Source organism: Schistocerca piceifrons, chromosome 9, assembly GCF_021461385.2.
Source record: "Schistocerca piceifrons isolate TAMUIC-IGC-003096 chromosome 9, iqSchPice1.1, whole genome shotgun sequence".
Lineage (NCBI taxonomy): Eukaryota > Metazoa > Arthropoda > Insecta > Orthoptera > Acrididae > Schistocerca > Schistocerca piceifrons.
This window is the reverse complement of record NC_060146.1, coordinates 170,959,981-171,248,338: the sequence shown is the minus strand read 5'-3', so window position 1 is coordinate 171,248,338 and position 288,358 is coordinate 170,959,981. Positions and strand designations below refer to the sequence as shown.

Here is a 288,358-nt window from a genome sequence, read left to right as displayed (position 1 = left end):
CATTGCTGACAAGAGCAGTCTGGAGGACGAGCTTCTACACCTGAGAAGAGTTTTTGAAGCCAACGGGTACTCTCCACAGCAGATACGTAGGGCACTACAAATGAAATCAACAGAGGGCACAAGAAAAGCGGAAGAAGACTCAGAAAGTCTTAAATCCATGGCTTTCCTGCCATATGTGGGAAGCCTTTCTTCAAAAATAGGACGCATCATCAGGAAACACAAAGTGAAAGCGATTTTTCGCCCTCCACCAAAGATTGCAGCACTCCTGGGTTCCGTTAAAGATGATTTGGTGCTTCTGAAGCCTGGCGTTTATAATAGTATTGGAGCTAGGCTCGTTCCACCCCAAAGTACCATTATCCAAGATGACGCAATCCAAGATGGAGGCCGTGACGTCAATAAAGATGGCGAATTATGGCGGGAAGTTTGAATTTTGGCCGAAAAGCGCCACATCCCCCTCCCCAAGAAAAATGGCGTGAAGTTCAAATTCCAACATGATAATCCATACACCACACTTATCTCTACTAAGCAAAGAAAATGGCGGGAAAAATTGACTTGGCTTTATTATTTCATCAGTTTCAAGCATATGTGTTCTACACTGGGTCTGGCTCCAACTGACTTAGTTCATATCGGTGCCACCAGAGGGCGCTCTCCTGATGTCAGGTGATGACGCAAGAACCGTCAGTCAAGATGGCTGCATCCAGTGTATCCACCACGAGCTCCAGAGCACAACTGGCTTAGTTCATATTGGTGCCACCAGAAGAGGCCACTGTGACACCATGTGATGACGCAATTACCGGTGTTCTAGATGGCCATAAACAGCGCGAGCTCCACAGCCAAACTAGCTTAGTTCACATTGTGGCCAGCAGAGGACGCTACCGTGACTTTGGTTGATGACACAAGATCCTCCGCTCTCTTGTACGCGTGCATTTATAAAAAAAAGAACAAGCCACTGTAATCACGGCTGAAGGCGTTACACCCCAAGAATGACAATAAATTAAGAATGTTCAAGAACTCGCTGCAATTACAACTTACAGGTATCGAAATATTAAAAAGTAAGTGTCGACAAACACAGCAGAAGGTATCAGACACCAGGAACGACAGTAAATAATGTTTTCAGGCTTACTGCTAAAATATAAATATCGAATTATTTTTATTTCCTTTTTTTTCTTAAAGCTTGCAGGATCTGGTTCACGATAAGGTCATGCACCCTCGTGACCACAGCCCTTCCATCCGGCAGTCCACGTGCGCACCCAGCGGTCCCGGCGTGTTCTCACACTGCGCGGACCTGGCTCCTCCTGAGTCCCCAACCGAACTGCCACACTCACACGACACGGAAAAACAACGGCGTCGCCACAAAGGTAGGGCAACAGCTATTAGCAAATATTTTATCTTTACATAGTAATTGTATTTTACCAAACATTATTTTATATCTGTTTTAGAATTTTTGCTTTTATGCTTTTAGACTGCATATTGCTAATTCGCATCGTTTTATTTTTGACACTGGCTCATAATTTTATAATTTTAAATTCTTTCATTTTTATTTGCTTATATGACTGGCATATAACTTGAGGAATAGCAATGCCTTAAAAAAAAATTGGCACATGTAATCTACATATCAACTTCATAGATAATATTTCATATATACGGACAACTACTTCGTATCGTATTTGTGCAGCATGTTGTATACATGTCAGCTACAGATTATTGTAGCTTACTCTTTTCGCTTCGATAAAGACAAGTTGCTGCTCAATAATACATCGTCTGACGCCACAGTCTTTGCCATTCCACTTCGCAACAACTTCGTTGAAGCCTGCTGCCACATCTTTGCACTGGCGTTTGTCCTCACCATGGCAACCACTAGTTCGACTATCAACTTTACAACAACTTCAGTGAAAAAAGCCTGCTGCTTCATCGTTGCAACGGCGTCTAACTTCACCATAGCAACCAATGGTTCCAAATGGTTCACTGACAGGCCTTGAAAGGGCAACCCATGTACTGTCAAACCGAAGTTCATTTTCCTACTTATTTAAATATTTTTAACGCTTCTTAATTGACAATAGCTGTTTAATAAGCTAAGTTTAGTGTGTATTTATTTCTAATTCTTGACAATGTTCTTTTAACTAAGAAATTTTAAAATGTAATTCGACTTATAACTCATTGGTTAGTAATGACATCATGCAGTCAGAAGTGGGTGGAGCCTCCATTATATATAGTAAGACGTGCACTGGTTTCTCCAGTAGTGATTCTCCAACAGAAAGAGGTTCCTAATCAATGGTAATTCAACGTTTTATAGCTTTATAACTTTATGTATTTTCTTTAATGTATGTAGCCCTCTAATTAGAGCTTTATATGCAACTTGTAGGTCTGAAGATGACCACAGTAGTGGTCGAAACCGGTCACCTTGTTAAATAAATCGTGATCAAGACTGTTTTTAATAGTAATTATTACATATGGATAATCGCCGCTGCTGCCACTAGCGGAAAGACAACTCTTGTGAAATGAGTGGAGCCAGTCAAGACAAGAAGAAGACAGACAACCACAACCATGCTAACTAAAGGATACGGTCTGGCTTCCAACAGAGGGTGGAAACCTACAAACAGCACCAACGCGAGCTGCATCACGGCTCACCCTCCCCCTCTCAAGGAGAGACCCAACTAGCGGCCTAACCTAATTTGATTGAGGTGGACCCGGTATTGCTTACTGGTACGGTTATCCTTAACCAGAAGATTAACTGGGCCTAAAATCCGCATAATCGTGCACGGACCCAGAAAACGGGGAGCAAACTTACCAAGGCTGCCAACGTGCACCTCCCTCCTGGGAAAATTACCTGATCTCCCGGCTTACCCTTGAAGGCTCGCCGATTATGGTTACAACGACCAACTTGTCTATTGTGGGCCCTGAGAATATTGCGCCACGCACGATTCCAGTTTTCTTTGACGACCTGACAGGTTATCTCCGCAGGGATTAGATCTTGAATCCCCCATAAGTTCAAAAGGGCGGAATTAACAGGATAAGCAAACATCAAGGAAACCAGAGTAGCCTTTAAAGCCTCATGGCTGGCGTTACTGAAGGCAAAGCTAAGCCAAGGCAGACTAGAATCCCACTTACTTGGAGGCTTCTGATGAATGATTATCAGTGCGGATTTAAGGATTGACCCTTTCCGCAAACGATCCGTGCGGATAATACGGAGTGGTAGTTACATGACTAACACCGTTTTGAAAGGAGCCGACAGAAAGGCCAGTGCATTATCACTAACGATTGGCTTAGGCGGTCCAAAAACACTAATTACATTAGTTAAATGCGCAATGGTGGTGGCAGCAGTCATATTACGACTCGGAAGAAGCCAGGTAAGCCTACAAAACGCGTCAATAATAACTAATACATACCGATGGCCTCTTTTGGTGCGATGTAAGAGGCCCACATAATCAATATAGAGTTTGTCCATGGGGCAAGATTCACGCTCAGAGCTAAGGAACCCCTGTTGAAGAGCGTTTTTCGGTTTGGCCACACGACACAACTGACACCGAGAAACCGTTTCTCTAATGTCTCGGTCAATAGACAGCCAAGTCAGATGCTCCTTAATCTTCTGCAAGGTGTTATAGGTTCCTAAATGCCCGCCAATCAGTGAGTTGTGAAAATAATGGAAAATGGGGCGCACTAGGGCGCCTGGTAGACAGATCTTAATCTCCTTGGTACGTCCCACCCTTTGACACAAAATGCCTTTCCTGATAATGTATTCATTCAAACGCTCCCCCGCCGAAAGCCGTTTCTTAACGGGTCACCAAGTGGGGTCCTGATACTGATGGTCGGCAATGTCACTGAACAAATGAGGAATACCGCCTAACACGACACAACTAAGATTGCCTTCCGCAACTTCTTGGGCGCCCTCACTACATGGCTGTTCGATAAACATACGGCTGAGGACGTCCACGAACACATTCTCAGTGCCTCTAATGTGCTTGACCTCGAACTGAAACGCCGAAATGCGTACTGCTCACCTCGCGATACGGCCAGTTTTACGCGGCCTCGGTCGCAGGTTCGAATCCTGCCTCGGGCATGGATGTGTGTGATGTCCTTAGGTTAGTTAGGCTTGAGTAGTTCTAAGTTCTAGGGGACTGATGACCTCAGACGTTAAGTCCCATAGTGCTCAGAGCCAGTTGAACCACTTTACGCGTCCTGGATAGTAGCACGCGCTTCGTGGCTTGTGGATGTGTGATGCTAAATCACAGTAAGAATCAGTTTTTACAGTTTCTAACTCACAATTCAACAAGAACTGACATTTTAATCAGACAGAATGGGCATGTTATAAGCGAGACAGAACAGTTCAAGTTCCCAGGCGTACGGATAGATAGTAAGCTGTTGTGGGAAGCCCATGTTCAGGATCTTGTTCAGAAACTAAATGCCGCTTTATTTACCATTAGAACAGTATCTGAAATAAGTGACATTTCAACACGAAAAGTAGTATACTTCGCATATTTTCATACGCTTATGTCATATGGTATTATTTTTTGGGGTAATTCTTCTGATTCAAAAAGGGTATTTTTGGCTCAAAAACGGGCTGTTCGAGCTATGTATAGTGTAAGTTAGAAAACCTCTTGTCGACCCCTATTCAATAGTCTGGGAATTTTGACATTGCCTTCACAGTATGTATTTTCTTTAATGTCGTTTGTTGTTAGCAATATTAGCTTATTCCCAAGAGTTAGCAGCTTTCACTCAGTTAATACTAGGCAGAAATCAAATCTGCATGTGGAATGCACTTCCTTGACTCTTGTGCAGAAAGGAGTACAGTATTCTGCTGCATTCATTTTCAATAAGCTACCACAAGAACTCAAAAATCTTAGCAGTAGCCCAAACTCTTTTAAGTCTAAACTGAAGAGTTCCCTCATGGCTCACTCCTTCTATTCTGTCGAGGAGCTCCTGGAAGAGCTAAAAAATTAAGCAAATTCCAGTGTTACATTCTTGATTTTCTTTATTTAAACTAACGACTTGTCGCCTGAATATGTTTCTTATATTTCATTTTATCTGTTTCTAAAATCGTATTATAATTTCATGTATTGACTCGTTCCATGACCATGGAGACTTCTCCTAAATGTGGTCCCACGGAACAATAAATAAATAAATAAATAAAAATAAATAAATAAGGCTTTATTGTCGGTCTATAGCTGAAATTATGTTCGAGATAAAACCGGTACTTAGCCAGCGCGAACAAGACAGCCAATGCCTCACATTCGTAAACAGAATATTTAAGCTCGGCGCTGGTTAACCGACGAGACGCGTATGCTAATGGCTACCTTTGACCCTTGAACCCATATAGGAGGACTACCGAAATTCTTGCATTAGATGCGTCAGTTTGGACAGTAAATTTCTTATTAAAATCAGGCACTCCGAGAACCGGAGGATTGGCTATAGCCGCCTTAATGTGCTCAAACGCGGCCTCTTGAGCGGGTCCCCCTCAAAACACACCCCTTTTCGGCGCAGTTCATTTAAAAGAGCCGCCAACTGAGCAAAATTAGGGACAAACCGCCTAAAATAATCCGCCATCCCAATGAACTTGGTAATCTCTCGCTTATCAGTGGCTGTCTCTCAAGGCCTTAGACCGCTCCTGATCAATGCGAACACTCTCGCCTGATAGTAGGTGACCTAAGAAGTATACCAGGTGCCTGGTGAATGTCACCTTACTGGTTTTAACAGTCGAAGTGGCCCCCTGCAACCTAGCAAAAACATGCAGGATATGTTCCAAATGCTCTTGAAACGAACGACGATAAATTACCATATCGTCCAGGTAATTGTAAACAAAGACTAATTTCAAGTCTCCGAGAATATTATCCAGCAAACGAGTAATGACGGCTACGCCAGTAGCCAAACCAATGTGGACCCTGTTAAATTCAAACAGATCCCAATCAGTACAAAATGCTCTAACGTGTTTACATTCTTCGGTTAAGGGAATCTGATAATATCCTTGATTCAGGTGGAGCACAGTAAACCAATTATCCCTGGCAAACCAAGTAAAAGAGTTATGAAGATGAGGTAAAGGAACCGATTCGAGGAAAACCGTATTTAGGCGACGGTAGTCAGCAACACGCCGTAAGTCCCGCCCCTGATCCTTAGGGACGAGGAATGTAGGGGAGGCGTAAGCGGATGTAGAAGGCCTAATAAATCCCAGCTCAAGCATTGTGGAGATGTTTCCACTTAGTATCTCCATCTTATGCGGTGAAAGACGATATAGGGACTGCCTGATGGGAATATGGTCAGACAGACGAATATTGTAGTCAAGATCATTAGTAACCCCCTAGTCTATCACAGAGAAGCTCTGGGAACCTCTCCAACTAACCCCCTAGTTGCCTGCTGGGAAGAAAGATGGGTGAGATCAAACTCACTAACCTTAGCATCAACAGCCAGCTTCCCCGCATCTCGGTGCACCTTATGTTTAGTGCACTCACAAAACCCAAATTTCTGACCAGAAGTGAACTTAAAGAAAAAGGTGTAACCTGAATAATCCAAGACAAGACCACTTTTACAATAAAATCACATCCCAAAATCAACTCGACAGGAAGCTCCTTAAACAAGGCCAGAGACAAGGGCCACGAGAAATCCCCAACTGAGATACTCCCTCGGACCCAACCATGCTGAAGCATCACCTGCACATTGGCAACCCGACATCCAAGACAAGACCACTTTTACAATAAAATCACACCCCAAAATCAAATCGACCGGCAGCTCCTTAACCAAGGCCAAAGACAAGGCCACGAGTAATCCCCAACCGAGATACTCCCTCGGACCCAACCATGCAGAGGCAACACCTGCCCGTTGGCAACCTGACATATCTGCACTGAAGAAGAGACTGGCCTAAGTCTCGCAAGATGACCAAATTCAAGAAATCATTCCAAGCTCAATTATGAAAAGGAGCTACCATAATCCGAAAGGGTACAAATAGGTTCGCCACCTACTCGAGAACAAATATGAGGCAGTGGGGGTGATGATCGAGCAGTGACATGGGCACACCAGGGTTTAAAGGCTCCACCCTGGGGTCGCTGCCCAGATGGACGGCATTTATTGACTCTGGGTGTCTGCAGCTGAACGCAAGTATGAACTAAATGCCCTGTTCGAGCGCACCTGAAACAACGCCGCGATTCCCCTTTAGCAGACTCATCTGGTGTTGGTAACCCGGAGTTTCCCTCGGTGACGCCCACGGGCTGAACTTTAACCTCACGGTGTTTATCGTCCGAGAGCTGCAATGCGGATGTCGCTACAACGGTGGCACGAAGTTCTTCCCCAGTGGAGGGACCTATCTGCCACTCGCATTCCCCCCAGAACAATTGAAACTAACTCCCGTTCTGCCAAGTCGACTAACAAAGCTAAACAGGCCGTCTCTACCCTTTCCACATATTGATGCAACTCCTCCCTATCTTGCTGCATCTGCCAAATATAGCGACACTCGAGCTGTTTACGAACTCCCGTGGTGAATCTTTCGCTGACCACAAGCTCCCTCAACTGCTGCAATGACAACCCTTCTGCCACAGCCCTGCATACCAGAGTCCTCAATTCGGTTCTAGTTAAAGGATACAATAGAGACAAAATTACCTGATGCGAAACACCAAACGCATCAGCGTGTTGCTCAAAGCGAACCAAGAACTAAGAACCAAGAACTAAGTGATGTAATTGTAAATAATGTTTTTCACAAAATTATTAAGTGGTTCTCAGCAAACGGACTCTCTTTAAATTTTGATAAAACACAGTATATACAGTTCCGTAAAGTAAATGGCACAACTCCAGTAATAAATATAGACTTTGAACAGAAGTCTGTAGCTAAGGTAGAATTTTCAAAATTTTTAGGTGTGTCCATTGATGAGAGGTTAAACTGGAAGCAACACATTGATGGTCTGCTGAAACGTCTGAGTTTAGCTACGTATGCTATTAGGGTCATCGCAAACTTTGGTGATAAGAATCTCAGTAAATTAGCTTACTATGCCTGCTTTCATTCACTGCTTTCGTGTGGCATCATATTCTGGGGTAATTCATCGTTGAGTAGAAAAGTATTCATTGCTCAAAAACGTGTAATCAGAATAATTGCTGGAGCCCACCCACGGTCATCCTGCAGACATCTATTTAAGGATCTAGGGATCCTCACAGTAACCTGACAGTATATACACTCCTGGAAATGGAAAAAAGAACACATTGACACCGGTGTGTCAGACCCACCATACTTGCTCCGGACACTGCGAGAGGGCTGTACAAGCAATGATCACACGCACGGCACAGCGGACACACCAGAAACCGCGGTGTTGGCCGTCGAATGGCGCTAGCTGCGCAGCATTTGTGCACCGACGCCGTCAGTGTCAGCCAGTTTGCCGTGTCATACGGAGCTCCATCGCAGTCTTTAACACTGGTAGCATGCCGCGACAGCGTGGACGTGAACCGTATGTGCAGTTGACGGACTTTGAGCGAGGGCGTATAGTCGGCATGCGGGAGGCCGGGTGGACGTACCGCCGAATTGCTCAACATGTGGGGCGTGAGGTCTCCACAGTACATCGATGTTGTCGCCAGTGGTCGGCGGAAGGTGCACGTGCCCGTCGACCTGGGACCCGACCGCAGCGACGCACGGATGCACGCCAAGACCGTAGGATCCTACGCAATGCCGTAGGGGACCGCACCGCCACTTCCCAGCAAATTAGGGACACTGTTGCTCCTGGGGTATCGGCGAGGACCATTCGCAACCGTCTCCATGAAGCTGGGCTACGGTCCCGCACACCGTTAGGCCGTCTTCCGCTCACACCCCAACATCGTGCAGCCCGCCTCCAGTGGTGTCGCGACAGGCGTGAATGGAGGGACGAATGGAGACGTGTCGTCTTCAGCGATGAGAGTCGCTTCTGCCTTGGTGCCAATGATGGTCGTATGCGTGTTTGGCGCCGTGCAGGTGAGCGCCACAATCAGGACTGCATACGACCGAGGCACACAGGGCCAACACCCGGCATCATGGTGTGGGGAGCGATCTCCTACACTGGCCGTACACCACTGGTGATCGTCGAGGGGACACTGAATAGTGCACGGTACATCCAAACCGTCATCGAACCCATCGTTCTACCATTCCTAGACCGGCAAGGGAACTTGCTGTTCCAACAGGACAATGCACGTCCGCATGTATCCCGTGCCACCCAACGTGCTCTAGAAGGTGTAAGTCAACTACCCTGGCCAGCAAGATCTCCAGATCTGTCCCCCATAGAGCATGTTTGGGACTGGATGAAGCGTCGTCTCACGCGGTCTGCACGTCCAGCACGAACGCTGGTCCAACTGAGGCGCCAGGTGGAAATGGCATGGCAAGCCGTTCCACAGGACTACATCCAGCATCTCTACGATCGTCTCCATGGGAGAATAGCAGCCTGCATTGCTGCGAAAGGTGGATATACACTGTACTAGTGCCGACATTGTGCATGCTCTGTTGCCTGTGTCTATGTGCCTGTGGTTCTGTCAGTGTGATCATGTGATGTATGTGACCCCAGGAATGTGTCAATAAAGTTTCCTCTTCCTGGGACAATGAATTCACGGTGTTCTTATTTCAATTTCCAGGAGTGTATATTCACTTATAAAATTTGTTGTTAATAATCCAACCCAGTTCAAAAGTAATAGCAGTGTGTATAGCTATAACACCAGGAGAAAGGATGATCTTCACTATGCAGGGTTAAATCTGACTTTGGCACAGAAAGGGGTAAATTACGCTGGCACAAAAGTCTTTGGTCACCTACCAAACAGCATCAAAAGCCAACCAACATTTAAAAATAAATTAAAAGAATTTTTAGATGACAACTCACTGGCTGAATTTTTAGATATAAATTAAGAAAGAAAAAAAAACCAACTTAAACGTTAGTGTCACGCAATATTTTGTGTAATGTAATATCTTGTACAGTCATCTTTTATTAACCTGACACGTTCCACATCATTACGAAGTGTTGTATTCATGATCTATGGAACAAGTATTAATCTAATCTAATCTAATCTAACCCAACAATCATAACCTTTCAATTTGCTTCGAGTCGGTCTATAGATAAATCTGTGATGTCTCGAAACAGATGCACCAGGGGATTAGGCAATTTAGCAAGCGCCCCGGCAAACCTCTTGGAGGGTATAATTATTGTGTCTCACTATTTAGAGGCACAAAACGCGCGGGTGTTTTCAGCTCGTTACTAAATGGAAATAAGTAGGAGGCCGAGTTGATAGGAGCTGAAGGAGTCCAGGTTGGAATAATATGCGGTACGGCACACTGTTAGAGAGAAGGATTATTAATCAAGAAACATATAGTACAATGAAATTACTTATCTTCAGTAGTTCGTAGGACTGCAGCTGCGGCTATGAACTGACAATCTCGTACCATGGAATACCATGAACAAATACAACATATTCTCAGGGACTATAAGCCTGATGGGCCCTACTCAGAGAATCGATGCAAACATTACAGAACTGGCTGAGGGCCGATTATGAAAGTGTGTCTGCCTAGGTTGAAATCTAGCTAACAAGGGAACCTTCCCATCGCACCCCCCTCAGATTTAGTTATAAGTTGGCACAGTGGATAGGCCTTGATAAACTGAACACAGATCAATTGAGAAAACAGGAAGAAGTTGTGTGGAACTGTGAAAAAATAAGCAAAATATACAAACTGAGTAGTCCACGGGTCGTATATGCAACATCATGGTCGAAATCAGAGTAGGGGCGTCGTGGTCCCGTGGTAACGTGAGCAGCTGTGGACCGAGAGGTAGTTGGTTCAAGTCCTCCCTCGAGTGAAACTTTTATTTTCTTTATTTTTGCATAGTTATTATCTGTCCGTTCGTTCATTCACGTCTTTGTTCACTGTAATAAGTTTAGTGTCTGTGTTTTGCGACCGCATCGCAAAACCGTGCGATTAGTAGACGAAAGGACGTGCCTCTCCAATGGGAACCGAAAACATTTGATCGCAAGGTCAAAGGTCAACCGATTCCTCCACAGGAAAACATATCTGATATATTCTATACGACACTGGTGACGGCATGTGCGTCGCATGACAGGAATATGTTGTCGATCCACCTAACTTGTACACTTGGCGAAGGGGTAAAAATATTCTTCTACCTTGCCCGACTTAGGTTTTCTTGTGGATGTGATAATCACTCCCAAAAAAGTGATGAAAACATAAGAGTTTTTCACATAAACTGAAAACAAAAAATTAAACTTTTCACTCGAAGGAAGATTTGAACCAAGGACCTCTCGCTCCACAGCTGCTCACGTTACCACGAGACCACGGCGCACATGCACTCCCAATGTCCCAGACGTTGCTTATCTTGCCATGAACTACTCAGTTTGTATATTTTCCTTATTTTTTCACAGTTCCACACAACTTCTTCCTGTTTTCTCAATTGATCTGTTTTCAGTTTTTCAAGGCCTATCCACTGTGCCAACTTATAACTAAATCTGAGGGGGGTGCGATGGGGAGGTTCCCTTGTAAGAAGTGCACGAGGCACACTGCAGTTCATTCGAGCTGCACAGCCCGCTAGAGTGCGTTGTGCTCGGCAGACATCGGGCTGCCAACCTCGTGTTGGCGCGGCGTTGTAGTAGTATCTATGGCAATGATACTAAAATAACAAGGGCGTTATTCCCGGGCTCGCTAGCACACTGCCCGGAAGTTAACAAATCCTGCTCCCCCGTCCTCTTCCCATTGTTGTTGTTGTTGTTGTGGTCTTCAGTCCTGAGACTGGTTTGATGCAGCTCTCCATGCTACTCTATCCTGTGCAAGCTTTTTCATCTCCCAGTACCTACTGCAACCTACATCCTTCTGAATCTGCTTAGTGTATTCGTCTCTTGGTCTCCCTCTACGATTTTTACCCTCCACGCTGCCCTCCAATACTAAACTGGTGATCCCTTGATGCCTCAGAACATGTCCTACCAACCGATCCCTTCTTCTGGTCAGGTTGTGCCACAAACTTCTCTTCTCCCCAATCCTATTCAATACTTCCTCATTAGTTATGTGATCTACCCATCTAATCTTCAGCATTCTTCTGTAGCACCACATTTCGAAAGCTTCTATTCTCTTCTTGTCCAAACTATTTATCGTCCATGTTTCACTTCCATACATGGCTACACTCCATACGAATATTTTCAGAAATGACTTCCTGACACTTAAATCAATACTGGATGTTAACAAATTTCTCTTCTTCAGAAACGCTTTCCTTGCCATTGCCAGCCTACATTTTATATCCTCTCTACTTCGACCATCATCAGTTATTTTGCTCCCCAAATAGCAAAACTCCTTTACTACTTTAAGTGCCTCATTTCCTAATCTAATTCCCTCAGCATCACCCGACTTAATTAGACTACATTCCATTATCCTTGTTTTGCTTTTGTTGATGTTCATCTTATATCCTCCTTTCAAGACACTGTGGATTCCGTTCAACTCCTCTTCCAAGTGCTTTGCTGTCTCCGACAGAATTACAATGTCATCGGCGAACCTCAAAGTTTTTATTTCTTCTCCATGAATTTTAATACCTACTCCGAATTTTTCTTTTGTTTCCTTTACTGCTTGCTCAATATACAGATTGAACAACATCGGCCTCTTCCCATTAAGCTCTAAAAATGTGACCTTAAAATGCAATGATCAACACTGTAATGTCGGTCAGGCAGTGCCCTGGGATCGGACCACCTATGAGCTGGCAATAAGACGCCAGCGTATTGAGGGTAGTGTTCCGACTTACGTGCTACCGTTGTTCATCTGGTTGACGTCACGCCAGATGTTGTGGGTGAACCTCAAAGTTTTTATTTCTTCTCCATGAATTTTAATACCTACTCCGAATTTTTCTTTTGTTTCCTTTACTGCTTGCTCAATATACAGATTGAACAACATCGGCCTCTTCGCATTAAGCTCTAAAAATGTGAGCTTAAAATGCAATTTTTTAACCAAGGACCCCAGTTCAGCGGTTGATTGCTTATCACAATCCTCTAACTTTAATGCCCTTAAACCAGACATTTGGTTGGTTAAATGTATCAACTGTGCCCGCACCCTGTCTAACTAACTACCATTAGGTTGAGTGCCCTCTAAAAAGCCGATGTTGTCCTCAAGATTCCTAACAGCTTTAAACAAAAACTCAATGGCTGCCTTTGTCTCACCCACAACATCTGGCGTGACGTCAACCAGATGAACAACGGTAGCACCTAAGTCGGAACACTACCCTTCAACACGCTGGCGTCTTATTGCCAGCTCATAAGTGAGGTGGTCCGATCCCAGGGCACTGCCTGACCGACATTACAGTGTTGATCATCTAAAACAGAACACAATACCAAAGGCAGAAATCATACAATACTAACATAGTTTAACAAGTTACACCAACAGTAACTGAAATGGCGATATTACAATCGTAACCACGCTCTGCTACCATTGAAACCTGATAGTCAACGGAAGGCAGGATTCGGTTATGATTGTGGATGGGGCCGTAATCCGTTACTACTGGTTGCCTTTTACAGTTAACACACATTTATTTTTAAAACAGTAATTCCAGACTCAACAATAAATAAAAACATTATTAATGAAGGAATAAACAACTGTGGAAATAATAGTGATTTCAGTGCGTCACAATTTAGCAAATCACGATAGAATACAGATACAGATAATGTTTATAAAGAAAACAAGCGTCTGCAGCTCGTGGTCGTGCGGTAGCGTTCTCGCTTCCCACGCCCGGGTTCCCGGGTTCGATTCCCGGCGGGGTCAGGGATTTTTTCTGCCTCGTGATGACTGGGTGTTGTGTGATGTCCTTACGTTAGTTAGGTTTAATTAGTTCTAAGTTCTAGGGGACTGATGACCATAGACGTTAAGTCCCATAGTGCTCAGAGCCATTTGAACCATTTTGAAAACAAGCCACTGTGATCACGGCTGAAGGCGTTTCACGCCAAGAATGGCAATAAATTAAGAACGTTTAAGAACTCGCTGCAATTACAACTCACAGGTACTGAAATATTAAAAAGTGGCCACAAACACAGTAGAAGGTATCAGACGCCAGGAATGGCAGTAAATAAGGTTTTAAGGCTTACTGCTAAAATACAAGTATCGAGTTATTTTTTCAAAGCAAATGACCACAATCACGGCTGAAGGCCTTACACGCCAGGAACGGCAATTACATAAAAAATTTAGAAATCTGCTGTAACCAGGCAGGCAAAGGTTAATTAAAGCAAACAAGCAACTGACCGCCAAACAGGTGAAATAAGATGATGCTAACCTTGTAACAAAACCTTACACTGCTAGATTTATTCCAGAAGGCGAGCGGAACTATTAACTAGACATATATAACCTTTAATGTAGGCATTACAAGGTATGGTAATAAATAACACAAAGACCAGTCACAGACGGTGCTCCAGGAATCGACCTCTGAGAAGGTCCGGCAACAAACACTTTCGCGAGCGATGAGATAGACAGCCAATAGTTGCATTCACTCCACAAGATGGTAACTCAGACTAGTGGCAGTCTAACGAATGACTAATGATATCCTTGCTGAAGCTGCCTGACGTTTATTAAACCAAATGCAAGAATGGAACAGCACACCAAAGCCGGAACCGGCGGACTGCACTACACCCCCAGAATACTGTGCTTAGAGCTCCCAGAGCGAGAAATGAATCACTACCACCAGAGAAGAATAATCACAAACGGCCTACAGTCAAGAAAGCTGTCAAAACTACACGCCTTACCGGACAGCAGGGGCAAGGTGAGGAAACGTACACTGACGTTACATACACTAACCCCCAGGGCAGGTAACTGGGGCGTTAGTGGCCCCCAGGGAGGAAAAATACCGCTGGTTGAACTTAACAAATGGTAACAAGCTGAACGCAAGCTAATCAGATCCGCTTTCCCCCAGCACTCCACTTGCTGCTCTTCGCCTTAGCGACACTATGAGCAGCAACACGAACCCAAGTCACTGGAGAATCGCATGATGTCGCAATGGTGGAGGTATCTCTACTAGAATTGAAATGCACTCATCTTCATACCTGCAGGATCTGGTTTACGACGAGGTCGTGCACCCTCATGACCAAAGCCCTTCCATCCGGCACTCCATGCGCGCCGCCAGCAGTCCCGGCGTGTTCTGGCACTACGCGGACCTGGCTCCTCGTGAGCCCCCAACCGGACTGCCACACTCGTACGACTCGGGAAAACAACGTCGTCGCCCCAAAGATAGGGCAACAGTTACTACGTAACGAGAACCGCCGCTGCTGCCACTAGCGGATAGGCAACGCTTGTGAAAGGCGTGGCGCCAGTCAAGACGAGAAGACGACAAACAACCGCAACCATGCTAACTAAAGGATACCGTCTGGCCTCCAACAGAGGGAGAAAAGCTACAAACAGCACCCACAGTAGCTGCAGCATGGCTCAGATAATGTTTGTTTTTATTTATTTTCTACTTTAGTATAACGAAATAGTTGTTATATTTTTGGCATCCATGCGTTAGTACTTTACTAAGAGACCAGAATTATTGTCAAATACGTTGAGAAACAGTCGACTCATATTTATTAAGTAATGTAAGCTACAACATATTCATGAAGATATACTTTGGAATATGTTTATATTTTCTCCTTATTCTGTTGAAAGCGGAGAATATAAATGCACATATCATGGCTGAGAAGCATGTAATTCTGTTATTGTCTGTTGTGATTATCATAGACACTTTCCTTGACAGTTAAAATCTTTTTATGAACTTAAATGACTCGCGCTTTCTTACACTTCACTCGAATTTCTGATGCACGAGTATTTTTGTAAATATAACTACTTTTGCTTCAGGAGGAATGTGTTGAAGATTCTTGCAGTTCGTGGCTCAGATTTAGCAACAATTCGGGAATAGGCCTCTTCTGCGCCGGGGAGCAGTTTCGTTGGTTCTGACGTTTTATTATCACGCCTGTGCGGTTTTTCCTTCAGTTACAGTTTTGGTGTCTTATTTGGTGCGTTAGGTGACGGACGTCCTGCATCATATATAATTTTGCTACGTTCCACTTTCACTGATGTGTCTGAAAGTATTGCGAACAAAGACTGTTTTATTAGGTAGATATTCGGCATCTTTCTGGAAAAGGTCAGCTCGCCTGGTGTTTACTAGCCATTTTTTGTTATTAAAGGAAAACGACATTATTCAGCAAATGTCTGCACTGTACAAGAGAATAGTAAATCAACTTTCCTGTAATGTACTCCTAGGATCCTTAGGAAACCACACTAATGGCCACTAAAATTGCTACACCACGAAGATGACGTGCTACAGACGTGAAATTTAACCGACAGGAAGAAGATGCTGTGATATGCAAATGATTAGCTTTTCAGAGCATTCACACACGGTTGGAGCCGGTGGCGACGACTACAACGTGCTGACATGAGGAAAGTTTCCAACCGATTTCTCATACACAAACTGGAGTTGACCGGCGTTGCCTGGTGAAACGTTGTTGTAATGCCTCGTGTAAGGAGGAGAAATGCGTACCATCACGTTTCCGATCCCAACGGCCTCGTATCACTAGCAGTCGTGATGACACGCATCTTATCCACATGGTGTAACCGATCGTGCAGCCACGTCTCGATTCCAGATGGGGACGTTTGCAAGACAACAACCATCTGCACGAACAGTTCGACGACGTTTGTAGCAGCGTGAACTATTAGCTCGGAGAACATGGCTGCGGTTAGCCTTGACGTTGCATCACAGACAGGAACGCCTGCGATGGTGTACTCAACGACGAACCTGGGTGCACGAATGGCAAAACGTCATTTTTTCGGATGAATCCAGGTACTGTTTACAACATCAGCATGGTCGCATCCGTGTTTGGCGACATGGCGGTAAACGCACAATGGAAGCGTGTATTCGTCATCGCCATACTTGCGTATCACCCGGCGTGATGGTATGGGGTGCCATGGGTTACACGTCTCGGTCACATCTTGTTCTTATTGACGGCACTTTGAACAGTGGACGTTACATTTCAGATGTGTTACGACCCGTGGCTCTACCCTTTATTCGATCCGTGCGTAATCCTACATTTCAACCGGGTAAATTCACGACCGCATGATGCAGGTCCTGTACGGGCCTTTCTGGATACAGAAAATGTTCGACTGCTGCCCTGGCCAGCACATTTTCCTGGTCAATGGCGGCCGAGCAACTGGCTCGTCACAATACGCCAGTCACTACTCTTGATGAACTGTGGTATCGTGTTGAAGCTGCATGGGCAGCTGTACCTGTACACGCCATCCAAGCTGTGTTTGACTGAATGCCCAGGCGTATCAAGGCCGTTATTACGGCCAGAGGTGGTTGTTCTGGGTACTGATTTCTCAGGATGTATGCAACCAAATTGCGTGAAAATGTAATCACATGTCAGTTGTAGTATAATATATTTGTCCAATGAATACCCGTTTATCATCTGAATTTCTTCTTGGTGTAGCAATTTTAATGGCCAGTAGTGTAAATAATGACAAATGCAGTGTCATTTTTAGTTATTGTAGATTTTTATGGCACTACACAAACTCCTTATTGTAAAATATATGTTGCAAATCTGTATAAACGTTAGTATCCTCCCCCATCCGATATCGTATTCAGAAGTGTAGCTTGCTGGCTGCTTGGGGCGCTGTTATCACCGTGGGTAACAAGATACGAGACTGAGTGTATTGACTGTTTTTTAGGCTGTGATATTCTCTGGACCACTATTCATTTGTCACACTGATAACATGTCCGTATGAATGTAAAGGATTAGCTACTTCGCGGTTGGGATATTCGAAAGATACTTTGGAAACTCGCACAGTTCGAAGGTCATAACCGCCGAGCTGTGCAGTAACGTCACTAACGCTGCCGTCAACATGCTTGAATTTTCGGGTTCACCACCTTTCACAGATATCGTGGTTTGCTAAGGGAACAGGAGCACAGGTAGAAGTCTTAACTCCATGCCTACTAATCCGCTCTTTGGTAAACACAAAACATCTCGTATCCAAACGTGGATTTCGCGTCCCTGTCGAAAGCGCATTGCACCGTAGCGTTCGCAGCAGTTTCGCTCATCGATTTTTGAAAAAGTCACCCCAATCTGACTAGGTTCAAATGGCTCTGAGCACTATGGGACTTAACATCTGTGGTCATCAGTCCCCTAGAACTTAGAACTACTTAAACCTAAATAACCTAAGGACATAACACACATCCATGCCCGAGGCGTGATTCGAACCTGCGACCATAGCAGTCACGCCGTTCCGGAATGAGCGCCTAGAACCGCACGGCCACCGCGGCCGACCCAATCTGACTAAAACAGCTGAGCGCAGCGGAGTCGCTTCCAGGATGCCACAGGTCGGCGGACGCCGATGTAAACATGTGGCTGCATGGTCAGTTAGACAGGTGGGCAGCCAGCCAAACGTGGCAACGCACGACCTCGGCGGTCTGAAGGGAACCGGTGTGACCACTGCGTCAAGGCCGTTGGCCACGGAAACTGTGAGCGTGGGAAATGTGAACTGACGCGGGCAAAGAAGAAATACTCAGCAGAACTTGATGAGCTAGAACCAGCAAAATTATACTAGAGACTAGCTGGCTGACACCTTTCAGTACTTGTTGATGAGCACACCAGACATTGGTCGCCCCAATAAAGAGCACAATGCCCGCTTTGGGTCTCTGTACATTGTGCAGGATGGCGCAGAACTGGTTCCCAGAGGTCCTCTGGCACGCCGCCGCTGACGTTAGTTATGTCAGCGCATTGAGTGCACAAGCCTGTCGTTTGCATGGAACTACCGCACAGGGACATGGGTCTTCGAGGAAATGTGAGAAGGGTTCAGAGAAATATGGTATTGAGATCTGTAGGGGCCTATAGGGTGGAGCACTATTAGTCATAATGGGGCTCTGCCCCCTGGACATCAAAATTCGAGAACAGGCTGTGGTTCTGGGTTAAGAAAGGGAATACCGCGAAGAGAGAAGATATATTAGGCATTGGGGTTCAGAATAAGGGCGAGATATTAGGCATTGGGGTTGAGGATAAGGGCGAGATAAGGCAAAGAGGTAAGCGATTGCGGCAAGAACTATGGGAAGCTGAAGAAACAGGGCGTAGAACTTTTGAATTTCTTCCAGCGTCAGGGAACGACTGGACATGAGATACTTTGAACCTACTCGAGGACTGATCCATTTTCTCACTGGTCATGGGCCATACCCGACATATTTATGTCGGTTCGGGAAAAGGACAACACCCGCGTGTGAATGTGGTGTATCAGAGGGTACTCCCGAACATGATGTAGCATCCACATTACGTCACCAATTACATGACCATGACACATACCACCTACCGCCCTATTCCCATACCGGCTGTGCGTGGACAGGCCGACTTTCCTCATATTCTGGAATCCGCCGCGTACAGGATTAGGGAGAGTGGGGTATATTTCCGATACAAGACAAAGCACCGGACTTGGCTTAGGTTAGAACTATTTAGTACGACTTAGAATAGGAAATTAGCTATTTAGGAACCTGCAGGGAATAACATTCTTGGCCTGCCCAGTGTCAGGGGAACGCCCATCGGGATTAGTTCGATGGGCAGGGCTCTACAAGTAGGTTTATAAACTATATTGACACAACTGTGACGCTGCAGGAAATAGAGTCTAGTTAAGCGTAGGTAATATACATTTAATATTAATAATTTTAGTTGCACATTGTTATTTAGTTAAAGTTGTAGCTCACAAGTTAATCAAATCTGTATCTTGCTGTAATCAATGTATGGATAAAATTAGGACCCACTAATCATTTAAGGAAGTGGGTTAAGTTTGTATAATTATTATTATTTCTTCTTCTTCTTCGCGGATGGATCACTTAGGACCACGCGTAATCAACATTTTTTGGTCTTCCATTTAGCCCAGTATTCCTTCATAAACAACGAATGGGCTGGCTTTCGTTGCGTAGACCACGTATGTCGGTTGGTTTTTCTCTCTTCTTCCTCAAAACCCCATGTGTTTGTGATTTTTCTGATTTCATTTCTGTCATGTAGATTTAGAGACCCTAATTCTCTCAGGTCTTCTTCCGTCTGTTGGTACCAGTTCGGTCTTGTAGTTTTGTTCTTTAAAAATGTATAGATTTTGTGCGTTGACCTGTTTGAGTCCATTCTTTCTAAACACCCCATGAATTGGATTCTTCTCATGAACATTGTGTCTGTTATTTTGGAGATATTTTTATATATTTCTGCATTGGGTTTTGGATAATGCACACCACCTTTAGTTCTTGGTCCTAGGATTTTCCTCATTATTTTACATTCTTTCACTTCTAGTTCCTCTTTTAGTGTTCTGTGTTGTAGGTTTAGTGTCTCAGAATTATTATTATTATTGTAATAAAGAATTAAAAAAAAAGAAATGTGAAGAATGGAAGGAACCATTTACTGTATTTACACGTACCCAAAACTGAACTGTAGATGAAATTCCCTGAGACGTTCGTGAATCAGCGCGGACTGTCAAACGTATTACATCTACATCTACATAAATACTCGGCAAGCCCCTTGCGTTGCTTGGCGGGGGATACCCTGTACCACGAATAGCCGTTTCCTTTCCTGTTCCAAACTGCAGATGGAGCGAGTGAAAAACGACTGTTCGTATGCCTCTGTACGAGCCCTAATTTTTCGTACCTTACACTGAAGAGTCAAAGAAACTGGTATACCTGCCTAATATCGTGTAGGGCCCCGCGAGCACTAAAAAAAAAAAAAAAAAAAAAAATGGTTCAAATGGCTCTGAGCACTATGGGACTTAACATCAGAGGTCATCAGTCCCCGTAGAACTTAGAACTACTTAAACCTAACTAATCCAAGAACATCACACACATCCCTGCCCGAGGCAGGATTCGAACCTGCGACAGTAGCGGTCGCGCGGTTCCAGAATGTAGCGCCTACAACCGCTCGGCCACAGTGACCGGCCCGCGACGCTCATAATTTCCGCAACACGACTTGACATGGACTCGACTAATGTCTGAAGTAGTGCTGGACGGAACTGAAACCATGGATGTCGCAGGGCTGTCCATAAATCCATAAGAGTACGACTGGGTGGAGATCTCTTCTGAACAGCACGTTGCAAGGTTTCCCAGATACTCTCAGTAATGTTCACCTCTGGAGAGTTTTGTGGCTAGTAGAAGTGTGTAACCGCATAAGAGTATTCCCGAGGCCAGTGTGTAGCAATTCTGGACATGTGGAGTGTCACATTGTCCTGCTGGAATTGCCCAAGTCCGTCGGAATGCACAATGGACATGAATGGATGCAATGATCAGACACGTTGCTTACGTACGTGTCACCTGTCAGAGGTGTATCTAGACGTATCAGGAGTCCCATATCACTCCACCTGCACATGCCCCAATCCATTACAGAGACTCCACCAGTTTGAACAGTCCCCTGATGACATGCAGGGTCCATAGGTTCATCAGATTTGCTCCATACCCGTACACGTCTATCCGCTCGATACAGTTTGAAACGAGACTCGTCCGACCAGGCAACATGTTTCCAGTCATCAAAAGTCCAATATCGGTGTTGACGGGCCCAGGTGAAGCGTGCAGTCATCAAGGGCACACGAGTGGGCCTTCAGCTCCGAAAGCCCATATCGATGACGTTTGCAATTGTTAATGGCCAAGCCTTGAAATCCGCGGCAATTTGCGGAAGGGTTGCACTCCAGTTGGTCCCGTTCATGCGGCATTCTTTTCTGACCCCAGTGATATCGGAGATTTTTGATGTTTTACCGGATTCCTGGTATCCACTGTACACTCGTGAAATAGTTGTAAGGGTAAATCCCCACTTGTTTGCTACCTCGGAGATGCCGTGTCCTGTCGCTAGTGCGCCGATTGTAAAACCACGTTCAAGCTGACTTAAATCTTGATAACCTGCCGCTGTAGAAGCAATAACCGATCCAACAACTGCACCAGACACTTGTCGTCTTGCATAGGCGTTGCCGATCATAGCGCCGTATTCTGGCTATTTACGTATCTCTGTACTTCAATACGCATGCCTATACAAGTTTCTTTGGCGTTCCAGTGTATATTTGCCGTCCTTCCGCGAACAGGATACACAGCTTTAATATTCGGTTCTCTAAATTTTCTCAATAGTGTCCCTCGAAAAGAATGTCGCTTTCTTTCCAGGGGTTCCCCTTCGAATTCCAGAAGCATCTCCGTAACACTTGCGGGTTCTTCGAACCCACCGGTGAAGATCTATCAGCCCGCTACTTAATGTCTTTGAAGCCTTCCTGGAATCCGACCTGGTGCGGATCCCAAACACTCGCGCAGTACTCAAGAATAGATCTCACTAGCATCATACGAGGGGCGCTTGAAAAGTCCGTGCAAAATCCGAGAGATGGCACCACCAGCGCGTATCAAGGTCATGTTTAGTAGTAGCATCTGTAAAGAACGCACACCAAGTTTCAGCCATTTTGGTCTATTTCTTTGTGTTTGGCATTCGTGTGAATCAAGGGAGTCGAGTGATTGTCAAAAAATGGACGAAGAAGAACTTCGTGTGGTGATTAAATATTACTTTATGAAAGGCAAAATGCCTCAGGAGACTAAAGAGAAGCATGATGAACATTACAGTGACTCTGCACCTTCGATCAGAACAGTTTATAAGTGGTTTCAAAATTTTCGGAGTGGCCATATGGGCACAAGTGATGCTGAAAGGTCTGGACGCTCTGTGGAGGTTACGACTCCAGAAATCATTGATAAAATCCATGATATGGTGATGGAGGACAGAAGAGTTAAGGTGCGTGAGATTACTAGTGCTGTGGGCATCTCGAATGAACGAGTACATAATATTTTGCAAAACATTTGGACATGAGAAACCTATCCTCAAAATGGGCTCCGCGATTGCTCACGCTTGACCAAAAAGGGAATCGTGTGAAGTGTTGCAAGGATGGTTTGCAGCTGTTCTGGAAGAATCCGCAGGACTTTAAGCGTCGTTTCGTCACTGTGGATGAAACATGAATACATTATAATACTCCTGAGACCAAACAACAATCTAAACAATGGATTACCAAGGGAGAAACTGCACCAAAAAAGGCGAAGACCAGTCCTTCGGCCAGAAAGGTTATGGAGACTGTCTTTTTTTGATACGCAGGGGAGAATCCTCATCGCCTATCTGGAAAATGGTAAAGCTATTACAAGTGAATATTATTTATCGTTATTGGACCGTTTCAAAACCGACCTGCAAGAAAAACGCCGGCGATTGGACCGCGACCGCAAAAACTTTTCCATCACGACAATGCACCAGCACACACCTCAGCAGTTGTGGTCACAAAATTAATGAAAATAGGATTCCAACTCGTTTTACATCTCCCCTATTCTCCAGACTTGGCTCCCTCGGACTACTATATGTTCCGCAATTTGAAGAAATGGCTGGCGGGACAAAGATTTTTTTCAAACGAGGAGGTGATTGCCGCAACTAATAGCTATTTTGCAGACTTGCACAATTCCTATTATTCGGAAGGGATCAACAAATTAGAAGAGCGTTGGACGAAGTGTGTAAGTCTAAAAGGAGACTATGTCGAAAAATAAAACAGGTTTACCCCAAAAACGTAAGTAGTTTTTATTTTTGCACGGACTTTTCAAATGCCTCTCGTATATGCGGTTTCCTTTCTAAGAGAACCACACTTTCCTAAAATTCTCCCAATAAAGCGAAGTTGACCGTTCGCCTTCCCTGTCACAATCTTGACATGCTCGTTTCGTTTCATAACGCTTCTCAACGTGACACCCAGATATCGACTTGAGTTTTGTGTAAGTCATCTAGCATCCGTCTACAGCCACTCAGCGATGACAGCTTCCCGTTACACCACAGCACCACGTATTCCCACATCTTGCTGCCACACCTGCTAAAAGCCGTTTCTGGGACGAGTGGATTTACATAAACAGGGTGCTGAAGTAAACAGTAAAAGAGGACACGATTAACAGCACCAAGCACTCTTTATAAATATCAACATTAACAGCATATCAAATGGCTCAAATGGCTCGGAGCACTATGGGACTTAACAGCTGTGGTCATCAGTCCCCTAGAACTTAGAACTACTTAAACCTAACTAACCTAAGGACATCACACACATCCATGCCCGAGGCAGGATTCGAACCTGCGACCGTAGCAGTCGCGCGGTTCCGGACTGCGCGCTTAGAACCGCGAGACCACCGCGGCCGGCTAACAGCATATCACCAGTGATTTCACTCACCCATAATCCTTGAACAGCTATTTGTGCACGTGGTTGATCTTTAACGAGATGACGAACTCTTTTGTTCTCTACGTGGATTGAAATCCAGCACCTACAGCCACTGGTAACCAAGCAAAGCTTTCGTGCTTGAACGAGATTCAATCACGGGAACGATCGTCATTGCTGATTAGGCATAAAGAGACGTGAAATATCAGGTGGTACACTTCGATTTATTGGTAGAATAGTGGGGAAGTGCAGTCAGTCTACAAAGGAGCTTACTTGCATATCACTCATGCATACGATTGTAGAATGTGTCCCAAGTGTGTGGGACTAACAGGGGATATTGAACGTACACAGAGAACAGCAGCACGAATGGTTTCAGGTTTGTTTGGGAGAGTGTCACAGAGATACTAAAGGAACTGAACTGGACGACTCTGGAAAACAGACGTAACCTATCCCGAGAAAATCCAGTAACGAAGTTTTAAGAACCAGCTCTAGGACTATGCTACGACTCCTTACGTATCTCTCATATAGGGATAGTGATGATAAGATTAGAATAATAACTGCACAGACAGAGGCATTCAAACAATCATTCTTCCGGCGCTCCATGGAACGGGAAGAAAACCTAATAACTGGTACAATGGGACGTACCCTCTGCCATGCAGTTCACTGTGGTTTGCATATATGTAGATGCAGATGCAGATGTAGATATTCATAATAGAGACATTGAAATTCACTGAGCAACTCGCTTAATCGAATTAATGACTTAAATATTTCTCGTCAGGTTAAGTTTGTGTTGAAAACACTGCTCCAGCATGTGAGAAAATTTTCAGTAATCTGTCATCTCGACTGCTAGTGATACGAGGCCGTTGCGATCCAGCAGGGCGTTCCGTATTACCCTCCTGAACCCACCGCTAACAGTCATTGGATCTCGACCAACGCGAGCAGCAATGTCGCGCTACGATAAACCGCAATCGCGATAGGCTACAATCCGACCTTTATCATAGTGGGAAGCGTGTTGGTACGCATTTCTCCTCCTTACACGAGGCATCACAACAACGTTTCACTAGGGAACGGCGGTCAACGCTGTTTGTGTATGAGAAATCGGTTGGGAACTTTCCTCATGTCAGCACGTTGTAGGTGTCCCCACCGGCGCCAACCTTGTGTGAATGCTCTGAAAAGCTAATCATTTGCATATCACAGCATCTTCTTCCTGTCGGTTAAATTTCGTGTCTGTAGCACGTCATCTTCGTGGCCAGTAGTTTACCTTCGTTAAGGGGAAAGATCACGAAAGGAATCATCGTAGTCCTAGAGACTTTCTCATTTCTGACGTTTCGTCCACAGCTGCGTTGCCCCTTTTCAGAGCCGGCGTTGGTTTCACTGAATCTCACTGACTGATGGTACGGTCGTCGGAGTGCGACATAAAAATAGTGCAAAGGAGGATGACACAAGTTGGCACCTGACCGGCCAAACAACAAACGTTGTCAAAGGTAAAACTTAAGAATCGAACTGTCGTCTGTCAAAGATAAAACAATCGGTTCTGTGGAGCTACGGGCATATACCAGCAAATTTCGTTGCTTTCGTTTATTTTTTTTTCTCTTAAAACTTTCCCCATGTTTATGAATTTCGATGACTTTGATATATGGCCGTGAAAACAACTCGTTATTGTACATAAAACTTTTGGTTTCGGAAGATTCCACTTCATAATTCGTGACATCTACATCTACATCTACATGGATACTCCAAATCACATTTAAGTGCCGGGCAGAGGTTTCATCGAGCCACCTTCTCAATCCTCTGTTATTCTAATCTCGTATAGGGCGCGGAAAGAACGAACACCTACACCTTACCCTAAGAGCTCTGATGTCCCTTATTTTATCGTGGTGATCGCATTTTCCTTTGTAGGTCTGTCTCAACAAAATATCATCGCATTCGGAGGAGAAACTTGGCGATTGGAATTTCGTGAGAAGATTCCGTCGCAACGAAAAACGCCTTTCTTTTAATGATGTTCAGACCAAATCCTGTATCATTTCAGTAACACTCTCTCCCATATTTCGCTATAATACAAAACTTGCTGCCCTTCCTTGAACTTTTTCGATGTACTCCGACAGTCCTATGTGGTAAGGATCCCACACCGCGCAGCAGCAGTATTCTAAAAGAGGACGGACAAGCGTAGTGTACCCGGTCAACCTAGCGTGATCTGCCTTCTTATCTCATCTTCACATCTACCTGTGCCGCAGGTGGTTCATTCGAATTAGAGGAAAGAACGCACGAATTGCAGTTCTTTTAATCTTCCTGTGGTTTGGACCCATTTACAGCTCTACCACCAGTTGAGATGCCTTTAGTGCAAACATCAAAAGCACTCATAATGACATGTAATTACCAGATGTTGTTCTGTTGGGCGGACACGACACAACCCTACCTGACACATTATGACACACTGAAGAAGTCAGAGATGCCAGGACTTGCCTTCAGAGCTGCGAGATGATTGTTGTGTGTCACTGGACTGTTGCAACTGCTGCTCTGTTTTCTGTAAAATGTTAACGCCGATATGCAGCAGGATTTTCGAATATATATTGTGTTCAAATATTATGAATTACCTTGATGAAATTGTCTAGTGACACACAGTCAACATGGGTTTATGAAACATCGTTCTTGTGAAACACAACTAACTGTATATTCTCATGAAGTGTTGAGTACTATTGACAAGGGATTTCAGATCGATTTCGTGTTTCTGGTTTTTCAGAAGGCTTTTGACACTGTACTAGACAAGCGGCTCGTAGTGAAATTGCGTGCTTATGGAATGTCGTCTCAGTTGTGTGACTGGATTTGTGATATCCTTTTAGAAAGGTCAGAGTTCGTAGTAATTGACGGAAAGTCATCGAGTAAAACAGAAGTGATTTCTGGCGTTTCCCAAGATAGTCATATAGGCCCTTTGTTTTCCCTTATCTATATAAACGACTTGGGAGACAACCTGAGCAACCGTCTTAGGTTGTTTGCAGATGACGCTGTCGTTTATCGACTAATAAAGTCATCGGAAGATCAAAACAAATTGAAAAACGATTTAGAAAAGATATCTGAATGGTGCGAAAATTGGCAGTTGGCACTAAATAACGAAAAATGTGAGGTCATCCAGATGAGTGCTAAAAGGAAACCGTTAAACCGGTTACACGATAAACCAGTGTAATCTAAAAGCCGCAAATTCAAGGAAATACCTAGGTATTACAATTACAAACAACTTAAATTGGAAGGAACACATAGAAAAATTTTTGGGGAAGGGTAACCAAAGACTGCGTTTTATTGGCAGGACACTTAGAAAATGTGACACTTAGAAAATGTAACAGATATACTAAGGAGACTGCCTACACTACGCTTGTCCGTCCTCTTTTACAATACTGCTGCGCTATGTGGGATACTTACCTGATAGGACTGACGGAGTACACCAAAATAGTTCAAAGAAGGGCAACACGTTCTGTATTATCGCGAGTGTTACTGAAATGATACAGGATTTGGGCTGGACATCATTAAGAGAAAGGCGTTTTTTCGTTGCGACGAAATCTTCTCACAAAATGCAAAAATATTATTTTGACACCGACCTACATAGGGAGGAACGATCACCGCGATAAAATAAGGGAAATCAGAGCTCGTACGGAAAGATACAGGTGTTCGTTCTTTCCGCTCGCTATACGTAGTTGGAATAATAGAGACTTGTGAAGGTGGTTCGATGAAACCTCTGCCAGGCAGTTAAATGTGATTAGCAGAGTATCCATGTACATGTAGATGTAGATTTGAGTTCCCGAGGCGTCCCTGTAATATTTGCGTGTTGATCGACCCTACTGATAACATATCCAAGAGCTCGCCTCTGAACTAATTCGATGTCTTCCCTTAATCCGTCCTCGTGGAGAACACAAACACTCTGCACTAAGTCGCACCAGTGTTCTCTAAGCTGGCTCCTTTACAGACCAATAATTCTTGAAACTCTTCAAAGCAACCGACGTCGACTATTCTCCTTCCCTGCTACAATCCTTACGTGCTCGTTCCATTTCATATTACACTACTGGCCACTAAAATTGCTACACGAAGAGGAAATGCAGATGATAAACGGGTATTCATTGGGCAAATATATTATACTAGAACTGACATGTGATTACATTTTTACGCAATTTGCGTGCATAGCTCCTGAGAAATCAGTACCCTGAACAAACACCTCTGGCCGTGATAACGGCCTAGATACACCTGGGCATTGAGTCAAACAGAGCTTAGATGGCGTGTACAGGTACAGCTGCCCATGCAGCTTCAACACAATACCACAGTTCATCAAGAGTAGTGACTAGCGTATTGTGAAGAGCCAGTTGCTCGGCCACCATTGACCAGACGTTTTCAATTGGTGAGAGATCTGGAGAATGTGCTGACCAGGGCAGCAGTCGAACACTTTCTGATCCAGAAAGGCCCGTACAGAACCTGCGACATGCGGTCGTGCATTATCATGCTGAAATGTAGGGTTACGCAGGGATCGAATGACGGGTAGAGCCACGGGTCGTAACACATCTGAAATGTAACGTCCACTGTTCAAAGTGCCGTCAGTGCGAACAAGAGGTGACCGAGACGTGTAACCAATGGCACCCCATACCATCACGCCGGGTGATACGCCAGTATGGCGATGACGAATACACGCTTCCAATGTGCGTTCACTGCGGTGTCGCCAAACACGGATGCGACTATCATGATGCTGTAAACAGAACCTGGATTCATCCGAAAAAATGATGTTTTTCCATTGGTGCACCCAGGTCCATCGTTGAGTACACCATCGCAGGCGCTCTTGTCTGTGATGCAGCGTCAAGAGTAACCGCAGCCATGGTCTCCGAGCTGATAGTCAATGCTGCTGCAAACGTCGTTGAACTGCTCGTGCGGGTGGCTGTTGTCTTGCAAACGTCCCCATATGTTGACTCAGGGGTCGAGACGTTGCTGCACGATCCGTTACAGCCATGCGGATCAGATGTCTGTCATCTCGACTTCTCCTCCTTACACGAGCATCACGACAACGTTTCACCAGGCCACGCCGGTCAGCTGCTGTTCCTGTATGCGAAATCGGTTGGAAACTTCCCTCATGTCAGCACGTTTTTGGTGTCGCCGCCGGCGCCAACCTTGTGTGAATGCTCTGTAAAGCTAATCATTTGCATATCACAGCATCTTCTTCCTGTCGGCTAAATTTCGCGTCTGTCGCACGTCATCTTCGTGGTGTAGCAATTTTAATGGCCAGTAGTGTACTTTGCAACGTTACGTCTAGATATTTAATTGGCGTGACTTTGTCAATGAGCGTACTACTAATGCTGTATTCATTTGGAGATTGTTCATCCTACTCACCTGCATTAAGTCACGTTTCTCTACATTTAGGTCTAGCTGTCATTCATCACACCAACCATAAATAGTGTCAAGTTATCCTGTGTCCGTCTACAGCCACTCAATCATGACACCTTCCCGCAGACCGCAGCATTACCTGCAGACAGGCGCACGATGTTGCTCACCTTGTCCTTCAAGTAGCTGTTAAGGCAATTTTGAAGCTAGACGTACGAGAACCGGTATTTCGTTTCTCGGTGAGAAATAAAGAAATATGAGTTTCAGCATTTTCTTTTTAATTTAACCCTATTGGGATGAGATAGTGAGTGAAAGCATTTCTGAAATTAGACAATCATTAAAGAATTACTTGAGTATTTTTGAACACACATCTGTGAACATTGGTGTTTGCCTTCTCGGTCACAAACTAAAAAATACGTCTTCAGAATTTCAGAAGTCACATTAAAAAATACGTGTTTCAGTGGATTTGGAAACTGAACCCCTATCGGGGTGAAACAGGAGATTCAGGTTACCTTCCACTAGGAAAGTGTGTGCACTCAGCGACTGTGATCTGATTTATAAATTCTTTGAGTAGTTCAAATCGTTCAAATGTCTCTAAGCACTATGGGACTTAACATCTGAGGTCATCAGTCGTCTAGAACTTAGAACTACTTAAAGCTAAGTAGCCTAAGGACATCACACACATCCATGCCCGAGGCAGGATTCGAACCTGCGACCGTAGCAACAGCGCGGTTCCGGACTGAAGCGCCTAGAACCACTCGGCCACGGCGGCCGACCTTTGAGTAGTATTCAAAGAACTATGACTGACGCCCGAACGACAGGGAACTGACATGCATTGATACTAGAAAACAGTGCATTGATAATGGCTAGGCACCAGCCGAAATATGGATTTGCCAAATAAAACCTCCAAAAAACGGACGACTGCTTGGTGTGCTCTGTCATTTACAAAAAAGAAGATGAGATTCTTTATGACAATGTTTTATTATTAAAGCATTTTTAAGGCTATATTTACGAAAACTTAAATCTGGCATCTCGGTTAAAAATAAAAAAAAAAACTATGGGGTTGAATTTCATTGTGCAAGCATTTTTGAACCCAATTCAGTGGGAATTTGTATTTGACATGTCTTTTAGAAATAAAACAGACGAATTTTGTGGAGATTCAACCCCTAAGTGGGTGAAATAGGGGGTGAAACGTTTTATGAAAGAATTTCATAGCGAAAAGATTTTTGAAGCTAAATCTTTCAAAATTGGCATTTGGCGTCTAGGCTAGGGATGAAAGAATACACATTTTTTGAGGTCCAACCGCTAAGGTTGTGAAATGGGGTCAGACTGATTGCTGACTCATCATTGTCCAGCCCAAATTGCTAAGGATAGAAATTTGAAGTTTACAGAGGTTGTGGATCTTACACTGTAAGCATCGTTTAAGAACGGGTTGTGCGAAATTCCACCCTTAAGGGGTTAAAACAGGGGATGAAAGACTATTTCAAAGTATATTGCTGGTATGAGGATTTTGAATCTATACCCCAAAACTGTTATTTGATTTCTCAATCATAAAACAAGAAATACATATTCCAGCATTTTTGTAAACTCAACACCTAAGTGGGTAAAATAGTGGGTTAAAGTGTTTTTTTAGAAACAAGTAATTACTAAGGAACTACTAAAGAATTTATAATGCTACCTCTATAATAAATGGTTTTTGATTTCTTCATCAGAAATTTAAAAAAAATACGTGTTTCAGTGTTTCTGCAAATTCAACCACTAAAATAGTACAATAGGGGATGAAAATTTTTAAGAAAATATTTCGTTACATTAAAAAAAAATGTAGAGCTAAGTTTATGAAAATTGGTATTTCGCTTCTCGGTTAGATGCAAAGAAATATTTGTTGGAAGTTGCTATGTAAATATCTCCAAAGGGAACCAAAAGACGTGATCAACGAAAACTCTGGACTCCGGCTACCAGAAGCGCTGTTTGGTCAGAAGTACATTCACAAAAAACCATGATTATATGGCGTTAATTAGCGTGAAAAGCTTAGAATGTGTTGCAGTCTGCGAGCAACATAAAAAATCAATTAAATTAAAACAAAAAAATCTCTGCAGGCCATACAGTTTACGCGAGAGAAGCAGCGGGCACCAAGCTACACTCATGCTCTTAAATTAAGGATAATCCTGATACATGGTGAAACAACGCTCTGGTGGGCGGTTTGCGGGTTTCAATCACCTCGGGGTAGGACCATGCGGTGCATTTGACCTGCGGTCGTCGCACAGTGGCGCTGTCAGCAGTCCACATACGTGGAGGCGTGTTGGTGCATGTCAGAGTACGGTGCAGGGAGTAAGTGTGCAGACGTTTTCAGACGTGCTAATGGTGACTGTGTGTTGAAAATGGCTCAAAGAACACATATTGATGACGTTATGAGGGGTAGAATAGTAGGGCGACTGGAGGCTGGTCAAACACAGCAGGTCGTAGCACGGGCCCTCAGTGTGCCACAAAGTGTGATCTCAGGATTATGGCAACGATTCCAGCAGACAGGGAACGTGTCCAGGCGCTACACTACAGAACGTCCACAGTGTACAACTCCACAAGAAGACCGATATCTCAGCATCAGTGCCCGCAGACGACCACGCATTACTGCAGGTAGCCTTGCTCGGGACCTTACCGCAGCCACTGGAACAGTTGTCTCCTGACACACAGTCTACAGACGACTGAACAGACATGGTTTATTTGCCCGGAGACCTGCAAGGTGCATTCCACTGACCCCTGGTAACAGGAGAGCCCGTAAAGCCTGGTGTCAAGAACACAGTACATGGTCATTGGAACAGTGGTCCCAGGTTATGTTCACAGACAGTCTGAACAGTGATTCTCGCCGGGTTTTCATCTGGCGTGAACCAGGGAACAGATAACAACCCCTCAATGTCCTTGAAAGGGACCTGTATGGAGGTCATGGTTTGATGGTGTGGGGTGGGATTACGATTGGTGCACGTGCACCCCTGCATGTCTTTGACAGAGGAACTGTAACAGGTCAGGTGTATTGGGAAGCCATTTTGCACCAGTATATCCGCCTTTTCATGGGTGCAGTGGGTCCAGTCTTTCTCCTGATGCATGATAACGCACGGCGCCACCGAGCTGACATCGTGGAGGAGTACCTTGAAACAGAAGATATCAGGCGAATGGAGTGGCCTGCCTGTTCTCCAGACCTAAACACCATCGAGCTCGTCTGGGACGCTCTCGGTCGACGTATCGCTGCACGTCTTCAAACCCCTACGACACTTCACGGGCTCCGACAGGCACTGGTGCCAGAATGGGAGGCTATACCCCAGCAGCTGCTCGACCACCTGATCCACAGTATGCCAACCCATTGTGCGGCCTGCGTGCGTGTGGATGGTGATCATATCCCACATTGATGTCGGGGTACATGTGCAGGAAACAGGGCGTCTTCTAGCACATGTGTTTCGGGACGGGTGCCACATTCTGCAATTGTCCTTAATTTATGAGCATGAGCGTAGTTTACCTTTTACAGAGAATAAGAGTAGTTCTGTCACACTTGCCTGGGACACTCCCAACGACACCCTTGTCCGTGATGAATTATCGCCGACAACAACAACGTGCTGGGTTCTGCTACTTAACAAGTCTGTGAGGAGAGACAGAGAAAATCTAGAGACTGTATTCACGGAAGGGAAGGCTGAGGGCAAGAGACCAATGCGAAGAGCAGCGAACAAGTGGATGGATCACATCAAGAACATCTATGGTCTACCTCTTCAGCAGGCTCTAAGAGCAGCTGGAAGCCTTCCGTGTTGGAGACCCTGGGTCCAAGGTGTCACGACACACAGCAATGAAAACAATGTTGACATTTAACAATCTTCCAACTGTTCTTTAATTAAAAAATCTTAAGAACTGATGGGATTGACAGTGAATGAAAATTCTTCAAGCTGCTTTAGCCTTTTTGTAATCCTTTATTTTGTACACAGCAGATTTCGCACCTCCGAAAATATTAATCCATAATAGGCTGTTGTCATTGGTAAATCTGGCATTAAGCTCCTGTAGGTGAATGTCAAACTGGACACATGGGGTGATAAGACCATTAAGCAAATGTGAAAACGGCGACTGTATGTTATTTCACTGCTACACACTAGTAATTGGAGGCGTGGTACTACACTCATGCTCATTAATTAAGAATAATTGCAGAATGTGGTGCCACACTAACGTGGCACTACACAAAACTGGCACTAACAGCATAGGCACGTAGGGAACACACATGGCACAGGTCTGTAAGTCACGGTATTGGTGATAAGTTGAGAAAACCGTCCCGGAACACAAGTGCTACAAAAAGCCACTGTTTCCTGCGAATATACCCTGACATCAATATGGGATATGATCACCATGCACACGTATACAGGCCCCACAACGGGTTGGCATACTCTGGATCAGGTGGTCGAGCAGCTGCTGGGGTATAGCTTCCTATTCTTGCACCTGTGCCTGTCGGTGCTCCTGAAGTGTCGTAGGGGTTTGAAGACGTGCAGCGGTACGTCGACCGAGAGCATCCCAGATGTGATCGATGGGGTTTATTTCTGGAGAACAGGCAGGCCACTCCATTCGCTTGATATTTTCTGTTTGAAGGTACTCCTCCACGATGGCAGCTCGGTGGGGCCGTAGGAAGAAGGCAGGACCCACTGCACCCCTGAAAGGGCGGACATATTGGTGCAAAATGACGTCCCGATACGCCTGACCTGTTACAGTTCCTCTGTCAAAGACATGCAGGGGTGTGCGTGCATCAATCATAATCCCACCCCATAACATCAAACCACGACCTCCACACAGGATCCTTTCAAGGACTTAAGGGATTGGTATCTGGTTACTGGTTCACGCCAGATGAAAATCCGGTGAGAATCACTGTTCAGACTATACCTGGACTCGTCCGTGAACACAACCTGGGACCACTGTTCCAATGACCATTTACTGTGTTCTTAACACCAGGCTTTATGGGCTCTCCTGTGACCAGGGGTCAGTGGAATGCATCTTGCAGATCTCCGGGCCAAGAAAGCATGTCTGTTCAATCGTCTGTAGACTGTGTGTCTGGAGACAACTGTTCCAGTGGCTGCAGTAAGGTCCCGAGCACGGCTACCTGTAGTATTCCCTGGCCGTCTGTGGGCGCTGATGGTGAGATATCGGTCATCTTGTGGTCTTGTACACTGTGGATGTCCCGTACTGTAGCGCCTGGACATGTTTGCTGTCTGCTGGAATCGTTGCCACAATCTTTAGATCACACTTTCTGGCACACGGAGGACCCATATTATGACCTGCTGTGTTTGACCAGCCTGTAGTCGCCCTAGTATTCCACCCCTCATAACGTCATCAATATGTGTTATTTGAGCCAACAGACAGTCACCATTAGCACATCTGAAAACGTCTGCACACTTACTCCCTGCACCGTACTCTGACATGCACCAACATACCTATGCGTATGTGGACTGCTGCCAGTGCCACCGTGCGACGATCGCAGGTCAAATGCGCCGCATGGTCATACCCTGAGGTGATTTACGCCTGAAAACTGCCCACCTGAGCGTTGTTTCACACCATGAGTCCCCGAGAACTTAGAACTACTTAAACCTAACCAACCTAAGGACATCACTCCCATTCATGCTCGAGGCAGGATTCGAACCTGCGACCGTCAGCATTATCCTTAATTTATGTGTATGAGGGTAGAAGCTCATATGGGCCAACATTCATCCCGAGTATGATGCCATGAATCATGCAATGCTCGAGAGTTTTCGCAGAGACGTCTACATAAAAGCCTAAAATAAGTAAAACCATTTCAATAATACATGTTTGTTCCGGCAGGCGTGGAACCAGTTCTAGAAACATCCGCGGCACAGCTGTTTTAGGTTGTGTGCGGTAGGCCGGCGCTTGAGCAAATAAACCTAACACCAAAAGCGGCTTGAAGGTTATTTATCCACTCTGAATCCCATTAATTTATAACACTTTTTTGAGTAAAAGACGGTTTGACGATTGTTAAATATTAACAATGTATTTGCTTAGCTCTGGCTGGCCTATGGCAAAATAGTAAGTGATGATGACACTGAGCTAGGAGTAGAGTTGTAGATTACCGTAGATTACCATCAAACATCAATAAGTGTAGACTACGGTAGTTTTCCTAGTAGCTTTCGTCGGTTAAGTTGTATCCCCGTTACGTACACGTTAGACGTGTTACATTCCTATCGGTCCCTGCCTCATAACGAACGCTTTGTTTACTTATATGATCAGTGTGGTGTCACCGCCAGACACCACACTTGCTAAGTGGTAGCCTTTAAATCGGCCGCGGTCCGTTAGTATACGTCGGACCCGCGTGTCGCCACTATCAGTGATTGCAGACAGAGCGCCCCCACACAGCAGGTCTAGAGAGACTTCCTAGCACTCGCCCCAGTTCTACAACCGACTTTGCTAGCGATGGTTCACTGACAAAATACGCTCTCATTTTGCCGAGACGATAGTTTAACATAGCCTTCAGCTACGTCGTTTGCTACGACCTAGCAAGGCGCCATTATCAGTTACTATTGATATTGAATCATGTACCGTCCAGACCGACGTTCTCCATTAATGGATTAAAGTTAAGTATTCCACCAGCTACGTCCGTTTTTCTAAATTCTAATTTCCTTGTCCTGTTCCAGAGGCAACAGTGAATCCACAACTAGTGATTGCAACTTTTCCTTTACCCCGCCCGGAAGATCTTTTTGCCAAACTGTGCCCGGGTAAATATTTTTCGAAGTTGGTCTTAGAAGATGCGTACTTGCAAATACCGGTGGACGAAGAATCCCAGCGCGTTTTGGTGGTTAACACGCATCTTGGTTTGTATTGATTCAAACGACTGCCATTCGGGTGTGCATTCGCCCCTGCATTGTTTCAGCAATATCTCCAAACTGTTTGTGCGTCGGTCCCTACTGCAGCAAACTATCTGCACGATATTGTGATCTCCGGAAAGACGGAAGAAGAACATTTAGCCAATCTCAGAACATTATTTCAGGTCTTGCGACAAAATGGTCTTCGCTTGCGGAAGGACAAATGTGTGTTTTTTACTCGTGACTTGCCCTACCTGGGACATGTACTCAATGCCCAAGGCATACATCCCAGTCCCGAGCACCTCCGTGCCATACAAGACTTGCCTTCCCCGCAGAATTTGAAGCAGCTACAGAGTGTGCTGCGAAAAATCAACATCATAAATATGTGCCGCATGCCTCTTCCATTTCAGCTCCGCTTCATCGCTTACGCCGTAAAGGTGTTCCTTTCGTCTGGACGACGGAATGCGAATGCGCCTTTCGCCAGTTGAAATCGGCGTTGCTTTCCAATACTTGCCTTACGCCATTCGATCCCCAGAAGCCCCTTTTGTTGATGGTGGATGCATTGGATTTCGGGATTTGTGCTGTGCTTGCGCACAAAGATGGATCGCATGATCGCCCTATTGCCTTTGCGTCCAAATTGCTCTCGTCTGCGCAAAGAAATTATTCACAGATCGAGAAAGAAGCATTGGCTCTCGTATTTGGTGTTACAAAGTTTCATGATTTCTTGTATGGTCGTCACTTTACCATAATCACAGACCACAAACCTTTGACATCGCTTTTTCATCCGAACAAGCCTGTACCTCCACGTACAGCGGAGAAATTCATTCGCTGGTCTATTTTCCTCTCGCAGTACCTCTACGATATCTTGTGTCGGTCCACTGCTAAGCACGGCAACGTCGGTGCGTTGTCCCGTTTGCCTGTTGCTGAGGAAAAAGCATTCGATTCTTCCGAACTAGCTTGCATGTTCATTGATTCGGCAACCGATGACGTGGTCGAATCCTTTCCGATTGATTTTCGTCGTGTAGCTACTGCCACAGCTGCCGACCCTGTCCTTGCTACCGTTCTGCGTTTTGTTGCTACGCAATGGCCCTTGTCGAAATCACGGATCGAGGATCCGTTGGTTCGCCGATTTTTTGCTCACAAGGAGAGACTTTTTGTTCGACGTGGTGTTTTGCTGTTGCGTTCTGATAATGATCAGTCCAGGGTCGTGGTCCCACGTTCGTTACAGTCCTCTGTCTTACAGCTTCTCCACCAAGCACATTGGGTTATAGTGAGAACGAAACAACTAGCTCGTCAGCACTGTACTTGGTTCGGAATCGATGCCGCGATTACGAATATGTGCTCTTCTTGCATGGTGTGTGCTGAACAACAATCAGCCCCACCGCGGAAATTCTTTGCATGGCCAAAAGCCACTTCCCCTTGGCAACGCTTACACATCGATTTTGCTGATCTATTCTGGAATGCTCGATGGTTGATTGTGGTAGATTCATTCAGTAATTTTCCTTTTGTTGGCCGGATGTCTTCCACGACGTCATCTGCCACCATCCAAGCGTTATCTACTATCTTTTGCATTGAAGGTCTTCCACAGACTATTGTTTCCGACAATGGCCCACAATTCATGTCCGCAGGATTTCAGTCATTCTGCAAGGCCAATGGTATTCAACATCTGACGTCCGCGCCGTTTTCGCCACAGTCAAACGGTGCCGCTGAACGATTGGTCAGGACTTTCTAGTCACAGATGTTGAAGTTGAAAGAGTCGTATTCTCGGGAGGACGAGTTATTGCTCTTTTTGTCCTCGTATCGCTCTCAGCCCCGAGGTGGTCGCTCGCCGGCTGAGTTGTTCCACGGTCATCATCGAACCTTGATGTCTTTGCTGCATCCGCCGCATCAGGTTCCTGTGCAGCGGCGGACACCTGCTTTTGCTCCAGGCGACGTTGTCTACTATCGTCACTTCCGAGGTTCACGGCGTTGGTTCGAAGGGCGCATTCTTCGCTGCCTCGGACGCGCTATGTATCTGGTTTTGGGGGCCTCTGGTGAGGTGCGCCGGCATCTCAACCAGCTGCGCCTCTGTCGTCGCATGGGATCTGCCGCTCGCCGTCTGCTTTCAGCGACGGTGCCGTCCGGTCAGCGCCCTGGGGACCCATCTACTGGTTCGCCTCAGCCCCAGGTGTTACCGACGCTGCCTTCCATTTTGCCCCATGGCGACGCCCGCAGTGGACGCTTCGTTGCAGCCGCCGGGCGCCTCCCTGGGTCATGCGCTGCCGATCGCTTCCCGTGCCCGGATGTCCTCCGACATGGAACTCTTGCCGTTCCGGACCATATGTCGTCTTCGCCCGTCGGGTGCCCCGGCCCGATGGAGGTCGACCCTTCGACCCATCCTGTCTCTCTGCGGGCGCATACACCGCATGTTGGCGTGCACCCTGGAGCAGGTTTTCAGGCGTTTCCTAGCTCCCCGCGGTCCGAATGGCAGGGTGCGGGTGGCACAGCCTCGCCTGTTGTTAGGCTACCCACCTCGTCGCATACGTCACCATGGGGTCCTCCCCACGGCGGGCGGAAGCCTTATGCCATAACCGTACGCCGATTTGCGGGGGAGGAATGTGGTGTCACCGCCAGACACCACACTTGCTAGGTGGTAGCCTTTAAATCGGCCGCGGTCCGTTAGTATACGTCGGACCCGCGTGTCACCACTATCAGTGATTGCAGACCGAGCGCCGCCACACGGCAGGTCTAGAGAGACTTCCTAGCACTCGCCCCAGTTGTACAACTGACTTTGCTAGCGATGGTTCACAGACAAAATACGCTGTCATTTGCCGAGACGATAGTTTAGCATAGCCTTCAGCTACGTCATTTGCTACGACCTAGCAAGGCACCATTATCAGTTACTATTGATATTGAATCATGTACCGTCCAGACCGACGTTCACCATTAATGGATTAAAGTTAAGTATTCCACCAGCTACGTCCGTTTTTCTAAAGTCTAATTTCCTTGTCCTGTTCCAGACCTCACGCCAGCCTGCGTGAGCTAAAACGCGTGCCTTTCGGCTTCCTCTAGTAACACGGTGTTCGCTCTCCTGCCAACCAAAACAATCAGTCTCTTACTGGATTCCTCGAAAAATCGGACGAGGTGACCTGCCTAGAAACTGAATGGGCGTATATAGAAGGCCAGGTAACCTACGAAACACTTTTGTTCTGTGTAGCTATCCTCCTATCTGTGCCGGGCGAAGTGGCCGAGCGGTTCTAGGCGCTTCAGTGTGGAACCGCGCGACCGTTACGGTCGCAGGTTCGAATCCTGCCTCGGGCGTGAATGTGTGTGATGTCGTTAGGTTAGTTAGGTTCAATTAGTTCTAAGTTCTAGGGGACTGATGACTTCAGATGTTAAGTCCCTTAGTGCTCAGAGCCATTTGAACCTCCTATCTGTTACTCAATAACAAACAATATTTATAGCATACCTGAAATTGTAAATGTTTAATTCAGATCTTATGCGAAAATTTTTGAATTGTAACGTGAAGCACAGGGATCTTGCTATGAAAGTAAGGAAAATAATGAAGATTTGTCATACAGCGCTGGAAAACGCAATTTCCTTAACAAAAAGGTAAACGAACTGTTTTTTCTGGCGTACTGTAGCAACTCGGCATGGCATGGACTCAAAAGTCGTTGAAAGTCCTGAGCAGAAATATTGAGCCGTTCTGCCTCTATAGCCGTCCACAATTTCGAAAGTGTTGCCGGTGCAGAATTTTGGGCACGAACTGACCTCTCGCTTGTGGCCCATAAGTGTTCGACGGGATTCATGCAGAGTGATCTGCGAGGCCAGATCATTCACTCAGGTTGTCGAGAACGTTCTTCAAACCAGATGTGGACAATTGTGGCCCGATGACAGACCTCATTGTGTCCAAAAAATTTCTGTCGTTGTTTGGGGGGCATGAAGTCCACGAATGGCTGCAACTGGTCTGCAAGTAGCCCAACATAATCGTTTGCAGTAAATGATTGCTTCAGTTGGACCAGAGGACACAGTCGATTCCATGTAAACACAGCCCAGTCACTATGGAGCCATGACCAGCTTGCACAGTGCCTTGTCGACAACCTGGGTCCATGGCTTCGTGGGGTCTGTGCCATACTCGAACCGTACCATCGGCACTTACCAACTGAAATCGGGACTCATCTGGACATGTCTAGGGTCCAATCGATATTGTCGCGAGCCCAGGAGAGGCACAGCACTCGCGTCGGTCGTCTGCTGCCGTAGTCCTTTAATTTCAGTGCACTGTCCCAACGGGTACGTTCGTCTTACGCCTCACATTGATCTCTGCGGTTATTTCACGCAGTGTCGCGTGTTTGTTAACGCTAACAACTCCTCGTAGACGCGGCTGCTCTCGGCCGTTAAGTGAAGGTCGTCGGCCACTGCGTTGTCTGTGGTGAGAGGTAATGCCTGATATTTGGTATTCTCGGCACACTCTTGACACTGTGGATTTTGAAATATTGAACTCCTAACGACTTCCGAAATGCAATGCCTCATGCATCTAGCTCCAAAGTCTTTTAATTCCCGTCCTGCGGCCGTAATCACATAGGGACCTTTTTCACACCAAGTGCCTGAGTACAAATGCCAGGCTCCGCCAATGCACGGCCCTTGTATACCTTGTTGGGTTGGGGTTGGGTTGTTCGGGGGAGGTCCGCAGCTCGTGGTCGTAAGGTAGCGTTCTCGCTTCCCACGCTCGGGTTCCCGGTTTCGATTCCTGGCGGGGTCAGGGATTTTCTCTGCCTCGTGATGACTGGGTGTTGTGTGATGTCCTTAGGTTAGTTAGGTTTAAGTAGTTCTAAGTTCTAGGGGACTGATGACCATAGATGTTAAGTCGCATAGTGTTCAGAGCCATTTGAACCGTTGCCGGCCGCGGTGGCCGTGCGGTTCTGGCGCTGCAGTCCGGAACCGCGTGACTGCTACGGTCGCAGGTTCGAATCCTGCCTTGGGCATGGGTGTGTGTGATGTCCTTATGTTAGTTAGGTTTAAGTAGTTCTAGGGGACTTATGACCTAAGATGTTGTGTCCCATAGCGCTCAGAGCCATTTGAACCATTTTTTGAACCATTTTTGTTCGGGGGAAGAGACCAAGCAGCGAGGTCATCGGTCTCATTGGATTGGGGAAGTCGGCCATGCTCTTTCAAACGAACCATCCTGGCATTTGCCTGGAGGGATTTAGGGAAATCACGGAGAACCTAAATCAGGATGGCCAGACGCAGGATTGAACCGTCGTCCTCCCGAATGCAATGCGAGTCCAGTGTGCTAACCACTGCGGCACCTCGCTCGGTTTTGTATACCTTGTGTTCGCGACAAATGGTTCAAATGGCTCTTAGCACTATGGGAATTAACTTCTGAGGTGGTCGGTCCCCTAGAACTTAGAACTACTTAAACATAACTACCCTAAGGACATCACACACATCCATGCCCGAGGCAGGATTCGAACCTGCGACCGTAGCGGTCGCGCGGTTCTCAAGGCTGTAGCGCCTAGAACCGCTCGGCCACCCCGGCCGGCTGTGTTCGCGACACTACCGCCATCTGAATATATGCATATCGCTATGCCATAATTTTTCTCACCTCAAGTAAAGTACATAAGAAAGCACTCCGTCTTCAGGCCGCGAGTGGCCTACTGGGACCATCCGACCGCCGTGTCATCCTCAGTGGAGGATGCGGATAGAAGGGGCATGGGGTCAGCACACCGCTCTCCCGGTCGTTATGATGGTATTCTTGACCGAAGCCGCTACTATTCAATCGAGTAGCTCCTCAATTGGCATCAGGAGGCGGAGTGCACCCCGAAAAACGACAACAGCGTATGGCGGCCTGGATGGTCACCCATCCAAGAGCCGACCACGCCCGACAGCGCTTTTCGGTGATCTCACGGAAACCGGTGTAGCCACTGCGGCAAGGCAGGTAAAGTACATAATTAGCTAAAACTGAATGACGTGCGTTCTAATTATATGCAAGACAAAAAAAAGAGAAATCGTCGGCTCCCATTTTTTCTGTTACGCATTCGTTTGTGTTTCTTTTCCTACCAGTTCTGTTAATATAACCGGTAATGCTGTGTTCATCTGTGTAGGGTACCAAAAGTACGGTACCTTGGTGGTGGTAGAGCGCAGCTGCACCAAGGCGTAAAGAAAATGTAGATTACATTTGGAGACGGAAATGTAATGCAGCGAGAAGAAATTAAAACGTTTAGGTTAGCCGATGAAATCATAATCGGATATTGTCGGACACGGCCACTTTATTATAGCCGATTGTCTTGCATTTATCCACATTTAAACAGAACTGACATTAATTACAGATAATAGAAAAATTTTGCAAACTGTCTGCAATTATTTGCGATCGTCTAAAGACGATATTTCCCGGGTGATGACAACAGCATCGACGGAAACAAGTTTTATAGTCCTGCCTCTTTTTCTTTCTTTTTTAGCATCACTCTTGTGACTGTTTTGATGCGGCCCATCACATAGTATTCTCCTGTGCCAGCTTTTTAATCTCAGAGTAGCACTTGCATCCAACGTCCTCAGTTATTCGCTGGCTGTACTCCAGTCTCTGTTATTCTCTACAGTGTTTGCCCTCTACAGCTCCCTCCAGTACCATGGAAGTCATTCCCCGATGTCTTAACAGATGCCCTTCTCCTTGTCAGAGTTTTCCACACATTTCTTTCCTCTCCGATTCTGCACAGAACTTCCTCATTCCACACCTTATCAGTGCAGCAAATTTTCAACATTCCTCTGTAGCACCACATCGCAAACATTCCGATTCTTCTCTTTTCCGGTTTTTCCACAGTCCATGTTTCACTACCATACAATGATTTGCTTCAAACATATAATCTAAGAAATTTCTTCCCCAAATTAATGCCTATATTGATACAAGTCGATCACTCTTGATCAGGAACTCTCTCTTTGCCAGTGCTAGTCTGACTTTTATGTCCTGCTTGCTCCGTCGGACATGGGTATCAGATTTCCTTAACTTCGTCTGATTCATGACCGTAAATCTTAATGTTAAATTTCTCACTGTTCTCATTTGTGTTACTTGTTACTACTATCATTTTTCTTCGATTTACTCTCAATCCACATACTTTACTCGTTAGACTGTTCATTCCATTCAGCAGATCATGTAATTCTTCTTCACTGAGGATAGGAGTCTCATCAGCTACTCTTAACAATGATTGCCTTTCCCCTTAAATTTTAATTCCACTCTAGAACCTCTCTGTTATTTCCGTTGCCGCTTCTTCTATGTATAGATTGAATAGTAGGGGCGAAAGGATTACACCCCTGTTTTACACCCTTTTTACTCCGAGAACTTCGTTCTTGGACGTTCACTCTTATTATTCCCTCTTAGCTCTTGTACATATTGTATATTACCTGTTTCTCCCTGTAACTTATCCCTATTTTCCTCAGAGTTTCGAACACCTTACACCGTTTGACATTGTCGACCGATTTTTCCGATGAACGTGTCTTGATTTTTCTTTAGCCTTGCTTCCCTTATCAAGCACAACGTCAGAACTGCCTCTCTGGTGCCTTTACCTTTGCCAACGTCAAACTGGACGTCATCTAAACCATCCTCAATTTTCTTTTCCGTTCTACTGTATATTATTCTTCCCAGCAACTTGGATGCAAGAGCTGTTAAGCTCATTGTGCGATGATTCTCGCACTTGTCGGCTCTTGCAGTCTTCGGAACTGTGTGGATGATGTTTTTCCGAAAGTCAGATGTAATGTCACCAGATTCGTACATTCTGCACAACAACGTGAATAGTCGTTTTGTTGCCACTTCCCCCCCCCCCCCCCCCCCAATTATTTCAGGAAATCGGATGCAGTGATATCTATCCCTTCTACCCTATTCAATCTTAAGACTTCAAAACTCTTATAAATTCTGATTCTGATACTGTATCCCCTTCTCTTCCCTAGCGATTCCAGTTTCTTCTTCTATCACAACATCAGAATAGTCTCTTTCGCTCATAGAGGCCTTCGATGTACTCTTTCCGCTTATCCATTCTCTCCTCTGCATTTATTAGTGGAATAGCAAAGAGCGAGGGGCATGAAAGGGAAACAGTGGTTGGGAATGGAGTGAGACAAGGTTGTAGCCTTTCCCCGATGTTATTCAACAGTATATTGAGCAAGCAGTAAAGGAAATAAAAGAAAAATTCGGAGTAGGAATTAAAATCTATGGAGAAGAAATAAAAACTTTGGGTTCGCCGGTGACAATGTAATTTTGTCAGACACAGCAAAGGACCTTGAAGAGCAGTTGAAGGGAATGGCTGTCCAGGACGATGACCACCAACAAAAGCAAAACGAGAATGATGGAATGTAGTGGAATTAAATCAGGTGATGCTGAGGGAGTTAGATTATAAAATAAGACACTTAAAGTAGTATAGTATGAGTTTTGCTATTTGAGGAGAAAAATAACTGATGATGGTCGAAGTAGAGAGGATATAAAATGTAGACCGGCAATGGCAAGGAAATCGTTTCTGGAGAAGAGAAATTTGTTAACATCGAGTATAGATTTAAGTGTCAGGAAGTCGTTTGTGGAAGTGTAGCCATGTATAGAAGTGAAACATGGACGATAAATAGTTTGGACAAGAAGAGAATAGAAGTTTTCGAAATGTGGTGCTACAGAAGAATGCTGAAGATTAGATTGGTAGGTCAGATAACTAATGATGAGGTATTGAATAGAATTGGGGAGAAGAGGAATTTGTGGCACAACTTGACTAGAAGGAGTAATCGGTTGGTAGGACATGTTCTGAGGCATCAAGGGATCACCAATTTAGTACTGGAGCTCAGAGTGGAGCGTAAAAATCGTAGAGGGAGACCAAGAGATAAATATACTAAGCAGATTCAGAAGGATGTAGGTTGCAGTAGGTACTGGGAGATGAAGCAAACCAGTCTCAGGACTGAAGACCACAACAACAACAGCTATTGCACTCTTAATGTTACCACCCTTGCTTTTAATTTCACGGAGGGCTGTTTTGACTTTTCTGTATGTTGAGTCTTTCCTTCCGCCAATGTGTCCTTCCGCCAATCATTTCTTTTCGATTTCTTCACATTTTTCATGCAGGCATTTCATCTTAGCTTCCACCCACTTGCTATTTATTTTATTCCTAAGTGACGTGTATTTCTGTATTCCTGAATTTCCCTAAACGTATTTGTATTTCCTTTTTCCATCGATCAACTGAAATATTTCTCCCTCGCAAACCTGGTTCAAAATGGTTCAAGTGGCTCTGAACACAATGGGACTTAACTTCTGAGGTCATCAGTCCCCAAGAACTTAGAACTACTTAAACCTAACTAATCTAAGGGCATCACACACACATCCATGTCCGAGGCAGGATTCTAACCTGCGACCGTAGCGGTCGCGCGGTTCCAGACTGTAGCGCCTAGAACCGCTCGGCCACCCCGGCCGGCCGCAAACCTGGAATTTGTTACTTTCATTTTCTGGTAATTACCTAGCGCGTCTGACGGTCTGTAGCTAGAGGCGAGGTCAGGCGTGGCAAACCGGTATGATGGGTTTCGTGCTTGGGCCAAACTAAACCACGCCTACTGACGTCGCGTAAGCGTAACGTGGAGCGCGCCTAAGGCGATCCTCTATTCAGTAGCTTTCTGTGCCGCCTGCCGTCGCAGTCTGCGTACCCAGTTCGCGAGCGAGTCTGCGCGGTGAGTGAGCTGACGACCCCCACGCGACATTCTATTTTGAAGCGTGTGCCAGTTCATTTTTCAGTCTCTCTAACGCCCTCCAATTGGTCAAACAAAGCTGTGACCGTTCGTACTGACCTTCTTTGTATATTTAAGAACTAGCATTGCGTTCGCTGCTTCGCTCGCGTAGACTTTTTTTTTATTTTGTTTTTATTTCATCGAATTTTTGTGTTGTTCACAAATTGTAACACCTTTGAGCTTTTCTCGCTGTTAAGGTCATATGAGCATAGTCTTTTCCGAATGTCTTTCTGACCGAAAAGGAGTTCTGGTACCTGGGGTCCAAATATTTTTGTTAATCATGCCTCTTACGCTCTTGTGGAAATATTTCCGTAGCAAATTTCATCTCTTAACAAACATTTCTTTATATCTAACCGAGAAGTGAAACACCACTTTTCATAAATTTAGCTTTAAAATTTTTTTAATGTAACAAAACATTTTCTAATGCTCTCCCTTGGGGGTTGAATTTCCAAAAACAATGAAACACGCATTTTTTTTATTTGTGACCTTTAAGTCAAATACCAGCTGACAAAGACGTAGCCCTAAAGTTCCTTAAGTAGTTCTTTACTAATTATTTATTTTCAAAAACTTTCAGTCCTTCTTTTACCCCCCCCCCCCCCCCTTAGTGGTTGAATTACCAAAAAAGCTGAAAGATGTATTTTTTATTTTCTGACTGAGAAACCAGATACCATTTTTTTTAGTGCTAGCTTCAAAATTCCGTTAATAGCAACTTACGTTCAAAAAGCCTTTCATCCCCTATTCCTTCCCCTTAGAGTGAAATTTCGGACAATTCCTTCTTAAATGACACGTACAGTATAAGATCCACTCCATTTCCAAACTTCAGATTCCTATTCTTAGCGGTTCGGGCTGGGCGAAGACGAGTCAGTGAATCAGAGTGACCCTATTTGATCCCCTTCGGTGCTGTATTTCCAAAAACTGACATGCGTATCTTTTATTACTAACAGAGAAGCCAAATAAAAATTTTCGTAGTTTTAGCTTCAAAAATGATTACACAACGAAATATTTCCATAAAAACTTTCATCCCCCGTTTCACTACATAGGGATGGAATTACCAAAAACAGTGAAACACATATTTTTAATTTCTCACTGAGAAGCCAATTTAAAGTTTCATAGATGTAGCTTTAATATGTTTTCATAATGAAATATCCTCATAAAAAATGTCTTCCTCTATTTCACCCCCTCAGTGGTTCCATTTCGAAAAACAGTGGAACACTTTTTTTTTATTTGTAACCGAGAAGTCAGATATCAATGTTCGTAGATGAAGCTTTAAAAATATTTAGTAGTTGTTCAATAATGATATATTCTCAAGAAGAACTTTTAACTACCATTTCACAGGGTTAAACTACAAAAAAAACGCTGACACGTGTATTTCTTTCTGTCTGACTGAGAAACCAAATAACAATTTTCGTAATACTAGCTTAAAAATTGCCTTAACAGCGACATTTTACCAAAATCTTCATCTCCTATTTCCCCCCCCCCCCTATCCGCCCCCGGTAGCTGAGTAGGCAGCGCGACAGAATGTGTCTTAAGGACCGGGGTTCGATTCACGGCTGGGTCGGAGATTTTCTCCGCTCAGGGACTGGGTGTTGTGTTCTCTTAATCATCATCATTTCATCCCCATCGACGCGCAAGTCGCCGAAGTGGCGTCAAATCGAAAGACTTGCACCCGGCGAACGGTCTACCCGACGGGAGGCCCTAGTCACACGACATTTACATTTATTTCACCCCCTTGGGGTTGGAATTTCGATAAATCTCATCTTCAAAGACGCCTAAACTATAAGATCCACACCTACTCCGAACTTAAAGCCTCTGTCCTTACTGGTTTTGGCTGGGAATTGACGAGCCAGTCTGTCAGGACGATGCCTTTTACATAGGGAGATTCACATAGCATCAAATGTACGCACGCGACCTTACAAATATTCGTTATTGTTGATACGAGATGGTGGCCCCCTGAAGAGGATACAGTAGTGGTGCTATCCGCTGTCTAGTCTGTCTCCTTAGCGTATCATAAGCAGTATCGGACTCCAACCATTACTGTACGCAGTTTCTTTAACCCAGTGACGTACTAATATTTTTCCCCATATCGATCCTGTGTTTACTATTTAAATTTACAAAAATCAGCATATCTTGTCTTACGCATTCTACTTTAAAATTGTGACTAAAGCTTTTTCGCTTAATATTTATTTTATACGTGACGTGTCAATACTGCTTCTTTTTGTACTGTTAATCAGTTTTCGGTCTCCAAACTGTATTTCTATGTTTTTGCATAAGCAAAAAGTTATCATGTCTGCTGTTGTCAAATAAAACTTTGCCTATGAGTTCATGTACTAATTACTGTTCATTTTAACATTCAGCTGTCTATATTTTAAATGTTAAGTAGCCTACTTACATTTATGGCTACCAGATGGCACTCTTGGTGTAATGTTCACCTGCCCGCACTTCCTAATGCGGGCGCCTCAGTCTGTTTCTACCTGAGGCTATATACAGGGCTATTACAAATGATTGAAGCGATTTCATAAATTCACTGTAGCTCCGTTCATTGACATATGGTCACGACACACTACAGATACGTAGAAAAACTCATAAACTTCAGGTTTCTGCCGCCAGAGCGCTCGAGAGCGCAGTGAGACAAAATGGCGACAGGAGCCGAGAAAGCGTATGTCGTGCTTGAAATGCACTCACATCAGTCAGTCATAACAGTGCAACGACACTTCAGGACGAAGTTCAACAAAGATCCACCAACTGCTAACTCCATTCGGCGATGGTATGCGCAGTTTAAAGCTTCTGGATGCCTCTGTAAGGGGAAATCAACGGGTCGGCGTGCAGTGAGCGAAGAAACAGTTGAACGCGTGCGGGCAAGTTTCACGCGTAGCCCGCGGAAGTCGACGAATAAAGCAAGCAGGGAGCTAAACGTACCACAGCCGACGGTTTGGAAAATCTTACGGAAAAGGCTAAAGCAGAAGCCTTACCGTTTACAATTGCTACAAGCCCTGACACCCGATGACAAAGTCAAACGCTTTGAATTTTCGGCGCGGTTGCAACAGCTCATGGAAGAGGATGCGTTCAGTGCTAAACTTGTTTTCAGTGATGAAGCAACATTTTTTATTAATGGTGAAGTGAACAGACACAATGTGTGAATCTGGGCGGTAGAGAATCCCCACGCATTCGTGCAGCAAATTCGCAATTCACCAAAAGTTAACGTGTTTTGTGAAATCTCACGGTTTCTGCGAAAAAAAAAAAACGTTACAGGACACGAGTATCTGGACATGCTGGAAAATTGGCTCATGCCACAACTGGAGACCGACAGCGCTGACTTCATCTTTCAACAGGATGGTGCTCCACCGCACTTCCATCATGATGTTCGGCATTTCTTGAACAGGAGATTGGAAAACCGATGGATCGGTCGTGGTGGAGATCATGATCAGCAATTCATGTCATGGCCTCCACGCTCTCCCGACTTAACCCCATGCGATTTCTTTCTGTGGGGTTATGTGAAAGATTCAGTGTTTAAACCTCCTCTACCAAGAAACGTGCCAGAACTGCGAGCTCGCAACAACGATGCTTTCGAACTCATTGATGGGGACATGCTGCGCCGAGTGTGGGAGGAACATGATTATCGGCTTGATGTCTGCCGAATCACTAAAGGGGCACATGTCGAACATTTGTGAATGCCTAAAAAAAACTTTTTGAGTTTTTGTATGTGTGTGCAAAGCATTGTGAAAATATCTCAAATAATAAAGATATTGTAGAGCTGTGAATTCGCTTCAATCATTTGTAATAACCCTGTAGGTAATGAGCAGCCCACAGTGACTCGCCTTTCTTGTATTCTTTATAAAATTTTTGTGACTAAAGCCTTTCTGGCTTGATACTTATTTTATACGTGAAACGTAAGTACTGTCTCTTTCTTGTACTGTTAGTTAGTAATTACACTTTTACTTTAAAAAATTTCCCATAAAATTGTTATAGGCCACTTTAAATGTTTAATTTCTGATAAAGGCACTCATAGAAGTGTTGAAACCTGGACAAAAAGACTAAAAATTGTGACCTAGGGCTTAGATCAACGTTAATTGTCTTACACACTTTTCTCAAAATTATATAATTTTTTTGATAGGGATTCTTTATAAATCTGTCCTTACTATTTGTTGAATTCATGAAAAGTGAAGATAGTATTGTTTTAGAAGTTTTTGCTGGTGTGGTAAAACCTAAAAAATACAGGCATGTATAACACCACGAGACATTTCTCACACTCACGCCGTGTATCGCTTTCTTTCTTCACACTACACAATTTCTAGAGAGTGTTTCCTTGATGGGATTGTGGGGAAGGGGATGCTAGAAAAACCTGGAAACGATTGCCTTTATCTCGAAAAATATCGAAAGAAATCTAATGTATTATACACACAGATCGATTTCTTAGCACTCCAGCCGGCCGGAGTGGCCGTGTGGTTCTAGGCGCTACAGTCTGGAACCGAGCGACCGCTAATTAGTTCTAAGTTCTAGGCGACTGATGACCTCAGAAGTTAAGTCGCATAGTACTCAGAGCCATTTGAACCATTGTTCTTAGCACTCCAATGGAATATAACATGGCGTGCCATTCATTAACAGAGAAGAAACACAGCGATAGCTGTTCTGTTCGTCTCACTGCCGGTTGTGTACTAACGGACTTGAAACCTGAGTTTCTCCTGGCGTATTCAACTTTCAAATAACTTCCGAGAATTCAGCCAGGTAACACATTCAGCAACCGCCGATATTTCGGCGGGAGAACATCTCGCCATTTTCAAGGCAAACTGCAACAGACAGGCGACTTACATGCAAATATTAAAACCTCGGGTCTCAGACTGATGCAGGAAGATAACACACGCACACTGAACACTAGTGCCACCAAAGATGACCAAAGTCAGAGTTATCCTTAGTAGGACTACGAACTCGTGAGTCATCTTTGGTGGCACTAGTGTTCAGTGTGTGTGTTATCTGTTGTGAATTGGCAGGAGCCAATTCACGGGGTTTGGAGGAAGCCGAAAGGCACGCGTTTAAGCTCACGCAGGCTGGAACATTACAAGGAACATTACAAGGAAATGAGAACTTAGAAAAACGGACGCAGTTGCTGGAATACTTAACTTTAATCCATAATTGTAGAACATCGCTCTTGACGGTACATGTTTTACAGCATCAATAGTAACTGGTAATGGCGCTTTGCTAGGTCGTAGCAAATGACGTAGCTGAAGGCTATGCTAATTATCGTCTCGGCAAATGAGAGCGTAATTTGTCAGTGAACCATCGCTAGCAAAGTCGGCTGTACAACTGGGGCGAGTGCTAGGAAGTCTCTCTAGACCTGCCGTGTGGCGGCGCTCGGTCTGCAATCACTGACAGTGGCGACACGCGGGTCCGACGTATACTAACGGACCGTGGCCGATTTAAAGGCTACCACCTAGCAAGTGTGGTGTCTGGCGGTGACACCACATTATCTTTCTGCATCAGTTTGAGAACCGAGGTTTTAAATTTGCATGTACGTCGCCTGTCCGTTGCAGTTTGCCTTGAAAATGGCGGGGTGTTCTCCCGCCGAAATATCGGGGGTCGCTGAAAGTGTTACCTGACTGAATTCCCGGAAGTTATTTGTAACGGACTTGAAACCTGCGACCCGTTGTGAACCGGCTGTATATGTCAGTGGGTTAACTACTCTGTTCAACAATGAAACATGAAGGAAATACCCAGCCTTATGGATTCGCACGTTGAATTCGAAATTGACAATAATATTTTTTTTTTTAGTTCCCGTTGTCGTGCTATGTGAAGATCGTTACGTCGTTATTTCCGTTTTTTAGCTGTCGTTTTCTTGTTATCGGGTTGGTGTATAAGTTCGTAACGGCTGTCCATAATTTTAATATACACAACAGATAGACTTAGCATCAATATTTAAAACGGTCAGCCACCACTGGGGTACCTTCTCGATTCCGCGACAATAGAAAACACATGGTTAGAGGGGACGAGCTGGTCGAGCCATTTTCGCAGCGCATTGTCGTCCGGAAAGTAAGTTCCAAAGACCTTGTAAAAAATAACTAGACTCACTGATGGCGCTGCAGTCGCGGGACAATTTGAACCTTCGCCTGGACGCCATTATAGTGGTTGTAGTCTGATGTGTTGTGTAATATTGTTGTTTATGAAGACCCTGATTCAACGTTGTATATTTGTTGGGGCGTACATATAGTATTTGTTACTCGTAATTCTACTGTCTGTACGTTCCAATCAAAAGAAGTACAATGGTGAAGAGTTACGCAGCGATTAATTGTACAAATAAATTCGAGAAAGGAACGAATAATACATTTCACAGGTGTGTGAATATTTTAAGTTGTTTCCTATGTCAGTGCACTTGCTTAATAAATGTTTTTGTAACACGGTATTAGCATAATGTCTGTGCATCTATTTGCAGGTTCCCTTTCTCAAAACGACAGCTGTTACAAACATGGTTACACGCTGTCAGGAGGCAACATTTCCGACCGACAGAATACCATTTTATATGTTCTGATCATTTTGAAGAAAGTTCGGTAGTGTTTTCATGGTCTAGGTTAGGTTGAAACTTGATGATTTGGTCGTGTGTTGCCAAAGCACTATGCCATATGTAACGCACTTCTCGTCATAAAATCTAAAGCAAGGTAGCATCAGAAAATATCTGTTAATATAGTGGGCAAATCTTCGAGTATTTTTGATGCATTTTGCGTACATCTATCGTAAATGAACTACGAAAAATGCTAGGAGTCCAGTACATAAGTTTTAGCTACGGCTGATTCCATGTAGTACGTAAGATAAATTCATTAACAGTGACTAGTTGCTGTTTGTTCATAAATTAAAAAGTATAGTATTTAAATGAGGCATTATGTTTGTGACCTAACTCAAGGGAAGGCATTTTATAACCAAAAGCTATGTATAAACATTAGAACTCCGCGCGTCAGTTTACCACTCTAATGGCCGCCTCCCAGCTATTCAATTTGTCCGCTCTTCACAGTCGACCAATCGTGCGGTTGTGGGGGCCTGGTAAGTTCCTTGAAAGTTGTTCAATAGGGAGTCGAAAAGGTGAAAATTTTAGGGCGCAGGAGCAGGTGAGTAGCGTGGGTGCGAAATGACTTCCCAACCTATTTCCTGAATAGTGTTTGGTAGTCTAGCAGAAAGCGGGCGGATGTTATCGTGGAGTGAGTAGCAACACATCACGCAGTCTTGCTGGTCGTTGTTCTTGGACTGCGTATGCAAGACGTCTCACTTGTGGACAATAAGTGGCAGCAGTAATGGTTACACCTCGGCAGCCGGCCGCTGTGGTCGAGCGGTTCTAGGCGCTTCAGTCCGGAACCACGCGGCTGCTACGGTCGCAGGTTCGAATCTTGCCTCGGGCATGGATGTGTGTGATGTCTTTAGTTTAGTTAGGTTTAAGTAGCTCTAAGTTGTAGGGGACTGATGACCTCAGATGTTAAGTCCCGTAGTGCTTAGAGCCATTTGAACCATTTTTTGAAGCGTTTGTTTTGCCGTGCCGAGTTCGGCCATCGTTTCGTTCCCATCGCTTTCTATTGCTCCTTTCCGCTCTGAATTTATTTTATCAGTGAGCATTTTGTCTTTTTGGTCAAGCCATATGGCGAATTCGGTAATTAATTTTTCACTCTGCTCATTTAGCCTGGTTTTTAGCACTTCTTCTTCTGTTTCTACGGACATACTGTCGACACATTGTGTTAATTCGCGCGTCGTATCTTCCATCGTCTTCTTTGCTGATTGCATTGTTTCCACATCTTTTGATAGATTGGAAACGGTAAATGCTTATATGCCTCCTTTAGGCTGGTAATTTCGGAAGCTATTGTTCCTAAACCAGTGTCTAATTTTTTCACTACTTCCTAATTTACCCGAGTGATTTGAGATGTCAGGACTACAGCTCTCTCAGCAAGAGTAGTATTGACCTGCCGAGAGACTTCAGAAAAGGTGTTGTTTATGCGTGAAGCAAGCGCTTCATCGCGTTCATTTAACGTAGAATTTATGCGTGAAGCAAGCGGTTTGTCGCATGCGTAAATCATCTCAGCAATTTTATTGAATAACAGGGAAATGGATCTACGACGGCAGGAGCTATTTGCCCGGCACTTCCAATTGCTTTTGCCTGCGTATTAGCTTCTGCCTCCACATTTTGAGCATCGGATTCTGCCACCGTCGGATCGGCCCTATTGTTACCGTCATCGACGTTATTTTCAGAAACACCATCATTTGCGGAATCCATGTCTTCAGGTTGACCTATCTTTGTCATAACACAAATTGAAAATCGAAATAAAATCTCTTGACAACACACTGAATAATTAGCGCAAATTAACGAGAAACAAATTATTGTATTACTAAAATGACAATATGGATGCTACAAACTGAAACAATTCACTATGACTTGTTTTCATCTCGTTTGAGCGCAGCACAAAAGTAGCCATCTTAGTTATAGGGCTTAACAACAATGCCCGCTGCAATTACTAAGTTGCAAACAACGCAAAATGCAGAAAAACCAAAACTGACCACGAATTAAATGAGCTACGCGTTGCAGATTACGAAAGCAGAGGCAACAGGCAACATTTTGATAACCATACCTTTTTACCTGTGTTCCTACGTGGAGTTTGCATTGATTCCCGTTGCATCAGTTAATTTCATTTATGTTTCGTGTAGCCGTCATTAGTTAGTTCTTGTCTCCAAAAATACAGCCGAGTCATGAAAAACGGAACAAACAAGCATCAATTAATATCATACAATTTTTTTGGTTCGAGCCACATGTTGGGCGCCAATATAATATTACTGGTATTTTTTTAAAAATGTAATATTATATTTATCGCTTTTCCTGATGCAAAATCTTCTGAAATGGCAAAATGGTGCGTAGAAAATTTTTACTTGTGGGTAATGAAATTATATATTCCGCCGACCAACATCAGATTCCCATTAGACTGACGAGGACGTTGACGACGGCATTGTTTAGAGGCCAGTGACTGATCACAAAAATAACGCAGTTTACGTAATTACATTGCCCGGATACTGATAGGAAAGACCGGTAAAAGAGATCTCAGGGACACTGAAATAAAAGTTTGATAAAGTAGTAGCCGACTGAACACTAGTACCTTTAGTTGTGGCCACCAAAGAATTCGTCGGCAACTCTCCTTTGCTGCAGCCTGAAAAAGTTCTAAAAATGCGTAATAATTTGGGATGTGGAATTAATGGAAGAGGAAGTAGATTCTTAATTCGAACACGGCTATTGTAATTAAATCGGCGTAATTATTGAACCAAACGTTATAGCTACGAGAGCTACTCTCACATTTTGTGAAACAGCCATCGAAAACAAACGAGAGAGGGCGAGGAAGCTCACAGCTCTTGCTTTTACATAATCCAAAAACGGATTACGGCGACTGCCTTCGACATATCTCTGGAACATTCTTTATCGGAACAGAAAAAAAACATTCCTTTCATTAAATCGTGACCTTTTCTCTCTACTTTATGGATTTATTTACAAAGAGAAAATTTATTCTTAATGTTTCATAGCGCACACTCCGCTGCAGAGTGAAAATCTCATTCTGGAAACATCCCCCAGGCTGCGGCTAAGCCATGTCTCCGCAATATCCTTTCTTACAGGAGTGCTACTTCTGCAAGGTTCACAGGAGAGCTTCTGTAAAGTTTGGAAGGTAGGAGACGAGGTACTGGCAGAAGTAAAGCTGTGAGTACCAGCTGTGAGTCGTGCTTCGGTAGCTCAGTTGGTAGAGCACTTGGCCGCGAAAGGCAAAGGTCCCGAGTTCGAGTCTCGGTCAGGCACACAGTTTTAATCTGCCAGGAAGTTTTTTTATTCTTAATGTATTTTAGCCTTAATTAAACGATTTGGGCATATTCTATTAATTATATAAAAAGCCACATTTCAATCAGTTCTTCATTTATCGAGTCAATATCTGGCACTTGTGGCCAAACGAACTTCAGTCCTTGTTTCTGGAGATATTGGACATTATATACTATACCTGAATTACTGCCTGAACCACAATAGCTTGCAGTTTGAGCGGTATACAAGTGACATTTGTTTTTCTTAGTCGTAGGCATATTAACGACTACAAATGAGCCTTCGTCTGTATAATGATGGTTAATGTTCGTATTCCTTAGTTCCACACTATCATCAGCATTAACAGTGTTCAATAAATTGTGTGTCTGTAGTCCTGAGATAACAATGACCAGTGATCAAAGTAATCCAGAAACAGAAAATTCTTGCACATGACCTCAGAAATCGTAATACGGTGGCGGATATACAAGGCGAATCACTTAAAACTTGCACCGCAAATATTGCGCAAATGAAAAGTGTTATTGATGTGCGGTTTTTACAGTACAGAATGGTTGTCAGGTGCTCGTATTGTTAACCAATAAATATATTACAATAATACTTAAAAAGCGTATTTTTTGTGCAAACATACATTTTTTGCATGGACCAGTGCCTACCGACAATAACAAACTGAAAGTAGGGTAAATTAGAATGTTCGTTGGAAGGTTCTAATGCTTGTCGTTCATGAGACATCGTATTTTGAAAAGTTTTTACTCCGTCACTTGTTTGTGCCATTCAACTAGCGTAGTTGCTAGATACAGTGTTTTTATTTACTATTAAAAACAGTCTTGATCACGATTTTTTTATCAAGGTGACCGGTTTCGACCACTACTGTGGTCATGAAACTTCCTGGCAGATTAAAATTTTGTGTCCGACCGAGACTCGAACTCACGACCTTTGCCTTCCGCGGGCAAGTGCTCTACCAACTGAGCTACCGAAGCACGACCCACTCACGGTACTCACAGCTGTACTTCTGCAGTACCTCGTCTCCTACCTTCCAAACTTTACAGAAGCTCTCCTGCGACCTTTGCAGAACTAGCACTCCTGAAAGAAAGGATATAGCGGAGACATGGCTTAGCCACAGCCTGGGGGATGTTTCCAGAATGAGATTTTCAACAGTTTTAATCTGCCAGGAAGTTTCATGACCACAGTAGTGGTCGAAACCGGTCACCTTGATAAATAAATCGTGATCAAGACTGTTTTTAACAGTAAATGTTTGTAAGACACTGATCACTGCCACTCCCATAATGTATTCAACGGTGTTTTCATGTTTGCTCGCCGTGTGCTTGTGTGTTCCTTGAGTGCACTGCAACTTGCTAATCGGTCCAAGCAGCAGATCGTGAGTGGACAATGAAATTTACCAATGCAGAAAAAAACCTGTATGCTCATGGTGTATAGAGAGTGTAAGAAGGATGCAGTTTGTTCTTGTACGCTGTATGAAGCAAGATAGCTCAATACAAATCAATCATTTCGGCAATTATTTATCAACCTCTTCAACCAATTACATCTACATCTACATGGTTACTCTGGAATTCACACTCAAGTGCCTGGTAGAGGGTTCATCGAACCATTTTCATACTACTTCTCTACCATTCCACTCTCGAATGGTGCGTGGGAAAAAGCAACACCTAAATCTTTCAGTTCGAGCTCTGATTTCTCTTATTTTATTATGACGATCATTTCTCCCTACGTAGGGGGGTGTCAACAAAATATTTTCGCATTCGGAAGAGAAAGTTGATGATTGAAATTTCTCAAATAGATCTCGCCGCGAAGAAAAGCGCCTTTGTTTCAGTGACCGCCACCCCAACTCGCGTATCATATCAGTGACACTCTCACCCCTACTGCGCGATAACACGATACGAGCTGCCCTTCTTTGCACTTTTTCGATGTCCTCTGTCAATCCTACCTGGTAACGATCCCATACCGCGCAGCAATATTCCAGCAGAGGACGGACAAGTGTAATGTAGGCTGGGTTAGTGGGTTTGTCGCATCTTCTAAGTGTTCTGCAAACAGAGCACAGTCTTTGTTTCGCCTTCCCCACAATATTATCTTTCTGGTCTTTCCAATTTAAGTTGCTCTTAATTGTAATTCCCAGGTACGAGGGCAGTTCAATAAGTAATGCAACACATTTTTTTTCTCGGCCAATTTTGGTTGAAAAAACCGGAAATTTCTTGTGGAATATTTTCAAACATTCCCGCTTCGTCTCGTATACTTTCATTGACTTCCGACAGGTGGCAGCGCTGTACGGAGCTGTTAAAATGGCGTCTGTAACGGATGTGCGTTGCAGACAACGGGCAGTGATCGAGTTTCTTTTGGCGGAAAACCAGGGCATCTCAGATATTCATAGGCGCTTGCAGAATGTCTACGGTGATCTGGCAGTGGACAAAAGCACGGTGAGTCGTTGGGCAAAGCGTGTGTCATCATCGCCGCAAGGTCAAGCAAGACTGTCTGATCTTCCGCGTGCGGGCCGGCCGTGCACAGCTGTGACTCCTGCAATGGCGGAGCGTGCGAACACACTCGTTCGAGATGATCGACGGATCACCATCAAACAACTCAGTGCTCAACTTGACATCTCTGTTGGTAGTGCTGTCACAATTGTTCACCAGTTGGGATATTCAAAGGTTTGTTCCCGCTGGGTCCCTCGTTGTCTAACCGAACACCATAAAGAGCAAAGGAGAACCATCTGTGCGGAATTGCTTGCTCGTCATGTGGCTGAGGGTGACAATTTCTTGTCATAGATTGTTACAGGCGATGAAACATGGGTTCATCACTTCGAACCTGGCGCCACACCCACTCCCCTACCAAGAAAAAGTTTAAAGCCATACCCTCAGCTGGTAAAGTCATGGTTACAGTCTTCTGGGACGCTGAAGGGGTTATTCTGTTCGATGTCCTTCCCCATGGTCAAACGATCAACTCTGAAGTGTATTGTGCTACTCTTCAGAAATTGAAGAAACGACTTCAGCGTGTTCGTAGGCACAAAAATCTGAACGAACTTCTCCTCCTTCATGACAACGCAAGACCTCACACAAGTCTTCGCACCCGAGAGGAGCTCACAAAACTTCAGTGGACTGTTCTTCCTCATGCACCCTACAGCCCCGATCTCGCACCGTCGGATTTCCATATGTTTGGCCCAATGAAGGACGCAATCCGTGGGAGGCACTACGCGGATGATGAAGAAGTTATTGATGCAGTACGACGTTGGCTCCGACATCGACCAGTGGAATTTTACCGTGCAGGCATACAGGCCCTCATTTCAAGGTGGCGTAAGGCCGTAGCATTGAATGGAGATTACGTTGAAAAATAGTGTTGTGTAGCTAAAAGATTGGGGAATAACCTGGTGTATTTCAATGCTGAATAAAACAACCCCTGTTTCAGAAAAAAAATGTGTTGCATTACTTATTGAACTGCCCTCGTATTTAGTGGAATTGACAGCCCTTAGATTTGCGCGATTTATCGTATACTCAAAATTTATCGGATTTCTTTTGGTACCCATGTGGATGACCTCGCACCTTTCTTTGTTTAGTGCCAATTGCCACTTTTCGCACCATACACAAATTCTCTCTAGATCATTTGTTAATTGGAATTGATCGTCTGATGATTTTACTAGACTGTAAATTACAGCGTCATCTGCAAACAATCGAAGGTGCCTGCTCAGATTATCACCTAGATCATTTATGTAAATTAGGAACAGCAGAGGGCCTATGACACTACCTTGCGGAACCCCTGATATCACTTCTGTTCTACTCGATGATTTACCGTCCATCACTGCGAACTGTGACCTCTCTGAGAGGAAATCACGAATCCAGTCACACAGCTGAGGCGATACTCCATATGCACTCAATTTGATTAATAGTCACTTGTAAGGAATGGTATCAAAAGCCTTCTGGAAATCTAGGAATATGGAATCGATCTCAGGTCCCTTGTCGACAGTACTCATTACTTCGTGGGAATAAAGAGCTAGCTGTGTTGCACAAGAACGATATTTTCTGAATCCGTGTTGGTTATGTATCAACAAGTCATTTTCTTCAAGGTGATTCATAATGTTAGAGTACAATATATGATCCAAAATCCTACTGCAAATTGAGGTCAGTGATATGAGTCTGTAATTCAATGGGTTACTCCCATTTCCCTTCTTCAATACTGGTATGATCTGTGCTACTTTCCAGTCTTTAGATACGTGAATATGGTAGTGTAACACCCATAGAACGTAATAGAAGTGACGACAGAAGAGGGGAAATTAATGTTTTTGCTGGTGTTGCAGTTGATCCACACGTTAGATCCCGCGCAATCGCACGTGGAAGTGGCATGTGTCAGGGAGGTGTGCTAGGCATTTCCTATTGACATAGGTTCCACCCCTACCACATCCCTCTCTGGAAACGATTATGAGATGCGTGTTAACTTCCGTGCTTATGTTTCTTGTTTAGTGATGAAGCCACATTTACTAATCATGCTCAGGGAAAGCGCCAAAACACGCAGTGTTGCTCTATTGACAATCGCCGTTGTCTTGGTCAGGTGGAACGTCGGCGTCCATGGAGTGTAAACGTGTGGTGTGGCGCAGTGAACCGTCAGCTCATAGGACCGTGTTTCATAAACGGAACGCTGAACGCGCACAAGTATGGTTGCCTCCTAACAAACCGTGTTCCACGGATGCTAAAAGACGTTCCTCTGCAGAGTAGAAGGAACCTGTGGTACATGATGGCTTAAATTTTCTTTACTTTACGTCTAGAGTCACAAAGTTTTGGCATCATAGTACCGGTTTCGGTCTATAATGACTATCTTCACATCTGATTTATAAAAACGTGTACTAATATACTGCAGCCACGTGGCATCGCCAAATGTACTACGGCTCCAGTACATTAGGACATGTTTTTATAAATCAGATCTGAAGATAGTCATTATAGTCCGAAAGCGGTAGGCAGTTCACAAAAAATTTGTGTCCATAGACGTAAACGAAATTTATTCTCCATACGGGTACTGTCGCGGCATGTGAAATGTGCACGAAGTGTTACATCATGTCTTCACGATTTGCTTCCAAATCGTTGTATTGGACGCAGTGGATGGGTACATTGGCCGGCCGGTCCCCTACACGTGACGCCCATAGACTTTTTTCTGTGGGGACAGCTGAAAGACGCTGTCTACAAGGACATACTAACTGCACCCGATGATATGAAACGACATCTTACTCCAGCCTCCTCGGACATCTCCGCTGAAATGCTAGCACGTGTGCAGGAGTCGTTCCATACCGGACTGGAAGCGTGTATTGTCGCTAACGGTGGTCGTTTTGAACACAACCTGCGACGGTCAGTTACTGGTCAGAAGCACGAACTAGTGCATGCACTTGTGTTGTTCTTTAGTGTGTGGTACGAAAAGTGGTGTACAAGTGTCAGGGTGGGAGCTTTTCAGAATACGGTATCTCGCAAACGACTCTCATTAGTTTCCTGCAACAAACACCACTGGCATTCTAATTTGCCCTACTTTCAGTTTGTTAATGTCAGTGGGCATTGTACCACCAAAAAAAAATGTATGTCTGCAGCAGTAGCCGGCGGCGACAAAAGCAGCAACAGGGAAGTAACCTATTTCGTGCCTTTTACGAGTTCCTAACCAGGAGCGAATTTTATAATACCATCTGTGTGCTTTAATAGTCCAGTTTCTTGCGTTTCTGCGTGTTTATTTAATATCCAATAGCCAACGTTCTCGCGTTTTCGTTTGCGCCGGAAGGTAAATCAATTTGTGACATCTTAAAAGTTCCTAATCAGGGGCGAATAATTTAGTTTCACTTGAGTGCTTCGATAGTTAGGTTTTTGAATATCTGCGTATTATTAGACACAGTTCCTGCGTTTTCGTCAGGGTCTACTGTAGAGTTGCGCAGCACGTGCCGATAGCCCGTTTATCTACATAGTTTAGTTTTCCACGGTCTTTAGTATGGACGATGACTACGACTCTTGTGTGCAGATGCGAGCCAAGTTGTTGACACTTCGCTCTCAGCTTCAGGCTGTCATGGCTTTGGTTACACAGCTTGAGACTGCACCACTGTTGTGGGCCGGCCGTGGGGATCCAACGGACGTCCAGCACTTCCGAGTCCTCCGATCGGTCCTCATCGGTGGCCAGCCCAGTTACCGCTCGCACTGAGGCTGACCCCTCGCCTGTGGTCGAGTGGGAGGTCGCCCCAGGCCGAAGCAGGTGGCGGAAGACTTCCCAGGCGGCCGCACAAACAGGTTCCATGCGCCGTCTGTGGCTGACGCTGTCGCTGACCCAGATGCTGTCGCCTGTCTTGTTTCAGAGGAAACCTCTCAGCCTGCAAGATCCGGACTATCGCAGAGGGTGGTATTATTGATAGTTGGGAGCTCTAGCGTTAGGCGCGTTATGGGGCCGCTTAGGGACATGGCTGACAAGAAGGGTAAGAAAACCATTGTGCACTCCGTGTGCATCCCGGGTGGAGCCATTCCAGATGTGGAAAGGGTTTTCCCGGATGCCATGGAGAGCACAGGGTGCAGCCAATTGCAGGTGGTTGTTCACGTCGGTAACAATGATGTGTGTCACTTTGGATCAGAAGAGATTCTCTCTGGTTTCGAGCGGCTAACAGAAGTGGTAAAGGCTGTCAGTCTTGCTTGCAAGATGAAAGCAGAGCTGACCATTTGCAGCATAGTCGACAGGACTCTATACCAGAGTGGTAACTGACCCTTAACATAGACAAATGTAATGTATTTCGAATACATAGAAAGAAGGATCCTTTTCTGTATGGTTATATGATAGCGGAACAAACACTGGTAGCAGTTACTTCTGTAAAATATCTGGGAGTATGCGTACGGAACGATTTGAAGTGGAATGATCATATAAAATTAATTGTTGGTAAGGCGGGTGCCAGGTTGAGATTCATTGGGAGAGTCCTTAGAAAATGTAGTCCATCAACAAAGGAGGCGGCTTACAAAACACTCGTTCGACCTATACTTGAGTATTGCTCATCAGTGTGGGATCCGTACCAGATCGGGTTGACGGAGGAGATAGAGTAGATCCAAAGAAGAGCGACGCGTTTCGTCACAGGGTTATTCGGTAAGCGTGATGGCGTTACGGAGATGTTTAGCAAAATCAAGTGGGAGACTCTGCAAGACAGGCGCTCTGCATCGCGGTGTAGCTTGCTGTCCAGGTTTCGAGAGGGTGCGTTTCTGGATGAGGTATCGAATATATTGCTTCCCCCTACTTATACCTCCAGAGGAGATCACGAATGTAAAATTAGAGAGATTCGAGCGCGCACGGAGGCTTTCCGGCAGTCGTTCTTCCCGCGAACCGTACGTGATTGGAACAGGATAGGGAAGTAATGACAGTGGCACGTGAAGTGCCCTCCGCCACACACCGTTGGGTGGCTTGCGCAGTATAAACGCAGATGTAGGTGTAGATGCAAAAGGAATTATTCTAATTTTAAACTACAAGGGCCATTCAATAAGTAAGTCAACAAGTAATTTTTTTCCAGTAGCAAGTTGGTTTTATTCAGGACTCCAATACAGCATATTATTCCGCACTCTTTTGGCTACAAAACCGTGTTTTTTTAACATATTGTCCATTGGATGCGATAGCCTTACTCCACTTTACTGGGAGGGCCAGTATGCCTGGATGGTAACACGCTACTGATCGGCGTGAGAGCCAACTTACTGCTGCGTCAATAACCCCCCCCATCATCGACATACTGCTTTCCGCGAAGTGCGTCCTTCATTGGGACAAACAGATGGAAGTCGGAAGGTCCAAGATCCGGAGTGTAGGCTGGATGATCACAGACGCCTCGCCCAACGACTCACCGTGGTTTTGTTCAGTGCCAGGTCTCCGTAGACATTTTCAAGGGCCTACGAATATCTGCGACGCTCTGCTTTTCAGGCGAAAGAAACTGGAAGACAGCTCTCTGGTTCTCGCCGTACCTCCGTTATGGACACCATTATGAAGGCTAAATAGAGCGCAGCTTGTGGTATCAACGTTCGATACCACACTCGTTAGAGGTTGCAGTTATCGACCGCGGTCAGTTTTAGTATCGTTGGACCCGCGAGTCGCGACCAGGGCCTCTAGAGCCGCTCCGCGGCTTGTATCAAGTTTCTAGCGAGCTCTCGTCCACTCTTGCTCGGGACGGCCAGTAGTGAAGTAGCACAGCCTTCAGCTGATAGGAAGCAACTTCTAACAAGACGCTTAGTAACGTGTGGCCTAAGTGAGGCTTCAATACCTATCTGGTTATATGTTTGCAGCCAAAAAGAATCCTGTACAGCCAGTACAATATATGCACTACTGGTCATTAAAATCGCTACACCACGAAGATGAAGTGCTACAGACGAGAAATTTAACCGACAGGAAGAAGATGCTGTGATATGCAAATGATTAGCTTTTCAGAGCATGCACACAAGGTTGGCGCCGGCGGCGACACCTACAACGTGCTGACGTGAGGAAAGTTTCCAACCGATTTCTCATACACAAACAACAGTTGACCGGCGTTGCCTGGTGAAACGTTGTTGTGGTGCCTCGTGTAAGGAGGAGAAATGCGTACCATCACGTTTCTGACTTTGATAAAGGTCGGATTGCAGCCTATAGCGGTTGCGGTTTATCGTATCGCGACACTGCTGCTCGCGTTGGTCGAGATCCAATGACCGTTAGCAGAATATGGAATCGGTGGGTTCAGGAGGGTAATACAGAACGCCGAGCTGGATCGCAACGGCCTCGTATCACTAGCAGTCGAGATGACAGGCATCTTATCCGCATGGCTGTAACGGATCGTGCAGTCACGTCTCGATCCCTGAGTCAACAGATGGGGACGTTTGTAAGACAACAACTATCTGCACGAACAGTTCGACGACGTTTGGAGCAGCATGGACTATCAGCTCGGAGACCATGGCTGTGGTTACCCTTGACGATGCATCACGGACAGGAGCGCCTGCGATGGTGTACTCAACGACGAACCTGGGTGCACGAATGGCACAACGTCATTTTTTCGGATGAATCCAGGTTCTGTTTACAGCATCATGATGGTCGCATCCATGTTTGGCGACATCGCTGTGAACGGACATTGGAAGCGTGTATTCGTCATCGCCATACTGGCGTATCACCCGCCGTGATGGTATGGGGTGCCATTGGTTACACGTCTCGGTCACCTCTTCTTCACATTGACGGCATTTTGAACAGTGAACGTTACATTTCAGATGTGTTACGACCCATGGCTCTACCCTTCATTCGATCCCTGCGAAACCCTACATTTTAGCAAGATATTGCTGAATACAAAAAATGTTCGACTGCTGCCCTGGCCAGCACATTGTCCAGATCTCTCACCAATTGAAAACGTCTGGTCAATGGTGGCCGAGCAACTGGTTCGTCACAATACGCCAGTCACTACTCTTGATGAACTGTGGTATCGTGTTGAAGCTGCATGGGCAGCTGTACCTGTACACGCCATCCGAGCTCTGTTTGACTCAATGCCCAGGCGTATCAAGGTCGTTATTACGGCCAGAGATGGTTGTTCTGGGTACTGATTTCTCAGGATCTATGCACCCAAATTGCGTGAAAATGTAATCACATGTCAGTTCTAGTACAATATATTTGTCCAATGAATACCCGTTTGTCATTTGCATATCTTCTTGATGTAGCAATTTTAATGGCCAGTAGTGTATGTTTCTATTTAGCATTGGCCACCAATCAACATTGGCGACGACTCGTTCGTCGTCATTGTAACACAGCTATCCATCTGCGCTACATGAAACCATAGGAGCTGAAACGCGAATATTCCACAATTTCTCACACAAAATTCCGCGGTTTTTTTTTATTTTTTAGCCGGAAATGGCAGAGATAAACTGTGTTGCACTACTCACTGAACGCCATAGGCAAGTGAAACATCTGACTGTCATAGCTCGTGCCCAGAGAGATCAGAAACCGCATATCTGACAGGTGTCAGATATGTTTCGCGACAACTGCCTCCGAGCTCAGACACGTCTGGAGGTTCCCAGTGTTGCACCAGACTTAATCTTGCATTGAAATGAGCATCTCTGTCCCGTCCGTGCGAAGGAAATTATACAATGAAACAAAAAGTCCAACTACAGTACAAGGTAGAAAAATAACCCTCACTCACTATCCTTCATCTTGAAATACACAATGCAAGACGAGCGAAGCTGATTGCAGCGATGTCAACGTGACGACCAATTTCAACGAGGCCAACCACCTCTGTACACTACTGCAACGCCAGCTGCATGGTGCAGAATGTCATCAAGACTTCTTCTGACCACCAAATGCAACGGTCGCCACAAGGGTGAGGGGGTCAGTAAGCGTCGGGATTGAGCAGGTGGGGCGGTGAAGCTATGATGTTTCGGAGGTGGAGTATATTCACGCCTGCATATGTTTTTAATACATTATTTTATTGTTTTAGACACGGCTGTCTCTCAGCGACCGTACATACGTTTCAACATAGGAATCGTACAGTCAACCGGCTGCAAATAACTGTTTGCTACATTGACCTAGGTTTTGAATCTCTAAGGGTGTCTTCATCCGAATTAAATTTTAAGAAATCGCCATGGCCAAAGTTTTGAGCAGAAATGGTCAAGATTAAAATTAAATGCGTTCCAGCCTTTGGCACACATGCCTTGCCACGACTTGAGCATATTTGCTCGGAACTTCGACCACTGACTTCCCACAATGTAACTCTACGGTTCTGATGAAGACGACCTTAGAGGTGTCGAAACATAGGTCAATGTACCAAATAGTTGAAACTTCCTGGCAGATTAAAGCTGTGTGCCGGGCCGAAACTCGAACTCGGGACCTTTGCCTTTCGCGGGCAAGTGCTCTTCCAACTGAGCTACCCAAGCACGACTCACGGCCTGTCCTCACAGCCTTACTTCTGCCAGTATCTCGTTTCCTACCTTCCAGTTCTGTAAGATTCGCAGGAGAGCTTCTGTAAAGTTTGGAAGGTAGGAGACGAGGTACTACCAGAAGTAAAGCTGTGAGGACGGGGCGTGAGTCGGGTAGCTCAGTCGGTAGAGCACTTGCCCGCGAAAAGCACAGGTCCCGAGTTCGAGTCTCGGCCCGGCACACGGTTTTAATCTGCCAGGGAGTTTCATATCAGCACACACTCCGCTGCAGGGTGAAAATCTCATTCTGGTACCAAATAGTTATTTGTAACCGGTTGGCTGTGTGATTACTTTGCTGAGAAATTATTTTATGACATTTTAGCTGAGCACCACTTCTCTACAGCTGTCTTTACAGATGAGTCGGAAAGGGGGACTGTCGGTTGCTCTCTTGTTTTCTCTGACCATGTCTTCAGGGTCTGACGGCCTTGCGACCTTGTGGCACTGGAGTAAATGAGATGTCCTTCTAGAGCAGAATTCCTTGGCTTTACTCGTTCTCTGAGTGCCCTTCAATCTCTACAACGCTAGAACCCAGCACATAAAGTAGTCCACAATATCCAGGAGCTCTCCTCCAACTACAACGGCTGGCTACGAGGGCACATGGGTGTTGCTGCTGTAACAGCCAAGGATGACTGTTGTGATCCTCAGTTAGTACAGTGTGCCATACCCCTGCATGCTATCTCCTCGCTGTGCAGGTACAGAGTCATGCGTCGATAGGAAGACGAGTAGTGAAAAGTGACAGTCGATAATCTGCCTCTAGTAAAGCCCGCTACGTGCCCATGGGCTACCTCCTTTTCAGCCACGAAGAGGGGATGACGTCCTCCTAACCCGACCTCATAGGCCACAGTCCTGTAAGGCATGGCTTCTTGCTCTGGCGCAAAGACCCTCCAATGTGTGGTGCTTGTGGCGTACACGTCACTGTGCGCCACATTTTACTACCTTTTTGAGCCGCGCTGTGGCTCAGGTTTGGTAGGTTTCCGCCTTCTGTTGGAGGCCAGACCATATCCTTCAGTTGGCATGGTTGCGGCTGTTTGTCTCCTTCTCGTCTTGACTGGCGCCACTCATTTCGCAAGCATTCCCTGTCCGGTAGTGGCAGCAGCGGCGGTTGTATGCCCTATATTTGGGACGACGTCGTTGTTTTTCCGTGTCGTGTGAGCTTGGCAGTTCGGCTGGAGGCTCAGTAGGAGCCAGGTCCACGCACTGCGTGCACACGCTTGGACTGCTGGCGGCGCGCATGGACTGCCGGATGGAAGGGCTGTGGTCACGAGGGTGGACGACCTCGTCGTAAACCGGATCCTGCAAGTTTTAAGTTGAGTAAATTTGGATTCAAGCAGAGAAACCTCTACCATTGTGACATCTCGCGATTCTCCAGTGACTTGGGTTCGGTTGCTGCTCGTAGTGTTGCCGAGGCGAAGAGCAGCGAGTGGAGTGCTTGGGGAAGGCGGATCTGATCAGCTTTCCTCGACTTCTTATTACTGTTTACTGCGTTCAGGTTGTTACAATTTGTTAAGTTCAACCAGCGGCATTTTTCCTCCCTGGTGGCCGCTAACGCCCCAATTACCTGCCCTGGGGGTCAGTGTATGTAATGGCAGTGTACATTTCCGCACCTTGCCGCTGCTGTCTGGTAAGGCGTGTAGCTTTGACAGCTTTCTTGATTGCAGGCCGTTTGTGATTCTTCTAGTTTGTTGGTAGTGGTTCGTTTCTCGTTCTGGACACTATAAGCACAGTATTCTGGGGGCGTAGTGCAGTCCGCCAGTTCCGGCTTTGGCGTATTGTTCCATCGTTGCATTTGGTTTATCGGACGTCAGGTAACTCCAGCAAGATTATCATTAGTCATTTCTTAGACTGCCATTAGTCTGAGTTACCATCTTGTGAAGTGAATGCAACTCTTGGCTGCCTATCTCATCGCTTGCGAAAGCGTTTGTTGGTGGACGTTCTCAGAGGTCGATTCATGGAGCACCGTCTGTGACTGGTCCTTGTGTTTTATTATTGTATTTATTATTGAGACGAAAATTTAATAGTCATGGGTGACTGGAATTCGAGTGTAGGAAAAGGGAGAGAAGGAAATATAGTAGGTGAATATGGATTGGGGGACAGAAATGAAAGAGGAAGCCGCCTGGTAGAATTTTGCACAGAGCACAACATAATCATAACCAACACTTGGTTTAAGAATCATGAAAGAAGGTTGTATACATGGAAGAACCCTGGAGATACTAAAAGGTATCAGATAGATTATAAAATGGTAAAACAGAGATTTAGGAACCAGGTTTTAAATTGTAAGACATTTCCAGGGGCAGATGTGGACTCTGACCACAATCTATTGGTTATGACCTGTAGATTAAAACTGAAGAAACTGCAAAAAGGTGGGAATTTAAGGAGATGGGACCTGGATAAACTAAAAGAACCAGAGGTTGTACAGAGATTCAGGGAGAGCATAAGGGAGCAATTGACAGGAATGGGGGAAATAAATACAGTAGAAGAAGAATGGGTAGCTTTGAGGGATGAAGTAGTGAAGGCAGCAGAGGATCAAGTAGGTAAAAAGACGAGGGCTAGTAGAAATCCTTGGGTAACAGAAGAAATATTGAATTTAATTGATGAAAGCAGAAAATATAAAAATGCAGTAAGTGAAACAGGCAAAAAGGAATACAAACGTCTCAAAAATGAGATCGACAGGAAGTGCAAAATGGCTAAGCAGGGATGGCTGGAGGACAAATGTAAGGATGTAGAGGCCTATCTCACTAGGGGTAAGATAGATACCGCCTACAGGAAAATTAAAGAGACCTTTGGAGATAAGAGAACGACTTGTATGAATACCAAGAGCTCAGATGGAAACCTAGTTCTAAGCAAAGAAGGGAAAGCAGAAAGGTGGAAGGAGTATATAGAGGGTCTATACATGGGCGATGTACTTGAGGACAATATTATGGAAATGGAAGAGGATGTAGATGAAGATGAAATGGGAGATACGATACTGCGTGAAGAGTTTGACAGAGCACTGAAAGACCTGAGTCGAAACAAGGCCGCCGGAGTAGACAATATTCCATTGGAACTACTGACGGCCGTGGGAGAGCCAGTCCTGACAAAACTCTACCATCTGGTGAGCAAGATGTATGAAACAGGCGAAATACCCTCAGACTTCAAGAAGAATATAATAATTCCACCCCAAAGAAAGCAGGTGTTGACAGATGTGAAAATTACCGAACTATCAGCTTAATAAGTCACAGCTGCAAAATACTAACACGAATTCTTTACAGACGAATGGAAAAACTAGTAGAAGCCAACCTCGGGGAAGATCTGTTTGGATTCCGTAGAAACACTGGAACACGTGAGGCAATACTGACCTTACGACTTATCTTAGAAGAAAGATTAAGGAAAGGCAAACCTACGTTTCTAGCATTTGTAGACTTAGAGAAAGCTTTTGACAATGTTGACTGGAATACTCTCTTTCAAATTCTAAAGGTGGCAGGGGTAAAATACAGGGAGCGAAAGGCTATTTACAATTTGTACAGAAACCAGATGGCAGTTATAAGAGTCGAGGGACATGAAAGGGAAGCAGTGGTTGGGAAGGGAGTAAAACAGGGTTGTAGCCTCTCCCCGATGTTGTTCAATCTGTATATTGAGCAAGCAGTAAAGGAAACAAAAGAAAAATTCGGAGTAGGTATTAAAATTCATGGAGAAGAAATAAAAACTTTGAGGTTCGCCGATGACATTGTAATTCTGTCAGAGACAGCAAAGGACTTGGAAGAGCAGTTGAATGGAATGGACAGTGTCTTGAAAGGAGGATATAAGATGAACATCAACAAAAGCAAAACAAGGATAATGGAATGTAGTCTAATTAAGTCGGGTGATGCAGAGGGAATTAAATTAGGAAATGAGGCACTTAAAGTAGTAAAAGAGTTTTGCTATTTGGGGAGCAAAATAACTGATGATGGTCGAAGTAGAGAGGATATAAAATGTAGGCTGGCAATGGCAAGGAAAGCGTTTTTGAAGAAGAGAAATTTGTTAACATCCAGTATTGATTTAAGTGTCAGGAAGTCATTTCTGAAAGTATTCGTATGGAGTGTAGCCATGTATGGAAGTGAAACATGGACGATAAATAGTTTGGACAAGAAGAGAATAGAAGCTTTCGAAATGTGGTGCTACAGAAGAATGCTGAAGATTAGATGGGTAGATCACATAACTAATGAGGAAGTATTGAATAGGATTGGGGAGAAGAGAAGTTTGTGGCACAACTTGACCAGAAGAAGGGATCGGTTGGTAGGACATGTTCTGAGGCATCAAGGGATCACCAATTTAGTATTGGAGGGCAGCGTGGAGGGTAAAAATCGTAGGGGGAGACCAAGAGATGAATACACTAAGCAGATTCAGAAGGATGTAGGTTGTAGTAGGTACTGGGAGATGAAAAAGCTTGCACAGGATAGAGTAGCATGGAGAGCTGCATCAAACCAGTCTCAGGACTGAAGACCACAACAACAACAACAATTACCATACCTTGTAATGCCTACATTAAAGGTTATGTATGTCTCGTTAATAGTTCCGGTCTCCTTCTGGAATAAACCTAGCAGTGTAAGGGTTGTGTTACAAGGTTACCATCATCTTATTTCACCCGTTTGGCTGTCAGTTGCTTGTTTCTTTTAATTAACCTTTGTTTCTATTTACTGTTTTACAGCAAGTTTCTAAATCTTTTATGTAATTGCCATTCCTGGCGTGTAAGATCTTCAGCTGCGATTGTGGTCATTTGCTTAAAAAAAAATCGATATTTGTATTTTAGCAGTAAGCCTTAAAACCTTATTTACTGCCATTCCTGGCGTCTGATACCTTCTGCTGTATTTGTGGGCACTTACCTTTTAATATTTCAGTACCTGTAAGCTATAATTGCAGCGAGTTCTGAAACATTCTTAATTTACTGCCATTCTTGGCGCGTAAGGCCTTCAGCCGTGATCACAGTGGCTTTTTTTTATTTTTTTTTACGTTATCTGTATCTGTTTTATGGTGATGTGCTAAATCGTAACTCACTGAAAACGCTATTATTTACACAGTTGTTTATTCCTTCATTAATAACGTGTGGTTTTTTCTTTATTTTTGTTGAGTCTGGAATTACTGTTTTAAAAATAAATGTGTGTAACTGTAAAAGGCAACCAATAGTAACTGATTATGGCCCCATCCACAATCATAACCGAATCCTGCCTTCCCTTGACTATCAGGTTTCAGTTGTGTTGTATTTTCGGACCAGTGGTCAGCGGCAGATTTGTCTTCTATTTTAAATGACATTGAGACGGTTTTGGTTAGAGTTTTGAGGTTTTGTGATCCGTCCAACTTGTTCCCACGTATTTTACGGATATGTTATTAACGCGTTAACAACCCGCCAGGTTAGCCGAGAGCGCTAACGCGCTGCTCCCTGGACTCGGGTAAGCGCGCCGGCCCCGGATCGAATACGCCCGGCGGATTACCGACGAGGGCCGATGTGCCGGCCATCATGGATGTGGTTTTTAGGCGGTTTTCCACATCCCACTTGGTGAATACCGGGAAGGTCCCCATGTTTCGCCTCAGTCACACGGCTCGCAGGCATCTGAACACATTCACACTAGTCCATGGATTACACTTGACACAGACAGTTTGGGTACACTAATTCCATCCTGGGGGGTACAGGGTGGCAGCAGGAAGGGCATCCCTTAAACATTAATATGCCAAATCCGATTAACGATGCCTGACCCTGGGTAACTGTGGGACAAGGCTCAAGCGATAGTTATTAACACGTTAACAGAGTTATTGGCTCGCCCGTGTTTTTAGTAAATCGTCAGCCACTCACATTTCCGTGTGTCTTTCTTTCAGCTCTCCTGGGTTTTTCCTTCTATTTTAATCCCATGTACAGCACCTTTCATCCTCCTTCATTGTATTAAGGCCTGTGAGAAATATTGTGTGGGGTGGGAGTGAGTGAATGACTGTCACATTATAGGTTAAATTTCCTTCACTTCACGTCTATGGTCACAAATAATTGTCGTCACACTACCTGTTTTGGTCTATAATGACCATCTTCAGATCTGTTTTACACACATTTGACGATGCTGACGCTGATTTTGTGTTTAGCATTTGACGATTCCACTGTGGCTCCAGTGTATTAGGACATGTTTTTATAAAACAGATCTGAAAAAGGTCATTATAGACCTAAACCGGTAGCATGATGACAATAATTTGCGACCGTAGACGTGAAGTAAAGGAAATTTAATGTATATTCGATTCACTGTTCAGTTCGCGACTCTGTCGCAGCTTGAGACTTCATAGGTTTCCCCCTCACTGTGTGACAACAATTTTAGTCATTTTTATCTACACTCGTCACTTTTAATATGTGTAAGGGTGCTGATAACCTCGGCGTTGGGTACCTGTAGGCCGGCCGCTGTGGCCGAGCGGTTCTAGGCGCTTCAGCCCGGAATCACGCGGCTGCTACAGTCGCAGGTTCGAATCCTGCCTCGGGCATGGATGTGTGTGATGTCCTTACGTTAGTTAGGTTTAAGTAGTTCTAAGTCTAGGAGACTGATGACCTCAGATGTTGTCCCATAGCGCTTAGAGTCATTTGAACCATCCAGCGTTTTGAGTAGGACTAATATGTATCTTTTGATAAAATAATACGTACATCCTAGACTTAAGTCCACAGTCCTACACTTATACACCCTCTGAAGTAGCAGTAAACGTCTCAGAGTACATTATTTTACCCATTCATAACAACAGCATGAGTTAGCCTAACCGATTTCCACATGAAATAATTAAAATTATAGACAGACAGATAATATTTTGCATTAGGCATCCACATGTCAAGTACAAGCAATGATGCGTATCAGCAGGCAAAATAAATAAATAGTAAATCTGAGTAAAGAATCAACAATGCAGCACTTCTGGTACCCTCTAACTACACATGTGTGTGTGTGTGTGTGTGTGTGTGTGTGTGAGCATGGGTGGGTGGGAGGGAGGGAGGATGTGTGGGCGGTTGGGTGTGTGTGTCTGGGTGTATGTGTGTGTTGACTGACGTGGATACCCCATGGCCAGGGATAAGATGGTTGTAACGTTTTTATTTTGTTCGAATGATGTTACTCGAAACCCATACTGATGGGGGAATTCACTTTCCAGTCACGCAGATAATTCTATAGCAAGACTGTAAGTCCTAATTTAAATAACAATAATAATGCATGACAGTAAAAATCTTACACAGGACGTCACATGCTGGCAGATAAAGCTATCAGGCGGCCCAGGCGATTCAGCTACCACACCCTGACGATGTGACATGGACAGTGTCTGCAGTGACCACGCCTTTCATCGAGTCTCTCCACCAAAACAGTTTCATATACGTCGAAAGCAGTAAATTCCCACAGCTGCCGCAGAGAACAATAGAAAAATAGTTAAATGTAGGATAAATTCTTTTAAAATTTAGACAGACTCCAAGCAGCAGTACTATGTGTTAAATTGACCCATGCAGACAAAATGTATGCTATCCATGTTGTGCTCAGAGACCTTTTACACTCTATCAACAAACTTCTTGTGACTTCATCTATAGCGGCGTTAACATGTTCAGCTCTACAACTCATCCAAATACTTTTAAAATTCCAAATACCATCTTCTGACCAAGTCTCTCTATAATTCATCGGCTTCCCGTTGTTAAAGCATATGTTCCCTTATACCTAATCGTTACATTAAAGACCTACGACTGCTCTCTACAGATTACTCCAACTGTAAAAGGATATTTTTTTATTTCTAAGTGTATGGGTGATGCCATGTCTCTCCCTCCCTCCCTCTGTATAAAATCCAACAAACGTAAGGAGTCTGCAAGCTTTATCAATCCTTTGCGTGTATCTCTCACGAGGAGATCACTGCAAGTTCCATAATCCGATTTCCCAGAAACTTCGCTCAGTGAAAGAGGGGCGAAAATAAGCGACCACGTGTCACAGCTTATCCGTAGGCAGTCGACTCTTCCTGAGAGAATGCGCCTTTTACCGAGTAAACAGTTTAACTGAAGCGGTGGCACTGTGGCTATGGTTTCACGCTTCTCCGCTCCATGTTCAAAGATTGATGATTTTTTTTTTATCATCTATCCATGTCTGTAGAAAATTACTGCACTAATGTTTTCCAACGTATACTGAAATAAAGTTGTTTTTATTCGCCTACTAATTGTATGTCTGGTGAATGAATTAAAAAATATAATGACATAATTATTTGAAACCGTTTTCCGTGAAAGTCCTGTAGTGAACCATGATTTATAATCAGTTGCAATCGCCAGTTTTCTGTGATGTAATCCATTATGCGCGATTTGCCGCAATATTATCGCCAAACCGTGAAAGCTGCTAATGAAGCTTCTTTTCCCATTGAGATTCGTATGAAGAAGTGTCACTATGGCAAACTTGCGATGCTCGTGCTGTTCAGAATTTCTATGTTTCGAATGTTTATACGATCGGTATCGTCCAAGGGAACGTCCAGAGAGTTTCCTGAAGAAGAAACATAAGAATAAAACATAAGAATTAATACAAGAGTTGATACAAGAATGAAATATAAGAGTAGAACAGTTTTACCAGGAAGCCACATACGTTAATTTTTATGTTCATTTCCTCTGCAATTACAACAACAGTTCTGGTACAGCGATTGTCTACCAGGCTACGATAAAGATTAGCTGTATTCAGGACCAACATTTTAATATGATTAGTCTGTTTCATAGTCAGGTAGCATATGCAAATTTCGTTGAACTTCCCTTACTGGTGTCTTTTTCCAGATTACTTGAAAAAGTAATGTTCTCGAGGATACATGCACGCTTATGTGGAAACAATTTACTTAGCGTATCAAAGTTTTGATTGTAGAAGCGTTACTTGACTGAGAATGCTGTTTTTACACTTACTTATCAAATATTGCAAGCCTTAAGTAATAACACATCGCCAGTTGGTACTTTTGGTGATCTGGCCAAGGCTTCTGATTGCGTGGATCATGTTACTCTGAATAATTCGGACAATGTCGGAAAGATAAGAAAATTTTAATGACTGGAGAAAAAATCGCAGAGGGCGATTTACTTGGTTCAATTGTTGGTCCATTCCTAGTCCTTATATATGTGAACGACCTTCCATTTAACATCCAACAAGAGAAATTGGTACTTTTTGCAGACGATACTAGTGTTATAATATATACCATTAGAGAGAAAGCAACAGAAAAGTTGGTAAATGATATTTTCCAAACAATTATTAATTGTTTCTCTGAAAATGGTCTCCCTAGAATTTGAAAAAACACACTACATTCAGTTCTGTGCAACAAATAGAACCATACTAACAACTGATGTAGCACTTGAGCAGGAGTCAGTAAATAGGGCAGAATGCTCCAAATTTTTTGGAGTATATGTTGATGAAAACTTGAGCTGGAAGAAGCGTATTACTGATCTTCTCAAACAATTATGTTCTGCTGCTTTTGTTCTTTATACAACTACTAATCTTGGAAACAAACCTATCAGTCTCCTGACATATTTTGCATACCTCCACTCTTTAATGTCGAACAGAATACTTTTTGGGGTAACTTATCATTTAGAAAAAAACTACTGAATGTACAAAAGCGGGCAGTAAGAATAATATGTGGTGTTCAGCCATTGACAGCATGTAGGTATCTCTTCAAGGAACTAGGCATTTTAACTGCACCGTCAAAATTCATATATTCGTTGGTGAAACTCGTCATAAATAATCCATCACAATTTCAGAAGAACAGTGATGAACATACCTCCAACATTAGAGGGAAAAATGACCTGTACTACCCATTGTTAAAGCTGCCAGTGGCTCAGAAAGTAATTAAATATGCAGCAAGAAAAATATTTGATCATTTCTCCAATAACATAAAATGTCTGGCAGGTAGAGAAGCAAGTCTTAAATCAAATTTAAAATCGTATCTCCTGGACAAATACTTGTATTCCATTGACGAATTTCTACTTAAGAACTGCCCGCCAGTAAAAAATAAATAAGTGAATAGATGCATGAAAATGAAAATATTAAAGGTTTTAAAAACAAGTGTAGTTGCTTGAGAATGACTAAAAATAATAATTTGTTCATTATTGTCAACACTAATCATATATACATATCCTGTAAAATCACTCGTTACACGTCATTTTGATAAAAAAATCTTTAAAATGATCTGTTGTTGTTGTTGTTGTTGCTGTTGTTGTGGTCTTCAGTTCGAAGACCGGTTTGCTGCAGCTTCCCACGCTACTCGGTCCCGCGCAAACCTCTTCATCTCTGAATAACTATTGCAACCTCGATTTTCTGCATGCTGTATTCACCTCTTAGTCTCCCTCGGGGATTTTTACCACACACTCACTTCCCTCAAATACTAAATTGGTGAGCCCTTGAGGTCTCAGAATTTGTCCTATCAACCGATCCCTTCTCTCAGTCAAGTTGTGCCACTAATTTCTTGTTTCCCCAATTCTATTCAGTCCTTCCTCATTAGTTACGTGATCAACCCATCAAATGTTTAACATGCTTCTGTAGCACCACATTTTAAAACCTTCTGCTCTCTTTTATCTCAACTGTTTATAATCCATGTTCCACTTCTATACGTGGCTACACTCCAGACAAATACATTTAGAAAAGATTTCCTAACACTTAAATCTATATTCGATATAAAAGAATTTCTCTTGTCCAGAAACGCTTTTCTTGTCATTGCCAGTCTACACTTTATGTCCTCTCTACTTCGGCCATCATCAGTTATTTTGCTGCCCAAATAACAAAACTCATCCACTACTTCGTCTCGTTCCCTAATCTGATTCCCTTAGCATCACTTGATTTAATTCGAGTACAATCCATTATCCTTCTTTTGCTTTTGTTGATGTTTCCTTATATCCTCCTTTGAAGATGCTGTGCATTCAGTTCAGCTGCTCTTCCAAGTCCTTTTCTGTCTCTGATGGAATTACACTGTCATTGGGAAACCTTTAAGTTTTTACGTCCTCTCCCTGAAATTTAATTCCTACTCAAAATTTTTCTTTGGTTTCCTTAGTTCTTGTTCAACACTCAGATTGGATAACATCTGGGATGGGCTACAACCCTCTCTTACTCGATTTTCAACTACTGCTCCCCTTTGACTCCCCTCGACTCTTATTACTGCCATCTGGTTTCTGTACAAGTTGTAAATAGCCTCTCGCTCCCTGTATTTTACCTTGCTACCTTCAGAATTTCAAAGGGAATATCCCAGTCAACACTGTCGAAAGCTTTCTTTTTAGAAATATTGTAAATGTAGGCTTGCTTTTCCATAACGTATTTTCTAGGATACGTCATAGGGTCAGTATTGCCTTGCGTGTTCCTACACTTCTCCAGAATCCATACTGATATTCTCCGAGGCCTGCTTCTACCAGTTTTTCCATTCTTCTGAAAAGAATTCGTTTTAGTATCTTGCAACCTTGATTTATTAAACTGATGGTTCGGTAATTTTCACACTTGTTAGCAACTGATTTCCTTGGAATTGGAATTGCCACATTTCTCTTGAAGTGTGAGGTTATTTCGCCTGCCTCATACACATTGCACTCAAAATGGAAGAGTTTTTCCACGGTTGGCTCTCCCAATGCTAACAGTAGTTTTGGCGGAATGTCGTCTACTCCTGGGGCCTTGTTTCGAATTAGATCTTTCAGACATTTGTCAAATTCTTCCCACAGTATCATATATCCCATCACACCTTCATCTACGTCCAGTTCCATTTCTATAATATTGCTTTCAAGTTTATCTCCCTTGTGCGTACCCTCTATGTACTCCTTCCACATTCCATCGTCTTCTTTGCTTGGAACTGGTATACTGTCTGAGCTCTTGATATCCATACAGCTGCTACACTTTCCCCCAAAGACCTCTTTAATTTTCCTGTAGTCAGTATCTATCTTTCCCATAGTGAAACAGTCTCTAAATTCTTGAATTTCTTTTCAGGCCATTCCTGCTTAGCAATGTTGTACTTCCTGTCAATACCATTTTTTAGACATCTGAAGTCCTTTTCGCCTCTTTCATTTGCTGCGTTTTTAAATTTCTCCTTCCATGTAGTACACTCAGTATTACTTCTGTTATCCAAGGATTCCTGCTAAGTCTTGTATTTTTACCTATTTGTTCCCTGCTGCTTTCCCTATTTCCTCCCTTAAAGCTACCCATTCATCTTCTACTGTATTTCTTTTCCCTGTTCTAGTCAACCCTAGCCTGATGCTCGATCTGAAGCACTCAACAACCTCTCGTTCTTTCAACTTATCCAGATCCCATCTCCTTAACTTCCTACATTTCTCCAATTTCCTCAGTTTTAATCTACAGTTCAAAACCAATAAATTGTAGTCAGAGTAGACATCTGCCCCTAGGAATGTCTTACAATTTTAAACTGGTTCTTAAATCTCTGTATAATCATTATATATATATATATATATATATATATATATATATATATATATATTTTTCTCATCAGTCTACTGACTGGTTTGATGCGGCCCGCCACGAATTCCTTTCCTGTGCTAACCTCTTCATCTCAGAGTAGCACTTACAACCTACGTCCTCAATTATTTGCTTGAAGTATTCCAATCTCTGTCTTCCTCTACAGTTTTTACCCTCTACAGCTCCCTCTAGTACCATGGAAGTCATTCCCTCATGTCTTAGCAGATGTCCTATCATCCTGTCGCTTCTCCTTATCAGTGTTTTCCACATATTCCATTCCTCTCCGATTCTGCATAGAACCTCCCTATTCCTTACCTTATCAGTCCACCTAATTTTCAACATTCGTCTATAGCTCCACATCTCAAATGATTCGATTCTCTTCTGTTCCGGTTTCCCCACAGTCCATGTTTCACTACTATACAATGCTGTACTCCAGACGTACATCCTCAGAAATTTCTTCCTCAAATTAAGGCCGGTATTTGATATTAGTAGACTTCTCTTGGCCAGAAATGCATTTTTTGGCATAGCGAGTCTGCTTTTGATGTCCTCCTTGCTCCGTCCGTCATTGGTTATTTTACTGCCTAGGTAGCAGAATTCCTTAACTTCATTGACTTCGTGACCATCAATCCTGATGTTAAGTTTCTCGCTGTTCTCATTTCTACTACTTCTCATTATCTTCGTCTTCCTCCGATTTACTCTCAAATCATACTGTGTACTTATTAGACTGTTCATTCCGTTCAGCAGATCATTTAATTCTTCTTCACTTTCACTCAGGATAGCAATGTCATCAGCGAATCGTATCATTGATATCCTTTCGCTTTGTATTTTAATTCCACTCCTGAACCTTTCTTTTGTTTCCATCACTGCTTCCTCGATGTACAGATTGAAGAGTAGGGGCGAAAGGCTACAGCCCTGTCTTACACCCTTCTTAATACGAGCACTTCGTTCTTGATCGTCCACTCTTATTATTCCCTCTTGGTTGTTGTACATATTGTATATGACCGGTCTCTCCCTATATCTTACTCCTACATTTTTCAGAATCTCGAACAGCTTGCACCATTTTATATTGTCGAACGCTTTCTCCAGGTCGACAAATCCTATGAAAGTGTCTTGATTTTTCTTTAGCCTTGCTTCCATTATTAGCCGTAACGTCAGAATTGCCTCTCTCGTCCCTTTACTTTTCCTAAAGCCAAACTGATCGTCACCTAGCGCATTCTCAATTTTCTTTTCCATTCTTCTGTATATTATTCTTGTAAGCAGCTTCGATGCATGAGCTGTTAAGCTGATTGTGCGATAATTTTCGCACTTGTCAGCTCTTGCCGTCTTCGGAATTGTGTGGATGATGCTTTTCCGAAAGTCAGATGGTATGTCGCCAGACTCATATATTCTACACGCCAACGTGAATAGTCGTTGTATTGCCACTTCCCCCAATGATTTTAGAAATTCTGATGGAATGTTATCTATCCCTTCTGCCTTATTTGACCGTAAGTCCTCCAAAGCTCTTTTAAATTCCGATTCTAATACTGGATCCCCTATCCCTTCTAAATCGACTCCTGTTTCTTCTTCTATCAAATCAGACAAATCTTCACCGTCATAGAGGCTTTCAATGTATTCTTTCCACCTATCTGCTCTCTCCACTGCATTTAACAGTGGAATTCCCGTTGCACTCTTAATGTTACCACCGTTGCTTTTAATGTCACCAAAGGTTGTTTTGACTTTCCTGTATGCTGAGTCTGTCCTTCCGACAATCATATCTTTTTCGATGTCTTCACATTTTTCCTGCAGCCATTTCGTCTTAGCTTCCCTGCACTTCCTGTTTATTTCATTCCTCAGCGACTTGTATTTCTGTATTCCTGATTTTCCCGGAACGTCTTTGTACTTCCTCCTTTCATCAATCAACTGAAGTATTTCTTCTGTTACCCATGGTTTCTTCGCAGCTACCTTCTTTGTACCTATGTTTTCCATCCCAACTTCTGTGATGGTCCTTTTTAGAGATGTCCATTCTTCTTCAACTGTACTGCCCACTGCGCTATTCCTTATTGCTGTATCCATAGTTTAGAGAACTTCAAACGTATCTCGTCATTCCTTAGTACTTCCGTATCCCACTTCTTTGCGTATTGATTCTTCCTGACTAATGTCTTGAACTTCAGCCTACTCTTCATCACTACTATATTGTGATCTGAGTCTATATCTGCTCCTGGGTACGCCTTACAGTCCAGTATCTGATTTCGGAATCTCTGACTGACCATTATGTAATCTAATTGAAATCTTCCCGTATCTCCCGGCCTTTTCCAAGTATACCTCCTCCTCTTGTGATTCTTGAACAGGGTATTCGCTATTACTAGCTGAAACTTGTTACAGAACTCAATTAATCTTTCTCCTCTTTCATTCCTTGTCCCAAGCCCATATTCTCCTGTAACCTTTTCTTCTACTCCTTCCCCTACAACTGCATTCCAGTCGCCCATGACTATAAGATTTTCGTCCCCCTTTACATACTGCATTACCCTTTCAATATCCTCATACACTTTCTCTATCTGTTCATTTTCAGCTTGCGACGTCGGCATGTATACCTGAACTATCGTTGTCGGTGTTGGTGTGCTGTCGATTCTGATTAGAACAACCCGGTCACTGAACTGTTCACAGTAACACACCCTCTGCTGTACCTTCCTATTCATAACGAATCCTACACCTGTTATACCATTTTCTGCTGCTGTTGATATTACCCGATACTCATCTGACCAGAAATCCTTGTCTTCCTTCCACTTCACTTCACTGACCCCTACTATATCTAGATTGAGCCTTTGCATTTCCCTTTTCAGATTTTCTAGTTTCCCTACCACGTTCAAGCTTCTGACATTCCACGCGCCCACTCGTAGAACGTTATCCTTTCATAGATTATTCAATCTTTTTCTCATGGTAACCTCCCCCTTGGCAGTCCCCTCCCGGAGATCCGAATGGGGGACTATTCCGGAATCTTTTGCCAATGGAGATATCATCATGACACTTCTTCAATTACAGGCCACATGTCCTGTGGATACACGTTACGTGCCTTTCATGCAGTGGTTTCCATTGCCTTCTGCATCCTCATTTCGTTGATCATTGCTGATTCTTCCGCCTTTAGGTGCAATTTCCCACCCCTAGGACAAGAGAGTGTCCTGAACCTCTATCCGCTCCTCCGCCCTCTTTGACGAGGCCGTTGGCAGAATGAGGCTGACTTCTTATGCCGGAAGTCTTCGGCCGCCAATATTTATCAAAATTTAGGCAGTGGCAGGGATCGAACCCGGGACCGAAGACGTATTGATTGCGAATCAAAGACGCTACCCCTAGATCTATATTATCAACAAGAAATCTTTCGGTGTCTCTAGGTCTCTTCCACGTATACAGCCTTCTTTTATCATTATTAAACCAAGTGTTGCCGATGATTAAATTATGCTCTGCGCAAAACTGCACCAGGCGCTTCCTCTTTCATTCCTTTTCCCCAGTCCATATTCACTTACTATTTATCCTTTCCTTCCTTTTCCCACTATCGAATTCCAGTACCCCTCACAGTTAAATTTTCGTCTCCTTTAAGTATCTCAATAATTTGTTTTACCTCATCAAACATTTCTTGAATCTCTTCATCATTTGCTGAGCTACTTGGCATGTAAACTTGTTCTCCTGTGATAGGACTGGGCTTCACGTCTATCTTGGCTAACATAATGCCTTCAATATGGTGTTCATAGTAGCTTACCTATGTTCTTAGTTTCTTATTCATTATTAACCCCACTCCTGCATTACTGCTACTTGATTTTGTGTATTCATCTGACTAGAGCCTCCAGCCTACGAACGTCACTAATCCACACGATATCTAACTTCAACCTATCCATTTCCCATATTATATTTTCGAACCTGCCTGCCCGATTAAGAGATTTAACATTCCACAGTCTGACCCATAGAATGCAAGCATTGTTTCTCCTGATGACGACATTCTCCTGAGTACTCCCCGCCCGAAGATACGAATAGAGGACTATTTGCTCTGGAATATTTTACCGAAGTGGACGCCATCATCATTTAACCCATACAGTAAACCTGCATGCCCACGGGAAAAATTGCGGCTGTAGTTTCCCCTTGCTTTCAGCCGTTGGCAGTACAGCAAGGCCGTTTTGGTCAGTGGTATAACGCCAGATCAGCCTTCCAAGCCTCTGCAACAACTGAAAAGGCTACTGCCCCTCTTCAGGAACCACACGTTTGTCTGGCCTCTCAACAGATACCCCTCCTTCGTGGTTGCACCTACAGTATGGCTGTCTGTATTGCTGAGGCATGCAAGCCTCCCCACCAAGGGCATGGTCCATGGTTCATGGTGGGAGGTAAGTGATCTATATGGCTTTATTTGCGGAACTGCTTCTCACATGAAGCACTCTTTACGAATGCAAAAGCCTTAAAACTTCAATACTGCTGAAACTTCGTGGTAGATTAAAACTGTGTGCCGGACCGAGACTCGAAATCGGGACCTTTTCCTTCCGCGGGCAAGTGCTCTACCAACTGAGCTACCCAAGCACAACTCACGACTCGTCCTTACAGCTTTACTTCCGCTAGTGGCGTGAGTCGTGCTTGTGTAGCTCAGTTGGTAGAGCACTTGCCCGCGAAAGGCAAAGGTCCCGAGTTGGAGTCTCGGTCGGGCACACAATTTTAATCTGCCACGAAGATTCATATCAGCGCACACTCCGCTGCAGAGTGAAAATCTCATTCTGGGAATCAGTACTGCTGATGGGAACGTCTCGTATTTACCATTCTGTATGAACTGCCCTACGCACAATATTGAGACCGACTCCAGTGAGTGCCCGGCTGTGCTTCTGCCTGCAGGTTGGACACTGGGAGCCCGGCTAGCTGTTGAGCCATGGCGTGGTGGTCGTGGCCCTTGGTGCAGCTGGTGGTGTGGTGCTGCGCTGGCGTGCTGGGGGCTCTGTGGTGGCTCTGGCTCACCAGACTCCGCGTGGACCTTCCAGGGCCGCCCACGGTGCCCATCCTCGGCAACATTCTGGAATTCCGCGAGGAGCCTGTCAAGATCCGCAACGCGCGAGACTTGCACCGCGAGTACGGAGACTTGATTAGGTGAGCTCATGACTGCCCGTGGGAGCCAGGTCAGCCTTAACACAGCACAAGTAAAGACTTCATGTTGTCTGATGCCTGGAAATCAATAGCGTAATTGTGTACAATGTGATACTTTTGCATACGTTGAAGCACCCCCCCCCCCCCCCCACATATTAATCATGGAATGTAGTCGAATTAAATCGGGTGACGCTGCGGGAATTAGATTAGGAAATGAGACGCTTAAAGTAGTAAAGGAGTTTTGCTATTTGGGGAGCAAAATAACTGATGATGGTCGAGGTAGAGAGGATATAAAGTGTAGACTGGCAATGGCAAGGAAAAGCGTTTCTGAGCGAGAGAAATTTTTTAACATCGAGTATAGGTTTAAGTGTCAGGAAATCGTTTCTGAAACTATTTGTACGGAATGTAGCCATGTATGGAAGTGAAACGTGGACGACAAATAGTTTGGACAGGAAGAGAATAGAAGCTTTCGAAATGTGGTGCTGCATAAGAATGCTGCAGGTTAGATGGGTAGATCAAATAACTAATGAGGAGGTATTGAATAGAATTGGGGAGTAGAGGAGTTTGTCGCACAACTTGACAAGAAGAAGGGATCGTTTGGTAGGAAATGTTCTGAGACATCAACGGATCACCAACTTAGTACTGGAGGGCAGCGTGGAGGGAAAAAATCGTAGACGGAGACCAAGAGATGAATACACTAAACAGATTCAGAAGGATGTAGGCTGCAGTAGGTGCTGGGAGATGAAGAAGCTAGCACAGGATAGAGTAGCATGGAGAGCTGCATCATACCAGTCTCTGGACTGAAAACCACAACAACAACAACGTTGTACCATTACGGAATTAAGACAAGAAGTGAAGAAAGGTTTCTTTCACACCTATAAACTAAAATTTAAGTTTTTCCTCTAGCGCCAAAAACCAGGAGGCTGACTTGAGTGATACTGCAGTGATGTAAAATGAGGTCACCCTTAAGGTTCTGTTCTGAATCCATTACCTTTATTAACTGTCCAAAGACAGTCATAAAGTCTTAATTACCACTCGAAAAATAAACTGCTACTTTTCACTTGCTGTTACAAATAGTCTCAGACATTCTGTACGTGATTAAGGTGGGTTGTCCAGAGTGCCAGCTGAAGAGGGACTGGGCTCCCTAGTGCTCGTTAAACCAGAAACGTATGGTGCAGCGCTGTGCTCGGCTTGGAAGACGGAAGTGTCCAAGCATACTCATTAGGAACATGTAGAAGAAAGGACACCACTTGGACCCCGAAAATGCCAAAATAAACATCACAGCCGATGTTCAAGATAGCGTGAATGAGTGGGACCACGTCGTGATATGAAAACGACATCTAAAATAACGCAGAACTACCTCTATCTGGTACTTCACCATCCACACTTTGCAGGTTTAAGGTCTTACTGGGCCGTGAGTGCAATCGACGCCGTATATCGTTTGAAGAACAGACAGACCGAGCGAGGTGGCACAGTGGTTAACACACTGGACTCGCATTCGGGAGGACGACGGTTCAATCCCGCGTCCGGCCATCCTGATTTAGGTTTTGCGTGATTTCCCTAAATCGCTCCAGGCAAATGCCGGGATGGTTCCTTTGAAAGGGCACGGCTGACTTCCTTCCCCGTCCTTTCCTAATCCGATTAGGCCGATGACCTCACTGTCTGGTCTCCTTCCCTAAAACAACCCTCATCAAGAACAGACAATACCGACTCGCTGCAAACTGCGCGATGCGCCCCGCCACTACAGATACTTGATGAAATAAGCCCAAAGCCGTCCTTTCACAGGACATGAAAATGTCCTTGGACGAGAAGCTGGTGGTCACAGTAGAGCATTCCACGTTTCACTAGATTGTGAAGGGTGTAATGAAGAATCCGGTATATTATCCTTGAGGGGAACGTGACCAGTGAGAGCTTTCATCGATTTTATATTAGAAGCGCATCTTAGGAGACGCCACATTCTATGTAGTTAAACTTCATATCTGGTGGTTTTTTTTTTTTATAATAGAGAACCTGGTATGAATGTAAACTCTTTCAGGGCAGGTGTATATTAAGGATATCTCGTAAACGCATCGTTTTAGCTACGATTTTATTAAATAAAATGACAGCAGACCACATGTTAGTAGTTAAAGGCTTCCTGTGTTTGATGATTTTATTGTTATCTATGCTATGAAAGTAAACGTTTCCGTGCTACGGCACAATGGAGGTCTAGAAATAACGCATCGTTTTTCCTACAGTTTGGGGCAACGGCCTTGCCGCAGTGGATACAGCGGTTCCCGTGATATCACCGAAGTTAAGCGCTGTCGGGCGTGGCCGGCACTTGGATGGGTGACCATCCAGCCGCCATGCGCTGTTCCCATTTTTCGGGGTGCACTCAGCCTCGTGATGCCAATTGGCGGCTCCGGTCACAGAAAACCATCATAACGACCGGGAGAGCGGTGTGCTGACCACATGCCCCTCCTAACCGCATCCTCAGTGAGGGTGATACGGCGGTCGGATGGTCTCGATGGGCTACTTGTGGCCTGAAGACGGAGTGTTTTTCCTACAATTTGTCATAATTAAATATCAAGTAATAACATTTCTAGACACAGGTGTTTGTCACATAAGGGGGCATGCAGGAGAGTAACGCCTCTGAACATTTTATGTGAAGAATCTTAAAGCTGTGTAAATAAAACGAACATTATTAACATTCTGCATCGTTGTTCTTCGTGTGTACATATTTACTCCTCGACGTAGTCATAATGGCGCTGAACACATTATACGGAACGAGGGACCACTTTGCTGATACTGGCACTGTAGAATGTTTGACTTCGTTGATGGAATCACAACCTCACCTGGGCTTGCACCGCTTCATCACTATCAGGGTGAAGTCCTCGAAGATGTTCTTTAACTGCAATGGCACCGAGTCGGGTCTTTATGGAGGATGGTCAGTGACAGGGAACTCAAGACGTTGAATTGCTACAGATGTCGCAGCGTTCGTGTGCGGTCTGGCGTTGTCCTACTGAAAGAAAGGACGCTCCATTCATCGACGAACTTTTCGAATTCGAAGCACATTACAACACCATGTTTCTCACATACCGACGCAGTTACGTTACGCATTGTCCTGTTACACGGTACAATTCGGTGCCCCCCAGCTGAAGAGGGCTACAAATATTTAGATATGAAGAATTAAGGTGTACCAGGTTCATTCAATAATTAATGAGACAAATTGGTTTGGTGAAAAAACTGTTAGTAGGGAAAGTTTAGTACTTTCATGGCTTTAAGTTGGCATCACTGGGATGACCCTTGATCAGCTGATGTACCAACAGTGTTTTGTTTATAACCTCAAAAATACATTTCAAGATGGCGTGACCGCTTCTAACGTCCACATTAGTTGAACAACGTTCTGTTATTCGTCTTTTACGACGGTCACTACAAAAGAAATGCACACTATTTTTGTAAAAATACAGTTTTCATTCTGCACGTGTGAAAGTTTTACAGTGTGTAGATACATCCTTCCCACTTGTTTTCAAACTTAGTTCAACCTGTTCGCGTGAGTGGCGCCGTCACAGCATGTCCACAAGATGGCTGCTATACTCGACGTTCGTCATAAGCAACGTGCTGCCATGGAATTCCTGTGCTGCGAAAACGAGACAGTAGGAAACATCCACAAGAGGTTGAAAAAAGTGTATGGAGATGCTGCTGTCGATTGCAGTACAGTTAGTCCGTGGGAAAGCAGGTTATGTGATGAAAGCGGGCACGGCAATATTGAGGATTGTCCTCGCAGCGGCAGGCCTCGTACTGCATACACTCCAGACAATGTGCAGAGAGTTAACGAATTGGTTACTGCTGACAGACAGATCACAGCGTACGAATTGTCACGCTACATTGGGATAGGGGAAGGAAGTGTTTTCAGAATACTGAAAGTGTTGGCGTTGAAAAAGGTTTGTGCCAGGTGGGTTCCCAGGATACTGACAGTGGCTCACAAAGAAACAAGAAAAACGGTATGCAGCGAACTTTTGGAACAATACGAGAATGGTGGAGATGAATTTCTTGGAAGACTTGTGATGACTCCCTTGTGCACACTGCCAAACAGTGGCTCCAACAGGTTGGTTCAAAATTTTACCGTGTGGGTATACAAGTACCGGTTCCAAGATGGCGTAAGGCAGTTGAGAGGGATGGAAATTATGTGGAGAAATGAAAATATTGTTCCTAAAGGATGTATCTACACAGTATAAAACTTTCAAACATGTAGAATAAAAGATGGGTTTAAAAAAATAGTGTGTATTTCTTCTGGAGTGACCCTCGTACTTGCTGAAGGCGAGAAACCAGTGAATATATACTGTAGAATGTCTAAAGTTTGTGGTGAAGGTTGTTCGAATCGTGCAAATTTTTGCAAGTGGGTAGAGCAGTTCAAAAATGGTCGCGACTCAGTGACTGACGAACAACGTTCTGGCCGACCAGTTGCAGTTTCAACTTCATCTGAAAGTCAAATTGATGTCATTATTCGTGCCAACCGCAGTGTGACTGTGGGAATGGTAGTTGATGAGGTTCAAGTTACATCTACATCTACATCTACATCCATACTCCGCAAGCCACCTGACGGTTTGTGGCGGAGGGTACCCTGAGTACCTCTATCGGTTCTCCCTTCTATTCCAGTCTCGTATCGTTCGTGGAAAGAAGGATTGTCCGTATGCTTCTGTGTGGGCTCTAATCTCTCTGATTTTATCCTCGTGGTCTCTTCGCGAGATATACGTAAGAGGGAGCAATATACTGCTTGACTCTTCGGTGAAGGTATGTTCTCGAAACTTTAACAAAAGCCCATACCGAGCTACTGAGTGTCTCTCCCGCAGAGTCTTCCACTGGAGTTTATCTATCATCTCCGTAACGCTTTCGCGATAACTAAATGATCCTGTATCGAAGCGCGCTGCTCTCCGTTGGATCTTCTCTATCTCTTCTATCAGCCCTATCTGGTACGGATCCCACACTGCTGAGCAGTATTCGAGCAGTGGGCGAACAAGCGTACTGTAACCTACTTCCTTTGTTTTCGGATTGCATTTCCTTAGGATTCTTCCAATGAATCTCAGTCTGGCATCTGCTTTACCAACGATCAACTTTATATGATCATTCCATTTTAAATCACTCCTAATGCGTACTCCCAGATAATTTATGGAATTAACTGCTTCCAGTTGCTGACCTGCTATATTGTAGGTAAATGATAAGGGATCTATCTTTCTATGTATTCGCAGCACATTACACTTGTCTACATTGAGATTCAATTGCCATTCCCTGCACCATGCGTCAATTCGCTGCAGATCCTCCTGCATTTCAGTGTCGTCCTAACCGCCGTCTGCTTCACGTCTGCTGTGCAGCGAGCTACCTTAATTTGAGTATTAACTGTATTTTTCTTACTTGTCACTTCTTCTTCCGTGTGTTTTTGCTTTTAGGAAGCTTTAATTGTCGAGTGCTATTAATAGTGTTCCATAGATTTCGTGTTTGTTTTGAATACAGTCAGAGAGAGTCCCTTTAGTCATCCATAGTGCTAGTGTTTGGTTTCAATACAGTGCAGAGACAGGTAGTGCTATTTTCATTGCTTTCTACAAGAAGTGGCTAGGAATCACAGTTTAGTCAATAATCAGCCGCCTTTAGTGAATTAGCAGTCTAGTTAAAAGTTGATTAACTCTCTTCAGTAAATTGATTCCTTAGGATGGATAGGATGTGTGACTGCTGTGTACGGACGCAGGAGAAGCTGGCCACTGTTCGCGAACAGCTGAACGTGTTGATGGCCGCGGTCAGCCGTCTTCAGGCTGCTGCCTCGGAGTGTAGCGGCAGTGGGGAGTCTGGTGCGTCGCAAGGTACACCCCAGGTCTTACACATGCGTCACCCACAGTCCCTGCTGTCGAGACATCTTCGCGGGTTCCGGGCGCGGTTGGGCCACCCTCTCCCCAAGGGGAGTAGCGGGTTCAGCGGCGTTCGCGGCGCACGAGGCGGAGGGGTTTATTAGTTATTGGGAGCTCCAACGTTAGGCGGGTGGTGGAGCCCCTTAGGGACATAACGGAAAGGACGGGGAAGAAGGCCAGTGTTCACTCTGTCAGCTTGCCGGGGGGTCTCAACCGAGATGTGGAGGAGGCCCTGCCGGCGTCGATAGAGAGCACTGGGTGCCCCCGACTGCAAATTGTTGCTCATGTCGGCACCAATGACTCCTGCCGTCTGGGTTCAGAGGTCATCCTCAGTTCGTACAGGCGGTTGGCGGAATTGGTGAAGGCGGAAAGCCTCGCTCGCGGGGTGGAATCAGAGCTAACTATTTGTAGTATCGTTCCCAGAACCGATCGCGGTCCTCTGGTTTGGAGCCGATTGGAATGCTTAAACCAGAGGCTCAGACGATTCTGCGGAGATCTGGGGTGCAAATTTCTTGACCTCCGCTATCGGGTGGAGAAATGTAGGGTCCCCCTGAATAGGTCAGGCGTGCACTACACGCCGGAAGCGGCTACAAGGGTAGCGGAACACGTGTGGAGTGCACATGGGGGTTTTTTAGGTTAGAGAATTACCTCCCCAGGCCCGACAAGACGCCTCCTGAGACGCGGCAAGGTAGGAGTAGGCAAAATGCAACAGGGAATAACAATATTAACGTGCTAATAGTAAACTGCAGGAGCGTCTATAGAAAGGTCCCAGAACTGCTCTCATTAATAAACGGTCACAACGCCCATATAGTACCAGGGACAGAAAGCTGGCTGAAACCAGACGTAACCAGTAATGAAATCCTGAACTCAGATTGGAATGTATACCGCAGTGACAGGCTGGACAGTGAAGGGGGAGGCTTGTTTATAGCGATAAGAAGTGCAATAGTATCGAAGGAAATTGACGGAGATCCGAAATGTGAAATGATTTGGGTGAAGGTCACGGTTAAAGCAGGCTCAGATATGGTAATTGGATGTCTCTATAGGCCCCCTGGGTCAGCAGCTGTTGTGGCTGAGCACCTGAAGGATAATTTGGAAAATATTTCGAGTAGATTTCCCCACCATGTTATAGTTCTGGGTGGAGATTTTAATTTGCCGGATATAGACTGGGAGGCTCAAATGTTCATAACGGGTGGCAGGGACAAAGAGTCCAGTGAAATTTTTTAAAGTGCTTTATCTGAGAACTACCTTGAGCAGTTAAACAGAGAACCGACTCGTGGCGATAACATATTAGACCTTCTGGTGACAAACAGACCCGAACTATTTGAAACAGTTAACGCAGAACAGGGAATCAGCGATCATAAAGCGGTTACGGCATCGATGATTTCAGCCGTAAATAGAAATATTAAAAAAGGTTGGAAGATTTTTCTGTTTAGCAAAAGTGACAAAAAGCAGATTACAGAGTACCTGACGGCTCAACACAAAAGTTTTGTCTCAAGTATAGATAGTGTTGAGGATCAGTGGACAAAGTTCAAAACCATCGTACAATGTGCGTTAGATGAGTATGTGCCAAGCAAGATCGTAAGAAATGGAAAAGAGCCACCGTGGTACAACAACCGAGTTAGAAAACTGCTGCGGAGGCAAACGGAACTTCATAGCAAACATAAACATAGCCTAAGCCTTGCAGACAAACAAAAATTACGCGAAGCGAAATGTAGTGTGAGGAGGGCTATGCGAGAGGCGTTCAAAGACTTCGAAAGTAAAGTTCTATGTACTGACTTGGCAGAAAATCCTAAGAAATTTTGGTCTTATGTCAAAGCGGTAGGTGGATCAAAACAAAATGTCCAGACACTCTGTGACCAAAATGGTACTGAAACAGAGGATGACAGACTAAAGGCCGAAACACTAAATGTCTTTTTCCAAAGCTGTTTCACAGAGGAAGAGTGCACTGTAGTTCCTTCTCTAGATTGTCGCACAGATGACAAAATGGTAGACATCGAAATAGACGACAGAGGGATAGAGAAACAACTAAAATCGCTCAAAAGAGGAAAGGCCGCTGGACCTGATGGGATACCAGTTCGATTTTACACAGAGTACGCGAAGGAACTCGCCCCCCGTCTTGCATCGGTGTACCGTAGGTCTCTGGAAGAGCGTAGCGTTCCAAAGGATTGGAAAAGGGCACAGGTCATCCCCGTTTTCAAGAAGGTACGTCGAACAGATGTGCACAACTATAGATCTATACCTCTAACGTCGATCAGTTGCAGAATTTTAGAACACGTATTATGTTCGAGTATAATGACTTTTCTGGAGACTAGAAATCTACTCTGTAGGAATCAGCATGGGTTTCGAAAAAGACGGTCGTGCGAAACCCAGCTCGCGCTATTCGTGCACGAGACTCAGAGGGCCATTGACACGGGTTCACAGGTAGATGCTGTGTTTCTTGACTTCCGCAAGGCGTTCGATACAGTTCCCCACAGTCGTTTAATGAACAAAGTAAGAGCATATGGAGTATGAGACCAATTGTGTGATTGGATTGAAGAGTTCCTAGATAACAGAACGCAGCATGTCATTCTCAATGGAGAGAAGTCTTCCGAAGTAAGAGTGATTTCAGGTGTGCCGCAGGGTAGTGTCATAGGACCGTTGCTATTCACAATATACATAAATGACCTGGTGGATGACATCGGAAGTTCACTGAGGCTTTTTGCAGATGATGCTGTGGTGTATCGAGAGGTTGTAACAATGGAAAATTGTACTGAAATGCAGGAGGATCTGCAGCGAATTGACGCATGGTGCAGGGAATGGCAGTTGAATCTCAATGTAGACAGTTAGTATTGGTACAGTTCATAACACTGTCTGTAACAAGATGAAGTACCGCAAAACATGTGCAAGATGGGTCCCAAAGAAGTTGACGCGGCTACACAAGGAAACAAGGTTGAAAGTGTGCACAGAGCTAAAGGAACGTTATGAAAGAAAAGGTGAGCAAGTCATCAACAAAATTTTAATTTTTGATGATACTTGGGTTCACTATTATGAGCCAGAATCAAGGAGACAAAGCATGGAGTGGAAGTACACCAACTGACGTGGCAAGAAATAATTCAAAACCCAAGCATCAGCAGGAAAAGTCATGTTGACAGTGTTTTGGGATGCTGAATGAATAGTTTTTTGTGATTATCTGGAAGAGCAGCGTACAATGAACAGCCAAAACTACTTGGATTTGCTTTTAAACAATGCGAAGCCAGCCATGAGAGAGATACGTCGTGGATCTCAGAGGAGAGGCGTGATTCTCCAGGAAGACAACGTACGTCCTCATATTGCCCAACTAACCCGTGAAACCATCGACAGAATGGGCTGGAAAGTACTGGCGCATCCCCCTTACAGTCCTGATTTAGCAACTAGTGATTTCCATTTGTTTGGTGCACTGAAGGAGGCATTACGTGAGAAGAGGTTCCAGGACAACGAAGACGTGAACAAGTTTATTGGAAATTGGTTAAAACATCAAGATTTCCTTGCAGCCGGAATAAAAAAGCTTGTAGCCCGTCAGAACAAGTGCATAAATGTTCAAGGGGATGATGTTGAAAAGTAGAAAAAGTATTCCAGAATTCATTCTGGAAACATCCCCTAGGCTGTGGCTAAACCATGTCTCCCCAATATCCTTTCTTCCAGGAGAGCTAGTTCTGCAAGGTTCGCAGAAGAGCCTCTGTGAAGTTTGGAAGGTAGGATACGAGGTACTGGCAGAATTGAAGCTGTGAGGACGGGTCGTGAGTCGTGCTTGGGTAGCTCAGATCGTAGAGCACTTGCCCGCGAAAGGCAAAGGTCCCGATTTCGACTCCCGGTCCTGCACACAGTTTTGGCTCTAAACACCACGGGACTTAATATCTGAGGTCATCAGACCCCTAGACTTAGAACTACTTAAACCTAAATAGCCTAACGACATCAAACACATCCATGCCCAAGGCAGGATTCGAACCTGCGACTGTAGTAGCAGCGCGGTTCCGGACTGAAGCGCCTAGAACCGCTCGGCCACAACGGCTGGCTAATCATAATGTTTGGCTCATCAGTGTATGCAAGTGTAGCGCGAGTGCGGTTAGAAAATGTCTTAAATGAATTGCAATCGAGGAAACAATGATTTAAGTGTTCCGTAAAAGTGTGTTACGTCATTTTCATGCCTTTTCGATGGGACTGTTTTGTATTAGTGTGAACGGAGTCGATATGGCATGTGTCATAGGCTACACGGTTGATACTCTAATTACCGACGCATATATCTTGGCAGTAAGTTTGCCCGTAAAGAAACTGGGAAATTAGATGTCCGATGCATTTAGAAACAGTAAACAGCCAAATTGAAGCATTTCCAACAACTGGTAGGAAAAGGGAGGCGTTACACTTTTGTAGTAGGGCACTTGAATGCTGCTCCAGTGCAGTTCAGAACAGCTACATGATTGTTGGTGCACGTGGTCATACTGCGATGCGTCCCCCCAGCGCGTACCACAGGTGCTTGATGGGAGGCCAGCTACTGATAAGTACACCACTGGCCATTAAAATTGCTACACGACGAAGATAACGTGCTACAGACGCGAAATTTAACTGACAGGAAGAACATGCTGTGATATGCAAATATTAGATTTTCAGAGCATTCACACAAGGTTGGCGCCCGTGGCGACACCTACAACTTGCTGACATGAGGAAAGTTTCCAACCGATTTCTCATACACAAACAGCAGTTGACCGGCGTTGCCTGGAGAAACGTTGTTGTGATGCCTCGTGTAAGGAGGAGAAATGCGTACCATCACGTTTCCGACGTTGATAAAGGTCGGATTGTAGCCTATCGCGATTGCGGTTTATCGTATCGTGACATTGCTGCTCGCGTTGGCCGAGATCCAATGACTGTTAGCAGAATATGGAATCGGTGGGTTCAGGACGGTAATACGGAACACCGTGCTGGATCCCAACGGTCACGTATCACTAGCAGTCGAGATGACAGGCATCTTAGCCGCATGGCTGTAACGGATCGTGCAGCCACGTCTCGATCCCTGAGTCAACTGATGGGTACGTTTGCAAGACAACAACCAGCTGCAAGAACAGTTCGACGACGTTTGCAGCAGCATGGACTATCAGCTCGGAGACCATGGCTGCGGTTACCCTTGACGCTGCATCACGGACAGGAGCGCCTGCGATGGTGTACTCAACGACGAACCTGGGTGCAAGAATGGCAAAACGTCATCTTTTCGGTTGAATCCAGGTTCTCTTTACAGCATCATTATGGTCGCATCCCTGTTTGGCGACATCGCGGTGAACGCACAATCGAAGCGTGTATTCGTCATCGCCATACCGGCGTATCAGCCGGCGTGATGGCAGGGGGTGCCATTTGTTACACGTCTCAGTCACCTCTTGTTCGCATTGACGGCACTTTGAACTGTGGACGTTACATTTGAGATGTGTTACGACTCGTCGCTCTACCCTTCATTCGATCCCTGCAAAACCCTACATTTCAACAGGATAATGCATGACCGCATATTGCAGGTCCTGTACGGGCGTTTCTAAATACAGAAAATGTTCGACTGCTGCCCTGGCCAGCACATTGTCCAGATCTCTCACCAATTGAAAACGTCTGGTCAATGGTGGCCGAGCAACTGGCTCGTCACAATACGCCAGTCACTACTCTTGATGAACTGTGGTATCGTGTTGAAGCTGCATGGGCAGTTGTACCTGTACACGCCATCCAAGCTCTATTTGACTCAATGCCCAGGCGTATCAAGGCCGTTATTACGGCCAGAGGCGGTTGTTCTGGGTACTGATTTCTCAGGATCTATGCACCCACATTGCGTGAAAATGTAATGACATGTTAGTCCTAGTATAATATATCTGTCCAATGAATACCCGTTTATCATGTGCATTTCTTCTTGGTGTAGCAATTTTAATGGCCGGTAGCGTAGCATAGCTCGATGAAACTTGGACCATACATAGAAAGAACTGTCATAGAAGAGTACAGAAGTTACAATGAACAGGAATGACACTTTCGGTGAAATATAATAATTACACTGAGCATAATGATCGTCATTGGCGGGCGAAGCCTTGCGGCGTAAGAACTCACCCTCATTCTGGCAACGGCCTTATCGAAGAGCGGGGAGGAGCGGACAGGGGTCCAGGCCACTGTCCTGTTCTTGGTGTGGCAAACTGCCCCTAAGGGCGAAAGTGTTAGCGATGATCAGCGGCATGAGGATACAGAAGGTAATGGAAAAACACTGGACTAACAACACACAATATGTACCCACAGGACATGTGGTCTGTAACTAAAAAAATGTCATCATGATCTCACCATTGGCAAAAGATTCCGGAATAGTCCCTCATTCGAATCTCCGGGAGGGGACTGCCAAGCGGGAGGTGACCATGAGAAAAAGATTGAATAACCAACGAAAAGGTAACGTTCCACGAGACGGGGCGTGGAATGTCAGAATTTTGAATGTGGCGAGGAAGCTAGGATATCTGAAGAGGGGAGTGGAAAGGCTCAGTCTAGATATACTGGGGATCTGTGAAATGAAATGAAAAGAAGACAAGAATTTCTGGTCAGATAAGTACGGGCTAATATCAACAGCAGCAGAAAATGGTATAACTGATGTAGGATTCGTTATGAATAGGAAGGTAGGGCAGTGAGTGTGTTACTGTGAACAGTTTAGTGATACTATTCTTCTTATCGGAATCGGCAACAAAAGAACACCGACAACGATAATTCACGTATACATGCCGACATCACAAGCTGAGGATGAGGAGATAAAGAGACAGAGACGGGCCGTGGACGAGGATACAGAACGGATAATGCAGTGCGTAAAAGGAGATGAAAATCTTATGGTCATTCGGGGTTGGAACGCGGTTACAGGGGAACGAGTAGAAGCAAGGGCTGCGGAAGAATATGAGTTTCGAACTGTTGTTGTGGTCTTCAGTCCTGAGACTGGTTTGATGCAGCTCTCCATGCTATTCTATCCTGTGCAAGCTGCTTCATCTCCCAGTACCTAATGCAACCTACATCCTCCTGAATCTGCTTAGCGTATTATTCTCTTGGTCTCCCTCTACGATTTTTACCCTCCACGCTGCCCTCCAATACTAAATTGGTCATCTCTCGGTGTCCCAGAACATGTCCTACCAACCAAAAGTTGTGCCACAAACTCCTCTTCTCCCCAATTCTAATCAATACCTCCTCATTAGTTATGTGATCTATCCATCTAATCTTCAGCATTCTTCTGTAGCACCACATTTCGAAAGCTTCTATTCTCTTCTTGTCCAAACTATGTTTCACTTCCATACATGGCTACACTCCATACAAATACTTTCAGAAACGACTTCCTGACACTTAAATCTATACTCGATGTTAACAAATTTCTCTTCTTCAGAAACGCTTTCCTTGCCATTGCCAGTCTACATTTTATATCCTCTCTACTTCGATCATCATCAGTTATTTTGCTCCCCAAATAGCAAAACTCCTTTACTACTTTAAGTGTCTCATTTCCTAATCTGATTCCCTCAGCATCACCCTTCTTAATTCGACTACATTCCATTATCCTCGTTTTCCTTTTGTTGATGTTCATCTTATACCCTTCTTTCAAGACACTCTCCATTCCGTTCAACTGCTCTTCCAAGTCCTTTGCTGTCTCTGACAGAATTACAATGTCATCGGCGATCCTCAAAGTTTTTATTTCTTCTCCATGGATTTTAATACGTACTCCGAATTTTTCTTTTGTTTCCTTTATTTCTTGCTCAATATACAGATTGAATACCATTTGGGATAGGCTACAACCCTGTCTCCCTCCCTTCCCAACAACTGCTTCCCTTTCATACCCCTCGACTCTTATAACTGCCATCTGGTTTCTGTACAAATTGTAAATAGCCTTTCGCTCCCTGTGTTTTACCTCAGCCACCTTCAGAATATGTAAGAGAGTATTCCAGTCAAAACCTTTCTCTAAGTATACGAATGCTAGAAACATAGGTTTGCCTTTCCTTAATCTTTCTTCTAAGATAAGTCGTAGGGTCAGTATTGCCTCACGTGTTCCAACTTTTCTACGGAATCCAAACTGATCTTCCCCGAGGTCGGCTTCTATCAGTTTTTCCATTCGTCTGTAAAGGAATTCGTGTTAGTATTTTGCAGCTGTGACTTATTAAACTGAGAGTTCGGTAATTTTCACATTGGGTCAACACCTGCATTCTTTGGGATTGGAATTATTATATTCTTCTTGAAGTCTGAGGGTATTTCAACTGTTTCATACATCTTGCTCACCAGATGGTAGAGTTTTGTCAGGACTGGCTCTCCCAAGGCTGTCAGTAGTTCTAATGGAATTTTGTCTACTTCGGGGGCCTTGTTTCGCCTTAGGTCTTTCAGTGCTCTGTCAGACTCTTCACGCAATATCATATCTCCCATTTCATCTTCATCTACATCCTCTTTCGTTTCCATAATATTGTCCTCAAGTTAATCGCCCTTGTATAGACCCTCTGTATATTACTTCCACCTTTCTGCTTTTCATTCTTTGCTTAGAACTGGGTTTCCATCAAAGCTCTTGATATTCATGCAAGTGGTTCTCCTTTCGCCAAAGGTCTCTTTAATTTTCCTATACGCAGTATCTATCTTACCCCTAGTGAGATAAGCCTCTACATCCTCTAGCCATCCCTGCTTAGCCATTTTGCACTTCCTGTCGATCTCATTTTTGAGACGTTTGTGGTCCTTTTTGCCTGCTTCATTTACTGCATTTTTATATTTTCTCCTTTCATCTATTAAATTCAATATTTCTTCTGTTACCCAAGGGTTTCTACTAGCCCTCGTCATTTTACCTATTTGATCCTCTGCTGCCTTCACTATTTCATCCCTCAAAGCTACCCATTCTGCTTCTACTGTAGTTCTTTCCCCCCATTCCTGTAAATTGTTGCCATATGCTCTCCCTGAAACTCTGTACAACCTCTGGTTTAGTCTGTTTATCCAGGTCCCATCTCCTTAAATTCCCACCTTTTTGCAGTTTCTTCAGTTTTAATCTACAGTTCATAACCAATAGATTGTGGTCAGAGTCCACATCTGCCCCTGGAAATGTCTTACAATTTAAAACCTGGTTCCTAAATCTCTGTTTTTCCATTATATAATCTATCTGATACCTTTTAGTATCTCCAGGGTTCTTCCATGTATACAACCTTCTTTCATGATTCTTAAACCAAGTGTTAGCTATGATTAAGTTATGCTCTGCGCAAAATTCTATCAGGCGGCTTCCTCTTTCATTTCTTAGCCCCAATCCATATTCACCTACTACGTTTCCTTCTCTCCCTTTTCCTACTCTTGAATTCCAGTCACCCATGACTATTAAATTTTCGTCTCCCATCACTACCAGAATAATTTATTTTATCTCATCATACATTTCATCAATTTCTTCGGCATCTGCAGAGCTAGTTGGCATATAAACTTGTACTACTGTAGTAGGCGTGGGCTTCGTGTCTGTCTTGGCCACAATAATGCGTTCACTATGCTGTTTGTAGTAGCTTACCCGTACTCCTATTTTTAAACCTACTCCTGCATTACCCCTGTTTGATTTTTGTATTTATAACCCTGTATTCAACTGACCAAAAGTCTTGTTCCTCCTGCCACCGAACTTTACTAATTCCCACTATATGTAACTTTAACCTATCCATTTCCCTTATTAAATTTTCTAAACTACCTGCCCGATTACGGAATCTTACATTGCACGCTCCCATCCGTAGAACGCCAGTTTTCTTTCTCCTGATAACAACGTCCTCTTGAGTAGTCCCCGCCCGGAGATCCGATTGGGCGACTATTTTACCTCCGGAATATGTTACCCAAGAGGACGCCATCATCATTTATTCATACAGTAATGCTGCATGCCCTCGGTAAAAATTACGGCTGTGGTTTCCCCTTGCTTTCAGCCGTTCGCAGTACCAGAACAGCAAGGCCATTTTGGTTATTGTTACAAGGCCAGATCAGTCAATCACCCAGACTGTTGCCCCTGCAACTACTGAAAAGGCTGATGCCACTCTTCAGGAACCACACGTTTGTCTGGCCTCTCAACAGATACCCCTCCGTTGTGGTTGCACCTACGGTACGGCTATCTGTATCGTTGAGGCACGCAAGCCTCCCCACCAACGGCAAGGTCCATGGTTCATGGGGGAAGAGCTTCGAACTAGGAATGAGAAAGAAGAAAGACTAATTGAGTTCTGTAATGAATTTCAGCTAATAATACCGAATGCTCTGTTCAAGAACTACAAGAGAAGGACGTTTAATTCTAAAAGGCCGGATGATAGGAGAAGATTTCAGTTCGCTTACATCATGGTCAGACAGAGATTCCGAAATCAGATCCTGGATCGTAAGGCGTACCCTGAACCAGATATAGACTCAAATCTCAATGTACACTACTGGCCTTTAAAATTGCTACACCAGGAAGAAATGCAGATGATAAATGGGTATTCATTGGACAAATATATTATACTACAACTGACAAGTGATTACATTTTCACGCAATTTGGGTACATAGATCCTGAGAAATCAGTACCCAGAACAACCACCTCTGGCCGTAATAACGGCCTTGATATGCCTGGGCATTGAGTCAAATAGAGCTTGGATGGCGTGTACAGGTACAGCTGCCCATGCAGCTTCAACACGATACCACAGTTCATCAAGAGTGGTGACTGGCGTATTGTGACGAGCCAGTTGCTCGGCCACCATTGACCAGAGATTTTCAATTGGTGAGAGATCTGGAGAATGTGTTGGCCAGGGCAGTAGTCGAACCTTTTCTGTATCCAGAAAGGCCCGTACAGGACCTGAAACATGCGGTCGTGCGTTATCCTGCTGAAATGTAGGGTTTCGCAGGGATCGAATGAAGGGTAGAGGCACGGGTCGTAACACATCTGAAATGTAACGTCCACTGTTGAAAGTGCCGTCACGCCAGGTGATACGCCAGTATGGCGATGACGAATACACGCTTCCAATGTGCGTTCACCGTGATGTCGCCAAACACGGATGCGACCATCATGATACTGTAAACAGAACCTGGATTCATCCGAAAAAATGACGTTTTGCCATTCTTGCACCCAGGTTCGTCGTTGAGTACACCATCGCAGGCGCTCCTGTCCGTGATGCAGCGTCAAGGGTAACCGCAGACGTGGTTTCCGAGCTGATAGTCCATGCTGCTGCAAACGTCGAACTGTTCGTGCAGATGGTTGTTGTCTTGTAAACGTCTCCATCTGTTGACTCAGGGATCGAGACGTGGCTGCACGATCGGTTACAGCCATGCGGATAAGATGCCTGTCATCTCGACTGCTAGTGATACGAGGCCGTTTGGATCCAGCACGGCGTTACGTATTACCCTACTGAACCCACCGATTCCATATTCTGCTAACAGTCATTGGATCTCGACCAACACGAGCAGCAATGTCGCGATACGATAAACCGCAATCGCGATAGGCTACAATCCGACTTTTATCAAAGTCGGAAACATGATGATACGCATTTCTCCTCCTTACCCGAGGCATCACAACAACGTTTCACCAGGTGACGCCGGTTAACTGCTGTTTGTGTATGAGAAATCGGTTGGAAACTTTCCTCATGTCAGCACGTTGTAGGTGTCGCCACCGGCGCCAACCTTGTGTGAATGATTTGAAAAGCTAATCATTTGCATATCACAGCATCTTCTTCCTGTCGGTTAAATTTCGCGTCTGTAGCACGTCATCTTCGTGGTGTATCAATTTTTATGGCCAGTAGTGTATTAGTGATTAAGAGTAGGCTGAAGTGTGAGAGATTAGTCATGAAGAATCAATACGCAAAGTAGTGGGATACGGAAGTACGAAGAATGAAAAGATAAGCTTCGAGATCTCTAAGGCTATAGAAACAGCAACAAGGAATAGCTCAGTAGCAGTACTGTAGAAGAGGAATGGACATCTCTTAAAAGGGCAATCACAGAAGTTGGAATCGAAAACATACGTCCAATGGAGGTTACTGCGAAGAAGCCATTAGTAACGAAGCAAATACTTCAGTTGATCGATGAAAGAAGGAAGCACAAAAATGTTCAGGGAAATTTAAAAATACATGTGGAATGGATAACTGGGAAGTGCAGGGAATATGAAACGAAATGGCTGCATGAAAAATGTGAAGAAATCGAAAAAAATATGATTGGCGGAAGTACTCACTCAGCATACAGGAAGTCAAAACAACCTTCGGTGACATTAAAAGTGTGGTGTCACCGCCAGACGCCACACTTGCTAGGTGGTAGCCTTTAAATCTGCCGCGGTCCATTAGTATACGTCGGACCCGCGTGTCGCCACTGTCAGTGATAGCAGACCGAGCGCCGCCACACGGCAGGTCTAGAGAGACGTCCTGGACTCGCCTCAGTTGTACAGCCGACTTTGCCAGAGATGGATCACTGACAAATACGCTCTCATTTGCCGAGACGATAGTTAGCATAGCCTTCAGCTACGTCATTTGCTACGACCTAGCAAGGCGTCATTACCAGTTTATATTGAAATGGAGATTATATCTGTACAAGAGCGGTGTACACCGATTATGGATTAAAGTTAAGTATTACCAGATTTTCGTACTTTATTGCAATTCTCAAGACATTGTCCTGTTCCAGACCTCACGCCGGTCTGCGTGTATTTAAACGCGTGCATTTCGGCCTCCTCTAGCAACACAGTGTTGGCTCTTCTGCCAACACTTCAAAAAGGAGGGTGGTAACATTACGAGTGCAACGGGAATTCCACTATTAAATGCAGAGGAGAGAGCGGATAGGTGGAAAGAGTACATTGAAGGCCTTTATGAGGGAGAAGGTTTGTCTGATGTGATAGAAGAGGAAACAGACATCGATTTAGAAGAAATAGGGGATACGGAATTAGAATCAGAAATTAAGGTAGCTCTGGAAGATTTAACATCAAATAAGACAGAAGGGATGCATAACATTCCATCGGAATTTCTAAAATCATTGGAGGAAATGACAATAAAACAACCATTCACGTTGGTGCGTAGAATGTATGAGTCCGACGAAATACAATCTGACTTTCGGAAACAAAACATCCACATAATTCCGAAGGCTGCAAGAGCTGACAAGTGCAAGAATTATCGCACAATCAGCTTAACAACTCATGCATTCAAGTTGTTGACAAGAATAATTTACAGAAGAATATTACAGAAAATGATGTGTTGGATAACGATCAATATGGCTTGTGGAAAGGTAATGGTATCAGAGACGCGTTTCTGATGTTGCGGTTGATAATGGAAGCAAGACTAAAGAAAAATCAGTACACGGTCATAGGACTTGTTGACGTGGAAAAGGCGTTTGACGATGTAAAAAGAAGCAAGATGTTTGAAATTCTGAGAAAAATAGGGGTAAGCTATAGGGAGAGACGGGTCATATACAATATGTGCAAGAGGCAAAAGAGACTAATAAGAGTGGATGACCAAGAACGAAGTGCTTGTATTGAAAAGGCTGTAGTCTTTCACTCCTACTGTTCAATCTGTAGAGGGAAGAAGCAATGATGGAAATAAAAAAAAGGTTCACGAGTGGAATCAAAATTCAGTGTGAAAGAATATCAGTGATACGATTCGCTGATGACATTGCTATCCCCAGTGAAAGTGAAGAAGAATTAGATCTTCTGGAAGGAATGAACAGTCTAATGAGTACAGAATATGGATTGCGAGTAAATGAAAGACAAAAGTAATGAGAAGCAGCAGGAATGAGAACAACGAGAAACTCATTAGTATTATGGTCACGAAGTAGATGAAGTTAAGGAACTCCGCTACCTAGGCAGCATAATAACCAATGACAGACGGCGCAAGGAGAACATCAAAAGCAGACTAGCACTGACAAAAAGGGTATTCCTAGCCAAGAGAAGTTTACTGGTATCATAGGCGTTAATTTGAGGAAGAAATTTCTGAGAATGTACGTTTGGAGCACGGCGTTGTATGGCAATGAAACGTAGAGCGTGCGAAAATCGGAACAGAAAAGTCGATAGATTTGAGATGTGGTGCTAGAGACGAATTAGGTGGAACTATAAGGTAAGGAATGAGGAGGTTCTGCGCAGTATTGGAGAGGAAAGGAATATGTGCAAAACACTGATAAGGAGAGGGGACAGGATGATAGGACATCTCGTAAGACATGAGGGGATGACTTCTCTGGTACTAGAGGGGGCTGTAGTGTGCAAAAACTGTAGAGGAAGACAGAGATTGGAGTACATTTAGGAAATAATTGAGGACGTACGTTGAAAGTGCTACTGTGAGGTGAAGAGGTTGACACAGGAGAGGAATTCGTGGCGGGCTGCATCAAGCGAGTAAGCAGACTAACGACTAAAAAAAAAAAAAAAGAAAAAACCGACGTGCTGTTGGCTGTTGTAGATGAGCGTCAACATGTTGCCTTGGCCTGTTCGATCACCAGATCTGGACCAAGGGCAACAACCATGGAACTCCATCCCACTAACAAACATCCTCTACCTGTACAACACATTGGATGCCCGTTTGTGTGCTTGCATTCAACATTCCGGCGGTTACACCGATTATTAATGTACCAGGTTTCCTATTTGCTATGGCTTATCTCGTGGTTACATCAACCCGTGATCTCGCAATGTTGATCACTGAAACTGTGTTTCCTAGACAAATGCATTCCAGAAATTTCACTACTCTACATTAATTATTTTTTGTGTTGGGATTTTTTCCGTCAGTGTGTCTGAAACCTGTTGAAACAGACCTCCAGTAACAGATGCAGGCCACCGTTAAAATTTTGCGGCTGGTTTTCGAGGCTATGTTTGCAGCACACGGAGACAGCATATCATAATGACTTTCTAGGGAATTGCACATTCCTTGTTCAGTCGTGTAAAGTTCCTCACTGGTCTATCGTCGTGTATGTGAACTGTTGTGCTACACTGATTTTAGTTAACTGTATGTGTACAGCTGTCTCACGTAACAAAAGTGAACAAGTTGGTACCCTTGTTGTGCTGACGACAGGTTCTACATGGGGCCAAAGTTGGTGGTGATCGTGCTGCACCCAGATGATGTGGAGCACGTCTTGCTAACATCAAAGATGGTAGACCGCACATACTTAATCAGACGTGTCCTCCGGATGTTCTGCGGAGATGGTTTACTCACCCTTGGCGGTCGCCCTTGGAAATTTCACCGAAAACTCATCAACCCTACATTCCACTCTGAGGTGAGTTAACCAGCCCAGGTAAGACTTATTGAAATTATCCAGGTTGTTACCCCGTGGCTGGAGGAAATTTCTTTTGAAACCCAATGTTTCGTCTCCTTTTACAGGGGACGTCTTCGGGGGGTTTGTAGCTTTTCCGGCTGTCCTAAGGTCGTGTTTGAACACTGAATTCACCCGAACACTATATAATAGCACTGCATTTACACTGATAAGCCAAAAAATTCTGCCCACTGCCCACTGCGAGACTGCCTGCTAGCGTAATGGTCACGTGACGCCGTAACAAAAGTGTGTAACCGGAGCAGACACGGGCAGGTGATCACCCTAGCGAAGATATGGGCTGCAAATGCGGTACTCCATTGGGATAAGCGACTTTGACAAAGGCCAGATTATTATTACGCAGAGCCTGTGCAGGAGTGTCTTGAAAATGGCGAAGCTGGTCGAATGTTCACGTGCTACTGTCGTGAGCATCTACGGGAACACGTAGGACCGTGAAAATTTCCCTAACAACGACTCTTAAAAAATGTTGGGTTCGGAATCTTGTCTGTTCGGTAAAGTAGGATACATGGTCATGTGTGGCATCTCTGCCGTAAGAGCACAGTGCTCGTGCACGAACAAGTGTTTCCGAGCACACTGTTCGCCGTGCATTATTGAACACAGAGTTCTGCAGCAGACCATCCCTACGTGTTCACATGTCGACCCAACGACATCGTCAATTGTGACTGCAGTGGGCGCGGGACCTTCGGAATTCGACCGTCGATCGATGTAAACGTGACGACTCTTCGGGTGAATCACATTTTTGCTACAATAGGCCAGTGGTCGTCTTCACAAACGCCGTCATCGAGGTAAACGGCGGCTCGAAACGTGCAGCGCCCCACGGACGGAGCGTAGTGGGAACAATATTATGCTACGAGATGCAGCAGTAAAGTAATGAGACTGATGTGAAAAAAAAGCCGGCCGGAGTGGCCGTGCGGTTCTAGGCGCTACAGTCTGGAGCCGAGCGAAAGCTACGGTCGCAGGTTCGAATCCTGCCTCGGGCATGGATGTGTGTGATGTCCTTAGGTTAGTTAGGTTTAATTAGTTCTAAGTTCTAGGCGACTGATGACCTCAGAAGTTAAGTCGCACAGTGCTCAGAGCCATTAGAACCATTTTGAAAAAAAAAAAAATGTTGCTTTCCGTTTTAGTCAAGTTTAGTGTTGTCTCTTTCAAAGTAGTTCCCTTCTGATTGCACACACTTTTTCCAGCGCTTCTGTCATAGATGGTAACATTTCTGGAACTCATCTTCTGTAATATCCTCCAACACCCTCGTCACAAGCTTTTTAGACATCCTGTATTGTTTGAAAATGGTGTCCCTTGACCACCGTTTTGACTCTTGGAAATAGAAAAAAAGTCGCACGGAGCGATATCCGGTGAATAAGGTGGCTGTGGTAGTACTGAAATTTGTTTTGAGATTAAAAATTGCTGTACTGACAGAGCAGTATGTGGACCATTTTTGCACAAATCTTTCTCATACCAAGATGTTCAGTTATTATTAAACGAACCGTTTCGCGATTGATGTTCAGTTCTTCTGCAGTCATTTTCACGGATAATCTTCGTTCAGATCGTACGAGTTCACGCACCCTGGCCAAGTTGACATCCGTCCGTGACGTTGATGGTCGTCCACTGCGGTCTTCATCCTCAACATTCGTTCTGCCTTAACTAAATATTTTATGCCAACGAAAAACTGGAGCTCTTGACATGTACTCCTCTCCAAAAGCCTTCTGAAGCTTACCGTAAGTTGTCGTCGCGTTTTCAACCAATTTGACGCAAAAAAGGCATACCGTTGCCCAATATTATGCAGTTCCATTTCTGTGACGAGAGACACAAACACGTGTTAACTTATTACAGCACAACTCACGACTGAGCAGTTGCATCGATGTGCTGCTTGGACTAGAAGCAACTTATAGACCAATGTCAAAGATATTATGCCTACGCAAGCCTGCAGGGTTGCCACATATTGCAAAGAAAATCAGTCTCAATACTTCTTGACAGATTAAAACTGTGTGCCAGACCGAGACTCGAACTCGGGACCTTTGCCTTTCGCGGGCAAGTGTCAGGAAGTTTCATATCAGTGCACACTCCGCTGCAGAATGAAAATCTCATTCTGTCTCCGCAATATCGTTTCTTTCAGGAGTGCTAGTTCTGCAAGGTTCGCAGGAGAGCTTCTGTAAAGTTTGGAAGGTAGGAGACGAGGTACTGGCAGAAGTAAAGCTGTGAGGACGGGGCGTGAGTCGTGCTTGGGTAGCTCAGTTGGTAGAGCACTTGCCCGCGAAAGGCAAAGGTCCCGAGTCTCGGTCTGGCACACAGATTTAATCTGTCAGGAAATTTCATATTAGCGCACACTCCGCTGCAGAGTGAAAATCTCATTCTGGAAAATCAGCCTCATTATTTTATTGTCGCATCTCGTATGGCAGACATTCTCCTGCACATGCACGAGACCTGTAGTAGTAATCGAAGACACGCTAACAGTTGCGAACCACCAGCATCCCTTCATGCTTTGATGTCTTCCCGATGGCGATGTAATCTTTCAGCAGTATGTCTAGGGCCAGAACCGTGCTACAGTGGTTTGAGGAGCATTATGGTGAACTGAAGTTGATGTCTCGGCGAGCAAATGTGCCTGATGTAAATCTTATAAAACCCTTCTGGGTCGCTACCTGGCACCATCACCGCGTACGCAAATCAGCCCCACGATATTTACGCGAATTACATGACCTGTGCGGCGACATCTAATGACACGTACCTCCACAAACCTGCCAAAAAACTGTCGGATCCCAGATACGCGGAACCAGTCATGTGTTTCGTTCCAAAGACGGACAAACAAGCTGTTATGCAGATGGTCATAATGTTTTGGTTCATCAATGTATACTAGTAATAAACTGTAAAAATGTTATGTCTGCCTGCTTATTTGTTTGAACACACTTCTCCAAAACTACTAGACCAATTTTCACGGGGTTTTGCAGGTACCTTGAGCATAGCTCGGGGCACCACACAGACTTTAGTTCGTCAAAAGCGGATCATGGAACTAAAAGATATCGTGATTCAAAATTTACTAGATCAGTCTTGTCTGAACACACTTATCTGCTTGACGAACTTTCACACATTTTCACAGATACTTCAGCATAGCGTGGGGCACGGTAAAGGCTTTCATTTCGTCAGAATAGGATCATGGGAGAACAGATATCACAATACAAACTTTTGTCTTAATCTAGAATTTTTATGGGTGACGTGAGCATTGCGCGGGCCACCGTATATCAGATTTTCTTGCAGTTAGTACTCAGTCAAAGTGAAGTGATGGGTGGATGATTGGAGAGTGCTAAGGTACTTTGCGAATTAAATAGAATTTCCATAAATAAAAACTTATTATCTCTGTAACAAAACAATCAGTTAACGAAAAAGGATAAAAATTAATGTGGAAAGTCAATAACATTTAAGTAAAAAAAAAAAATTAACTCAAAAACAAGCAACTACAATATTCAAAATTTTAAAATCACGAATAGTTGCATAAGTACAGTAGCACCTAAAATAAAATACAAAAACCAATATCTGCGACCAAGTGCTTCAAGTCAAGCGTTAACTATAATACTACTAATAATAATAGTCTTGAACCACTAAATTATCGGCGTAGCCATAATCACGAATACGAAAATGCAGTGCCTGTGCTCTGTAGAATTACAATGCGGCTACTTCAGCTGCCATGAAAGACATAAAATATATTCGCGGTTGCGAATACGAATCACGTCCAGTTGTATAATATAATGGAATGACGATAGTGAAAATTTCTATCGGATGGGGCTCGAACCCGGGTTTTTCGTCCTTTTTTTCTTTTCTGTTTTTTTTCTCAGCAGGACGACAGCAAAACTGTAAACTGCGAGTAGTAAATTTAATGATTAGCTAACGTTTGCCAAATGTCGCGAAACCTGCTCAAAACCGCTACAGATAGCCCATCACAGAAACAAACGAGTCTGTACTCGCCCCACATTATATTAGGCCAGCCACAGGAAAATCATTCGCTTGCTAGAAAGGTAACCAGGATGCCTGGGGCCACAACCGCTATTTTTTGTTGTTGTGGTCTTCACTCCAGAGACTGATTTCATACACCTCTTCATGTTATTCTATCCTGTGCAAGCTTCTTCATCTCCCAGTACCTACTGCAACCTACATCCTTCTGAATCTGCTTAGTGTATTCATCTCTTGGTCTCCCTCTACGATTTTTACCCTCCACGCTGCCCTCCAATACTAAATTGGTGATCCCTTGATGCCTCAGAACATGTCCTACCAACCGATCCCTTCTTCTAGTCAAGTTGTGCCACAAATTACTCTTCACCCCAATTCTATTCAGTACCTCCTCATTAGTTACAGCCGCGCGGGATTAGCCGAGCGGTCTAGGGCACTGCAGTCATGGACCGTGCGGCTGGTCCCGGCGGAGGTTCGAGTCCTCCCTCAGGCATGGGTGTGTGTGCTTGTCCTTAGGATAATTTAGGTTAAGTAGTGTGTAAACTTAGGCACTGACGACCTTAGCAGTTAAGTCCCATAAGATTTCATACACATTTTTTTTCATTAGTTACATGATCTACCCATCTAATCTTCAGTATTCTTCTGCTGCACCACACGTCGAATGCTTCTATTCTCTTCTTGTCTTACAAGGATACACTCCATACAAATACTTTCAGAAAAGACTTCCTGACACTTAGATCTATACCCGATGTTAACAAATTTCTCTTCATAAGAAACACTTTCCTTGCCAGAACCAGTCTACATTTTATATCCTTTTTCCTAATCTCTTTCCCCCAGCATCACCCGATTTAATTCGACTACATTCCATACTTTTCTAGTATTTTAAGTCTCGCTTTTCCTAATCTAATGCCCTCAGCGTCACCTAATTTAAATGGATTAGATTCCATTATCCTCGATTTGCGTTTGTTCATGTACATCTTATATCCTCCTTTCAAGACCGTTCAACTACTCTTCCAGATACATTGCCGTCTCTGACAGAATTACAATGTCGCCGGCAAACCTCAAAGCTTTTATTTCTTCTTCATGGATTTTAATTCCTACTCCAAATGTTTATATTTCCTTTATTGCTTGCTCAGTATACAGATTGAACGACATTGGGAATAGGCTACAACCCTGTCTCACTCCCTTCCCAACCACTGCTTCCCTTTTGTGTCCCTCGACTCTTATAACTGCCATCTGGTTTCTGTATAAATTGTAAATAGCCTTTCGGTCCCAGTGTTTTATCCCTGCCACCTTCAGAATTTCACTCCAGTCAAAATTGTCGAAAGCTTTCTCTAAGTCTACGAATGCTAGAAATGTAGGTTTGTCTTTTCTTAACCTATATTCTAAGGTAAGCTGTAGAGTCAGTATTGCCACGCGTGTTCCAACAATTCTAAGGAATCCAAACTGATCTTCCCTGAGGTCGGCTTCTACCAGTTTTTCCATTCGTTTATAATGAATTCGTGTTCGTATTTTGTAACCGTGACTTATTAAACTGATAGTTCGGCAGTTTTCACACCTGTCAACGTCTTCTTTCTCTGGGAATGGAATTATTATATTCTTCTTGAAGTCTGCGGGTATTTCGCCTGTCTCATACATCTTGCTCACCAGATGGAAGAGTTTTGTCATGGCTGGCTCTCCCAAACTAACGGACTATTGTCTACTCCCAGTGCCTTCTTGCTCTGTCAAATTCTTCGCGTAGTATCATTCATTTCATCTTCATCTACGTCCTCTATCATTTGCCCTCAAGTACATCGCTCTTGTACAGACTCTCTATATATTCCTTCCACCTTTCTGCTTTGCCTTCTTTGCTTAGGACTGGTTAGGACCGTTACTTATCAAATTCAGAGCTGCTGTCTGTAGCTGGGAATGGGTGATTATCATAAAATCCATAGTCCTCTGGTGAAACGGACTCCCAAGTCATGTTTGATTCTCCCAAATGCTTGAGTGACTGACCTTCGAAATTCAACTAGCGTCTTGGCGCCATCAATACGCATTCCAGTCCAGGCTGCTGAATTTACGCGATATTCAGCCCACAGGGATGTCGACATGTCTGCTGAGAGAGCAGACCCCGAACTATCAAATTTCGATCGACGAGACCCTTTTATGCTGCTCGGCGACGCCTGGAGGTAAGACGTCCGTCGGTTACCCAGCAAGGAGACATTCGCCAAAAACAGCTACTGTCGATATACGCAAGTGGCCCCGATACGTTATGCACACAGTTCAGAAACGTGCAGTATAGTTATGATGAGCTGACTGACATGACTTTGTGTTACACTTAGGCAAATGGAAATGAAAGAACAGCTCTTTGTTTCTACGAAAATCGGTTCCCTAACAGAACACATTCATACCACATTTTCTTTGCTGTAGTTCATGGACATTTAGGAAGAACTGCCAGTTTGCATCGTCAGCATATTGGTGGTGGTAGACATGACATGAGAACCCCAGATTTTGAGGATGAAGTGATCTGTACATTTAGCAATGAACCTTCAACTAGCGCACCTCAAATGAAAGCAGATCGTGTATATATTTCAAAAGTACTGAAAGAGTACAGGCTACATGCATACCATCTTCAAAGGGTGCTGGTTTTAGGGCCAGTCCATTACCCATATTGTATGCAGTTTGCGCAGTCGTTCACACACCAAAGAGTAAATCATGTTGTCCTCCACAGACATGTTTTATTTAGAAATGAAATTTTGTTTACACGTGGTGGTTATTTCAACAGTAGCAACAGCCACAAATGGGACAATGAATCCACTCATGCAGTTGCTATTAGATCACAATGGCAGAGGCTCTTCATAAACATGTGGGTGTAAATTGTCGAAAATCATCTCCAGGACCTGTAATACTCCCACACAGGTTAACTGGAGTTACAGTTACTGCAGACCACACTACCAGAACTGCTGGAGGCCTCTGATTCCAGCGCGATGGAGCCAGAGCACACTTCAGTGATGATGGACGAGCAGAGCTAACTGATCTTGTGGAACACTGGATAGCACGAGGAGGCCCTGTGGTGTGGCCATCACATCCACCTGACTTGGTGCACCTTGATTATTTTCTTTGGGGAGCATGTATGGTATACATTACTCCAACTCCCGCTAGAGCGGGCTGACAGCCCCAATCACTGATACATTCCATCCCATCCGACAGAATACGGACATGGCCTCCAGAGTTGGACGGGCATTGATACGAAGGTGTGGAGCACATATTGAGGCACAGAGTAGTTTGTTTTAAACCATTCGTGTAAACCGAGCGAGTTGGTGCAGTGGTTAGCACACTGGACTCGCATTCATTCCCGTGTCCGGCCATCCAGATTTAGGTTTTCCGTGATTTCCCTCAGTCACTCCAGGCAAATGCCGGGATGGTTCCTTTGAAAGGGCACGGCCGGCTTCCTTCCCCGTCCTTCCCTAATCCGATGAGACCGATGACCTCGCAGTTTGGTCTCTTCTCCAAAACAACCCAACCAACCCAACCCAACCATTCGTGTAAATTTCTCTCAGAACATGACTAATAACAATAATAAATAGTAATTATTGAGCAATTGTATGTATTCATCATTATAACTAAGACCGCGTTTAAGTTTGTATGTTCCTTAATAAAAAAAGTGTTGCTCTTTATGCGACCTGTCACTCCTCAAGGTTTGTCGGCGATATCCTGAAACACCCTGTATACTAGTAGTAACTAAGGACCCAAGACAGAACCCTGTGGTACACAACACAATCCCTGATTCGCTCCACTTACGAACTGCTACCTATCATGTAGATGGGATAAACTCCATCTTCTGCCAGTCGGAGTGGAGAAGACGCACGTTGAGAGTGTGCTGCTTGGTTCCAGCTGCTGGAGGGATTTCTGGAGGCCTTCCACGAGGGCGGCCTCTACCTGTGCGAGCGCCTGGCCAGCACTGGAGGCGCCGCCACCGAGACCTACAATCCGGCATTCAAGGCAGCCCTGCGGAACATTTACGACACCGTTATTGGCATCAAGCATGACCTGCTGCTACCAGACGACGTGTCGGAGGATGAGATGGCTGGCGCCATGAGTGATGCCATGATCTCCATAACGGTAAGGCCGATTAAAGCAGCGAGTTTACAGACTCACATGCCAACAACAGCTTTCTCTGCTAGCGCTCCTACTCGTGTATCCATTAAGCCACTTTACGTGTTGTATAATAGGAAAATCAGTATGTTGTCCTGGCTGGAAAGTTTTCATCGGACAGTGGTGTCTTCACGAGTCCCCAGGGAAAGTGGGAGACACGGGGCGGACAAAACTATGGAAAAATCGGGAGAAATGTCTGCTTGAACATGAATGCAGAAGCTAGCCATGCCTGCACGTTGCGCTGTTGAATTTGACCATGAACGGCGACTGTGGAATGATACCAATACGTCACAAGTGCCACCTGTGCTAAGAAAAGTGTTTTTTTGTAGTCGTGAGTGCACTATGTCGGAGCTCAGTTATTCTAACGTAGACAAATTGATGGTGTTCGTATGGTGGATGCTTCTGTAACCAAGGCAAAAAAGTATTTGATGTTTCAACACGCACCGTATCGAAAATTTCTGCCACATAGAGGGACAGTGGAATAACATCATCCGCTGTCACAACGTGGACAAAAAGTGTGTTGATAGACAGTCAGTGAAGAGAACTGTTATGAACAATAACAGGACGAAAGCTGCAAAAGTCATTGCAAAACGGAATGTCGCACTTGGGAACCATATTGTGCAGTAGTTCCTAATCTGTTTTGTTTTGAAGGCAAGCGTCGATTAGATCAGTAAGCCAGTCAGTGAATATCCAGCTCTCGGGTGATAGATACAGGGTGGTCCATTGATCGTGACTGGACCAAATATCTCACGAAATAAGCGTCAAACGAAAAAACTACAAAGAACGAAGCTTGTCTAGCTTGAAGGGGGACACAAGATGGCGCTATAGTTGGCCCGCTAGATGGCGCTGCCATGGGTCCAACGGATATCAACTGCGTTTTTTAAAATAGGTACTCCCGTTTTCCATGACATATTCGTTTAGTACGTAAAGAAATATGAATGTTTGAAAGGCAAAGTTCCCGAGTTCGAGTCTCGGTCGGGCACACAGTTTTAATCTGCCAGGAAGTTTCATATCAGCGCACACTCCGCTGCAGAGTGAAAATCTCATTCGGGATGAATGTTTTACTTGGACCACTTTTTTCGCTTTGTGACAGATGGCGCTTAATAGTCACAAACATATGGCTCACAATTTTAGACGAACAGTTCGTAACAGGTAGGTTTTTTAAATTAAAATACAGAACTTAGGTACGTTTGTACATTTTATTTCGGTTGTTCCAATGTGATACCTGTACCTTTGTGAACTTCTCATGTCTGAGAACGCATGCTGTTACAGCGTGATTACCTGTAAATACCACATTAATGCAATAAATGCTCAAAATGATGTCCGTCAGCCTCAATGCATTTGGCAATACGTGTAACGACATTCCTCTCATCAGCGAGGAGTTCGCCTTCCATAATGTTCGCACATGCATTGACAATGCGCTCACGCATGTTGTCAGGCGTTATCGGTGGATCACGATAGCAAATATCCTTCAACTTTCCCCACAGAAAGAAATCCGGGGACGTCAGATCCGGTGAACGTGCGGGTCATGGCATGGTGCTTCGACGACCAATCCACCTGTCATGAAATATGCTATTCAATACCGCTTCAACCGCACGTGAGCTATGTGCCGGACATCCATCATGTTGGAAGTACATCGCCATTCTGTCATGCAGTGAAACATCTTGTAGTAACATCGGTAGAACATTTCGTAGGAAATCAGCTTACATTGAACCATTTAGATTGCCATCGATAAAATGGGAGCCAATTATCCTTCCTCCCATAATGCCGCACCATACATTAACCCGCCAAGGTCGCTGATGTTCCACTTCTCGCAGAGATCGTGGATATTCCGTTACCCAATAGTGCATATTATGCCGGTTTACGTTGCCGCTGTTGGCGAATGACCCTTCGTCGCTAAATAGAACGCGTGCAGAAAATCTGTCATCGTCCCGTAATTTCTCTTGTACCCAGTGGCAGAACTGTACACGACGTTCAAACTCATCGCCATGCAATTTCTGGTGCATAGAAATATGCTACGGGTGCAATCGATGTTGATGTAGCATTCTCAACACCGACGTTTTTTAGATTCCCGATTCTCGCGCAATTTGTCAGCTACTGATGTGCGGATTAGCCGCGACAGCACCTAAAGCACCTAATTGGGCATCATCATTTGTTGCAGGTCGTAGTTGACGTTTCACATGTGGCTGAACACTTCCTGTTTCCTTATATAACGTAACTATCCGGCGAACGGTCCGGACACTTGGATGATGTCGTCCAGGATACCGAGCAGCATACATAGCACACGCCCGTTGGGCATTTTGATCACAATAGCCATACATCAACACGATATCGACCTTTTCCGCAATTGGTAAACGGTCCATTTTAACACGGGTAATGTATCACGAAGCAAATACCGTCTGCAGTGGCGGAATGTTACGTGATACCACGTACTTATACGTTTGTGACTATTACAGCGCCATCTATCACAAAGCGAAAAAAGTGGTCCAACTAAAACATTCATATTTCTTTACGTACTATACGAATATGTAAAAAAAATGGGGGTTAGTATTAAAAAAAAACGCATTTGATATCCGTCTGACCTATGGCAGCGCCATCTAGCTGGCCAACCATAGCGCTATCTGGTTTCCCCCTTCAAGCTAGATGAGTTTCGTTCTTTGAAGTTTTTTCGTTTCATGCTAATTTCGTGAGATATTTGGCCCGGTCACTATCAATGGACCACCCTGTATATACACCACGGCAAGTTAAGTGTTTATGCTTGCCTATGTTTTCCTCGTAGTTTATTTCTCAAATTTCGTGCGTATTTCTCTGTGTAAGAGATGTATGCTCGCATTTTGTGTGTGTAAATTCAGGCAGTCTGTAGCGCAGTTTGCATTTCTTCTGAAGAGCCAGCTACATGGCTCAGTAAGGCATCAACGTCCATTGGTGACACATCAGGACAGTAGAAAGTTGCATATCCGGTATTCTGTCTGCTTTTATACCTTACTTCTTCAGTTAGTCTTTCTAGGATGGGTAGGGCACGTGCACGCTGTTGCCAACGCAGGAGGAGCTGGCCGCACTTGATGAATAGCTGAGTGCACTTCTGGCTACGGTCAGTCGCCTTGTGTCCGCTGCCTCGAGTTGTGGCGGACACTATAGGTGTCACTTTTTCGCCCACGGGCTCTGCGGCCGATGCATCTCCTAGTGTACCCAACACGGTGGATCTCTCCTCACAGCAGTGGCGGGTGGTAACGCATTTGCGTCGCTCGAGGCAGGGGGCCAATGTGGAGACTGGACGTCTGGTCTCGCCCATTCAGTCTCTGTGTGGACAGGTGGCCGTTCCTTCAGCAGGGTGCGAGCAGGCAGACGGGGTAATGGGTTCACTTATCTAGAGCTCTAACTTTAGGCGCGTTCTGGAGACTCCTAGGCAGGTAGCGTACGGGGCTGGAAGGTTCTGGAGACTCCTAGGCAGGTAGCGTACGGGGCTGGAAGGGAAGCCAATGTGAACTCGGTATGTCTGCGACAGGGCTCCAGATGTGGAGGCCGCCATGCTCTCGAGCGTGCAGGGCCCGGCGTTGTGGTTCGCATCGGCACCGATGACGCCTGTCACATGAGTTTTGAGGCCATCCTCAGTTCATATGGGCGGCTGGTCGAAGTAGTGAAGGCTACTGGCCTCACGTGCTGGGTACAAGCAGAGCTCGCGATTTGCAGCACTGTTCCCGCAGTTGATCGAGGTCCTTTGGTTTGGAGCCGTATGGAGGGTCTCAAACAAAGGCCTCATCGACTATGCGACGGTGTTGGCTGCAGTTTTCTGGACCTGCGCTATCGGTTGGGGATGTGTAGGACTCCCCTTGATATAGGTCAGGGGTGCACTATACGCAGGAAGCAGCTACTCGTGCAGCAGGGTAGTTGTAGTGTGCATGATGATGATGATGATGTCCCATTCTCCATGGCGGAGCGTAGGGGAACGATGCGGGAGACCCGCACCGCCGTACTAGGCAAGGTCCTAATGGAGGTGGTTTGCCATTGCCTTCCTCCGACCGTAATTGGGATGAATGATGATGATGAAGACGACACAACAACACCCAGTCATCTCGAGGCAGGAAAAATCCCTGACCCCGCCCGGAATCGAACCCGGGACCCCGTGCTCGGCAAGCGAGAACGATACCGCGAGACCACGAGCAGCGAACTGTGGAGTGCACGTGAGGCTCTTTAGGCCAGGTGGCAGTTCGCGGTACTCTGATGAACACTCGGCACTCGAAAAGCAGCAAGGGAAATCGGACCTCATTCAGAGTAAAGACACTCCGACTGTCAAAATTTTATCAGTAAATTGTCGAAGTATTCGTAACAAAGATCCCAGATTTACTACTCTCCATTAAAGTTCTCGCACTCAAATTATTCTCCGGACCGAGCGCTGTCTCAAACCTGACTTAGAGAGCTGTGACATATTTAGCGTCTCATGGAACACAAGTCGGAAAGACAGACTGAAGGCCACAGGGTTTATTTATTTTTCGAGTCCAGGACATAAAATAATTACAAAAACTAATAAGTATTGATTCACATAACAAATTTGCAAAATTAAATATGTACAGTAGTATTTATGACACAGATTCAATAATATATACAAACAAGCAGCAAGATGATTATATTTTTTGACGGGCCCAGTATTCGGCGGTTATCACAGCAGGTTCGCTGGCTGCAGCAAGATCACAGATAGTGCATGCAGCCGGTAGGTTCCTGCAGGCTAGCAGGTGCTGTTCGTCCATAACGTCATCACACTGACAAGTTTCCTCCTCATTACTGGAGCCCCACCTCCGTAGGTTGGCTTTGCACCTTGACACCCCAATTCGCAGTCTGTTAAAAGTCTTCCAGGTTACGTATGACAGGTGTGAACCTTCGGCTATTTCCTCCTTGACCGTTATGTGATTGTCTCGCCAAAGCTCCTCTCTGCGAGTTCTGAGAGATGAACGAATCGCCATAGTTTTCTGTAGGAAGCTTTTTCTTGACCTGAGTCTTGGCTGTTGAGGGTCATGTCCCAACAGAGTATGTCTAGGGTCGATTTCTTGTTTTTTCTTCTCCACTTCTGTTGCAGCTTGCCTTCGAATGCGTGGCGGTGCTAGACCCATAATTTGGTACAGCTTATTGACGGGAGTAGGTCGTAAGCAGCCTGTAACAATGCGTCCTGTCTCGTTCAGGGCTGTATCTACATGTTTAGCATGTGCCGAGTTTTGCCAGACGGGTGCTGCGTATTCTGCGGCGTAGAAACATAATGCCAAGGCAGATGTTCTAAGCACTTTTGGCTGGGCACCCCAGGTGGTTCCTGTAAGTTTGCCGATGATGTTGTTCCGCGCTTTTACTTTGAGGCTCGTTTCTACACAATGGGCTTTGAATGTGAGAGAACGGTCCATCATTACCCCAAGGTATTAAGGATTTTCGCAGTGGAGTAGTTGTTCCCCTCTCCAAGTGATGTTCAGTTTCCTTTTGGCTTCCCTATTTCTAAGATGGAATCCACAGACTTGGGTCTTTCCAGGGTTCGGTTACAGTTGGTTTTCATCGTAATACTTGGCCAAATTTTCAAGAGTTGTTGTCAGTTTCACCTCTACTTCCTCAAAGGTCTCACCTTGGGCAGCGAGTGCTGTATCATCAGCGTATATGAAGGCCTTAGTTGAAGAGTTAATTGGCTGGTCATTTGTTTAGATATTATATAACAGTGGAGACAGCACACTTCCCTGAGGGAGACCATTTTTCTGTGTTCTCCATCGACTCTTCTTGCCTTGGAGAGAGACGACATATCTCCTGTTTTGCAGCATACAGTGTATCCTCAATATACTGAGTCAAATTAAGAATCTGTCCACAGCAAGACCTTCCTGGTCGGAAGCCGGACTGCTATTTTATGAGTATTTTATCAATATACTCTGATATTCGATTTAGGATCAGCCTTTCCATTACCTTGTAAAATGACAAAGGAGTGAAGCCGGACGGAAACTTTCTGGGTCTGTTGGTTCTTTCCCAGGCTTTAAAAGTGCTATTACCTTGGCTTTACGCCAGATCTAGGGTATTTGCAATTTTGAAATGCAGGTGTTCATAAAATTTACTATCCACTGTTTTGTGGCAGATCCAAATTTTTTGATTTGTTCCGTCCGTATTTCGTCTAGGCCAGCAGCTTTATTATTCTTTGTACTTGTGAAAACTGTTTCCAGTTCTTTTAAGGTAAAAGGCGTGTTGAGATACTGCTTTTAATCTGCCTGTATAATGAATTTAGATTTTTCTGATTCTCCTTTAGTCTTGCCATTGAAAAGTAATAGATGAGCAATTTCGTCAGGGGTTACATTTGAGAGGTCAGGGGGAGTATTGGTTGGATCATTGTTGAGGGTCCTCAATAATTTCCACCCTTTTCGGCTATTCTGTTTCATATTAGAACAAATAAGCCCTCGGTCACAAACATTAAGTCAAAATTGACCAAGTTTCGACGCTACTATGAGCGTCGTCTTCAGAATTAAACTAACTGTTCTAAAACATAATAGGTATATAAGACATGAATAAACTAAAGTGTATACTGACTGGAAAGAGATGCAGTACTTACAAGTCACATTCTAAAAAAATATAAGCCGGAAAGGCGACGTCATGAAAAGTTGTAAATAAGATAAAATGGCGAGCCGCTAAGGGCTGCTCGTACCTGAGTGAACACGGGAGGGCTTATTTGTTCTAATATAATTCTGACACGGTCACTGACCCTTAGCAGCTATGTTCAAAGTTTTTGATTCTGTTTCATATCTAGCTTTGATACCAAATCACACCATTTTCTGCTTCTGGAAACTGATATGGAATTTAATGTTTTTGTTGTTTCATCATAGAGTGGATCTATTTCAAATAGTTGTGCATATCTCTCCAGCAGTGATTTGGAGTCATCAACCAGTCCTGGGATATAGTTCGTTCTGCATCCTCTCGGTCTATATTTACGTGATATGGCTTGGACTGTTTTGACAAAATCATCTTACCTCTCTGGTGATGCGTCGAGATTTAGGACATCCATATCAAGTTCTTGTATGAAATTCTCCCACTTTGCTTTCTTGAAGTTAAATTGTCTTTTGAGCTGGACGGCCGGCCGGGGTGACCGAGCGGTTCTAGGCGCTGCAGTATGGAACCGCGCGACCGCTACGGTCACAGGTTCGAATCCTGCCTCGGGCATGGATATGTGTGATGTGCTTAGGTTAGTTAGGTTTAAGTAGGTCTAAGTTCTTGGGGACATGACCTCAGATGTTGAGTCCCATAGTGCTCAGAGCCATTTGGGCTGGACGCGCTCTGGTTTCACAGCCGTTTCAACAGAACAGACAATAGGTCGATGTTGTGTGCGTGTGATTACGTTTGCAACGTATTTCTTTACTTTACAGACGTAATCCCACGCACACAACATCGACCTATTGTTTGTTCTGTTGAAGCAGCTGTGAATCCACAGCGCGTCCAGCTCAAAAGACAATTTAACTTCAAGAAAGCAAGGAAGGCCACAGGAGGTGAGTATTCAACGGACAAAAATATTGTCTCTATTGAAGTCGAAGTTGAGAGTGACAATGAAGCCATCTGGTCGCGTACAGCAGGTGTAAATGAAACCAAGTTAATTGCTGGATGTTTTTACCGCCGCCCGATTCCGCTGTGACAGTTCTAGAGTCGTTCAAAGAAGGTCTACAGTCAATAGCGCGTAAATACCGAGGTCATGCAGTACTAGTCTGAGGTGGCTTTAACCTACCGAGTATAGACTGGGATGTCTACGGATTCATTGCAGGAGGCACAGACAGTCAGTTTCTCGAATTACTTTTGAACACGTATCCTGAAAACTGTCTTGAGCGGCTAGATCGGCAGCCAACACACAATGGGTTGCAACCGCCCAACAGTTTATTTCCGTAACCTCCCAATAAAAATCTGACTAACCTCCCAATGAAAATGTGACTCATATATAACCTTTCAATAATTAAGTGACTGTGAACCTAAACTGGTAAATCTGGACGTCAGCAATGCTGCGTCATGGCCCTGAAAAGTCATTCTGAATAAACTGAAAATTCTTACCTCAACTAAGTCGCAGAATAAAGCGTATATATCTGCTCCTGTAAGAAATTTTTCTGGCACAGCCCAGTGCAATGTATAAAAAAAAGTGACTTTTCTTTACGATAATTGACATGACTATGGATAGGAGAAATTATCAAAAACTTCAAATTCAAATGAATGACTGCCAAAGTTATCTTTATAAGAAAGATTATTATTGAAAAATTATTTACATGTGACGTGGATATAACAATAGTACAAAATGAGTTCTTGCAAATTACATATGAGGGCGGCAATGAATAATAATAATTTTTGCTTTTACCTTATACTACATCGTTCATGCACCGCCATCATTCTCCACGACCGGCCTTGGTAATTCCATACAGGACACAAGTCCTCTCTGTGAGCTAAACAACTCGACAACTGCTCTCTAAGAGCGACCTGACCCAACCGCCCGTCTGCGAGCTACTACTACTACTACAACTACTACTGACAACACTGCTCTCTGGTCTGAGATTCTCTTATACCTTACATATCGCAGGCAGCGCGTGAGCAATCCATCGAAGTGACATCTGCTCGAGTGCGCCAGCAATGAATTCCTTAGTCATGGACCTCTTACAGAGTATTCCTTAGGCCTTTTAGCAACAAATAGGCCGACATTACCGACAACGTCAGTATGGAAAGGTTTAATAGAAATTCGTGCGTCTGTGAAACTATTTATGCGCGAAGCATAAAACTATTACCACCGTTATACCTTAGCAAAAGATCCGGCAGAGAACCCGGGAAAATTCTGGTCCTATGTAAAATCTCTAAGTGGGTGTAAACGCTTCTCTGCAGCCACTTGTTGACCAGTCTGGTGTGTCAGTTGAGTATAGCAAAACGAAGGCCGAAGTTTTAAATTTCACGTCCAATAAATCGTTCACGAAGGAGAATCTTACATATATACCGTCATAGTAATAAACATCACTAGCGTAGAGAAAAAACTGAAAGATTTCAAAACAAATAAGTCACCAGGTCCGGATGGAATCACAATTCAGATTTTTCAAAGAGTGCTCTACGGTATTGGCCACTTACCAAGTTTGCATTTATTTCGAATGTCTCGCCCAGCACAAAGCCACAAGTGACTGAAGAAAAGCGCAGGTGACTTTGTATATAAGAAGAGCAAATGATGAGATCGCAAAACTACAAAATTAAAGACCAACATCCCTAACATAGGTTTGCTGCAGAATCCATGAACACGTTCTCAGTTCGAAAATAATAAATTTTCTTGAGAGCGAGAAACTTATGTCCACGAATCAGCATGGTTTTAGAAAGAATCGCTCGTACGAAACTCAGCTTGTCCTTTTCTCACATGATATACTGAGAATTATGGATGAAAGGCAACAGGCACATTCCGAGTTTCCAGATTTCCGAAAAGCATCTGGCACGGTGCCCCGTTGCAGGATGTTAACAAAGATACGAGCATATGGAATAAGTTCCCAGATATCTGAGTGGCTCGAAGACTTCTTAAATAATAGACATTATGTTGTCCTCGTCGGCGGAAGTTCATCAGAGGCAAGAATATTGTCAGGAGTGCCCTACAGGGTGTAGTAGAATTGCAACTATTCTCTATGCACGTAAGTGAATCGGCAGCCAGGATGGGCAGCAATCTGTGGTTGTTTTCTGATAACGCTGTGGTGTACGGTAAGGTGCCAAAGTTGAGTGACTATAGGAGGATACTAGATGACTTAAACAAATTTTCTAGTTGACGTGATGAATGGCAGCTAGGTTTGCGTGTAGAAAAACCTAAGTTAATGCGGATGAGTAGGAAAAAGTCTTGTAAAGCTCAGATACAACATTCGTAGTGTCCTGCTTGATACAGCCACCTCGTTTAAATATCTGGTCGCAACGTTGCAAAGCGCTATGAAATGGAACGAGTATGAAAGGATTGTGGTAAGGAAGGCGAATGGTCGACTTCTGTTTATTGGGAGAATTCTAGGGAAGTTTGGTTCACCTGTAAAGGAGGCTGCATATAGGGCAGTGGTGAGATCTGTTCTTGAGTACTGCTCGAGTGTTTGGGTTCCGTACCAGGCCGGATTAAACATGAGTAACGTAGAAGTAAATATCCTCGGAGTAGTGAAGCAACTTAAATCACTTGACAAAAGCAAGTCTTCTGGTACAGACTGTATACCAATTAGGCTCCTTTCGGAGTATGCTGATGCGTTAGCTCCATACTTAACAGTCATATACAACCGTTCGCTCGACGAAAAATCCGTAACCAAAGACTGGAAAGTTGCACAGGTCACATCAGTATTCAAGAAAGGTAGTAGGAGTAATCCACTAAATTACAGGCCCATATCGTTAACGTCGATATGCAGCAGGATTTTAGAACATATATTGTGTTCGAACATTATGAATTACCTCGAAGAAAACGGTCTATTGACACAAAGTCAACGTGGGTTTAGAAAACGTCGTTGCTGTGAAACACAACTAGCTCTTTATTCACATCAAGTGTTGAGTGCTATTGACAAGGGATTTCATATCGATTCCGTATTTCTGGATTTCCGGGAGGCTTTTGACACTGTACCACACAAGTGGCTCGTAGTGAAATTGCGTGCTTATGGAATATCGTCTCAGTTATGTGACTGGATTTGTGATTTCCTGCCAGAGAGATCACAGTTCGTAGTAACTGACGGAAAGTCATCGAGTACAACAGAAGTGATTTCTGGCGTTCCCCAAGGTAGTGTTATAGGCCCTTTGCTGTTCCTTATCTATATAAACGACTTTGGAGACATTCTGAGCAGCCGTCTTAGGTTGTTTGCAGATGACGCTGTCGTTTATCGACTAATAAAGTCATCAGAAGATCAAAACAAACTGCAAAACGATTTAGGAAACATATCTGAATGGTACGAAAATTGGCAGTTGACACTAAATAACGAAAAGTGTGAGGTCATCCACATGAGTGCTAAAAGGAATTTGTTAAACTTCGGTTACACGATAAATCAGTCTAATCTAAAAGCCGTAAATTCAACTAAATACCTAGGTTTTACAATTGCGAACAACTTAAATTGGAAGGAACACATAGAAAATGTTGTGGTGAAGGCTAATCAAAGACTGCGTTTTATTGGCAGGACACTTAGAAAATGTAACAGACCTACTAAGGAGACTGCCTACACCACGCTTGTCCGTCGCGGTGTGGGATCCTTATCAGATAGGACTGATGGAGTATATCGAAAAAGTTCAAAGAAGGGCAGCACATTTTGTATTATCGCGAAATATGGGAGAGAGTGTCACTGAAATGATACAGGATTTGGGCTGGACATCATTAAAAGGAAGGCGTTTTTCGTTGCGATGGAATCTTCTCACGAAATTCCGATCACCAACTTGCTCCTCCGAATGCGAAAATATTTTGTTGACACCGACCTAGATAGGGAGAAACGATCACCAAGATAAAAAAAGGGAAATCAGAACTCTTACGGAAAGATATACGAGATTGGAATAATAGAGTATTGTGAAGGTGGTACGATGAACCCTCTGCCAGGCACTTAAATGTGATTTGCAGGGTATCCATGTAGATGTACATGTAAAGGAAGACATCTAAGCAATTCAGAGGCGAGCTGCTAGATTTCTTACCGGTAGGTTCGAACAACACGCAATTATTACGGACATGATTCGTACTCTAATGGGAATCGCCGGAGGAAAGGCGACATTGTCTTCGAGGAACACTATTCAGAAAATCTAGAGAATCGGCATTTTAAGCTGGCTACCCAACGATTCCACTGCCGCCAATATAGCTTGGACATAAGGACCGCGAAGATAAGATACGAAAATTTAGCGCTCATACGGGGGCATATAGTTTTGTACCCCATCTGGAAGGCGGCGCGTGTGTAGGAGCAAGAAAAGGTAATACACGTAAGTACTGCAGTATGAATTTAAATCACCTTTACTCTAGCAAAAAGAATACATAACTTTGCAATGAGGTGCGAAGTGTCCCGGCCGTCTGCTCTTCATCAAAATGGCCTGAATCTCAGTAGCTCATAGAGTTGAACAGCACCTGCTAGAGGACGCTGTCATCGTTGTCTGTCGTAGTGCCAACTTAACTGACAGCTACGCCGTGGCATCCTAGCTATCGATACCACATATAGATAGTCGATTTTCCCTCGCTCGCTAGTGGTGCAGGGAAACGAAATGATTAGCAGTGGTACAGGGTACCCTCCCCCACTCACTTTCTGTGGATTACGGAGTATAGACGTAGATCTACATGAACACTATCAGCACCAAAACAACGCAAATATGTGGCTGTAAGTTGTGAATTGCTGGGCAACCTGGAATTCCAAAAGCACTCACTAGTGATGCAAATGCTCGCAATAGTAAAACGTGGTGCTGAAACCACAAAACCAGGACCATGGAGCAATGGAAGAATGTCATGTGGTCGGATCAGTCTTGTTTCACCCTGTTTCTAGCTTCTGGCCGAGTTTACGTCCCAAGAGTGAAACACGGCAGGGGGTCCAGTGATGATTTGGGCAGACATATCGTGGTATTCTACGGGTAACTTGGTTATTCTGCAAAGTCTTATTGCTGCCAAGGATTATGTGACCTTTTTGGCTGATACTGTACTCCGTCCGAATAGGCCTCGGAAGGTCCAACGGTACCGACCGGCCGCCGTGTCAACCTCAGCCCACAGGCGTCACTGGATGCGGATATGGAGGGGCGTGTGGTCAGCACACCGCTCTCCTGGCCGTATGTCGGTTTACGAGACCGGAGCCGCTGCTTCTCAATCAAGTAGCTCCTCAGTTTGCCTCACAAGGGCTGAGTGCATCGCGCTTTCCAACAACGCTCGGCAGACCGGATGGTCACCCATCCAAGTGCTAGCCCAGCCCGACAGGGCTTAACTTCAGTGATCTGATGGGAACCGGTGTTATCACTGCGGCAAGGCCGTTGACGTTTTGGTTGATGATGTAATGTTTCTTACCCAATGGCGATGCTGTGTTCCAAGACGACAGGCCCCTGTTGACGCAAATGGTTCAAATGGCTCTGAGCACTATGGGACTTAACATCTGAGGTCCCCTAGAACTTAGTACTTAAACCTAACTAACATAAGGACATCAGACACATCCATGCCCGATGCAGGATTCGAACCTGCGACCGTAGCAGTCGCTCGGTTCCAGACTAAAGCGCCTAAAACCGCTCGGCCACAGTGGCCGGTCCTGTTGACGCAGCTCGCACCGACCAGGACTGGTTTTGTGAGCATCTCCCATGGCCATCAAAGTTACCATATCTCAATATTATTGAGCCTTTGTGTGCTACTTTGGAAAGAGGGACGCGTGAGTGCTATCCACCTCCATCACCACCACCTTCATTCTCTACTATTTCCGCAGGAACCATGGCTTTAACACCAAACAGGACTTGTATTTCTCCATTCCGAGACGACTGGAAGCTGTATTCAACGCCAGCTGTTCTACAACATCGTATTTCCATATCTTTGCCAATCCTTTGCATGACAACTCTTGTTCTCTACGTACATAAACGATACAACGGATGGGAAGGAAAGATAGGATGAGCTGCAATCTACGACATAAACTCATGACGCTGCGGTATATGGTAAGGTGTCGTCGTTGGGTGGCTGAAGGGGGTTCAATGATGACTTGAATATAATTTCTGTATGGTGCGATGTATGGGGGCTTTCTCTGAATGTGTAAAAACGAAAATTAAAACTTGTGGGTTGCAAAACATTCACGTAATATTCGAATACAGTACTACTCGACACAGAGTTCAGAAAAAGTATCGAATACTTCTAGAGGTGGTAGTACTGATCGAAACAAGAAAAAACAAGTCCGATAAACATGGATCTGGGACTGTATACTTCCTGAGGTAAGTGCAATAAGCAAGGGTCCGGAAATGCATACTACTGCGATAAACACGTGATTTGAGGAGGTGTTCAGCGTGGTGTGCGTTCATGACAATGAACCCCCCTGACACCCAGCGTAAGGAATGACGCGCCCTTCGAGGTATACCTGGTTGTTGTTGTAGCTGCTGGTATGCATTGAAGGCGCAACCCTGTAGTGTCCGCACATCGTTGGTTGGCGTGGCGTAGACCAATTCGTTCAAGTTCCCTGTAACCAAAGGTCTAGGAGATTGAGGTCTTGGGAACAAAGAGGCAAAGGTGTACTACTGTGGTAGGTGTCGGCTTCGTGTCTACTCTCTTACAATTACAAAATTAAAGTTTTATGAATTTGATGGTTTTATGCGTACGTAGTTTGAGTGCGGGCAAGCTACTACAAACAGCATTGTGAACGCATTATTGTGACCAAGATAGATACGAAGCCCACGCCTACCACAGTAGTACTAGTTTATATGCCAACTAGCTCCGCAGATGACGAAGAGGTAGATGAAATGTATGATGAGATAAAAGAAATTATTCAGATAGTGAAGGGAGACGAAAATTTAATAGTCATTGGTGACTGCAGTTCGAAAGTAGGAAAAGGAAGAGAAGGAAACGTGATAGGTGAACATGGAATAGTGGTAAGGAATGGAAGAGGAAGCCGTCTGGTAGAATTTTGCACAGGGCATAACTTAATCATAGCTAACACTTGGTTCAAGAATCATAAAAGAAGGCTGTAGACATGGAAGAAGCCTGGAGATACTGACAGGTTTCAGATAGATTATATAATGGTAAGACACAGATTTAGGAACCAGGTTTTAAATTGTAAGACATTTCCAGGGGCAGATGTGGACTCTGACCACAATCTATTGGTTATGAACTACAGATTAAAACTAAACAAACTACAGAAAGGTGGGAATTTAAGGAGATGGGGTCTGGATAAACTGACAGGTTGTAGAGAGTTTCAGGGAGAGCATTAGGGAACGATTCACAAGAACGGGGGAAAGAAATACAGTGGAAGAAGAATGGGTAGCTTTGAGAGATGAAATAGTGAAGGCAGCAGAGGATCAAGTAGGTAAAAAGGCGAGGGCTAATAGAAATCCTTGGGTAACAGAAGAAATATTGAATTTAATTGATGAAAGGAGAAAATATAAAAACGCAGTAAATGAAGCAGATAAAAAGTAATACATACGTCTCAAAAATGAGATCGACAGGAAGTGCAAAATGGCTAAGTACGGATGGCCAGAGGACAAATGTATGGATGTAGAGGCATATCTCATTATGGTAAGATAGATACTGCCTACACGAAAATTAAAGAGATCTTTGGAGAAAAGAGAACCACTTGCAAGAATATCAAGAGCTCAGATGGAAACCCAGTTCTAAGCAAAGAAGAGAAATCAGAAAGGTGGAAGGAGTATATAGAGGGTCTATACAAGGGCGATATTCTTGAGGACAATATTATGGAAATGGAAGAGGATGTAGATGAAGATGAAATGGGAGATATGATACTGCTTGAAGAGTTTGACAGAAGACTGAAAGACTTAAGACGAAACAAGGCCCTGGGAGCAGACAACATTCCATTAGAACTGCTGATAGCCTTGAGAGCCAGTCCTGACAAAATTCTACCATCTGGTGAGCAAGAAGTATGAGACAGGCGAAATACCCTCAGACTTCAAGAAGAATATAACTTCCAATCCCAAAGAAAGCAGGTGTTGACAGATGTGAAAATTACCGAACTCTCAGTTTAATAAGTCACAACTGCAAAATACTAACGCGAATTCCTTACAGACGTATGGAAAAACTGGTACAAGCCGACCTCGGGGAAGATCATTTTGGATTCCATAGAAATAACTGGAACACGTGATGCAATACTGACCCTACTACTTACCTTAGAATTTGTAGACTTAGAAAAAGCTTTTGACAATGTTGACTGGAATGCAGTCTTTCAAATTCTGAAGGTGGCAGGGGTAAAATACAGGGATCGAAAGGCTATTTACAATTTGTGCAGAAAGCAGATGGCAGTTGTAAGAGTCGAGGGGCATGAAAGGGAAGTAGTGTTTGGGAAGGGAGTGAGACAGGGTTGTAGCCTATCCCTGATGTTATTCAATCTGTATATCGAGCAAGCAGTAAAGGAAACAAAACAAAAATTCGGAGTAGGAATTAAAATCCATGGAGAATAAAAAAAACTTTTAGGTTCACCGATGACAATGTAATTCTGTGAGAGGCAGCAATGGACCTGGAAGATCAGCTGAACGGAATGGACAGTGTCTTGAAAGGAGGATATTTGATGAACATCAACAAAAACAAAATGAGGATAATGCAATGTAGTCGAACGAAATCGGCTGATGCTGAGGGAATTACGTTAGGAAACGAGACGCTTAAAGTAGTAAATGAGTTATGGTGTTTTGGGAGCAAAATAACTGATGATGGTCGAAGTAGAGAGGATATAAAATGTAGACTGGCAACAGCAAGGAAAGGTTTTGTGAAGAAGAGAAATTTTTTAACATCAGGTATAGATTTAAGTGTCAGGAAGTCGTTTCTGAAAGTACTTGTCTGGATTGTAGCCATGTATGGAAGTGAAATTTGAAAGTACGAGGGCAGTTCAATAAGTAATGCAACACATTTTTTTTCTCGGCCAGTTTTGGTTGAAAAATCGGAAATTTCTTGTGGAATATTTTAAAACATTCCCGCTTCGTCTCGTATAGTTTCATTGACTTCCGACAGGTGGCAGCGCTGTACGGAGCTGTTAAAATGGCGTCTGTAACGGATGTGCGTTGCAAACAACGGGCAGTGATCGAGTTTCTTTTGGCGGAAAACCAGGGCATCTCAGATATTCATAGGCGCTTGCAGAATGTCTATGGTGATCTGGCAGTGGACAAAAGCACGGTGAGTCGTTGGGCAAAGCATGTGTCATCATCGCCGCAAGGTCAAGCAAGACTGTCTGATCTCCTGCGTGCGGGCCGGCCGTGCACAGCTGTGACTCCTGCAATGGCGGAGCGTGCGAACACATTCGTTCGAGATGATCGACGGATCACCATTAAACAACTCAGTGCTCAACTTGACATCTCTGTTGGTAGTGCTGTCACAATTGTTCACCAGTTGGGATATTCAAAGGTTTGTTCCCGCTGGGTCCCTCGTTGTCTAACCGAACACCATAAAGAGCAAAGGAGAACCATCTGTGCGGAATTGCTTGCTCGTCATGTGGCTGAGGGTGACAATTTCTTGTCAAAGATTGTTACAGGCGATGAAACATAGGTTGATCACTTCGAACCTGAAACAAAACAGCAATCAATGGAGTGGCGCCACACCCACTCCCCTACCAAGAAAAAGTTTAAAGCCATACCCTCAGCCGGTAAAGTCATGGTTACAGTCTTCTGGGGCGCTGAAGGGGTTATTCTGTTCGATGTCCTTCCCCATGGTCAAAGGATCAACTCTGAAGTGTATTGTGCTACTCTTCAGAAATTGAAGAAACGACTTCAGCGTGTTCGTAGGCACAAAAATCTGAACGAACTTCTCCTTCTTCATGACAAGACCTCACACAAGTCTTCGCACCCGAGAGGAGCTCACAAAACTTCAGTGGACTGTTCTTCCTCATGCACCCTACAGCCCCGATCTCGCACCGTCGGATTTCCATATGTTTGGCCCAATGAAGGACGCAATCCGTGGGAGGCACTACGCAGATGATGAAGAAGTTATTGATGCAGTACGACACTGGCTCCGACATCGACCAGTGGAATGGTACCATGCAGGCATACAGGCCCTCATTTCAAGGTGGCGTAAGGCCGTAGCATTGAATGGAGATTACGTTGAAAAATAGTGTTGTGTAGCTAAAAGATTGGGGAATAACCTGGTGTATTTCAATGCTGAATAAAACAACCCCTGTTTCAGAAAAAAAATGTGTTGCATTACTTATTGAACTGCCCTCGTATTTGTATGGAGTGTAGCCCTGTATGGAAGTGAAACGTGGACGATAAATAGTTTAGACAAGAAGAGAATAGAAGCATCCGAAATTTGGTGCTACAGAAGAATGCTGAAGATTAGTTGGGTAGATCACATAACTAATGAGGAGGTATCGAATAGAATTAGGGAGAAGAGAAATTTGTGCCACAACTTGACTAGACGAAGGGATCGGTTGGTATGACATATTCTGAGGCACCAAGGGCTCACCAATTTAGTATTGGATGGCAGTATGGAGGGCAAAAATCGAAGAGGGAGACCAAGTGTTGAATACACTAAGCAGATTCAGAAGGATGTAGGTTGCAGTAGGTACTTGGAGATGAAGAAGCTTGCACAGGACGGGGTAGCATGGAGAGCTGCATTAAACCAGTCTCTTGACTTAAGACCACAACAGCAAGAACAGTTTTAATCATACATAGGAAACAGAATGCAAGAAGTTGAAATGAGCAATTAAAACGCTTTTAGAAGGTTAGAAAACTTTAGTGACTGGGGAAAAAAAAATCACAAAGGAAGTCCTGCAGGGTTCAGTTTTGGGTCGACTCCTATTCCTCATATACGTGGATGACCTTTCACTTAACATTCTGTAAGCAGAATCGTCACTTTTTGTGGACGATACTAGTGTTATAACAAAACCTATTAGAGATTAGCAAGAATAAACATTGATATTTTCCAAGGAGTCAGTAAGCGGTTCTCTGGGATGTCACTAAATATTTAGAAAATATAGCACATTCAGTTCTGAACAACAAATAGAATGGTACCAACAAGAATGCTGAAGATTAGATGGGATGAGAGAATGGAGATGGTGGAACATGATCACGGTATATAGCCTACTTGCCTCAAATAACACCAAGGGGCCGACGGAGACTGCACAGCCTTTGGCTCAGGTTCGATCCTTACTATGTCCCATGTCCAATTTTTGTATCGCTCTCTTGGCAACACCATATCTGGTGGGCCACTTGAATTTCTGCACACAATGGTCTAATTGGCTAACTTCAGTGCTAATTAACTCTGAAACGGTGTAACGTATCGAATTTTTTTTCTCAACAATTTCTCATCTCAACCCACCCTGCAGCAACCTTAGAAGCTTTTCAGAATTATTCTAACCACCCTGCGTGTATGCAGGGTGTAACAGATATAAGTGCAGATATTTCTATTAGTGACTGAGGAAGGTGTACTGAACAACATTGCATCAGTATTTATGTTATCTGTGGACTAATAATTATAGTTATTAAGAGTCAGATGATTTTAGGTTGGGTAGTACCTCCCAGTATATGTGGCACATACAAGTCGTAAATGTTCAGTTTCTTCATGGAAGCAAGTCAGATACAGAGGTGTGGACACGTGGATGCCAAACAGGTAGTCTATATTGTCAGATGTCGATCTCTTTGCAGCCCAGTTACTACCATGCAGAAAACATTAGGTCATAGAGCCCATGAAGTGACTGTGGGAAGACTGTTCGATGCAGAGAAAAAACAACCAACATACTGATGTGTGTACAGATTAAGGTACCACATATCAAAAAATTCTGCACTTATGCCCGCTACACCATGACAATAGAGGAAGATTTTGCTAAAGAGGGACAAACTGCAAGCAACTATCCTAAGAGAATAAGTAGAATAATAGATCATATCGACATACGGCTGGAAGTGCGTAGTGTCTATGCTGCAAGGCATTTATTAATTCCCAGAATGAGATTTTTTCACTCTGCAGCGGAGTGTGCGCTGATATGAAACTTCCTGGAAGATTAAAACTGTGCGCTGGACCGAGATTCGAACTCGGGACCTTTGCCTTTCGCGGGCAAGTGCTCTACCAACTCAGCTACTCAAGCACGACTCACGCCCCGTCCTCACAGCCTTCTGCCAGTATCTCGTCTCCTACCTTCCAAACTTTACAGAAGCTCTCCTGCGAACCTTGCAGAACTAGCACTCCTGAAAGAAAGGATATTGCGGAGACATGGCTTAGCCACAGACTGGGAGATGTTTCCAGAATGAGATTTTCACTGCAGCGGAGTGTGCGCTGATATGAAACTTCCTGGCAGATTAAAACTGTGTGCCAGACAGAGATTCGAATTCGGGGCCTTTGCCTTTCGCGGGATAGTGCTAGAGTGGTAGAGCACTTGCCCGCGAAAGGCAAAGACCCCGAGTTCGAGTCTTGGTCCGGCACACAGTTTTAATCTGCCAGGAAGTTTCATTTATTAATTTATAATACCTGCACAGTACAATGCAGTACATAACATGCTGTGATAATACCACGACCGGACAAGTATCCAAAGTGGCCCCCATGGGCTCCATACATGCACGAACACAAAGGAGCATCGACTGCCACATGTGAGCAAATGTTTCATTATGGAACCAAGTGGCGTCACAGACAGCATGAAAGCATTGTTCCAGTATCAACAAGTCTGCCGTGAGCTATGCAAACACAAATTCTCTCACGTGCCCCACTGGTAGAAATCTAATTGGTTGAGATCTTTTATCACCAATTGGATTTACCTTCCTTGGAAAGCATTTTTGGCCATATGTCGATGTGATACATTTATCCAAATTGACTTTTCGATGTGTGTAGGAAACAAATTCCTTACAGCTACTGCTGCAAGGAATAAAAGAATTATGCACTAAATTTCACGGAAACTAATATCTAAGCTGCTCAGAACCCTTAGACAAAAAGGAAAGGAAAACGAATTTGCATGTAATATTATTTATATACTAAATATCTTCCCCATCGAAACGAAGCACGTTGGTCAGTACAAAATATTTCTGCCAGAAAAACAGAACGGAAGCATGACTACAGAAATGTAGTACTTGCTATAAATTTGGGTGACAGTGTCTACAAATTGTCGAATATCCTAGAGACTACAGTAGTACATTGGCATGGCTTGCGTCACATCGTCAACTTTCGGCAGCTAGTTGGAGCTGCTGCCAAGGCGCTGTAGTCTCTGGCAGTAGCAGGAAATTCAAAGATGGCGGAAGTCTCGCCCCTTATCTGTCAAATGACAACTATGAAATCCATAACTATGACATCATCATCATCATCATTATCATCGTCATTATCTTTTTAAAAAGAGGTGGAGCCCCTCCACGCCCACACCGGCATGATGGCCAACACAAAAGGTCTACTGCCATCTCTGCATAAGGATTAGTTTTCACTAAAGTGAGGTGTCGCAGGATGTGGGAACCGCGATGTTTGCGTACGTCTGGTTGTGATTAGCTGCTAATACGCGCTCATCTGGAGATAGATTGGGTCGAAATCGAACGAAGGGTAGCGGTTTGAAGGGCAGAGGAAGAAAAGTGCCAAGGCAAGAGCCAAGGGAAAAAAAAACCTCTGCGATAGTTAGGTCGGGTGGTAAGAGGAGTAGTGGTTGTCTTGCTGCCTGCGATAGGTCGTGCAAGGATAGGCTTTGTTAGTAGTGGGTATCATGCATGTCGATACCTAGACGTTGTGCGTTTGTGCTGCTCGGCGGCTGGCGCTGGGTGCCGGTGTAGAGCTGTCGGTCAGCTTCAGCAACCTGCGACAGTTAGGTTTATTATCGTTCTTGTGTCCGATAGATCACATACCGGAAGCACAGTGTGAGCGAATATTGGCGGATTGTTTGTGCGTCTGTGAGCGAGCTCGTCGGTGTCCCTGCTGTGGCCTGTTGGTCGGCTCTAATAGCAGCTGGTAGTTGCCAGTCAGTGTTGCTGATATGCAGGGGCTTGCCGACGTTTGTCGCTTGTTTGCGTGTGTTAGTTTACCATAGGTGGCTCTGCCCTAGCTAGCAGTGTCTTTGGCCGCTTGTGCTTCCACCTATGGTTGTGATCATAGTTTCCCCTTTACCCCTCCCCTTACCCTATCCAGCCAACCTCAGCGTATTATTAAAATGAGGCAGTCAGTCATTTGAATTTTGTAAAAGTGGTTTCAAGTTCAAAAATATGCAGTATTTCCCAAAATGTTATTCAAACTTCACTTGAATTGGTGAAGTGTTCAGAGATATCTGCCTCTTACTGGCGTAAAAATTGAATGATATCTGCCTCTGAAATGTGTTAAATGGAGTCAAAACACACACACACACACACACACACACACACACACACACACAACACACACACATTAATATGTATGCCATGCGTACATATCCATCAAATTGAAACCTAAAATATGATTGTGAACTTTGAAATTAAATATGCCAATATTTTCAAACATAAATAAACGTGGGCAAAAAATAATGTTGTAAAGAGGCAGGTACACTTCACATTTGGGCCGAATTGAGGCATAGTAGTAAAACTAACCTGACCAAGTCTGTGACACCAGAAACAGATGTTGGCCAAGTAGTTTGCTATGTGGGCAAGCACGCAAACAAATAGACAGTCTGAATTACTGCCAGCTACTTGTTAGGCCTACACTTGGTGTGAGGCACAATGAAGCCTAAAATTGAGGTTTTTCACATCTAAATTGTTCTGTGATACTTGTCAAGAGTTGCAATTGTATCTTCATATTTAAAATACATAGAGGGCGTTGATATTTCAATCTGAGGCTACACTATTGGTGGTTCAGAGAAGATACCGTCATCACTTGTTTCTGTAAATTTTCATCTTACCAAGCACCATTTTGGAGGGGAGGGAGGGCGAAAATAATGCATCCACACTAGAAAGATGTAATCGATGTTATTAGCAGCCTAATATTGTTTTTATTTGCATTTGAGTAAGACTTATGTACAAAATGAATTTTCAATGAATGCTGTAACATCTGCCAATTACAACTGTGGTACTAGGGCTAACTAAAATTTTATTTCAAATTATCCACTACCAAATAACACCTACATTTATGTAAAATAAGCGATGTAAAAACACATTGCCACAGACATTATAGCCTAAAGACAAACAAATTGATCAAACATGATTTTAAGAACAAAGAAAGAAAGGGATTTGATGATATTCTTGTTGTAATGTAATATTGAAACTGCAAATTTTTTGCAATACATAATATGAATTGTTTACAATGTATGGAAACCTATCAAAAATAATGCTGGAACAAGAGAGAGATGAATATGTCCAAAGATAATAGTGGAACGCTACAGAAATTAAATGTCTGCATCGAGAAAATACAAGCTTTGGCCCGAAATAGAATTATTCATCAGGCTCAAAACACATATACCACAGCAGCCATAATTTAAGTGTCGCATAAGATTAAAAAAAATCCATTGCTTGATTGTTGACTCTACTGGTAAAACTTGCGTGTTGGGAGCACTTGATGACAACCAGAGCTTGATTATTGTACCATACTTTGAAAGTGCAACGGACCTTCAAGTTAAATATTTACACATCTAAATTATGTATATTACTTACTAACAACGTGTATTACTTATTGCTGCTACTGAAACAAATTACGCGTTAGTAGATGAGTTTAGTTTGATATGAATACCATATGTTAATAGCATGATTTAAAATCATCCATAGACTTCAAAATAGGCCCTATAACATTGCAAAATACATATGAGCGTTACTTCTGATCTGACAGCTTACTGCACGCTTGTTGACGGGAATTTCCAAAGCGAACAATGTTATTCCCGTATCTACAATCGTCTAAACTCGTCTCTAAATCTGGCAATCGAGCGAGCAAACATTACAGTCACCAAATGATAAGATATTAATCTCATCTTAGAGTTCAGAACTTTGTCGTCATCTGCTGCCAAACCATGGAAATTACTTGATTGATGAGGTAGCTTACTGACCAGTAGTAACACACATTTATATAGGTAAGAAACTCGGATTGGTATTCTTTCAAACTCACCCTAACATTATAGCGACTCTACACTATATGTTATAGTATTAATTTTCTCTTTCAGTACAATATGTTTGCCATCTTTTATTGATAATGGTAACATATGCTGTCACATGCTCAAGACTACATTACGCTTTGACTTTATTTACTGCAGCCACTGCAAACATCAACCACTAATTACAGCTTCTCCAAGTTCTTCTCCTAGCAACCTTGTTCCATTATCATGTGAATTGTTGCCTGCCACCTATGACCTAACAAGGAAATTAATTGCTCTTCCAGTTAATCTAGTATTCCAGTAGTCATCACCAGTATGTGTTGGTCATCTGTTGGAAACTGTCCTCCAGTTTTGAGTTTTGAGCATCATCTTCCTCATCATAATTGACCTCTTCTTCATCACATCATCATTATCAGCTTCCTCATCATAATCACCCCCTTCGTCTTCACCTCCAATATCTCCACCTTCTGTTTTCATAAATAAGTTGTTTAGCTTTGAAGTCTTCATCTTCTTTGCCTTGCTCTGTTTTCTTCTTCTTCTTCTTCTTCTTCTTCTTCTTCTTCTTCTCTGTCACAACATGTAGTACATACAGCCTCTTTGGTCTTTTAGTAGTAACACAGAGCCTTTACTGAGTCATTATCTCTGGAAACCTATGTGTAATGTCAGGGTATATTGGCAAAAACAATTCTATCTTCCTCTTACCATATTTCCCATCTTTGAATAGAGTATCAAGCTTCAATTGTGCAACTACACTCCTGGAAATGGAAAAAAGAACACATTGACACCGGTGTGTCAGACCCACCATACTTGCTCCGGACACTGCGAGAGGGCTGTACAAGCAATGATCACACGCACGGCACAGCGGACACACCAGGAACCGCGGTGTTGGCCGTCGAATGGCGCTAGCTGCGCAGCATTTGTGCACCGTCGCCGTCAGTGTCAGCCAGTTTGCCGTGGCATACGGAGCTCCATCGCAGTCTTTAACACTGGTAGCATGCCGCGACAGTGTGGACGTGAACCGTATGTGCAGTTGACGGACTTTGAGCGAGGGCGTATAGTGGGCATGCGGAAGGCCGGGTGGACGTACCGCCGAATTGCTCAACATGTGGGGCGTGAGGTCTCCACAGTACATCGATGTTGTCGCCAGTGGTCGGCGGAAGGTGCACGTGCCCGTCGACCTGGGACCGGACCGCAGCGACGCACGGATGCACGCCAAGACCGTAGGATCCTACGCAGTGCCGTAGGGGACCGCACCGCCACTTCCCAGCAAATTAGGGACACTGTTGCTCCTGGGGTATCGGCGAGGACCATTCGCAACCGTCTCCATGAAGCTGGGCTACGGTCCCGCACACCGTTAGGCCGTCTTCCGCTCACGCCCCAACATCGTGCAGACCGCCTCCAGTGGTGTCGCGACAGGCGTGAATGGAGGGACGAATGGAGACGTGTCGTCTTCAGCGATGAGAGTCGCTTCTGCCTTGGTGCCAATGATGGTCGTATGCGTGTTTGGCGCCGTGCAGGTGAGCGCCACAATCAGGACTGCATACGACCGAGGCACACAGGGCCAACACCCGGCATCGTGGTGTGGGGAGCGATCTCCTACACTGGCCGTACACCACTGGTGATCGTCGAGGGGACACTGAATAGTGCACGGTACATCCAAACCGTCATCGAACCCATCGTTCTACCATTCCTAGACCGGCAAGGGAACTTGCTGTTCCAACAGGACAATGCATGTCCGCATGTATCCCGTGCCACCCAACGTGCTCTAGAAGGTGTAAGTCAACTACCCTGGCCAGCAAGATCTCCGGATCTGTCCCCCATTGAGCATGTTTGGGACTGGATGAAGCGTCGTCTCACGCGGTCTGCACGTCCAGCACGAACGCTGGTCCAACTGAGGCGCCAGGTGGAAATGGCATGGCAAGCCGTTCCACAGGACTACATCCAGCATCTCTACGATCGTCTCCATGGGAGAATAGCAGCCTGCATTGCTGCGAAAGCTGGATATACACTGTACTAGTGCCGACATTGTGCATGCTCTGTTGCCTGTGTCTATGTGCCTGTGGTTCTGTCAGTGTGATCATGTGATGTATCTGACCCCAGGAATGTGTCAATAAAGTTTCCCCTTCCTGGGACAATGAATTCACGGTGTTCTTATTTCAATTTCCAGGAGTGTAGTTTGTGGATACCCTCCATTAGTTGACTTCTACAAATTTGGAATCCATTATTTTGACTCTCTAAAATCTGCTTAACTAAAGGAGTTTCGCATTCTTCACACAGTACCCATCTGTCTTTGAACTGCTTATCTTCTAGTACTGATATACATCAGTGTTGTTCAGGGAATTTTGTACAGTTTAATAGCATTTGCTTTGAGCATCCAACTTCTTACAGGTTCCAAATTGAAGCATTTCTTCATATTTGAAAATATTTTTTTTCCTTTTCTTTCCCACATCACTTTTCGAAACCTTAAACAAAATAATATGCTAAACAGCCAAGGCAGTGGTAGTTCACAGTTTCAAACAAATATGCATTTAGAACTCAAGTAGTACGCACCAAAACCTGATAGTAGGTGTCAGCAACTGACTTTTAAACAGTATTTTATCACCATTAGCTGTCAGTGTGTATGTGCAGTTGGTGTCAGCTGCTGCATCTTAAATAGCACTCAGTAGGTGCAATGGCTATTGGCTGCTGAGAGTGTACGTCAACGTGAAATACCAACACCTTTTTCCATGTTTTGGACGTGGAAATACCATTGCGCCACTTGACAAGAATCGCAGATCAATGTCGGCAAGCCTAACCATGAAATCGGCCAAGCAAACTGGGACGTTCTGGCAAGTAGCGCCTTGTTCCAATAAGGAAAGGCGAATAGTCAGAAAGTTGAGACTTATGAAGTGAAGACGTGTTACTACAGGTTGACGGATGTCAGCTACTGGTGGTGTCAGGTACTAGATCCCAAATCCTGAAGCTGACAAGAATCGCAGACCAATTTAGATGTGGAAATATTTACTTTGACTCTTCATTCTGCCTTACACTAAGGTTACGTCTAACGACGGAATCAATTATATTCTTCTACCATCTAGCAGTAATTCAGACTGCCTATTTGTTTTTGTGTTTGGTTGTTTAGCGTAGTATTTTAGCCAACAGGTGTTTCTGCATTTGTAAATTTGGTCAGGTTAGTTTTACTACATCAGCTCAAATAGGCCTAAGCATGAAATTAAGTTGCCATTTCGGTATATTGTTTTTAGCCACAATTTTTAGGCATGAAAATAGCATTGTGGCACTTCTTGAATTTCTGATGTATTCTTGCAGGCTAGTTGTTGAAATAACACTGTTACACTTGGCAGGCATCATGGAAATGTTTAGATGCCGCAAATAATTTATTTGAATGCCTGTTGTGCCTTACAACATCTGTGGTAGAGACCAAAATTTGCATGTTCAGTGCCATGTGACTTAATCTGCAAGTTCAGGCATAAGCATGTGTGTGTGTGTGTGTGTGTGTGTGTGTGTGTGTGTGTGTGTGTGTGTAAAATGACACCGATTTGCGCGTTTCAGAGCAAATATACACACATCAACAAGTTTTGCATCACTCCTGTTCAAAGAAATCCTGAAGACAGGCGTTGACTGAGGATATTGTATCACAGACACAGTCCCTTTGACTGTTCAGAGATGTCACTAAACCTGCCCAAAGATGTAAACAACCATGCCTGAGCAGCGCCTGTTAGACGGAGGGGGTCCGCAGCCAGTCACTTCCAGTCATTCCACCAGGAAGGAGGTACGCGGCTCGTGTTGTCTGTAGTTCAACCGTGCCTAGACGGTCAATACCGCGGTTCGATCGCGTCCGCGTTGTTACTTTGTGCCAGGAAGGGCTCTCAAGGAGGGAAGTGTCCAGGCGTCTCGGAGTGAACCAAAGCGATGTTGTTCAGCCATGGAGAGCATATAGAGAGACAGGAACTGTCGATGACTGCCTCACTCAGGCCGCCCAGGGGCTACTATTGCAGTGGATGACCGCTACCTGCGGATTATGACGCGGAGGAACCCTGACAGTATCGCCACCATGTTGAATAATGCTTTTCGTGCAGCCACTGGACGTTTTGTTACGACTCAAACTGTGCGCAATACGCTTCACTCCCGACGTCCGTGGCTTGGTCCATCTTTGCAACCACAACACCATGCAGCGCGGTACAGATGGGCCCAACAACATGCCGAATGGACTGCTCAGGATTTGCATCACGTTCTCTTCACCGCTGAGTGTCGCATGTGCCTTCAACCAGACTTTCGTCGGAGACGTGTTTGGAGGCAACCCGGTCAGGCTGAAGGCCTTAGACACACTGTCCAGCGAGTGTAGCAAGGTAGAGGTTCCCTGCTGTTTTGGGGTGGCATTATGTGGGGGCGACGTGCGCCGCTGGTGGTCATGGAAGGCGCCGTAACGGGTGTACTTCAAGCCACACCGCCACACCTTCAACGTGTACTCCAGTGGTGTCATTAGAATGATATTATTGTAGGATAGAACAATTTCACCCTTACACCAAGACAGTAAGACCGAGATCCATTGATGATGCTGTACCCCAACCTCCTGCAAAAAAAGAAAAGATAAACGACAACAGCAGTAAGTAAAGTAGGCGTTGGCGCGTAGGAAGGAGACTGCTTAGAGGAAAACAGAAACATGGGATCAGATAAGTAAAAACTTTTGTAGTCTTATTACAGTCAGCGAGTGTAGGTTTTGTAGATTTGGTAGCATCAGCTTTGGCTCGTACATCACCTAGTTATTGTTGACACAACACATTCTTCAGTGCGCATCCTGCGTTCTTAGCCCAGTATTATGCCTGTTGTGTTCCCTAGAATTCAACAGATTTTTCATAGGTTTTCCACGCTGAGCGAAAATATCTGCTAAAAGAAAGTTGTATAATCAAGAAAATGCTAAGTATGGATTCACATTTACGGAAAAAGACGATGTCCAGTTGTCACAGTGTGTTGCGTTGATCCTTTATCAGCAAAATGAGAAAGTTGTTGAAGCATCATACGAAATTTCTCTCTTACAAGCAGAAAAAAACTCATACTACTGTCGAGACGTTAATCAAGCCTTCCATTCTTAAAACAACCAGAATTGTTTTTGGAGAACGTAGTCAGCAAAAAATGGACAAGATATATATTTCAAACATCAGAGATAGGGCCCTGAATGTGAAAGAATAACAAGTTGAAACGCGATTGCTTTGTATTTCTCTACATTCGGAATGTTATTTTACTGAAGTGTAGATTGGCTATTGCTGCCGAGTAAAGTTTTTCGAAATAAGCAAAATAAATAAATAAAATAAAACAAATGTGCATAGGGGCATGAGATTTTCTGGGATACCATAGCGGGGGCAACATGTAGGAAAGGTTGGGAACTATTGGTCTACATGTAATCTTCTGATACTTGCGACTGAACAGAGAAATACCTTTGCATAATCTCCACTCGTCACTTCAGAAGAGCTGTTGCTTTTCGAATAGAGTCAGTATAATGGGACACAAAAACACTTCCATAGTTCTAGTCCAGCTTGTCAGTGAGTGGGATCACTTGTACTGCCCACCCCTCCTTAGATCCTTCTCAAAGACTGGTACGACCTGTACTTTTTTGCACTCCATCGTTTCAGTGACCTATTTTAGTGATACGAATATCTGATTCGTTATCACAAATCTGGATGTTTATATTGAGACAACGATACAGTTGGTTTTCATGTGTTGATGACATACACTGAAGAACCAGAGAAACTGGTTCACCTGCTTAATATCGTGTAGGGCCCCCGAGAGCACGCAGAAGTGCCGCAACACGACGTGACATTAACTCAACTAATGTCTGAAGTAGAGCTGGAGGGACTGACACCATGAAACGTGCAGGGCTGTCCAAAAATCCGTAAGACTACGAGGAGGTGGAGATTTGTTCTGAACAGCACGTTGCAAGGCAGCCCAGATATGCTCAACAATGATCATGGCTGGAGAGTTTGGTGGCAAGCGGAAGTGCTTAAACTCAGAAGAGTGTTCCTGTAGCCACTGTGTAGCAATTCTGGACCTGTGGGGTGTCGCAATGTCCTGCTGGAATTGCCCAAGTCAGTCGGAATTCACAGTGGACATGAATGGATGCAGGTTATCAGACAGGATGCTTACGTACGTGTCACCTGCCAGAGTCGTATCTAGACGTATCAGGGGTCCCATATCACTCCAACTGCACACGCCCAACACCATAACAGAACCTCCACCAGCTTGAACAGTCCCCTGCTGACATGCAGGGTCCACGGACTCATGATGTTGTCTCCGAACCTGCACACTTCCATCCGCTCCGATACAATTTGGAATGAGAGTAGTCCGAACAGGCAACATGTTTCCAGTCATCAACAATCCAATGTGTGGCCCAGGCGAGGCGTAAAGCTTTGTGTCGTGCACTCATTGAGGGTACACAAGTAGGCATGGGGCTCCCAAAGCCCATATCGATTATGTTTCGTTGAATGGTTCACACGGTGAAACTTATTCATTGCCCACCATTGAATTATGCAGGAATTTGAGGTTGCACTTCTGTCACGTTGAACGATTCTCTTCTGTCGTCGTTGGTCTCGTTCTTCCAGGATCTTTTTCCGGCCGCAGCGATGTTGGAGATTTGAAAAAAAAAATGTTCAGATGTGTGTGAAATCTTATTATTCATTGCCCACCATTGAATTATGCAGGAATTTGAGGTTGCACTTCTGTCACGTTGAACGATTCTCTTCTGTCGTCGTTGGTCTCGTTCTTCCAGGATCTTTTTCCGGCCGCAGCGATGTTGGAGATTTGAAAAAAAAAAAAAAAATGTTCAGATGTGTGTGAAATCTTATGGGACTTAACTCCTAAGCTCATCAGTCCCTAAGTTTACGCACTCTTTTTTTTTTGGTCATCAGTCTACTGACTGATTTGATGCGGCCCGCCACGAATTCCTTTCCTGTGCTAACCTCTCCATCTCAGAGTAGCACTTGCAACCTGCGTCCTCAATTATTTGCTTGACGTATTCCAATCTCTGTCTTCCTCTACAGTTTTTGCCCTCTACGAAGTACTTAACCTAAATTATCCTAAGGACAAATACACACACCCATGCCCGAGGGAGGACTCGAACCTCCGCCGGGATCAGTCGCACAGGCCATGACTGCAGCGCCTTAGACGGAGATCTGATGTTTTACCTGATTCCTGATATTCACGGTACACTCGTGAAACGGTCGTACGGGAAAATCCCCACTTCGTCGCTACCTCAGAGATGCTGTGTCCTGTCGTTCGTGCTTCAACTATAACACCACGTTCAAACTCACTTAAATCTTGATAACCTGCCATTGTAGCAGCCGTAACCGATCCAACAACAGCGCCAAACACTTGTGTTATATAGGCGTTGCCGACCGCAGCGCTGTATTCTGCCTGTCTATATATCTCTGTGTTTGAATACGCCTATATCATTTCTTGCCGCTTCAGTGCAGCAACTGAATACTACTGTTAATTCACCATGAACATCCACAGTAGCATAAAAATACTTCCCTGCCTTGCTTCCAGCAAGGTGGCTGGCTTGCGCAGTTGCAAATAAACACTTGTTTGATAAGATACTCTATAACACAGATGTGGCTACATTATAAAAAATAACAAATAATATTTATCAAGAATATGATGCAAAACTGGTACAGTTTGATATGAGGTATTTGATGTCCTAAACCTGTTGCAATCATATCTAAGTAACTTTGCTGTCTCTTGACAGTCTGTGTATTGTCACTGTAACTGATTGTAATTGAGCAGACATTTGATAGTCCGAATACTCCGTAAATAGCGAGCGCTAGGTCGGAAGGTAGTATGCAAATTACTGTCTGAGCTGACTGCAAGCATTGTGTTAAATTGTCTAATTGCTGGTGTGCAAATGTCTGAGTTAACAGCACGTCGTATTTTAGTGCTTGTCAGCGGAAGAGTTTCCTTGTCCACCAGAACGAGGCGGAAGCACAAAGTAGTCCATGACTGACAGCGTTACCTATTGGCCACTGTTTGCTCCATCCGTTGAAGTACATGATACATTGGAGGAAGTGGCACAGAAGCAGTAAGCTTGGTAAGTAATATCAGAAATACAGGGTGTCCCACTCAAACCTCCCTGATTTCAAAGACCCAGGGAAAAAACACACAGTAGATACGACAATCAAAAATGCACCACGTTGTAGAGCATCTCAAAGAGTTTATTTATTTTTCATTAATACACTTCCATATGTGAACCATTTGTAGTACAAACAATATCGAGTCTATATTCAATTTCTTACCAAATTCTTTGTAACATTTCCTCTGTTATTGTTGCAATCGCATTAGTGATACGATGTCGCAACGTAGGAATATTGTCCACTTTGGTCGCATACACGCGGCCCTTCGCGAATCCCCACATGAAGAAATCAAGTGGCGTAAAGTCAGGTGAACGTGGTGGTGGCTGGGCAATGGGTCCTCCACATCCGATCGAACGACTGGGAAATTTCCTATCCAGGAACTTGCGAGCAGCCATTGACCAATGCGGCAGAGCTCCAGCTTGTTGAAAAATGATGTTGGGTTGCGAGTCTTGTATCTGAGAGTACACAAACTGCTCCAACACGTCCAGATACACTAACCAATTCACTATTTGTTCCGCAAAGAAGAACGGTCTAACAATCCTATCGTGGATTAGCCCACACCAGACGTTTAGTTTAGGGATATCACGAACACGTTCAATGACAATGTGCGAATTTTACGAACTCCAAATCCGAACATCATGCCTATTAAACGTTCCTGATACATGAAAGGTTGCCTCATCTGAGAATAAACATCTTTCCAGGAAGCTGGCATCCATATCAATACGCTACAGCATATCTGCAGCAAATTGTTGTCAGTGTGGTTTGTCGTTTGGCGTCAGATGTTGCAGAATTTGCACTTTGTAAGCACACATACGAAGACGCTGGTGAACTACACGATGCAATGTTGATTGAGGTATATCAAGTTGCCTAGATGTTTGACGAGCTACTTACGTGGGCTTCTGAGGAAGGTTTGTCTGATGTCCTCCACTGTCCCTTCTGAAACTCCGTAACGTGCAGTGCCAGAATGTTTCAGAACACTTCCTGTTGCCAGAAACTTCCTATAGCATTCCTTAATTGTTTTCACATTAGGTGGACCACATTCATACGCACGACGACAATTTCTTTGCACAGTAATCGGCGATTTTGTTTCTTAAAACCACACTACTGCTTGTGCGCACTGCTGTGGAGTCGCCATTTTCACTTCATGCTACCGTGCTACACTCTGGCGACGATACTTGGCACTTCTGACGTGGGAATATAAATTCTTTGAGATGTTCTACAATGTGGTGCATTTTTCATTGTCCATTCTACTATGGTTTTTCTCTCCTGGGTCCTTGAAATCATGGAGGTTTGAGTGGGACACCCTGTATATTATTTCAAATGTCAGTGATGTGAGCGAGGGAGATAATTGAGGAAGTTGGCAACACATGTCTCCTGTTCACTTGCCAGCGAAAATGATGTGCAAGGGGCTCTTTTTAAGACAGGAAATGAGTTGAAGCAGTCAAGTTGAAACTTGGAGAAGAATGAAGAGACATGTCGGTTTCAGGACTTGTGCAAAATCGACTTGCCAAAAAATGGAGAAAAATTCTTCTTTCGTTCCTGAAGGAGTGTGCCTTGTATTGGCAACCTGGCAGGAATAAGTGCAGGAGAGTCTCTGAAACCAACTGCTGAAGAAATGCAAACGGTTTCATAGGTGTTGCGAGAACCTCCTTCTAGATGGAGAGTGTCGAGGTGCCCATTCACAGTCAGACCAGTTGGGCGAACAGCTCGCCAACCATAGCTGCGACCCGTCCAATTTTGTGTTGGTACCATCAAGCGTATGGCGGACCCTACCTGCTTTTTTTTTGTTTGTTTGTTTTGTCATCAGTCTACCGTCTGGTTTGACGCGGCTAACCTCTTCATCTCAGAGTAGCACTTGAAACCTATGTCCTCAATTATTTGCTTGACGTATTCCAATCTCTGTCTTCCTATACAGTTTTTGCCCTCTACAGCTCCCTCTAGTACCATTGAAGTCATTCCCTCATGTCTTCGCAGATGTCCTATCATCCTGTCCCTTCTCCTTATCAATGTTTTCCACATATTCCTTTCCTCTCCGATTCTGCATAGAACCTCCTCATTCCTTACCTTATCAGTCCACCTAATTTTCAACATTTGTCTATAGCACCACATCTCAAATGCTTCGATTCTCTTCTGTTCCGGTTTTCCCACAGTCCATGTTTCACTACCATACAATGCTGTACTCCAGACGTACATCCTCAGAAATTTCTTCCTCAAATTAAGGCCGGTATTTGATATTAGTAGACTTCTCTTGGCTAGAAATGCCTTTTTTGCCATAGCGAGTCTGCTTTTGATGTCCTCCTTGCTCCGTCCGTCATTGGTTATTTTACTGCCTAGGTAGCAGAATTCCTTAACTTCATTGACTTCTTGACCATCAATCCTGATGTTAAGTTTCTCGCTGTTCTTATTTCTACTACTTCTCATTACCTTCGTCTTTGTCCGATTTACTCTCAAACCATACTGTGTACTCATTAGACTGTTCATTCCGTGCAGCAGATCATTTAATTCTTCACTTTCACTCAGGATAGCAATGTCATCAGCGAATCGTATCATTGATATCCTTTCACCTTGTATTTTAATTCCACTACTGAACCTTTCTTTTATTTCCATCATTGCTTCCTCGATGTACAGATTGAAGAGTAGGGGCGAAAGGCTACAGCCTTGTCTTACACCCTTCTTAATACAAGCACTTCGTTCTTGATCGTTCACTCTTATTATTCCTTCTTGGTTGTTGTACATATTGTATATGACCCGTCTCTCCCTATAGCCTACCCCTACTTTTTTCAGAATCTCGAACAGCTTGCACCATTTTATTTTGTCGAACGCTTTTTCCAGGTCGACAAATCCTATGAAAGTGTCTTGATTTTTCTTTAGCCTTGCTTCCATTATTAGCCGTAACATCAGAATTGCCTCTCTCGTCCCTTTATTTTTCCTAAAACCAAACTGATCGTCATCTAGCGCATTCTCAATTTTCTTTTCCATTCTTCTGTATATTATTCTTGTAAGCAACTTCGATGCATGAGCTGTTAAGCTGATTGTGCGATAATTGTCGCACTTGCCAGCTCTTGCCGTCTTCGGAATTGTGTGGATGATGCTTTTCCGAAAGTCAGATGGTATGTCGCCAGACTGATATATTCTACACACCAACGTGAATAGTCGTTTTATTGCCACTTCCCCCAATGATTTTAGAAATTCTGATGGAATGTTATTTCTTCTGCCTTATTTGACCGTAAGTCCTCCAAAGCTCTTTTAAATTCCGATTCTAATACTTGATCCCCTATCTCTTCTAAATCGACTCCTGTTTCTTCTTCTATCACATCAGACAAATCTTCACCCTCATAGAGGCTTTCAATGTATTCTTTCCACCTATCTGCTCTCTCCTCTGCATTTAACAGTGGAATTCCCGTTGCACTCTTAATGTTACCACCGTTGCTTTTAATGTCACCAAAGGTTGTTTTGACTTTCCTGTATGCTGAGTCTGTCCTTCCGACAATCATATCTTTTTCGATGCCTTCACATTTTTCCTGCAGCCATTTCGTCTTAGCTTCCCTGCACTTCCTATTTATTTCATTCCCCAGCGACTTGTATTTCTGTATTCCTGATTTTCCCGGAACATGTTTGTACTTCCTCCTTTCATCAATCAACTGAAGTATTTCTTATGTTACCCATGGTTTCTTCGCAGCTACCTTCTTTGTACCTATGTTTTCCTTCCCAACTACCTGCTTACACTGAGGTAAACAAGTCATGGGATGCCTCCTAACATCGTGTCGGACCTCCCTTTGTCTGGCATAGTGCAGGAACTCGACATGGCATGGACTCAAAAAGTCGTTAGAAGTCTCCTGCACAAATATTGGGCAATGCTGCCTCTATAGCCACCACAATAGCAAAAGCGTGGCGGTCCAGTATTTTGTGCACGAACTGACCTATCGATTGTTTGCCTTAGATGTTCAACACGATTCGTGTTTGGCGATGTGGATCGCCAAATCATTCGCTGGAACTGTCCAGAATGATCTTCAAAAAAGTCATTGTCAATCGCGGCCCAGTGACGTGTTTTGGAACATGAAGTCCATGAATGGCTGGAAATGGCTTCCGAGTAGCCGAGTTTAACCATTTCCAGTCAATTATCGGTTCAATTGGCGCAGAGAATCCAGTTCTAAACACAGCCCACACTATTATGTAGCTACCACCAGCTTGCACAGTGCCTTGCTAATAACTTGGGTCCACGGTTTCGTGGGGTCTGCGCCACACTCTAAGCCTGCCATCGGCTCTTACCATCTGAAATCATGGTTCATCTGACCAGGCCACAGTTTTCCAGTCGTCTATGGACCAAATTATGTAGTTACAAGCGCAGGAGAGGTGCTGCAGGCGATGTCGCATTGTTAGCAAAGGCACTCACGTCTGTTGTTTGCTGCCGTAGCCCATTAACGACAAATTTCATTGCACTGTCCTAACAGATACGTTCGTCGTACGTCCCACATTGATTTCTGATGTTATTTCACGCCATGTTGATTGTCTGTTAGCACCGACAATTCCAAGCACACATTGCTGCTTTTATTTCACACCATGTTGCTTGTCTGTTAGCACCGACCATTCTACGCAAACATTGCTGCAGTTATTTCACGCCATGTTGCTTGTCTGTTAGCACTGACAATTCTACGCAAACATTGCTGCAGTTATTTCACGCCATGTTGCTTCTCTGTTAGCACTGACAATTCTACGCAAACATTGCTGCTGTTATTTCACGCCATGTTGCTTGTCTGTTAGCACTGACAATTCTACGCAAACATTGCTGCAGTTATTTCACGCCATGTTGCTTGTCTGTTAGCACCGACAGTTCTACGCAAACATTGCTGCAGTTATTTCACGCCATGTTGCTTGTCTGTTAGCACTGACAGTTCTACGCGAACATTGCTGCAATTATTTCACGCCATGTTGCTTGTCTGTTAGCACTAACAATTCTACGCAAACATTGCTGCTGTTATTTCACGCCATGTTGCTTGTCTGTTAGCACTGACAATTCTACGCAAACATTGCTGCTGTTATTTCACGCCATGTTGCTTGTCTGTAAGCACTGACAATTCTACGCACACATTGCTGCAGTTATTTCACGCCATGTTGCTTGTCTGTTAGCACCGACAATTCTACGCAAACACTGCTGCTGTTATTTCACGCCATGTTGCTTGTCTGTTAGCACTGACAATTCTACGCAAACATTGCTGCAGTTATTTCACGCCATGTTGCTTGTCTGTTAGCACTGACAGTTCTAGGCAAACATTGCTGCAGTTATTTCACGCCATGTTGCTTGTCTGTTAGCACTGACAGTTCTACGCAAACATTGCTGCAGTTATTTCACGCCATGTTGCTTGTCTGTTAGCACTGACAGTTCTACGCAAACATTGCTGCTGTTATTTCACGCCATGTTGCTTGTCTGTTAGCACTGACAGTTCTACGCAAACATTGCTGCTGTTATTTCACGCCATGTTGCTTGTCTGTTAGCACTGACAATTCTACGCAAACATTGCTGCAGTTATTTCACGCCATGTTGCTTGTCTGTTAGCACTGACAATTCTACGCAAACATTGCTGCAGTTATTTCACGCCATGTTGCTTGTTTGTTAGCACCGACAGTTCTACGCAAACATTCCTGCTGTTATTTCACGCCATGTTGCTTGTCTGTTAGCACCGACAATTCCAAGCAAACATTGCTGCTGTTATTGCACGCCATGTTGCTAGTCTGTTAGCACTGACAGTTCTACGCAAACATTGCTGCTGTTATTTCACGCCATGTTGCTTGTCTATTAGCACTGACAATTCTATGCAAACATTGCTGCTGTTATTTCACGCCATGTTGCTTGTCTGTTAGCACTGACAGTTCTACGCAAACATTGCTGCAGTTATTTCACGCCATGTTGCTTGTCTGTTAGCACTGACAGTTCTACGCAAACATTGCTGCAGTTATTTCACGCCATGTTGCTTGTTTGTTAGCACCGACAGTTCTACGCAAACATTCCTGCTGTTATTTCACGCCATGTTGCTTGTCTGTTAGCACCGACAATTCCAAGCAAACATTGCTGCTGTTATTGCACGCCATGTTGCTAGTCTGTTAGCACTGACAGTTCTACGCAAACATTGCTGCAGTTATTTCACGTCATGTTGCTTGTCTGTTAGCACTGACAGTTCTACGCAAACATTGCTGCAGTTATTTCACGCCATGTTGCTTGTCTGTTAGCACTGACAATTCTACGCAAACATTGCTGCAGTTATTTCACGCCATGTTGCTTGTCTGTTAGCACTGACAATTCTACGCAAACATTGCTGCAGTTATTTCACGCCATGTTGCTTGTCTATTAGCACTGACAATTCTATGCAAACATTGCTGCTGTTATTTCACGCCATGTTGCTTGTCTGTTAGCACTGACAGTTCTACGCAAACATTGCTGCTGTTATTTCACGCCATGTTGCTTGTCTGTTAGCACTGACAATTCTACGCAAACATTGCTGCAGTTATTTCACGCCATGTTGCTTGTCTGTTAGCACCGACAATTCTACGCAAACATTGCTGCAGTTATTTCACGCCATGTTGCTTGTCTGTTAGCACTGACAGTTCTACGCAAACATTGCTGCAGTTATTTCACGCCATGTTGCTTGTCTGTTAGCACTGACAGTTCTACGCAAACATTGCTGCAGTTATTTCACGTCATGTTGCTTGTCTGTTAGCACTGACAGTTCTACGCAAACATTGCTGCAGTTATTTCACGCCATGTTGCTTGTCTGTTAGCACTGACAATTCTACGCAAACATTGCTGCAGTTATTTCACGCCATGTTGCTTGTCTGTTAGCACTGACAATTCTACGCAAACATTGCTGCAGTTATTTCACGCCATGTTGCTTGTCTGTAAGCACTGACAATTCTACGCAAACATTGCTGCAGTTATTTCACGCCATGTTGCTTCTCTGTTAGCACTGACAATTCTACGCAAACATTGCTGCAGTTATTTCACGCCATGTTGCTTGTCTGTTAGCACTGACAATTCTACGCAAACATTGCTGCAGTTATTTCACGCCATGTTGCTTGTCTGTTAGCACTGACAATTCTACGCACACATTGCTGCAGTTATTTCACGCCATGTTGCTTGTCTGTTAGCACTGACAATTCTACGCACACATTGCTGCAGTTATTTCACGCCATGTTGCTTGTCTGTTAGCACTGACAATTCTACGCAAACATTGCTGCAGTTATTTCACGCCATGTTGCTTGTCTGTTAGCACTGACAATTCTACGCAAACATTGCTGCAGTTATTTCACGCCATGTTGCTTGTCTGTTAGCACTGACAATTCTACGCAAACATTGCTGCAGTTATTTCACGCCATGTTGCTTGTCTGTTAGCACTGACAATTCTACGCAAACATTGCTGCAGTTATTTCACGCCATGTTGCTTGTCTGTTAGCACTGACAATTCTACGCAAACATTGCTGCAGTTATTTCACGCCATGTTGCTTGTCTGTTAGCACTGACAATTCTACGCAAACATTGCTGCAGTTATTTCACGCCATGTTGCTTGTCTGTTAGCACTGACAATTCTACGCAAACATTGCTGCAGTTATTTCACGCCATGTTGCTTGTCTGTTAGCACTGACAATTCTACGCAAACATTGCTGCAGTTATTTCACGCCATGTTGCTTGTCTGTTAGCACTGACAATTCTACGCAAACATTGCTGCAGTTATTTCACGCCATGTTGCTTGTCTGTTAGCACTGACAATTCTACGCAAACATTGCTGCAGTTATTTCACGCCATGTTGCTTCTCTGTTAGCACTGACAATTCTACGCAAACATTGCTGCAGTTATTTCACGCCATGTTGCTTGTCTGTTAGCACTGACAATTCTACGCAAACATTGCTGCAGTTATTTCACGCCATGTTGCTTGTCTGTTAGCACTGACAATTCTACGCAAACATTGCTGCAGTTATTTCACGCCATGTTGCTTGTCTGCTAGCACTGACAATTCTACGCAAACATTGCTGCAGTTATTTCACGCCATGTTGCTTGTCTGTTAGCACTGACAATTCTACGCACACATTGCTGCAGTTATTTCACGCCATGTTGCTTGTCTGTTAGCACTGACAATTCTACGCACACATTGCTGCAGTTATTTCACGCCATGTTGCTTGTCTGTTAGCACTGACAATTCTACGCAAACATTGCTGCAGTTATTTCACGCCATGTTGCTTGTCTGTTAGCACTGACAATTCTACGCAAACATTGCTGCAGTTATTTCACGCCATGTTGCTTGTCTGTTAGCACTGACAATTCTACGCAAACATTGCTGCAGTTATTTCACGCCATGTTGCTTGTCTGTTAGCACTGACAATTCTACGCAAACATTGCTGCAGTTATTTCACGCCATGTTGCTTGTCTGTTAGCACTGACAATTCTACGCACACATTGCTGCAGTTATTTCACGCCATGTTGCTTGTCTGTTAGCACTGACAATTCTACGCAAACATTGCTGCAGTTATTTCACGCCATGTTGCTTGTCTGTTAGCACTGACAATTCTACGCAAACATTGCTGCAGTTATTTCACGCCATGTTGCTTGTCTGTTAGCACTGACAATTCTACGCAAACATTGCTGCAGTTATTTCACGCCATGTTGCTTGTCTGTTAGCACTGACAATTCTACGCAAACATTGCTGCAGTTATTTCACGCCATGTTGCTTGTCTGTTAGCACTGACAATTCTACGCAAACATTGCTGCAGTTATTTCACGCCATGTTGCTTGTCTGTTAGCACTGACAATTCTACGCACACATTGCTGCAGTTATTTCACGCCATGTTGCTTGTCTGTAAGCACTGACAATTCTACGCAAACACTGCTGCTGTAGGTCATTATTTGAAAGCCATTGGCGACTGCGTTGTCCATGGCGAGAGGTACTGCTGGAACGTGGTATCCTAGGTGCACCCCTGAGGCTGTGGATCTGGCAATAGTGAATTCCCTAACGATTTCCGAAAAGGAATGTCCCATTTGTGTAGATCCAATCACCATTCCGGTTTCAAAGTCTGTTGATTCCCAACGTGCGGCCATAATCATACGAGAAATCCTTTCACATGGATCACTTTAGTACAAATGACAGCTCCGACAATGCGCGGCTCTTTTATATCCGCTGTAAGCGATAGTACCGCCTTCTCTATATTTGCATAACCCGGTCACAAACCCATCGCCCACACACATGCGAGCAGGTCAGGGTAGACCAAAACCAGCAAGCAGCCCGGCAGGCTGGTCAGCCAGTGTGTGGGTGTCTTTGGAGAAGAGGCAAGTCGTGCAGCCGTCTCCCTGAAGGATGGGCCTCCGTTTCTGAAGACAGGTCTGTACTGCTTTGCGGTTCACTGCAGCAAACCATGTTGCAACACCCATGTTAGCTTCCTATGTGTACAAAAACGCTGTCGAAATTGTTCCTCGGAATTCGCGAGTGCTCATCGGATTTCTGTGCCTTTTTATTACTATTGATGCCCCTCAGCCATTAAGAATACGTGCATTTTTTTTTAAGATTCTTGTATTCATGACATGCTCAAATGATAGGTTGTGCGTTACTATTACCATCCAGCTTGCAAACTGGAATCGATGCACAGTCACACTACCGGCGCCCAATCCTGCAGGAAGTATCACTTATGCCCTTTATTCCTGAGCGTTTCTATTTCGATTTCTGTGATTGGTTGCTGTTTCATTGGACACTTAGAATTACAATAATTTGACGAACGTAATATATTCAGTTACTTCAACGAAGCTGCCAACCGCCTTGCTACAGTGATAACACCTGTTCCCATCATATCACCAAATTTAAGCGCTGTCAGGCTTGCCTAACACTTGGATGGGTCGCCATTCGGACCAGTCCTTATGAGGCCAACTGAGTAGCTACTTGATTGAGAAGTAGCGGCACCAGTCTCTAAAGATGACAATAGCTAGGAGGGCTGTGTACTGACCACATCCCCCTGATGATGGCTGAGGATGACATGGCGACCGGTCGGTACCGTTGAGCCTTGAAAGAGGTTTTCTTTGTTTGTTTTTTTATTTCAGCTAAGCAGACAAGCACAATTGCTGCCCCATGTAATTAATTAGTCACATATGATCACCGACAGAGTGTTCTACCACACTAAGAGAGGGTGATGCTACAGTGATGTGCAAGTAAGCAAGTAGATACGTGATGCGTTCGTGCAGAGAGAGAGGGAGAGAGAGAGAGAGAGAAAGAGAGAGAGAGAGAGAGAGAGAGAGACAGAGACAGAGAGGTACAGACAGACAAAGAGAGAGAGAGACGGATAATACTTTGCGGAGTCGCCAATGTGCCTCTGTCCCTCCCCCACACCACACCGCAAACTCCATCTGTGGCGTATGCTAACAATTTCAACAGTCCGGTAAGTGCTGCAACTGGTCAAAGTTCTTGGTTATGACTGTCTATGAAGTGCCAATGCTTTTGTCGTGAAATTGTATCCTATTACTAGAAGTGTAGTTGAAGTGTGTACTTTTGGGTTAAGACCTCATCTAATTGTGCTCAAGTTAAATACGCTTCAGCATGTTACAGCACGGTTCGGCAGATTACATGTTTACGATGTATTGTTCACCCATACTTGCTACAGGTGATGTTCCACATGTCGTGCTTGCATTTGGATGCAATATTACACTTATAACACTTTTGTCAGTATCGATTGTATTTGCTTCATGTAAGTTTTACATTTTCCTATGTATTCTTGTAACGCAATATCTGTGTTATTTTATTCCATAGTTCTTTTCATAAGAAATTAATTGTTCTCATTTTCTGTAAAGTTATTTAACAAGAATTAATTTGTGAATATAATCCTCAAAGCTATGTTATTTTATAATGTAAATATGTTAAAATGTTATGTGTGAGGGACGTTCAGTGTGCAACACATTTTTTTCCCTAAAAATCAGGTTGGTTTTGTTCAGGATTCCAATACACCATATAATTCCCCACACTCTTCGCTACAAAACCTTATTTTTCAACATAATCTTCTACCAATGCGACGGCCTTACGCCACCTTAATGGGATAGCCTGTACGCCCGCATGGTACCAATCTACTAGTCGACATCGGAGCCAACGTCTTGCTGCATCAATAACCTTCCAATCATCTACATACTGCTTCTTCTGGAGTGCATCCTTCATTGGCTCAAACAGATGGAAGTCGGAAGGAGCGAGTTGACTCATACTTTTGAGTACCACATTTGGTGGATGAATGTGTCAACAACACCAGTAGAGACGTCCATACGAGCAGCGAGGTATCTGACAGTGATCTTTTGATCACCTCGAATGAGAGTGTCCGCCCATTCCAAAACTGCAGGAGTCACAGCTGTGGCAACCGGCAGGAGGGAAATCGGACATGTTTGTGTGATTTTGTCATGGTGATGACAGGCACCCTCACTATCATCTTATATTTTCCCCTCTTTGTGGAAGTGTGTTGGGGAGTTTGTAGTCTTTCGGCTTTTACTCCTCTGTGTACTTGTGTGTGTGATTTTTATCTGTGATTTTTTGGTGCCTCTGAAACGTGATAAATGTTCTGTATGTGTCTGGTACTTGCCTGAGGTTGGCGAGATGATTGGTAGTATGTGGCAGGGAGCAGGATTAGGGATTGGATATTGGGATTTTTCTCTTTGACTTAATCATCGAAGATCGTCATTGGGCGTTTGTGCTTAGCGGGGGACATGTCATACCGACGTAGGGAGTGTATGAGGACGTTTCCTGATCTGGAAGAGCCTTCATAGAAGGCCCATGCCAGATTTTGGAAACGCTCTCTCAAGAGTGGGATTTCAGCTGCAGCGTGCAGATCATCGGTAGAGAATCCGACGGGTAGAAGCAGTGCCTGCCTGAGGGCGCGGATTTGCAGCCACTGGAGTTTATCCAGGTACTGCTTCCCCAGACAGGGCATGCATATTCCATTACTGGCCGGATCAGGGCCTGATACACATTCACTCCTACAGAGCAGGGAAGGGAGCTGGTTGAATTGAGGATTGGGTACAGGATGGACATTTTGGCGCAGACTTTCCTGTGGACCTCGTCTACGTGGGGTTTCCACGTAAGACGAGAGTCCAAGGTTACGCCAAGTTGCCTGGCTGTTCTGCGCCAGAGGAGTTGGGTTCCGTTTAGGCGAAGGTGGAGGGGGGGGGGGGGGCGTTGAGGAGGTTCGCGCCTTCTGAGCCTCTGGGTAATCAGCATAGCCTGCGTATTTTCAGAGTTGATGGTGATGCGCCAGTGACGGGCCCAAGTTTCTGTGTCATCTAAAACCCTTTGTAGCCCACGGTGACAGGCGCCTCGTCCAATGACTCACCATGTTTTTGTTCACTTCCAACTGTCTATAGACATTCTCGAAGTGCTTATAAATATCTGCGAGGCTCTGGTTTTCCGCCAAGAGAATGACAGCTCTCTGCTTGGAACGCTCCTTCATTACAGAAGCCATTCTGAAGGCTACCTATCGTCACCACTTATCGGAACTTCATGAAACTATAGAGCCTGAAGCGGGAATCGTTGTTGTTGTGGTCTTCAGTCCTGAGACTGGTTTGATGCAGCTCTCCATGCTACTCTATCCTGTGCAAGCTTCTTCATCTCCCAGTACCTACTGCAACCTACATCCTTCTGAATCTGCTTAGTGTATTCATCTCTTGGTCTCCCTCTACCATTTTTACCCTTCACGCTGCCCTCCAATGCTAAATTTGTGATTCCTTGATGCCTCAAAACATGTCCTACCAACCGATCCCTTCTTCTAGTCAAGTTGTGCCACAAACTTCTCTTCTCCCCAATCCTATTCAATACCTCCTCATTAGTTACGTGATCTACCCACCTCATCTTCAGCATTCTTCTGTAGCACCACATTTCGAAAGCTTCTATTCTCTTCTTGTCCAAACTGGTTATCGTCCATATTTCACTTCCATACATGGCTACACTCCACACAAATACTTTCAGAAACGACTTCCTGACACTTAAAGCGGGAATATTCCACTATATTCCCAACAATGTCTACGTTTTTTTTCCAAACGAAATTGGCCGAAAGATGTGTGTTGCATTATTTATTGAACGCCCCTCGTATAAGACTGGTTCTTGCATAGGGTACCTAGGTTTACACAGATATAAAACCTCGATGGAATGGTGCAGCGGTTAGCACACTGGACTCGCATTCGGCAGGACGACGGTTCAAACTCGCGTCCGACCATTCTGATTCAGGTTTTCCGTGATTTCCCTAAGTATGCTTCAGGCAAATGCCGGGATGGTTCCTTCGAAAGGGCACGGCCGATTTCCTTCCCCATTCTTCCCTAACCTGATGGGACCGATGACCTCGTTGTTTGATGCTTCCCCCCAAATCAACGAAGGAACAATCCTGGAGGGAACCCCCCCCCCCCCCCCCCCCCGCAAACACGCTAATGCGGAATGTAAAACGTGGTTTGGCGGGAAGTGCTGTAAGAAGTCTTTGTGAATGAGACAGTCGGTGGCTAATTTGCAAACGAAGAACATCCTGAGTGCCAAAAGATGAAACTTTAGCGGCAAGATAACAGTAAAAATACCTCGGATGTGGATTTATATTCGGATCATGATATTTACGATAATTTACAAAGCTATTTAACGTCAAGAGCCGTGATCAAGCTTCACGACTTCATACTTTTGCCACAGAAGGTCGCAACCTGCACAACATTCACTACAAGTAAAGTTTAGTATTGTTTTTATTAGCATGGACCAGTAAGTCACTTAACGTGCAAATAATAAGTAATGCAATTTCACCTTTATCGTAAGAACACTGATATATCCCCTAAGTCGGTTACCTGCGCAGGTTCCTATTCCTAGAGGTTAAGTAGTTGTGAGTGTTTGAATTCTTAAGAACTAAAGAATAATTATTGTCGAAAAGTGTTATCTGCTTTCGTGGAACCATAATTTTCTCAAGTGTTTAATTAATCTTTGTACGGAATGCTTTTCACATGTTCAGTAAAATTATTGCAAAACGGACTAATTACATTATTCAGTTTTCAGTTTAATTATAAGTTCTTTTTACTACTGAAGTGACAGAATGGAGTTGTGATTATTAGATATATTTACAGTCATTAGAGCTTAAAGGCCAACACAATTAATCTGTACTTCGCAGGTTCCTGATGGTGAGTCTAACATTTCCATTTGTGTATACAGCTTTACACTGAAGTGATAAAAGTAAGCCATCCGCTGTGGCCGAGCGGTTCTAGGCGCTTCAGTTCGGAACCACGCAGCTGCTACGGTCGCAGACTCGAATCCTGCCTCGGGCATGGATGTGTGTGATGTCCTTAGGTTAATTAGGTTTAAATAGTTTTAAGTCTAGGGAACTGATGACCTCAGATGTTAAGTCCCATAGTGCTTAGAGCCATTTGAACCATTTTTGAGCTTCACACCTTTCTGGAATTAATTTGGTTAATGTGCAATGTGATATTCGAGTGCTGTGTTGTAAACGAGCGTAGCTCTTTCCTGTGTCAAGAAATCCCAGTGTCACTGTTTGCCTGTCTTCTGCAAGTAAAGCATTTCTCAAAAGATTATTCTCTTTTGTAGTATAAGAAGCCACTTTACTGAGCAAATACTGAAATACACTCTCACCCATTCGTAAGTAATTTACGTCCTCCAGTAGCAGCTCTCGTAACACAGTAACACATTTTCCTGAATGCTTTTACTATCTCGACGTAATACCTATGGCTTCATCCAAGTATGTTTCCTTTCTTTCCGCCGCTTTTCATCCAAATACACACGGTGCAATTGTGGTACTAGTAACTGCAGTGCGGAACAAGAGGTTGTTGTCCGCCATCTTGAAATATGATGAAAAATATGACGACAGTGTAATACCCCTTTTTAGCGCGACGTCAAATCTCTTCGTCAAAAAAATTTGACGAATATTTGATCATATCTTTGATCAAATCCTTGTCAAAGAAATATGATAGTGTAATACCGGCCTTCGGACAGTGCAGCAAAATATCACGTTAATGGTTTATGGCAACAGATGGCCGGCGCGAGTGCCTTTGTTAAGAGCACGTCATCGCCTGCAGCGCCTGTCCTGGCCTCGTGACCGTATCGGTTGGACCCTAGACTACTGGACAACCGTGATCTGGTCATATGAGTCCCGATTTCTGTTGGTAAGAGCTGATGGTAGGGTTCGAGTGTGACGCAGACTCTACGAAACCATGGACCCAAGTTGTCAACAACTGTGCCATCTGGTGGTGAGCTGAGTTTACATAGAAAGAGCTGAGCCCTCTAGTCCACCTGAACCAGTCATTGACTGTAAACGGTTATGTTCAGCTAAATGGGGACCATCTGCAGCCATGTTCACAACCACATCACCGGGCTCCAACTGTTTGGTTTGAAGAACATTCTCGACGGTTCGAGTGAATGGTTTGACAGTCAACATCGCCCCACGTGAATCACATCGAACATTTATGCGACATAATCGAAAGGTCAGTCCGTGCACAAATTCCTGCACCAGCAACACGATCCCAATTATGGATGGCTAGGGAGGCGACATGGCTCAATATTTCTGCAGGGGACTTGCAATGATTTGTTCAGCCCATGCCTCGTCGAGCTACTGCATTACACCGAATGAACAGGAGGTCCGCCACGATATTGGGAGGCATCAATTGACTTTTACCGGCCGGCCTGGGGACTGGATGTTTGTATTGTCCTCAACATTTCATCATCAGCAGCATCATTCATGACAGTTGCTGGACTGGACTGAGTTAAAAATTGGACTGTGTAAAAATTGGGACTTTATACGGGCACAGATGACCGCCCCCCAAACTAAACATCACCAACTTGATATGAAGATGGTATCTGTTCCCAAAAGAACGGATACCATTCATGACCGTGCAGCTTCTCTAGAATGAAATGATAATTAAATCGAAACCCTTAGCTGCCGAGAGGCGTTACTGAAATACATCATTGGGGACAGCTGAAAATGTGTGCCCCAACCAGGACTCGAACCCGGGATCTCCTGCTTACATGGCAGACGCTCTATCCGACCTTTTTTTTTTTAACTTTAACGCAGCTCGGGGCAACATAAAGGTATTACTTCACCTAAATCGGAACACGAAAAAAATTGTAATACAAAGATTTAGGAGTCTGCTCGGCTTAGTAGTTTTTTTCCGCCTGGAAACGCTTTTTTTAATTTTTTTATTCTTCATTTTTTCTTGTTTTTTGTTTTTTTTTTTTTAAGGTAATGACAGAATGACAGTCAGGGGGCAGAGTGGGCAGGGGTCGTACTTGGAGGCCTGGCCACGGTGTCCCCGTCTCCTGACAGGATAAATAAGGGAGAGGCAACAGGAAGGAAACATTGTACATTGTTATTTCTGTGTTAGTAACAATAATATTTTATTTATTCATTTAATTTTAATGTCCCAAAAGAAAAGTCATATATAAAAAAGAAAGAAAAGAAATATAGGGGTGAAGTGACATCCTCGTCACTTCACTGGGAGTAAATCCTATCCCTCGAAACAACGTAAACCTGGGACTGCCCACCGCTTCGGGGGGTTATGAAACAAGCCGCCTAGAAAGTTCGCAAAATGCGTTTTATATTTAGAGTGGCGTCGGATGATTTCGTGTTGTTCTAGTAGATAATGCCAATAGTCCATGCCCGATATCAAGGTCCGCGAGAGCACGTAGTGCGATGCGTATCCTCCAATCCATCGGATTGCCGAAGTTTTTTGTGAGAGGAAAAAGACAGCGTCAGGGAAAAATAAAGCGTCCGTCGTGATCGTTGATTCGTCGGTGCGTCGGAGGAGGGCCATGATGCGTTGCGTCAGCCGCCAGACACATCCTTTGCCTCACCGCACTGTAGAGAATGTTCGTCGGTGTCCTGCATGCCACATATAAGGCAGAGCGGGGAATCTACCATGCGAATGTCGTACAGTCGTTGGCGGTTGACTGTCTTGCGGTTGATTAGTGTATACCATGACGATCGCGCTGCTGTGGTGAGGAGAGGTGTATGGACAGCTCGCCAAATCTGTCGCCAGTTTCGTGTTGGGTATTTAAGTTCGACAAAATTGCTGCCATGATGACGCCGCAAGTATCGATATATCTCACGGGTAGTGGGGATTCTTGTAGAAGGTATCTGTAACTGAACACAACTAAAATCAACAAAAAATCGCGCGACGTGAGAAAAAGAGGGCGAGATTGTGCCTACCACCACCGGTGGTTCAAAGGACGTGGGAAGAAGCACATCCAGGATGGCCGACGTGATGGCGTGTTGTCGTTGGTTCCAAGTGCGTAGCGTCGCTCGCAGGTATAGAGCTAGAGCCTTGTTCCGCACATCCGTGAGGTTAAGTCCTGTAGAATGGTGTGGGAGAGTTAAAGTCTCGTATTTGATCTTAAACAACATTCCTTGGCTGACATAGTATCCAAAGGCCGCCATTAATCTGTGAGCAATACCATGTGGCATTGGCAGTACCTGTGCCAGGTGCGGCAGTCGCGAGGCCAGGTGAACATTAGTGTAGTCCACCCTTTGGAGCAGGTCGTGCGTTCGGAGTGAATTGTTGCGTATGTGCAGTCGGACGTTCTGGAGGAGACGTCGATAGCTCGCCGCCGCTGATTGCCGTAGCGATCGGGTGAACAATACGCTTAAGCATCGCAAGGTGTCCACCGTTGTAAATGGTGCAGAGCGTCCAGCCCTCGACCGATGTGCATGATCTTGGTTTTATTCATGTTGACCCTGCTTCCCGCAGCTACTTCGTAAGAAGGGTAACCACTGACTTCGTTCTCCGACCGGACGAGTATCATCAAGTCGTCGGCATATGCACGACACGTGAAGGAGCTCGCACGCCTGTTAGAGTCCGTCTAAGAGTCGGCATCAATGGTTCGAGCGCTATTGTAAACAGTATCATCGACAAGGGACATCCTTGCCTAACTGAGTTGCAAACAGGAATCGTTGCTACCTCCCTGCCATTGACTCTCACCGTCGAAGAAGCGCCGCGAAGGAGGCGCATGAGGACGGTAATAAAATCCTGTGGTATCGCCATGCGTCGCATGGTCGAGTCAAGGAAATCATGGTTGATCCTGTCAAAGGCACGATCAAAATCCACCGATACGAACGCCGCTCGCTTCCGTCAGGGAAATTACGTCACGGTATTCGCCGAGGATAGAATGTATGTTGCTCCGAACCCCTAGACAAGCCTGGTCTGGTGGTATTGTCTTGGATATTACAGTCTTGAGCCTTGCCGCCAACATTCGCGCAAAGATCTTATAGTCAGTATTTAGCATCGTGAGCGGTCTAAATTGATGGGCTCTGACACTCGCTGCCGATTTCGGTATTGGTATGAGTAGTCCCTCGATGAACTGCGACGGAACGTCCGTGTCAGGGCTCAATAACTCATTATACATCAACTGGAACATCATTAAATCCGCAAATGCGCGATAAAATTCGAGTTTCAACCCATCCGGCCCAGGGGATTTATGCACTGCACCCTTCGCGAGTGCGCCCCGGATGTCGTCTTCCGTTAGGGGTTCCAATAGCGCCTCTGCATCCGGACCATCCACCTCCGTTTGCATCTGTCGCAAAATTTCTTCTCCTGTCCGATTGTCCGTCGGCGTCCCAGTGAAAAGGAGGCGGTAATGCTCCAGAAACTCAGCAGCAATGTCCTGTTGTGACGTCAAGGGCCGACCATCGTCATTATGGAGCACTGTGATTAGGGATCGGCGATTACGCGCATGTCCCTTGGACACATGATGCATGCCAATACGTTCTCCATCGACGTTGTCCAAGCACCGAGCACGGATCGAAAGTCCCTCCAGTCGACGTCTCGTGATCGATAAAATGCAGGCCTGAATGCGATGGACTTCCGCTTGACGCTCGGGCGATGGGGCCCTGGAGGACAGGTCCCGAAGCACCATGTAGTAATAATCAAGTGTATCTCGGAGCCATTTCGCTTTTTCCTTGCCATACGTTATGAGAGCTCTTCGTATCGCCGGTTTTGCACACAGCAGCCACCATGAAAGAACCGTACGGTGCAGCGGGAGACGGCGAGTGCAAGTCTGCCATGTTTCTTCGATCCGCTGGCGACATCGAGATCCACCAATAAGGATGAATTAAGTTTCCAGGAACTACGACTCAGCCAGACCCGCTGCAGTGGGAGGGTTAACGTGTATAAATATGCAAGGTGATCCATAAAAGCTGTGGGCCAACGTTCAGCAGCCAACACGTGGTAACTTAATCCGTCAGAAACATAAATCCGATCCAGCCTGCTCGCCGAGTGGCTAGTAAAATACGTGTAGCCCTCTCGCTGCCCATGGATCTTTTCCCACGTGTCCATAAGGGCCATGTCCCGGCAGATCGAGTTCAATGCGTGGCAGGAGCTGAAATTAGGAGTTTGATGCTTCGGTGTGAGTACACAGTTAAAATCCCCCCTACCAAGATGGTCATACCTCCCATGGAATAGGGAGGCAATCTCCTCCGAGTAGAATCGTGCACGCGCCTGTCGATTGTCAGATCCGGAGGGTGCATAGATGTTGACGATACGAATGCCGTTCACGGTCATAGCCAAACCCCGAGCCGAAGGAAGGTAATCGAGGTCACAAATCGGAATCCCTTCCAGGACTAGTATCGCTGTGCCACGTCCTCCACCTGGAGTCGGCGCTAGGTAAGTGTTGTATCCATGCACGTCGGGAAAATCAGCATTGCAGGTTTCCTGCATCAGCAGAATATCAACGTCTGTGGCGTAAATCATGTCCCGGAGAAGTTGCATCTTTGCAAGCGAACGTGCGGTGTTAATGTTCACTGTGCCCACCTTATATGCTTGGTTCGTTGTCGTTGTCATGCTCGTGTCATGTCATTGAGAACTCCAAGGGCTGTAGTCCACTATTCGTGCTGAGAGGGGTGCCCGCCAACGGGCTGCCCTCCTTTGTTGTCGTTCCGTGGTGTACATCCTGTAGGTGAGTGGTCATCATTTGGGGGTGGCAATTCCTGTATGTCTTCGACTGGTTCCGCCCAGTCGCAGTGGTCATCCATCCGAGAAACGTCCTCTGATGTATTTAGACGTGGCTGCCGGGACATTGGTGTCCCTGACTCCTTCGTCGGCAGCGCTGGGTCAGTCGGTGTCAATGAAGAGGGACCATCTGAAAGGCAGGACATCCGGTCACCATCTGACGGAATCCTGTCAGCGTCCTCTAAAGGCACGTCTTCTGTGTCAGACAGTTCTTCGGCTAGGATACCTTCCGTGTCCCATAGGCTAGGGGGGGACGTGTCACCCGAACTATGGCGACGCTTTTTGCGACGCTTCGGCGATCGCTGTTTGCGTGCCCTGCCCTCTGCTGCCTCACTGTGTTCGTCGATCGTTCGTTGGTCCGTTGCCGGCGCCACGGTCCCGACCTTTACTTCCACGCCGCGTGCTACATGTGAGTTTTCGGAATGTTTCTCCCTCAACTGAAGTGACGTGGGTAAAGGGACATTCTCCGAGTCACCTCCATGCTCCTGTAACTCGGTCTGTTCTTGCATAAACACGTCCTTGTCACGCTCCGAACTTGGTAACACCTCCCGGCGGGCCACCGACACGTACGTCATCGGCAGTTGCGTGGGAACTTCTCGCTGTGACGCTTCTCCATGTGGCAGTTGCACGACGCGGCGCTGTATGCACTCCGAGCGGATATGTCCTTCTCCACCACAGCCAGAACAGGTGCGTGGCTGGCCATCGTAAATCACAATAGCTCGACATCCGCCAATGTATAAATAAGAAAATGGCTCTGAGCACTATGGGACTCAACTGCTGAGGTCATTAGTCCCCTATAGTTCTAAGTTCTAGTTAAACCTAACTAACCTAAGGACATCACAAACATCCATGCCCGAGGCAGGATTCGTACCTGCGACCGTAGCGGTCTCGCGGTTCCAGACTGCAGCGCCTTTAACCGCACGGCCACTTCGGCCGACTTATAAATAAGACGGGATATGTTTAGTAAGGACGATCCGCACCTGTCGCACGCCGTTTAACACAGGATAGGTACTAAAACTTGCCCAGCGTTCAGGCGTATGACTAAGTACCGTTCCATATGGTCGCAGCGATTCAGTAACCATCGATTCTGGCACCTCAAACGGCAATTCAAAGATCCGAATGACCCTCACACCCAGTCCTGAAGGAGCTACTGTTACATCGCTGATATGGCCATCAGAGTGTCGAAATTTATATCCTCTTTGAGCAGCGGAGAGAGTTCTTTCACACGCAGCTTCATCGGTCATCTTAACGTACATTGTACTGCTTACAATGGACAGGTGTATTCCAATTATGTCTGCAGCAGATAAACGAACTGCTTCCCTCAAAAAACGCTCTATTTCGAAAGTTTTGGGTCTGGCAAATTCGTTGTCGAACGTAAATTGGAGCGTAGTCTTTCGAAAATTGTGTGCCATGGCGATCGAGTCAGACAACAACACGCGCGAGTACCGGCGGTGAACGGTGTAAACACTTTCTCGTCCACGCGCGCCCGCGGCCGGGACAGCAGGTCCGTGCCGCGCCAAAAGGCCGGTTCCCACTAGAGCGCGGCAGCGCGGCGTGCGGCAACGGCAGCGGCAAGCGTTTTCCACGTTGACGCGGCGGCTCGCGGAATTGGCATTCCCACCTGGAAGCGGCAGACGCTAGCGGTAGCCAATGACGGACAGCCGCTGAGGTACGGGCTGGGATCCACCGAAACGACCGGTGTGTTTGAATAACTATATCTTACACCTACATGAAGGAAAGACGAAGTTGGTGAAGACATACCAATTTTTCATTTTCTGAACATTGTACTCTTTCACATATTTCATTATTCATGTTTTCTCCTTTCACCATAAACAGATTTCATGACTACCGTTCATTGTTCACTATCTCCTAACACATTGAAACAATGTACGACAAAAGAGATTATTCAGATGGTTAAGCGAGACAAAAATTTAAAATGTGATACGGTAGCATGTACAGGAAAACAGTAAGGACACAAAGGCTTGGGGGAAGGGATGAAAGTGGAAGCCACCTGATAGAATTTCGCACAGAGCATAATGTAATCATCGCCAGCACCTTGCTTAAGAATCATGAAAGAATAATATATTTTTGGAACGAAGTTTTCGAAACCAGATTTTAAATTCTAAGACATTTCCTGGTGCAGACGCAAACCTACAATAATTTATTGGTTACGAGCTGCCGTTTACAACTAAAGAGACTGTAAACGATAGCAAATTAAGGAAATGGAACTTGAATAAGTCAAGACCCACAGTTTTTCGATAATTTTAAAGTTACCGTAATGCAACGACTGACTGAAACAGAGGAAGGAATCCGCTAGAATACGAATGGATATCTTTGAGAGAAGAAGTGGTGAATCCAGCAGAGTACGTGAACGGGAAGAAGGTACAGTAGAAATCGTTAGATAAAACGTGATATATTAAATTTGACACAAGGGAAAATATAAAAAAGTAGCAAATAAAGTAGGCCATCGGAAATAGAAATGTCTAAATATGACGTTAACAGAAAGTCCAAAATTGCAATGGCACTTTGCTCTTGGAAAACATAGGGGAATGAAAAATGAGAAAGAACAAAGAAAACTTTGCTCAAAGGAGAAACAACTGTCAAGAACTCATTTGGCAAAGCCAGAACTAAGCAAATGAGAGAAGGCTAGAAAGTGGAAGGAATATGTAGAGAGGAGAGGGGGAGGGGTTGTACAAACTAACATAAGCACAATGTTAGATTCCTGTGAGATGTCTGAACACGCAAGACAATACTGATCCTACAACTTAGCTAAGTAGACACACTGAAGAACTGCGAAACTGTGTTTATAGCATTTGCATGTTTAGAGAAAGGTTTTGACAATCTTAATTAAAACATTCTTTGAAACTCTGGAGATGTCATCGATAAAACACAGGGCCACAAGATTATCTACAACTTGTACAGAAACCAAACTGCATTTCTAAGACTTCAATGACTTGAAAGGGAAGCAGTAATTGAGAAGGCAGAAGTAGAGAGGATATAAAATGAAGACTGTGAATAACAACAAAAGCATTCTGAAAAAGAAAATTTGTTCACATCGAATATAAATTCTAATGACTGGGTACTATTTTACAAAGGTATTTGTGTGGAGTTCGGTATTTGTGTGGAGTGCAGCCTTGTATGTAAGTGAAACGTGGGCGATGAACAGTTCTGTCAAGAAGACAGTGGACGCTTTCAAAACGTGGTGATCAATAAGAATGCTGAAGATTAGATATGAGGATCGTGTAACTAAAGAAGAGGTACGGAATTAAATAGAGGAGGAAGAGGAAATTATGGCACAACTTTGACTACAAGAGGGGTAAGTTGACAGGACATATTATGAGGCGTCAAAGAGTGAGGACAACGGGGTTGGCCGGCCGGAGTGGCCGAGCGGTTAAAGGCGCTACAGTCTGGAACCGCACGACCGCTACGGTCGCAGGTTCGAATCCTGCCTCGGGCATGGATGTGTGTGATGTCCTTAGGTTAGTTAGGTTTAAGTAGTTCTAAGTTCTAGGGGACTTATGACCACAGCAGTTGAGTCCCATAGTGCTCAGAGCCATTTGAACCATTTGACAACGGGGTTGGGTAATAGTATTCTGATAATAATCATCTGTTGAAATGCTATTCTACTATTTTATCTATTAATGTAAGCAGTGAATTTACTCTTCCATGCACTCCTCCACAAAACATTTAAACCAAAACTGAAATCAGCTGAACACCAAATCTTTCAACCACTGTCTGACAACTATTGCATTCACTTTCAACTTTCTATAACTATCACTGGCTAGCCACACACACATACAGATATAAGGAGAACAGAAATAAACAAACATTAGTTTTCAGCATATAATTCTTTAGGTTGGCAACATGTACATAAACAAACCAAACAGGAAGGGACATGAGGTGAACACACTGTAGTTACGACTTCAAATCAGTGTTTTCTGTAAAATGTCTACAGCTAGTGACAGAAGAAAAAAAAAAGAACATGAAAATGTGCTTATGTTCCATAATCTAAGTTTTAGTTCAACCTATAGCATGTGACCAGGTGAGGGGAAACGCAGATGTCTGCCAATAACTCGATTCACTGTAAGTAATCAGTTATTCACGTAAAAAAGATGTGAACTGTTTTATAATCTGCAAGTATCACATATCAAAACAAAACTGAATCATTCTAGAATCCACCGAAGATGCCTTAAAGTAAAAGGCGAAACGCGTCTTGAACCAATAAAGTACACTGGATAAAGAAAAAAACGTTTGTTACTTCCAAAGGAAATAATCAATAGTTGTAGATACTTAGCAAATTACATCTTATGGCATACCAGTAAATTAGTCTCAGTTTAACTTCTAATTCCACATGCTATTAAATGCCGTTTAAAAAAATTCATCAATCCCTTCCGAAAAACTGTAGTTTCTTTCATATCTCGGTAGATAAAAAGATTTTGGATATTTATCATGTGACGAAATACATGACTTTTTACAAGTTATCGTTTGCAAAAAAACACTTTTCGATTTCTGAACCGTTTACGAAATTTGCAGTTGATACAACCACATGGTTTACGACGAGCAGGACGAAGTATCGGTCGCGTCGCAAGTGACCCACGTACGGTCACCGCACAGCCCATCCGCCGACTTATCATTCAATATCTCGAGAATGGTGATAGCTATCGTTCTGCTCTCAGCTTTAAAAACAATTTCGATATGTTGACTAAATTTCATACGCAATAATGTATTACCTAAAATGAACTGTACGCAAAGTCCATGCAATGCGTTTTTACCTCTGCACACTCATTAAAATTTCGTGTAAAGGTTTACGTAAATGCGATACAGCAAGTAACCACGACTAATAACGAAAAGAAATTCGGTCCTTCATCGAGAGAAGATATCAGGCTGTAACATGCCCAAGAATCAAATTTTTCTACCGAATAGTTTCCTTGGAATCGGATGATAAGTATTTCATGGCTGCCGCCGCGTCCGCGCCAGCGGTTCGGCGAAAGGTCGTGTGGCCCGGGGTGCCGCACCTGACGTCACGCTCAGCGCGTTCTGTGATTGGCGGCGCGCACCTGGAACGCGGCACGCGGCAGCGGAAGCGGTTCGACATGGTCAAACCGCGACGCAGAGCCCGCCGCGCCATGCCGCTGACGCCGTTTCCATGGCAACCACGCCGCTGACGCGCGGTTTTGACGCGCAGCAGCCCTAGTGGGAACCGGCCTTAAAGCAGACTGTGCTGAGCTACCGAGGGCACAGAGGATAGCGCGACTGCAGTGACTTTTCCCTTGCACGCTTCCCGTGAGACTCGCATTCCCGACTGTCCGCAAGCTACATTCGTAGTGCTCCTAATAGATATTTGCCCATTCACTCATTACTCTGTGCTCTCGGTGGCTCAGATGGATAGAGAGACCATCATGTAAACAGGAGATCCCGGGTTCGAGTCGTGGCTGGGACACGTATTTGCGGCTGTCCTCATTGATGTACACTCCTGGAAATGGAAAAAAGAACACATTGACACCGGTGTGTCAGACCCACCATACTTGCTCCGGACACTGCAAGAGGGCTGTACAAGCAATGATCACACGCACGGCACAGCGGACACACCAGGAACTGCGGTGTTGGTCGTCGAATGGCGCTAGCTGCGCAGCATTTGTGCACCGCCGCCGTCAGTGTCAGCCAGTTTGCCGTGGCATACGGAGCTCCATCGCAGTCTTTAACACTGGTAGCATGCCGCGACAGCATAGACGTGAACCGTATGTGCAGTTGACGGACTTTGAGCGAGGGCATATAGTGGGCATGCGGGAGGCCGGGTGGACGTACCGCCGAATTGCTCAACACGTGGGGTGTGAGGTCTCCACAGTACATCGATGTTGTCGCCAGTGGTCGGCGGAAGGTGCACGTGCCCGTCGACCTGGGACCGGACCGCAGCGACGCACGGATGCACGCCAAGACCGTAGGATCCTACGCAGTGCCGTAGGGGACCGCACCGCCACTTCCCAGCAAATTAGGGACACTGTTGCTCCTGGGGTATCGGCGAGGACCATTCGCAACCGTCTCCATGAAGCTGAGCTACGGTCCCGCACACCGTTAGGCCGTCTTCCGCTCACGCCCCAACATCGTGCAGCCCGCCTCCAGTGGTGTCGCGACAGGCGTGAATGGAGGGATGAATGGGGACGTGTCGTCTTCAGCGATGAGAGTCGCTTCTGCCTTGGTGCCAATGATGGTCGTATGCGTGTTTGGCGCCGTGCAGGTGAGCGCCACAATCAGGACTGCATACGACCGAGGCACACAGGGCCAACACCCGGCATCATGGTGTGGGGAGCGATCTCCTACACTGGCCGTACACCACTGGTGATCGTCGAGGGGACACTGAATAGTGCACGGTACATCCAAACCGTCATCGAACCCATCGTTCTACCATTCCTAGACCGGCAAGGGAACTTGCTGTTCCAACAGGACAATGCACGTCCGCATGTATTCCGTGCCACCCAACGTGCTCTAGAAGGTGTAAGTCAACTACCCTGGCCAGCAAGATCTCCGGATCTGTTCCCCATTGAGCATGTTTGGGACTGGATGAAGCGTCGTCTCACGCGGTCTGCACGTCCAGCACGAATGCTGGTCCAACAGAGGCGCCAGGTGGAAATGGCATGGCAAGCCATTCCACAGGACTACATCCAGCATCTCTACGATCGTCTCCATGGGAGAATAGCTGCCTGCATTGCTGCGAAAGGTGGATATACACTGTACTAGTGCTGACATTGTGCATGCTCTGTTGCCTGTGTCTATGTGCCTGTGGTTCTGTCAGTGTGATCATGTGATGTATCTGACCCCAGGAATGTGTCAATAAAGTTTCCCCTTCCTGGGACAATGAATTCACGGTGTTCTTATTTCAATTTCCAGGAGTGTATATCAACAACACCTGTCGGCAGCTAAGGGTTTCGATTTAATTATCATTTCATTCTAGAGAAGCTGCATGGTCATCAATGGTATCTCTTCTTTCGGGGACAGATACCATCTTCACATATAGTTAAAGGCTACCCGGCCATTGACCTTCTGTGCAAATGTGTAGGCTTTGCTCGAACTCGTACGGGACTCGTCAGCTAAGTCTGGCGCGAGTAATGAGTGAATGGGCAACTATCTATTAGGAACACTATGAATGTAACTTGTGGACAGTTGGGAATGTAGGTCTCATGGGAAGCGTGCAAGGGATAAGTCCCTGCAGTCGGCCTCAGTGTCTCAGATGGACAGAGCATATGTCATGTAAGCAGGAGATCCTGGGTTCGAGTCCTGGTTGGAGCACACATTTCCAGCTGTCCCCATTGATGTATATCAACAACACCTGTCGGCAGCTAAGGGTTTCGATTTAATTATCATTTCATCATCAACTTGACTTTTGTCACCTCAGTACAGTAAACACATTAATGAGAATAAGAGTTTAATTACCATTTATCTATAGCTATATTGAGTTGTGAAGTGTTAGAACCACCTCACGTCCAATTTAGCTGTGCTCCTCTTTTATTAACCAGTACTGTGTAATGAACATTACATTTATTACTTTAAAACAGACAGTGTGCGTCGGTGAGAAATGACAACAAACTAGGGCATATTTATTTCTCTATCTGTTATCCTCGTGATTAACTACATTACAAATACTAGATAGAGTGTGCAATAGTTTCGTATCTAGTTTTAAAACAGATTCCAGTTTAAAGCAAAGTCACCGAGCGAGGTGGCACAGTGGTTAGCATACTGAACTCGCATTCGGGAGAATGATGGTTCAAACTCGCGTTTGGTCATCCTGCATTAGGTTTCCCGTGATTTCCTTAAATCGCTTCAGGCAAATGCCGGTAAGAACATGCCGACTTCCTTCCCTATCCTTCCCTAATCCGATGGAATCGATGACCTCGCTGTTTGGTCCCCTTCCCCAAATGAACCAACCAACCAACTTAAACTCATATGAAACAGTCAGTTTTCTTGATTAACAGTGCATTTGCCTGAAATCATTTTGGCTAATTAGGCAACTACAGTTTCACTTTACAACCTAAATACCATTGGTTCGAGCCCCATTGACTTAACTAGTGTCCCTGTCAAAACATAACCTTTCCCATTAGCACATTCGCAGTCAAACTTTTAACTCCTTTAGAAGAGTATCATTATCGGGGATTACTTATGCAGTAATAACTGGTAGTGTTGTAGTCTCAGCAGTGAGTTACAAAATGTTACAAATACATCCGGATCATCAGAAGTATCTTGACACGTCTGTACAATTGGATGCTTTAGTTCTTCAACCCTATCAACAAGAGTGCAGTACTCTTCACTTCTTAGATGATCCCAGAGAGAAAAATACAGAGATCTGGTGCTCTTCGGGGCACGATATCGATTGTGCTCAACCTGTCCATCTTGAACCATGTTGGCTTATTACATGTCGTCTTGAATAGATAGAAAAATGTACAGGTGGTCCGTAACGCATCTACTACATACACTTCTTCTATACCGCTAACCCAGAGCGCTGTAACAATCCAGCTACTTTCAAAAAACTCTCGGATCCTGCAACTGGATTGAAAAACGAGCACCACAGTCAGTACAACAATCGATTTATATGAGGGTGAGTCAAATGAAAAATATTTTTTAAAATATTATTTATTGTGCAGAAGTGGTACAAAGCTGTATCACTTTTCAACACAATCTCCCCCAACGCTTACAGAATGCATAAATTCCTTTAGAAAAAAATTCTTTTGGTAGTCCGCGCAATCACTCATGCACCACGTGGCGTACCTCTTCATCATAACGGAACTTCATTCCTCCCATTGAGTCTTTGAGTGGTCCCAACATATGGAAATCACTTGGGGCAAGGTCTGGTGAGTAAGGTGGATGAGGAAGACACTCAAAATGTAGGGCTGTGATTGTTGCAACTGTTGGACGGTCAGTGTGGGATGTTGCAATGTCATGTTGCAAAAGGACACCTGCGGACAGCAATCCACGTCGCTTTGATTTGATTGCAGGCCGCAGATGATTTTTTAGGAGATCTGTGTATGATGCACTGGTGACAGTGGTCCCTCTAGGCATGTAATGCTCCAAAATGACGCCTGTTTCGTCCCAAAAGAGAGTCAGCATAACCTTCCGTGCTGATGGTTCTGTTCGAAACTTCCTTGGTTTGGTGATGAGGAACGGCGCCATTTCTTGCTCGCTCTCTTCATTTCCTGTTGGTGGAAGTGAACCCAGATTTCGTCCTCAGTAACGATTCTTGCAAGGAAGCCATTACCTTTTCGTTCAAAGCGTCGAGGAAGTTCTTCACAAGCATCAACACGTCGTCCTCATTTCAGGAGTCAGCTGCCGTGGCACCCATCTTGCAGACACTTTGTGAAACTGGTGCACATCATGCACAATGTGGTGTGCTGACCCATGACTAATCTGTAAACATGCTGCAATGTCATTCAGTGTCTGCGGCAGTTAAGCCATAGTGAAGGAAAACCGCCGAGTTCTGTGGAGTCACAACTCATTGTGCCTGACCTGGACGAGTAGCATCTTCCACTGAAGTCACACCATTTGCGAACTTCCTACTCTGTTCCTAGACTTGTTGCTGTGACAAACGCGCATCACCCTAGTGAACCTTCATTCGTCGATGAATTTCAATAGGTTTCACACCTTCACTACGCAAAAACCGAATAACAGAACGCTGTTCTTCCCTGGTGCAAGTCGCAAGTGGGGCGGCCATCTTTATACTGATACTGCGACGGTATGTATGCATCTGCACTATACTGCCACCTACAGGCCATTCTGCACGCTGTTTGTAGCACGTTTACCAACTTACAGGATAACGGCGCGAAATTTCGATTTGTTGTTACAAATGTAATGTTTTCATTTGACTCACCATCGTAGTACCTCCTACATGAACAAACCGAGACCATAATCGAAAGTACACTACAAGTTTCCACTGACATAAATGGAACTTATAGTGTTCTCTAAGATCCCACCGAATCAGTCTCACTGCTACCTCAAGATAGCTAACGTGTCCACATTCTAATATGAGAACTTAGACCGACTAGCTAGTGCTCGATAGCTATGCCGCTGTCTTTCTAACAAAAATCTGAAAACGAGTTTGTCATCCTCTCCCGATTCGATTAACGCCACACTCTTTAAATCTCAGCTCCGCTCCATAGCGTCGATGTGTCCCCGTCCTACTTTAGCAAAAGCTTTTTGGCAGACTCCCCAACTTCGTGAGTTACTAACACCACTCCACTGAATTGTTTTAACATGCCGATCTTCTAGCTAATCAGCTTCCAGCGCATAATGTAGGCACTGGAACTGGCCATTCCCTGCTAACGCTCACGGTACTCGCTGTTAGGTACTGCTCCCTGTCAAACCTTTGAGAAGCTTCTTTTCCAGAGGGTATTAGGAAACACTGGCTATTCTGTGTGTTTATAAACAGCAGGGCCAACGAAAACTACCAGCCTTTAGTTGGATTAAGTGGAGGTTGACCTATTATCTCCAGGCTGGAGAATATTCCACATCATCTTTAAACGGGATACAGTGCTAGAATTCACAATAGCAGCCGCATTAGCCAACGAGTGTGGCCAGTAACTGACATGTTACTACTTTTCCTTATCATCACCTCTTTTCCTCCTTCCTCAATTCATCCTTGACCTGTTGCTACTTCTCTTTCTTTCTTCCTCCACCAATACAACAAAATCTTCCTCTTTATTTGCTTGATTAATGTTTTAACTTTGGTCATGAATTACACTGTAGCTCTTATATTTTTGGTTTTCCCTAGGGTGTTGTGACAGTTCAAAAATGGTTCAAATGGCTCTGACCACTATGGGACTCAACTGCTGATGTCATCACTCCCCTAGAACTTAGAACTACTTAAACCTAACTAACCTAAGGACATCACACACAGCCATGCCCGAGGCAGGATTCGAACCTGCGACCGTAGCGGTCGCGCGGTTCCAGACTGCAGCACCTAGAACGCTCGGCCGCTCTGGCCGGCGTTGTGACAGTATTTGTAACTTTTGTATCTCCTGATTAACAGAGGCCAGTGTTGCACTGAGTCTCTTCGAAAGCGAGTGTAATATTGACGAGTGCTGCATTGCGTTTGGTGTTTACAGAGTATACTGACGCGCCCGTGGCTATATAGCAAGTTCCTGTTGAAGCTGACCTCCAAAGGTCGTAATGCATTCAAGGTTATGCGGATGCTGGAGGATGCGACCATGACCTTCATCACCATGAGGTCGGCGACCACAGAGGAGGGGTTTACCAGCAAGCGCATGAACCTTGTGGAATCTCTAATTAAGCCAGGAGGGCAGCCAGTAATGCCACTCAGCGAGATTCGGGATGAGGTGAGTCAGCCAAGTAGGCTTCCTCTTCATTATTTTCTTCATCTCGATTATTCCATGCTTCTTCCTCGTTTTTCAATTCATCCACATCTTTAGCTTTCTCCTTCTCCTCCTCCTCTTTCACCTCCTCCTCCTCCTCCTGCTCCTCGTCCTTCTTCAACTTTAGTCTGCCTTCTTCTTCCACTTCTACACAGCTTTTTCTGCTCTTCGTCCTGTTCCACTTCCTTTACCTCATCTGCACCTCTCTTCCTACTCCCATACTTTCACCTTATCCTTACTCTTTCTCTACTTCTCCTTCATTGTTCCTCCGCCAATCCTTCCAAATGTTTCTCCTCATGCCCATCCTCCATTACCTTATTCAGCTTCACTTCATCTTCATTCTCTCCAGCTCCTACTTCTGCTGCACTTCCACATCCTTTTCATAATCCTCCTCTCTCTTCCTCCTCATTGACTTTATCCTTTTCCTTCTATTTTCCTTCATTTTTTCTCTGTTACTTCATCTAACTGTTACTCCTTCTGCTCATCCTCCACTGCCTTATTCATCCTCATCTTCCTCAATGCTTACACCTACCACACTTCCACTTCACCTCTCTTCCTCCTCTCTCACTTTATTCTTCTCCTATTTCTACTTCTCCTTTATTCTCCTTCACCATTTCATTCAAACCTCCTGCTCAAAATCGACTGCCCTATTCCCATCTCATCATCCTCATCTTCTTCTATTCACATCCCTACTCTCCTTCCCTTTTCCTCATCATCACCTCTTTTCCTCCTTCCTCAATTCATCCTTGACCTGTTGCTACTTCTCTTTCTTTCTTCCTCCACCAATACAACAAAATCTTCCTCCTGTACCTTACCTTCATCCTTCACATCCTTTTCCCATCCTTTACCTTTACATCATCCTCCTTTACTATATTCCACTTCGCTTCTTTTTCATCTTTATCATTGCCCTTCTTCCACTTCTCTTTTCATCCTGTATTCTTCTCCATCTTCCACTTCTCTTTTCATCCTGTATTCTTCTCCCAAATCTTTATTTCATTTTCACCCTTTCCTAATTCTTTGATTCATTACCATCTTTATTTACCGCCTTCTTCATTTCCTATTTCAACCTGCCTTCATATTATACTTTCTTTCTTTCTTTCTTGAATTTTCCTCCTCATCCTTCCTTGCTTCAGTTTCAACCCTTACTCGCATTCTTCTGCCCCTTCCCCTCGCTTTTCTCCCCTCTCCAAAGCTTTATAGTTCTCTGCCGCCTGCTATTGCTTTGAATCCACTTTCTTCTCCCAGTTCTTTCCTGATCTCTTTTCTATTTCTTCTTCATCTTCTTCTTCTTCTTCTTATCTTCTCATCAGTCTTCTCCTACTACTCCACTTCCCCCTCTATGTACTCATAGATATTTCTTTTCTTCTTCCCAGTATTTTTAGTCTTCTTATATTTCTTCTTCTTATTTTTGCTTACTCCTCCAAGCCCTCTGCTCTGGCTTCTCCTACTCATTCTCCTCCTCCCTCTTTTTCTCCCTCCCACTCCAACTATACCTCTTCATTTCACCCTTCTTCTTTATTTGTCATACACAAAAATATATGTTCTTACAAACTAAATGTGTAATTTGAAAAATTCTCTGCTTGGCGGTGAATGAGTTGTTTTTTAAGTTAATACTAAAACGTTTTATACAAATCCCATCTAATTATTTCACTCGGTAGATTCCATTACTAATTGTCATTTATTAAAGTCTGTCAATAAAGCCATCTTTCTGTTCTTGTCAACACAATCCCTGTGACCTAAGAAAGCTTTCTTTTGGTGTGTAACATGTGAGTTGGTTAATGAAACTATTAGAATAAGAACAATCAGCTTATAAACAGGAAGACTCTTTCTTTAGTCCAAGTAGATGTTCATTATTCGGAACATTAAGTTTTCAATAAATTGCCAGCAGTATGTCTACGGGAAAATACGGCATAAGATGAACCTCAAGGATTTGTTGGTTGTTAATTCTTCTTCTCTGAAATGTTATGTAGCATATCTGACTGAAATATGTCAATTAATTCCATAAAATGTGATGTCTTTGTGATACGTAACTTTCGCACTAATTAAATACTGTAACACAATGAGTAAGATTTAGCTCTGGAGTCATTTTGTTCAACATCATTTGACTACAACAGCTTGTGAATTGTTATATAGACTCCCCGTGAACCATAGACCTTGCCGTTGGTGGGGAGGCTTGCGTGCCTCAGCGATACAGATAGCCGTACCGTAGGTGCAACCACAATGGAGGGGTCTTTGTTGAGAGGCCAGACAACCGTATGGTTCCTGAAGAGGTGCAGCAGCCTTTTCAGTAGTTGCAGGGGCAACAGTCTGGATGATTGACTGATTTGGCCTTGTAACACTAACCAAAACAGCCTTGCTGTGCTGGTACTGCGAACGGCTGAAGGCAAGGGGAAACTACGGCCGTAATTTTTCCCGAGGGCATGCAGCTTTACTGTATGGATAAATGATGATGGCGTCCTCTTGGGTAAAATATTCCGGAGGTAAAATAGTCCCCCATTCGGATCTCCGGGTGGGGACTACTCAGGAGGACGTCATTATCAGGAGAAAGAAATCTGGCGTTCTACGGATCAGAGCGTGGAATGTCAGATCCCTTAATCGGGCAGGTAGGTTAGAAAATTTAAAAAGAGAAATGGATAGGTTAAAGTTATATATAGTGGGAATTAGTGAAGTTCGATGGCAGGAGGAACAAGACTTTTGGTCAGGTGAATACAGGGTTGTAAATACAAAATCAAATAGGGGCAATGCAGGAGTAGGTTTAATAATGAATAGGAAAATAGGAATGCGGGTATGCTACTACAAACAGCATTGTGAAAGCATTATTGTGACCAAGATAGATACGAAGCCCACACCTACCACAGTAGTAAAAGTTTATATGCCAACTAGCTCTGCAGATGACGAAGAAATTGAAGAAATGTATGATGAGATAAAAGAAATTATTCAGATAGTGAAGGGAGATGAAAATTTAATAGTCATGGGTGACTGGAATTCGACAGTAGGAAAAGGGAGAGAAGGAAACATAGTAGATGAATATGGATTGGGGCTAAGAAATGAAAGAGGAAGCCGGCTGGTAGAATTTTGCACAGAGCATAACTTAATCATAGCTAACACTTGGTTCAAGAATCATGAAAGAAGGTTGTATACTTGGAAGAACCCTGGTGATACTAAAAGGTATCAGACTGATTATATAATGGTAAGACAGAGATTTAGGAACCAGGTTTTAAATTGTAAGACATTTCCAGGGGCAGATGTGGACTCTGACCACAATCTGTTGGTTATGAACTGTAGATTAAAACTGAAGAAACTGCAAAAAGGTGGGAATTTAAGTAGATGGGACCTGGATAAACTGACTAAACCAGAGGTTGTACAGAATTTCATGGAGAGCATAAGGGAACAATTGACAAGAATGGGGCAAAGAAATACAGTAGAAGAAGAATGGGTAGCTTTGAGGGATGAAGTAGTGAAGGCAGCAGAGAATCAAGTAGGTAAAAAGACGAGGGCTAGTAGAAATCGTTGGGTGACAGAAGAAATATTGAATTTAATTGATGAAAGGAGAAAATATAAAAATGCAGTAAATTAAGCAGGCAAAAAGGAATACAAACGTCTCAACAATGAGATCGACAGGAAGTGCAGAATGGCTAAGCAGGGATGGCTAGAGGACAAATGTAAGGATGTAGAGGCTTATCTCACTAGGGGTAAGATAGATACTGCCTACAGGAAAATTAAAGAGACCTTTGGAGAATAGAGAACCACTTGTATGAATATCAAGAGCTCAGATGGAAACCCAGTTCTAAGCAAAGAAGGGAAAGCAGAAAGGTGGAAGGAGTATATAGAGGGTCTATACAAGGGCCATGTACTTGAGGGCAATGTTATAGAAATGGAAGAGGACGTAGATGAAGATGAAATGGGAGATATGATACTGCGTGAAGAGTTTGACAGAGCACTGAAAGACCTGAGTCGAAACAAGGCCCCGGGAGTAGACAACATTCCATTAGAACTACTGATGGCCTTGGGAGAGCCAGTCCTGACAAAACTCTACCATCTGGTGAGCAAAAGGTTTGAGACAGGCGAAATACCCTCAGACTTCAAGAAGAATATAATAATTCCAATCCCAAAGAAAGCAGGCGTTGACAGATGTAAAATTACCGAACTATCAGTTTAATAAGTCACGGCTGCAAAATACTAACGCGAATTCTTTACAGACGATTGGAATAACTGGTCGAAGCCAACCTCGGGGAAGATCAATTTGGATTCCGTAGAAATATGGGAACATGTGAGGCAATACTGATCCTACGACTTATTTTAGAAGCTAGATTAAGAAAAGGCAAACCTACATTTCTTGCATTTGTAGACTTAGATAAAGCTTTTGACAATATTGACTGGAATACTCTCTTTCAAATTCTAAAGGTGGCAGGGGTAAAATACAGGGAGCGAAAGGCTATTTACAATTTGTACAGAAAGCAGATGGCAGTTATAAGAGTCGAGGGACATGAAAGGGAAGCAGTGGTTGTTCAATCTGTATATTGAGCAAGCAGTAAAGGAAACAAAATAAAAATTCGGAGTAGATATTAAAATCCATGGAGAAGAAATAAAAACTTTGAGGTTCGTCGATGATATTCTAATTCTGTCAGAGACAGCAACGGACTTGGAAGAGCAGTTGAACGGAATGAACAGTGTCTTGAAAGAAGGGTATAAGATGAACATCAACAAAAGCAAAACGAGGATAGTGGAATGTAGTGGAATTAAGTCGGGTGATGCTGAGGGAATTAGATTAGGAAATGAGACACTTAAAGTAGTAAAGGAGTTTTGCTATTTGGGGAGCAAAATAACTGATGATGGACGAAGTAGAGAGGATATAAAATGTAGACTGGCAATGGCAAGGAAAGCGTTTCTGAAGAAGAGAAATTTGTTAACATCGAGTATAGATTTAAGTGTCAGGAAGTCATTTCTGAAAGTATTTGTATCGAGTGTAGCCATGTATGGAAGTGAAACATGGACGATAACCAGTTTAGACAAGAAGAGAATAGAAGGTTTCGAAATGTGGTGCTACAGAAGAATGCTGAAAATTAGATAGGTAGATCACATAACTAATGAGGAGGTACTGAATAGGGTTGGGGAGAAGAGGAGTTTGTGGCACAACTTGACCAGAAGAAGGGATCGGTTGGTAGGGTATGTTCTGAGGCATCAAGGGATCACCAATTTAGTATTGGAGGGCAGCGTGGAGGGTAAAACTCGTAGAGGGAGACCGAGAGATGAGTACACTAAGCAGATTCAGAAGGATGTAGGCTGCAGTACATACTGGCTGTTAACTATTACCACACACTGCCAGCGCCGGCAGACTTCACCACCCAACCGTGGCTTTACTGAATTTTTAACGAAATTCCTCTTTCCTACGACTGCCACTTGCACATAATATGCTCTTCGCACCATAGCACAGACAGCAAACATGGAAAACCATAAAATCAGAATACGCCGTCCCTACGTATTCTGTTTGAAATTACGGAGCTCGTGGGACCTTTACTTTCAGAGGAAACGAGAGGTTAAACTTACTCTGTACACTTTGTACAGATATTTTCCCTACCACGCGGCTATTTAGAAACAGGAATTTCAACATTACACCTACCAGGAAAAGGTTCATTGAAGAGGTTTTGGCGTGAGAATACTGTATAGCAGGTACAGCGTGCGGTACACTGAGATGATAAGAGTCATGGGATAGCGACGTGCACACATGCAGATAACGGGAGTGTCGCGTACATAGTGTACGGAAGGGTTTTGCATTGGTGGACCTGTCATCTATATTTAGGTGATTCAAGTGAAAAAATTTCCGACGTGATTGTGTCTGCACGACGAGAATTAACAGACTCTGAACACGGAATGATCGGACATTGCATTTCGTAAATCATTAGGGAATACAATATTCCGAAATCGACAGTGTCAAGGGTGTGCCCAGAATACGAAATTTCAGACATTATAGCTCTGACCACGGCCAACGCAGTGGTCGACGGCCTTCACTTAACGACCGAGAGCAGCGGCGTTTCTGTAGAGTTGTCAGTGCTATCAGACAAGCAACACTGCGTGAAATAACCACAGAAATCGGGGGCGTAGGAGGGAACGTATCCGTTAGTACAGTTGATGAGCTGTGGCGATGGGCGACCAACGCGAGTTCCTTTGCCAACCGCATGGCATCGTCTGCAGTGCCTCCTCTGGACTCGTTACCGTAACGGTTGGACTGTAGACGACTGGAAAACCGTGGCCCGTTCAGATGAGTCCTGCTTTCAGTTGGTAAGAGCTGATGGCAGGGCACCACCAAACCACGGACCCGAGCTGTCAATAAGGCACTGTGAATGCTGGTGGTGGCTCGACAATGTTCTGGGTTGTATGGAATGGAGTGGGTCCTCTGGTTCAACTGAATCGATAATTGACTAGAAATGGTTATTTTCGGCTAAGTGGGTACCATTTCTAGCCATTCATGGAGCTCATGTTGTCAACCAACGATGAAATTTTTATGGATGACATTGTGCCATATCACTGGATCACAATTGATCACGACTGGTTTGAACACCACTTTGGACAATTCGAGACAATTATTTGGCCACCCATTTAACATTTATGGGACATAACCCTACATTGGGAATATTTTCTTAATTGTAGATAAGTGTAGAGGTAGCATGGCTCAATATTTCTGCAAGGGTTACCAATGACTTGTTGAGTTCATGCCACATCAAGTTACTGAACTATACCGGCCAAAAAGAGGTCCGACGCGTTGTTCGGATGTATCCCAGCCGGAGGTTGTGGCCGAGCGGTTCTAGGCGCTTCAGTCTGGAACCGCGCTGCAGCTACGGTCTAAGGTTCGAATCCTGCTTTGGGCATGGATGTGTGTGATGTCCTTAGGTTAGTTAGGTTTAAGTAGTTCTAAGTCTAGGGAACTGATGACCTCAGATGTTAAGTTCCATAGTGCTCAGAGCTATTTGAACCATTTTTGATGAATCGCACGACTTTTGTCGCCTCGGTGTATTTTGCGATACACCCAACTAACCAATATGTTATTATCCATGCAAGAAATAAGTAGTTCTCCCAGCAATACAGACAACGTTACTTGGTAGAATATTACAATTTGGCATCGTTCTCATTTTTGAAAACGCGCTACCCTCCCCTCCATCCTCAGTAATTTTATGCAGCTACAACTCAGTCAACATGGTTTGCAATAAGATACCATCGGCCCCTAACTACGTACAGTAACTGGCCACAGTCGCCATACGAAAGATCAGCCAAACCATTCAGCAGCGCCTACCGAATTCGGACACCAGCATGCAAGCTTTCTTAACTATCGACGCCAACTAGTACACATATAACATTAATGTTTGTAACAATCGCCAATGCCACCGATACCGACCAAGTAGATGACTCTGCAGCCGTACAGCGAGCGGCGCCCTGCAGAAAGAGTGAGCCGAATAGTTGTTACTCCCAGACCCAAGGTTGAATCCAGAAGGCCATTCCACTGATGTGCCTGGTAACAAGTAGGACTGTTTACATTTTTAAAAAAATCGGGAATCCGATACATCGATATTTAAAAAAAGTATCATTATCAGTGCCCAATATATAGAAAAAACTATCGATATACTATATAACGACAGAAAAAATATCAATATACCGGCCTGTTGTCGAGCTGTGACACACCAGTCTATGGTATCCACACGGTTCACCATGACAGGAACAGTGGCTGTGATAGGACATCCCAAGTGTGGCCGACCATGGAGTTCATTTTCTGCACTTCTTTAGTCGTCGCCTAATAGTATTCCCATCAACTATATCATTACCATTCACTGCAGACAAATATTTTGGGGTGTTCGCCACAGTTACTTTTTCCACAACAAGCAATTCAATTACAGCATGTTGCTTGCAACGAGTGTCTTACATAGGCGCCATTTTGATAGTTTACTACCTCTCTTAAACCTGTCAGAACCGTTGACAAATTCACGCAAAGTGCAGTAGGAACATCAAATTCTATTCATGTGTAAGGACTTTTTCTATTGAAGGTGTCCAAGAAGTGCTGTGACAAACTTCGAGGTATTTTAGAGAAAGTCTTGAGGAACAAATCGATAATAGGAAACCATGTCCAGACACATCAATCAACGACATTCCAGAGTGTCGAAGTTATAGGCGCCAGCGCCTGCCAATAGGCCACATCTTCAGCAGAAATAGTGGCTTAGTAGGCTGATCGAAGGTAGGCAGAACGTCTCGCAATGTTTTTCATTATTCAGTGATCGCGAATGATTGCCACGATCGCCAGTGGAGAAGATGGAAGTAATTTATATTCCGGACATCAGTAGCTGTTAAAAAGCATGACGTTAGGAACAACATCTGGTAAAATGGTTGTTTATGAAATACAATCAGCTTCGCGGCCTAAAGCAGGATCATCAGGTGCAATCTGCACGGCAAGGAGCATTGTACAGTGCCACCACTTTTTGGACATTAAAATAAAGGAATGTCTGAAATATACGCATAACGTTAAAAGGCCGTATACATACCCATCGCTCCGAGTCAAAATTTACTGTTCAGCAAATATTGTCAACACTATGCCAAACGAAAGGTAATGAAGACATGCTCCATTCATGTAGGACAAATTTCTGATAGGTAAAACTTGTGTTTACAGTGCCATGTTTTGAAATTTGCCTACATCTAAAAGGAAGATAATTATTTGATGGTGACAGCGCCCTAAAAATATTTTTAAAAAGCGCCCAGTTGGCGATAAAAATTGACGCTCCTAACGTACACTAATGGCCATTAAAATTCCTACACCAAGAAGAAATGCAGATGATAAATGGGTATTCATTGGACAAATATATTATACTAGAACTGACATTTTCACGCAGTTTGGGTGCACAGATCCTGAGAAATCAATACCCAGAACAACCACCTCTGGCCGTAATAACGGCCTTGATACGCCTGGGCATTGAATAAAAAAACAGAGCTTGGATGGCGTGTACAGGTACAGCTACCCATGCAGCTTCAACATGATACCACAGTTCATCAAGAGTAGTGACTGGTGTATGGTGACGAGCCAGTTGCTAACCCACCATTGAAAAGACGTTTTCAATTGGTGAGAGATCTGGAGATTGTGCTGGCCAGGGCAGCAGTCGAACATTTTCTGTATCCAGAAAGGCCCGTACAGTACCTGCAACATGCGGTCGTGCATTATCATGCTGAAATGTAGGGTTACGCAGGGATCGAATGAAGAGTAGAGCCACGGTTCGTAACACATCTGAAATGTCCACTGTTCAAAGTGCCATCAATGCGAACAAGAGGTGACCGAGACGTGTAACCTATGGCACCTCATACCATCACGCCGGGTGATACGGCGATGTCGAATACACGCTTCCAATGGGCGTTCACCACGATGTCGCCAAACACGGATGCGACCATCATGATGCTGTAAACAGAACCTGGATTCATCCGAAAAAAATGACGTTTTGCCATTCGTGCACCCAGGTTCGTCGTTGAGTACACCATCGCAGGCCCTCCTGTCTGTGATGCAGTGTCAAGAGTAACCGCAGCCACGGTCTCCGAGCTGATAGTCCGTGCTGCTGCAAACGTCCTCGAACTGTTCGTGCAGATGGTTGTTGTCTTGCAAACGTCCCCATCTGTTGATTCAGGGATCGAGACGTGACTGCACGATCCGTTACAGCTATGCGGATAAGATGCAACTCATCTCGACTGCTAGTGATACGAGGCCATTGGGATCCAGCACTGCGTTCCGTATTATCCTCCTGAACCCACCGATTCCATGTTCTGTTAACAGTTATTGGATCTCGACCAACGCGATCAGAAATGTCGCGATACGATAAACCGCAATCGCGTTAGGCTACAATCCGACTTTTATCGAAGTCGGAAACGTGATGGTAGGCATTTCTCCTCCTTACACGAGGCATCACAACAACGTTTCAATAGGCAACGCCGGTCAACTGCTGTTTGTGTATGAGAAATCGATTGGAAACTTTCCTCATGTCAGCACGTTGTAAGTGTCGCCACCGGCGTCAACCTTGTGTGAATGCTCTGAAAAGCTAATCATTTGCATATCACAGCATCTTCTTCCTGTTGGTTACATTTCGCGTCTGTAGCACGTCATCTTCGTGGTGTAGCAATTTTGACGGCCAGTAGTGTACTTATTCGCGGCACTATGCATATTACTGTGTGGAATGTATCAGGTGGCAGTGCCTTAAAAGTGTGACAGCAAGGCAACTCAGTGTTGGGCAAAGTAAAAGGGGGCCACCCGAAAAAGCAAGGGAGACTAGCTGGCTGGCTGAACGGAAGCTGTCCATGTGGACAGTCTGACGTCATATACTCATGACTAGGAGCGATGGATCACTACCTTCATGACCGAGGATAATAGAGAATTTTATTACGTACTAATATCTAGTCGAATAAACAGTTAAAATTAGCCTGGAATGCTGTGACGATTTAATTATAACTGATTATTCAACGTGAACTGTGCATTTTATTTTTTATATTTAAAAATTTCTACTTTCTCTAACACATTCAAAATACAGCGTTTTCCTTTTTTATGAAGTATTTTTAAACTTTCTGAAGGGCTTATGATGCTGTGACCCTCTTTGCATTAGTGCGCTGTTAATGCGGACCGGGGATTATTTAAATTGAGTTCCTCAAATCTTTTTCGAAATGACCTACCGGTTTGTTTTGTATAATTCTGACGGAAATCATCGCATGCAATGCAGTATACGCCTGCTTCATTATATCGACTTACCACAGCTTTTTCCTTGTGCCTGAGTTTACTGTCTAGGTCCGAAAAAGTAAAATACTCTGGAATAATGCTTTTACTTCTCATAGATCTGCCTACTATTTTGGATACTGTACTCAGATAAGGTATTCAACAAAAAAAATAGAGCGTTTCTTTGACTGCTCGGCTGGCCTAAGTAGAGGAGTTGGTTGATGATGATGTTTGGTTTGCAGGGCGCTCAACTGAGCAGTTATCAGCACCCGTACAAATTCCCAATCTTTATACAGTCCAATCTCGCCACTTTCGTGAATGATGATCGAATGATGACGACAACACGAACACCCAGTTCCCGGAAGGAGAAAATCCCCAACCTGGCCGGGACTCTAACCTGGGACCCTGTGATCCAGAGGCAGCAACGTTAGACACTACACCACGAGCTGTGGACGGAGATACATACTGAGTAGACAGACCTTGTCTCCTATGAATGCGATGCTCTGTTGCCTTAAGGGGCTCCGGAAAGGCTCAAAATCATGAAAAGTTCAATTTTTACTTTTTTGCGTTTTCTGAATCTGCAGACTATTACCTTTTAATGGATATATAATTTATTCAATTCCGAAGACTACAACTATTTTTAAATTTTTTTTTGAAATGTGTTCTACATGGGCGTGACCCACTGTGGCGCTGTTAAACTGCTGTCAAATGGTGTTATTATTAACGTCCGTGTTCATCAGGTACATTTTAGTGATGTGAGATAAAGTATGTGTTGTGGCTAACCTGTGATGGTTCAATATATATCGCTGGTGTGATTGTCGATTGTTTCATGTTTATTTACTCTGTCGTTATCTCGAAAATATTCGTAATTAATTCTGTTTCTTGAGTCTCTGTTTTGTTGAAGTATAATGATGAGTAAAAGTAAAGTTATTAGAAATCCTCTGAAGGCTTTTAAGAAAAGGAGAAATGTTGGAAAGCCAAAGGTATGTGTTATTACTGTAAACAATAAAGACGATAACCAAGTGAGTGAACCTAACCTCTCAAGTACACCTGCCCATAGCAGTCAAAGTGGGAAAGAAAATACTTCACAGAAGAAGCTTGGTTCAATGAGTGAAAACTATGAATGTTTTATGGGCGAATCGGATGTGAATGAAATATTTGATATGTCGGTTCTCAAAGGAATTTTTTCAAACTGTGTAAGATGTATTCATTGTAGTGAAGTTGGTCTGGAACTCTCCGTAATAAAGCACGTAGGACTTGCTAGTGAAATACAACTGAAATGTGATAAGTGTTCATACATGACCACCTTTTGGAATAGTGTTGCAGTAACTGCAACTGAAGAAAATGGTAGCAAAATCTACGAACACAACAACGAGCGATGCTTGCTTTAGACAAGGAACGCCTTCGGGCTGCAGACAGGGCTGTAAAGAGTCTAGAAATACAAGCAAGAGTAAACAGGAGGAGGAACAAGAGGAAGCTGGAGGAGGAGTTTGCAGAGGATGAAGATAATCCATCCTATGGACCTGGAATGCACTAAAAAGTTAATCCAATCTTTGTCGCTCGATTCCCAAAACTTTTATTTTCTCATACTAATTACATGTTTTCTAAGGATCTTCCAAACATATTTGTTTCAAACTTTCAGTAAATGTTACACAGTACCTTCTGCATAATTTAACACAGCCTTTTTCCAAAAAACTGTATATTTTTGAATATATAAATAAAAAATTGCAAAAAATGTTGTGAATTTTCATTACAATTGAAAAAAAATCATCTTTAATAACTGAACTAAAATTTTGTAAAATCCCCGTGTTAAGTTGTAGCCCATATTCCAATAAATAATCTGTAAAAAGTTCAACTTCCTACCTCAAATACTTTGTGAGGAAAGATGTAATTTATAAGCGTTATTTTAACATTGCAAGTATAGGGCGTTCCGGAGCCCCTTAATGGATAACAGTTCTGGACACGTGTTTCCAGACACGGTTTTCTGTCCTCGATTTGCTCCTCAAGACACTTTCTACAACCGCTCGAAGTTCATCGCAACATTTCTGGGACAATCTCTATACAAGGTGATACCTGTGGAGATGTTGTAGATTATTCAGGGATGAGGCAGAAGGATAAATGTATCAGTTTGTCGTATGGACCCTGGTTCGGAAACTACCGAGTCGAAACTTGAAACTTCCTGGCAGATTAAAACTGTGTGCCCGACCGAGACTCGAACTTGGGACCTGCAAGTTTCGCGGGAGAGCTTCTGTAAAGTTTGGAAGATAGGAGACGAGATACTGGTAGAAGTAAAGCTGTGAGTACCGGGCGTGAGTCGTGCTTCGGTAGCTCAGATGGTAGAGCACTTGCCTGCGAAAGGCAAAGGTCCCGAGTTCGAGTCTCGGTCGGGCACAGTTTTAATCTACCAGGAAGTTTCATATCAGCGCACACTCCGCTGTAGAGTGAAAATCTCATTCTGGATACCGAGTCGAAAGGTACGAGTGAAAATCGTTCTGAAACCTCTGATAGTTAAATACCTGTAATGGTACCGTTGTTGCCGAGACTGTAGGATAGATACGAGAAGATTAAGTAAGCTGCTTGCAGACAATCCTTGTCTGCCATGAATGCAATGGATTTTGCCATGATGGATGGCGGTTACAGACATGGGTTTCATTCTGCAGTTTATTTTTCTCCTGTACACCGAAAATCACTGGAGATTTTACAGGGTTCCAGGAGAAAAACAAACTGCAGATCAAAACCCGTATCTGAAACTCTCATCCACCGAGGTAACTGAGCTTCACATTCATAGGAGACAAGTAGTGGGGCAAAAGGGCATCAGGACGATTTGTTAGAGCAAGTGGCCTACATCAGGGGCTAGCATACATTCAGGGGCAAACCCATTGTTCTCCTTTTGTAACCTCCCCCTCACTTATCGACCTTAATGACAGTGAAAAATTAAACCGCATGTACCTAATGGAAATTTGGGAAAAAGCAATCATCACCGAAGTTAATCTGTCGGTAAAGAGGGAGGAAAGGGTGACATCTAAATGAAAGGAAAAATGCAAATGAAACTGGTGGAAATTAATTTTGAAAAGGGGTAAAGTTAATAGAGAAAGTAAATGTGCGGCCGTTACGTTGACAATTAACCAGCGATAATTAGATATTTGAGATTTGGGGGAAATTACGGTCGCCAGTCCTAAGGACAATTACTATAGTAACTGAAAAAGAAAGGTTATTACACATATAATTAGCACTAGAAGTGCGGCAACTGAAGGTTGACATGTGTAGTGTGAAAACTGAAAGTTTGTCAGAAGTAATAAATTTCGCTACACTCTGACTTAATTTAGCAAAAGAATTAATAAAAGCGGAAAATCGAAAGTTAATTTAGTGACTGAAGTTAATAGTGAGCTTTCTTTCTGAAGCACATCGAAATTCAGTAAAATACGGTTAGTCTTGGACTACCTCAACAATCATTTCAAAAGCTACTTGAATCTACGCAATTTAGAAATAAGAGATTTAACTTTGAACTTGAATTAAATGTTTCTGAACAATTAACAATAGTAAAATTTAGTACGTACCAAGCTGAGCTGTAGTCACAGGTAAGCTAAAACGTGGTAACAAAACTCGCACTCATAATTTGTGCTTGTGTAATCTAAATATTGTAGCCAGCTATGAAAACTTTAACTGAACTTTGAAATTAAAGCAGTGAAATAGAATAATATTGCTTTAATGCTGGCGTTTGAATTTCAACGACACTCGGGTTCATTCCGGAAATGGAAGGGACCCTGCTTGGTAATGCAATTGGGACAATGAGCAACAAAGGTTCATGCTACGTTGCTGTAATTTTGTGATTCGAACAGTTTTAAAAGCTGACGTCTGCCATACAGTTCTAAAACCTTATGTGCTTCTAGTCTTCCTTGTTGGTTGATTGAAGGTTTAAAGCCGTCGATCGAGGAGGTGGCGACAGTCACTCATTGTCAGCCGTCACTGTTGCAGAAGCTGGATGTTCTTCTCGACATGGTCACCAGGCGAAACGGGCTCTTGATGTGCGCCAGCTAATGCTTCCCATCCGCGACACCGTGTCAGAAACTATCATAGCAAGTCGAGCGCAATTACATGCTGCCAAACCCTGAAAGCGCAGCAACTCGCGGGAGCGTCATACAACACACCTGCTCCACTGCACTACCCCAGCCAGACCCGTAGAGTTCACTACCAAAGATCCTAAACACTTTCGTTCTTCACACGACCTATCGATGTATTCGTTCGATAGCAAAGTTTTCCCTAGGCAAGACCCAGCGTAAAATACAAATAATATTTACAAAACAAACCAATTATAAATCGACATAATTGCATAAATATATACAAATAGTAAAACAATTACAATATACAAAGACACAGAAATGTTATATCTTCAGGTAACAAAATAAGGAAAAAAACTTGCAGTGCAATAGATGGAAATTGAAGGATATGCATTTCCAGCGTTACACTTTGATTAACAGGTCCTTTACCTACGAGGTGCATTCAAGTTCTAAGGCCTCCGATTTTTTTCTCCGGACTGGAAGAGATAGAAACATGCACATTGTTTTAAAATGAGGCCGCATTCATTGTCAATATGTCCCAGAGATGGCAGCACCATACGGCAGATGGAATTTTACCGCCAGCGGCGAGAATGAGAACTGTTTTAAATACTTAAAATGGCGACGTTTTCCTTACTTGAACAACGTGCAATCATTCGTTTTCTGAATTTGCGTGGTATGAAACCAATTGAAATTCATCGACAGTTGAAGGAGACATGTGGTGATGGAGTTATGGATGTGTCGAAAGTGCGTTCGTGGGTGCAACAGTTTAATGAAGGCAGAACATCGTGTGACAACAAACCGAAACAACCTCGGGCTCGCACAAGCCGGTCTGACGACATGATCGAGAAAGTGGAGGGATTTGTTTAGGGGGATCGCTGAATGACTGTTGAACAGATCGCCTCCAGAGGTGGCATTTATGTGGGTTCTGTGCACACAATCCTGCATGACGACCTGAAAATGCGAAAAGTGTCATCCAGGTGGGTGCCACGAATGCTGACGGATGACCACATGGCTGCCCGTGTGGCATGTTGCCGAGCAATGTTCACGCGCAACGACCTCATGAATGGGACTTTCTTTTCGTCGGTTGTGACAATGGATGAGACGTGGATGCCATTTTTCAATCCAGAAACAAAGCGCCAGTCAGCTTAATGGAAGCACACAGATTCATCGCCACCAAAAAAATTTCGGGTAACCGCCAGTGCTGAAAAAATGATGGTGTCCATGTTCTGGGACAGCGAGGGCGTAATCCTTACCCATTGCGTTACAAAGGGCACTACGGTAACAGGTGCATCCTACGAAAATGTTTTGAAGAACAAATTCCTTCCTGCACTGCAACAAACACGTCCGGGAAAGGCTGCGCGTGTGCTGTTTCACCAAGACAACGCACCCGCACATCGAGCTAATGTTACGCAACAGTTTCTTCGTGACAACAACTTTGAAGTGATTCCTCATGCCCCCTACTCACCTGACCTGGCTCCTAGTGACTTTTGGCTTTTTCCAACAATGAAAGACACTCTCCGTGGCCGCACATTCACCAGCCGTGCTGCTATTGCCTCAGCGATTTTCCAGTGGTCAAAACAGACTCCTAAAGAAGCCTTCGCCGCTGCCATGGAATCATGGCGTCAGCGTTGTGAAAAATGTGTACGTCTGCAGGGCGATTACGTCGAAAAGTAACGCCAGTTTCATCGATTTCGGGTGCGTCGTTAATTAGAAAAAAAAATCGGAGGCCTTAGAACCTGAATGCACCTCGTATTTCTCTACTAACTGGATTATGACCCCCTGGGGATAAACTTTCTGAAAAACCTCCCCCACACCTCCTCCTCACACCCCTCTGGAAACCTCCAAACCTCCTTCCTCCCCCTCACTGATACAACACACTTTTGATATCAAAGTAATTAACTACTTAATTAAATCGATCAATTACTTAACACTTCTTCCTCTGGGAAACTGTCGTCATGGCAGTCAGTAGCGATCACTGAATAACAAACAACATTGCCAGTCGTTATGCCTACGGTCCATCAGTGTTCTAAGCAACGTTTGCTGCTGAAAGGGTTGCTAGAGGCAGGCACCAGCACCTATATAACCTCATCACTCTGTAGCGTTGTTAGATGAAATTTACAAACAAGGGTTCGTATCCCTCTTCAACCCCTCTAAGTTTGTCGCAACAATACTGGGACACCCTGTATACAGGTTGATTCTGTGATCTTACAACCTTCCGGGCATGAGGGGGGTAAATGTACCAATTTCAGGTAACCGACCCTGGTCTGGGAAAGACCAAGTCGAAAGTTGTAAGCAAAAATCGTTATAATACCTCTGACAGTGGAATACACGTATCGGTACTGTCGTTGGCAAGCCTGTAGGTAGGCAACCCTGATCAACACTTAGGTGTAGAAGTTGGGATAGTAACGCAGCTAATCCAATGCAGATAGCGAACTGTGTACTGACGTGAGCAACCCTTGTATACATTGTCTATACTGTAGTAGACTGCAAGTTGAAGTACAAACAGTCGACCAGCCCTAACCAAATGGAGATGTGCCTGGTGACGGAACTTGCAGGCTTCATTTTCGTGTGTGGCAAGCAAATGGAGGCAACAGAGAAGTATAATGGTTGAACAGGACCAAATGCCCGTGTAGAAGACAGCTGGCCCACACCATGTTTCCAGGATTGCTCTAGCGATTAAGTGGACCAGGTAATTGGTACCACACTACAAGAACCAAGGAGGATGATGAACTACATTGACTCCCAAATTGGAAAATCCCGTGCTTGCTCGAGTGATTGAGGCATCTGTAATCAGCATTCGATCGTTTGCATGCCAAATGAACTTTTCACAGAGTACTGTCTGCTGCGTATTAAGCTAGATGCAGCTACACCCCTCCATCACATCGCATATTTTGACTCCAACTGATTTTTGATCTCATGTTGTGTTCAGCCAATGGTTCTTGCAACACTTTACAGTCGATCCTCACTTTCCTGCGTATGCACTTTTCACGGACGCAGCTGTTACATTAGATACGGATTGTTAAATAGTTGCAGTAGTCATGTAAACAATGTCTGTACTTCAGTAGACTGCAAGTTGAAGTACCAACATCGAACAGCCCTAACCAAATGGAGTCATGAGAAGCAGCACACAACAGCTGCGAAGAGCCATCAACACAGTTTATTCGTCAGTGTGTGGGCAGGAATAGACACCAACTACATACCAGGCCCATAACTTATTCTTCCCTACTTAAATCCACCAGTGTACACGACATTCCTCTGACACATACTACCTACCTTCCTGAAAAATATCCAACTTGTTTTTCGACAACGGATGTGGTTGCACCGTGACATAGCCCCACTTCACTTTCGACTGAGGGTTTGTGAACACGTGGATTAGACATTTCCTGAAAACTGGATAGACACAGTCACCTGATCTCAACTCACTTGATTTCTTCTTGTGGGACCATGTCAAAAGTCTTGTGTATGAGACACCTGTTGAGACTGAATGGATCTCCAGGCGAGAATTCTTACTATCTGTGACATTGCTCTGACGACATATTAGAACAGTTACGACACAACTTTGCACAACGGTGACATACTTGCGTTGACGCTGGGGGACGCCATTTTGAACAGCTGTTGGAAATATACTACGTTTTGAAACTTGCGCAAGTAAGTGGAATTCATTATTACCATACAGTACGATTTTCAGTCTCTCTGACTTTAAGTTACGTGCACTGTTACCAGCCTATCAACAACTGCCAACACGAGTAACTTACATTTAGATATCCTAGGTGTAGCAAATCAACTTCAATCACTTTTAAAGGCAAGGCCTCGGGTCCTGATTGTGTACCAGTCAGGTTTCTCTCACAGTATGCTCATACAATAGCTCCATATTTAGCAATCATATACAACCGATCTCTCGTTGAAAGATCTGTACCTAAAGACTGGAAAGTTGTACAGGTCACACCAACACTCAAGGAAAGAAATTAGGAGTAGTCTGCTCAACATCGCTAACGTCGATTTGCAGTAGGATTATGGAACAAATACTGCGTTCGAACATTATGAGTTATCCCGAAGAAAATGATTTGTTGGCAAACAGCCAGCACAGAAGCAGAAAAAATCGTTCTTGTGAAACACAAGTAGGTCCTTATTCTCACGAAATAATGAGTGCTGTTGACAGAGGAAAGTCAAATTGATTTCATGTTTTTAGATTTCCAGAAGACTTCTGACACCGTACCTCACAAGCAGCTTCTAATCAAATTGCGTGCATAAGGATTATCGTCTCACTAGTGCCACAGAATTCGTGGTTTCGTGTCAGAAATTTCATAATTCGTAGCAGTCGTCCTAAAGTCACCAAGTAAAACAGAAGTAATATTTGGAGTTCCCCAAGGAAGTGTTATAGGCCCCCTGCTGTTACCGGTGCACATAAACGATTTAGGAGACAATCTGAGTAGCACTCAGCCGTTGTTTGCAGATGATGCTGTCATTTACCATCTTATTAAGTCATTGGATAATCAAAATGAATTTCAAAACGATTTAGATAAGATATTTCTACGGGGCGAAAAGTGGCAATTGACTCTCAGTTATGAAAAGTAGGAAGTTATTCTCATGAGTACCAAAAGGAATCCGCTAAATTTCGGTTACATGATAAATCACACAAATCTAAAGGCTGTAAATACAACTAAATACTTGGGGATTACAATCACGAATATCTTAAGTTGGAACGATCACAAAGCTAATGTTGTAAGTAAAGCAAACCAAAGCGTACGATTTATTGGCAGAATTCTGAGAAAATGCAACAGGTCTACTATAGGAGACTGCCTGCACCACGAATGTAATAAGTCCTATCCTGGAGTATTGCTGTGTGATGTGGAATCCGCATCAGATGGGATCGACGGAGGACATCAGAAAAGTTCAAAGAAGGAAAGCTCATTTTTTACTGTTGCGGAATGGGGGAGAGAGTACCACGGATATGAAACGTGAATTGGGGTGGCAATCATTAAAACAAAGGCGTTGTTCTTTGCGGAAGGATCTTCTCATAGAATCTCAGTCACCGACTTTCTGCTCAGAGTGCGAAAGTATTTTGTTGGAACGCACCTACGAAGGGAGGGGTGATCATCGTAATAAAGGAAGAAAAATCAGAGCTTGCACATAAAGATTTAAGTGTTCGTTTTTCCACACGCTGTTCGAGAATAGGACAGCAGAAGAATAGCTTGAAGGTGGTTCTATAACCCCTCTGCCAGGCACTCAATTGCGAACTGTAGAGTAATCATGTAGATGTAGATGTAGATGTCTGAAAGTACTGGGGAATATTCAGTATGACTTCTGTATTTGTATTGTATTGTATTGTATTATATGGAACTGGTGACCAAGAAACGATGGAGAAGCTTTGTCCATGCCATAGCCCTCAGTGGTTCACAACCCCACCACAGGCTACAGCAGCAGCCTACTCATCCTACCGCCGCCCCACACTGAACCCAGGGTCACTGTGTGTATCGGTCCCCAGTGGACCCTCCCCCCCCCCCCCTCCCCCCATCCGGGAACGTCTCACACCAGACGAGTGTAACCCCAATGTTTGCGTGGTAGAGTAATTATGGAGCACGCGTACATGGAGAAAGTGGTTGCACAACAATCGCCGACATAGTGTAATTGAGGTGGAATAAGGGAAACCACCCGAGGCAGATTGAAAACCGCCTTAAAAATCTTCCACAGACTGGCCAGCACACTGGATCTCGACACTAACCTGCCGGGCGGATTCGTGCCAGGGACCGGCACACCTTCCCGCCCGGAAGTGCGTTAGACCAAACGGCTAACTGGCTGGGCTGGAACTTCTGTAAGTAATGATCCGTGTTGAGAAGTTGGAACCCTTAGCCTGAAATCTGCACTTAAATAAGGCGGAACCAATATGTTTTCGCTTATACCTTTCGTTTCGGTCGTTTCCGGACTAGAGTTCCTTATGTCAAATTGATACATTTATACTCTTGCCCGTCATCTGTGAAAGTTTTTTAATATCATCACTGTATATTAAGACCTGCAAAAACAATTGTCTACGTCTACATCTACATACATACTCCGCAAACCAACATACGGGGCGTGGCGGAGGGTACCTCGTACTACAACTCCACTCCCAAACAGAACAAGGGAAAATGACTGCCTATATGCCTCTGTACTAGCCCTAATCTCTCTTATCTCTGTAGTCTTTCCGCGAAATATAAGTTGGCGGCAGTAAAACTGTACTGCAGTCAGCCTCAAATGCTGGTTCTCTAAATTTACTCAGTAGCGATTCACGAAAAGAGCCCGCCTCTGAATTGCTTCTATGTCCTCCCTCAATCCGACCTCATAGGGATCCCAAACGCTCTAGCAGTACTCAAGAATAGGTCGTATTAGTGTTTTATAAGCGGTCTCCTTTACAGATGAACCACATCTTCCCAAAATTCTACGAATGAACCAAAGATGACCATCTGCCTTCCCCACAACTGCCATTACATGCTTGTCCCACTTCATATCGCTCTGCAATGTTACGCCCAAATATTTAATCGACGTGACTGTGTCAAGCGCTACACTACTAATGGAGTATTCAAATATTACAGGATATTTTTTCCTATTCATCTGCATTAATTTACATTTATCTATATTTAGAGTTAGCTGCCATTCTTTATACCAATCACAAATCCTGTCCAAGTCATCTTGTATCCTCCTACAGTCACTCAACGACGACACCTTCCCGCAAACCACAGCATCATCAGCAAACAGCCGCACATTGCTATCCACCCTATCCAAAAGATCATTTATGTAGATAGAAAACAACAGCGGACCTACCACACTTCCCTGGGGCACTCCAGATGATACCCTCACCTCGGATGAACACTCACCATCGAGGACAACGTACTGGGTTTTGTTACTTAAGAAGTCTTTGAGCCACTCACATATTTGGGAACAAATTCCATATGCTCGTACCTTATTTAGGAGACTGCAGTGGGGCACCGAGTCAAACGCTTTCCGGAAGTCAAGGAATATGGCATCCGTCTGATACCCTTCATCCATGGTTCGCAAGATATCGTGTGAAAAATGGGCGAGTTGCGTTTTGCAGGAGCGATGCTTCCTAAAGCCGTGCTGATGCATCGTAGCATACTATACTAATTTCAGGCTTAGAGTTTGCAAGTTAATGTGGAACTCCGATTAATTAGCACACAGAATGAAAAGTGCACCCAAGCTAATCTAAGTGAAACGAATTTCAGATCATGAATCTGGCGCTGGCCGGCACTGAGACGACGGCTGTGACAATGGGCTTCGTGCTGGCTCTGCTGGCCCTCCATCCAGAGTGGCAGGACGCAGCCCAGCAGGAGCTGAGAGAAGTCTTTGGACAGGGCGGCGACTTCCTGCGGGCTGCCAGCGCCGCTGACCTGGGCTGCCTCAAAGTGTTGGAGAGCATCATAAAGGTGAGCCACTACCCAAGGCCTAGCGGTTGTGCTAGAGAGGAGTTCCATGAGAGAGTGCCTCTACAGTTCCATATGTGGACCAGCATAGAGGGGACCTGTTTAGGTTGTTGTTGTGGTGATGATACTGGGTAGCATAGCACCAGTAAGGTAATAGGTCAGTGTCTGCTGTGTCCCACACCTTCAGGCACCAGGCATACTAAGAAGATGCCCATAAGGTTCCGTATCTGGACCACAACTTCTTTAAGGCTACAGTTTAGATTGTTGTAGGCCACAGGGGTAATGCATTATAACACGAACTTTCTCCCACAATCTGCATTGGCTCACTATTACAGTTATAAGGTGAGGTGTGATAGAAAAGCACCAAGATTATATATGAGAACCAGAACTTTTGGTAGTGATAGTGGTGGTGACAGTGTGCTAGTGGTGGTAGTGGTGATGGTGGCGGCAGTGGTGGTGGTGGTAATTGTGTTTGTGGCATTGGGTACCAAAATCTATGTGAACTGTGACCAACTAGCTTCTGTGCCTCAAGACTGTAATAATGAGCCAGGTTGCTGTACTATAACTCCAAGATTCTGTATGCAGACTGCATGTGAGTGAGTTCATTGGAGGTGTTTTCTGTTGATAATGGTGCCACAGTGTTAGAGCCAAGCTGAGTATCAGCTTAAGAAGCATTTGCAGCACTGTACGTAGTTTTTTTTTTTAATTTGTCTTTTACATGAGACATGTCACATCTTCAATCAGGGTCAGAGTAATCCTTATTTGTCAGTCTCATTCTGCCCTTAGGATGGGAGGGTTACTTACGTGTGCAGCAAACTAATAGGCAAGCTGCAGGACTCTGAAGTGACAATGAAAATCCCCAAAGAAAACTGCCAGATGGCTCATTTCTTGGATGGGTGCAACAACATATCAGTTTCTCCACGCACAGAACAGAGTAGCACAGCGATGTCATGGGAAAGGGACACACAGCAGGAAATCTATAAGTGAAATATGTGCTTCAGGTATTAAATCGAACAAGATCCTGTAGGGCGATGGCTCAGCCACATGACAATTTTTATGTTATTATTGTTACTGAAGGTGTGAGTGGCGGGTTTGTTCGTGGGGTTGGATACGAATATCTATGAGAGAAGTTGCCCTCACGCTGCTGCATCCGAAGACTACAGTCTAAGGTGTGGTACACAATAGTGCCCTCAATTTCAATTTGCGAACAACATCTTCGGGACTTCCGTTTAGTTTGTTATTGTTGTCACTGTTCTTTTGTGACATTGATGATTATGCTGGGGGTGATGTTGTTGTTGTTGTTAGTGGTGGTGGTGGCGAATAACAAAATGTTGGTGAATAATCACTCATTTCGGCTACTATTTCCCAAGACTGCCCTCAGAAGGCATGCCATGTGAGAATGCTCCCCAAGGTTCCCAGTGTGGACACCTTTTAGAGAATTCACTTCTGTTTGTCGTTATTGGCAGTGCTTCCAGGGTATTGACTCCAACTAAGTAGCAGCCTAAGTGGTAAGATGTACCAATGCATGGAGCACAGAGTGGCGAGGTACTGAGTTCCAGAAAAGTAAAGTTCGTTCACAATCTGCATAGGTACTAACAACGGAATTCGGCATAATTTAAAAAAAGATATTCAATAATCCATGTTAAAACAGGTTAAGAAAAATAATTTACAAGCAAAAATCAATTTAACAGTTAAAGAAATATTGAAAGAAAATTCACAATAACTTCAACAAATATTCTTCTATTAATTTATTACATTTATAAAAGCAGTGTTCAATAAAGTAAAACCCTTCATCAGCAGAGTTAAGAGACATAATCAAAATTTCAATGATTAAAAGTAATGACAGATTTCCTACCTGCTTCACTGTTTCGCAGATTCAACCCATCAGTTAAGGGTTGCTGGGTATAGATGTGCGTGTAATTTACAAATTACGAAGGCTACGTGTGCTAATTGGGTACGTTACGCCACAGCAAAGAAGTCGGTGTTACACACGTGCCATAAATGTAATTTCATCAGAGTAGTACACAGCCACGGAACAGGAAAAATGTATCGAAAATAATTACAGGCTAATCAACACTTGGCACGCCACAGGGCATGGAGGACATTATATATAATTTTTACCAGTTCCTGTACACAAGGGAAGTCCATGTAATACCGAAGACAAGACTTGATGCATGGTCTTAAAACTAATGAGTTTCTCGGGAAATAACCAAACACAAGTTGGCCTGATCACACGAGAAACCCTTATAAACCACGTTGATAAGCTCTAACTGTGTTACTCTTATTTTATTAGTTCGACGAAGTGCGACTGGGTACATTACAATAGAATGGGTCTCCTGTGGATCGAAACCAGTGACACAGATGTAAAAAATAAAGATTCAACAGATTCTACATGATCTAGTTACGTCGATGAAATTCCAGCAGATCATCAATGAAACACACGTCACAAGAGTTTAGAGCCCAGCCAGCAGCCGCCTTCCATTCATTGTGACGCACCACACAGGGGGCCGATTACTGTTAAACACCACACTTGCTCACAGTCCATCACACTCCATCCCACGTGGGGGTGTACACACTTAGTACAATCCATGTGTGATGTGGCACGCTTCAGCACTCAGGCACTGTCAAGACCAGGCAGCATGGCGAGCAAGAGAGTGTTCCAGCAGTCGCGTCCTGTGCTGAATTTTCTCAGCCACCTCTTCACGTGGCCCCTGTCAGGATGCCGGCCGAAGTGGCCGTGCGGTTCTAGGCGCGCAGTCCGGAACCGTGCGACTGCTACGGTCGCAGGTTCGAATCCTGCCTCGGGCATGGATGTGTGTGATGTCCTTAGGTTAGTTAGGTTTAAGTAGTTCTAAGTTCTAGAGGACTGATGACCACAGTAGTTGAGTCCCATAGTGCTCAGAGCCATTTGAACCATTTTTAGCCCCTGTCAGGACGCCCTGAAATCCTTCGCGCAAACGACAAAGTAACAAGGTTTCCGGCCGCACTCATGGCCCTTTGATATGAGCTGGTGGACAACTCACCCTTCTGACCTTAACCCGGTGCCGGGGAAATATAGTCAGTATGGGCTTCTCCTAGACCTGACAAATTTTCACCTCTAATCTGAGTGCTGTCAGGTACGAAGTTTGGTGGTCAGTGGTGCAAGTTCAGATATAGTTGAGGCAAGAGCGAGGTAGGATTGCAACGCTTAACCCCCAAGACCATAAAATGCTATTATAAGAAACTAATGACACCTGGTAGTGTGGAAAATGCAAGTCGTTCTGGGAGGCTCTCAACATACAAGTCGGAAGACAACTGGAATGTTGTGCTGCACATATTTGAACAGGGCTCTTCAAAGTCAACAAGACAACCTGCTAAGGAAACGGAATTCTCATGTCACACGGCAACGACCATTTCAAAAACTACTTTTTCGAACTTGGAAGCCACATTAAGTGCAACAACTGCTCGATGAGGCTGCGACGGGAGAATGGAATTTTGCGAGATTGGGAAGATGATTATCCCGAACTGAACAACAATAAAAAAACTGTTCAAATGTGTGTGAAATCTTATGGGACTTAACTGCTAAGGTCATCAATCCCTAAACTTACACTCTACTTAACCTAAATTATCCTAAGAACAAACACATACACCCATGCCCGAGGGAGGACTCGAACCTCCGCCGGGACCAGCCGCACAGTCCATGACTGCAGCGCCTGAGACCGCTCGGCTAATACCGCGCGGCCTGAACGACAATATACTGTGGTATTTCACGTTGGAGGGTTCGTCAACCGTTACACTTGTCATTATTCGTCAAATTTGGATTCAAACGCAGCTGTTGAAAAAATGTTCTACATGACACTACCAATGGTGCTCGATACTTGGAGATGCTTCAAACGTATGGCCTGCCATTCAAGAATGGGAAAATGGAAGGGAATTGCTGTTGATGCAAGATGGATCTACGCCCCACTACGCAATTCCATTGAGAGAATGGCTTGATGAGGGTTTCTCTCGCAGACAGATTGGCCACCGGTGACCGAAAGAATGGCCTGCACACAGTCCTCATCAAATGCTATTCGGCTTCTTCCTTTTGCGCTGCGCTAAGGAACAACTGTACAAATTAAAACCAAAGGATACTCTACTGAAGCGCCGAAGAAACTGATATAGGCAGGCGTATTCAAATACAGAGATATGTAAACAGGCAGAATACGGCGCTGCGGTCGGCAACGCCTATATAAGACAACAAGTGTCTGGCGCAGTTGTTAGGTCGGTTACCGCTGCTACAATGGCAGGTTATCAAGACTTATGTGAGTCTGAACGTGGTGCTACAGTCGGCGCACGAGCGATGGGACACAGCATCTCCGAGGTAGCGATGAAGTGGGGACTTTCCGGTACGACCATTTCACGAGTGTACCGTGAATATCAGGAATCCGGTAAAACATTAAATCTGCGACATACCTGTGGCCGGAAAAAGATCCTGCAAGAACGGGACAAACGACCATTGTAGAGAATCGTTCAACGTGACAGAAGTGCAACCCTTCTGCAAATTGTTGCAGATGTCAATGCTGCGCCAACAACAGGTGTCAGCGTGCGAACCAATAGAGGAACATCATCGATATGGGCTTCCGGAGCCGAAAGCCCACTCGTGTATCCTTGAGACTGCACGACACAAAGCTTTACTCCCCGTCTGGGGGCGTGAACACCGACATGACTGGAAACATGTTGCATGGTCGGACGAGTCTCGTTTCAAATTGTATCGACAGGATGGACGTGTATGGGTGTGGAGACAACCTCATGAATCCATGAACCCTGCATGTCACTAGTGGACTGTTCAAGCTGGTGGAGGCTCTGTAATGGTGTGGCACGTGTTCAGTTGGAGTCATATGGGACCCATGATACGTCTAGGTACGACGCTGGCCTGTGACACGTGCGTCAGCATCCTGTCTGGTCACCTGCATCCATTCATATCCATTGTGCATTCCGACGGACGTGGGCAATTCCAGCAGGACAATGCGACACCCCCACACGTCCAGAATTGCTACAGAGTGGCTCCAGGAACACTCTTCTGAGTTTAAACACTCCCGCTGCCCACCAAACTCCCCAGACAATAATAGTATTGAGCATATCTGGGATGTCTTGCAATGTGCTGTACAGAAGAGGTCTCCACCCCCTCGTAATCTTACGGATTTATGGACAGCATTGCAGAATTCAGGGTCCCAGTTCTCTCCGGCACTGTTTCAGACATTGGTCGAGTCCATGCCACGTCGTTTTGCTGCATTTATGAGTGCTCGCGGAGGCCCTACTCGATATTAGCAGGTGTACCAGTTTCTTTTTCTCTTCAGTGTAACAGTATTGAACAAAATATTCGTGAAGTGTAGTCGAATGTCCCAGTTCAGATTCTAAAAAAGGCTGTGGACTCTTTTCCTAAAAGATTCAAGCTCTGTGCGGAAAATTCGGTTGCACACATTTAAATAGTACACCATAATAGTGTACTGAATACAAAAAAATCATGGTAACATGTATACTTTTGGAAATAATCATTGTTAGATATAGATTCTGATTTTATACCGATCCTGTATAAAACAGTTCAACAGTTCAACCTAATTACTTCGTTAAATAAATGTTTAAATTGCTGTAGCTGCAGTGCCCAATAAAATATTCACATAAGAAACGATTGAGTAAATATGTGCAAAAGATGTTAATATTCCAGTCTTCGGGTGAGGACAAAGATACAAGGGGCGTTCAATAAGCAATGTAGCACATTTTTTCTATAACCAGGTTCATTTTATTACTTTCCCCTAGGCCAGGGGTCGCCAACGTTTTGAGTCGGAAGAGTTAGAATAACAATTTATAAAAATTTCTAAGTCTTAAAGACCTACAAAAATTTTTCTTGTCAACAATAAATAGTACTTGCATAAATAAAGTTTTTTGACGAAAAAAACTAATCTATTCACTCATAAGAAAAATATATATTTATTCATATACTATAAGTAGTGTTTTTTCACAACAAATTAGATTATATATATATATATATATATATATATATATAATCTAATTTTACTTGATTAATAAGTGGTTATGTAATAATACCATATATATATATATATATATATATGGTATTATATATATATGGTATTATTACATAACCACTTATTAATCAAGTAAAATATTAAAACAATTAAACATTCACTTACAACACTAACTTGTACTTCAATAACAAACAATTGAGGAAACGAATTCAATGTGAGCGATGGCTTTGCATGGTTATTCAAGTAGAAAATTAACATTGTAACACGTACTTAAAAATGAAAAAAAAAACGATAACATACATTCGAGTGAACAAATTCAATGGGAGCGTTGGCTTTGCATGGTTTTAGAAAGTTTGGATAAATTTGGCACATAACTTATTGTTTTAAGTATCAAACACGACTCTAAATTTTCATTCGTTTGTTGGCTCCTTACTTTACTTTTAATTATATTCATGCAAGAGAACGCTTACCCGCACGAATATGTCTATCCAAAGATAGTCAGCACTCCAAATGCCAGCTTCTTTACCTCACTGTAGCAATCTGGAAGACTATTTATTCCATGTGTCGAGTATAAATGCCTCAACTTGCGGCATTTCTTTTAAAGCTGTCCACTTTTGTTGTGTTACGCACTTACATTTCTGGACTTCCAACTCTTCCAATTTGCTTTTCAACTCTGTGAATTTTCCACTCCACAAAGCTTTACTTTCTAAATCGATGAATTGTATTTCTAGAGATCCACTATCAACTCCAAATGTCTCAATGTGGATTTCGTTACTATTTGTGTTGATAGGATTTACTCTGAATGCTAGAGTGGATTTGTTGGCTTTGAATTGCTGAAATCTGTCAGCAAATTCATCTTTCATTTTTTTATAACTTTGCAGAAGTAACTCGAGTCAACAGTTGCACTGGTTTTATAGCGATGTTGATTTAGAAATTAAAGTAATTTACCACTCTGAATATCTTCTGCAAAAATAATTAATTTTTCTTCGACACAAACCAATTCTTCCACAAAAACATAGGTTGGGTTTCCCTTTCCTTGCAGTTTTACATTCAGCTCATTTAAATTCCCCGTCATATTCACCATAAAGTAAAATTTTTGCAGCCATTCGCTGTTCTCTAACTCAGGGTGATTAATGCGTTTTTCATTGAGGAATGTATTTACCTCATACAAGCACAAAGCAAAACGTTTCAATACCTTACCCTTGGAAAGCCATCGCACTTTATTGTGAAGGAGGAGGTCGGAATACTGAGTCTTCATTTCGTTTACGAATTCTTTAAACTAACGATGGTAGAGTGCTTTTGACAAGATGCTGTTAACAATCTTGATTACTAAATTCAAGACCTCAACTATATCGGCCGGAAATGTTTGCACACAAAGCGCTTCTTGGTGTATTATGCAGTGAAACGTAAGAATTTCGTGGTTTATTTTGCTCTGCAGAATCGTTGTTGTCCCTTTATTTTTTCCTGTCGTACTTCTGGCTCCATCAGTTGCTATTGAAAGGATTTTATTTGAATCGATTTTATTACAGTTGAGGCATTTCTGCACGACACTCGCTATGTCTTCCCCTCTAGTTTGTCCCAAGAGCGGTAGCAATCCTAGAAGTTCTTCTTTCGGACCTTAGGAAGACATATACGGTACCTCACAAAAAGGGCAACTTGTGCCGTGTATTTTATATCGCAAGACTCATCGACAGCAAGCGATAAGGCAGAAGACAGTTGAATGTCTTCCACCTGCAAATGCGTTACATTTGAAGACATTTTACTTATTCTATCTTGTACTGTTTTAGGGGATAGTGGCAGATCTTTGATTTTTTTCAAGATTTCTGGTTTGTTTTTGAAACCACGGAATAGTTCTTCAGATGCACGTATGAAGCAATCTTTGACATATTCGCCATCTGTGAATGGTCAGCCTTTTTTTTGCAATTTCTAGTGATACCGCTAAGCTTTCCAGATTAACATTACTTGTAGATTGCGTCCAGTTACTTAACATGGAACTTGTTTGCTGTACTTGTTTCTGGAGCTCGTCGACAACTTTTGTAGTGAAGTGTCTCTCTAAATTTGATTTCTTATTGTGTGCGAGTTTTTCGTGGCAAATGAGACAAGTCGGAAGGCCATCTGAGTAGCATATGAAAAACGACTCCTTCCAATCCCGATTGAATTTGTAGATGCCATGCTTGCGGTGAAGGTGTGATAAAGAATTTTTAAAATCATTATTCAGGTATGCAAAACAGCAGATGACAAGTTTTGCAATTATTTTCTATGTCAACGTATACCTACGTAGATGCATACGAAAAGCTGGGCTTTAAAATATAATCCACCAAGAAACATTTTACATAGATATTTCCCAATTAAAAGTACTTACCATGATTAAGTCGGGTGATGCTGAGGCAATTAGATTAGGAAATGAGACACTTAAAGTAGTAAAGGAGTTTTGCTATTTAGGGAGTAAAATAACTGATGATGGTCGAAGTAGAGAGGATATAAAATGTAGACTGGCAATGGCAAGGAAAACGTTTCTGAAGAAGAGAAATTTGTTAACATAGTATAGATTTAAGTGTCAGGAAGTCGTTTCTGAAAGTATTTGTATGGAGTGTAGCCATGTATGGAAGTGAAACATGGACGATAACTAGTTTGGACAAGAAGAGAATAGAAGCTTTCGAAATGTGGTGCTACAGAAGAATGCTGAAAATAAGGTGGGTAGATCACGTAACTAATGAGGAGGTATTGAATAGGATTGGGGAGAAGAGAAGTTTGTGGCACAACTTGACTAGAAGAAGGGATCGGTTGGTAGGATATGTTTTGAGGCATCAAGGGATCACAAATTTAGCATTGGAGGGCACCGTGGAGGGTAAAAATCGTAGAGGGAGACCAAGAGATGAATACACTAAGCAGATTCAGAAGGATGTAGGTTGCAGTAGGTACTGGGAGATGAAGAGGCTTGCACAGGATAGAGTAGCATGGAGAGCTGCATCAAACCAGTCTCAGCACTGAAGACCACAACAACAACAACCTTGATAGAATAAATAATTCTCCAATAATTGAATTATTAAAATGAATAATTCAGACACGAAACACTGTTTGCCTTACTCTGTGGTCGCCTCCTGTTTGCGGTGATCGCCGACTGGCACGAACGGACCTGTCACAACTCGGAGCGTGCTTATCGCGGTGTGACAGTGACGAGTCTCACGGGGGAGAGGTGCGGTGTTTGGTGCCTAATCCTCCTTAATCGACTCACAACGATTAAAAAAATTTGGTTCTTATAAAATAAATAATATCTGCGTATGGAACTAAAGAGCCGCAGCTTCACATCCGAAGAGCCGCATGTGGCTCGTTAGCCGCAGCTTGCCGACCTTGGGTCTAGTCCATGTTTTGTAGCTGAAAAGTGACTTGCATAAGGGCCTCGGTATTTTATGCGCATCCACGAAATGCGCCAATATTTTTTCCGAAATTTTTTCTACAGCTCCACTGTGTGCACGGAAATTAACAAACGAAAGCCGTATCCCTAACCTTCATCGAGGTAAGAGCGCCTTTCCTGGTTGTACGTCCCAGTGTCTGTTCGGTGTGCACACAGAATATTTTTCAGTTCCCTCAACCAATTACTGTTAACCATCTCTGGATCCGTTTTGTCAGACAACAAGTCATAATGTCCCACAAATTCCTTATGGGTTAGTTCAGCTGATATGCCAGCTGCAGTAGTTTTATGAGACTCATGGGTTACCGAGTTGAAGGCAAAATTGAGCCACCCCAGGGGTTCTGTCCCAATTTGCTCGTAATTTGGCATGGAAAATAATTAATGTCAATTTTAAATTGCATTTTACGCTTTCCACAAATGAAGGTTGCGGATAATTGGGAATGGTAGTGTTGTGCGGTATTGCATTTCCCAAACAAAATTCGAACATCTCCCTAATTGTAGATATAGGGAGGTTACCAATCAGTTTCAGCGGACCAAAGCAGGAAGAAATACCTTCCAGGCATTGAGTAGTGATACCAGTGCTGATGTCTCTGCTATTGAAGAACCACAGAAAACGGCTAAAGGCTTCTATCATGACAAAGTCGTAACTATTCCCACTCCCCTTCGGAAAGACAGCCCCAAATAAACGGCAAAAAATCTGACCATGGATTTCTGTTCCCTGCTAGAACTTAACAACCCTCAACAGACGTTTGTCTTAGGCTGCGCACACTTGCGTTCCGCACATTGAGCTACCATCTTTCTCATGTCGGAGTTCAATGTTGAACACGTTAGATGTTCCTCAATTTTTTCAGTCTTTTTTAGGTCCCTAAGTTTCCCGTGTACAATGGTCGATGGAAGTACTGATGGACTATCGGCTCAAGCTGCTTGGGTAAACAAATCTGCAGCCTTTCGACATGACGGATATAATAGCACGAGAATCCTCTAACCAGCTAGTAATCACTCACTGCATTATGTTCCATCAACTGCCTCTTAATGCTCCCCAATTTTTCATCTTCATCCTGTTTCTCCTGCAAATTTTCGAATAAGAAGGGAATCTTAGCTAAGTTTTTGACCTTCGATAAAACATGTTTGTCCACTCCCTGCAGCTCAGTACACGTTTGCTGGATCTCGAATATATGACTTAAGGCGTCTGACACTTGGTTATCACAGCCTTTTATGGGCCTCCCTAAAAATTTAAATGCAGACGTGCAAGATGCCAACCAGCCATCTTCCAAGTTTCTCAGAGTCTCGCCAAAACCCAGCTCAGGGCTTGACTGTCGTTCTCCAACATGAAGTATTTCTGCTCGAGGTAGACGCGAAGCTTCTCTAAGCCAAAATACAAGGTGAGAGTCTCCAATTCATAAACTGAATGTATCATTCCAGGAACTGACAAAGAATTGGAGGCATAAGCAGGAGTTCGACAGTCCCTATCTTGCTCCTGAAACAGAACTGCTGCAACACTGGCATTAAACGAGTCCGTTTGAAGCATAAATTCCTTCCCAAAATATTGCATTGCAAGAGGATCGCTAGAAACTGTGCCTTGTATTGTATTGTGTTGTATGGAACTGGGACCTAGAAACGATAGAGAGGCTTCGTCCCCGCCGTAGTCCTCAGTGGTTCACAAACCCACAACAGGCTACAGCAGTCCACCCACCCCACCGCCGCCCCACTCCGAACCCAGGGTTATTGTGCGGTTCGACCCCCAGTGGACCCCCCCCTCCCCGGAGCGTCAACGTCTTACGCCAGACGAGTGTAACCACAATGTTTGTGTGGTAGAGTAATTATGGTGTATGCGTACGTGGGGAAAGTGTTTGTGCAGCAATCGCCGACATAGTGTAACTGAGGCGGAATAAGGGGGGCCAGCACCGCCTTAGAAACCGGCCACAGACTGGCCGGCCCACCTGAACTCGACACGAATCCGCCAGGCGGGCTTAACGGTGCATTAGTTATAGCCACCTTTATTGCGTCAAACTTTGCCTGTCGGCTCTCAGACGAGCAAAATACCTCGCCTTTTCTACGGCCAACTGTGCAAACCTGAGGATAAATTTTCGGCAGAAATTGATCATCCCCATAAAGATAGGTATTCCCCTTTCGTCTGTGTGGAGGGGGTTGGATGATCATGAATGGCTTTTGTTGTTCGCTGGTCAAATTTAACCCCTTGAGCCGTAACCAGGTGTTACAGTGATTAAAAGCTAAAACCAGATGTACGAGGGAGGGAGTTTCAGGATGAGCTAAATCAGATTTGGTAGACTACACCATAAGATTGAAATCCGGTAGACGTTCTGAAACCTGCGTCCAGTTTTAAAGGGAAGTTAAGGTGCTACTGTAAATGAAGACAGCTTTCAAATAATTACAGACAAACTGAAATTTGGAATCTCTCAACATGGAATCCAATAGGTGCGATAGCACAGCAGCACCTTTACCAATTCAATCAGCAATGTGGTGAATTCAAAAGGGCCTTTTCTTTAAAGGTATCTGATAGTACCCCTGATTTAACACTTAACGTGCGGATGACGCAATATTACGGCACTTGCGGGAGAGTGGAATGTGCAGCGGACGAAGTACTACGTCACACCTGTTAATGATGATTTTCTGCAGTGTCAAACGAATATTTACGGCTCCCGCAAACGTCTGTCGGTCTGCAGGCTTAGCAGTTTGACCAGATTGTAGTAGCAGTGTCAATGTAAAAATTCGCCGTTTTTGAAACGTATCTTACTGTCTCTTGCTTCGTAGGCATTAACTGACGTTCGAGTTGTCTCTTTTCCATGCGTTCTGTGTGCTTTTGTGTTGATATTGTGTTCAAAATGTGCCGTGAAGAGGAGAAACGTCTGGAGGAAACGATTCAAAAAGTCCTTGCGAGTCTTTAGATGATGGGAACGAAATATACGACGACGATTCACATTACACGTCACCGTATTATTATTGCAGATTGTGTTGTTAGTAACGATTATCTTGCAGATAAATCAGGAAATCAATACGACAATATGATTCCAGTGAGAATAGTATTGGACTATATACTGAAGCGCCAAAGAAACTCGTATAGGCATACGTATTCAGATACGAAGATGTATAAACAGGTAGAATACGGCACTGCGGTCGGTAACGCCTATACAGGGTGTTACAAAAAGGTACGGCCAAACTTTCAGGAAACATTCGTCACACACAAATAAAGAAAAGATGTTATGTGGGTATGTGTCCGGAAACGCTTAATTTCCATGTTAGAGCTCATTTTAGTTTCGTCGGTATGCACTGTACTTCCTCGATTCACCGCCAGTTGGCCCAATTGAAGGAAGGTAATGTTGACTTCGGTGCTTGTGTTGACATGCGACTCATAGCTCTACAGTACTAGCATCAAGCACATCAGTACGTAGCATCAACAGGTTAGTGTTCATCACGAGCGTGGTTCTGCAGTCAGTGGAATGTTTACAAATGCGGAGTTGGCAGATGCCCATTTGATGTATGGATTAGCACGGGGCAATAGCCGTGGCGCGGTACGTTTGTATCGAGACAGATTTGCAGAACGAAGGTGTCCCGACAGGAAGACGTTCGAAGCAATTGATCGGCATCTTAGGGAGCACGGAACATTCCAGCCTATGACTCGCGACTGGGGCAGACCTAGAACGACGAGGACACCTGCAATGGATGAGGCAATTCTTCGTGTAGTTGACGATAACCCTAATGTCAGCATCAGAGAAGTTGCTGCTGTACAAGGTAACGTTGACCACGTTACTGTATGGAGAGTGCTACGGGAGAACCAGTTGTTTCCGTACCGTGTACAGCGTGTGCAGGCACTATCAGCAGCTGATTGGCCTCCACGGGTACACTTCTGCGAATGGTTCATCCAATAATGTGTCAATCCTCATTTCAGTGCAATTGTTCTCTTTACGGATAAGGCTTCATTCCAACGTGATCAAATTGTAAATTTTCACAATCAACATGTGTGGGCTGACCTGAATCCGCACGCAATTGGGCAGGCATTGTTGGTGATGTCTTGATTGGGCCCCATGTTCTTCCACCTACGCTCAATGGAGCACGTTATCATGATTTCATACGGGATACTCAACCTGTGCTGCTAGAACATGTGCCTTTACAAGAACGACACAACATGTGGTTCATGCACGATGGAGCTCCTGCACATTTCAGTCGTTTGTACGCTTCTCAACAACAGATTCGATGACCGATGGATTGGTAGAGGCGGACCAATTCCATGGCCTCCACGCTCTCCTGACATCAACCCTCTTGACTTTCATTTATGGAGGCATTTGAAAGCTCTTGTCTACGCAACCCCGGTACCAAATGTAGAGACTCTTCGTGCTCGTATTGTGGACGGCTGTGATACAATGCGCCATTCTCCAGGGCTGCATCAGCGTATCAGGGATTCCATGCGACGGAGGGTGGATGCATGTATCCTCGCTAACGGAGGACATTTTGAACATTTCCTGTAACAAAGTGTTTGAAGTCACGCTGGTACGTTCTGTTGCTGTGTGTTTCCATTCCATGATTAGTGTGATTTGAAGAGAAGTAATAAAATGAGCTCTAACATGGAAAGTAAGCGTTTCCGGACACATGTCCACATAACATTTTTTTTTCTTTGTGTGTGAGGAATGTTTCCTGAAAGTTTGGCCGCACCTTTTTGTAACACCCTGTATAAGTAGCGGTTACTGCTGCTACAGTGGCAGGTTATCAAGATTTAAGTGAATTTGAATGTAGCGTTATAGTCGGCGCACGAGCGATGGGACACAGCATCTCCGAGGTAGCGATGAAGTGGGGATTTTCCGGTACGACCATTTCACGAGTGTATCGTGAACATCAGGAATCCGGCAAAACATCAAATCACCGACATCGCTGAGACCGGTAAACGATCCTGCAAGAACGGAACCAACGACGACTGAAGAGAATCGCTCAACGTGACAGAAGTGCAACTCTTCCCCAAATTGCTGCAGGTTTCAATGCTGGACCATCAACATGTGTCAGCGTGCGAACCATCGATATGGGCTTTCGGAGCCAAAGGCTCACTCGTGTACCTTTGATGTCTGCACGACACAAACCTTTACTCCTCGCCTGGGTCTGTCAACACCGACATTGGACTGTTGATGACTGGAAACATGTTGTCTGGTGGGACGAGTCTCGTTTCAAATTGGATCGAACGGATCGACGTGTACAGATATGGAGGCAACCTCATGAATCCATGGACTCCGCATGTCAGTACTGGACTGTTCAAGCTAGCAGAGGCTCTGTAATGACGTGGGGCGCGTGCAATTGGAGTGATGTGAGACCCCTGACACGTGTAGATACGACTCTGGCAGGTGACACGTACGTAAGCATCCTGTCTGATCACCTGCATGCATTCATGTCCATTGTGCATCCTGACGGACTTGGACAATTCTAGCAGGACAATGCGATACCCCACACGACCAGAATTACTACAGAGTGGCTCCAGAAACACTCTACTGAATTTAAACACTTCCGCTGGGCACCAAATTCCCAAGACATGAACGTTATTGAGCATATCTGTGATGACTCGCAACGTGCTGTTCAGAAGAGATCTCTACCCCCCTCATACTCTTAAGGATTTATGGACCGCCCTGCAGAATTCATGGTGTTAATTCCCTCCAACACTACTTCAGACATATGTCGAGTCCATTCCAAGTCATGTTACGGCACTTCTGCATGCTCGCGGGGGCTCTACACGATCTTAGCAAGTGTACCAGTTTCTTTGGCTCTTCATTGCATATGTCTCCACATTTCAGTTTGTATCACACTGGACGCCACTATGAACCCTAAATTTTTCTTTGTTCTTGAGTTTTGTGTGTTTCTTTAGATTTAAATTGGCCGTAAAAGTAATTTAAACTTAAAGGTCACATGTCTGCTTACCGATGTATGTATGTCATACCAGAACTCTTTTTCAATTTTTTTCTGCTACAATTACTATTCAATTGAAGTTTCATGTGTACAGTCAGTTTTCACGCTAGCAAATCCCAAAATATGTATATTTAAACTAGAAAGTTCAACAGACCTAAATGTTTTGAAATCCCTAATGCACATTTGTACCCATGAGCCTTTTATAACATTGGAAAAACCTCATATTTTACCCAGTCCACAGATAATGGCAGCAATGTATAAGACCAGAACCCTATGTTTTAAATCCAGTATGCCAAATAACGGGCTCCCTCGAATGAAGTAATGCCGTTATGGAAATCTGGCAACCCAGATCACACAAATACAATCTTTTGGTTCGATATCCACCACTGGTTGCTACCCCTAGCCTTATCCTTCCAATTTAGGAACTAAAATCACGGAAGCTGGATAAGGTAAGTGGAGGGAGTAATTACTCCATTCTCTAGCAATTTACTGATAATATGCTTCAACTCCCACACCTTGTATGGAGCCACATGGTAAGGCGACTGTCAAATTGACAACTGATCCATAAATTGAATAGCATATTCGAACTTGTTTGTAACGCCCACCCGGTCAGTCAAAAATCATGGCACTGGTGCAACAAATTCAATATTACCTGAGCTTCTTGTGGTTTAAGAAGGTATATTTGAAGTTTATACCTTAGACCCGATTGTGCTCACACAACCTATCCTCCTTCTCTGGCCGAATTCAGGCAAGAAAATTTTCCCAGTATAATCCAAAACATACTGTGACTTTATAAAAGTCGCAGCCCAGAATAACACGGAGAAAGGAGCTCCATGGCCAATACAAGTCCTGAATTTTCACACTGAAAATCTTAAAAAAGTCACTAACTGCAAACACTCCCATCTCCCATTCATAGTACTGAATTTATGAATGACCGACTCCAGTGGTGAGAATTTACAAACATGTCTATGACTTCGGTACCAATGATAAACAATTAAGAAGCTGCTACTCCCAGAGTCCAGTAAGATACAAACCCACTCCTGACTAACAGAAGTGGAAACAAAGGGAACACTGCAGTTCACTCCAACGATCTTATCACAACCCTTTGGCAGCCAACCGCTTCGCCGATGCCGTCAGCTGTTCTTAACACCAGGGCGCCGAAACTTACAAGCTCCAACCATATGCCCCAACTGTTGACATCGAAAACAATTGCCCTGCGAGATTCACTGGACTTGCTGCTATAGATTTCGTGAACCACCATCGAACTGTCCTCAGGCCGCATGTCTTCCAAAATTTTGCTTACTTTGTCACTCTTAGTGATCTCAAGCATAGCGCGAGTGTAGCACAGTAAATTTCCTTCATACCGTGGACGATAAAACTTTCATTCCCCATCCCCCCCGAATTTTTCCTCCGAGTATCCCAGCTCAACAAGTCCACTGCAACTGCCCCTGATAAATCAAATGAAGGTGCAATAATTGGAGCACTTCAGAATACTTTTCTAAACTAACAGTTAACCACAAAAATTACACCATCCCCACATTAGACTCAATCAACAAAACTTTTACTTCCTTTAGTACCCTAGCAGTCGGACTGGGAACTTACATACCACAACCGTCCAGAACAACACTGCACTCCACACTTATATTATCCCCATCTTCCAAATCCCCTTGCAAATACAGAGTATTGCTTAGAAGCTAGAATTCCATCACTTTAGTTCGTAGTTTCTACTGAGTTATGACTGGCTTCCAACCTGTATTAATATGGACAAAAATCTTCAAACTAGTTGGACAAGCGGCTTAATTGACCTTGAATATTCAATATTTGCTTGCGTAAAGGACAGTTATTATGTAAGAACATAATTTTGCCTTGAATCACGGAGAAGTATTAGGGGCATACGTTGGCAGTCGCACCTGTCTCCCTTATATATTGTTTATCCAGCTGTAAAGGGCAGTCCAAAGCGCTCTGCAATCTCTGCATTGGTTCTGTCATGCTGCCCTCACACCCAAACCTCAAGATGTCAGATCGGTACCAAACGTTGTATATCGACAGGGTATTAGCATTAGCCAGAAGTTCGATATAGTTTGTGCTATGTACTGTCGCCCAAGAGAACAGTAAGCAAAAAGAGCCCCTGACCTACGGTACGGAACGCAGGAAAAACATAACTGTCTGTCGCATGGAGCACCACTGGGGGAAGTCGGTTGAGCGTTACTCTGTCGTATCAAGGGTCCTGAGTTTGAGCCCTGGTCATTCCAGCTATTTTTTTGCTGAAGCGTGTGTTACTGTTGTATGGGGCACCGTATTCCTGGCAAATAAAAGGACTGTTTGGAGTTTACAATAATGTTCTATTGACACTCCACTTTTCCTTCGTTTATTTGAGAGTACAAACCCATAATGTTACGGAAAATCCAGTATGGAATAATGATAATATTATGAAAAGGACAGTTTGCCACTCACGACATAGCGGAGGTGCTGAGAAGGGAACCTCCCCTCGCACCCCCACCCCCCACTCCCCCTCAGATTTAGAGGTAAAATGGCCTAGTGGAAAACCTGTCAGAAACTGAGCACACGTCAAGCATGAAGACAGGAAGAAGGTCTACTGAAATGGGAAAAAAGAAGCAAAATCAGAACAACAATATTTTAAACATAGCTGCACAACAGCAACGGTTTCACGTAATAAAATTATAAACAGCCGACCAGTTGCGATGGATAAAGAAATTCTTTACCTAGGTTTCGACAAATATAAATTTGTCTTCTTCACAAGGTAACCTAATCAGAACACTGAACGGTCCAATCTGAAGATGTGCAACTTCGAACAAATCGGAAAAGCCACAGTGTGATGGTTATGTGGCCAAGGTTTTCGACTGAAAACGATGATATCCGTGTTCAGATCTGCCTGGTGCCCAATATTTTTATTTTGTCTTACAAAGCTATGAACCGTCCATCTGGTAATTGACGTGTCTGTTCATCGTATTCAAATTTGTGTCTGTGGCGCGATGTAACGTCCGTTCGTTTGCAACAGCATGGTGTAAGGTAGCCATCTCCAGATGTTCGTACTTCCTATTTGTTCAACACAAGTACCACATGTTATGAGTCTTTCATTCTCTATTGGAAGTTTTGACTCTTAAATTCCTTCGTGGTAACGTAGTTCACAACCGTTTATTTCTGTTTTCATTTTTGGAGAGATCTATGTAGCATCTCATTGTTCTGTTATTATTCATCACATTTACTTGTGATGGTAGTATATTCTTACCAAGTGAGTCATATTCTACAACCAATGTATAGTATGACAACTGCCAAGACTAACAGAAGAAGAACAGGCACATCAATGACCGGTCCAACAGCCCATAATTTTGTTGAAGAAAAAAAGAAGAAGAAGAAGGGCACAAGGGTGATTTGATTCTGGATCTTCTGTCCTACAGTCCAACACCATGACCACAGAAACACAACGCCATGATTCTTGCAACTTCCTCATTTTGTACACGCCTTGAACTTGGACTGTTCACTATTTTGCTTATTTTTCGTAGTTCAGTACACCTTCTTCCTGTTTTTACACTCGATCTGTGTTCAGTTTTTTAGAGGCTATCCACTGACCCGTTTCAGCAGTACATTTGAGGGAGGGTGGCAATGAGGAGTTTCCCTTGTGAATCGCACGTAGGTACAACAAAAAGATTGTCAACAAGTAATCTTTCAGCCAAACTCATCCTGAGTAGTCAACACACAGACATGCTCTCATGAGAACACAACTCGCACACACAATGACCACAGTCTCTGGCTGCCCATGCCAGACTGTGAGCAGCAGCTGAGTATGATGGGAGAAGCAGTCTGAGTGGTGGGGGTAGGGAAGGAGGCTGGGGTAGGGTGTGGGGAGGGATAGCAGGGTAGGGTGAGGGGCAGTAAGTGCTGCTTGTTGAAGCATACAGTGACAAGGTGGGGAGAGGTTAGGGCAGATAGGTGCAGTCGGGAGGGGGTAGGCGGCGGAATAAGAGAGAATTAAAACACTGTGGGTGCATAAAGGGATAGCTAGTGCTGGAAGTGGGAACAGTGAAGGAAAATAGTGTATTAGTCACCTATAATATTATTGTACTTGGAAGTGAGGATGCTTCGGTCAGCTTACCATCAGTCGGTGTGTAATCTGGGTTGATAGTATATGCACAACAACTTGAAAGTATTGGCAATACGATGCATTTTCTTAGTCACCACTGTACTTGTGTACTGTTACATCATAGTGTGTTTGCAATAACGGTCAAATGCTGTAAAATCGTGATGAAACTGTTATATGGGACAATACGTTCATGACATGTTCGACGACTGTTCTGAGTTTATAGCAAATATTCTACTGGAAATCCGCTTTCGTTTCGTTTATTTGAAAGTAGCAAACCTAGAGAGTACATTTGTAGTTTCACAGAAGAAGCATAGACAATGGAACAGCAAAATAAAGAAACAGTTGCATCATACATGCAGAAGTATTAATAATATTAATTATTCTTGTTGTTATTGTAGTTGCTATTGCTATTACTATCATAATTTGCATTATTACTGTCACTATTATTATTATTATTATTTCTTTCTTTTCTCAGACGTTATGTCTGGTCAAAAATGGAAAGTGACGCGGACCTTGATCAAGCATGACTTCCTTTTAACTGTACGGTATATGTTATATTGCATTTAGGAACTTTCGGGTAATTGAACATGTATCAATAATTACGCATTTCTGTAATTGTATATATAAGTTTGGATGTAGCTGTATTGCATTGATGTACTGGTGGATATTGTGTGGTATGACTCCTGTAGTTGATAGTATAATTGGTATAATGTCAACTTTATCCTGATGCCACATGTCCTTGACTTCCTCAGCCAGTTGGATGTATTTTTCAATTTTTTCTCCTGTTTTCTTTTGTATATTTGTTGTATTGGGTATGGATATTTCGATTAGTTGTGATAATTTCTTCTTTTTATTGGTGAGTATGATGTCATGTTTGTTATGTGGTGTTGTTTTATCTGTTATAATGGTTCTGTTCCAGTATAATTTGAATTCATCATTCTCCAGTACATTTTGTGGTTCATACTTGTATGTGGGAACGTTTTGTTTTATAAGTTTATGTTGTAAGGCAAGCTGTTGATGTATTATTTTTGCTACATTGTCATGTCTTCTGGGGTATTCTGTATTTGCTAGTATTGTACATCCGCTTGTGAGGTGATCTACTGTTTCTATTTGTTGTTTGCAAAGTCTGCATTTATCTGTTGTGGTATTGGGATCTTTAATAATATGCTTGCTGTAATATCTGGTGTTTATTGTTTGATCCTGTATTGCAATCATGAATCCTTCCGTCTCACTGTATATATTGCCTTTTCTTAGCCATGTGTTGGATGCATCTTGATCAATGTGTGGCTGTGTTAGATGATACGGGTGCTTGCCATGTAGTGTTTTCTTTTTCCAATTTACTTTCTTCGTATCTGTTGATGTTATGTGATCTAAAGGGTTGTATAAGTGGTTATGAAATTGCAGTGGTGTAGCCGATGTATTTATATGAGTGATTGCTTGATAAATCCCCTCCCTCCTTCCTTTCTGCTTAATGTGAATCTTTCTGTTGCTGAATGTATGTGATGTATTCTATATTTGTGGCATTGTGATCGTGTAAGTGTATTGAGTGCTTCTAGGTCTGTGTTACTCCATTTCACTACTCCAAATGAGTAGTTCAGTATTGGTATAGCATAAGTATTTATAGCTTTTGTCTTGTTTCTTGTCTTGCTTCTTCTTCTTCGTCTTATTATTATTATTATTATTATTATTATTAATACTTTCTCATATGTGATGCAATTGTTTCTTTATGCTTCCATCCCGATTGTTTATGTTTATTCTGCGACACTACAAATGTAGTATTTAGGTCTGCTGCTTTCAAATAAACGAAGCGAAAGCGGACTGCCAGTAGAATATCGCTATAAGCTCAGAACAGTGTATGAAAATGTCACGAACACGTTGTCCCATTTACCAGTTTCAGACATATTACTGTACAAAAATGTCATGACTAGTACTCGAACTCGGGACCTTCAGTACATCTACATCTACACAGATATTCCGCGAGCCACTGTACAGTGCATGACAGAGGGTACCCTGTACCACTACTTGTCATTTCCCCTCCTGTTCCACTCGCAAATAGAGCGAGAGTAAAACGACTGTCTAATATGCCTCAGTATGAGCCCTGATTTCTCGAATCTTACCTACGTCGTCCTTATGCGCAATGTATGTTGGTAGCAGTAGAATCGTTCGGCAGTCGGCTTCAGACGCCGTTTTTCTAAATTTTCTCAATAGTTCTTGTAATTAAATGTTTCCCTGAGACATTTAAGTCTCTTTATTATCTACGATAATGATCGAAGCAGACGAAATGAATTAAAATCTGTGCTCCAGCTGGGACGCGAACCCGGGTCTCCCCACTTGGTAGGTAGAAACGCTAACCATTACACCACTGCAGCACGAGGGGCAACGTTGCTGCACGAAGTACCTAAGCTGAGTACCCTCCCCAACAGAAAATTCAGTTCATTTTTCCCTTACATATTGTCACTAATGCAAGAAGACCCGGGTTCGAGTCGCGCCCGCAGCTCAAATTTTAATTCATTTCGTCTGCTTCGATCATTTCTCAATAGTCGCCTTCCCCCCAAGAATTCCCGTTTAAGTTCCCAAAGTATCTGCTTAACACCTACATGTTGTTCGAACCTGGTGGTAACAAATCCAGCAGCCCACCACTGAATTTCTTAGATGTCTTCCTTCAAGCCGACATGGTACGGGTCCCAAACACTGGAGCAGTACACAAGAATAGGTCGCGCCAGTGTCCTAGATGCTGTCTTCTTTAAGGGTGAACCACTCTTTCCTAAAATTCTTCCAATTACCCAGAGTCGACCATTGGCCTTCCCTACAACAGTTCACGTGCTCATTGCATCTCATATCACTTTGCAACCTTACGCCCAGATATTTGAACGACTTGACTCTGTCAAGCAGGGGACTAGTAATACTGTATCTTAACATTAAATGCCTGTTCTTCTTACACATCCGCATTTACTAACACTCTACTGACTTCCCCACGGGAGCTGTACAAGACAGAAGCTCACAGTTATGCTTTTCCGGGCCACATACGTCAGCTGTTACCAGTTACTTTCCATTAACGCACGCTCTCTTGGACGAAAGCGAGTAGCACAAACTATACTGAGGTCATAAAAGTTATGGGATACCTCCTCACATCGTATCGGACCTCCTTTTTCCTGGCGTAGTGCAGCAACTTGACGAGAAATGGACTCACATGTCATTGGCGTGGAACTCTCCTGAAGAAATAATGTGCCATGCTGCCTCTATACGCGTCCATAATTGCGAAATTGTTTCCGGTTCAGAATTTTGTGCACGAACCAGCCTCTCGAATATGTCCGATAAATGTTCTATGCGATTCACTTTGGGCAAGCTGGGTGGCCAAATCATTCGCTCAAACTGTCCAGAATGTTTCTGGTAAACCTTCCGGGATGTAAGGTCATGGTCCATGAAACTCTTCAGCTCCTAACGTTTCGTCCAGAGCTGCGCTGGACATCTACAGAGGGGTGTTTCTCCTCCGGTGAGTCTTGCCGGCAAGACTCACCGGAGGAGAAACACCCCTCTGAAGATGTCCAGCGCAGCTCTGGACGAAACGTTAGGAGCTGAAGAGTTTCATGGACCATGACCTTACATCCCGGAAGGTTTACCAGAAGATATGTCATCCGGTCGTGAAAGCTTTCATACTATGTCCAGAATGTTCTTCAAACGGGCGCCAACAGGTGTTGTGACTGAGGAAGTCGGGATGAGGGGTACACTTAGCACGGAAGATCAAGGCCCCTATAATGCCACTCCTTAAACACAGCAACTACCAAATCAATAAATTAACAATTTATTCAAAGACAATATTTATAAAACAGCTAAGAAACAATCAACACGTGACCATCTTTAAGACAACACCAAAATATCACAGATAGCTTGCTTCTTAAGCAAGGCAGCAAATTACAATTACGTGTACTGACTTAAAGAGATGAGCCACAAAGATTTCAATACTTAAAGGAACAATAAATTACAATCTGGAGGTGATTTCAAGAAATGTGGCACAGATATTTCTTTTCTTTTTTTTTTTAAGAGCAATAATTTGCAATATGAAAGTGATTTATGAAACGCACACCAGTTCGTTAAGAACCCAAATAACACAAGCAGCAGAACAAGTTACAAATTAATAGAATTCATTCCCAAACAAATTAAAAAAGCTTTATATATATATATATATATATATATATATATGCATGAAACTCGTTAAATGTTAACCAAACAGGCAGTGACGCCAGACTGCCCTGGGCTAAAGGTGAGTTAAAATGCCGGAAGCAGCAGACCAGCCATCCAAAACAACACCTAAACCCTGGGGCCCAACCGGGAGTCACTTCCCATTAGACGGCACGTCACAGCTTCTGTGCACCGAAGCGAAACGTGGCGCCACTCCCACACACCCCAACTCGCAGAAAACTGGAACACAAACAGACCACAGAAGACATGACAAACACCAACCAAACATCAGTTAATATAAGTTACAAGATCAATAAATGACAATATAAATGAAGAAGCAATTGCTTATTTACTAATACTGAGTGAGTGCATTCAAATAAATGCACGTATATAAAGGAACTACGTATAAATGACTAGCTTTGCAAAATACGAGTCTTTACTAATAACTGAGAGAGTGCTTTCAAATAAATGCACGTATATATGTGACCCAAACTTTAAACTTTAATTACTGAAAATCTCATACAGACAATACATAAACTTCTGGATACTGTCCCAAAAACCCAAAATATAACACCTTCGTGCTAATCAGTTTCCTGATAGCAATCCAACCAGCGGATTTTTAAAAAAAAAGTAGTAACTGCTGGTCTCCATGCGGTCACACACTTTGCCGGCTGCTCTTACTTTTAACGGCGCATACATTAGGGCAACCAAGCAACAACTACACTCGCTGCAACGCAAATGGCTCAACGAAACGAAGTCACCAAAATCACTTACACCTTCGATGGAGAGCGTTGCTCGAGATGGTCCCCATGGATGGGTCTCTCCGAGAAACAGGCACCAAGGCAATGCAACGAACAGCGCCCGGAGTTGAAATCAGGCAGGTCCACCTCAAACTCCCGACCGTTTTACGAGGTAAACACGCCGTGTCGCTGTTGGCCCAGCACGCTTTTTTTCCTCCTTCGTCCACGCAAGCACGTCCTTGCACCTCGTAGCAAGTCCAACACCAACTCCCGCGAGCGCGAAACATCCGCGAGATCACAACAGGGGCAAAGATCCTAGTACAGCCGGGTAATCGATTGCGTCGTGCCAAAGAGCTGGTGTGCCAGAAAAGGCGCACCACGGCTCAGTTTTGACGTGGCACGTTGTCATCCATAAAAATTCCATCATTGTTTGGGAACACGAAATCCACGAATGGCTGGAAATGGTCTCCATGTAGCTGAACATAACCATTTCTAGTCAATGATCAGTTCAGTTGGACCAGAGGACCCAGTCCATTCCGTGTAAACGCCGCCCTCACCATTATGTAGCCAACACCAGCTTGCAAGTGCCTTGTTGACAACTTGGGGTCTCCGACACATTCGAAACCCACCATCAGCTCTAACGAAGTGAAATTGGGACTCATCTGACCAGGCCAGCTTCCACAATGTTGTGGTATAGCTTGCTCGGGAGGAGGAACAACGGAGTTGGTATACCATTCCAAATCTAGTCAGCGTATGCACCCAGGCCACATGGTGTGCAATTTGTTACTGATTAGTGGACTCATACTGTCGAGTCCTTCCTGTCCTGTAAACTCTGAAATAAAATTACATAGCCTTCCAATCGGCGAAGTTTCATTTCGTTTCCCCATTCGCTCGTGGTGGTGCTTTTTTTCGTCAGGCATTGTATGCAGTTAATCATTAAGAATTTGAATCCTTGATCTGTAGGACCCTTAGACATCTCTGCCATCTCCTTAAACTCACTCTCGAGAACTAAGCGCGACAAATTGGCAGATGGTTCGTTCTTAGTAACACTAGTTTGAATATGGCTACTGACTCAGAGTAAGGTTCTCGAAGTGTATATGTCAGCTACAGCCTCTAAGAGCCGAGGTAACTTACAAGGGAAACTCTGCGCGGGGTAGCTGCGCAGTCTGGGGCGCCTTGCCACTTGTAACGGAACTGAAAAAATGGTGGGCTGACAGTAATTTGGAGCCCGCGCGTCGGAAACGGGCGCGCTGGTGTGAGACTGCCCAGGAGTGCACCCTGATGCCATCTATTGGCGAAACTGGGAATTAGCGCTGTCTCAGACAATGCGCTAAGCTCTCGGAGTCAAATGTATTCTTTTTCTTGGTAATTATAAGTTATTAGTGTATGATTTAATGTTATAAGGCGCTAGTAGTAAATTATTATGACTAGTATGAACTCCAGGGTAATAAATATAAATATTCTTAAATACTAAATGATTTCGGTGAAAAGATGGTAGGGGAACGCCCCCACTCTTGGTGATACAAGCATAGCTAGAGGTAGCTGGAGACACAGGGACTAAACAATGCAATGGCCTGGGGAGTGTTGACGTGACCGGACGTGCGTAACTGTGCTCACGCAAAAGTGATTGTGCAACAGCGAAGAGGCGAATATCGTCGCCGTTTGTGGACTAGAACGCGACGAATGGTTGTCGAAGCCGTCTCTATGCCACTGGGGCTGATTGTAAGGGTTCCTGCGCCCAGATTTTATGGCGGACGTGCAGTAGCTTATACGAGTGCTACAGCTCGTAGTTCCAGCCGCCATTAAGGGCATGAGGCGTGAAGAGCTGCGTTAGCCACAGGCATCTCACCACCAGCACCGACACGTCTGCCCAAGGCAAGACTGCTTGAAATTGTTAAGTCGAACTTTGTATACATGTAAAAGGAGAATACCAGCTTTCTTTTGTGCAAGTGCAGAGGACAGAATATAGTAATGAGTATAATTACGACACATGTTGTTCATTGTAAAGTGTAGTAACCTGAAACATAGTGTAGTGAAATCAGACTGAGGCCACCATCGCCTCTTTCATTTACAATTCTTTTGGTTGTAGAATACTTTAGCGTTTAAGAATGTAGAAAAGAGCAATGGTCACACCAGAATGAGTCGCCTATTTATAGTTACTTAAATTTTTCTGAGTAACCTTTCAAGTAAAGTCACTTAACTAATTCTATAGCAATTGTCCAAAGAGTAATATCCCAAAATCATTAAATAAGTTGAAGGGTAGAAGTTTGTTAAATTAAGTTGCTTAAATTGTCTTGGTGGTAATTACCAAGCCAACTCACAGAAATTGAGAGAGTATTTGCTTTATAGAATCACCTAGAATGATCAGAAATAGTAATATTCAGAATTAAGTTTAAAATTCAACTCAAGCCGTTTCACTTTGAAACGAGCCAAAAAATTGATTTATTCTTTTGCTCCTTCAGAGCTGGCGACCGTAGTTATAAGTATTTTCAGGAGGATTCGACGGTAAGTCTGCTGCTCTCGTCGTGCTGATAGGATTATCTACTGCTGCTAGCAGTGGTGATTGGATACATAAGCTCACTACCAAGTTAAGTGGGTCAGGTAGGCAGTGTTACCGTGTGAACTGTAGGGCACTGTAGGCCGTGGATCGAACCCGTTCAATCATCACAGCTCTTTGAGAAATAGTCCGGTTAGGAGTGTACTAATCCAATAGGTAAATACTGGCGAGTAACGGTCAAAAATGTATACGCAAGTGAATTTAGCAAGGTCCATGTAGCACCTAGTTAATGTGGTGTAATGGCGAGGGTAGGAGTGGAGTAAAAGTGAGCTGAGCTTGTGGCAGCTGTGCTGTCTTCAAAGATTAATAACGCCAGAATTCACTACTAACTCTTACCATTAGGGCTGAGCTATTTACGGTTAAAATACGTAGCAGTAAGCGCAAAGGCGTGACAGCTACAAGTCCGTATTGGCTTTATACATACGGAAGTAGGAAGCGGGTCATTCTGTCAGTGGAGGGGTTAAAACAACGGAGTCACTTGAGAACATACCCCATTTACTGATGGAAAGACTCGGCGGTTCGGTAACACACTGTTCGCGCGGCTCCTCCCGTCGGAGGTTTGAGTCCTCCCTCGGGCGTGGGTGTGTGTGTGTTGTCCTTAGCGTAAGTTAGTTGAAGTTAGATTAAGTGCTGTGTAAGCCTAAGGAACGATGACCTCAGCAGTTTGGTCCCATAGGGATTTACCAGAAATTTCCCATTTCCAAAGGGAAACTCGGCATCACATACCCCTCAGATTAAATGGATAGCCTGTAAAAAACCGAACAAAGATCAAGCATGAAAACAGGAACAAGTTCTACTGAACTGTGAAAAAAGAAGCAAAATAGAAACAGTAAATGGTCCAAGCTCAAAAGGTGTGCAACAACGAGCAAACGTGACTAGCTGGGACGTCATAGTTGTGTGGCTACGGTGTTGTACTAGAATAGGGGAGTCTGTGTTTAAATCTTCTTCGTGGTCCTTTTTTTTCAGAAAATTATGAACTGTCCATCCAGTCACTGACGTGACTGTTGGCGGTATTCAAATTTGGGTCAGTGTAGTGGTGTAAAGTCCATTTGCAACAGCGGGATATAAGGAAGGGACCTCCAGGCATACGTACCCCCTATTTGTTCTACACAAGTACCACATGTTATAACTCTTGCTTTCCGTTTTGGAAGTTTCGCCCTTCACTTCTTTTGTTGAAACATAGTTCAAATCCGTTTATTTGTTGTATTCAATTTTGTGAGAGGTTTATGCTACATCTCGCCTGCTCTCACTATTCATCACATTTCCTTGGACAGTAATACATTCTTACTACATGACTCATATTGTATAATCAATTTACGGCATAAAAACTGCCAACACTACAAAAGAAAAACAGATACGTAAATGACCAGATGAAAAGTTCACATTTTGTAAACAAAACATTCGCCACGAGGGATATCTGAACCCGGATCTGTCACTTCTGAAGCGAACACTGTAACCACACAGCCACGAAGCCTTTGTTCCTGCGAGTTGCTATAGTTTAATTCTTTTATCTTGGCGGTTCGCGCATGCCCGCCAAACGCGGGAGATTGCTGTGTAGCCAGTTGTACGCGCCAAGAGAAGCAGCGCCATAGTATAGTTCGCAAACTTCGTTTAGGGGGGAGCGCGCAGTTTATGAAGTAAAGCCACCACGGCCGCATTAACCCTTTCGCTGCTACAGAGACGTGCTCCCCGCATTCCGCGATGTGCACGATTTTGTCATCATTGCACTGCTCGCCTGCGCAGACACATGGTGTTTCGACTGCTTTGACACATTTTATCATTCGATTTCACAAAAACTATTTGGCCCAAAAATTTGATTTTTACACATCTTCTTGACTGATACCTTCACCCCCCCCCCCCCCCCCCCCCATAAACGACTTAATTTTGTTTCGAAGTTCAACGCAGTTATTGTGCAGCATTAGATGCAGTAAACCACTGCACGAAATTTTGAAGAGTTTGCAGAGGTAAAAGTGCATAGCGTATACTTTCTGTATGCTCGATTTTAGTTGCCACTAGAAATTTCAAAAAATTACATTCAAACGAATAAAATTCATGAAGACACTTCGATATTGTTTTTAAATAAAGAAATTATTAAGCAATGAACGAGGCTTGAACTCGGAACCTTTCACTTAGCAGCCATACACTTTAACCATTACGCTAACGCAGCTTGTCATTCATTATATTTCCCGGAGGACTTTAAAAGGTCACGCAAAATACCGACAAACACTGTTGGTATGACTATGAATTACTCATGTTTCGTCGAAGAACAATAGGAAATAAACAATTACCGCTGTTCTTTATTGCGACAAAGCGGTTAGTGAGAATGATACAAATATCTTTCCTTGCTATCGCCTGAATTAGGAGGCTTATTGCTTGTTTGGTTTAATTAATTAATAGAATGTGAAGCAATTGGTATAAAGAATGCTTTTTCCAAACTTTCTATAAAAGAAAGTCTGCTATCAAGACACTGCTTTTGTTCAATTACTCTATTTATGACTGAACGTTTCTAAAACTGAAAGCACTCGTCCGTGCTCTGCACTGTAGTCGAGCTCTGGCAACGTCGTTCTCTGTTCATTGGCTGACTGTGTTTTGTGACGTCAGATGCGCAGAACGAACCTAAACTCGGCCGCCGTCATAAATGACGCGCACTTTAGATGTGCACATCTTAAACTTCAACCGTCCACTGTTTCTATTTTGCTTTCTTTTTTTTTCATAGTTCAGTACATCTTCTTCCTGTTTTCATGCCTGATGTATTTTCAGATTTTGAAGGGCTACCCACTGGGCCATTTTACCACTAAATCTGAAGGGGGTGCAATGGGAAGTTTTCCTTGTTAGTAGCGATTTCTGTCATTCATGCTTAGCGCTTAACGCTTATATTTCGTCAAAGTGATCACTGGACACACACACACACACACACACACATACACACACACACACACAGAGAGAGAGAGAGAGAGAGAGAGAGAGAGGTGGTATGTTATTCCTTTTTGCCCCAGGGAACTACTTCGCAACTGGAAGGGTATGTGACACTGGCTAACTGCAAGATGTGAGACATCCCTCATTCACTTTCATCCATTCTTTTAATTTATGTAGACTGGCTGATTAGTGTTTCTTACAACATTGTTGTTGTTGTGGTCTTCAGTCCTGAGACTGGTTTGATGCAGCACTCCATGCTACTCTATCCTGTGCAAGCTTCTTCATCTCCCAGTACCTACTGCAGCCTACATCCTTCTGAATCTGCTTAGTGTATTCATCTCTTGGTCTCCCTCTACGATTTTTACCCTCCACGCTGCCCTCCAATACTAAATTGGTGATCCCTTGATGCCTCAGAGCATGTCCTACCAACCGATCCCTTCTTCTGGTCAAGTTGTGCCACAAACTTCTCTTCTCCCCAATCCTGTTCAATACTTCCTCATTAGTTATGTGATCTACCCATCTAATCTTCAGCATTCTTCTGTAACACCACATTTCGAAAGCTTCTATTCTCTTCTTGTCCAAACTATTTATCGTCCATGTTTCACTTCCATACATGGCTACACTCCATACAAATACTTTCAGAAATGACTTCCTGACACTTAAATCTATACTCGATGTTAACAAATTTCTCTTCTTCAGAAACGCTTTCCTTGCCATTGCCAGTCTACATTTTATATCCTCTCTACTTCGTCCATCATCAGTTATTTTGCTCCCCAAATAGCAAAACTCCTTTACTACTTTAAGTGTCTCATTTCCAAATCTAATTCCCTCAACATCACCCGACTTAATTCGACTACATTCCATTATCCTCGTTTTGCTTTTGTTGATGTTCATCTTATATCCTCCTTTGAAGACGCTATCCATTCCATTCAACTGCTCTTCCAAGTCCTTTGCTGTCTCTGACAGAATTACAATGTCATCGGCGAACATCAAAGATTTTATTTCTTCTCCAAGGATTTTAATACCTACTCCGAATTTTTCTTTTGTTTCCTTTACTGCTTGCTCAATATACAGATTGAATAACATCGGGGAGAGGCTACAACCCTGTCTTACTCCCTTCCTAACAACTGCTTCCATTTCATGTCCCTCGACTCTTATAACTGCCATCTGGTTTCTGTACAAATTGTAAATAGCCTTTCGCTCCCTGTATTTTACCCCTGCCACCTTTAGAATTTGAAAGAGAGTATTCCAGTCTACATTGTCAAAAGCTTTCACTAAGTCTACAAATACTAGAAACGTAGGTTTGCCTCTCCTTAATCTTTCTTCTAAGATAAGTCGTAAGGTCAGTATTGCCTCACGTGTTCCAGTATTTCTACGGAATCCAAACTGATCTTCCCCGAGATCGGCTTCTACTAGTTTTTCCATTCGTCTGTAAAGAATTCGTGTTAGTATTTTGCAGCTGTGACTTATTAAACTGATTGTTCGGTAATTTTCACATCTGTCAACACCTGCTTTCTTTGGGATTGGAATTATTATATTCTTCTTGGAATCTGAGGGTATTTCGCCTGTTTCATACATCTTGCTCACCAAATGGTAGAGTTTTGTCAGGACTGGCTCTCCCAAGGCCGTCAGTAGTTCCAATGAAATGTTGTCTACTCCTGGGGCCTTGTTTCGACTTAGGTCTTTCAGTGCTCTGTCAAACTCTTCACGCAGTATCGTATCTCCCATTTCATCTTCATCTACATCCTCTTCCATTTCCATAATATTGTCCTCAAGAACATCGCCCTTGTATAGACCCTCTATATACTCCTTCCACCTTTCTGCTTTCCCCTCTTTGCTTAGAACTCGGTTTCCATCTGAGCTCTTGATATTCATACAAGTGGCTCTCTTATCTCCAAAGGTCTCTCTAATTTTCCTGTAGGCAGTATCTATCTTACCCCTAGTGAGATAAGCCTCTACATCCTTACATTTGTCCTTTAGCCATCCCTGCTTAGCCATTTTGCACTTCCTGTCGATCTCATTTTTGAGACGTTTGTATTCATTTTTGCCTGCTTCATTTACTGCATTTTTATATTTTCTCCTTTCATCAATTAAATTCAATATTTCTTCTGTTACCCAAGGATTTCTACTAGCCCTCGTCTTTTTATCTACTTGATCCTCTGCTGCCTTCACTACTTCATCCCTCAAAGCTACCCATTCTTCTTCTACTGTATTTCTTTCCCCCATTCCTGTAATTGTTCCCTTATGCTCTCCCTGAATCTCTGTACAACCTTTGGTTCTTTCGGTTTATCCAGGTCCCATCTCCTTAAGTACCCACCTTTTTGCAGTTTCTTCAATTTTAATCTACAGGTCATAACCAATAGATTGTGGTCAGAGTCCACATCTGCCCCTGGAAATGTCTTACAATTTAAAACCTGCTTCCTAAATCTCTGTCTTACCATTATATAATCTATCTGATACCTTTTAGTATCTCCAGGGTTCTTCCATGTATACAACCTTCTTTCATGATTCTTAAACCAAGTGTTGGCTATGATTAAGTTGTGCTCTGTGCAAAATTCTACCATGCGGCTTCCTCTTTCATTTCTTAGCCCCAATCCATATTCACCTACTACAACATTAACATAAAATTATTGGTTTTTAGTTGTAATAGCTTATCTCTATTTCTTCAATATACGTCATCACATTCGAACCACGAACGACACTTTCAGAAGGGGCCCGTTACACGTTCCATGAGTCAGCAAAGGTTGCAACTAGGAATAGGAAAAACCCCGACCGGTTAAAACCGGTATCGGTATTTTAGTTCTGAATAACCGGTATTTTTCGGATTCGGTATTTGTTTGGTCTTGGTTATAGCAAGTGTTTTTTTTTTTTTTTTTACTAATAACTGGCTAAAAAACAAAATATCAATTAGCCATAGCAGAAGTACGAAAATTTTTCGTTTTTAAATAAACCTCTTTTAAAGAACGAGTAATTTTTATAAGTGGAATTTGCGTTACCTTGAAATATTGCGTTATTATAGAAAATGGGATAAGCGATCGTGCTATTTAACAAAAACGAGCAACAACTTGTGGCTTAAGAACAGGTACAACATTTCTGAGACAATAATGATCGGTTACCATGTTATGTGGTCTCTTAGGTGATACGAGTGGACCTGTAGTGTTCAAGAGCTGCCCCGTCTGGTCTGTATGGCAGTTTCTCAATGTCACCATCAGACATCAGTGGTATTGCAGAATGGCGGCACCCCTAGTCTGGAAGTATTTTACGAACTTCGGTAATAGTGAAGTATTATTCTCCATTCGTTTTAAAAGTGCCACGGTTCGCGCGGCTCCCTCCATCGGAGGTTCGATTCCTCCCTCAGGCATGGGTGCGTGTGTTGTCCTTGGCGTAAGTTAGTTTAAGTTAGATTCAGCAGTGTGTAAGCCTAGGGACTGATGACCTCAGCCGTTTGGTCGCATAGGAACTTACCACCACCGTCACTTTAAAAGTAAAAACTGGTGGAGCCGCAGAAACTTGCGACGAACTACAGGGTGAAAAGTATTTAAAGTGACAAACTCTGCAAGGTTGTAGGAGATATCAAAACAAATATTTTTTCCTAATGTAATTTTTTCCTGTGAGGATTATTTAAACCGGTGGAGGCCGTACTACGTTCTTCGGTTGTTAGAGCCCGTATTGCGCTCCTCAGTTGTTAGAGGGCTTATTACGCTCTTCAGTTGTAGGCAGCTGCTGTCCACCAGTGTAGTAGTGCATTGTCTCTGTTTACTAATGGATCGATACACCTGGAGTGAGAACACTGGTATGGTTGGTGCGTACTACGTAGCGCACCACAACGGACGAGCTGCACAGCGGGTTTATCAACAACAATATCCTAATCGCCGTATCCCGCATCATACGACCTTTGCTGCTGCGTACCAATGCCTGCGTGAGACCGGGTCGTTTTTCAGATTACCTGGACAGCGACACCGTCGACACAGTAAGAACGCTGCAATTTGAGGAAGCTGTCTTGCAGCATGTGGAGCAGGATCCTTCAATCAGCACTCGTGCAATTGCACGTAACATGGAGACGAATCAGACGAATGTAAGAACAGTCCTTCGAGAGCAATTGTTAGGTCCATTTCACTTACAGCGTGTCCACAACCTGAAACCAGTTGATTATCCACCCAGAGCACAGTTTTCGCAGTGGCACCTGGAACAGTGTGAAATGCATCCTACATTTCCATCCTGTGTGTTGTTTACCAATGAAGCAACTTTCGGGCGCGGTGGAGTCTTCAGCAGGCGCACTTCGCATGTTTGGAGTAAGGAGAACCCACATGCCACAGTTACTAGCGCTCATCAAGTGCGGTTCTTTGTTAATGTGTGGATCGGTGTTGTTGGGGAATTTTTAATTGGGCCATATCTGCTACCTAGACCATTAAATGGCAGGCACTATTACAATTTTCTCGCCAGAGCAGTGCCAGAATTGCTGGAAGTCGTCCCGCTCCCTACAAGACAACGCATGTGGTTCCAACATGACGGGGCGCCGGCACATTTCAGTCGTTGTGTGCGTCAATTCCTGGACCGACGGTTCCCTGAAACGTGGACTGGCAGAGGTGGTCCTGTACCATGGCCTGCTCGATCGCCAGATATGTCCCCTCTGGACTTTTTGTGTAGGGAGAGTTGTTTACGCAACTCCTGTTCCATTAGAAGAGGATCTGGTTGCCCGGATAGTAGCAGCAGCAGGAACAATTCAGGATACTCCTGGGGTTTATGCACGTGTCAGACAGAACATGATCCGACGGTGTAACCTATGTTTACAATTCAGTGGAGGATTTTTTGAAAATCTACTGTAATTGAAATTGGGTTGTGTTAATGTGTTGTCTCTTGCTCATACAAAATGGAAAAGTGTTTGTTGGTTTAATTAACTTGCCGCCAGAGAAATCTTCCTCTACCGGTTTAAATACTCCTCATAGGAAAAAATTACATTAGGGAAAAATATTTGTTTTGATGTCCCCTACAACCTCCCAGAGTTTATCGGTTTAAATACTTTTCACCCTGTATAAGGAGAAAACATAAAACTTAAAAATCCATTCATAGTTTACAATAAAAATTGAAAGTTACTGATATGCTACCTGCGTCTCCATAATATGCCTGTATCTGCTTGTAGCCCTTGAAAACGGACAAATTAACGTGAGAAATACAGTTCTTCAACCTCACTTTTCGCCCTTTAGCTCTGACTACATTTAATGTCTATATAGTGGTATGAGCCCCAATTCCGTCATGATTTTTCGGCAGAGTTTCAAAAAATTAGAATCGATAGGAGAATATTTTTTTGTGGTAGTTAACCACTTTATCACTTAGCCCGCCCGCCTAGTCGCGCGGTCTAACGCGCTGATTCCCAAGCAGGAAGGCGTGCCGGTCCCTAGCACGAATCTGCCCGGCGGATTAGTGTCAAGGTTCGGTGTGCTGGCCAGTCTGTGGATGGTTTTTAAGGTGGTTTTCCATCTGCCCAAGCGAATCAGAGCTGGTTCCCTTTATTTCACCTGTTACACTATGTCGGTGATAGCTGCGCAAACACTGCCTCTACATACGCGTACACCATAATTACTCTATGATGCAAACATTTGGGGTTACACTCGTCTGGTATGAGACGTTCCCGAGGGTGGGGGTCCACTGGGGACCGAATCGCACAATAACCCTGGGTTTGGTGTGGGACGGCGGTGGGGTGAGTGGACTGCTGGGCCTGTTGTGGGGTTGTGAACCACTGAGGGCTAAGGCGGGATGAAGCCTCTCTGTCGTTTCTAGGTCCCCGGTTTAATACACAATACGCACGCGCGCGCGCGCACACACACACACACACACACACACACACACACACACTCACACACAAACATTTATCACTTTTCGAGAAAAGCAGTGAACGATGGATGGTTAAAGGTCTTGTTAATTTATTTTGAGTCTATAAGTCTTGAAACAAAGGTGGTCAAAATTTTTCAATCTTTGTTCGGTTTCTAAGTTTATTACAGAAAATAACAGGAATAAAGAAACGAAAATCGGTTATTTCAGAAACAGTTTATTCTGAGCGCTTGTAATAGTCTTGTTAAACTGGCTTTGAGAAAACCAGTATAACCGAAAAGTAATTCTTTCAGCAATAACCGCTATCCGTGGTTGTAACTAGCTACACACCGTCTCTTACACCATGAGTGTAAACCTTAAAAAATTGTATACAAAGGAAAAAAATTGAAAATCGTTTACGATCTGTAAGGATCGTTGCAGCTCTGTCCTTTACATTTCTGGCGACTATATTCGCTTGAACACATGAATTCTGTTCACAATATCAGTCTGATAATAACGATTAGTAACCACTGCTGAGAAGAATACGTGCAGCAGGAATGTGGTAGCGAGTCGGATGTGCATTGTCATGCAATCTAACGCAGAATAATAAGCGTTATTCTGAAAACATTCTCATGTAGGCAGTTACGTTAACACTGTAACTCTGGCAGACTAGATCAGCTTCGACCGATGTAAATTCACTAAATCATCACACATTTTCAGCATATTGCCACTTCAGAAATGGTATCAGTTCAAAAATGGCTCTGAGCACTATGTGACTCAACTTCTGAGGTCATTAGCCGCCTAGAACTTAGAACTAATTAAACCTAACAAACCTAAGGACATCACACACATCCATGCCCGAGGCAGGATTCGAACCTGTGACCGTAGTGGTCGCTCGGTTCCAGACTGTAGCGCCCAGAACCGCACGGCCACGCCGGTCGGCAATGGTATCAGTCATCTTCTTCATTTATATGTTGTATTAGCGAACCAGGCAATGCTTCGTAATTGCTTAATACCCATGGAAATTGGATATGCATCCTAATCTAATTCGCCATTATCTCACTAACCCCCTCCTTCTCCCCCCCCCCTCCTTCTCTCTATCTCCTCCTAATCGTCCCTAATTCTGCCAATCGATCTCGCCCCCTTCCCTCCCCACCCCACTTCCTGTACATCTCACAACCCTCTCTCTCTCTATCTCCTCCTACCTCCTTCTTCCCCTTCTTTATACCCATTTCCTCACCCTTTTCTGTCCATCTCGTTCTCCCCCCTTGTCTTTGACCTTCTTTGTTGTTATCGTTCCGGAGTCATAACGTAAAGCTCTTGAAAAATTCTTATTCGACTTGCCTCCAAATGCTGTTTACGTTCTACCTCAGTCTCACTCACTCGACGATCATGCAGCTGGCTCGCATTGCACGTACGAGTATGTCGACCAATATTTCAACACTTCACTGCTTCCGAAGAAATAAACCACTAGCTGAATCCAACCGAATTTTTGCGACACACTAAATTACCACGAACTGACATCAATTCAATCTTTGCAATAAGCCAAAAATATGATCACTGCCGATAACACACTCGAACATCGCTTTCAATCGTATTATATTTCGCAAAATATCAATATTCAATGCGGAATTTTTTGTTTTTACGAAAACAAGCGACAGCAGAACTGTCACACTGAATAGCGGAACTGTCAGCCAGAACGTCACATTGTTTTTGTTATGATAACACGTGACAGCAGATCTGTCAAACCGACCGTTACATTTCTTTCATTGAGATTTTCTTACAGAAATACTATCCAGACTTCCGATTTTTCTGACGTATTTTCCAAAAATTTTCTTCCATATAAACCTTGTCCTGAGACTTACGGAAACAAAAAACAAGTCAGCCAAAACGGTCGAGCCTTTCGCAAGTCATGATCTTTCATTCAGGGTGACAATTATTGAACAAATGAAAAAAAGTAAATTAGTTACAAACTACGGCGTGCACACTCTTTATTCAACATGTAAATGTCACAACAGATATTCGGATTTAGGTTATGACACGCTCGATATGACTGCCATCATTGATTGTGATGTGGCACAGACGAATAACAAAATTCAGCATGATTCACTGAAGTGTCGGAACATCGATGCTGTCGATGAGCTTATGAATGGTTGTTTTATGCTCAGCAATGGTTTTGGGGTTATTGCGGCACACCTTGTCTTTAATATTGCCCCCCAAAAAGAAATTGCATGTGTTCAGATCCGGAGAATATGGCGACCAACTCAGGCCCATGGCTAACCCAAAGTGCTCCTGTAGGACACCAAATGCTCTCCTGCTTCGATGGGGTCGAGCTCCGTCTTGCATGAACCACACCTTGTCGAAATAAGGGTCCTTTGGATAATGGGGATGAAATCATCCTCCAAAACCTTCATGTACTGTTCGGTAGTCACCGTGCCATCAAGGAATATCGCACCGATTATTCTGTGATTGGACACTGTGCACCATACACTCATCTGTTGAGGGTGAAGAGACTTCTCAATAGCGAAATGCGGGTTCTCAGTCCCCCAGATGCGGCCATTTTGTTTATTGACGAACCCATACAAATGAAAGTGGACTTCGTCGCTACACCAAACCATCCATGTCTATACTAATACCCATCATGCCCCCTGCACAGTTTGAACCTCCTAACGCAAACCGTTCACAAGTTAAGACGATTTTATTTCATATAGTTCTATAATGGTAACCCTGTACATGCGGCAGTCGATTTTTATTTATGTGGATACAGTGTGTGTTAATATTGTTATTTTGTGTGGAATTCCAAAAATGCTTTTTTCGTCATGATACACATTTTTTTTTTTTTTTTTTTTTTTTTGGTGAAAACATCGTCAGTAACAGAGTTTCTACAACTTTTCCAAGTTTATTAACGGGGCTTGATGTCTGATTTCATGATGGACGACAATTTTCTCAATTGGCTCTGGAGTTGTGAATGAACAACAGAAAATTGGCTACTATTCCAGGTAACAACGACACAGAATATTATCGCATAGTAGTCTATTAGGAAGACAATATATTTTATATAGCCAACAACGCAGGCCGCCAAGTTAAGGTTGTCGGGCTGGGCTAGCACTTGGATGGGTGACCATCCGGTCTGCCGAGCGCTGTTACGAAGCGGGGTGCACTCAGCCCTTGTGAGCCGAACTGAGGAGCTATTTGATTGAGAAGTAGCGGCTCCAGTGTCGTAAAATGATATATGATGGTGTGATGACCACATGCCCCTCCATATCCATGTCCAGTGACGCCCATGGACTGAGGATGACGCGGCGGCCGGTCGGTCCCGTTGGGCCTTCATGGTCTGTTTGGGCGGAGTTTGGTTTAACAACGCAGACCATGGTCAGCTGCATGGCGAAAGGGAGTGATGGCCACGATTGTTGCACCTTCCCGCACCTCATCCCTCACAAGCATTCTTCTGAACTGCCTATTATAGTATTTTCTGTCCAGTAATCGACAGCAGCGGGAACCTGCAGATATTGGACAGTAGCGCTCTTGAAACATCGTCAGCACTTCAAAGATGTAACCTGGCGGATGACTACACATTTAACATATCTACAGTTAAAGTCTTGTTTTACATATAAGGAGTTTATTTACATCTCTAAGTGGCGTGAGAACACTGTGTAAACTTGATATCTTATTTGCACTCTCTTCTGGTGTGACCCACAGGAGACGCTGCGATTGTTCCCAGCCGTCCCAATGATGTTTCGGGATGCCACGAAGGACCTCTGGCTCTCGAGGCTGGGGGTGCTGGTCCCCAAGGGCACCACATTGGCTTTCATGCCCGGCATCACCCATCGCCTGCCGGAGTTCTTCCCGGACCCACAGAAGTTCGACCCTTCGCGCTTCTTGAAGGACCGTGATGGCAAGGAGCACGTGTGTAGCTATATACCATTTGGGGTAGGTGCACGCAACTGTGTGGGTTCCCAGTATGCCCGCCTGCAGCTGAAGGTCTTCCTTTCAAATGTTCTGAGGCGCTTCCGCATCCTGCCACAGAGCTGCCGGGAGGATCTGGAGGAATGCATACTTACCGTCAGCCATCAGCCGGTTAAGCCAATCAAGGTCTCCTGCGTGCCCCTGCATGAACACAGCACATAAGAATATCCTTCACACTGCTGAAGTGAAGGTCTTCCTGACCACTACCATGAGGCGCTACTGCTTCCTACTACACGTACACTTTGTGGATCTGAATAAGAATGCACTCTACATCAGTCAACACACAGTCAAGATGATCACGTCTCTGGCAGGCCTCTGTGAGTTCCCAGCACATAGGACCAGCCTCAACAGAACTACTGACAAATATCACAAGGCCGTTTTCATTCCTACCACATAAGTGCTGGAAGGATGTGGAGGTCAACACTTTCCCCACCAGCCAGCACACCGTCAAGATGATATTGGTTTACCACGTGATCCTACGTGGGTCCAGCGCACAGGACCGCCCTCTGTCTTGCAGAAGCTGAAGGTTTTCCAGGCCAATACCCCGAGAGGCTTCAGCTTCCTTCTGCAGGACTGCTGAAAGGACATGGAGGACAATGTTCTCTCCACCATGCTGCAGACCATTATGTTTAAACAACTTAAGAGTTTCTATGGTGATGCGTGTCTTCCATGCTGTAATATCTCTGCCTGAGAATCCTTCTAAACCTCCAAAATCTGCATAAATTTCTGCAAAACTCGCTACAGTTATCAAAGTACTGCCTCCAAAATCAAAATGACATCGTCTTGCTCGCACCTTTAGCTTCTGGCAAGATCTATGTGTTTCTTTTTTAAATAAATATGTCCTTATTGTCTATAATACATCATCACATGTCACAGTTATCATTATCTACTTCACACAAAATAAAAGTGTACACATCACCATAAATCTTTCTTTCTCTCCTATGTATAGCAACTGATTTGTGTGTTTATATTATTCCATATACGTTCTTCTAAAATGAACCCGTTGTCTGTGACATATCTTTCATGCTGTACTACCTCTGTCTGCAAGTGCTTCTAAACCTCAAAAGTCTACACGGCTATCTGTATAGTCATCCAAAAACCACCTGCAAAAAGTGAAATTACAAGAACAGAAAAATCAAAATGCCCGTAAGTTAGCAGACCTTTGCAATGCTAATGGGGTGAACACATTGTTGACCATACTTCCCTGTATAGAGGAGCTTGAAAACAATTACTATTGAAGTTGCTAGTGTGCCAAATAAAAAAGAAGTAATTGCGACCTCAGATTACTTCTTTTTCATTTGGCACACTAGCAACTTCAATAGTAATTGCTTTCAAGCTCCTCTATACAGGGAAGTATGGTCAACAATGTGTTCACCCCATTAGCATTGCAAAGGTCTGCTAACTTACGGGCATTTTGATTTTTCTGTTCTTGTAATTTCACTTTTTGCAGGTGGTTTTTGGATGACTATACAGATAGCCGTGTAGATTTTTGAGGTTTAGAAGCACTTGCAGACAGAGGTAGTACAGCATGAAAGATATGTCATGTCACAGACAACGGGTTCATTTTAGAAGAACGTATATGGAATAATATAAACACACAAATCAGTTACTATACATAGGAGAGAAAGAAAGATTTATGGTGATGTGTACACTTTTATTTTGTGTGAAGTAGATAATGATAACTGTGACATGTGATGATGTATTATAGACAATAAGGACATATTTATTTAAAAAAGAAACACATAGATCTTGCCAGAAGCTAAAGGTGCGAGCAAGAGGCCAGCACATAGGACCGACAACACCACCACTGAAGGTCGTTCAGGTAAATTCTCCAAGGTGGTTTTCATTCCATCCACACAACTCCTTGAAGGACCTGGAAGTAACACTCTCTCTATTAGTCAACACACTGTCAAACAGTTCTTGGTCTTATTAGCGCCTCTGCATGGGCTGGAGGTATTGTTTGTTGCATCTGTGATATGCAATAACTGACCTGCGTCTCCCTGGTCTTGCTGAAAGATGGCTATCTCAGGGAGCTGTCTTTAGTAATTGGGTACAGGCTTGGTGAATCGGAGCTTCCGGAGCTGGAGATTGATGAGCACCGCCAGTACTCCGTAACAGTTAAGTTCTGGGCACGTTTCAGTGACCGATGTGTGGTACGGCGGTGTAATATTGTGTCTCATAGGGAACACGGATTTGGCTTAACCACCTAGACAGCGAGGATGGTAGAAACCTTGGAAAAAAGCCCTCAAGCTCAAGGTGTATTGGACGCTGGTGATGTACATGGCTGTTGAGGTAGCAGACAACCTCTGGAAAACCTGCAACACTTCAGTTGTATAAGGCTCAGCTAGGCAAGCAGGGTTCTGTCTGAGGGGGCCATTGTCGCAAATTGCTCATCGGAACACCATGGCGAATCAAATCAGTTTCTTCACTCCCAATACAATGAGTGTACTATCTGATAGTACTCACACCAAATCATCGAAAAGACTGAGGCAGGCTAGTGTGCAGTTCACCAGCTCGTGAACCTACTGTCGATAGAAGTCTTTGTGCCAGTGTGGCTATGCATATTATAACCCAGGATTTAGTGATATTTCTTCAGCCATTAACCACGAACCCACATGCACCTTATTGGACTTGGAGAGCAGTATTTTCATTATGGATTATTAGTGGTATTGTACCGTTAAGTACTGGGACACACGTAAATTCTCCCTAAAGCCACCAGTTAGTCAGTGGTGAACGAGAAAACGTTGCCATTGGTCGGCAATGCAATAGTGTAAGCCTTCTGGGTTTTTCATGACCACAGAATTTTGCAATTGCAAGATGTTTGTCCACGTGTGTTTTGCAAGGTTGCGACTCTATTGTGAGGACTACCATGGTTCTTGATTATTGTGGCAAGAAATGCTGTGCTAAAGCTCAGCCTTACAACATTTGTACGCTACTTAATCATAATATAACATTGAAGGTAATTCTGTACAGCTTGATGTTGGTCCCTTGAAAGAAGTCAAGGCCGAACAAATGGTAAGGATTCTCACTGAATTTCTGAATGTAATGATCGATAATTTGGGGGTTACTAATAAATTCTTTCTTGACCAATGGTATACCCATTCATCAAGCACCATGTCGTTAGTCGCATCCAAAAATGAAAGTTACACAAGATTATTGAGAAGTTACTTATTGATGGTGTCATCAGATCATCCGTCTCGCTTTATACTTCACCCATCTTTGTTGTATTCAAGGGGAATGGCATGGACTGTGGGTCAGACGTAGATTATCATGCTCTTGTCAATACGCTTTCACACTGCTCCTTTACCAGTCTTGCACAACAGTTTCACATGGTTTGCCAGGGCACGTTGCCAGTTCTACCACCAGATGCTCTTAACGGAAGAGTGTAACCTGTGACACATTCCGTACAGACTAGAATTTATTTGAATTCCATTGCGTTCCATTCAGTTATGAACAGCTACAGTTGTTCTTTCACGTTTATTGGACTCAATTTTGGGTGAGCTTATGTTTCAGTGTGTTTATAATTGTCTCAATGATAACCTGATAACAACTGACAGAAAAACATTGCAACACCAAGAAATAATATCCTTGGTCACAACACAGGGAAAAACAAGTCCATATATACATCATACTGTAGACTAGCATAGACAGTCAATAGCTATGAGCCAGTGGAACATAAATTATTTAATAAGCTTCTGCAGACAGTGCAAGATCTTCCAGAGTGTGAATTTAGGAAAACATTAAATAAATGGCTTGTTGCCAACCCCTTTTATGAATTAAAAGAATTCTTTGACTGGGACATTGAATTGTAAGTCAATAATGCTTTATTATTCTGTTTACTAATGTAACGATTGTGCTGTACAAAAATTTGTCTATTGTGCAAAAATTTGTCTATTGCTGCAATGGCCTAACGACAATAAAATTATCTTAAAAAAATTGTCTTATAAACGAAAGTTAGTAGTCATGTGTCTACATCTGAAACATGTCTATTCAAATTTCGCGCCAGTCGTATAAAATAATACCGCCACTATAAGGATGCAAATCATATTTGCTTTAAATATGTTATACACTGTCTTACGTAGTTACTGCTGTGTCTGGCAGTCAGCTAATTCATTCATCTGTTTCGAAGGGAGTAATGAAGCAATTTCTGGACTACTGCAGGGTGGCGACAGGAAGGGCATCTGACCACCCCTTAAAATTAACATGCCCCGTCTGTTTAACCATAACAGCAGAGCCCGCCAGTCAGGATTAATGTTTGGAAAGTGAGTGTATTTTGCCTACCACCTATCGGTATCGGTACGCAACACTGTCCTCATGCCATCACCTGACATACATTCGTCATGCTCGGTTCCCAATTAGATGTGTCAAATATTCACACCTACTTGGGAAGCGAGAGTAATGATTGCATGCCAGAGGACCTCCTGAGGATGAGGATGGCACTGCGTACCGATGCCGATAGCAAATGGGCAAAATGAATAAACTGCGGCTTTACACTAAAACTTATTTTTTTACATACTGCAGAATATGATACTCACATTAAATCCACAACACGATCCAAATGAATCAAATTCATCAATGTAATTCGATAATCCATTGTTATATTTTTCATTAACGGAAGTAATATATAAAATTGATTTCCTATTTAATGTGAAATGGTAATTATATTTTAAAAGCACTATTGTTATTTCAGTTTATTCTGAGGACATTTGTGAAAGAGGTACGTAATTTAAGTCCCATAGTGCTCAGAGCCAAGAGGTACATAACTATGTATTGCACTCTTTGGGTGTAAAAGATTGATGTATTTTAAAATTGCTGAAGTGCAGCTTTTTGCATCTTAGCACTTGTTGATTGGTGTAGCAGTCAGTTAGAAGATGTTGGAGACTTATGGCGTGAGCAGTTGGACTGTGAATTAGTTTTGGTGTTGCTTGCAAGCGATCTGATGATGTTTGTTTTAGAATGGAATCTGATTTGTGCAATTTTATGAAAATGTTTGCATGAAACGAAGAAAATAAGACAAGTGATGACGAAACAGACTGTAACAGAGTTCAAAATTAAAAACACGGCCAATCATATTCCTAGGCCGACAATTATTTGCAGCGAACCATGATTTTCAATTAGGCAGCATCAAGAAGCAGGTATTGAGCGACTTATCTTCTCGCTTATTTTTTAGCTGTACTTTCTAAGCAATGTAAGCTAGAAAAGTGAACTTGTTCTGAACTTTTTGTTTTTGATTGTTTTATGTGACAGTAAAGGGGAGCGTCACTCCAATTTTTGGACTCATGAGCAAAATTTACATAATGCTGTTAATTTGTTTTCTGCAGAACACTTTCATGAAAAATGAAAGTAATTAATATTAGTATTATATGCATTTTTCCTGTTTTGTGTGAAGCAGATGATGCTGATAATATGATGATGATAGTTTTAATAAGATGATGAAGAAATGAATTTTATATTGCTATCAGAAAGGTAACTTTACTGCTGTTGATGAAGTTTTTTAGTGACCTGTAAGGTAAGGAGACTATATTATGAGAAGAGGTGTGTGTGTGTGTGTGTGTGTGTGTGTGTGTGTGTGTGTGTGTGTGTGTGTGTGTTCAGAATTGCATGTGATGGTTACTTATTTATTTTGGCCTGTGTCGTCATTAATCATAAGTTTGTGAGATGAAGGGCTCACTGTCTCATTTTTAAGTTAAATAAAAACGCATTTGTCAATAATATTCAAAAATGAATTTTCTCCAGTGGAAATTCGTTTCAACTTGATATTAGTATGCAAGCCTGGGCTAACACTGTAACATCTCTCTTTCTGAGCTGATTCCCTTTGTCTAGTTGCTACAGTCATGAATTACCTTTAGGCCGCTTTCTTTATTTCAGTCAACAGGATCGGAAATCCAATAGGGAGTCTTACATTTTGGCTACCATGAGTAGGACTTATTTTCTCTGGATCAGACAGTAACAACGACATTAACAATCTGTATAAGTGTAATAATCTGTGTCAGTGACTGTAACATTCAAACACTAGAGAAAAACATGTGCAACCAAGCAGTAAATGTTAGAATTATTATTTCAACGAAACAGGCTAAATATGCATCACAAACAGAACTGTAATGTGTTGAATACATGTCTATGAGGTGTGTGAGAAAAGTAATGATACTGACAACACTGATCTGGCAATGCTGCATTGTTCTAGTTGTGCAGACAGGTGTGTTTGCCCCTGCCAGATGCTCAGTTCGATTTTCAGCTCTGCACAGCCCTCACGTGACTTTTGAGAGTGCCATCAGTAAGGCTGTACTTTTGTTGTGACGAAAATTGCACAGTGGAATTTAGAGTAACGTTATGCCATCGAGTTTGGTGTTAAACATCAAGAAACCGAGAGGATGACCTTTGAAAAGTTTTGAAACAGGCCTAAGAGAAACATTTTTTATTAAGAGTACAAGTTTTTCACTGCCACAAATTATTTTTGGAAGGCCGAGAATCCGTTGAAGATGAACCTCGCTCCGGGAGACCTTAAACTTCAAAAACTGAATAAAATGCAGAATGTGTGCGCGCTCTTGCGAGATCAGACCAATGTTTAACAATAGCGACGATGGGTGACCTGTTAAACTCAGGCATTTTCACCATAAATAAAATTTTGATCGAATTTTTGACACACATTACTGACATATACCGTATTTACTCGAATCTAAGCCGCACTTTTTTTCCGGTTTTCGTAATCCAAAAAACCGCCTGCGGCTTAGAATCGAGTGCAAAGCAAGCGGAAGTTATGAAAAATGTTGGTACGTGCCACCACAACTAACTTCTACCGTCGAATATATGTAGCGCTACGCGGACATGGTTTGTAGGCACGAAGATAAATACTGGCGCCAAAACCTCTGCGTCAGTAAATAATTTTTTTTTAAAAAAAAGTGGAAGACGAGCTTTTTTTCTATGCCGCGAGTTTCGACCACTGCATTTTCATACATTATCCAACGAAGTAAATACAAATTCCGTATTGTTCATTTTCGAATGTAGCACAATTTCAGTGTACTACGAAAATCTGACTGGCAAGACTGTTTGGGATGTTTGTCAATGTGGCCAACTCTACGTTCTGAATTTTTTCCTATCTGTGAGAAGAGATTGTTGCTAATAGGAACCCGATGAAATTTGAATCACATACAGTATTCTCTTCACCGTAAGAATAATACGAATATAAACATTTTGCCATGTATTCTTTCGTGTTTGCTGCTATCTCATTTAAATCCTGTCTGCCTAATAAACTACGAAACTAGAGTGAGACAACAGCAAACGCGGAAGAATATACGTATCGTGTCATGTTTATATTCGTATTATTCTTATGCCGAATAGTGATACAGTCAGAAATGAAGCACGGCAAGTGACTAGATTTTTAAATCTAAGATGACTCTAATTTCTGTGCAGAATTTGATGTAATAAAGAAGCGGCCGCAAAGATTTTCAAATGGAGAAAATTTTCGCCTAACCCTCGTTCAGAACATGTTCTATCTATTATTTGAGTCTTGTTGATCATTATCAAAGAAAGCAGCAGTGTAAGTAACGTCTTTTTTTCAATTGTACGCGGCGGTAGCGCGCACAAAAGCAAGCCATGCCGCGAGTCGCGAGTGGCCGTAAACACGCACTATCAGAATGCGAGAAACAATGCATGACACAGTGCAGTAATGCATTTTCAGCTTAAGAGTGACGCAAACACCTATAACAAAGAAAACGGCACTTATCAGATCAAAGCAAAATAAGCAATCGATTCAAACCAGACGAAGCACGTGAAAAAGGAAGGGTACCCGTATAAATACGGACGGAGCGCCTGACGCATAGCAATGGCTACGTGGCAAAGCTTAACTGCTAAAGTTACGACTTGAACCAAACTACTGTAGCTGTATCGTCATTCATTCGACCTAAATTGTGTCTCATATCACAATGGACCAACTTTGTTTCGATTTGGAGGTGCGGCCTAAAACTTTTCTGTCCCCTTGAATTTCGAGTCTCAAATTTCAGGTGCGGCTTAGATTCGGGAATTTTTTTTTTTTTCCTTTATTTCGAGTCTCATTTTTCAGGTGCGGCTTAGATTCGAGTAAATACGGTAGTTGTGTCCGACTAAGGTCTTTGCATATTTTGTGGTCTGACGTGCACAGATTTCTTGGTAGGTAACTGTTAGGTTGATGCAGAAGTTCATAGCACTTTCCCATAAGTTTTATAAAAGCAACAGATATGCATAACAGAGACGTTAGTCATCAATAACACATTCTCTTTGACTATTTACAACAGTCTGTCAACACTGTGGTAACTTTTTGATTCCACTATTTTACAAATCATGTTGTCTTGAGCCGAAGAACTCGTTGAGCCGTGTTCGGAGCCCATTTTCATCTGGAAAGGAAGTTCATTAAAGGTTGTTCAATGGAGAGCGGAAAAGGTGAAAATCTGAGGGCGCAAGATCAGGTGCAAAATGCATGTGCGGAATGACTTACCAACTCAGTTCCTGTACAGCGTTTTTTGTCAATTTAGCAAAATGAAGGAGTGGAGTAGCATCATTTCACACAGTCTTCTTCAATTGCGCCTGCAAGACATCTCAGTTGTTGACAATAAATGTCAGCAGTGATGGATACCCCTCGGGGAAGCAATTCATAGTACACCATACCATCGCTGTTCCACTAGATGCACAACATTATCTTTCGTAGATGCACGCAGATCTTTGCACGGGAAGTTTCCGTTTTGTTTGGGTCTCAACCATTGTTTTCTTTTCCTTATGTTAGCATAAAGACAACATTTCTTATCACCAGTAACGATAGAGGATAGTAGTGGTCGGTGTTGTTCACGAGACACCTGATGAAGAGCAAGCAGAGATGCACATATGACCACCTACTGATTTTTGCCGTTTTGGCTTAGAACACTATGTACCCATAAACCTGACTTTTTAACTTTCCCCACTGCACGCAAATGTCGCATGATTGTGGAATGATCAAAGTTTATCACACCTGCCACTTCTTGGGTACAGCGTAGTTGTAGTAGTAGTAGTAGTAGTAGTAGTAGCAGTAGCTTTATTCCTTTGTAGAACTCTTTTTACAGGGATATAGGACATGGCAAAGTATTTACAAGTTTAGATCAATTTAAAATAAGCTAATTCGTATACACATACATTTACAAACTTCTAGTTAGAGACAGTCATTAGATTTACTCCTGGTATACAATACTTCTTTTACTAATAATGTAATGCCACGCTGTTCACTCATATCTCAGACACTCTGGTGATCTCTGGACCATTTTCTGTACTGCATCTTCCCATTTGTTGTCCTGAAAAACTGAGTCAGCATCCCTCTATAATGAGTGAGATGCTGAGCTCAGAAAGGGATGTTAGTATTGCACTATGCATAGCTTGGAGGTAAGTTTTTATAGAAAAGGAAAAAAGAAGGGGAAAAAAGTATGAAGGTGTTATGTGGAATGCTGGATGTTTTATAATCATTATTATTATTTATATAACATTTTTTTGCCAAACCCCTACTCTGTTTTATCTAAGTAATCCTTCAATGTATAAAATGCATTAAGTAACAGGTACTTTTTAGCTGCCTTTTTAAAGAAGTGTATTTTTGCAATTTCTTTAATCTCTTTTTGGTAATTTACTGTAGTTTTATTCCTTGGTATATAATGCTGTTTTGAGTTTTACCTTTTTTTTGGTAAATGTAAGTTGAGTCTAGCTCTTGTTCCATGGTCATGGATAGAGCTGTTGGCGCAGTAATTACCAATGTTTTAGCAACAGTGAACTAAAAGTAAAAAATGACAATCCGTAAATAAACCCAAAGCAACCGGAATACCAACATGCAAAACGAAAAAGATACAAACTTGTGTACCAACCTAATAGTGTGAATTACTCCTTGACTTTGTTTCAGAGGTCACTCATTTTGATACTTTCCAACATTGGTATCTATCTTTTCAGTGTGCATTGCATGGATTTCAGTTTTGCTATTAACATTTTATTTTAGCAAAAATATCGTATACGGGGTGCATATTTTCACTGCCAGTCTCCTCTACTTGTTCTCAGGTTATCATCAGATAATATTAATCTGGTACTCAGTAACTCACCAGAGTAGTTGCAGTTTCAGGGCTGCTTTAAGACCCAGTGACACATGGCGCCACTTTGGGTACCGAGCTGAGAGGGGCTCCTAAGGTATACAAGTGCAAAACTTGTATGCAGGGTCTATAATAACTAGCAGTGAAAACTGACACTGTTGAGAGCGTGATAATAGAAGCAAAAATGTTCCAGTTAACTTGGGTCCACAAAGGAGATTTTTGCACCACCTAATTATATATGTGTGGGTACGAGCTGCCATTTATTTCAGTATCAAATATTGCCCCAGTTAGTATAAATTTATTTGAACTGTAAAATTCTGAATTTTTTCGAAACTCAAATTGATAAAGATATATCTTAGGTCAATAATTTCTCAAGGACGATTGTATGGACTGCTAACATTAATGATTGAAAGTGGTCCCTTGAAGTCAGTAGGCTTAGATTCCATTTTAGAAACTTTTGCTAAGATAAAGGCTAGAAAAATTTGAATACAGTATTTTATATAATGACATTTGTCAGCACATCAAAAATTTTCTAAACTTTATCTAATTACTGGTGAGTTTTCCTTACATGTATCACAACCTATGCAATTAAAAAGTGTCTTATATTTAATATGTCAGTATAAAATTAGATGATATTTTCGGATTTCTGTCCAATTTTTTCTGATGGAAAGTCAAATAATTTGTGAAATATGTACTCAAAATGCTCATTATTTAACTGTCAATACTCATAAATATTACATTTCTGTTGAAGTTACAACAATACAGTAGGTCTAGTTCTTTCTGCTTTAGCTAAGAACTTTTAAGAATGTCAGGAATTACCTTGAGTGGAATGTATTGTTTTATCTTTTAATAAAAGTCAGAAATTTACTTGAGCCACAGGACTGTTGCTGTGGAACTTGTTCCTGAAAGAAAAAACAACCCTTTTCAATGGTCTCTAGATTTAGATTAATTTTTAAAGCTTTTATTAAGAACCTGGGGTAAGGAAATTAACGTCTGTGGGAGGAGCTTCTATGGAAAAATGGGGTGAATAGGGAATTGAGATACTAGCATTTGGCTTTGACCAGTGTCATAGTGAACATGCGAAAAACTGTTCAAACAACATTGCAACTAGAACATAACATCATCGGCAATATTCTGAAACATAACAACATAGTTTTTATTACGGAAGTATACTAGGCCAGGAAAAAAATACTTTGAATTATAACTTTTGTGATCAGTGACACATAAATAAGAAAAACATTTCATTTCTTGGAAAGAAAATGAATTGAGTATAATAAAAACAAGCTCTACAGCTGTAATGGAGATCGTGAAAACCAGTACAAACTATAGAATTACGCTGGTCAACGATGAAAATGTTAAATAAATAATTGCAGCTGATGCTTACGTATTTGCATCTGTCAAATCCAAGAACGAAGTCAGAAATGTTCCATCACCAACGAATTTTGTGTAAAATAAAAAAAAGTTTCCATGTTTATATAGAGTAAGACGCTAAACATAGTAATTAAAAGGAAAATTAACTGGGTCAACAGTTGACATATTTGCGTTAGGCGATTGTTGTCTGTAGCCCCAGGAATGCCAACAATGTTCAACTGTGAACTTTTTCTCACTATAACAGTCTTCCAACCCTGGCCAAAGTTTGCTCCAACAATACACAAAAAAGAAGATCTGTTAACGATTGATATCATCCTGCTTAGTTGCCAGAGGAGTAGAAGCTTTATTTAATGAAATAAGTGTGTGTTCTTCAGCTGTGAACTGACCTGTGTAGTTTCAGCTAACAGCTTAAGCACTGTGTGGAGAACCATGTCTTGCAAAAGTGGAAACAATAAAAATAATTCTGGTTGCGTTTTTGGGGCATTCACTTCAAAAGCACAGAGGCGAAATTTTACTCCTGGATTTAAAAGACCTTATGAGCGTTATTTTGACAATTAAGCAGACCAGAATAGGTGATGGGCTTCAGAAATCCATTGTAATAAATGCATAACATTATTAACTGACTGGTTAAAAGGGTCCTGTCATATGCCTTTTACAGTTGCTATGGTGTGAAGCTTATGGTCATATAACAGACTGCTACTTCTTCTTGATGAATAGATCTGGAATCAAACTTCCTGGCTCATTAAAACTGTGTGCTGGACCGAGAATCGAACTTGGAACCTTTGCCTTTCGCAGGCAAGTGCTCTCTGTGAAGATGAGGCTTGAGTCGTGATTGGGTAGCTCAGTTGGTAGAGCACTTGCCCGTGAAAGGCAAATGTCCGAGTCTCTGTCCGGCACACAGTTTTAATCTGCCAGGAAGTTTCATATCAGCGCACACTCCGCTGCAGAGTGAAAATCTCAGTCTAGATCTGGAATCAGTTCAAAGTCCAAACATACTGTTCAACATTCCTCTTTAGGATCAGCAATTCGACTAGTACCTCATGGACAAGGCCTTCTCATACCATCACCACTAGATGACAAAAACGTAATTGAAGATTTTCAAAGAGTTAATGATGTTAGTGAATTAGAACAGTAGAGTTGTGCAAATTTAGTGGGAGAAGATACTACAAATGAATCTCAGTTTCTAACACAGGAGGAATTAAATGACTTGGCTCGTGATCCCAGGCTACCTTAAAGTAAGCAAAGTTACTTGCTTCCAGACAGAAAGACCGACATCTGGAGGATGGCAACAAAATAAGTTCCTTCCATTTATGGCAAAATGAATCTGATAATTTATTTTCTAAAGAGGAAGATATAGTTTTCTGTAATAATGCTGATTTCTGACAGAGTCACTAGATGTTGAACACAAAGCTGAAAAGTGGTAGTTGTTTATCGATGCCTCGACAACCAACTTGAAACGCGTCTTGCTTTGCGATGGATATCAGCTGTCTTCCATTCCTTTAGCCAACACTGTTGGTATGGAGGGAAATTACATAAGCATGCATCTCTAGCTATCCTCTAACTGATATGGTCAGTCCTCAAGGCAGATATGTGCAAATTTTAAAGTGATAGTTATTCTACTTGTATTACAACTTGGCTGTACAAAATTTTGCTGCTGCATGTGCACGTGGGATCACAGTGATAGAAGCAATCATTATATTAAGTGAAGCTGACAAAAGAGATACACTCAATCCGAGACAGGCAAATGTATTTTCAATGACATATTACATCCAATGACCTTGTAATTCTCAATGAACTCAATGACTAGGTCCCTGTAATGTTAAGAACTGTAGTTTCCTAGAAAGTATATGACAACCACTTGAAAGTGCTGACAAATCTTACTGCCTCCTTTACATACCAGACTAGGTTTCATTAAGAATTTTGTAAAATCAGCAGATTATGGTGAGAGTGCATTTCTCTTCCTAAAAACCAACTTCACAAAGGCCAGTGAAACTAAACAAAAAGAAGAAATGTTTGTTTACTCTCAAAATTAGAGAACTTATGAAAGATATACAATTTAATAGCCTGTTAAATATGCAGGAATCAGCTGCATTGTTCTTCCGAAAACATTGTCATATACTTTCTAGAAAACTACTGTTATAAACATTACAGAGACCTAGTCATTGAGAATTACAAGGTCGTGGGATGTAATATGTCATTGAAAATAGAAATGCTGCACTCCCAGCCTGATTTCTTCCCAGAGAAACTTCACTCTATCAGCAACAAACATGGCATGTGTTTTCACCAGGACATGGCTGAAAAGGGAAAATGCTATCAGGAAAAATGGACTCCAAATATGTTGGCGGCAGTGGTGAGGCATGGCTTTCAAAGGTAAGGTAGTTCAACGTAATTTCCATTAAAATAAAAGAGAATAATGAACGTCGTATATACGATTTTTTATTTATCTCAGTAAAAAAAGACTTAAATTCTTAAAAGTATACAACGAATTGCATATTTTCATAAATAAGAGTAAATTAAAAATCATACATAGATTTTCTCGCATCACGTCGACCCCAGATTTCCTCTCCAAGATCTCAATCACGTCATCGTGGAAGGACGGGCTTTGGTGCAAAATTGCAAACAAGAACTTTTCATTGCTGAGGAGAGCTAGCGAAGAAAATCCCTCCTGACTTTACGTATTTCGAAGATAGGATTGAATTCCCTTCATTACTGAGGATGACCCCTCAGCAAATGAACTAGATATTGGAACAGTCATTACTAAAAGGACACGTTTATGCAGTTCTGGGAATGCAGCCACTAAACCCACTTCTGTCAAATGCCAATGCAGTTTCACGACTATCAAATGCCAGTGCAATTTCACGACAGTGTCCTTCTGCATTTCAATTTCTCTGCATAACTCACACAATTCACTTCGTCAAATTTGGAAAATCAAATAATTTGCCAAAGCTCTGCCCTTCTTCTGGAAACTGTTTTGCAATTTTTCTAAAGCTCACTGGCTTGAAAATATTATGGCATTTGAGGTTTTCCAAGTTGGCGAATCTGGAATCAATATGCTCTTCATTACACAATAATGTCCAAGAATAATCTCTTATTAGAAGTTGATTCGTTTTCACTGGCTTATTATCTACTCAGTGTTTTATTATGGCCAACATACCACAGACATCAGATACTTTAAACCAGATAGATTTAAAATCATCCCTGAGTTCCATAAATTGCGTTGGAAATTGGTCAACTTGTTTCCAGCGAAACTCAATATCAAAAGTCTTCTTTTGGAGTACTTGAAACAATATGCCAGCCCCAGGAAATACACAACAGAACACAAGAAAAAAACAGTTGAAAATAAACCATTGTCTTGTTGAAAGACCTTTAGCAACCTATTCTGTATCTGTATCCGAACTATACATAGTTTTTACCATTGAATTTAGCAAGTTCTTTATAACTTGTTTGTATTTTCACACAATTATTGTAGCCTGTTACCATAATACCATCTTGTTGGAGCTAATGATGGAAATCTTTGTTTATTTCTCAGTAGAGTGCTGCCATGCGCTTTGTAAACAAAATACCAAAGTTAGAAAGTGAAGTATTAAATATTTTACACTGCTTAATAAAGTTCACCGCTTGTGTCAAAACTACACTCAGTCCATGTGCATAGCAATGCTGAAATACAGCTACAAAACTACATTCAGTCCATGTGCATAGCAATGCTGAAATACAGCTTGAGGGCAATTTTCTCTTGACCTCATCTGAAAACCACTGTGTTCCACTGACATCACTGCTACCCCATCATATGTCTATGACACCAGCTTTTTTCTTTTTTCACAATTAAATTCTTTAAAGACATCAAAGACAGAAAGTGCTAATGAACTTGCTGTTTATCAAAACTGATATCTCTGAAACACAGAAATCTTTCTTCAATACTTCCAATTTTTTTCCTGTTTGAAGAATTGGCGTGCCAATCAGATATAATCACAGTGGGTACTGAGGCTATCATCCCACCAATTCGCCAGACTGCGGATGCTCGTTTGGTAACACGCAGTGTCCTGCTGCATTAAGAAGTCTGTAACTGCCTGCTGCACATCCATGGCCAAAAAGAGTCGTTTAGTCTTCCAGGCCTTTTTATAAGGACCGAAGGTGTGATAATTGCATGGGAAGAGATCAGAACTATAGGTCAGGGTGCTCGAGTGTCTCCCACTTGTTCTGTGTTACGACAGTAACAGGGCAGAGCTGATATGAGAGAAGTTTGCATTGTTGCCAAATTTCCTCCCACTCCTGAAGTCTGGTACAGGGTTATAGAGGCAGATGTGGCAACATCACAATTTAATTATGTTAATTAATCAATTTAATTATGCAAATTAGCCCTTCTCCACCCCTCCCCCATTTGTCTTATGGGGGAATTTCGAATTTTGGGGGGAATTTCTTTGCTCCAAGGCTGTGCTGACGTCACACTACCACCCTCCACAAGGGGGTGGCAGGCAATTCAAAATGGTGGGTGCCCTTTTCGGGACGCGAACCACAGTTCTTCTGGGTGTAAACTCCAAATGCACCCCCCTGCAAATGGAAACGGTCAGTGTCTGCCCAGCTGCAGGAGAGGAAGGTTAGGTTAGTGTACTTTTTTTTTTGGGTGGGAAAGTGAAATACAGATCGGTCATAATTACATAACTAATTGTAAAAGTTGGTCCCAATTACACATCTATACACCTTGCACTACACAAGGAGTGCATAAAACCACAATGCAACTAAAAAACTGACGATGTCATACAACTAGTGTTATCCTGCTGGAAGAAAAGATTCACAGTACCACTCGAAACTAGTAGCAGATGTACTCAAAATAAGTAGTAATTCTACATAGGATGATCCCTTTAATTACAAGTCAAAATAAATCTCTCTGCTCCACTTGTGTATTGGCAAGAAAAAGGCTGGAGCAGAAGGTACTATATTTTTGGCAAGACATGTTCAACTGACAAGATGTTGGTGTTGGACAAAGAGGAGTTGAATAAGTGAATTGCCTATAAGTACTGTATGTATAGCCCTCTACATGAGGAATTGAAGGAGGTGATAATGGATGAGCATAGGGGGAGGACTTTTCAGCAAATAATGATGATGCAAGGGGATGGACTGGAGATGCATTTCACAACTCACCTGTGCTTGAGCTGTTTGTGTTTCTGAAATGGCCGGTCAGTCCACAGTGCAGAAAGTGACTCACGCACCCACAACCATCCCTTTTTACCGACTGCGTGTGTGTCTCGCTGTTTGACCGTGGAGATCGCTACAGACGCCTCAAATTGCATTGCTGTACGCCCTACTCGACAAACACCCCACAGCCCTGGTTCTCGAAATTCAAATAACCGGCACTCTCTTTATTTCTCGACGACTTCGCCCTGTTCTGTTGCCCTCGAAAGCTGTCTTTATTTCTCAACAACTTCGCCCTGTTCTGTTGCCCTCGAAAGCTGTCTTTGGTATACCTGCTGAGTAACTTATACACTGATACACAGTAGTAAGGCCAACACATGCTACCACTACTGATGGAAAATGCGTCACTGTTCCAATTACAGATCGAAAACGTTGTGGGGCACTCGTAAGCAATGCAGTGCACATACTGGAAATTGAGATAAATTATTGTACATCAAGAAATAAAAACCTCCAGGTTTGTTGATGACATTGTAATTTTCTCTGAGGCAGTAAAGAACTTGGAAGACCAGCTGAATAGAATAGACAGGGTCTTGAAAGGAGGATGTAACATGCACATCACAAAAGCAAAACACGGATAATGGAATGTAGTCAAATTAAATCAGGTGATGCTGATGGAATTAGATTAGGAGATGAGACAGAGTAGCAGATGAGTTTTGCTATTTAGGCAGCAAAGTAACTGATGATGGCCAAAGTAGAGATAGTATAAAATGTATACTGGAAACGGCAAGAAAAGCGTTTCTGAAGAAGAGAAATTTTGTTAACATCGAGTATAGATTTAAGTGTCAGGAAGTCTTTTCTGGAAGTATTTGTATAGAGTGTAGCCTTCCATGGAAGTGAAACAAGGATGATAAATAGTTTAGACAAGAAGAGAACAGAAGGTTTTGAAATGTGGTGCTACAGAAGAATGTTACGATTAGATGGGTAAATTACATAATTAATGAGCTGGTACGGAACAGAGGTGGGGAGAAAAGAAATTTGTGGCACAACCTGACAACAAGTAAGGATTGGTTGATAGGACACATTCTTAAACACCAAAGGATCACCACTTTAATGCCAGAGGGAAGTGTGAAAGGTAAAAATCATAAATGGAGACCATGAGATGAATACAACAAGGAAATTCAAAAGTATGTAGGTTGCAGTAGTTATTCAGAGATGGAGATGCTTGCATATGAAAGAGTAGCATGGAGAGTTGCATAAAACGAGTCTTGGGACTGAAGACAACAAAACGACAGCAGGCAGTTATAGTGTTGACGTTCCATGTAATGTTGTATGTGAAGTACACTGACTGTGGAACCAGACTGACTGAAGAATCAAGTCACTCTTCATCTTTGGCTATCTTCAGTGCCACCAGAAACATAGCCTTGACTATATTTAGAGAGGATACAACCTATTTTACAAGAAAGATTCCCTTTACCTAGAATCTTTCTCCTTTAGTCTTTTGATGTGGAATGCTAACCTTCAGTTTTAATTACTAGGCCTTGGGCATGTCCCATGAGCATTACCTTCAAAAACTTTTGTGAAGAGTTCGAGTTGTTCTTATAGATGGTCCCTATCAGCAGTCATAGCTGCCCCATGAACAAGCGTATTGGGAACATATTTGGTCTGTGGAAGATGATGACATCTGTCTGCTCATAGGTAAAGATCTACACTAGTCAGGTTGCAGAAGACAGTCATGTCTGACTTAGAGTGTAGAGAGGCATTCAAGAAAGGGGGCATCTACCCTTTCCCAAAAACACAGTACACTTGATGTTCCTCGGAATGTCATTCAGATGGATCAAGAAGAGATGAAGTTTTTCCTCACCATGGGAACACTCTACAAGAGACGCATCCACATACCTGTTAAAGATGACAGGCTTAAACCTTGCAGAATCCAATATCTTTTCAAAATCTTAATGGAGATTCACAATTTTACCAGAGGTTCAAAGTGAGTAATTTCAAAGTGTTCACATTTCCCAGCCCTATAAATTTTAATTAATTACAGAATACATGCTCCTTGTGGAACAGGAGTATATGGCTGAACTAGTGCATGAACATAACAGGCACTGGCCACTTTCTGTTCTCTACTGCATTGCTTACAACACGAAGCTGCAAAACCAGCCATGACAATATGGAAAAGAAGAGAGACAAAAAGGCTATACAATACCTTTCTGGTTCAATGCTGCTACTTGCTGACTCCACTTCATGTTTCAAGTCCTGAAAGAAGGATTAACAGCATCTGTAATGACAACAACAACAACAATAATAACAATAATAATAATAATAATAATAATAATAATACAATAATAAGACAGAATATATGGTCTGCAAACAACAAGTACTACAATTCACCATGAAGGCCTGATGATTGCATGAGGAGAGATCAGGACTCTAGGATGGGTGCTGGAGTATCTCCCACTTACATCAGCGTAACTTCTGTGTTACAACATTTGCAATATGGGGACGAGAGTTACCATGAAGCATCAGTACCCCTTCCACGCACCATTCCACAACAGTGGTCTCCGACAGACAAGCTGCCCCATATACATTCCTCATTCTCCAATTGATATCTGTCACTATTTGTCCTTCGGCAGCCAAGAAAAGAATAACAGCACGCTGGAAGTGTTTGGGTGCATTCGGTAATTATGTCGACACAGTTCACAATTCTGCAGTTACTACACGCACATCAAAAAGACACAAACGCCATACTAACCCTTTGCCCACATCAATGCTTGTGTATTTACTCGAATCTAAGCCGCACTTTTTTCCTGGTTTTTGTAATAAAAAAGACCCGCCTGCAGCTTAGAATCGAGTGCAAAGTAAATGGAAGTTCTGAAAAATGTTGGTAGGTGCTGCCACAACTAACTTCTGCCGTCGAATATATGTAGCGCTACACAGGCATGCTTTGCAGGCATAAAGATAAATACTGGCACCAAAACCTATGCGTCAGTACATAAATTTTTTAAAAAAAGGTAGAAGAATGTAAACATTCTGCCATATATTCTTCCGTGTTTGCTGCTCTCTCATTTAAATGCTGTCTGCCTAATAAACTATGAAACTAGCGTGAGACAGCAGCAAACGCGGAATAACATACATACCATATCATGTTAATATTCATATTATTCTTATGCTGAATAGTGATAGCCAGAAATTAAGCACGGCAACTGACTCGATTTTTAAATCTAAGATAACTCTAATTTCTGTGCAGAATACAATGTACTAAAGAGGCACCTGCGAAGATTTTCAAATGGAGAAAAATTTTCACTAAATTCTCGTTCAGAACATCATCTATCATACGCAGTCTATTATTTGGTTCTTGTTGATCATTATCAAAGAAAGTAACAATAAATAGCAGTCTCTTGCCAGTGTTTCGCTTACGAGACAATTCCTCTCTTTTTTCAATTGTAAGCCGCGGTAGCACGCACAAAAGCAAGCCATGCCGCGAGCAGCGACAGGTAAACACTCATTATCAGAATGCGACAAACAATGCATGACACAGTACAATAATGCATTTTCAGCTTAGAGTGACAAACACCTATAACCAAGAGAACGGCACTTATCAGGTCAAAGTAAAATAAGCAATCGATTCAAACCAGATGAAGCACGTGTAAAAGGAAGGTTACCCGTATAAATACGGGTGGAGCACTTGACATATAGCAATGGCTACTTGGTAAAGCTTAACTGTTCAGCTTACGACTCGAACCAAACTACTGTAGCTGTATGTTCATCCATTCGACCTACATTGTGTCTCATGTTGCAATGGACCAACTTTGTTTCGATTTGGAGGTGTGGTCTAAAACTTTTCTCTCCCCTTGAATTTCGAGTCTCAGATTTCAGGTGCGGCTTAGATTCAGGACAAATTTTTTTCCCTTGATTTCGAGTCTCATTTTTCAGGTGCGGCTTAGACTCGAGTAAATACGGTATATACCCGCATAAAAGTTTTTGTCTCCATGCAAAGGGTGACAGGATCTTTTTTCTAGTTTTTACCAGCTTTTCTATTGTAAGAATATAGTATTAAAAAAAAAAAAAAAAAGCTCTGGATACCTCTATACAAGAGGTATACTGCACCGGGCAATGCCTTTTCTCCCCCCCCCCCCCCCCCCTTTTCTTTTTTTAATTAAAAGTCGCTTCCCCACTAGACTACTTTAGCCTGAAGGTTCACAAGCCAATCAACATTGTATAAGCAGCTACCTGATACAAACCTTGAACTTTGTCTGTTTTACCCCACTGTCAGCAGCACACTAGTGGTACACACAGACCATGTGGAACATGACTCATCTCAAAGTGGTCCTCGTTCATAGCCTCCTTATCTCCGTTGTCCTCAGTCTTCTCAATACTGAATGTGCAAGAAAGTCTTCTGGAGGTGAACATTCCTGGAACAGTTTAAAAAAAATGCTCCTTAAGGCAAGAGAAATAAAACAAAGGTAATCCAATGCAGCTGAATTAAATCACGCGATGCTGAAGGAATCAGATCAAGCTGAGGGAATCAGATCAAGAAACAAGACACCAAAAGTAGCAGGCGAGTTTTGCTACTAGGGCAGCAAAATAAATGACGACAGCTGAAGGAGAGCAGGTATAAAAAATGTAGACTCACTGACAAGAAAAGCAATTCCGATAAAGAGGAATCTGTTTACATTTAATGTAAGTTTATGCATTAGGGAGTGTTTCCTGAAGGTATTTGTCTAAAGTGTAGCCTTGTAAAGAAGTTAAAACATCGGCAATAAGCAGTTCAGACAATATGAGAAGCTTTTGACTGTGACACTTCAGAAGAATGCTGGAGATAAGCAGGCTAAATCAAGTAATTAATGATGAGGCACTGAATGGTACAATTTCACTGAAAGAAGGGATTGTTTGTACGTGTAACATATCACTAGCACGAAGTGATGTGTTGCACACTGCTAATAGTGCAGAAGAATGATGCTCATCAAACATAAAGTTACGTGTGCTGTACGAAGAAATTGTATTGTTTGTGCATGATGAGTGTGGTGGAAGCAGGGTCTTTGCAAGAAGTAAGTGGCTCTACAGTTTGGTCAAGCTTCCGGGCACCTGTCGATTTGGCAGTCATTCTGTGGGACTGCGCCCTCGCCCCTGAGACATGTTGCACTTCACAGAATAGCTGGCAACTCGACAATGGCCTACATCACGAAAAAAACGGAAGAGTGAATTCCATTGGAGACTGTGCTAAAGCCTCTTATACAGTCGATGTTGAGCTGTTGACAATTTCGTTAAAACTTGATGTAACTATCAAAGCTAAATTGCAGACAATTGTGTGTGCGAGTTTCCAGACCTGTATGAATTGGCAAAATAGATGCATGTCTTCAAAAAGAGACTTCAGTTATTTAGTAGCTTGTTGAACCTAGATAAGCATGAATTTTATCTCCAGAACAGACCAGACTGCACAGGAATGCAGAGATGCTGGAGTTGGCAGTCATGTGTGCATGAGGAGCTATGGCTTGTGTGATGAATGGTGTGTGTGTGTATTTTACTGATGAAGGCCGTGGCCAGAAGCTCTATGTAAGTTCTTTTAATTCTGCCTGTCTGCAACTTAACGTGTCCTCTTTAAGGTAGGTAGTAATCTTTCTTTTCTATATTGTTGATATTCCCACCTGGAGTTTCCATTGTTTGATATTATCTTCTTGGTATGATAGGTAGTGTGGGCCAAACTACAGAATATTGTGATATGCCAACAAAGCAGACAGTAGAAACAAAAAGGACAACGATTTCAAGATTCTGTCGGCGGTTGGTGAAGAGCAGAGCACATTTCATTGATTCCTTGTACAGCCAACAGATTTACAAATTGCCGCCATTCTACATCTGCATCTACATAGATACTCCATGAGCCACCGTATGGTATGTGGTACAGGGTACCCTGTACCACTACTTGTCATTTCCCCTCCTTTCCACTTGCAAATAGAACAAGGAAGTGAAGAAACAAACAAAAGTAATGCTTGAAAAATCTGCCATATGGCTCCACAGTAACAAGCTGATACTCAACAGTAGCTAGACTGAAACTATGTATTTCTTCTTGCACAATCTACAGGAAAAATTAAATGAGTCTGACTCTGTAAGACTTCTAGGAATCCACATGGACCCGAAATTAACATGGAACACCCACACAGAACTGTTATGTACCAGACTATCTAGAGTAGTCTTTTTGTTAAGGAAACTAAAAACATTAGTTAGCAGAAAACAACTTTTATCTTCTTATTATGCCTTCTTTGAATCTCACAGTACGGAATAAAATTATGGGGCAACTCAACTGGTGCTCAGACAGTGTTCATGTGGCAGAAGAAAGCAATTAGAGCAATTACAGGTATTAAAAGCCAAGAATCATGTCGAAAGCACTTTAAGGAACTTAACATCTTAACATTACCTTCTCTGTATATAAAAACATGTCTTCTTTCCATATAAAAAAACAACCAAATACATACCTTACCTTCCAGAACAGATGTTCATTCACATGATACCAGATATAAAAACAATCTTGATGTAGAATTTACTAGGCTGTCTAAGGTCCAAAGTAGCTTTAAGCAAACAGGATTAAAATTATATAACAAGTTACCACCATCACTGAAAGACCTGCAAGGTGATGCATTCAAGAAGCAGCTGCACAAATTGTTAGCTGATAAGTGTATCTATGACGTAAAAGAATTGGAATGTAGTAGAGTGTGAGAGTAACTATGATGTAAAGGAATTGGAATGTAGCAGAGAGTAACTATGATGTTAAGGAATTGTAATGTAGAGAATAACTCTTTATCCTCATGCAATGTAATCTGAATGTACATAGTTTCCCAATTTTAGATTCACTATCAAATGTAATGTCAAAACTGTCTATTTCAACAAATGTTGGCTAATGACAAGTAATAAATAAATAAGGGAAAAACGACTGAGCCCTAATTTCTCGTAACTTATCTTTGTAGTCATTATACATAATTTATGTTGGCAGCACTAGGATTATTCGGAAATCAGTTTCAAATGCCCGTTCTCTACATTTTCTCAACAGTGTTTCTCAAAAAGAACATCAAATTACTTCCTGGGATTCCAATCTGAGTTCCTGAAGCATTTCCTAAACACTCACATGTTGTTTGGACCTACCGGTAACAAATCTAGCCGCCTGCCACTGAATTGCTTTGATGTCTTCCTTCAATCCGATCTGCTACAGATCCCAAACACTTGACCAGTACTCTAGAATAGGTCGCTCCAGTCGCCTATATGCACTTTCCTTTACAAGTGAACCAATTTTTCCTAAAATTCTCCCAATGAACCGAAGTTGACCATTTGCCTTCTCTTCCACAGATTTCACAAGCTCACTCCACCTCTTATTGCTTTGCAATGTTACACCCAAATATTTAAATGATTTGACTGTGTCAAGCATGACACTAGTAATATTGTATCCAAACATTACAGGTTTGTTCTTCCAATTCATCCGCATTACTTTACATTTTTCCAATTTAGGGCTAGCTGCCATTCCTCACACCAACTGCAGATTTTGTAACTTCCTACAGTCACTCAACTTTGACACCTTACCGAACACCACGCATCATCGGAAAACAAATGCAGATTGCCCCCGCCCCCCCCCCCCCCCCCCCCCGCCAAATAATTTATGTACGAGGGCCGTTCAGAAAGTAACCTCCGGTTGATTTAAAAAAATACACCAAGTTAAATAAAAATATTTTAATATATACATCTTACAACTACATCTTTGCACTATTTTTCTACATAGTCTCCATAGCGATTGAGGCACTTATCGTATCTCTTCACAAGCTTTGAAATTCCTTCTGCATAAAAATCACCCGCTTGTGCCTGGAGCCAGCCTGTGACCGCATCTTTGAGCTCTTCGTCGTCATCAAACCGCTGTGACCCGAGCCATTTCTTCAAATGCATGAAGAGGTGATAATCACTTGGCGCCAGGTCTGGGCTGTAAGGTGGATGGTTGATAACGTCCCACTTGAAGGACTCAAGAAGGGCCGTTGTTCTGCGAGCAGAGTGAGGACGGGCGTTATCGTGCAAAAAAACGATACCGGAAGTCAGCATACCACGGCGTTTGTTCTGTAAAGCCCGTCGTAACTTTTTTATTGTTTCACAGTACACGTCTTGATTAATGGTCGTACCACGTTCCATGATTTCAACCAACAACACCCCTTTGGCATCCCAAAACACCGTTGCCATCAGTTTTCTGGCAGAAAAATCTTGCGAGGCTTTTCTTGGTTTGGTAGGCGAATTTGAATGTGCCCACATCTTTGATTGTTCTTTTGTCTCAGGGTTCACGTACTTAATCCAGGTTTCGTCACCGGTCACGATTCTGTTTAACAATGGTTCTCCTTCGTCCTCATAACGTGACAGAAAGTCTAATGCAGAGGCCATTCTTTGAGTTTTGTGGTGGTCGGTAAGAATTTTGGGCACCCATCGTGCACAGAACTTACGGTAACCCAATCTTGCTGTCACTATCTCGTACAAGAGAGTCTTAGAAATCTGTGGAAAACCAGTAGACAACTCCGACATTGAGAAACGTCGATTTTCACGAACTTTTGCATCAACTGTCTGAACGAGTTCGTCAGTCACCAATGATGGTCTACCACTCCTCTCTTCATCATGAACGTTTTCTCGTCCACTTTTAAATAAACGTACCCATTCACGGACAACTCCTTCACTCATAACTCTTGGTCCGTACACGGCACAAAGCTCACGATGAATAGCTGCTGCAGAATATCCTTTGGCTGTAAAAAACCTTATGACAGCACGCACTTCACATTTGGCGGGGTTTTCTATTGCAGCACACATTTCAAACTGCCACAAAAATTAAACTAGCGCAGGTACGACGTTCACTTCGACCACGGCTTGATGCCGACTGACCTGTTGAGTGCGTGAACGCACAGATGGCGTCGCTACTCCCCCCACAACCCGCACTGTGACCAATCGGAGGTTACTTTCTGAACCGCCCTCGTATATAGAGAACAACAGTGGTTCTATCAAACTTCCCTGAGGCACTCCTGATGATATTCTTGTCTCTGATGGACATTTGCCATCAAGGATAACACACTGGATTCTATTATTTAAGAAGTCTTCGAGCCATTCACATATTGGTAAACTCATTCCGTATGCTCGTACCTCCGTTAACAGCCTGCAATTGGGCACCGTGTCAAATGCTTTCCGGAAATCGAGAAATATGGAATCTGCTGGTTGCCCTTCATCCACAGTTCTCAGTATATCACGTGAGAAAAGAGCAAGCTGAGTTTTGCACAAGCGTTGCTTTCTAAAACCATGCTGATTTGTAAACATAAACTTCTTAGTCTCAAGAAGGTTGATTCTATTCAAACTAAGAATATGTTCAAAGATGCTGCAGCAAACAGAAGTTAGGGATATTGTCTGTAATTTTGCAGGTCTGTTCTTTTACCTTTCTTATATACTGAAGTCACGTGTGAATTTTTCCAGTCGTTTGGGACTTTGTGCTGGGCGAGAGATTCATGATAAATGCTAGCTACGTAGGGGGCCAATGCACTGGAGTACTCTTTGTAAAATCAAACTGAGATTCCATCCAGACCTGGTGATTTATTTGCTTTCAAATCTTTCAGTTGTTTCTCTATGTCAGGTATGCTTATTTGTGTGTCATCCATAAGGGTGTCTGCCCGATGGTCAAATGACGGTATGTTTGAACGGCTCTCTTATGTAAATCATTTCTTGAACTTTGGCTTCCGATTTACTATCTTCAACTGCCACATCACACTGGCCGACAAGTGAGTGAATGGAAGCCTTAGACCCACTTAGCAATTTCACATACAACCAGAATTTTCTCGGTTTCTCTACCAGATCTTTTGCTAAGGTGTGACGGTGGTAGTTGTTGCATGCTTCACACACAGCTCTTTTTCACATCTGCACGAATCTTTACTAACCTCCACTTGCTGTCATTTGTGTGTCCCCTTTTGAACCTAGTGCAACAGCCTCTGCTTTCTCAGCTTCTGCCGAATTTCATTACTAAACCATGGTGGGTCTTTTCCATCTTTTACCCACTTACCACAGGGATGTAGCTCTCCAGACCATGGTTTACAATCTGCTTAAACTTTGCCCATAATTCCTCTACATCTATCTTACTGTAACTAAGTGATGTCAATTCACTAAGTGAGATGTTAATAACTGCTTATCTGCTCTACCTATCAGAAACACTCTCCTACCCCTCTTAACTAATGTATTAACTTTCGTAATCATAGTTGCTATAATGACACCATGATCGCTAATCCCCATTTCTATAATGACTTGTCCATAAAGTCCAGCCTATTTGTAGCTACAAGTTCTAAGGAGTTTTCATTGCATGTGGACTGCCAAGCTAACTGCTCAAGACAATTTTCAGAAAATGTGTTCAAAAGTATTTTGTATGATTGTATGACTGTCCGTCTGTACACAACCCCCCCCCCCCCCCCCGCCCCCCCCCACCGGAATGAATCCACAGACATCCCAGTCTATACTCGGCAGGTTAAAGTTGCCTCCAACTAGTATTGCACGATATGGGTATCTACGTGCTATTGATTGTAGACTTTATTTGAATGACTCTAGAACTGTTGGAGCAGAATCGTGTGGCTGGTAGAAACATCCAACAATTAACTTAGTGTCACCTACACCTGTTATAAGCGACCAGATGACTTCACTGTCACACTCAACTTCGACCTCAATATAGACAACATTTTTGTCAACTGCAATCAACACTCCCCCTCCTATCCCTTCAAATCTGCCTTTCCAACATACGTTCCATGTCTTGCTAAATATCTCAGAGCTATCCACTTCAGGTTTCAGCCAGCTCTCGGTCCCAACAATAATTTGGGCATGAGAACTTTCCTGGAGGGCAGTAAATTTGGGAACTTTACTACGAATACTTCGACAGTTTGCTGATAAAATTGCGACAGTCTAAGTATCTTTATTCTGAATGCCATGTAACTTCCCTTGCTGTGAATAGATTGGCGAGTGTTCATTAGAGCACCTCAAACTACCACCTAGCACAAAAACCCTCAAGTGCACTCCACAAGTATTCTGCTACCCAAGTAGCTGACCTATCAAGGGAAGTCCTGCAAATCTCCACACAACAACGCAGGTCTAGAAATCGGCAGCCAGGACCATCACCGAGTCAACAAAGCCTTTGGTTGAGACCCTCCACTCAGTTCCAATCCAAAGGCCCCCGGTCAGCTCTGGGAATGATGCTGCATATTGCGAGTTGTGCCAATACCCTGTTCATGAGACTAGCAGTCTTCAACACCTTCGCCAGCCATCTGTACAAACTGAGGATCATCTCAGAACCCACGCAACAGGCATCGCTGAAGCCAATGTCAGCCACAACTTGCAGATGAGAGCACCCTGCATGCTTGATAGCCACAGGTAAGGCTGCCTCCACATCTCTGATGAGGCCCCCCTGGCAGACATATCGAGTGCACATTGGCTTTCCTTCTAGCCCTGAATGCTATCTGCCTAAGGGGCTCCATAATGCACCTAACATTGGAGCTCCCAATAACCAGTAAACTGCCCCCCCCCCCCCCCCCCCATGTGTTTTAAATGCAAGACGTCATCTAAAAATGGCTCTAAGCACTATGGGACTTAACATCTGAGGTCATCAGTCCCCTAGACACAGTACTACTTAAACCTAACTAACCTAATGACAGCACACACATCCATGCCCGAGGCAGGATTCAAACCTGCGACCATAGCAACAATGTGGTTCCACACTGAAGCGCCTAGAACCGCTCGGCCACAACTGCTGGCAACGTCATCTAAGTCTGTGGTACTTCCAAAAAGTGTTATTGTACATGCTAACAAAAGTGACTGGTTCACAGAGGACCTGGGTATTTCAGTGGATTGAACTCATATGGCAACATCATTCTGGTGCCTTGCTAGGTTTGCAACACATGCTTGTGCTGGATTCGTACACAAGTCATACTACTATGGGTGTAATGAGATAATTGGATCTGGCTGTAATTCCAGGAGGAATGAAGTCAATTCTACAGCCATTAGATGTTTGTTTAAACAAAACATTTAAGGACAAACTTAAGCATATTTACACAGAATGACTAATGAGAGAAGATAGGAAGTTAATGCTTACAGGATTTGTTAAGCAAGCTTGTCTCGTCTGCGAGTGGATTGACCAATTTTGGAAATTAAAGTTTTTAACATGGCTGTCAATCAGCAACTGTTGTATAATACAAAATTTTGAAAAACACAGCCCTCAGTCGCAACTGAGGGTTGTGTTTCTCAAAATTTTGAATTTTGGAAATGTATCCCGAATAACACTGTGCACCGTACATTTAAAAAACGTGTTTCTAATGTGTTTGGTGGCACAGAGGACGATGCTCTCTATGCAGAGTTTAGCGACAAGGAATTGAGTGACAATGACTCCGATCATCTGAATAATGATTACAAACAGTATGTATATGTTTATGATAGTTCAATAAAATTTCTGTTATGTACTTTCACTTTTCATTTCTCAGTCATTTTCTTTGCAGCTACGCGACAGTATTCAGTCAGCTGGCGAGCCTATACTACTACAAATGAGAAGACATGGTGTCTTTTTCTTATTTACATGTTTATGTGTTACAGCTTTCTGATCTATTACATATAGTAAATCTGTGTTCTTGTTTGCCACATTCTTGCAGGTTTCTCTGCAGCACGTCTATTTGCTCTATCGTAGCCTGTATGAGCCTCTTCCCCCACAGCTTAAAAAAAAGGGGGGGGGGGGGTTCATGGCTTCCTAGGCGGAGAAAGAGGTCGACATCCTTAGGAGGCTTTATACGACATTTCACTGACCATATAATAAAATGAAAAATCACAATTGTGTGCAGGTACGCCGACTCACCCGTTATGTCACCACTCACATCCCACCCGCATGTAGTTCCTAATTACTGCTGCCTGTATTCTACACAGCAGTGCCCTAATCTGTTTGGTGAACAAAACTGACTGATATAAGAGACGCTGCAGGAAAAAGTTTTTGCGCAGCAATGGCAATACTAAAAGTTCGCACTTTGTACGGATCACTTGTGCTGGCAATGATTATATGCAGGCAAATTATATTATTTAGAATGTTAAAAAAATAATCTTATGAAGTACCCTGTCTAACCTCTACCAGAGACAATACCAATCAGTGCCTTGAATACATAGACTGCTCTTTGCCAAATTTCTATCCTTTAAATGAAGTGCGACAGTCAATTATCAAACCAAATATAACATTCTTTGGACGAAAACAGGACATTTGCTTGAAGGAAAAAAAAAAAAAAAAAATACAGTGTGTTCGGGGTACAGGTATACACAAACAAATGCTTATAATGAAAGAACTCAACATTTTATGTTGTTTGGGTAAATATGCAATCGATAGAGACACACTCCAAAATATGATCCTCGCCATTTCATGAACAGCACTGAGTCATATGGTGCATGCACGCCAGTGACAGGGTACACCTATTTCAAAATGTTGGCAAACTATACAGTTCCACAGACTACTCCTGACATCATTTTCCAGCAGGATGGTGCCCCGCCCCACTACCATGGGGATGTTACATTCCTTCACAAGCTGTTTCCTGAGCATTGGATTGAAAAGAGGGCGGGGGTTCCCCATTGGCTGCCTATCGGTCTCCCAATCTGACTCCACTATATTTCAGTGGATAGGTGTTTATCAAGGTTACTGTTTACCGAACAAGGGTTTGAGATATGGAACATGTGAGACAATAGATCTACAGTGCATTAGAGGCCATCAACTCCTGTCAACCTTACGAAAATGTGGAAAGAACTGGAGAACCGTTTCAATAACTGTCAAGCTACAAATGGTGTCCACATTGAACTGTACCAACATGCATAAAATATTTGAGCTACTGTGTACAATAAAACCTTAGCACGTTATAAATCCTAGCATGTACTGAAATACAAACAAATGTTTTTCCTTATCTTTAGTCCATACACCCTGCACTTCAGATGAAATTCATGCTATATGGAAAGACTGATATATGACTAACACAAGTTGCAGTACAGCCTGTAAAACTCTTAGTGGCCCCAGGTGCCATAGATCCGCTCAGAATATTTCGATAGAGATAATGAATTCTCAAGTCAGTGTTTGTGATGTAATAGTAATTTTAAGTGCCCAACACGCTAAATTTACTTCCATGTGAATTACTACAAATAAGTACTAGTAGTCACCACAAATCCCTGAGAGGTGGGGTCCCTCTATACTTCATCTACCATATGATGAGCCATATTTGCTTTTATTGTTAAGTGCAGCTTGATATGAAGAGATAACCCCCCCCCCCCCCCCCCTCCACGAAACCCGCCTTCCACGGCCCCTAGTCTCATTTTCTGGGATGTGGCCTGTATTTGAGGTTGACTTACATTTGGGTAAATATGGTACTGCTTCACAGTATATTTATTCCCTCATGAAGTTTGTTGTAAATAATCTACTGTTGTTTAAAAGGGACAATGATGCACATAATTATAATATGAGAAGGAAAAATGACATTCATTATTCCATGTTAAGGTTGTCTTTAGCACAAAAATGGGTGCACAAAGCCACAACTAAAATTTTTGGTAACTACCCAGCAATATAAACTGACAGTGGGGTAAAATTTGAAAACAAACTGAAGAAGTCTCTCCTTGACAACTCCCTATATTCTATAGGCAAATTTATACTACCGTAATGTGTGAAAGGTGGTGAGTGGGAATAATTAACTCAAATATGAATATTTAATAATAATAATAATAATAATAATAAACAGCAGCTTATATATGGTCAACATGTGGCCATATTTACAAATTAAGTTGTGATGTGAACGTACAATGACTTCCAGAGATATCACGGTTGCCAAAGTTTCCCCAAGTGAAGTTCCCTTATTTCCAGACAAGTTTTAGCATTTCTCCCTGACAATTTTTGAGATTTCAAGGTTAAGTAAAGACATAAGTTGGAAATATTTATATGTAAAGACTTCTGTATTTGTGCCTTATGTGAGCAAAAATCTTAAGAACTAACATCTGCATCTTTTGTAATGAACAGGTTTTAGATGGAGAAAGCAAGCCAAATGGTATATGTGTTTCATTAAGACTACCGTTGTTATTTTATTTCAATAAAACATAACACATTTTGTGACAAAAATATGAATTTCCTTGAAAAAAATGTATAAGGCGGGGAAGAGTTATGTAAATAAACACTATAAGCGGATGCCGATAAAATGTTGGTTCTACTATGTTCATTAGTATTGGTTATTACCCACTGTGTTATGCTTTTTATTTTACAGGTGATTGTGTGATTTTTCTTTTGAGAAGTATATGAGTACATAGCGTAAAAACTGCCAGCGACTGCCACAATTTTCTTCTTATCATCCATATTTTCTAATATATTAACTACTTTCAAGATGCCATGAAATGTACTAGAATAAATAATGTCTAAAAAATAATGCACTGTATAATGTGCTTGCGGTGAGACAGTTGCAATTCCTGAAAATCCATCGCCCGTGGCCTCTGGCCTGCCTAGGAGCATTGCAGTCCTAGGTTCCTGGATAAACCACGAAAATCTGCTGCATTATGCCACACACAAACAGACTCGGCATGTGGGTAGATCAGTGAGAACATATCCGATGGGCAGGACTTGCACATTAGTGGGAAACAATTGGCTTCTGATAAGCATGCCCAATCCGTTAAGAGATACGCGCAGAAATGGCCTGCGGTTTTGGCCCATCGTGGGAGTCCACTCATGTGGCCAACTATTCATGTGTCACAGAAACTATGTTGATGAAAGGAGACTGCAGTGATAAAGCCATGCAACAGATAACTTGTGCAAATACTCCCAGAATCAGTACTAATGAGGTTAGGTAGTAACTCACTGTGAAGATTATTGCTGAGATGCAGACAGGCATCTAGAAAAGACAATCACACACTCACAACTAAATTTTCAGCCATCAGCCGGAGCCTTTGTCAGGAAACAAGAGCACACACACATTCACACAATCAGACACAATTCATGACTGCCGTCTCCGGCCGCTGCATCAACAATCTCTGAGAATCATATCCAAACAAACCACTCCTCACGCCTCCCTGCCTCTCATCAGCAGCTGCTAGGCTAGCGGCAACAAGTGGTGGCAGCAATAACTGCAAGCTGAGGGGAGAGGTAGGAAGGGAAGAAGCATAAGAATGAGGGAGTAGGGAAGCGGCGCCCAGCCAGAGAAGGTGCATGACGTCAGTAAACAAACCATTTCATCTACTCAGACAAAAACAAGATCTTCCCAGTGTTTTTTTGTTTTCCAAATTTTTCCAATTTCCCTGACACATTTGAAATTCCCTGATTTCCAGAATTTGTGCCAACCCTTGATGTAAACTGTCTGACAGAAAATAGGGCAAAATTTGAAAACAACTGAAAAAGTTTCTCCATAACAACTCCCTCTATTCTGTAGGCAGATGTATACACTAAAGTGCCAAAGAAACTGGTATAGGCATGTGTATTCAAATATAGAGATATGTAAACAGGCAGAATATGATGCTGCAGACGGCAACGCCTATATAAGGCAACAAGTGTCTAGCACAGTTGTTATATCAGTTACTGCTGCTACAATGGCAGGTTATCAAGATTTAAGTGAGTTTGAATGTGGTACTATTGTCAGCACATGAGCAATGGGACACAGCATCTCCAAAGTAGCAATGAAGTGGGGATTTTACTGTATGGCCGTTTCATAGTATACTGTGAATATCAGGAATACGGTAAAACTTCACATCTCCGACATCACTGCAGCCGGAAAAAGACCCTGCAAGAATAATGCCAACGACGACTGAAGAGAATTGTTAAACGTAACATAAATGCAACCTTTCCACAAATTGCTGCAGATTTCAATGCTGGACCATCAACAAGTGTCAGTGTGTGAACCATTCAACGAAACATCATTAATATGGGCTTTTGGAGCTGAAGACCCACTCGTATACCCTTGATGACTGCATGACACAAAGTCTTACACCTCGCCTGGGCCCATCAACACCGACACTGGACCACTGATGACTGGAAACATGTTGCCTGGTTGAGCGAGTCTCATTTAAAATTGTATTGAGCAGATGGACCTGTACAGGTATAGAGACAACCTCATGAATCCATGGACCCTGCATGTCAGCAGGGGACTGTTCAAGCTGGTGGAGGCTCTGTAATGGTGTGGGGCATATGCAGTTGGGAGTGATATGGTATCCTGGTGCACCTAGATACGACTCTGACAGGTGACATGTACGTAAGCATCCTGTCTGATCACCTGCATCCATTCATGTCCATTGTGCTTTCCGACAGACTTGGGCAATTCCAGCAGCACAATGCAACACCCCACACATCCTGAATTGCTACAGAGTGGCTTCAGGAACACTCATCTGAGTTTAAACACTTCCACAGGCAACCAAACTCTCTAGATAAGAACGTTATTGAGCATATCTGGGATGCCTTGCAACATGCTGCTCCCCCTCATACTCTTACGGGTTTGTGGACAGCCCTGCATGATTCGTGGTGTCAGTTCCCTCCTGCACTACTTCAGACATTAGTAGAGTCTACACCACATCATGCTGTGGCACTTCTGTGTGCTCGCGGGGGCTCTACATGATATCGATAGATGTACCAGTTTGTTTGGCTTTTCAGTGTATTATTGTAATTGTGAAAGGTGAGGGGTAGGAGTAACTAACTGACATATGTATATTTAATAATAATAATAATAATAACAGCTTAAATATGATATGGAAGTTAATAGGAATATAAAAAAAGGGAGGAAGGTTTATCTGTTTAGCAAGAGTAATAGAAGGCAGATTTCAGACTACCTAACAGATCAAAACGAAAATTTCTGTTCCGACACTGACAATGTTGAGTGTTTATGGAAAAAGTTCAAGGCAATCGTAAAATGCGTTTTAGACAGGTACGTGCCGAGTAAAACTGTGAGGGACGGGAAAAACCCACCGTGGTACAACAACAAAGTTAGGAAACTACTGCGAAAGCAAAGAGAGCTCCACTCCAAGTTTAAACGCAGCCAAAACCTCTCAGACAAACAGAAGCTAAACGATGTCAAAGTTAGCGTAAAGAGGGCTATGCGTGAAGCGTTCAGTGAATTCGAAAGTAAAATTCTATGTACCGACTTGACAGAAAATCCTAGGAAGTTCTGGTCTTACGTTAAATCAGTAAGTGGCTCGAAACAGCATATCCAGACACTACGGGATGATGATGGCATTGAAACAGAGGATGACACGCGTAAAGCTGAAATACTAAACACCTTTCTCCAAAGCTGTTTCACAGAGGAAGACTGCACTGCAGTTCCTTCTCTAAATCCTCGCACAAACGAAAAAATGGCTGACATCGAAATAAGTGTCCAAGGAATAGAAAAGCAACTGGAATCACTCAATAGAGGAAAGTCCACTGGACCTGACGGGATACCAATTCGATTCTACACTGAGTACGCGAAAGAACTTGCCCCCCTTCTAACAGCCGTGTACCGCAAGCCTCTAGAGGAACGGAGGGTTCCAAATGATTGGAAAAGAGCACAGATAGTCCCAGTCTTCAAGAAGGGTCGTCGAGCAGATGCGCAAAACTATAGACCTATATCTCTGACGTCGATCTGTTGTAGAATTTTAGAACATGTTTTTTGCTCGAGTATCGTGTCGTTTTTGGAAACCCAGAATCTACTATGTAGGAATCAACATGGATTCCGGAAACAGCGATCGTGTGAGACCCAACTCGCTTTATTTGTTCATGAGACCCAGAAAATATTAGATACAGGCTCCCAGGTAGATGCTATTTTTCTTGACTTCCGGAAGGCGTTCGATACAGTTCCGCACTGTCGCCTGATAAACAAAATAAGAGCCTACGGAATATCAGACCAGCTGTGTGGCTGGATTGAAGAGTTTTTAGCAAACAGAACACAGCATGTTGTTATCAATGAAGAGACATCTACAGACGTTAAAGTAACCTCTGGCGTGCCACAGGGGTGTGTTATGGGACCATTGCTTTTCACAATATATATAAATGACCTAGTAGATAGTGTCGGGAGTTCCATGCGGCTTTTCGCGGATGATGCTGTAGTATACAGAGAAGTTGCAGCATTAGAAAATTGTAGCGAAATGCAGGAAGATCTGCAATGGATAGGCACTTGGTGCAGGGAGTGGCAACTGACCCTTAACATAGACAAATGTAATGTATTGTGAATACATAGAAAGAAGGATCCTTTATTGTATGATTATATGATAGCGGAACAAACACTGGTAGCAGTTACTTCTGTAAAATATCTGGGAGTATGCGTGCGGAACGATTTGAAGTGGAATGATCATATAAAATTAATTGTTGGTAAGGCGGGTACCAGGTTGAGATTCATTGGGAGAGTGCTTAGAAAATGTAGTCCATCAACAAAGGAGGTGGCTTACAAAACACTCGTTCGACCGATATTTGAGTATTGCTCATCAGTGTGGGATCCGTACCAGATCGGTCTGACGGAGGAGATAGAGAAGATCCAAAGAAGAGTGGCGCGTTTCGTCACAGGGTTATTTGGTAACCGTGATAGCGTTACGGAGATGTTTAGCAAACTCAAGTGGCAGACTCTGCAAGAGAGGCGCTCTGCATCGCGGTGTAGCTTGCTCGCCAGGTTTCGAGAGGGTGCGTTTCTGGATGAGGTATCGAATATATTGCTTCCCCCTACTTATACCTCCCGAGGAGATCACGAATGTAAAATTAGAGAGATTAGAGCGCGCACGGAGGCTTTCAGACAGTCGTTCTTCCCGCGAACCATACGCGACTGGAACAGGAAAGGGAGGTAATGACAGTGGCACGTAAAGTGCCCTCCGCCACACACCGTTGGGTGGCTTGCGGAGTATAAATGTAGATGTAGATGTAGCATGTAGCCATATTAACAAATTAAATTGTGATGTGAATGTAAAATGACTTGTTCCATAGTACAGGGTGATTCAAAAAGAATACCACAACTTTAGGAATTTAAAACTCTGCAACGACAAAAGGCAGAGCTAAGCACTATCTGTCGGCGAATTAAGGGAGCTATAAAGTTTCATTTAGTTGTACATTTGTTCGCTTGAGGCGCTGTTGACTAGGCTTCAGCGTCAGTTGATGCTAAGATGGCGACCGCTCAACAGAAAGCTTTTTGTGTTATTGAGTACGGCAGAAGTGAATCGACGACAGTTGTTCAGCGTGCATTTCGAACGAAGTATGGTGTTAAACCTCCTGATAGGTGGTGTATTAAACGTTGGTATAAACAGTTTACAGAGAATGGGTGTTTGTGCAAAGGGAAAAGTTCTGGACGGCCGAGAACGAGTGATGAAAATGTAGCACGCATCCAGCAAGCATTTGTTTGCAGCCCAGGAAAATCGACTCGCAGAGCTAGCAGAGAGCTGCAAATTCCACAATCAACTGTATGGAAAGTCCTACGAAAAAGGTTAGTTATGAAACCTTATCGTCTGAAATTGGTTCAAGCACTGTCTGCAGCTGATAAGATTAAACGAATCGATTTCTGTGATTTTATCCTTGCTCAAATGGAAACAGATGAATCTTTAGTTTCAAAGATTGTGTTTAGTGATGAAGCAACTTTCCACACTAACGGGAAAGTCAACAGTCACAATGTCTGTATATGGGGCACTGAGAATCCGCCTAAGGTGAACGTTTTCTGTGCCATTTCAGCCAATAAAGTTTTTGGTCCCTTTTTCTTCGAAGGTGCTACTGTAACTGGACTACAGTATCTGGAGATGTTACAGAATTGGCTGTTCCCTCAGCTCGAACAAGAAGCACAACAATTCATATTTCAGCAGGCTGGAGCGTCACCACATTGGCACTTATCTGTCCGTAACTACCTGAACGTCAACTACCTGAGGCGATGGATCGGCCGCCAGGCAGCCCGTGACAGAGCACTTCATCACTGGCCTCCAAGAAGCCCTGATCTTACCCCCTGCGATTTTTTCTTATGGGGGTATGTTAAGGATATGGTGTTTCGGCCACCTATCCCAGCCACCATTGATGATTTGAAACGAGAAATAACAGCAGCTATCCAAACTGTTACGCCTGATATGCTACAGAGAGTGTGGAACGAGTTGGAGTATCGGGTTGATATTGCTCGAGTGTCTGGAGGGGGCCATATTGAACATCTCTGAACTTGTTTTTGAGTGAAAAAAAAAAACCTTTTTAAATACTCTTTGTAATGATGTATAACAGAAGGTTATATTATGTTTCTTTCATTAAATACACATTTTTAAAGTTGTAGTATTCTTTTTGAATCACCCTGTATTATCATTTACGCTGCCAATGAATCATGGAATATGAAACTAACTAATTCACAGTAATAAAGGTGAAGGAATGATCATCATTCTTAAGGGATGTATTTTAGAGCTGATGTTTACTATGCTTTTTTGCTTTGAATGACCGTTGTTGTCACATCCCCGAATACTGAGTATTTATCCTGGGAAACTGAGTATACTTCCAAAATAAAACAACTAATTGTAAAAAAAAAGTAGTACAATAGTTTAAATAAAGATGTAGATATTTATAACACTACGAAATATTGTATTTACTACCGGCACAGCATCATACAAAAGTTCCAAGAACCGGTCCGTATGACATAGGGATAAAATAACAATTTTCCAAAGGGCCAAAAGAGAAGTTGCTCTGAGGGAGTTTCTTACTAACACGTGTTTTCATAGTATTAAATAATACCTTTAAGAAGAGTACACTATCTTTACTTGCACCGTATTATTCATAACCAATTGAGAGAGATTGTGTTCTTGTAACTGCTTCCAGGAAGTTATGATATGATTTGGAACATATGTTCACAATCCCACACAAATATTGCATTTTTATATAAAGAATAAATAAATTACTATTCTGTGCAACACAATGCAGTTATACACAGCAACATAAGAACACCACAAAGGTAAAGATGCACTCACGTCTTCGAAGCCTAATGGGTCCTGCACACTATTGTGGCCATCAGGCATCTCCCACTGCAACAGACACTGTAAAGGAGTTAACAGAGTTACTCTTGTGTGAGCTACAACATCCATATACATGCTTAAGTGATGTCATGCCTTCTACAACGTGCAGCTAATGACATAGGTCTACTCTACCGCCCCCCCCGCAATTTATAGTATTTCTTTCTTTCCTTTCTTTTTACGTAGGAGTGAGGGCTACCAAATTAATGTTTTAGTGTTATGTTCGTTACTTAACATAGAGAATACAAGAAGCATAAAGCATTTTGGGATGAATACTGATTATCAATTAACAGACTGAACATAAAAAGATACTGGCAAAAAGAATGTCATCAACATGTTATGCTCTCAGAGGTCTGTCAACAGTTTGTAACAGCCAATGTCTTGTCATGACATACTATTTCTGTGTACACTGAATTCTCAGCTATGGTATTCTATTCTGGAGGTCAAAGGCACAAAACATGGACATAGTTTTCAAACTGCAGAAAAGTGACTTTGGAACTTTGCGGGGAGGTCTTATGGGACCAAACTGCTGAGGTCATCAGTCCCTAAGCTTACGCACTACTTAATCTAACTTACGCTAAGAACAACACATACACACACTCATGCCCGAGGGAGGACTCGAACCTCCGACAGGGGGAGGGGAACGGAGGGGGGGGGGGGGGGGGGAGCCACGCGGACCCTGACGAGGCGCCTCAGACAGCCCGGATAAACTGCAGAAAAGAACCATAAGAATAACTAAAGGAACTAGTTGTGTCCATTCTTAACAACTATTTATAAAACTGGATAGCCTTATTGTACCAAGTTGTACATCTACCAACCAGTTGTGCATATCAAGGAAAACATTAGTAAGTATTTTGCTAATAGTCATGTATGTAATCATGGAACAAGAGCCAGTCTGGGCTTATATTTACCAAAGAAAAACAAACAAAAAACTCAAAAAAGCAAAATTGTAAAATAAATAACCTAAGAAGATTGCCATAATAAAACTGTTCGAAAAGGCAGCTAAAATGTACTACATAAGGAAATCATACTACACAAAGCTTTTTTAGAGGATTCTGAGAGAGATTGATGACAAAAAGGGGCAATTACAACACCATATCGCGTAACAATACAGGATCACAACGTAATGCTTTTACATGAAAGTCACAGTTCATATCAATAGCATCTTATCATTTCCTGAGCTCAACACTTCACTCATCACTGGCTCTGTTTTTTAGATAGGCTGAAGGGCAGACGTGCACAGGCATAGTATAAGGGGCAGTCAAATGAAAACTGAACACCCACCACAATACAACCATGGGATGGTTCCATTCAAAAGCGACCATCAAACACTTTAACACATTTATCCCACTGGGACAACTAATTCCCATTTCGCAAAACACGCTCAGCTGCTGACGAATCCACAACCGCACCCTCTCTTACATTTGCTAGTCCGACTGAAATCGACATTCGTGCTTATCTTTCTTCAGGTCGCTGAAGATGTTAAAATCACATGGTTAATGATCTGGGCTGTATGGAGGATGCTGCAGCATTTCCGAACCAAATCGCTAAAGCACATCCTTCAGCCAATCGGCAGTGTTAGGTTGGGTATTATCGTGCAACAGCAGTTTCAGCAAAGTATTTTCTTAGTGTTGCACACTGATTGTGGTTCCACACTCGAGGAACTCTATGAGCAGACGGTTCCTGCAGTTGAAGCTGCATGATAACACCCAGCTCCACAATGCCAATTTCACAAAGGCTACTCTTCAGCTATTTGGTAGGGGAGCACTGCAACATCATCTGCACAGTACAGATCATTCATTGCGTGATTTTTCGATCACTGGCAACCTGAAGAAAGATGTGTGAATAACGGTTTCAGTCAGATGAGGAAGTGCAAGACTGGGTGCAGTTGTGGAACCATCAGCGACTGACCACGTTCTACGAAACAGGAATTGATCATCTCATATTCCAGTCGCATAAATGTCTTAAATTGTATAGTGATTACTTCTGAATGAAACTTGCTCATGGTTCAGTTGTGAGGGTGTTCAGTTTTCATTTGACTGCCCCTCATAGCATGTGTACAGTTACGGAATAAGTTTTTGGGACAGACAGAATGGAGCGCATGGGACATGGCAGAATATTCATGATCCTGGAGACAGCAGCAGCAGGTGCCAGTCATGTGCGCAGTGATGCAGTGCAAAATTATGTTTCATATTATGAACTGTCTTGAGCAAATCATGTTTGATGATACAGCACTGTACAATAGAGAACAACAGAATCAGGCAGTGCAGTTGTTATGACACAGAACTCATATTTGGGAGGATGGCGTTTGCTGTGTCTGACTTCAGTTTTCCATCATTTTCCTACATCATTCCATACAAATACTGGAATGGTTCCTTCAGCAAAGCAAAAGATAACCAGCTATCCTATCACCGTAAAAACATAGTTATGTATTCTATGTATATGTATATTTGAGCTACGTATTTTCACTGTATTGCAATGATAAATCCTCTCGCATTATGAGAGGATCCATGGATGAATAAATAAATAAATAAAGGTAATATGAGTATCTCTTTCTAAACTGAATATCAAACTGCACCTGTCTTGAGCATGCTTGCCAAAGACACTTGTACCTACTGCTCCCCATGTTGTAGTTAGGGGGGAAAAAAGTGTCACTCCAATGCAAAAGAAATACTTTCTGGTTCTGGGCCCACATTTCTGGAGAGGAATGAAGTGGATTTTTTTCTCCCCTTCAAAACTAGAGCAATAAACTGGTGACAGTTCAGCTGTAGCACTTCAAACTAGAGTGTGATTCACAGAGTGAAAGATTGAACATAAAAATGATTCTACGTTGTTTTCACTTACACTTTGCTCATTTATTCCACTGTCATGCAAAAACAATACCCCAGGAGACAGTAGAAATTGATAAATTAAGAACTATTTAAGTATGTGTAATCTGTAAGTGTCCCAAACTATGCAAATGCTTTTTGAGATGATACTACTCAGATGAATATCACAAATTAAGCACACAAGCCAGTATGGGCGGTGTGTCAGTGGTAGGGCTAGGTGTCCTGTATAAGTTAGACAGTGACCATAGAGAACTTGGGGTTTAAAACAATTGCTGCCCAGCACACACACACTAATGTCAAAACGATGTGGTTTTTGCAGTGAACAACAGCATCTGCTTTATGATCTTAACATGCATGGTGATGGCCAAGGCTGGTAATTCCATTTTGAAATTAGTGTGAATCTGCTGGACAATAAATTATTTCAGAAACAAAGTATCACTGTGTATCTCCAATTCAAAAGAACTCACTGTGTTACACCACTAACCAAAAAGTTTTAAGTGCTGTCTTTCACTGAAACAAACTTAACCAGTGAGACTCACTTCACTTGTTGGGGAACCTGCTGTGTCCTGTGTCAAGAGGAGGCAAATGCAAAAGGGTATGGGTCTATTAATCTTCAGCACTTCAAATGTAAGTGAATAATGGTTCCCCTTAGGGAAATGGCAGCAATGGATGGGAAGAAACACCTGCTGCAAACAGTCTGAATGCGTAACTCCATTCAACATGCTGAAGAAGCAATTCCAACAGCCACGAAGGGTTGCGACCAACTGCAGATTGTCATGCATGTTAGATCAAGTGATCTATACTCGGTTCCAAGGTCATACTTGGACCACTCCAGTGACTGGAAGATGGAAGTTGAGAAGACCACCAATCCTGAGTTACAACAAAGCTCTTATGCTGAGGTGACAAAACTCATGCAATAGCGATATTCACGTAACATACTGATGACGGTAGCATTGCATATAAAAGAATGGATCATTGTATTGGCGGAGCTGTCATTTGTACTCAGGTGATTTGTGTGAAAAGGTTTATCACCTGATAATGGTTGCACAAAGGGAATTAACAGACTGAATGCAGAGAGGTAATCGGTGACATGGGACATTCCATTTTACAAATTGTTAGGGAATTCAATATTCAAAGATCAACAGTGTCAAGAGTGTGCCACAAATACCAAATTTCAGTAATTACCTACCACTGAGGGCAACGCGGTGGTTGATGGAATTCACTTAACGGCTTACAGCAGCGGCATTTGCTTAGAATGGTCAATGCTAATAGTCAAGCAAAACTGTGTGAAATAAACGCAGAAATCAATGTGGGACATATGAGCAATACATCCATTAGGATCGTATGGCGAAATTTGGTGTTGATGGGCTATGGCAGCAGATGAACAACGTGAGTGCCTGTGCTAACGGCACATCATCACCTGCAGAGCGGGCTCATGACATTGGCTGGACCCTATATGACTGGAAAACCATGGCCTGATCAGATGAGTCCTGTTTTCTGTTGGTAAGAGCTGATGGTAGGGTTCAAGTGTGGTACAGATCCCACGAACTTGTCAACAAGACACTGTGCATGCTGGTGGTGGCTCCATAGTGGTGTGGACTGTGTTTACATGGAATGGATACAGTCCTTTGGTCCAACTGAACTTAACATTGACTGGAAATTATTTTGTTTGGCTACTTGGAGACCATTTCTTTCCAAACAACTATGGAGTTTTTATGGATGACTTTGCGCTGTATCATTGGGCCACAACTGTTCACGGTTAGTTTGAAGAACATTCTGGCCAATTCTAGTGAATGATTTGGCCACACAGATTGCCCGATATGAATCCCATTGAACACTGATAGGGCATATCCAGAGGGCAGTTCATGCACAAAATCCTGCACCGGCAACACTTTGCATTTCTGGACAGCTATAGGGTCGGCATGGATCAGTATTCCTGCTGGGGACTTGTACAGCCCATGCCACATCAAGTTGCTGCACTATACTGGGGGAAAGGAGGTCTGACACAATATTATAAGGTACCTCATGATTTCTGCCACCTCATAGTAATTTGCAGCATTGTCTCCATGACTGATTATGACCTCCTGGTTCTGGGTTGAGCGGAAGGAGTGAACCAGTGACTTGGAGGGTTTGTCAAAAGTTAGATTGCCACTTCCTGGGCTTATGTTACAAATAAACAAAAATATACACTTGCCTTCACGTTAAAGATAACCATTTCTAGCGTGAATGTTCCGATCACTTCAAGTTACTTCCTTCGACATGTCACTACTTCTTCAGAAATTATAAGCCAAAACTTGAATACAACGCCACCTCACAACGTGTCTGTCTGCAAAACTAAAATCGCGCATTAACCACGCGCAATACATTACAGTCAATCGATTAATCGTAATTATTCTGGTGATGGTATGATTAGTATGTACACTATTGATCTCGAACACATTATTTTGTTAAAAGCCAAGATGGCGGCAAGTGACGAGGATATGTCATGTGTAATATGCAAAAAAGGAGTTAAAAGCACGGATATAATTTTAGTGTGTGGATTGTGGTGTAGAAAATTCTTCCACAATGACTGTGTCGGTATCAGCAGCAGTGAGGCTCGTGCTGTAACGAGTACAAACGAGCAAATTAAGTTTCATTGTGAAGCCTGTGAAAAGAGGTTAGGTATCGAACTTTTCGGCGGAAAAGAAACGCATGGACCAAAAAAATTTGAAAACTGCGTAAACAATTGTGTCAATTTATTTCAGCTCGTACAAAGCCTTATCAAGATGACAAATGAACTATCAAACAATAATTCAGTAATAAATACAAAATTAGATACAGTTCTCACTTCAAATGCACGATTAGAAGAATATTTATTACAAACACCAAAATGTTTTGAAAACCCAACTAAAGAAACCACTAACAATAGCGTAGAACACGTAGAAAATGAGACTACTATACAAATGGAAATTCGTGAGCAAAACGATGACACGAACTCGCATAACCGAAGTGTAAACAGTAAACAAACGGAGTGTTGTGCGTCAGAGCTCACAAGACGGCGACAACAACAAACTGATGACAACAGTTCGCAGCATATTGCAAGTGGTTATCCCATTCAGTTAACCGACCGTCAACAACAAAAGGTTGCAGAGCAATTAAGTTCAAATGTAAGTAGGAAACGAACAAATGAAATTAAAACAAATGTTTGCTGAGACTTAAAATACATAAATACCTCCTCCAATAAACACAAGAACGCTGTTACAGTGACACACACCACACATGTAAATCGGAAAGACCCTAAAAAAACTGAAAAAATGAGCGTTACAAACTAAATAACATTATTATATGCCGTTATCGGACTTTATGCGACTGTAGTACCACAAATCTGTACTGCAAACGACACATTTCGTCGATATTTTTAATAGCTGTGTCACTGAAACTGTATATTTTTGGGCTACGCAAGTATTAACACGATATCCACAAATACGACAAGTTATCTTTCGGAGCACTAATATTAAGATGGCGACTGCTGGATTTGTTGCCAATCACAAAAGACAACACGTGATCTCGTCAGCCAATTATAGCGAGCCTAGCAGACGTGGTAGTTGTCGCGCGTCCGCCTGTATGTATTTATTGTCATTCAAATAATTGTTTTGGAGTCTACGATAAATCAACTTTGGCTTTTTACGTCTTTGTGTATAATTTTATTTGCTCCTAGACTTACTTCATCCTTCTAGAATGTTGCTCCTCTTCTTCCTGGTTCCACTTTCTTCCTTTTTGCAGTTCTGTCTCTTTTCTGAAATCTTGCCTGTTGTGTTTCTTCTCCAAAAATGTATTTTGTTATCTATTATGTTCATTCACACTTCAGTGCTTTCCATGCCGTTGTCAATTTCGGTGAACCATGCAGATCTGAATGTGTACCTGTTTAATAAGTTGGAGATCAGTGTGGTTTGTCTGTTATTATGCATTCGATATGTATGCCCATAAAAGTCTAGTCTTTTTCTTCATTGCATTAGTTAGATTTTCCATTTTCAAATAGACCTCTCTATTTGATCTTAATTTGTATTAACATTACAATTACTTCGAGGACCCAATATTTTCCTTAGAATCATTCTTTCAACTTTTCCCAGTTTTTCAAGGTCACAAGAGCTTGTTAGTTGATGTGTTCTGTTGCATACAGTATTACAGCTCATAAAACTTCTTGACAGTGTCTTAAGTTGTGTTCATTTTTTTGTTGGGCTACTTTATTTTCTAAGGCTGTAATTCTTTTCTGTTGCTTGTTATCCATTATTCTAGGTATTTGGAACATTTTATTTTATATGTCATGTCGTTGTGAATTTTAAGATTATTTTATGGGTGCAGGCCGGAGGCACATTGTTGATATTTGTCATAAGGTGTGTTTTTCAGGTGATAATTTTAGTCCTATTTTGTCTGTTGTTTTTGTAATTCTGTGATTTGTTCTTTGGCGTCATCCAGTGAGCCAGTAATTAACGTCATATCATCCGCAAAAGCTAGACACTTTGATGGATTTCCTCTATTCATTCACTACCATCTCTACTGTGCAAATTAAAAGTAGAGATGAGGAACAATCTCCCTTTCTTACTCCTGATTTTATTTCAAATGATTGTGACAATTCTTTCATAAATTTTACCTTCGATGTTAAAGTTCCTGTAGTTATTTCTGTTGTTTTATTGTCCGGTCCGAATCCCTTTGCATTATCATTTATTTTTATCAGTTCAGTCATATGCCTTTTTAAACTCTATAAAAAATATCAAATAGTTCAAGTTTCTGATTTTTCTCATTTCCATTCCATCCTTTATAGTTAGTATTTGTTCTGCACAAGACATTCCCTTCCTAAATCCTGCTTTATAATTTTCTAGTTGTGGGTGGAAAATTTCTTAGTCTTTCTTTAAAAGTGCCATGTACAAGACCTGATGTGTCACAGTCAAAAGGGGGGTCATTCTGTTAGGGTCAGTTTTCTTTGCTTTTTTTTATCTAATGGATGTATTAATGCTGGTGTCCATTCTAATGGTATGCTGTTTATTGTATACATTTCATTGATTATTTATGTTACGGGCCTAGACATAGTATAACATTGTCACTAAAGCATTTCCACAATTCAGCAACTATATTGTCTTCTCCTGATGCCTTGTTATTTTTAAGTTTTATGATTTCTCTAACTTTCTCTATTGTTGATGGCTTTGAGTCTGGTTGTAAGCTATTTGGATGATATTATCAAAATGAAATTCTTCTCTTGGTGGATCACAGTTGTGTAGAAATAATATAGGCTACACACAATACAGGAATAAGCAGTTACGCCTTCGCATGTAATTTTGGGCTATGATGTAAGAACACAACTTAAATTGCTGTGTGTAAAATAATGAGAATAATAAGAATAAGACAAGCTATGTCTTAACATATAATTTAGGTTATCATAGATATTGTCTTCTTTTTCGGGAATGTGGTTACGTTGCAATGTAAGAGCACAGCTTCAGTTGCTGCCAGTGGAGGACTGTGTTGTAATTTTTACATGTGCAGAGAGCATTGACACATGGATGTGGTTTTGCAGTTGAATTACAAACCACACATTGTCATTTTTGATAAATGTATTACAGATAACACACACATACAATATACGGAATGGCACTACCATCACACTACTTTCTTTTCACAGAGATTTTTGCACCCTACTTGAACTGCACCAAAGAAGCTCATACAGAGAAGTGAAGCATACGATAGAAACCCTTGGCTTCCGAGTGCTCGGGAAATGGCACTGAATTTGAATGTTGGTCACCGCATTAAGTAAACCTAATTACAGTACTTCCCCTCAGTGGGCCTTATAAGAGAATAACTTATCAGTTTCATATTGCATAAATACGGTACATTATCAAACAGCTGAGGCAAAATTTAACAGGCAGGTAGTCCAGTGTGAAATAGGCCTAATACTTATTTTGATCCTGACATGTCTCTGAATCACTCAGTTTTAATACTGCAAAGGCTTTTAGTTGAAATGTCTGCACTGTTGTCATCAGTTAACACAAATTTAAGAAAACCATCCAAGCCAGTCTGCCTTGCTTCATGATTGCACGCTCTGATATTTTTGCTTTTTTTGTGATACACCCTTTTTTCTTGGTAAGCTCAGTGGCATCTGTGTTGTCAGCATTGACGTGAAGTGGTAGTCTTAACAAATTCAGAACACTTGATCTTGTTTAAAACGTCTACAAACCATTTCACTCTTTACATGTCGAATATTGCAATGTATTCCACTTCTGCTGTAGAGGTGTCTACAGTGGGTTACCCCTTACTCTTCCAGCTGATTGCTGCTCCAGCTAACAAAATTATATACCCTGTTTCAGATTTACTATCAGATGGATCATTTGCCCAGTCAGTATCACTGAACGCACTTAGATCACAACAACTGGCATTGAAACATAAGCTCAAATCTTTAGTTTGCTGCAGGTAACAGAACACCCTTTTTACTCTGGTCCAATGAGAAATACTTGGTTTAGAGTTGAACTGACTCAACCTTCCTGCAATAAAGGCAATATAGATAGAATACATGTGGACGTATACAACAAACAATCCACTGCCTTTCGGTACAATTTTTGATCAAATGGCTTGTCATTCTAATCTTCACCAAAATGGTTGTCATTACTTGGTGTAGCTACGCCCTGTGTTTGCTGAATGTTACTGGTTTGTTCTAATTTCACTTTCCCTTGAGACTGCTCAATCTTAAGTCTTAAAATAAACTACATCTCATCCATTTCTTTAATGCTAATGTGAGATTTCAAAACATTCTTGAATTTTTCAATCCTCTTTTCCTCCCCTGTTACAACACCACCATCAATATGAACCACAATGATCAAATGGCTAGAGAAGAATACACAAAGATCCTTCTCACAATGTTAAAAGCCTAACTTTTTCCTCACAGAGCAGAAAAAAATCATTCCAGTCCTTACCTGCATGGTAAAGTCCATTGTTGTTGTTGTGGTCTTCAGTTCTGAGACTGGTTTGGTGCAGCTCTCAATGCCACTCTATCCTGTTCAAGCGTCTTCATCTCCCAGTACTTATTGCAACCTACATCCCTCTGAATCTGTTTAGTGTATTCATCTCTTGGTCTCCCTCTACAACTTTTACCCTCCACGCTGCCCTCCAATAGTAAATTTGTGATCCCCTGATGCCTCAGAACTTGTCCTATCAACTGGTCCCTCCTTCTTGTCAAGTTATGCCACAAACTCCTCTTCTCCCCAATTCTATTCAATACCTCCTCATTAGTTATGTGATCTACCCATCTAATCTTCAGCATTCTTCTGTAGCACCACATTTCGAAAGCTTCTATTCTCTTCTTGTCCAAACTATTTATCATCCATGTTTCACTTCCATACGTGGCTACACTCCGTACAAATACTTTCAGAATCGACTTCATTACACTTAAATCTATACTCTACGTTAACAAATTTCTCTTCTTCAGAAACGCTTTCCTTGCCATTGACAGTCTACATTTTATATCCACTCTACTTCAACCATCATCAGTTATTTTGCTCCCCAAATAGTAAAACTCATTTACTACTTTAAATGTCTCATTTCCTAATCTAATTCCCTCAGCATCACCCAACTTAATTTGACTACATTCCATTATCCTCGTTTTGTTTTTGTTGATGTTAATCTTATATCCTTCTTTCAAGACACTGTCGATTCCGTTCAACTGCTCTTCCAAGTTCTTTGCTGTCTCTGACAGAATTACAATGTCATTGGCAAACCTCAAAATTTTTATTTCTTCTCTATGGATTTTAATAGCTACTCTGAATTTTTCTTTGGTTTCCTTTACTGCTTGCTCAATATACAGATTGAATAACATCGGGGAGAGGCTACAACCCTGTCTCACTCCTTTCCCACCCACTGCTTCCCTTTCATGCCCCTCAACTCTTATAACTGCCATCTGGTTTCTGTACAAATTGTAAATAGCCTTTCGCTCCCTGTATTTTACCCCTGCCACCTTCAAAATTTGAAAGAGAGTATTCCAGTTAACATTGTCAAAAGCTTTCTCTAAGTCTACAAATGCTAGAAACGTAGGTTTGCCTTTTCTTAATCTTTCTTCTAAGATACGTCGTAAGGTTAGTATTGCCTCACGTGTTCCAACATTTCTACGGAATCCAAACTGATCTTCCCCGAGGTTCGCTTCTACCAGTTTTTCCATTCGTCTGTAAAGAATTCGCATTAGTACTTTGCAGCTGTGACTTATTAAACTGATAGTTCGGTAATTTTCACATCTGTCAACACCTGCTTTCTTTGGGATTTGAATTATTATATTCTTCTTGAAGTCTGAGGGTATTTCACCTATCTCATACTTCTTGCTCACCAGATGGTAGAGTTTTGCCAGGACTGGCTCTCCCAAGGCCGTCAGTAGTTCTAATGGAATGTTGTCTACTCCGGGGGCCTTCTTTCGACTCAGGTCTTTCAGTGCTCTGTCAAACTCTTCACGCAGTATCGTATCCCCCATTTCATCTTCATCTACATCCTCTTCCATTTCCATAATATTGTCCTCAAGTACATCACCCTTGTATAGACCCTCTATATACTCCTTCCACCTTTCTGCTTTCCCTTCTTTGCTTAGAACTGGGTTTCCATCTGAGCTTTTGATACACAAGTGGCTCTTTTTTCTCCAAAGGTCTCTTTAATTTTCCTGTAGGCAGTATCTATCTTGCCCCTAGTGAGATAAGCCTCTACATCCTTACATTTGTCCTCTAGCCATCCCTGCTTAGCCATTTTGCAGTTCTTGTAAATCTCATTTCTGAGACGTTTGTATTCCTCTTTGCCTGCTTCATTTACTGCATT

General features: G+C 43.3%; 1 protein-coding gene, 1 long non-coding RNA gene and 1 pseudogene across 4 annotated transcripts; 1 reads left to right on the top strand and 2 right to left on the bottom strand.

Annotated features, from left to right (window-relative positions):
* The first annotated feature begins 45,914 nt into the window (after positions 1-45,914).
* LOC124717028 (cytochrome P450 4C1-like) lies at positions 45,915-239,107 on the top strand. Of its 2 annotated transcripts, none has more exons than XM_047243683.1 (7): positions 45,915-45,960; positions 83,958-84,206; positions 105,041-105,242; positions 113,103-113,330; positions 176,125-176,355; positions 198,390-198,590; positions 237,907-239,107. In XM_047243683.1, exons 2-7 carry the CDS (start codon positions 83,992-83,994, stop codon positions 238,333-238,335), a joined length of 1,506 nt encoding a protein of 501 aa, XP_047099639.1. In that variant the 5' UTR covers positions 45,915-45,960; positions 83,958-83,991; the 3' UTR covers positions 238,336-239,107. The 2 variants fall into 2 exon arrangements, with proteins under 2 accessions (XP_047099639.1, XP_047099640.1); XM_047243684.1 differs by lacking the exon at positions 237,907-239,107 and adding an exon at positions 218,483-218,533.
* On the bottom strand, positions 126,184-126,301 carry LOC124717584 (annotated as a pseudogene).
* Positions 239,108-247,198: 8,091 nt separating the features above from the next.
* LOC124717027 lies at positions 247,199-283,035 on the bottom strand. Of its 2 annotated transcripts, XR_007005699.1 has the most exons (6): positions 282,756-283,035; positions 276,675-276,740; positions 258,980-259,150; positions 256,945-256,994; positions 249,060-249,142; positions 247,199-247,507 (listed from the first exon to the last, which is right to left on the bottom strand). It is a non-coding gene; the product is annotated as an uncharacterized LOC124717027 (long non-coding RNA). The 2 variants fall into 2 exon arrangements; XR_007005700.1 differs by lacking the exon at positions 249,060-249,142.
* Between the last annotated feature and the right edge of the window lie 5,323 nt (positions 283,036-288,358).

Bases quoted from the DNA above. Each gene is read 5' to 3' on its own strand.
- LOC124717028 (XM_047243683.1), top strand. From the start codon at position 83,992: ATGGCGTGGTGGTCGTGGCCCTTGGTGCAGCTGGTGGTGTGGTGCTGC. The intron at 84,207-105,040 runs GTGAGCTCATGA...TGCTGACGACAG, and splicing joins GAGTACGGAGACTTGATTAG to GTTCTACATGGGGCCAAAGT. The intron at 105,243-113,102 runs GTGAGTTAACCA...GCTTGGTTCCAG, and splicing joins ACCCTACATTCCACTCTGAG to CTGCTGGAGGGATTTCTGGA.